Source organism: Megascapheus bottae, chromosome 4, assembly GCF_031878675.1.
Source record: "Megascapheus bottae isolate mThoBot1 chromosome 4, mThoBot2.hap1, whole genome shotgun sequence".
NCBI lineage: Eukaryota > Metazoa > Chordata > Mammalia > Rodentia > Geomyidae > Megascapheus > Megascapheus bottae.
This window is the reverse complement of record NC_143512.1, coordinates 44,229,818-44,448,177: the sequence shown is the minus strand read 5'-3', so window position 1 is coordinate 44,448,177 and position 218,360 is coordinate 44,229,818. Positions and strand designations below refer to the sequence as shown.

Below are 218,360 nucleotides of genomic sequence, written 5' to 3'. Positions count from 1 at the left end.
CTAATGGTAGAGTGCTTGCTTTGCATGCATGAAGACCCAGGTTTGATTCCTCGATACCATATACAAGCTGGAAGTGGTGCTGAGGCTCAAGTGGTAGAGCTCTAGTCTTGAGAAAGTCCAAGGACAGTGTGCAGGCCCTGAGCTCAGCCCCAGGACTGGCAAAAAAAAAAAAAAGAACATTAAGCTGTTTGCCAGTGAGTACTAGAATCAGTGCTACTACCCTTATATGGTGAGTAACGTGTCTTTTCTATTGAAGTACTTAGCTTCCTTATGGGGACTTTTCTGCCCAGGCTGAATTCAAACCACAATCCTCATATTTCAGCTTCCTGAACTAGGTTTACAAGCATGAACCACTGGCACCTGGCTCCCAAGCTATTTCTCCCAATACCAGGCCCAATCTCCAACCCAATCTTCTTTACATATTGCTTTAAAATATCCAAACTCATTTGCCTAAGTCAACCAAAGCTGGGATGCTAGAACTCCATCCCTGGTTTTCCACCTCCTTGAGATACCATTTCTCTTAATGAGCAGAAGAGAGGGAAACACTCCCAAATCCTCTTAGTCTAATATCTATCTATCTTACTTATCTAATACCTGTCTAAGAATTGAAACTTAAAATGATCCGAATCCTTTACTAACAGAGCTATACAAAGCCAGCAGGTCCTGACTTTCTGCTTTGACTAAAAAAAAAAAAAAAAAAAAAAGCTGAGCGCAGTGACTCACACCTGTAATTCTAGCTACTCAGGAGGCTGAGATCTGAGGATTGAGGTTCAAAGCCAGCTCGGGCACTAAAGACCTTGAGACTCCTATCTCCAATTGATCACTAGAAACGGGGAAGTAGGACTGTGGCTCCAGGGGTAGGGCAGTAGACTTGAGTTGAAGAGCTCAGGTATACAGCACCCCTGGCCCAGAGTTCAAGCCCCATGACCACCCCCCCACACACACACACCAAAAAAAAAAAACAAAACCCTCAAATAATTGTGAGGATGGTTCACTCAGAATGAAGAACATCTGAAGTTTCATATGCTCTTAATTTTCTTTGTTCTTTGTGCTTTTTTTTTTTTTTTTTTTTTTGGTCAGCCTGGGCTTGAGCTCAGAGCCTGAGCTCCTTGTACTTTTTCAAGGCGAGAGCTCTACCACTTGAGCCACAGCACCACTTCTGGCTTTTTTCTATGTATGTGGCGCCAAGGAATCGAACCCGGATCTTTATGCATACTACGCAATAGGCAAGCATTCTACCACTAGGTGATGCTCCAAAGCAGGTCCCCCCCACCCCCGCTTTTTTTTTCTCTCTCTTCTCTTTCTTTGAGAAAGAGAGAAAGAGGATATCTCACTGTGCTGGCCAGGCTTGTTTCAAGCTCCAGGGCTCAGGTGACCCTCCTGCCACAGCCTTGAGAGTTGCCAGAATTACAGGCAGCCCATGGCACCCAACTTCCTGCTCTTATCTCACTGAAACCTCAGTTCATTCTCAGCTTCTGAGATGCACCTCCCTTGCACATCAATGAAGAGAAGGAACACAATTGAAACCAGAATCTATCTAAATGGTTAGCTTGTAAAAGTTTTCTACCATCAGACAATAAATAGAGAACTACCTCTGAATTATGATTCATAAAAGTTAACCTTTACCCCCTCAAAAGACTTGTAAGAATCACCACAGAGAAACCAATCAAATGTTGCCATCTCAGCCAAAAGGTAAAAATTATAAGAGAAAGCACATTGGACCAATGAATGTGACCTGTCCAGAAAAAATACAAACCAAGAAAAAGTGATACACACTGTTTCAACCACAAACATCATAAACCCTTAATAACACCAAGAATTCCTTACAAGACCATAAATAAGAAAGCTTAAAAAAAAAAAAAGGAGGAAGGATCATTTGTCAGAAGTGATGTCTTTATGTGCATGTCTTATAAAAACACGTATAATAAAAAGGCATTGGATAATTTCATTTTTTTAAAAAAAGGAGGCTTTGGGGCCGGGAGTTTGGCCTAGTGGTTAAAGTGCTTGCCTAGCATGCATGAAGACCCGGGTTCGATTCCTCGGTACCACATATATAGAAAAAAAGCCGGAAGTGGTGCTGAGGCTCAAGTGGTAGAGCTCTAGCCTTGAGAAAGTCCAAGGACAGTGCTCAGGCTCTGAGCTCAAGCCCAGGACTGGCAAAAAAATAAATAAATAAAATAAAAAAAGGAGGCTTTATAAAACCTGTACTTTTTTCTAAAGATGTAAATTCACAAACTTTATAACCCATACATACCCAAAGGAAATATAAACAAACATAGGTGACTTGATAATAGGTAGGAGAAAGCAGCTCTGGTTTCCTATTGCACAGTGAAGTGACTATATTTAAAAAATTAGACAAAACAAAAAAACTGGAAGAAAGGAATTTGACTATTTTTACCATAAAGAAAAGTGACAGACGCCTGTCTGGTAAGCTCAAAGTGCAATCCCCAGTAAAACAAATAAATAAATAAGGCAAGGTTTTTGCTGGGTATAGTGGCTCTTAGAATCACAGCTGCTGAGGAGGCAGGGGTAAGGGGGTCACAGTTAAAGTCCAAGTACAAGGGCTGGAGGTGGAACTCAGGTGCTAATGTGCGTGTCTACCAAGTACACTAGCAAGAAAGGTAGCAAGCAAGCTCTAAGTTCAATCCCCAGCGCGGCCAAAATATGAAAATAAAAAGTAAATAAATGCTTACCTTGACTTGAACTTTAATATATAAAATATAATATTGGTATTAAAATTAAAAACAGAGTAACTTGGAAATACTTAATAAAACTTAACATATGCCCACTTGCTAATCAGTTCTCTTGGATCTATCTGCTGGGCTGACTTTGAACTGAGATACTCAGATCTCAGCCTCCTCAGAAATTCAGAATGAAAAGCATAGACACTGGTACCAGGCTACCTGAAGCTCGAATTCAGGGCCTAGATACTGTCCTTAAGCTTTTTTGCTCTAGTCTAACATTCTATTGCTTAAACACCAGCTTTTTTGGTGGTTAATCGAAGATAAAACTTCACGAAGCTGGGCTGGCTTTGAACTGGTTCCTCAGATCTCAGCCTCTTGAGTAGCTAGGGTTACAGGTATGACCCACTAGAGCCTGGCAGAATGTCTTTTTAAGAATCATCATCATCACCTCCCTGAGTTGCTATGACTATCTTTTACCAAATTATCAAAAACACGTGGAACTGACTGAGCCTTCATGATAGGAAAAAAATCAGATGACAGTCCAAAGTTCACTGGGCTGTAATATGACTGGTACTCAGTTGTTTTGTTAACCTCTGGAAACCTTAAGTAAACAAACCCTACGGCTAGTGAAAATGACACACCCAGAAACTCTGGGTGAAACCTTGGCTTCGTGGCTCACAACAGATCCTCCTATCATCTTGCAGTGAGCCTGGCTTGAAGCTGGAGGTGGAAACACTGCCTCTCACCTTCCCATCTCAGGGGCCACAAGGAAGAAGGGCTTCCCTCTGATGGAAGGCAGGGCCCAGTAACAACCACACTCCACCCCCTTTCTGGGCTTTCCTAAGACAGCTTCAGTTTTGCTCCTTAGCCAAGTAGAAGTAATTTCATCTGTGCTTCTAGGTTTCTTAAAACCTAGAGGCTTACAGGGAGACTTCAGGATATCAATGACCCCCAGCTTGCCTGGTCCTCCTCTCTGTGCCCCACTCGCACTGGCCAAGTAAGCCCATGATTGAGGCAATGTTCTCACCCAGACTTCTTGGCAAGAAACCAATTGTGCCTAAAGAAATCTGTGATAGCGGGAGAAATCAAGATGAACGGGGGGGGGGGGGGGGGGGGGGGAGGGGGGATGGGGACCATGACATGAGAAAGGGTATCAATATTTGTGAAGTAATGCACCTTTTATCTGGTGAATATAATGTAACCCTTCTACTAATTACAATAAAATATATATATATAAAAGAAATCTGTGATAGTTTCAAAGACTGCTACTAACAGCACCCTAACAAAAACCATCTCCAAACATCTCTAAAAACTGTACAGGAGGGCCAGGAGTTTGGCCTAGTGGTTAAAGTGCTTGCCTAGCATGCATGAAGACCCGGGTTCGATTCCTTGGTACCACATATATAGAAAAAAAGCTGGAAGTGGTGCTGAGGCTCAAGTGGTAGAGCTCTAGCCTTGAGAAAGTCCAAGGACAGTGCTCAGGCCCTGAGCTCAAGCCCAGGACTGGCAAAAAAAAACACAAAACAGTACAGGAGCACACATTTCTGTTTTTCTTTTTTCTCGGGCTGATCTTGGGGCTTGAACTTAGGGTCTGGGCACTGTCCCTGAGCTCTTTTGCTAGTGCTCTAGTGCTCTACTACTTTAGCCAAAGCCCACTCTGTTTTTAAGTAGTTTATTGGAGATAAGAGTCTCTCAGACTTTCTTGCCTTCTCTGGCTTTGAACCATGATCCCTAGATTTCAGCTAAAATTAACTGAACAGTAGCCAGGATTACAGACTTGAGCACAGGAAGAAGCATATTTCTGAGATGTTTCTGGAAAGGGATTTCTTGGGCTTTTAGCAAACTGCATCATATAGGAAATTCACTGTGATAGATAGTATATACCTCTCCTGAGCTAAAACTTTTCTAGTAGCTAGGTGCTGGTGGCTCACGTCTATAATGCCAGCACTCAGAAGGCTGAGATTTGAGGATTGCAGGAAAGCCAGCTTGGGCAGGAATGTCTGTGAGACTCTTACTTCCAATTAACCACCAAAAAGTTCAAGTGGTAGAGTGCTCACCTTTAGCAAAAAGGCTAAGTGAAAACACAAAGTTCTGAGTTCAAACCCCAGTACTGGCACCCCCCCCCCCCAAAAAAAAAGGCCCAAACTACAATGCTTCTCTTTGCCTATTTCACAGGTGGCTGTTAGGCCAAATTGGTCACTGTGGTTTGGCATACTGTCATCCATGTAAAATGTTTAAAAAGTTGTCAATGGTTACCATTCTCCTGGGCAAGTGATTTCTCCAAAATGATAAGCAGCAAAATGAAAGATAAGATTTGTTTTTATCATGCAAAAGCCAAACACTTTCTGCTGGTGTCTTTTGAAGCCATTGCTTTTCAAAGAGTAGGTCTGTTCTTGAAAGCAGAAATGATTTTAGTAAAACAATTTCCATCCATCACGCCCTTTTAAAATTTTGAGTAAAAAATAAGCAGCAACTTTTGCAACATACATAGAGAGTAATCCCAAAGACAAGTTTAACACTTTACCAATTTAAAGACAGAAACCTTGTGATTTAATGAAAAGATGAAAAAGTTTTATTACACTTACCCACTCTTCCACATTGGGGGCCTGCTCATCATAAATGTGCTCCTTGTCCCACAAAATATTGGATTTGTCATAACGGTCCATCTTTCTTCGGGTTTTCACAGCAAAAAAAATGATTAAAGCAAAAGCCACAATAATCATGAAGCCCAAGACAATGGCAATAGCCTAAAAAGAGATCAAAGGTATTGGTATAGTTAATTAATTTGAATTGCTTACTTATTACAATTATGAAACTGAAGTAGAGATGAACATTTTAGTTATAAAACCTAACCCACACCAACTGAACTAAAGTAGCAACATTCAAATATGTATGTACACATGTATACACACACACACACACACACACACACACACACACACACACACACACACACACGGCTTGACTGAATACTCAGATTGCAATCAGAACCTGTGATGCTCCAAAGAGGAGGTCCCCCCAAAACAAAAAAAAAATGTTTCTACCTGCCACTAGTCACTGAGTCCATTACATTGTCATAACATTTGTTTTTGTGACTCTGAAGTAGAGACCAAGTGAGTATATTAGTGAAGTGACCTGGAAACAGGCGCTGGGGGTCACACCTACAATCCTAGCTACTCAGGAGACTGGGATCTAAGTATCAAAATTTCAATCTCAACAGACAAATCAAATAATTGGCAAAAAGCCAGAAGCAGAAGTGTGGCTCAAGTGGTAGAACGGAAAGCTTAAGAAGAAGAAAAAATCTAAGGAAGAACATCTAAGCCCTGAGTTCAAGTCCCAGTACTGGAGCACCCCCCCCAAAAAAAAACCCCTCATATATACATATACACTCAGACATGAGTGCAAGGACATCTGATAGCAGATGCAATGAGTGTACTAATGTCACAAGTAGAAAAGTGGGCTGGTGGGTTGGCCCTAATTTACCCCTGGATGAGTGCTTTCTTTATTCTGGACACTCAGTGTATTCTGTTCCCGACATTACACTGTCTGACTTAAGAAGCTTCAAGGTTGGCTTGTTTACTAACTTGAGACAGAATGACATGGATGCCCAAGCTCTCCTTAAAACACAGGCATCCTCTGATGCTTTTTTTGTTTGTTTGTTTTTTTACCAGTCCTGGGTCTTGAGCTCAGGGCCTGAGCACTGTCCTTGGATTTTCTCAAGGTTAGAGCTCTACCACTTGAGCCTCAGCACCATTTCTGGCTTTTTTCTGTGTACATGGTACCGAGGAATCAAACCTGGGTCTTCATGCATGCTAGGCAAGTACTCTACCACTAGGCCAAACTCCCAGCCCTGATGTTCCCTTTTAAGACAGGTGTCCATGCCTGAGATACACATTTTCCTTTCAGAGCATGGTAGTGATCAAAGGAGTGGTCTTCTGCTGGGCATCTGTGGCTTAGGTTTGTAATCCCAGCTATTCAGGAATGAGAGCCGAGGACCATGATTCAAAGACAGCCCAGGCAAGAAAGTCTGTGAGACTCTTCTTTCTAATTACACACACACACACACACACACACACACACACACACACACACACACACGGAAGTAGAGCTATCACGCAAGTGGTTGAGTACTTGCTAGCTTTAAGCAAAATAACTCAGGGACAATGCTCAGGCCTTGAGTTCAAGCCCCAGGATTGGAACACACAAAAAAAGAACATGTTACCATAACTCCACTAGAGAGCTATAGAAAACTAGTCTTGAAAACGTATCCACCTAACAGCCACATTTTTATTAACAAATGAAAATAAAGTAAATTAACTCAATGATGCTATACTCTAAATAAACAAACAAATAAAAAGACTACATCTGTCTATGCAGCCCAGAGTGGTCCAAAACTCACATTCAACCCGCTGCCTTGGCTTCCAGAAAGTTGAGATTAAGTTGTGTTCTGCTACCCCTAGTTTAGTGTTAAACAACTTGAAAACTACTAATCTTGCCAGGCACCAGAGGCTGAAGCCTATATGCCTAGCTACTCTGTGGAGGCTGAGATATGAGAATTAGGGTTAAAGCCAGTCTGGGCAAAAAGTCTGTGAGAATACTATCTCCAATTAACCACCAAAAAGCTAGAAGTATAGCTATGGCTCAAGTGGTAGAGCACTAGCTTTGAGCAAGTTTAAGCTCCAGGACCAACACCAAAAATAGCGAACCTGAAAAGCAACTTTAAAAATCTAATCATGTGGGGCTGGGAGTTTGGCCTAGTGGTAGAGTGCTTGCCTAGCATGCACGAAGACCCGGGTTTGATTCCTTGGTATCACATACATAGGAAAAAACTGGGAGTGGTGCTGAGGCTCAAGTGGTAGAGCTCCAGCCTTGAGAAAGTCCAAGGACTGTGCTCAGGCCCTGAGCTCAAGCCCAGGACTGGAAAAAAAAAAAAAATTCCATCATGCCTAGTGTTTTTTTTTTTTTTTTAAAGCATGCATTAGTCAGATAAGGAGGAAATTTCACTGAGACATTTCTACACATATATTGAATATATTCCAATTCATCCCCTCATGCCCCCAGCTGCTGACATGTTTGGCAAATTTCAGTCCATAGATTTGTTTTAGCTTAAATGACAAAGACAAATTAGAGCAAACGAACCGACAATTCATTTGATCTGGAAGATGTCCATGTTACAGTATCTTGTATATATACTATAAAGGACCTTGTGACAAGGATATGTCCTACAGGGCCAGTCATCCAGTGTCTGTAAGTAAGCATGTCAAGTGGCTCCTTGGCCTGAGAACACTTGAGATTGAGGCAGTTATCAAGCCTTTGCCCTGATATCCACTAGTGAGTAATGGGAGGCTATGTAGATGTCACAGTGACAACCTTTTTCAGAGAATCAAGATTTTTTTTTTGGTTTGGGATTTTTTGTTTGTATATTTTTGCCAATTCTGGGGCTTGAACTCAAGGACTAGGCACTGTCCCTGAACTTCTTTTCTCCAAGGCTAGCACTACCACTTTAGCCCCAGCGCTACTTCTGGCCTTTTCGATTATGTGGTACTAAGGAATCAAACCCTGGGCTTCATGTATGCTAGGCAAGCACTCTACCACTAAGCCACATTCCCAACATCTCAGAGAACAAGTTTTAAGTAATCAGAGGATTAAGAGTTACCAGGTATGGTGAGATAGTACAGACATTTAGTTATTAGCACAGATATGTCTGAATGGCAACCTGTGAAATCCACATCTGCAAGAAACCATTCAGTCCTGGAAAAGGAGTTATTAGAGAAAGTCTGACTCCCAGAATAACTCATTCAGGTCCAACAGTGGGCATTCCCAAGTCAGTGTTAATGTAATTAAGATGACTCATGGTTTCAGAAGGCAGGGTTTCCAGCCCCAGCTGCATACATATCTGAGTCATCTGGATAAACTTTTTTTTTTCCTTGTGCCAGTTATGGGGCTTGAACGCAGGGCCTGGGCACGGTCCTCGAGCCTTTTCAAGAATAACACGCTACCACTTGATCGACAGCACCACTTTTGGCTCTTGTGTGTGTATGGGATACTGAGGAATCAAACCCAGGGCTTTGGGCTTTGTGCATGCTAGACAAGCACTGTACCACTAGGCCATGCTCCAGGCCCCTGGATCAACTTTTAAAAATAGGGACAGTGCCCAGTCTAGTAGCTAACACCTGTAACTCTAGCTACTCAGAAGGCTGAGATAGGATGACTATGGTTCAAAGCCAATCTAGACAAATAAGTCCAAGAGACTTTTCCCTCCAATTAAAATCCAGAAATAAAAGTGTGGTTCAAGTGGTAGAGGACACTAGCCATGAGTTAAAAAGCCAAATCACAGTGAGGCCACAGTACCAGTGTGTGCACACGTGCACATGCACGCGCATGCACACTCTCTCTCTCACACACACACATGTGACCAAAGAAAAACTTCACCAAAACTAAAAGCTCTGTACAGAGGTTATAAAAAAAATGAAAAAAAAAAGACTGCAAACTGTACATCCAAATTACAAGGAATGAGAATGAGTAAAGATTGTGAATACATATTACTCCAAAGATGATGGAAAGATGGAGGACATGGCCAATAAGTACATGAAAAGATGTGCTGGTACCATCTTCGCAACCAAAAAAGACAGGGGCCAGGAGCTTGGCCTAGTAGTTGAGTGCTTGCCTAGCATGCACAAAGACCCAGGTTTGATTCCTCGGTACCACAAACATAGAAAAAGCCAGAAATGGTGCTGTGGCTCAAGTGGTAGAGCTCTAGCCTTGAGAAAGGCCAAGGACAGTGCTCAGGCCCTGAGTTCAAGCCCCAGGACTGGCCCCCCAAAAAAGACAAAAGATGCTTAACAGCTATGAAGTACCTGCAAATCAGAAGCACAATAAAGTCTCACTTTACACATTAGCAGAGCTAGAAATCAGAGAAGTAAACAAGAAACAAATGTCTGTGAGGAAGAAGAAAAATTGAAACCCTCTTAAATTGCTGGTAGGAATTTGGGAACCCTCAAAGATCCTCAAGAAGGTAAGAGTCACCAAATGACTCATCAATCTATCCCTAGATACATAGGCAACAAAAGAGACACTAAAATATAGGTCACACAAAGACTTACTTGTACATGGATGTTCACAAAAATTTATACACCAGTGACCTAAGCAGTATGGGAACAGCTCTTATGTTTACCAACCAGTGGGGCAATCCAATGGAGCATGGACTTACATTAGAACACAGTCAGCGAGGACAAGACTGAGGAAGTCACCCATGATGAAATAAGAATAACTCTAAACCAGCAAGCTAAGTGAAAGCAATTGACCACAAGACTACAAATTGTGAGATTATATAATATACCCAGAAAACAGGCACGTCTATATAGGGGAGGGATAGAAAAAGGACGGATAATGAGTACACAGGTTTCCTTGGATAGCAAATTTCTTTTGTGTGAGTGTGCCAGTAGTAAGGCTAGACCTAACAGCATGAGTGCTATCCCTTTAGCTTTTTTGCTCAAAGATCTACCACTTGAGCCATAGCTCCAGGAGTGAGGTAGAGAAAATGTTACAATGTAGTAATGCTTGCATAATTCTGTGCATACATTAAAAATCATCCAACTATTTCTTAAAATGGTAGAATTATATGGTCCATCTGAACACTGACACCAGCCTTTAGCCACAAATTTTGATATTATTATAAGTGAGGCCTTGTCATCCATCCTTTTCTTCTTCCTCTTTTTTTTTTTTTTTGTGGGACTTGGCCTGAGCTCTTCAACTCAAGGCTACCATCCTACCACTTGAGCCAAGCCCCATTTCCCATTTTCTAGAGGTTAATAGGAGAAAAGAGTCTCAGGTCCTTTTGTGCTGGGGCTGGCTGGCTTTGAACCTTGATCCTCAGATCTCAGCCTCCTGATTAGCTAGGATTACAAGTGTGAGCCACCACACCCGGCTCATCCATCCTTTTCAAAGTTCCCAGAGTGCCTTCAATACAAATCCCAAGTTGAAAGCTTCTGCCCTTAAGAGAGGAGAGTGGGGAAGAAAATACTAACTCATACCTCCTGGGGATCCACCACACAGTAGTGATACAAATATTGATCCACGTAGAGTCCAGTAGCTGCAGGTGTATAAAACTGGTTGCAGAGTGCAATAATCTGTTGACTGTACAGAGATCCAGAGGCCTGGGCAGTTGGGTTGACTCCCATTATATAGACAATTGTAGAAATAAACACCAAGATGCCTAGGATAGCACTTATTATTATCACTGTTAAGTAATATCTTCTTGTTCTAGACATACCAGATCTTATCACACTGGTAACAAATATCACCAGTGAGGCAATGAAACAAAAGGCAGCCATGGCCAACAGGAAGCCCTTTGCAGCTCTTGGATCTGTATATCCTCCTCCATAGCCATAACCATAGCCAAAACCATAGCCATTCCCATAACCACCAAAGCCACTTCCTCCATAAGGATAGCCAATGCCACCCCCTAGGATGCCAGATCCATAGCCTCTGTCCCAGGCAAGTGTAGAGGCCACACAGGCAAATATGGCAATGCACATGACAATAATGAGCATAGACAGAATCCGAATCACTCCTGGAGGAGATGTCCATTTGTAGAAATGAAGGATTTCATCTTCTGGGTAAAAAGAGTAGGCTGGTTGAGAGAGCATTGGTCGGACATGCATTTCTCCACCGTATATGTCATTACTTGGTGCATAATGATTTGGTTTGCTGGAATGCAAATGAGAAGAACTTTAAGTTAGCACAGTTTGGTGATAAACAGAAGAAAAGCATATAAAGTACTTGGAATAACAAATAATTATTGGGAAATAAAACTATCGCTGCTGTCCCACTGAACCCTGGACTAGCCCTGAGCAAAAAGTGTCTAAGAACAGTGTCCAGGCCCTGAGTTCAAGTCCCAGGACTGGCAAAAAAAAGAAAAAAAAAGATTGGATGGATGGATGGATGGATGGACAGACACACAGACAGGCAGGCAGGCAGGCAGGCAGGCAGACAGACACATGACTAGCCCAGCCTCTGAGCTGCTGATTTTGCAAATCTTAGGCAGAACAAGTTTCCTGATGATGCAGATGCTGCTGGTCTTGGAAATATACCTTAAGGATGACAGTCGCGCTAATCTAATACAGAACAAAGATTCTCCAAATTTTCTCCACATGAGGATCACTTGAGAAAGAGTAAACATCTCAAATGGTGTGTACTATGTCAATTACAACCTAATACACCAGTTTTAGAACAATGGTATTGACCTTTCAGTTTGTGTAGTACAAGATGGGTGTATTCAAACAAAGTGCTAGTTTACCATAGTTCCTAGCAGCTTCCCTCTCCACTTATGTACCCTCAGTCCTGTATTCAATTGACAACTCTTTCTTGAAGTTGCCAGGGATCTGGTTCTGGGCACTATGCTGAGTATAAGAGATACAGAAATAAATAAGATAATCTCATTCTGCAGGATTGATTTTTGTTGTTCTTGTTGTTGATGCGGGAACTGGAGTTTGAACTCTTAGGAGCTACCCCCCTTAGCTTTTCTGCTTAAGACAGGCACTATACCGTTTGAGCCTCATCTCTGCTTCAACTTTCAGTGAATTAATTGGGGCTGAGAATCTCATAGACTTTCCTACCTGGAATAGCTCTGAAATAAAACTCTCATATCTCAGCCTCCTAAGTAGCTAGTTATAGGTGCATGTAAGCCACCAGCACCTGGTTCATTCCCCAGTTTGTTCTATAAAAAGCACTGTATGACCTGTAGTTAGTTATGGCACTGATGCAACATAAAAAAAAAACTCAGCACTGAGGTCTCCTCAGGATAATACTTGAATCTTGGGTCATCTTTTTAAAAACCACTTTGCACATCCCAATAATTTAACTATCATAGACTGCTTAGGACAGACACACTGAATCGTAGAATTATGGGTCCTAGGGAGGCCAAATTCCATTCTAAACTGAGTGAGTCTCTTTTGGTTTTCCCTTTATTTTTATAGACCTATTTTCCTACTCCAAACAAAATATGTTACTTCTGGCTTCTGCTGACCATGAGAATTCAAAGAAATTATCTGAGTATATGAGAATAAGAAGAAAAAATAGACTAGAGACTACTTGCCAGCTAGTTTTTGAAATTTTACATTTCATTCTTCTGGACATTTAGTTGTCTCTGTGTGGTGATAATGTGAAAAGTGCAGCTCTGAATATCCTCAAGTGAATATTCTGGTACACAAAAGCACTTGCTTTTCTAAAGTATACACCAGAGATATAGAATTTCCAGGTCACAGATTTGTATATCTTTAACTCTTCTAGAAAATGTGAACTTGTTTTCCAGTAGTCACTTACCAGTTACAATTATAATCCCATCAATGGGATAAAAATTTATGGTAACTAAAAACTAATTGTCCACAGCAGTAAAGAGGTGATTGTGATATTCCTGCATGGTTGAAGCAGTAGAGAACTGTACCAAAAGGGCAGCCACTAGCTACATGGGTCTACCTAGCGCTTGGAACAGTGCCGGTCCAGATTGTCAGTGAATTTCACAGAAATACCATGGAAAAAAGCATGTCAGGCATGGTTGCTCACACTTGTAATCTTAGCTACTTAACAGGCTGAAATTTGAAGATCACGGTTCAAAGCCAGCACAGGCAGGCAGTAAAGTCGTGAGACTCTTATCTCCAATAAGCTATTCAGAAAAGGGCAGGAGTGGCTCAAGTGGTATAATGCTAGCTTTGAGCACAGGGACAGCACCAAGGCCCTGAGTTCAAGCCCCAGGATCAGCAAAAACATAACCAAAAAGTGTTATACTTCAATCAGATATTCTGGATTAAGTATAATATATTATTTAATTTTTCCATGTTGTTAGTTTTTATTTTGGATTGTTTTAGTTGTTTTCTTTTTGTATTTCTGTGAAATTGGGAAATGAACTTAGACCCTCACATATGCCTAGACACACAACCTACCACATAGCTTTATCCCTGAGCTCTACCACATTATATTTTCAAGGTACTTCTGTAGCCAATCCAGGAAGAAGAGCCCTAGAGACTCTTATTTCCAATTAGCCAGTAAAAAGCATGACTGGAGGTATGACTCCAGTGGTAGAGCACCAGCTATGAACAAGTAAGCCTGTGCTGATATGAGTACAAAACAAAACAAAATAAAAACTAACAATATGTTACCAACAGTCATCTAAACAAGGCTTTTGGGATATGTGTGCATACATACCAGTACTGGGTTTGAAGTCAAGGTCTCAGACTCTTTTTTTTGCTGAAGGCTACAGCTCTACCACTTATCCTCTCCTTCAATTTAGATCTCAGTCTGTGGAGTAGCTAAGATTATAGGCATGAGCCACCAGAGCCTGATTTAAATACTAAAATTTCATATCATATATGAAAATAAAGTGGACAATGGACACACAAATATAAAGCTAGACAACCACTAAGGCAAACATTTGAAATGCATGCTAGTAGTTAAATCTACAGAGAAAACCTATCATCTTGGGAAAGGAGAGTAAGAAGGAGCTAGGCTCTGGTGGCTCCAGCCTTTAATCCTATCTACCTAGGAGGCTGAGATCTGATTGTGGTTCAAGCCAATTTGGGAAATTGGCTGTGAAACTCCTATTGTCAATTAATCATCAGAAAATTGGAAGTGGTACTATGGCTCAAAATGGCAAAGTGCTGGCCCCTTGAGTGAAAAAGCTCAAGGTTCAAGCCTTATGACTAAAATAAAATAAAATAAAAAACAAACCACATTAAGAGAGAAATAGAGCAATTTACTTTTTTTTTTTTTTTTGCCATTCCTAGGCCTTTAACTCAGGGCCTATATATTGTCCTTGAACACTTTTGTTCAAGCTAGCATTCTGCCACTTGAGCCACTGTACCACTTCAGGCATTTTATTTGTAAGTGGTATCAAGGAATCAAACCCATACACTTCTGGCATAGAAATTTATTTTTCATTGTGTGAGTGTGTATGTGGTGTGTGTGTGTGTGTGTGTGTGTGTGTGTGTGTGTACTCTATATCTCCTTTGGTACCATTTAAATTTACAAATACACATTGTTTGCTTTTTAAAAATAGACCTTGGGTAGATTGAAGTTCCAATCCTACACAATTTTTACATATAGACTTCATTAAAAGGGGGAGTGGGAGAACCAAAGAATTATTTACTTACAATTCATCAGGTCTATAAGGAGGTGGACTTTCAAGAGGCCTTGTTGACATGGCTGATGTCACTGATCTTTAGATGAACAATGCTCCCGAGATAAGCAAACCTAGGCAACAAAAAGAGGGCAATAGGATTACTATAGATTCCAAAGTTTTCTTCAACCACAAAAAAGAAAGAGAAAAAGAATACAATAGGGGCTGGGAGTTTGGCCTAGTGGTAGAGTGCTTGCCTAGCATGCACAAAGACCCAGGTTTGATTCCTCAGTACCACATACATAGAAAAAGCCAGAAATGGTGCTGTGGCTCAAGTGGTAGAGCTCTAGCCTTGAGAAAGCCCAAGGATAGTGCTCAGGCCCTGAGCTCAAGCCCAGGACTGGCTAAATAAATAAATAGAAGTTAAAAAGTAAATAAACTAAAAACACTGCTCATTTATTTTTCTCATGCACTGCCATTACATGTTGGATCGATCACCGATTTCTTAAGCACAGGAAATTAGGCTGGTATCTCTCCTAGAACTTTCTATCATGCTCTGCACATCCATGGCATTCAAAGATTTTCAAACCAGCAATTCTAAGTTAGAGATCACAACTTCAAAACTACCATGTTAGGGGCCTGTGGATACCGACGAGTGGCAGGATGCTTACTTGTTTGCACAAGAGCCTGGGTTCAATACCCAACACTAGAACAAATTACTTTAGATCACAGGCAGAAATATTCTTAGTCACTTTAAAAGACAAAGATACAGGGGCTGGGAGTTTGGCCTAGCGGTAGAGTTCTATGCCTAGCATGCACAAAGACCTGGGTTTGATTCCTCAGTACCACATATACATAGAAAAAGCCAGAAATGGTACAGTGGCTCAAGTGATAGAGACCTGGATTTGATTCCTCAGTACCATATATACGTAGAAAAAGCCAGAAATGGTACAGTGGCTCAAGTGATAGAGCTTGAGAAAGCCCAAGGATAACGCTCAGGCCCTGAGATCAAGCCCCAGGACTGGCAAAAAAAAAAAAAGGCAAAGATACATAAAAGTGTGGCTCACATCTATAACCCTAGCAACTCAGAAAGGTGAGATCTCAGGATCATGGTTCAAAGCCAGCCAAGATGGAAAGCTCCTTAAAGACTCAAAGTAACTACTGAAAAGCCAGAATTTTCTGACTTTTAGACGTGTGGCTTAAATGGTAGAGGTCTAGCCTTGAGAGAAAAAAACTAAACAAGAGCATGAGTCCCTGAGTTCAAGTCCCACTACCTACTACCAGCACCAAAAAAAAAAAAAAAGCCAGGCTCAGTGGCTCAGAAGGCTGAGATCTGAGAATCAAGATTCAAAGCCAGCACAAAAGGACCTGAGACTCTTATCTCCAATTAACCTCTAGAAAATAAGAAGTAGGCTGGGTTAAAGGGTAGGGCCATAGTCTTGAGCTGAAGAGCTCAGGGACAGCAGCCAGGCTGAGTTCAAGCCCCACAACCCACAAAAAAAAAAAAAAAAAAAAAAAAAAAAACCCTTCTCAAAACTGAATCATTGCAATGCTAGGAATGGTGACACACAGCTAAAATCCCAGCTACTGGGAAAACCAACCTAAACAATACAGTTAGATCCTGTCTAAAATCATGAAGCAAGCCTACAGGGTATATAGGCTCAGTGGCAGAACGTTTGCCTAGCATGTGCAAAGCCAAAGGTTCAATTCCTCACACTACATGAAAAATTTAAAAATTATTTTCAGCTTACTTTTGAAAGTTCATACAATGTGAGAGTGCACATAGAGGTACATATACTTGGCCAGCAGAGTGTGAGCCACTCACTGCATAATCTAATTGATTTTTAAATATACCTTTATCATTGTATTTCAAATGACTACGTGTTGTATATAGGGGAGCATACTGGTACTCTCAGCACCTGGAAGGTAGAGGCAGGAATAGCATGAAATTTAATGTTAGGTTACCTGCAACTACCAGTTAATCAAGGCCAGCCCTTGGGTAGCTGAGAGGCAATTAATTGCACTTAGTCCACAGGTATTTATTAAGTATAATTGCTTACACAGATTAGTCTGTGGAAGACAAGTTCACACACAAAACAGCAATCATACCACAGGTGTTATCTGGGACACTATGGAAGGATAAGTAGGGAAGACCTAACAATGAAGAAAGAGCCAGAAGCTAGGGCCCTGGAAGGAAGGGTAGTTGTCCAGCACATGCTGGTTTAGAGGAAAGGAAGTGAGGTGGAAACATGCTGGAATAATTAATCTCTTAACATATGACTACAGTGAGACTCTACAAAGCTTTGGAAGTGTGGTGTAAATTTCTTGCCTCATTTAAATAGGAATAGAGGGGCCGGGAGTTTGGCCTAGTGGTTAAAGTGCTTGCCTAGCACGCATGAAGACCCAGGTTCGATTCCTCGGTACCACAGACATAGAAAAAAAAGTCAGAAGTGGTGCTGAGGCTCAAGTGGTAGAGCTCTAGCCTTGAGAAAGTCCAAGGACAGTGCTCAGGCCCTGAGCTCAAGCCCAGGACTGGCAAAAAATAAATAAATAGGAATGGATTCAGTTCATGATTTCTACCAGAGGAGATGTGAGTAAGAGGAACTGTAGCTCAAGTAGTAGAGTGCCAGAAAACAACCTAAACTCTAAGAAGAGTACAAGGCCCTGAGTTCAAGCCCTATTTGGGGAGGGTGGGAGGGTGGGAGGGGCAAGCTCTGTTTTGGATATACTTGCTTTCATACAAAGTGGTCAGTTGATGTTAATGTACATGAGACAGTGAAGGAACACGTCATCTGCCTAGGCCACAGCCGGATCCTAGCCCACAGCTAGATCCACTGGTATAAGAAACTGTCAAAAAAAAAAAAATTACAGGTGAATAGCTGTAATCCTAGCTACTCAGGAGGCTGAGATCTGAGGATCACAGTTCTAAGTCAGCCTCAACACTACAAAGCTCAAAAATCTCCAATTAATGACTAGAAAATGGGAAGCGGCACTGTGGCTCAAGGGTAGGGTGGTAGCCTTGAGCTGAAAGAGCTCAGGGACAGTGACCAGACCCAGAGTTCAAGTCTCATGATCCACAAAAACAAAACAAAACAAAAAAAAAACCCTCTGGAGCTGGGAGCATGGCCTAGTGGTAGAGTGCTTGCCTTGCATGCATGAACACCTGGGTTCGATTCCTCAGTACCACATACACGGAAAAAAGCCAGAAGTGGTGCTGTGGCTCAAGTGGCAGAATGCTAACCTTGAGAAAGTCCAAGGACAGTGCTCAGGGGACTGGCAAAAAAAAAAAAAAAAAAAAAAAAAAGACTAGCCAATCAAACCTAAAAAGCCAGAGATTTTTTTTCTAGAAAAGCCAGTATTAGATTAGTTTCAGCACTTGTCATTCTTATTTGTTAGGAAAATGGGCCAGAATGGATCTTCAAAAGGTGAGGACTGCTTCTTGAGGAACAGCGAGGGGCACAGACCTTCCTGTGGGACTGGAGGTTATGCCAAGGCCTGGATTTGGGGGTAGGTTTATATAGGGCTTAACAAGGAAGCAGAAAATAGAAAACAAGTTAGGGTCTCTTAGGGGCCCAAGTCCATGTCCTTGACCCAGCCCATAGAAGGGCTATTGTCCCCTGGGGACAAAGGGTGGTGTCAGCCCAGATTGAACAACCTGCCTGCAGACAGACATGTGGTCAAGCCTGTTCGTGTGCGCCTCGTGTCTTGCTTGACCTGAGGGAACAAGGCAGGAATCAATCCTTTCTATTCCATCTTTAGATATATTCAAGGATTGGGGCTAGGGGCCAGGAGTGTGGCCTAGTGATGGAGTGCTTGCCTAGCTTCATGAAGCCCTGGGTTCAATTCCTTGGTACCACATACACAGTAAAATCTGGAAGAGTTTCTACAGCTCAAGTGGTAGAGCGATAGCCTTGAGAAAACTCAAGGACAATGTCCAGTCCCAGTTCAAGCCCAAGACAGGAAAAACAACAACAACAACACTGGCCCTAGGGGCTAAGAATGTGGCTTAGTGATAGAGTGCTTGCCTGGCATGCATGAAGTCCTGGGTTTGATTTTTCAGTACCACATAAACAGAGAAAGACAGAAGTAGCATTGTGGTTCAAGTAACAGAGTGCTAGCCTTGAGCAAAAGAAGCTCAGCATCAGTGCCCAGGCCCTGGGTTCTAGTCCCAGGACTGGCAAAAAAAAAAAAAAAAAAAAAGTAAAAAGATTGGGCCTAGCAGGAAAAGGCAGGTCCTTCACTATTAAGGACACGGAGACAGTGAAACTTTCTAAGTAATACCAGAAGCACTCATTGGTAAAAGTAAATTTCATGAAAGTAGGAATTGTTGCCTGGCTTGCTCACTGATTAAAACATGCCTGGCACATGGTAGATGTGCAAATATTTGTGGAACATTTACACCAATCAGGCTGGACCATGGATATTTCTGCCTACAAAACCTCTTGTGCTTTCAAGTTGAAGGAAATGGGAAATATATCAGATTAAGTTTATGAGACAGTCCCCTCTAGCTGACACTTGATTGACATCTATAATCTGAGTATATGAAAATACAAAATGTTTTCCTCTTCAAATAAAGTCCATGCAGTTGTGCATTCTGTGAAGAAAAAAAAATTGTCTTATTCCTAGCTACTCAGGAGGCTGAGATCTGAGGACTGAGGTTCAAAGCCAACCGGGGCACTAAAGAACATGAGACTCCTTTTTGGTGTGTGTGTGTGTAGGGGGTAGGGGGGTGGGGTTATGGGGCTTGAACTTGGCCTGGGCGCTATCCCTGAGCTCTTTCAGCTCAAGGCTACCACTCTACCCTGGAGCCAAGCCCCACTTCCTGCCTTCTTCTTCTTCTTCTTCTTCTTCTTCTTCTTCTTCTTCTTCTTCTTCTTCTTCTTCTTCTTCTTCTTCTTTTTGTGGGTCATGGTACTTGAACTTGGTCTGGGCACTGGTCCTGAGCGCTTCAGCTCAAGACCACTACTCTACCCCCTGAGCCACAGCCCCACTTCTTGTTTCTAGAGGTCAATTGGAGGTAAGAGTCTCAGGGTCCTTTTATGCCCAGGCTGGCTTTGATTCTCAGATCTAACCCTCCTGAGTAGCTAGGAATACAGGCTTGAGTCACCTTGCCAGGCAACATGAGAAGCCCACCCACCAAATAACAATAACAACAACAAAAACTGTCTTTTCTATCAAAGTATCTTGCTTAACAGTTCCTGCTAAGGCTGGTAATATGGCTTAGTGGTACAGTGCTTGCCTACCATGCATGAAGCCCTGGATTCCACTCCTCAGTACCACATAAACAGAAAAGGCCAGAAGTGGAAATGTGGCTTAAGTGGTAGAACACTAACTCTGAGCAAAGAAGCTCAAGGGACAGTGCCCAGCCCTGAGTTTTTTTTTGCCCAGGACCAGCAAAAAAAAAAAAAGTTCCTGCTTTGGCCAAGGCCTGGCTTCTTCTTAAGGAAAAAAACTGCTTTGGGATAAAGAAGGCTTTTTGAAATGTAATGTTTTATATTAAATGTTTCATTTTTTAAACAGTTTTTTATTGCTATAAAGGTGGTATACAGCTGAGCTCTGCAGCTCACCTCTGTAATCCTAGCTACTTAGGGGACTGAGATCTGAGGATCACAGATCAAAGCTAGCCCAGGCACTAAAACCTGTGAGAGTTTTATCTCCAATTAACCACTAGAAAGTGGTGCTGTGGCTCAAGAGCTCAGGGACAGCACTCAGGCCCAGAATTCAAGTCCCACTGACTGGCAAAAAAAGAAAAAGAAAAGTGATATACGGAGTAGCTAGACAGTTATGTAAGTCAGGTACAGAGTACATTTCTTTTTGGACAATGTCACCTCTTCTTTTACTTTCTCTCCTATCCCACCCACAAGCTGTACAGTTCATTTTCTTTTTTTTTTCATATATTTTTTATTGTAATTGATAGAAGGGTTACATTATATTTGCCAGATAGAAGGTACATTAATTCACGTACATTGATACCCGTTCTCATGTCTTGGTCCTCATTTCCCTCCCCCCTACCCCCCTGTACAGCTCATTTTCAATGTAGTGTTCAGTGAGTACCACTGCTGCAACTGTTCATACTTAAGCTAGTTTCTTCTTAAGATGGAATTAAGATATGCCTCAGATTGTTTGAGAAATAGCAGAAGTTGTGGGTATACTATATATATACATATATATTTGTATATATATATTTATATAGTGTACATATTTGCACTTACGTAAATACATTTTACCTTATTCAAACTAGCCAATCATGAACAGACTGTGAACTTGAGCTCAGTCAATCTAAGCAGAGGGTTAAGGTCTGCTGCACCAGGGATAAATAGGGGACAGCCTGACTGCTGTGTGGGCTTGCTTATCAGATTTTTGGCTTATGGTGTATCCTTCTTATCCTTCTGCAGAAGTAAATTTTGTTTTGTTGTGATGATTCTTTTTTTTTCTTTTTGCCAGTCCTGGCGCTTGAACTCAGGGCCTAGGCACTGTCGTCGGACACTTTTTGCTCAATGGTAGTGCTCTGTCACTTGAGCCACAGCACCACCTCCAGCTTTTTCTGTGTATGTGGTACTGAGGATTCAAACCCAGGGCTTCATGCATGCTAGGCAAGCACTCTACCACTAGGTCATGCTCCTGGCCTGCTGTGACAGTTCTTTATTTTCATATTTTATGGTTATGACTCCAATAGTTCTTGGACAGCATTTGTGTAACATGCCTAGGTCAGTAGCATTAACCAATTCATTCTCTAAACTGTTCTGCAAAATGAATAGCACCTCTCTTCCTCATCCTTAAACACAAGTCAATTACAAATCTATCAGAACAAAACACTGCCCAACTGTATACCATACAGAACCTCAAAGATGGAAATATATGAATGTTAGTAACACAAAAGCACAATTTCCCAAACACAGGGAGAGACAACTTCTCTACATTCCTCCAGAGCTTATTGAGGCACAAGTAATGTATATTCTATAACTAACCCTCGGTTCCAATTCTTCATTCTAACAATGAAACACATATATAAATGACTAATTTAGGCCAAAAATGTTATGGTACTGGAGCTAGGAATGTAGCTTAGTGGTAGAGTGCTTGCCTAGCATGCACAAAGCCCTGGGTTCCATTCCTCAGTACCATATAAACAGAAAAAGCTGGCAGTATCGCTGTAGCTCAGGTGGTAGAGTGCTAACACTGAGCAAAAGAAGCTCAGGGATAGTGCGCAGGCTCTGAGTTCAAGCCCCAAAATTGGCAAGAAGGGAAAAAAAAAAAGGAAGAATATGAGAATATGTTTTGGTATTAATGAGAAAATTTTAATTAAACACTACTTAAGATGTAATGTACTAGACAAGGTAAAGTAAAATCAGTACTTTTTTTTTTTTTTGGCCAGTTCTGGGGCTTGAGCTCAGGGCCTGAGCACTGTCCTTCTTTCTCAAAGCTAGAGCTTTACCACTTGAGCCATAGCACCATTTCCAGCTTTATCTAGGTGTGTGGTATTGAAGAATCAAACCCGAGTCTTTGTGCATGCTAGGCAAGCACTCTATCACTACGCCAAACACCTGGCCCATAATGAGTACTTTCACTCTCAAGATTAGCACTCTACTACTTGAGTCACAGCTCCATTTCTGGCTTTCCTCTGGTAGTTAACTGGATATGAGTCTCACAGACTTTCCTGATTGGACTGACTTTGAACTGAGATCTTCAGATCTCAGTCCCCTAAGTAACTAAGATTAGAAACATGAGCCATCAGTGTCTAGTTATTCTTTCTATATCTATAATCCAGTCACATTTGGGACTAGCCCTAAAATTCTGGGCTTAAGGAGTTTTAAGGGTGTAGTTGTCAGAAATCTAAACAAAATCCCTTTTCAAATTCTGGATTTAGTTTAGTTGTCCAGTGTCCTCTAGTAGCACAGATTTTAAACTGTGAAATAAAAATTTTTAAAAAGCTCATTAAGAACATTAAGAAAGCTCAAGCCACACCTTGGTTTGTTTTCTGTTGGAAATTACTAGACTGGTAGTTGGAAAAGAATAGACAAAGAATCCTGAGAATCCTGAGTACATGCTTGTGTGATTGGACTGATTCCCAAAGGGCTAAATAACAGCAACTAATTAGCACAGAAAGAATGGACCATTTATGTTCTTCTGGAAGGAGGTCTCTCCCATGACCACTAACAAGGTGAGCCAGACAAGCTTATCCAGATTTGCAGCTGCCCGAACATGGCAAAGCATAACTAACTCACTGGCTGGGAACCCTTCAGCACTGTGCAAGGTGTCTATAAGATCAAGTCCTTTTAACAGGCCCCATTTATCAGCTCATAACCTGAAACAAGTTCTTCTTCTCCAGCCTCAGTGACCTACCAACTAGGTCAAAGGAAGGAATAACCCAGGCTTTTGCCCCATGATAAATAAAACAGGCATAGAAAATAAGCAAATGCATACATAGGAAGTTAAGACACTTAAGGTTTGATTTTATTTTCTTTTTTGTGACTGAACCAGAGCTTGAACTCAAGACTCTAACTTGCATTTAACTTTTCCTGCTCAAGGCTGGTGCTCTACCACTAGAGCCACATCTCTACATCCTGCTTTTTGTTGGTTAAACGGAGATGAAACATTTTCTGGGATTTTTTTCTGCCAGGGCTGGCTTCCATCCACATTCTTCAGGCCTCAGCCTCTAGAGTAGGGAATTACAGGCACGAGTCACCAGTGTCCAGCACAAGGCATAAGTATTCCAAGGCACAAGTAAGTAAATATAAACTTGTGCCAGGCTTGGTGGCTCACGCCTGTAATCCTAGCTACTCAGGAGGATGAGGTCTGAGGATCAAGGTTCAAAGCCAGCCCAGGCACAAAAGGACACAAACAGACCTGAGACTCTAGAAAACAGGAGGTAGGGCTTGGCTCAAGGGTAGGGCGGTAGCCTTGAGCTGAAGAGCTCAGGGACAGTGCCCAGGCCCAGAGTTCAAGCCACTCTCACTACCCACTATCACTACCACCACCAACACTCTCTCTCTCTCTCTCTAAAACATATATATTATCTAATATATGTTACATATATATAATATAACTTGAAGCCAAGACACTGGTGGCTCATGCCTATAATCCTCGCTGATCAGGGGGCTAAGTATCAAGGCTCAAAGCCAGCCCAGGCAGGAAAAGTCTGTGACACTCTATCTCCAAAACAGATGTTTTTAATGCATTTCCTCATTTCAGGAAGCGTTCACAGAAATAGTGCTCATCTCTAGGAATACTGCAGTAGTTACTGAAAGAAAAGCCAGGCATGTCTGTAATCCTAGCTACTCGGGAGGCTGAGTAGTTCAAGGATCACAGTTTCAAGCCAGCCTACACAGGAAAGTCTGAGACACTCTTTTATCTCCCATAATCTACAAAAAAGGCCAGAAGTAGAGCTGTGGCTCAAGTGGTAGAGTGCTAGCCTTGAACAAAATAATCTCAGGGACAGTACCCAAGCCCTGTGTTCAAGCCCCAGGGCTGGCAAAGAAAGAAAGGGGGAGGAGGGAGGGAGGGAGGGAGGGAGGGAAAGATGGAAGGAAGGAAGGAAGGAAGGAAGGAAGGAAGGAAGGAAGGAAGGAAGGAAGGAAGGAAGGAAGGAAGGAAGGAAGGGAGAGAGTGGAGGAGGGTGAGATGCTACTCAATGGTAGAGTTCTTGTGTAGCCCACGTGTGAGGCCTGGAGCATGACAAAACAAACCAATATTGAAATCCATACATTATGTTGTAAACTAGGTGCCTCTCCAGGAGGGTCAAAGATATAAAGATATAAAGCAAAGATGCTAAAAGATATAAAACAAACATGTCTTAAGACCATTGGAAAAAAAAAAAAACAGGAAATGATTGGCCTGCAGATCTCCACACTAAAAGGATCACTGGGTCAGCTGAAAATATAATGTAGAAATGGTTAAAAATAAGATAAACCCAAACCACAGGGTCAGATTTCATCTCAGTACTGGAAGTGTCTCCTTTTCCTTACACCCGCCCTTAAGAACAACAAGCACCAGAGCTCAGGCCACTTATGCAAAAGCAAGTATGCAAGTTGAGCTCCTTTTTTTTTCCTGAGATTGGACTGGAAGATTCCAAGGTCCCTACTGTTTTCTACATATGTGGTATGGAGGAACTGAACCCCGGGTTTCGTGCATGCTAGGCAAGCACTCTACCACTGGGCCATGCTCCCTGCCCTCCAACGTCTCTTTCAAGGCCAAGTCACATCTAGCAGCTGAAGGGGGAAAAGGAAAGGGACTACTTTCTAAGCATAAAGTATAGGCTGAGTGAAGAAATAGTTTTATATTAAAATATATATAAATAAAAACACTTTAAAAAATAATTTTATAAAAAATTATAAAACTAAGCTAAGATAAAAACATGTCTTAAGATGGACATAGTGGCTCATGCCTATAATCCCAGCTACTCAGGAGGCTGAGATCTGAGGATCACAGTTCAAAGCCAGCCCGGGCACTAAAAACTGTGAGACTCTTATCTCCAATTAATCACTAGAAAACAGGAAATGGGTCTGTGGCTCAGAAGTAGGATGGTAGCCTTGAACTGAAGAGCTCAGGGACAGTGCCCAGGCCCAGAGTTCAAGTCCCAGGGTCCACCAAAAACAAAAGTCTTAAAAGTACTTTTTCCTCAAATTATGTCAGGGAAAATAAACTTTATTTCGGTCTCGTGTAGCAATGGTAGCTTATTTTTGTTGCCCTACCTGTTGAGCCACAGAACCACGAGTTTTCTAGTGATTAAATGGAGATAAGAGTCTCACAGTTTGTAGTGCCCGGGCTGGCTTTGAACTGTGATCCTCAGATCTCAGCCTCCTGAGGAGCTAGGGTGACAGGCTTGAGCCATCTAGCCCAGTCTCCCCTGCAATCTTTTTTTTTTTTTTTGCCAGTCCTGGGCTTGAACTCAGGGCCTGGGTACTGTCCTTAGACACTTTTTGCTCAAGGCTAGCACTCTCCCACTTGAGCCACAGCACCACTTCCAGCTTTTTCTGTGTATGTGGTTCTGGGAATTGAACCCTGGACTTCGTGCTTGCTAAGCAAGCACACAACCATTAGGCGATGCTCCTGGCCCTCACCTGAAATCTTACCAGGGCTCAAAGCCAGGCCAGGCAAGAAAGTCCATGAAACTCTTCTCTCCAATCAACCCCCAGAAAACAGGAAGTAAGTGACATCGTGACTTAAACTAGGAGAGTATTAGCCTTGAATGAAAAAAAAACAAACCAAAAACAAAAACAAACAAAAAAAAATCCCACAAAACAAAACAAAACAAAAAAATCTGTAAAAAAAAAAAAAAGGGGGGGGGGGGTTGCTGGGAGTTTGGCCTAGTGGTTAAAGTGCTTGCCTAGCATGCATGAAGACCTGGGTTCAATTCCTCGGTACCACATACATAGAAAAAAGCCAGAAGTGGTGCTGAGGCTCAAGTGGTAGAGCTCTAGCCTTGAGAAAGTCCAAGGACAGTGCTCAGACCCTGAGCTCAAGCCCAGGACTGGCAAAAAAAAAAAAAAGGGGGGGGGCAAGAGAAAATAAGAAAATAATAGAGGGGAAGCTGAGCAGTGGTTCACACCTGTAATCCTCCCAACTAAAGAGACTGAGATCTGATTTCTGTTCAGAGCCAACCTGGAGGGACAAATCCAAGAGACTCTTATCTCCAATTAACCAACAAAGTCAGAAATGTGGCTCAGGAGGTAGAGGGCCAGCATTAAGCAGAAAAGCTAAGAACACAAGATCTTTAGTTCCAGCCCCAATACTGGCACCAAAAACTAAAAGGGTGGAGGGCAAATTTGATGGCAAATATGTGAATATCACAGTGGAAATCCTTTGTACACTTAATATACACAAAAAAGATTTAAGTAATTCAACTGCTCAAACAAAAACTGCATTTTTTCTTTTTGCCAGTCCTGGGTCTTGACCTCAGGACCTGAACACTGTCCTGGGGCTTTCTCAAGGCTTAGAGCACCACTTCCAGCTTTGTCTATGTATGTGGTACTGACAATTGAACCCCTGGCTTTGTGCATGTCAGGCAAGCACGCTACCCCTAGGTCAAACTCCCAAAACTACATTTTTAATGATTGTCTTCTGGTTCTAGCTCTAGGACATGAACCCAGGCCTGGGCTTTACCCAGAGATTTTGTGCTCAAGGCTAGGGCTCTATCACCTGAAGTACAGATACACTTCCAGCTTTTTGGTAGTTAAAGATTAGAGTCTCACAGACTTTCCTGTCTAGGCTGGTTTCAAACACCTCAATCCTCAGATTTCAGCATCCAGAGTAGACAGGATTATGGGCATGAGCCTCTAGCACCAGGTGCTTTTGAAAGCTTTATTTTTTTGATACTTTTTAAAGCATATGTGTGTTTGTGCACATATAAGTACTTGTGTGTGTGTGTGTGTGTGTGTGTGTACACTCACAACTGTTCCGGGCCTGGGCACTGTCCCTTAACTTCTTTACTGAGCACTTTACTACTTGAGCCACATTTCCAGCTTTTTAGTGATTAACTAGAGAAAAAAGTCTCAAGAACTTGCCTGCCTGGCTGATTTTCACATCTCAGCCTCCTGAATAACCAGGGTTACAGTTACAGACATGAGCTGAGCCACTGGTGCCCCTTTAGTAGCCATATATTTTAAGAAGCCGGGCACTTTTAAACAACCATATATTTTAAGCAATTCTCTTGGGCTGAGGATATGACTCAAGTGGTAGAGTGCCTACCTAGTAAATTTGAAGCTCTGGAGTTCAAACTCCAGTACTACCAAACACACACACACACACACACACACACACACACACGCAGAGTTGATACAAAAAGGATCTTGACCTTGCTGGTCAAATCCCCAGGCTCAGTCTCAGCTCAGATGTAACTTCAAAGATGCCTTCAGGATACTTACTCTTTTACAATAAATGTTCATTCTTTCCAGAGAAAATTTCCCCTTGTATCTGAAATCATTGCTCTCCTCCTACCACAGTCTCTCCCTCTTGCCACCATCTCCACCTCGACTGGAACACCTGCTTCATAAGCACTGCCACATCTGTGCTGACCGTTGCTTATCTCTGGTTGCTACATAGAACCAGTTCCTAGCACCATGGGATAGTCCATACTTGATTAATGCAACTAATGCACCATATTTGAACTGGGTTTTCCATTCAGCAGCAAATGCCTTGATCTTCACACCACTAACACAGTAAATACATTTCTTCAAGTTCAGTTTGGCTAAATATTGTGAGGGAAAGATAGAGTAATGGACACACAAGGCAGTCATCACTTATGAGTTTACTCAAAAGGCCCCAGGCCCCATCCCCAAATACCACCTAATTGGTGCACACAAGTCAGTAGAAGAAATACATTACAAGGGTCAGGAGTTGGGCTTAGTAGTATAGTGTGTACCTACTATACACCAAGACCCGGGTTCAATTCCTTGGTATCACATACATAGAAAAGCTGGAAATGGTACTGTGGCTCAAGTGGTAGTGTGCTGGCCTTGAAGAAAACCCAAGGACAGTGCTCAGGCCCTGAGTTCAGTCCCCAGGACTAGAAAAGAAAGAAAGAAAGAAAGACAGACAGACAGACAGACGTTATAGCTGCAAGCCTAAAAGCTGGAACAGAAATCCATCAAATCTGTATGGGGACTGGAGGCGTGGCTCAGCAGCAAGACTGGCCTAGTAGGCACAAAACCCTGGGTTCCATGCCCAGCACATCACTCACACACAACTCTTCATATTAAGGAGGGAAAACGTCTGTAATGGGCAGGCTTGGAAGCTAATTAGGGGAAGTATTTCTGGAATTTTCTCCTGGAGACTAGCCCCTGTGGCCTGATTTTAAATAATTTCCATTTTGCTTGAAATAAAAACAAATACTTGTTGTTTTTTGTTGTTCTTTTCTTTAAAAAAAATTGTTAGCGGTATTGGGGTTGGAATATTGGGTCAGGTACCACGGAGACACACACATAAAAGGAAGATCTAGTAATGAGAAGAGCTCACACACACAGGAAGGACTGTCCCTTACTTCCTTCCCTAAACAGCCTGGAAGCTGCCAGAAGGTAGAGAACCTGTTTTACTTATCTCACTAACATCTATCGCTTGGTAAATAACTACAAATAATAATAACTTGTAGGGTTATCAATGTTCAAGAAGTAATGTATCCACTACCTGTAACCCCTCTATATATCACCCTGACAATAAAATAGAATAAAATAATAATCTGTGATAATAATTTGTAATACGTATAAAGCTAAGGGGAAAAAGGGGGGTGTTGTATTGTTTTCCGGAGGAAAACATCTTTTCCTATGGCTCCACCATTAAAAACGTCAATCTCTTAACAACAACAAAAAGATAGGAGAAAATAAAGATTCGTAATTATGGAGCCAGGACCCGCACCCCTGAGGATCCAGAAAGAACTAGTAGTGTGCAATATCACCGCAAGAGTCAGTAATGGCCATTTCTCTTTTTCCGGGATCCCACTAATGCACCTGTTGTGCGCAAGGGCCGCGCAGACCTGCGGGGAAAGCGGCCTCCCCGCCGCGCCTAGGCGGCTCCCCTCGCGGGCGCTCTGCCCGGGAGGCCGGGGCCAGCCGCGGGGTGCCTGGGGGAGCGAGGGGCGCGATCGCAGGGACGCCCAGTCCCTCGCCCTGCCCCGCACACCTCCGCCCCGCGGGCCACACGCGCGGGCTGCGGGGCCTGGCGACCTCCGCCCGCGGCGCCCAGGAGCCGCCGGGCCAGCGCGCGCCCGCCGAGCCGGCACCTCCCGGAGGGCAGCTCTGCCTACCCGACCGCAGCCTTTGGTTGGGTCACGGGTGAAGCAGCTTCCCTCGAGGTCTGGCGTCCCTCGAAATGCACATGCCACCTACCCCGGCTTATCCCAACGGGGGTTCGCCGAACCCCCACATGGACCCACGGTGGCCGGCGCGGCCCCGCGCGGCGACCCCCCGAGGATTCCACTAGCGCACCGGGCCCCCCCCCCCGTCCTCTCCCCTGGTGCCCACGGGAAGCTGGGCGAGGTGGGGAGGACGAGGGGCGCTCAGCCCAGCGGGGCGGAGGTCTGCGGGCGATCCCCGGAAGGCCGGCGCCGCGCCCCGCTTCCTCCAGGACCCCGAGCCCAGGACAGATTGGGCTGTGCCAGGCTCCGGGTGCCCCGCGCCGCCCCGGCGCCGCGAGCCTCACGCGCTGCCCGCCCCCTCGGAAGCAGCCTCCCACCGACCCACGCTCCTCGGGTCCCCACGCGCCCCAGCCCTCCACGGCGAAACTACCGCCGATACCCGCGGCGACGCCCTCCCCGGGCCGCGCCGCGAGCCCCCGGTCGGGGACCCCGGGGCTCCCCGGGCGCCGCACCCCACTCTCCCCCCTCCCTCCGCGGCCAAGCCCGCGCCGCCCGGGGCCGCGGAGCACCGGAAAGCTCACCTGGCGAGGGCACCTGACGCCGCGCGCGGGCCGCCAGCCCCGGCCTGTGAACCAAGCTGGAAGTCAGCGCGCCGTACCCCCGGCCCGGGTGGCCCTCCCTCCTCTCTCCTCCCCTGCCCCCCTCCCCCCCCCCCCCCCCCCGCCTCCTGCCGCCCTCGGGCATGCGCGCCGCCGCCCGGCCCGAGCGTCCCCGCCAGTCCCACCTGCTGCGCCCGGCCCGACGCCCCGGCGATCTCTTCTCCCTCTGTCGGCGGACTCCGGCCGCCACCACCACGCGAGGGACAGCCGGACGGGAGGTGGGCGCTGGCGGGGTGTGGCGCGGCTGGCCTCCTCCCCCGGTGACCCGCTCACCTGAAACTTGGGTGGAGGGGGAAGGGAGCGGCGGCGGCGGGGGAGGAGGCGGCGGGGACCCGGCCCTACCCCGCGCTCCCGGCGCCGCACCGACTTAAAGGCACAGGGCCCGGCCGGCCCGAGGGGCGGGGCGGGCGGCTGGGGGTGTCGCCCACCACCTAGGGGACCCCAGGGAGGAGTCTGGGGAGGGTTTGCTCTGGAGCAGCGCCGGGAGGTCGGGAGGGAGACGTTCTCTTCCCTGGAGAGGACCCCAGGGTTCTTGGAGCGCCCCGGACGCGTCGGCCTGGCCACAAAGTTTCACGAACGTTTGTTCAATAACCAAATGCGTTGCTCCAAGGAGAAGAACGGAAAGGTTTTCCAGCGTCATTTCTGAATGGATAGGTTCAGAAAAGGATCATTCCTGTGAGTGCTTCCAATGAAGGGGAACTAAAGGCGAGCGCTGGCGGTGCACTCAGGAAAGCGTGAGATCTGAGGACCAGGGTTCCAAGACAGCCTCTGTAAGAAAGTCTGTGACGCTCCTCTCCCGTGATCTACCAGAAAAGTCAGAAGTGGAGCTGTGGTTCCAATGGTGTGCTATCCCTGAGCAAAAAAAAAAAAAAAGCTCAGGGATAGCACCAGGGCCAGAGTTCAAGGCCTGCAGTGGAATTCTAGTTGCAATGTTCGCTTTTTGGCTGGCATACCTAACTAGGTAGACTTTATGTGTGTGTGCTGTACTATTCCTACTCCACGATGTAGGAATCTTAGGTCTTTTTTTTTTTTTTTTTGTCCTGGGCCCTGTCCCTGAGCTGCTTTTGCTCAAGGCTAACGCTCTACAACATGAGCCACAGTGCCATTTCTGGCTTTTTCTGTGTATGTGGTGCTGAGGAATCGACCCCAGGACTTCATGCATGCTAGCTAGGTAGGCACTCCATCACTAAGCCACATTCCCAGCCAGAATCTTAGGTCTTGTATTTTAAGTATCTGCATTGCCTACGAGAATTTAGATTTCTTTTCATTCTTTTTCCGTTTGTGTTCCAATCCGGAATGCCAGCATTGCTAATAAATTTCCTGTCCAATTCCACCCACTTCTTTACTTTTAATTAGGTGTTTATAGATCTTAAGGTCCAATTCAATATATCAGGAAGTAAAAACATTATATAAACATAAGGTATTTTAAATGATGACAGCCTTAATAGATCATTAATCCAGGCGGTAATTTTTTGTAAAGTCATTGCTACAATTCCTTCAACATGACTGTAGTGCTTGAATGGTGCAGTTTGACTTGATATTAATATTGAGGAAGCCAGGATAATCTTCTTAATGTTCCCTGTCAGATTACTGAAATCTCCAAACATTCCAACAGGGTTTATAATTAAACAAGGGAACATTTCCTAATACTCCCAGGTTTGTAAACACATGTAGAGTATTTTATAATGTGTTCTGACTTGTTCTGAAGGGGAAATCATAACAGGTCACCCCTCCATTTAAAAAAAAGAAATAGGAGGAGCTGAGGTACATCTCTTGTCAAAACACCACTCTAGTGTGCTCGAGACCCTGGATATCACACACACACACACACACACACAAAGAGGAAAAAGAAGAAGAAGAAATGATTCATTACTGAAAATTCATCTTTTAAAAGTGAACATTCAACTCCCTGGCTTTTAGTAACCTTCACAATGATGTAAAACTACCATCACCATGTTCTAATACCTGAACATTTTTATTATTCCAGAAAATAAGCAATATCTACCAGTAGTCATTCCTCATTTCCTTATCCCTGTCCCCTGCCCAGGAAGTCACTAATGTTCTTTGTTGATTTGCTATTCTGGACATTTTATAAGAATGAATAATAGAGGCTGGGAGTTTGGCCTAGTGGTAGAATGCTTGCCTAGTAGGCACAAAGCCCTGGGTTCGATTCCTTGGTACCACATACATAGAAAAAAAGGAAATGGTGCTGTGACTCAAGTGGTAGAACTCTAGCTTTGAGAAAGCCCAACGACAGCACTCAGGCCCTGAGTTCAAGCACCAGGACTGGCCAAAAAAAAAAAAGAAGAACAATACAGTATGTGGCCTTTGTGTATGACTTCTCATTTAGCTTACTGTTTTCAAACTTCGCTCACATTGTAATGTGTATCAGGACTTCACTTTTTCTGACAGAATAATATTCCATTGTATGGATATAAGGGGTTTAAGTCCATTCATCAGCTGATAGAACCTGAAGTTTTTTTCTTCTTTTGGCTATTACGAAAAATACTCTTTATGAATATCATGCTAAAGTTTTTGTGTGAACATATGTTTCTATGTCTTTTAAGTAAATTAGTTTTTAAAATTAATCATTTTAAGAGAATAATATGTATATCATTTTTTTTTTCTAATTCCCATCTGTACTCTAACTCAAAGGCACCTTGTGTTGGGGAAAAGGTTAGTTAATTCTTTCTTACTTTCTTAAGACAGCATCTCATTATGAAGCCCAGTCTGGCCTTGGTCTCAGAATTCTCCTGCCTCAAGGGTTAGCATTACAAATGTACAGGATTTCCCCCTGAAATTTGTTTGTATTTCTAATTAATTGACGACTTTGATCCTCTTTCTTTTCTTCTCTTTCTCCCTACTTTCCTTCCTTCCCCCCATTCGGGCATTCTGGGAATTGAACGCAGGATTTTATACACAGTCTACCACAGCCTCACCCCTAGCCAACTACTTTCTTCTGGTGTATAGTATTGCACAAAACCTCAAAACCTTTTTTTCTTTTTAGTATGTCTTTAAGTAGTTGTACATTCAATGCTCAGATTGGATGTTGATGGCTCACGACTGTAATCCTAGCTATTCAGAAGGCTGACTGAGATCTGAGGACTAATGTTCAAAGCCAGGGGCTGGAAAGTCCATGAGACTCAATTTCAATTAACCACCAAAAAGATGGAGTTATGACTCAAGCGGTGGAGCACTAACCTTGAGAGAAAAAACTAAGGGAAAGCACCAGGTTCTGGGTTCAAGCCCCAGTACACACACACACACACACACACACACACACACACACACACACACGATGTATTATAATCATAAACCAATATATTGAATTGAAATCCCTTTGTATAACTACTCGATAAAAACTCCTAGTTGATGAAATTTACGTTGTATTACAGCTGAACTCATGTATATGGAATATAAAAATTTCAGCTGAGCTGTATGAAATCGGTAATAGTTAATTATCTGAATTGTAAAAATAACAACTTCATATAATTTTTCTGAATACTAAATGAAATTTCTGTTGAAATGCTATGTATCATTTTCATTCAGTTCAGATTAATTTACAAACAATTGCTTTTTCAGCATCAAAAGATATAAAAACTAGCCGGCAGGATGGCTCACGCCTGTAATCCTAGCTACTCTGGAGGCTGATATCTAAGGATCATGGTTCAAAGCCAGCCCCAGCAATTAAGTCTGTAATACTCTTATCTCCAATTAACCACTAGAAAATGGGAAGTAGGACTGTGGCTCAAGGGGTATGGCAGTAGCCTTGAGCTGAAGAGCTCAGGGACAGTGCATAGGCCCAGAGTTCAAGTCCCATGACTAACCAAAAAAAAAAAAAAATATATATATATGTATATATATGCTGCCCTTTTCATAATTGCCTAACATTATGAATATTAGGTAGTAAATGAAAATACCTACAACGAAAATCCAGTCTTACAAGTTAAACCTCATCATTCATCAATAACAAAACAAAGTGGGTGCCAGTGTCTTATGTTCATAATCCTAACTACTCAGGAGACTGAGATCTGAGGATCATGGCTTGTAGCCAACCTGGGCAAGAAAGCCAGTGACACTCTTCTCTCCAGTTTACCACCAAAAAGCTGTAAGTGGAGCTCTGGCTCAAGTGGCAGACTAAATAAAAGCCTGAGTCAAAAATGCTAAGGGAGAGCACCCCGGCCCTGAGTTCAAGCCCCAGTATCCACCATACCACACGCAAAGCAAAAACAATTACCTTAATATTAAATGATGCTGTGTTTAATTTAATCATGTTACATAATAAGTTATTGTAATTAAAATAATATGCATATATTTTTAACCAAATATTCCTTCTTGGAAGCTTACTGTAGCATTATCCACTTCTGAACCTTATTTGGTAAAAATCTGTACTTCTCAGAAACAAAGTAAATATTATTATTAAAAAAAGAAACCTTAATCATATATTTATTGATTGATTAATTTTACTACAGCCAAATGAAATAGGTTTTGTTTTTGTTTTTGTTTTTGTTTTGTTTTGTCTTGTTGGTCATGGGGATTGAACTCTGGGCCTGGGTATTATCCCTGAGCTCTTCAGCTCAAGGCTATTGCCCTACCCCTGGAGCCACAGAGCCACTTCCAGTTTTCTGGTGGTTGATTGGAGATAAGGGTCTCACAGACTTTAGTTCAGGCCTGGCTTTGAACTTCCATCCTCAGATCTCAGCCTCCTGAATAGCTAGAATTATAGACCTGAGTTACCATGCCCAGCTAGATTTGGGTTTGTTTGTTTTTAATCTTTTTCCTGAGCTAAGATTGTGGCTCAAGTGGTAGAACATGTACCTACCAAGCACAGGATCCTGAGTTCAAACTCTAATATCATCAGAAAAAAATAAAATAGGAGGGGCCGGGAGTTTGGCCTAGTGGTAGAGAGCTTGCCTAGCATGCACAAAGACCCAGGTTCGATTCCTCGGTACCCCACATACATAGCAAAAAGCCGGAAGTGGTGCTGAGTCTCAAGTGGTAGAGTGCTAGCCTTGAGAAAGTCCAAGGACAGTGCTCAAGCCCTGAGCCCAAGCCCAGGACTGGCAAAAAAAAAAAAAAGAAAATAGTAGGTTTTTTTCATCCCTTTATGTGTATATAAGAGCTGGGAATGTGGCTTAGTAGTAGAGTGCTTGCCTAGCATGCATGAAGCCCTGGGTTCAATTATTTAGTACCACATACACTGAAAAAAATGGAAGTGGTATTGTGGTTCAAGTAGTAGAGTGCTATCCTTGAGCAAAAGAAGCTCAAAAACAGTGCTCAGGCCCTAAGTTCAAGCCAGGACTGTCAAAAAAAAAAAAAAGTAAGAGATCAAATTATGGTGTTCAAGTTTAATGCTACCATTTCCTGGCTGATGCTACCATTTCGTGGCTGGATAAGATCAAGAGACAATAAACCACACCAGACTGATTTTTCTCACTTAAGGTAGGATGACAATAAGTAGTAGTAAACCTCTTATAAGATTGTTGGGAACTATGTGGAATATTCTCCATTAAAGTTTTAGCAAGTCATTGTTGTACCTTACCTATCTAAAACAGTCACTGTCATGCACAGAGTCCTCTGAATTCCCAAATCAGGATGTTCCTGTAGAGTCTCTCCTCTCACTGACCTTCCTACCATAGTGAAACCTGCACAGTCCTTGACCACACTCAAGGCTTACCTCCACAATTTAGAAGAGAAAAGAAGGAGACTAAAATATTTCCCCTCTACAGCAGCAGCTTAGTGAATGAATTCAGGAACCGGCATGTGTTGAAGCCAACTCAGCCTGGAGTTGCTGAGAGCCTGGCCCCAGCCAGTCTCGAGGAGGGAGGCTCCCAACCCACGCAGGACAGTTTCCTTGGACACATTTATGGAAGAATTTATGGGGAAGGCATCAGGAATGGAATTTCTGAGAGGATAATTACACTTGGTGAGTAAACCTCAAACTCTTCAATTCCTATGCATTAAGCAACATCCTCCCTTCCAGGAGGAACATGGTTAACTATCACCAGTACTTCAACAAGGAACTTGAACTTCAACAAATGGGAAATACTTGAACTTCAACAAGTGCTCGGGGATTTTGTTTATTTGTGTGGTTTTTGTTGTTATTTTTGTTGTTTTTGTCATTACAATGATCTTGAGATGTCTTATTATTTTCTCTTCTCTATGCAAACTAAATAGCTAAAAGATTTGATCATTTCTTCAAGTTATCTACTAAATTGTATAGTCGAGATTTAAATACTGAACAAATTGATAGATTTAAGGGTACTTATTATCTATAGGAGATATTTTATAGTATAGGAATATTTTGTTTATTCACTTTGGTATATTTGCTCCGTAGTGATTAGCCTTATAATAATTTATGAAACTGTGTATGCATGTAAGACACATAATCCTTTGTAAGAACTCTCTCTCCATATATATATATATATATATATATATATATATATATATATACGTATATATACGGAGAGAGAGAGGGGGAGAGAGAGACACACACACACACACACACACACACACACTTCTATTTTGCCAGTCCTGGTGCTTGAACTCAGGGCCTGGGCACTGTCCTTGGGCTTTCTCAAGGTTAAAGTTCTATCATTTGAGCCACAGCACCACTTCCAGCTTTTTCTATGTATATGGTACCAAGGAATCAAACCCAAGTCTTTATGCATGCCAGGCAAGCACTTTACCACTAGGCCAAACTCCTAGTCCCAAGAACTTTATATTCTTTAATAAGAAACATTTTTAGGGATATTGAAAGAAGATGGATATTGATTTGCTGTTTTGGGAATGGATACATTTCTCAGAGAATAACTTCATGATAAAGATGAGTTCATCCTATGAAGAGGGAGTGAAGAAGGTTGGTGTGGGATGGAATATTGTCACAATTACATGAATAATATGCTAAGAGAAGTTTGGGGCTGATTCATTTATTTATTTGTGGTGTCTGTATATATTTGTGGTGTCTGAACTAGGCCTGGGTACTCCCCCCTTAGCTTTTTCTTTTCCTTTCTTTCCTTTTTTTTTTTTTTTTTTTTTTGCCAGCCCTGAGGCTTGAACTCAGGGCCTGAGTCCTTGGGCTTTCTCAAGGCCAGAGCCCTACTAGTTGAGCCACAGCACCACTTCTGGATTTTACTATGTATGTGGTACCAAGTAATGGCACCTGCATCTTCGTGCATTCTAGACAAGCACTCTACCACTAGGCCAAACTCCTGGCCTCCTTAGCTTTTTCAGTTAAGGCTAGAGCTCAACCACTTGAGCCACACCTCTACTTTCAGCTTTTTGCTGGCTACAGCACCATTTCTGGCTTTTTTCTGTGCGTGTGGTACCAAGGAATCAAACCCAGGTGTTCGTGCATGCAAGGCAAGCACTCTACCACTAGGCCAAACTCCCAGTCCCCCTGAATCATTAAAATATATATATATATATATATATATATATATATTTTTTTTTTTTTTTTTTTTTTTTTTTTTTTTTTTGCCAGTCCTGGGCTTGAGCTCAGGGTTTGAGCACTGTCCTTGGACTTTCTCAAGGCTAGCACTCTACCACTTGAGCCTCAGCACCACTTCTGGCTTTTTTTTTTTTTTTGATATGTATGTGGGGTACTGAGGAATCGAACCCGGTTCTTCATGCATGCTAGGCAAGCACTCTACCACTAGGCCAAACTCCCAGCCCCTAAAATATATTTTTATTATCTTTAGCTTCCTGAATCTTTTATGTTAGAAAAAGGACAGAGGAAAAAGTAAACACTGACCAAATACTGCATATACTTTAATTCTCATACCTAATTTCAACTTAATTGGGTTTTACCTTTGGTGTCTCCACTTGGGCGCTGTCCCTGAGCTTTTCAGTTCAAAGCTACCACCCTAATCCCTTGAGCACAGCACCGCTTCGGTTTCCTGGTAGATAATTGGAGATAAGAGTCTCACGGACTTCCTTGCCTGGGCTTGGGCTTCTCAAGGTTAGGGCTCTACTACTTGAGCCATAGCACCACTTTGGGCTTTTTCTATGTATATGGTACCGAGGAATCGAACCAGGGTCTTCTTGCATGCTAGGCAAGCACTTTACCACTAGGCCAAACTCCCAGCCTCATGGGCTCGTTTTGAACCACGATCGTCAGATCTCAGCCTCCTGTGTAGCTAGGATTACAGGCGTGAGCCACTGTGCCTGGCTTAAAAAGGAATTTTTATGTAGACATAAAATATTTGCTCAGGAAGCTAAGGGTACTGTTCTATAGTCAAGTCCTGAACTCAATCCCAGCATAGAAATCTATATGTGTACTCAGTTCCTATCATATAAGCTCTAGACACAGTGTACTTGTGAAAGACAAGACCCCTTATAGAAGTAAGGTTATGTTACAGTTGGAAGAAGACTTCCAACAAAGGTTACTAAACTGCAAACCAACAGGATAATTTCAGATAGTGATGAGTGATAGGCAGAAGCTGGCCAACCAGGTAGGGAGGTTGGGAGAGGCAAGTGGGAAAGCAGCTGCCTTGGGTGGGGTAGTCTGGGGAGGCTGCTCTGGAATGGTGACATTTGAGCTGATGCTTCAAATACGGAGCCAGCCCACTATGGCCAGATCCAAGGCCTCTTTGGAGATGATGCAAATGGCTTCTGGAGGAGGCCAGAAGGTAGGGAGAGTGTGAGTGGAAGCCATTGGAAAGCAGAAGTCAGATCTTGAGTGTTGCCAGCTAATCTTCTATTTGCATCGGAATGACTTTGGAGGAGTTTAAGCACTTCTCGGTGACAAATTTATGTGAGTATTGTGGAATTTTGAGTGTACATCTAAGCATTTTCCTGTTGGTGTTTTGTTTTGTTTTTTTTTTTTTGCCAGTCACGGGCTTGAGCTCAGGGCCTGAGCACTGTCCTTGGACTTTCTCAAGGTTAGAGAGCTCTACCACTTGAGCCTCAGCACCATTTCTGGCTTTTCTCTATGTATGTGGTACCGAGGAATAGAACCCGGGTCTTCATGCATGCTAGGCAAGCACTCTACCACTAGGCCAAACTCCCGGCCCCCCTGTTGGTGTTTTAAATACTTATATTTGGTCACTTGAGCATTTTGTCTTTTCAAGTCTGAAGTCTAAACAGAAAGGATTAAACTTGAGAAAGAGAGCTAGAGTAACTTGAAACCAACTGATAGCATCAAGAGAAATGTAAAGGAGTCCTGTTTATCTTCCTGCAGTAATCTTAAAGAGGAAGGAGGAAGGGCCTCTGTGCCTGAGAGGCCCCAGGAGGAGACACAGGAGGGACTGGAAAAGGAGGGAGAGAGTGGGAGAAACTCTACCTGATTCACAGACAACTAGGGGGAACAAATATTGTGAGTTTTCTTTTTCTTTTTGCCAGCCCTGGGGCTTGAACTCAGAGCATGGGTACTGTCTCTGAGCTTCTTTTGCTCAAGGCTAGTGCTCTACCACTTGAGCCATACTGCCACTTCTGGCTTTTTCTGTTTATGTGATAATAAAGAATCAACCTCAGGGCTTCATGCATGCTGACAAGCACTCCACCACTAAGCTATATTCTCAGCCCATGTTTTCTGCTTGTTCTTTTTTAAAAAAAAAATTATTTTATTTCCTTTCTTTCCTAACTTATGTTGAAAATGTCAAAACTATAAGAGCGGTGGGGAAGGTCAGTGATAGAGCACTTAATTAGCCTGGGTGAAGTTCTAAGTTTAATACCCGTTCCCCTTCCCCCAAAATAATAAATTCAAGTCTGTAAAAAGCTGAGAAAATAGCACAGTAAATTGTATCAGTGCCTACATTCACCATTGTTTTTATTTGTTTGTTTTGCAGCAGTACTGAGGCTTGAACTCAAAGGCTAGGTTCCAGCCCTGAACTCTTGAGCTCAAGGCTAACATACTACCACTCAAGTCACAGCTCCACTTCTAGCTTTTTGGTGAGTTAATTAGAAATAAGAGTCTCAGGGCTTTCCTGCCTAAGCTGGCTTCAAACTATGATCTTCAGATCTCAGCCTCCTGAGTAGCTAGGATTATCGGAATGTGCTACAGATGATCAGCTAAGGAGTATTTTCTAATACTATAAGACATGAATAGCATTGATACCAATACTACCAAAGAATGAATGCTTTGTTTTATCTCTTTTTACTAGAATACATTAATTGAAAAGAGGGATTTCACTGTGACATATCCGTGTGTGTGTGTGTGTGTGTGTGTGTGTGTGTGTGTGTGTGTGTGTGTATAGGATCCTTTGATCAAATTCTTCCCATCTAATTTATTCCCTTTCACTCTCACCTTCTAGCTTCCCCCAAAGAGTTCCCCTGTTTTATACTTACATCATTAAACTTTTTTTTTTTAGGGCTAGATTCTGCAAAGGAGAGATAACATGTGCTTGCTTGCTTTCTTTCTTTCTTTCTTTCTTTCTTTCTTTCTTTCTTTCTTTCTTTCTTTCTTTCTTTTTTTTGCCAGTCCTGGGCTTAAGCTCCGAGCCTAAGCACTGTCCTTGGATTTTCTCAAGGCTAGAGCAATACCACTTGAGCCTCAGCACCACTTCCAGGTTTTTTCTGTGTATGTGGTACCAAGGAATTGAATCCAGATCTTCATGCATGCTAGGCAAGCACTCTACCACTAGGCCTATCTTTCTGAGTCTGTGTTTTTCACTTAACATGAGGTTTTCTAGTTTCATCCACTTTCCTACAAATTCTTCTTTATGGCTAAAGAAGAAATCTTCTTGTAAATGTAAATGTGAGCAAAAGAAAGTGCAACTCATCCTAACTCATTGAAATATTGACTTTTCACCAGTTAAGTTCCTTCTAGTGATTCATTTTTCCCTCTCTTTTTCCTCTCAGAAGCCTCTCTCACCTGAGTAATAAATGTGTTCCTTATTTGTTCACAATGGAGGGCAGGTGAGATATAACAATATCAAAACATGCTTTCCCTCACCTAGTCTAGGAGATGAGGCATATCCTGGGAAATAAAGACTAATAAAAGGACAGGTAAGAGCTGGGGTCAGGGCACTGTCCACTCTGAGTAGAGCTGTTCCACTGGCCGCCCATGACCCTAGTCGATCTCTCTCTGGGACTTGCAATTGGCTCATATCTGGAATGTTTCCCTCTTCCTTTATGGCTGAGGTCAATATCCAGCTAGATTACCAATGCTTCAAGACTGAGCTGAAATCCTCTCTTTTACTTTTTATTTTTATTTTTTGGCCAGCCCTGGGGCTTGAACTCAGGGCCTGAGCACTTGGGCTTTCTTGATTTTTTTTTTTTTTGCCAGTCCTGGGCTTGAGCTCAGGGCCTGAGCACTGTCCTTGGACTTTCTCAAGGCTAGAGCTCTACCACTTGAGCCTCAGCACCACTTCCGGCTTTTTTCTATGTATGTGGTACTGAGGAATCGAACCCGGGTCTTCGTGCATGCTAGGCAAGCACTCTACCACTAAGCCAAACTCCCAGTCCCCACTTGGGCTTTCTTAAAGCTAGAACTCTACCACTTGAGCCACAGCACCATTTCTGGCTTTTTCTATGTATGAGGTGCCAAGGAATCAAACCTGGGTCCTTGTGCATGTTAGGCAAGCACTCTACTGCTAGGCCAAACTCCTGGTCCTCTCTTCTACTTTTTTTTTTTTTTTTTTTCAGTCCTGGGCTTGATCTCAGGGTCTGAGCACTGTCCTTGGGCTTTCTCAAAGCTAGAGCTGTACCTAGGAATAGAACCTAGATCTTCGTGTGTGCTAGGCAAGCACTCTTCCACTAGGCCAAACTTCCGCCCCTTCCCACTTCTACTTTTAAACCTTCTTCAATTCTTCTTCTATTACAAGTGACTTCTCTCGGTTCTATACATACTCAAAAAAAAAAAAACAAAACCCAAAAACTAAACCTCTTGACTGCAAGGCAGAAAATCATTTTCTAACTTGCGTTTCATAGTCCTTTTGGAGGTCTCTCCTCCTAGACTGTGCTTTCGATAGGGTGGCTCTCCACAAGAGCCATCTTCCCCTCCTTCTGACATGTTGTCACTATACTTGCTTTACTTTAACTGAGCAAATGAACAGCATTCTATGCTTCAGTAGTCTGACTAGAAATACCGAGATTGAATTCTGCTGAGAAACTCTGCTCTTGCCCTGTGTTTATTTTATCAAGCATCTCCCTCCTGGAGGAGGTTAACAAGGAAGTTTTCTTTGCTCCCTTCCCCTAGACAGAAGGAAAAAAAATAACAGGAAACCAACTCACTGAAAACAATGAAGATGGATATCACGTATTTATTCCTTTCTATACAAGAGAAGTTAGGCGAAATGTAGAGAAGTTAGGGGAAATGTTAGGTCATTGTGGTAGCAACTGAAAGAATCAAAGTTTCTTTGAGCTTTCAGAATTTCCAAAAAAGCCATTTGGCTATTTTTATGAAAATGGACTAAAGTCAGAACATAGATTTTTAACCAGAACAAGTACTCGTGATGTTTATCTGGAAGCTTTGTGTCACACTGGTGATGCAAGAGCCTGGTCTGCAATCAGAAAGTTAGCAGTCAGCTAAGTTGCTTTCTTTGGTGTGTGCCCATGGACTTTAGACAATCAGAAAATAAAATTGAAGATACTATTTATTGAGAACCTTTTGTGTCAGTTTTACATGTTTTATACAGTTGTTATTTCAGCATCTTAAGTTAAATATTGACTTCGTTTTGTAGACAAGGAAATTGAGCTCCAAATAATACACTTAGAAAGCATAAAGCTGAGATTCAAACCCCATAACTTTCTGACCTATGAATCTCTATCACTCTACCTCTGGGTTTACTTAGATACCTGCCTCTTATGCCAAGTCAATAGATCCTTATGTTCACAAACCCTTCCCTAGAGCTTGGTTCATGCATATTAAATATGACTCTCAATATCTACTACCTCTTTCTCAATTTCTACTACCTCACATTTTTTTTTGGTCAGCCCTGGGCTTGAACTCAGGGCCTGAGCACTGTCCTTGGGCTTTCTCAAGGCTAGAGCTCTACCGCTTGAGCCACAGCACCACTTCTGGCTTTTTCTGTTTTTGTTTTTTGCCAGTCCTGGGCTTAAGCTCAGGGCCTGAGGACTGTCCTTGGATTTTTCTCAAGGCTAGAACTCTACCACTAGGCCAAACTCCCGGCCCCGCTTCTGGCTTTTTCTATATATGTGGTACTGAGGAGTCGAACCCAGGTCTTCGTGCATGCTAGGCAAGCACTCTACCACTAGGCCAAACTCCCGGCCTTACCTCACAAATGTTTAACTTTATGTTTATGTGCATTCTCCCAGGCAACTAAACGCCTTAAGGAAGGTTGATTCAACTTCTGACTTCAGATTTATTGGCTGAAGATTCTCAGTTCTCTGTTCACTGATTGGTTCGGATACTCACATCTAAACCAATCAGCCAGCATGTGGCTAGACATTCTGCTCTGGGGCTGCCTGCTGTCATCATACCACCACAGGAATCAAGTCGTTCCCCACAGGGGGCAAAGCCAAAAGCACTGAGGAAAATCAAAGTGTGGTCTAGTGGTCAAGTACTTGCCTAGCATGCAGGAAGACTGGGGTTCATAGGAAGAGCCAGAAGTGGTGTTGTGGCTCATGTAATAGAGTGCTATCCTTGAGGAATGCCCAAGGACAGTGCTCAGGCCCTGACATCAAGCCCCAGGACTTGCGAAAGAAAGAAAGGAAAGAAAGAAAGAAAGAAAGAAAGAAAGAAAGAAAGAAAGAAAGAAAGAAAGAAAGAAAATCAGAGTCCAGAGGACTTGGTCGGAAAAGACAGCTAATGTCTTAGCCCAGCTGAGTGGCTCAAGCCTGTAATCCTAGCTTCTTAGAGGTAGAGATCTGGGGATCATAGTTTAAGGACAACTGAGGCAGAAATGTTTTTGCGTCTCTATCTGAAACAATGGCTGTGCACAGTGCCATATATATGTCTGTCATCCCTGGTAAAAGCATGAGTATGAGGATTTCAGCATAGGCCTACCCAATTAAGTGTGAGATCCTACCTTGATAATAATTAGTGCAACAAGGGAGAGTATTGGTTGCATCTAGGAAGCTCAAAGCCGTGAGTTCAATACCCAGTAGTGCCCCAAAATAAAATAAAATTAAATATATTATCTTATTACATGAATTACTTTAAATTCGGGTTTTGTTGATTGAAGCTGATAGCATTCTGGTATAGAGTATTTCATTTAGGAGATACCCAGGCTGTTCTTGAACTCATGATCATTCTACCTCAGCCTCTTATAGAGTTCTGGGATTATAGGCATAGACCACAATGTCCAGCTGTGTTTTTATCATTGCAGTGTTAGTATTGTTCTGGATTATTTGGAATATACTACTTAAATATTTAAATTTGGAAATATATATGGCCTAGGCTTGGAAGTTCAACTTCCTTTACAAGTTTATTCTTCAAAAGCACACAAATAGTAAGTCCACATGCATCAGATAGGTCAACTATAATTAATATCCATGTCAAATGCAATACTTTTTAGAGTAATTAAAACTATTCTTTGCGTCTTACATATATTATTAAAATTGCACAACAATTATAGTAATTATGTAGAACTGAGACCCACAAACCGTTCTCTTTGTAGACCTCTCAGTGATAATAAATAGCAATCTGCTGGATGCTCCTGGCTCCCACCTGTAATCCTAGCTACTCAGGAAGCTAAAGTCTTAGGATCCTGGTTCAAAGCCAGCCTGAGCAGAAAAATCAGTGTTATCCTCATCTCCAGTTAACCAGCAAGAAACCAGGAGTAGAAGTGTGGCTCAAGTAGTAGAGAACCAGCCTTGAGTAAAAAAGCCAAGCAAGAGTACTCTGATCTCATATTTGAATTCAAGCCTCAGTACGCTCTCTCTCTCTCTCTCTCTCTCTCTCTCTCTCTCTCTCTCTCTCTCTCTCTCTCTCTCTTTCTCTCTCTCTCTCTCTCATACACACACACATACACATGCACACATTTATGCATAAATTGATTTGTATATTCAGGTTATCTGCAGACAATGTAACCCCTCACTGTTTGTCCCTGAGCAAAAGCTCAGACTGCTCCAATCCTGGCCTCACAGAGATAAGGGAAAGGGAGATAATGAAGGTCAAGTATGTGTCCAGTTTTAGATTTCTGGCTGCAGGCATGCAGGAAGCTGCACAAAGGAATCATATTAGACAGAAGATTTCTGTTGATTGTGGAAAAGACAGGTGAAAGGAGATTGAGGGGCTGGGAGTTTGGCCTAGTGGTTAAAGTGCTTGCCTAGCATGCATGAAGACCCGGGTTCGATTCCTCTGTACCACATACATAGAAAAAAGCCGGAAGTGGTGCTGAGGCTCAAGTGGTAGAGCTCTAGCCTTGAGAAAGTCCAAGGACAGTGCTCAGGCCCTGAGCTCAAGCCCAGGACTGGCAAAAAAAAAAAAAAAAAAAAAGAAAGGAGATTGAGACTTGAAATGACCATTGCACTATTGTGTGTAGCCTTCCCAAACCACCCTCTTCCCTGACCACCTGGCTCAAGGGTTCTGAATGCTGAGTAAACTGGAGTCTTTTCAATTTGGGTCTGGAGTATTTCTTTGACTTTCCTGCAACTCTTCTCACCTAACTTCTAAATGCCACGTGCTGTTCAGTAAATTTAGCTTATGGCTAAATCCAATCCTACCTCTTCATCCAAAAATGTTCTGGCTGGTGGCTCACACCTGTAATCCTAGCTACTCAAAATGTTCTGGCCACTACAGCCTCTTCAGAATTCCTTTTTTTTTTGGTCAGTACTGGAGCTTGAACTCAGTGCTTAGCACTGTCTTTGGTTTTCCTCAAGGTTAGAGTTCTGCCACTTGAGCCACAGCACCACTTCCAGCTTATTCTATGTCTGTGGTAATGAGGAATTGAACCTGCGGCCTTGTGTATGGTAGGCAAGCACTAGACCACTAGGCCAAACTTCTGGCCCTAAAGCACTGATTCTTTAATGGGCCCGTGAATTAAGGAAAAGGGAGAGAGATGCCATTTTGCATCTGTCTCCTTTCCTCTGAGTCTGTTCTGTAATCACTTGGGTTCCAAGAAGGATAGAACTGATGGATAACATCTTTATAATAAGAGATCAAAACTACCCCTGAGGAAAGGAATGAAGCAGCAGAAACCCGCAGGACAGAAACCTTCCACTTGAAATCATCTGTAGTGATGAGGGCGACTCTGGGAGCCAGGCTCACGCCTTGTACCTTGAAGATGGGCTAAGATGCTTACCTAGCCTCTTTCCATAGTGTTCCAGGCAGTGTCATAAATATCCATTTTCTGCCCTTTCCGCTAGTCATCTCCTTAGTTGGCACGTTAGACACTGTGGAATTAGGCCTCAGAGCTCCAATTCCTGATTGCACTATGCCTAAGAAAATAGAGACCACTTCCTTAAAGTTCCTCTGGAGGACTCAACTTCCTCTTCCATTCCTCTACTTCCAATCACTGTTAGCACTTTTAGCACTGCTAGGTGTCAAAATCTCAAGCCCAGCACCTGTGGCTCTTGCCTGTAATTCTAGCCACTCAGGAGGCTGAGATCTGAGTATTGCGGTGGTTTAAGCCAGCCCAGGCAGAAAAGTCTGCCAGACTCTTATCGCCAATAAACAACTCTGAAAAAGCTGGAAGTGGTACTGTGGCTCAAGTGTTAGAGCACTAGCCTGGAGCACAAAATGGCTCATGCTGTGAGTTCAAGCCCCAGGACAAACAAAAATCTCAGGAGAGGCCCTAGCCTCCCTGGTCCTTCTCTATGTGAGTCTTGAGTTTTCTAACTCTGCTTTCCAAGCCACTGTCCACAAGCCCCAAATTGGAAATCTTTTCCTTGGCTCCAGTGGAATGCACAGGTTCTTTCTCTTTTTAGTTTTTGTTGGAGGTGCTGGCAGTCAAACTCAGGGCCTCTTGAGTGCTAGACAAGCACTCTACCAATTAAACCACACCTCCAGCCTGCTGGTTTGTTTTTTTTTTTTTTTGGAATGAATTTCATTTTTCTTTTCTCTTTTCTTTTTTTTTTTGCCACTCCTGGGTCTTGACTCAGGGCCTGGGCACTGTTCTTGGGGACAGTGCTCTGCCACTTGAGCCTCAGCACCACTTTCAGCTTTTTCTGTATATGTGGTACCAAGGAATCAAACTCAGGTCTTTGAGCATGCTAGGTGAGCATTCTACCACTAGGCTACACTCCTGAATTCCTTTTTTTAGGCAGTAGATATTATGGTTTGAACTCAAGGCTTTACACTTGCTAGGCAGGTGCTCTGCTGCTTAAGCAATGTCTTGTTTTTTGGTTTTTGGTTTTTTTGGTTAGTCATGGGGCTTGAACTCTGGGCCTAGGAGCTATCCCTGAGCTCCTCAGCTCAAGGTTACTGCTCTATCACTTGAGCCACAGTGCCACTTCCAGCTTTTTCAGAGTCATCTATTGGAGATAAAGTCTCACAGACTTTCATGCCCAGGCTGTCTTTGAACTGTGATCCTCAGATCTCAGCCTCCTGAGTAGCTAGGAGTCAGGCATGAGCCACCAGCACCCAGCTTCAAGCCATGTCTTTATCCCAAAGAATAAGTTTCTATGTAATAATAAGACCTACTATAGGATTTACTTTAAATGGATAGCCAGACACTGATGGCTCATGTCTGTAAACCTAGTTATTCAAGGAGCTGAGATCTGAGAGTCATAATTTCAAGCCCACCCAAGCAGACAAATCAGAAAGATTCATATTTCCAATTAACCAGGAAAAAGCCAGAAGTGGAGCTTGGTTTAAGAGATAGATCACCAGTTTTGAGCTAAAAACCAGAGTAAGATTGTGAGTCCTGAGTTCAAGCCCCAGTACTGGCACAAAAAGAAAAAAAGATGAAAGAAGTAATCTGTCTTTGCTATGCAGAAGCTAGAATATAAGTGGAATCCGTATTTCAGGGATGTGGAACTTTCTCTTGCTCTTAGTTTGTAGTCCCAAGTAAGGGCTCAGTGCTCTCAGTGCAAAAGTAATTTAAGTGCCTGTTATAAGTGCATTCTTGTGTTTACACAAGAATCATTCAGCACTAGATAAAAGATTGAGTCGAAAAACTCCCACGGTACAAACAGATAATTGGAATTCCTCAATTTTCTAGCTAGACGACTTTGTTATTGGAGCATTATTAATGTTGACCCAGGTTGGTCTTTAGGTCTTAGATTCACCTAGAGATTGCTTTAAAAATATCAATTATTTCTAGTGTATGTTTCCGTTATCCCATATGGTTTTTATATCACATACTCTTTTTTTTTTTTTTCTGTGCCAGTCCTGGGCTTGAGCTCAGGACCTGAGCACTGTCCTTGGACTTTCTCAAAGCTAGAGCTCTACCACTTGAGCCTCAGCACCACTTCTGGTTTTTTTTCTATGTATGTGGTACCAAGGAATCGGACCTGGGTATTCATGCATGCTAGGCAAGCACTCTACCACTAGGCCAAACTCCTGGCCCCTGGAGGCTGTTTTTCTGCATGAGTGTTTTATCTGGTTGGATGAGGAATCCTGGCCTTCTCAATTTAAAACCCTTTTACTGATGGGACAGTTCAGGAATTTCAGGAGAAACAGTGCATTCAACCCACCCAGTTTAGTTTAGTTTAGTTTAGTTTTAAAGAAGGGGGTTTTACTCCATTACCTAGCCTGCCTATGAGCTCCAGGCCTCAAGTGAACCTCCTACCACAACTCTCTTCAGCTACCACGCTGAGTTTTATTGATGTTGTCCTTTGGCCACATTAGGTTTTGAACTCAGACTTGTAGGCTGTCGCAATACCTCTAAGCAACACCTGCAACTAAACTTTTTTTTTTTTTAATTTTTTACTTTTTTTTTTTTTTTGCCAGTCCTGGGCTTGGGCTCAGGGCCTGAGCACTGTCCCTGGATTTTCTCAAGGCTAGGGCTCTACCACTTGAGCCACAGCACCACTTCTGGCTTTTTTGCTACGTATGTGGTACCAAGGAATCGAAGGCAACTAAACTTTTTAAGGGAAAAAATAAGTTTCTAAGTTTCTCTGAGATGTCAGTATCTTCCTGTTGGCCATGGAATGGGCCCGAGACAGCCACTCCTGCAAAGGAGCATCTCAGTGTGTGTGTGTGTGTATGCGTGTATATTTGCATGTGTGTGCATGTGTGCATGTATTGGGATGTGTGTGTGTGTGTGTGTGTGTGTGTGTGTGTGTGTGTGTGTGTGTGTGACCACTGTTGGCTTCTGTTGTCCCCAGCCTGGGTGTTAGATCTGTCCTTAGAAATCCAGAGGGACAACCAGAGCCACAGCCTCTTCTCACTCCCCCTTCCCTTCTAGAAATAAAAATAATAAAGAACTCAATCTAGCTTTTTCTGCCTCAAAGTTACTGGGTAGTGATGCAACATCCTCCCCTTATCTTTGGGGACTGCTCTTTGCCATCCACACTTTTAAAAACATGTAAAGTAAAGGAAGTAACACCCTGTAGGTCTTTTGAAGTGCTCAGCCATACCCTTCAAGGGGGCCAGCCCCTAGGCTGATTTCAAGGTTGGCAAAATAACAAAGTATGAGGTTTTAGTGGGAAAAAATTAAAATAATGCATTTATAAACCTTTTCTCAGCCTCTGTTGGCAAAAGTTTAATGAGAAAATATTTACTTTCTTGTTCTTCTTCTCCCCCTGTCTCCCCCACCCTCATTATTTTCTCATTAAACTTTTGCCAACAGAGGCTGAGAAAGGTTTATAAATGCCTTATTGAGACTTGAGACTGGATCTGGCCTTGTGTCTCAGTCTGGCCTTCAATTTATGGACTCAAGTAGCTGAGATTACAGATGTGTACTACCATGATGGATTCTCTCTCACTTCTAGATTTAAAAAAAAAAGCCAGAGGCTGGTAGCTCACTTGTGATCCCAGCTACTCAGGAGGCTAAGTCAATCTAAGGACTGCAGTAGCAGTTCAAAGAGCCTGGGTAGGAAAGTTTGTGCAGAATTTTTTCTTCAGGGAACCACAGAAAAAACCTGAAGTGGAACTGTACTTCAAGTGGTAGAGTGACAGCCTTGAGTGAAAAAACTAAGGCATTGACTTTAAGCTCCAGTTACCAGCACAAAAACAGCAACAAAAACACAAATCAAAAACAAGAGAAAAACAAAAAAAATAATCTACATCTCTCAATTAAATTGAACTAAGTAAAAAATACATGGACACAAAATATATGATTTTTAAAATATTTGATAAGACTTCATTCCTTTTCTAAGAAACTGATTTATTTTATTTCTTATTCTTGACTTTTACCAGTTCTGGGGCTTGGACTCAGGGTCTGGGCACTGTCCTTGAGCTTTCTCAAGGTTAGTGCTCTACCACTTGAGCACAGCACCACTTCTGGCTTTTTCTGTATGTGGTAGCAAAGAATCAAACCCAGGGCTTCATGGTAGGCAAAGAGTCTACCACTAAGCCACATTCCCAGTTCCAGAAACTGTTTTATAGAGTAATAAAATTCAGATTATTCAGGCTATTTATTGAGTCATATTGTTTAAAGGACTTATTAACTGGTTTGGGTAGAATTTTAAGTAGCTTTCATTACTCTTATATGGAATAAATATATTTTGATTCATTATAAAGTGTGTGTGTGTGTGTGTGTGTGTGTGTGTGTGTGTTCCTGTGGATTGAACCAGAGACTCACACATGCTAAAGCTAAATACATGCTCTACCACTGCATCACTAGAGAATCTTTTTTTGGGGGGAGTCATAGGGCTTGAAGTAGGCCTGGGCATTATCCTTGAGCTCTTCAGCTCAAGGTTACTGCCCTATCCTTGAGCCAAGCCCCAATTCCCCGTTTGCTAGAGGTTAATTGGAGATAAGAGTCTCAGGTCCTTTTGTGCCTGGGCTGGCTTTGAACCTTGATCCTCAGATCTCAGTCTCTTGAGTAGCTAGGATTACAGGCATGAGCCACCTCGCCTAGCTCAAAGAATCATTTTTTAAATTAGATATAACCAATCTTTGTGTTTGTTTATCTGGCAAAGGTCAATTTTTGTTGTTGTGGAGATTTAGTTATGTGTATACCAATGCAACTATCTCAAAAATGCAAAGCTTGTATCTTGTCTTGAGTCTAAAGGCTCAGTTCAGCTGGACTATAAACAAGGCAAAGGTCATAGAAAGAAAGTAAATATTTGGATTGCCTCTTAAAACAACTCAGCCAGGTGGAATAGTCCCATAAAGCAGCCAGCATGAAACCAGGGGTAGAGGCAAACAGTGAAATTGGATGGTTTATTTTAATTATAATACCTTGTACCTTCTCTCTTTGTGAATATGTCTGACTTCTATTATCTGAACCTTCTTTTTCCTAATGCACCCCTAATTTAACTTCCATGTCTCACAATACTGTAACTGATGTGTGTGTGTGTGTGTGTGTGAGAGAGAGAGAGAGAGAGAGAGAGGGAGAGGGAGAGAGAGAGAGAGAGAGACAGAGAGAGAGAGAGAGAGAGAGAGAGACAGAGAGAGAGAGAGACAGAGAGAGACAGAGAGAGACAGAGAGAGACAGAGAGAGAGAGAGAGAGAGAGGAGGAGGAGGAAGAGACAGCTGTGTAACCCACATGCATTGCTAGAGGAGTTGTCACAAGGAGGGGAGAGGTTCTGGAAATGGAACCCAAGGCCTTATGGCTCTACCATGGAGCCAATCCTTCAGACCAGGAATTGAAATTTCTGTGGTACAGTCTTTCTGAACCAACTTCTTATCATGAGATTAGGAAAAAAAGCAAGAAAGAACCTGCAGGGAAACAGAGAGCTTGCAGGAGTGACTCACAAATCACTCATGGACACAGGGCATGGTGACGTGAGGTGTGGTAATCAAGTTCTCCATGCCCCCCCCATTCCAAGCCCTTAATCCCCCGGGTTTCTAAGAAAACCCCGGGTATCAGCAGTAATTATGAGAAGAGAAGCCAGCAACCCCAGCATTTCTCACCTCCTGTGGCTGGGTCACTTCACGGGCACCTTCCACAACCTGGGTGGCAGTTCTCAATAGCGTTTTTCTCCTGGGTTCACCTGGTTTTCCCTGAGGCAGTAACAATGCCCTGCATACCCTTGAATACTAACAAGTCTGGTCACAGGCAAGTGGTCATAGGAAAGGGCTGAATTTCTCGAATTGCTAACCCACTTCTCTCACCTGTCCTGCCGCCTTCAGCAGCCTGCCCTCACAGTTTATAGGCGTGAATGCACTGTCAAGAGCACTGAGCAGACATTCCTCTTCTGGCTTACTGTCTGAGGAATATGCCATCTGAGTGTTAGTTCAAAGTCTCTCTCTCTCTCTCTCTCTCTCTCTCTCTCTCTCTCTCTCTCTCTCTCTCTCACACACACACACACACACACACACACACACACACACGCACACGCTAGTTTCAACTATGACTCACACAAATCCAACAATTGTGAGAACCCTGGGCTGTCCCAGCTCCAACTTCGTACCGTTCTAACATTCTCCGAAGATAACTGGGCCACCACTGGCAGTTCCCAGTTTAAGAAAGTAGTTATGCTTCTAATTGACTTTGAGTTTAAAAAACTGCTAACATCCTTTTTTCTTCCTTCCTCCTTCCCTCCCTCTCTCTCTTTTCTCTCTCCCCTCCTCCATTTCCTTTCTTCTTTTTTTTTTTTTTTTGCCAGTCCTGGGGCTTGAACTCAGGGCACTGTCTCTGAACTTCTTTTGCTCGAGGCTAGCACTCTACCACTTGAACCACTTCCAGATTTTTCTGTTTATGAGGTACTGAAGAATTAAACTTAAGGCTTCAAGAGTGCTAGGCAAGTACCCTATCACTAAGCCACCTTCCCAGATGGCTTATATGCTTTTCTGTAAGCATGTATAATTTTTTAAATTCATGCATATACTAAGTAGCAGTAATTTAGGATGCTTAGCTGAATGGTGTGTGTGTGTGTGTGTGTGTGTGTGTGTGTGTGTGTGCTGGCTTTGAACCACAATCATCTTCCAGACCTCAGCTTTCTGAGTAGCTAGGATTATAGGCATGAGCCACTGGTACCTAACCTGAATGATTTTTCAATTTTTCAATAGTAACATGCTAAGCAAATCAAAGAAGAGTGCCCAAAAGTCTCACTTATGCCTCTTCCCAGACTAAAACCATCTCCCGGGAACCCCTGCCCCTGGATTTTATCACCCTAGGTCACATTTTAAATGCTATGTAATAGACAGAACAGATGCATTAAACATATAAAGTGCCTCATTCTGAAGGGTAGGGGTCACTAGATGTTTACATGTTATCACTCCTTGCTGTGGTTTGATTGTGCAAGCTCAATCCCCAGTGTTGAAGGGGGGGAGGATCTTTTAGAAGTAGTGCCTGGTTCAGGATGGTTAGGTCACTGGTCTCTGCCCCAGAAGGGATTAATACTGAGCTCCTTGTGTGGCTTAGTTCTTGTTAGGACAGGTTGATATATAATTTACCCCTGCAGTGGGTCAATTTGGCTCTGGCCCATTCTGTAATTCCCTTTCCCTTTCAATGCCAGGAGTGATATAGCCAGGGGAGTCACCACCAGGGTCCAGATGCCATGCCATTTGGACCTTCCAGATACCCTAATATTTTCTTTCTTTTCTTTTCTTTTTTTTAAAAAAATTTTTAGGTCCAAGACCAGAACTTGAACTGAGTACCTGGTAGAGCTAGTGCTCTACCAGCTGAACCACGCCTCCAACCCCTGGACATCCTAATGAGACAAATACATTTCTTTACTTATGAAGTGCCCAGATTCAGGTATTTAGTTATAGCCACACCAAACAGACTATAACACGAATATAACTACCATCCAGAGCAGCACAAAGAACTGTATCAAACCCAGCACTGCCCTACTACTTCTTCTAAGTAAAACTAGCTCTCCCTAATATTCTCAAGTTACTGCCTAGTTACTCATTAATTTATCATTAATTTATTTTACATTAAAAAGATGAGGGTCAGTAAAATGATTTATCTTCCCTGTGTTGTCTATCTTTTAAACTTTAGTGTATCTCAAGATCAGGTATCTTTAGTGTGTCTCAATATTAGGTTATCAGTATATATCTTTGCAAAGATATATACTTGTAGCGACCCTTAAGGTCTCCCATTTTGATTATTTGAATCTTTAGTGCTGAGACAATGCTAGCACAGGAAAAGCATTTGAAGCATAAGTGGCAAGTGATAAAGAATAATATTCTTGTCGTTTCACATATACTGACATATCCTCCTATTGTTTCAAACCACAAAGTTGGACAACGGACAAAAATAGGGAGAGAAGTCTTTTTGTCTTCTGAATCTCAAAAGGGAACAGATAGATTGTATTTCTCACAAAATATTGCTAAAATCCTGGTTGTAGACTTGGTTCAAATGATAGAGCATCTGCCTACAGAACCATTAGGGAATAATCCTCTTGCTTGTGGTGCTTTGTGAAGCCAGCCTTAGGAAACCAATTAGCCTTGGTTTTGAATTTTTGAAAAGAAGAGAAGAGGAGAATAGTAAGGTGCATGAGCAGCAGGACTTACAGGCTTTTTATTTTTTGATACTGGGGTTTGAACTCAACAGCTGAAGCTTGGCAGGTAGGTATTTGATCACTTGAGCCACATTCCCAGTTCTATTTTTTGCCAGTCCTGGGCTTGAGCTCAAGGCCTGGGCACTGTCCTTGGGCTTTCTCAAGGCCAGAGTTCTACCACCTGAGCCTCAGCACCACTTCTGGCTCTTTTTTCTATGTAGGTGGTACCGAGGAATTGAACCCGGGTTTTCATGCATGCTAGGCAAGCACTCTACCACTAGGCCAGATTCCCGGCTCCGAAAAAAATGTTTTATTTTATTTATTTATTTATTTTTTGCCAGTCCTAGGCTTGAGCTCAGGGCCTGGGCACTGTCCTTGGGCTTTCTCAAGTCTAGAGCTCTACCACTTGAGCCTCAGCACCACTTCTGGTTCTTTTTTCTATGTATGTGGTACCGAGGAATTGAACCCGGGTTTTCATGCATGCTAGGCAAGCACTCTACCACTAGGCCAAACTCCCAGCCCGAAAAAATGTTTTCAAGAACATGTTCAATGAACACAGGAATGCTAGTTAAGATAAGCAGTTAAGAACATACACAAGACAACAGGTAATTGGCATTTTAATACACCTATGTGTTGACATAAAAAAATTAAAAATCAGTGCTACAGCATTGTCTTTCAGAGATGAACATTTACAATTATAGTCAAAAATATTATTACAAAATTAGGTTCCTTTAGCATATTTTAATGCTAACCAAACTGTCTTAAGTCTATAAAAATGTTAACTTAAGGGGGTGGGGGGAGGGAAATGGGGACAAAAACATGAGAAGGGGTATTAATGTGTGTGAAGTAATGCTCCTTTTATCTGGTGACTATAACTGTAACCCCTTATTAATTACAATAAAAATGCTAACTTAAAAATGTATTGATATTCTCCTTAAAATGAAATGTTTATGTGGGCCCCTGTATAAGAAACAGGAAGCTGGGCATAGTGGCTCACACCTGTAATCATAGCTACTAAGGGGGCTGAGATCTGAGAATCAAGATTCAAACCCAGCCCGGGCATTAAAGACCCTGAGACTCTTATCTCCAATTAACTACTAGAAAGCTGGAAGTGGTACTGCGCCTCAGTGGGTATGTCAGCAGCCTTGAGCTGAAGAGCTCAGGGACAGTGCCTAGGCCCAGAGTTCAAGCCCCGGGACCAAGAAAGAAAAAAAGAGAAAAAGAGAACCCTAAATTAACTTCTTAAGATATAGCATGGCCCTACATGGGGGTGGGGTGGCACAGAATAAAGTATTACCTACGAACTGAAGTTCCAGTTTAACAGCAAAATAAAATTAGAAGATTAAAGCAAGGGAAGGGGTGACATGGTCCAAAAAGAAATGCACTCATGACCTGACTTACGAGCTAGTAAGCCCTCTGTGCAACACCTTAGCAAGTAACAATAAGATCATATCAGAGCTACTAGACTAGCTTAGGTTAAAAAAATACTAGGTTATTTAGTGACCAGCACTTAGTTTGTTGCTCTCAAGGCCTCATACTTGCTGGGCAATGGCTCTACCACTTGAGCCATGCCACCAATCCTTTGCTTCTGGTTTGTTTTTCTTTTCAGATAGGGTTCTGAGCTTTGGCCTTAGACCATCATCTTCTGCCTTTGCCTTTCATGTAGATGAGATTATACGTGTGCACCATCACACTCAGCTTTTTTTTTTTTTTTTTTTTTTTGCCAGTCCTGGGCTTGAGTTCAAGGCCTGAGCACTGTCCTTGGACTTTCTCAAGGCTAGAGCTCTACCATTTGAGCCTCAGCACCACTTCTGGCTTTTTTCTATGTATGTGATACCAAGGAATCAAACTTGGGTCTTGGTGCATGCTAGCCAAGCACTCTGCCACTAGGCCAAACTCCTGGCCCCCAGCTTGTTTTTGAGACAGAGTCTTTCTAATTTTCGCATAGACTGGCTTTCTACTGTAATACTCTGTCTCCACTACATAAACAGCTGGGATTGCAGGTGTGAGCCATTGCCACAGGTTCAGTGACTAATGCTTTTTAATACTTTTCCCTCCATCCCTTCAGAAAGCGTGTTGAACATTAGGTGTTTGAATGGCAGTTACATTGGGCAGAAACTGTAATTCTACACTGATATGCTACTGGATGGAGACCACTGAAGAGAAGCCAAAAAGGGTCATTTTTTTTCCTTTTGAGGTGCTGGAGGTTGAATCTAAGGCCTCACACATGCTAGGTAAATGCTCTACCACTAGGTGAATCCCTAACACCACGGGGCTCGCTGTGCTGCTCAGGCTGATCTTGAACTCACAGGCTAACATCATCCTCCTGCCTCAGCTTCCAAGGAGCTGGAAGCACAGGAGTGAGCCCCCGCACACTGGCATGCTAATGGTTTTCCTGCCAGTGCTTAGGATAGAACCTAGAGCCTTGTGCATGCTGGGCGAGCTCTCTACCACGGGGCTATTTACCCAGCCCACTGATGATGATTATGTGCCAGGGGCTCATGCATGTATTCTTAGGAGGCTTGAGGTCTGAGGATCGAGGTTCAAAGCCAACCTGGACAGCCAAAACTGTGGACTTTTATCTTCAGTTAACCAGCAAAAAGCCAGAAGTGGAGCTGTAGTTCAAGTGGTAGAAACCCAGCCTTGCATGAAAAAGCCAAAGTAGAGTGCAAGGCCCTGAGGTCAAGCCCCAGTACTGGCATACACATATAAAATAGGTCTTATTTTTGCTCATACTGAGTAAAAAATTTCTCATGAATGAAAGAAAGCTCAAAACCAAGATGATTCTTAAAATGATGTAGGGAGTTTCCGAGCACATTTTGTGTCCTGAGTCCTGAGGGTAGATGTCCAGTGATGGGAAGGCAGCTGGGATTGCAGGTGTAGTGTGGGCATGGTTGGGTGACGTTCACTCAGCACAGGGAAGCTGCAGGGCACCTCAGGGCCGCAGCACTGCGGAGGCTGCATGTACTGAGGTAACACACTAAAGAAGTCATGCGCCATGTGGATTTAAGTCTGTTGATGGGGCTTGCTCTCTGAGGCCCTTGCTCTCTGAGGCCCTTGCTCTCCGAGGCCCTTTCCTGAGTCTCATTCTACTCCTTAAACATCCAGAGTTCCCAAACAATAACCAAGCACTCCCGATGTGCCACGCTGTGTTCATTGTGCTTAGTCCTCAGAACTGCCCTCGGAGGTAGGTTCAATGTTAGTCTCCTTTTACAAAACAAACAGGCACAGAGACTAGGCAACTTGCTCACAATCCCACACCTTGACGATGCTGAGCTGGGGTGCAAGTCCCTTGCGACGGCATTCCCTTAGAAAGAGCCTTCTAGAATTTGTCTTGGAGAGAGAATCTGTCCTAGGGAAATCCAAGGACCCTGCCTGTGGCCTTAGCGCATAAAAGGTCACTTGCTTGCCACACCGTGAGGATAAGAGGTTGAGGTCATTCATGTGACGTCATGACAAATGAGGAGGACAAGATGATAACTTGTCATCCTGAGATGGACACAAGGATGCTTCCCATTTGCAGTGAAGCTCTGCAGAAGATCTGAAATTGTGAAATGTCTGGGGGAACGTATTTAATGTTCAAACTGCAGACTGCAGGTCAGTTAAGCCATGTTAAAATTGTCCGGAAATACTTGCTACTCTACCTCAGACTAGCATAAAAAAGGCAGGAAATAAATAGTCAATGGGCTAGGCTACTTAAAAAAAAGGTAGTTTCAACTAGGAATTTAAGAATAACCTTGGATATCCCAATTCATTACTTTATCATATTCCTGAATTCTTTGCTTTATGTGAGAAAGTTTATTCTTGAGGTAATCACAGCGTTCTTTTTTTTCCAGAAATGAAGGGTCCTATAAAAGAAACACAAATGTTACTTTTTGAGTCGCAAGCTTTCTCATCAGTGAATAGTCACCACCCAGAACATGGCTATCTGCAGCAGAATTTATCAGCAGCTGACTTAAAAACTCTGCCCAGTCGGAATAACAGCTAAGCCCTCTGCTTTTCTTTTTTAATAGTCAATGTTTTAGGATTCACAGAAAATTGAAGTCCAGTAAACTAAGGTACCTTTAGTAGTCTGAGGTATAGAAAATAGTAAATAATAAATGCAAGAAATAGTACTAACGGTCTCTTTAGACTGCAGATTTGAGAGATTAAGTAAAAGGTAATTAGAAATATATATTGGGACCAGGAGTTTGGCCTAGTGGTTAAAAGTGCTTGCCTAGCATGCATGAAGACCTGGGTTCAATTCCTTGGTACCACATACATAGAAAAAAGCCAGAAGTGGTGCTGAGGCTTAAGTGGTAGAGCTGTAGCCTTGAGGAAAGTCCAAGGACAGTGCTCAGGCCCTGAGCTCAAGCCCAGGACTGGCAAAAAAAAAAAAAAAAAAAAGGAATATATAAAATAGGGAGATCAAAGGAAGAAGTGACATTGACCTAGAAGCATTGTACTCATGACCTGACTTGAGGAATTATGACCCTTTTGTACAACTGCATAGTAGTAGTAATGAAAAAAAAAAAGAGAAAGATATAAAAATAGGATCTGGGCACCAGTGTCTCATGCTTATAATCTTAGCTACTCAGGAAGTTGAGATCTGAGGGTTCTAGTCTGAAGCCAGTTGGGGCAGGAAGTCTATAAGACTATTAGCTCTGATTAACTAGCAAGAAGCTGAAATTGTAGCTATAGCTCAAGTGTTAGACTGCTAGCCTTGAGCAGAAAAAGCTTAAGCCCTGAGTTCAAGCCCTAGTACTGGCACCAAAAAAAAAAAAAAGAAGAAGGAAAGATGCAGAGTAAGTTAGTCAGAAGGAAATTTGATGAAGAGTTATATGTCACTTCATTTATCTAGATAGAGAGGTGATAGAGTGCATTCAGGACAGAGACAAAAAAAAAAAAAAAAAAAAAAAAACCACCCAGCTCCCATTTTCCATTAAGAAATGCAAAAAGGTGGCCAGGAGTTTGGCCTAGTGGTACAGTGCTTGCCTAGCATGCATGAAGACCTGGGTTCAATTCCTCAGTACCACATACATAGAAAAAGCCAGAAGTGGTGCTATGGCTCAAGTGGTAGAGCTCTAGCCTTGAGAAAGCCCAAGGACAGTGCTCAGACCCTGAATTCGAGACCAGGACTGGAAAAAAAAAAAGAAAGAAATGCAAAAAGGCAATAAGCAGATTTCCCTTGTTAGAGGGAACCTTGTCCAAGCAGATGCAACAAGTAATAATATCCCTCTATCTATCTATCTATCTATCTATCTATCTATCTATCTATCTATCTATCTATCTCTGTGTTAAAGTTTAATTTGTGGCCAGGCACCAGTGGTTCATGCCTGTAATCCTCGCCGCTCACAAAGCTAAAATCTGAGGATGGTTGTTTAAACCTAGCCCTGGCTGTCTGGTCAGGAAAATCTATGAGGCTCTTATCTCCAATAAACTACTCAGAAAAAGCTGGAAATAGCACTGTGGCTCAAGTGGTAGAATGCTAGCCTTGAGCAAAAGAGGTTCAGGCATAGCGTCCAGACCCTGAGTTCAAGTCCCAGGACCAGAAAAAGAAAAACAAACTAAAGTGTATCAGTTATCACCAATGTACCTAGATAACACTTTCCAGAAGATAATAGTTTTACTTACATGCTTTTTTCTGTTAAACTCTTCATGGATTCTTGAAATTCTCTCATGTTCCTAAAAATAATATATTGTACATTTGAGTTAAAACATTTTGCATTTACTCAGATCATGTCTCAACACACACTGGAAATTAGAACAGAAAATCATTTGACCTCAAACTGTAATAAAATATTAACACAAAAATATAATTCAGGACTGGGAGTTTGGTCTAGTGCTAGAGTTTTTGCCTCGCATGTATGAAGATCCAGTTCGATTCCTTGGTACCACATACATAGAAAAGCCAGAAGTGGTGCTGTGGCTCAAGTGATAAAGGAAAGCCCAAGGACAGTGCTCAGGCCCTGAGTACAAGCCCCAGAACTGGCAAAAAAAATTATACACACACACACACACGCACACACATATGGACCTGTGTTTGAGTACTTCCCTTAGTGAGATGCTAGGACCCACAGTGAACAGAAGGGAATGAATCTTTCCTGCATAAAACCAGATTTCAGTCCCACTGACAATGCTTCCAGGCTATGTATTGCTGCACAAGCTACTGATTGTGAGACTCGATTCCTGAGTGCAGTAAAACAGAAATTTTAACCATAACCACCCGTGTGTGTGTGTGTGTGTGTGTGTGTGTGTGTGTGTGTGTGTGTGTGTGTGTGTGTGTGTGTGTCTGTATGAGTACTCCAGGTCTATTGCTCTTGCTTGGCTTTTTCCAAGTAGTAGGCTGGCACTCTACTACTTGAGACACAGCTCTAGTTCTGGCTTTTTGCTGCTGAATGGAAGATAAGAATCTCATGGACTTTATTGCTTAGGCTGGCTTGAATTGTGGTCCTAGTATCTTAGCCTCCTGAATAGGTAGACTTAATACAGATCCCTGGTGCCCAGCACACTGCCATGCTTAAGCAGTTGCAGAGATTCACTTAGTTGAAGTGATCTGTATAAAATGCTCAGCACAGGGCTGGGGGTATGGCTCATGTGGCAGACCGCCTTCCTAGGAAGGACCAAATGCTGAGTTTAAATTCACACCCCCAAAAAAGTTCAGTACATAATCAGCAAACAATAGCTGTTATTATCACTCCATTCTATTTTCTTGTTGGTCATTTGTGGGGCTTGAACTGGGCACTGTTGCTGAGCTCTTCAGCTCAAGGCTACCACCCTCTCTCTGGAGCCACAGCCCCACTTCCAGTTTTCTAGTGGTTAACTGGAGATAAGAGTCTCATGAACTTTGGTACTCAGGCTGGCCTTGAACCTCGATCCTCAGATCTCAGCCCCCTGAGTAGCTAGGATTACAGGTGTGAGCCACTGTGCCGGTTTCCATTCCATTTTCCTTTACTCTTTAAGTAATTAGGTGTCAGGATTCAGAAGTTAAGATCATGTAACTTTTGAAACTAGCCAGTAGAAGGTTCTTTCTAATTTTATTCTAAACTTCACAGTAAATATGAAATTTATCAAGGGGTTAAATCTCTCTACTGGGAACACATTATTAAAGCAATGGTCATATTTACCCATGCAAGCCACTCAATAAAGCTACAAACTTGGAGTTCTAAAGGTGTCTGCTGGGAGCACCCCACCAATTTACCCCTAGTTTTTCTCTAGTACATTTTAGTTTTTCACTCTTTAGTACTGACTAAATGCTTGAATATCATTTTGTCTGGTCACCTGCCAGCACAGAGAATAACCTGATGATTCAGTTAATGCATAATAACAGGTCCTGGGCCAGGAATAAACTAGCTGCCAGGATTACGGTGCTGCCCGCAGGGATGATGGCTATAAAAATCTACCCTAGTGTGTCACAGCCACTGCATTTAAGAGTTGGTGAGCTCATATCAGTGTCTCACACTTGTAATCCTAGCTACTTAGGAGGCTGAGACCTGAGATTTGAAGTTTGAAGCCAGTCCTAGTACGTAAGTCCATAAAACTCTTATCTCCAATTAACCACCAAAAAGCTTAAGGTAATAGGGAAGAGGTGACAGTTTCAAAAAAGAAAAAAAAAAAAAGAATGTACTCATTACCTGGCATATGGAACTGTGACCCCTTTGCACATTACCTTAATAATAATTTTTTTTTTTCTTAAAGTTGAGAGTGAGGCCAGGAATTTGGCCTAGTGGTAGAGTGTTTGCCTAGCATGCACAAAGATCAGGGTTCGATTCCTTGGTACCATATACATGGAAAAGCCGGAAGTGGTGCTGTGGCTCAAGTGACAAGGCACTAGCCTTGCAGAAAACATCCAAGGGCAGTGTTCAGGCTCTGAGTTCAAGCTCCAGGACTGACCAAAAAAAAGCTGAGAGTGGAACTGTGGCTCAAGTGGTATAATACCAGGTAAGGAATAGCACTCAAGTCCTGAGTTCAAGTCCAAATAAAGGCAATAAAGGCACCAAAAAAAACAAAAACAAAAAAAGGGCTGGTGAGGGCCGAGGGGCTATTTGATTTAGAGCAGTATGCCTATTTTCTTTCTTTCCTCTTTTTTTTTTTTTTTTTCCCAGTGCCCTTGACTCAGGGCCTGGGCACTGTCCTTGGGTACTTTTTGAGTAGCTAGGACTACAGGGTAGGAGCCACCAGCACCTGGCTCCTGACTGGTGTGTGTGTGTGTGTGTGTGTGTGTGTGTGTGTGTGTGTGTGTGTGCACGTGTGCGTGCGCGTGTGCGTGTGTGTGCGTGTGCGTGTGTGTGTGTGTGTGTGTGTTTTGTTGGTCACGGGACTTGAACTTTGGGCCAGGACCCTTTCCCTGAGCTCTTCAGCTCAAGGCTACCGCCCAACCCCTTGAGCTACAGTACCATTTCCAGTTTCTGGTGGTTAACTGGAGATAAGCATCTCACAGACTATAGTGCCTGGGCTGGCTTTGAACCGTGATCCTTAGATCTCAGCCTCCCAAGTAGCAAGAATTACAGGCGTGAGCCACTTCATCCAGCCTGCTTGTTTTCCTTCTCCTCTTCCTCCTTCTCCTCCTCCTCCTCCTCCTTCTTCTTCTTGCCAGTCCTGGGGCTTGAACTTAGCACCTGGACATTGTCCTTGGGCTTTCTCAAGGGTAGTATTCTACCACTTGAGCCACAGTGCCACTTCCAGCTTTTTCTGTGTAAGTGGTATCAAGGAATCAAATCCAAGGCTTCATGCATGCTAGGTAAGTACTCTAGTGCTAGGCCATGCTCCTGGCCTCTGTACTTCTTTTGTTGGACTCCTCAGTATTTTTCTCCCTAAGATGGCTTTGAAAAGCAGTCTCCTCATTGCTACCTCTCAAGTAGCTAGGCTATAGATGTGAGCCACTGATGCCTGGCTCATGTGTGTGTGTGTGTGTGTGAGAGACTGCAGCATTGGTGATCAAAGCCAGGACTTTATGTGAGTCTGGTTAGGATTGTACTACAGAGCCACACTCCCCACATCTGAGTGCTCATTGATCTCAAGTGTCAGAGACCAAGGAGTTAAACGGAACAAAGCAAAGACCCTCTAGCCTTGGGCAAACCGCACCTGGTTGAGTCATCTGCACAAAATACTTCTCGGAATAACCGCAGGTTGTGTCGCTTGGGTTAGCACAATGGCCAAAAGAATAACCTGACCCACCCCTAGCCTTGAGATTTCCCGTTCTTGTTATCACAAAAACTCTCCATCCCCCCCCCCCCCCCTCTATACTCCCTTCCTTACACTCAGGGTATATAAACCCTGCTTTACTTTTAATAAATGAGACCTTGACGCGACTCAGATTGTCTCTGTCTTTCTTTATGCGCCTGGTCTCCTTCCTCTCTTTCCCCCATTGGTTTTCTTCTTTTAGGAGGAGCCTCCTCGAGCCTCATGAATGACTGAACCCGCGGGTCGGGAGAAGTGGCGCCCAACGTGGGGCTCGAGGCACGGTGACCTACCGGACGGCGTGGAGAGCAGGGGACCCCGATTATATTAAGGTAGAGACGCCCACACCGCATCGCTCGTGCACCGTGGGAGAGTCTTGAGGTAAGTTCTGCCGTCCCATCAACCATGGGCAAAGCGTTATCAAAAGAGGTTTTATTTATAAAAGAAATGAAAAAGAGGTTTTATTTATAAAAGAAATGAAAGGATCACTTAGGGAGAGAGGAGTAAGAGTTAAAAAGAAAGATTTGGTAAAATTCTTTTGTTTTGTTTTGTTTTGTTTGGTTGGTCTTGCACGGACCAGACATCCATCCCCTTACCTGGAATAAGGTAGGGAAGAATATCAGTGAATTACTCCGTCAGGGAGAGGAAATCCCCGAGGCCTTCTTTAGCTTCTATGGGGTTATTAGAGATATTTTAAAGGAAGCAGAGGAGGGAGGTGACAGTGCTCGCTTACTAGCTTTAACAGAGGACTACCTAACGGAGTCACGTTGCCCGTCTCGCAAAAGCGAAAGTGACAATGAAAAACCTATGGTCACTGGCCTTCGGCCTGGCTCGCGCACTCCCTCTTTGATTGATGAGCCTGTGCCCTCAGGACGCTGCTTGGCGCCACCTTTAATTCCCGAAAAAGAGGAACAAGTCCAACCCCCTTTAGAAGACAGGATCAAGAACAATACTAAAAAGAAAAATATGTCACTAAAACCTTATAAAAATATTTATCCTATTATTCCTAAGACTTCTCCTGATAATGGCAGGCTCAACCCCCCGTCTGAGGTGGAGCTAGAGGAGGAGGCAGCGCATTGTGAGGAAGAAAGATATGGCCCTTTTTCTCTTCCCCAAGTTTCTGCAGCTACACAGACTCCAGAGATAAGGGCCCTTCACTGGGCCACCCCTCCCCCCTATCCAGACACCCCTCTCCCGTCAGCCCCACCACAGGAAATGGTGAGATCATTTTCTGTTCCTCCGGAGGTGCAAGGTCTCCTTAAATCCAAAGACTCTCTCTTGAAACAAGTGACAGAATTAAAAAACGTGCTTCATTTAAAAAGAGAGTTAAGGGACCTCACTTTGCAAATTCATGATTTACAAATGGATCTTGTTGGGGAAGCCATGACTACCCCCCATGCCTCGGGTAACAAGCCCGCTAAAACACCCTCGGCCTCAAAGAGCCGTAATAGTAGACTCAGATCCGGGGCGCAAACTGTTTCCCTCTCCTTCCCCGTAATTACTCGCTCTAACACTCAACCTCGGGAACAAGAGGGGGAGGAAGGAGAAGCGGGAGAGGAGGAGGTGGACACCACCAGAAGGCAGGAGGAGGGACAAAACCTAGATTCCTCTGCCTCCGAGGAGGAAGGGGGTGATCAGGAGGAGGCAAGGAGAGATTCTCAAATTACATATAGGAAATTAACGTTTAAACAAATTAAAGAACTACATTCGGCTGTTAAGAATTATGGAATTAACGCCCCTTTTACTTTAACAGTACTGGAGGGCCTCGGGGGTGAGGGATATTTATTGCCTCATGAGTGGCACAAGATTGTACAGTCTGTTTTAACCAGGAGTCAATATCTAACCTGGAAAGCTGAATTTATAGATAAGGCAGAAAATCAAGCCATTACCAATAAAAAACATACACAAATGGCTTCATGGTCTTCTGATAAAATTTCAGGGAGGGGCAAATTTGCCTCGGAGGAAAAACAACAAAAACTCCCTGCAGGAATATTAACCCAGACTGCTCAGGCTGCCCTGGCCGCCTGGAGAGCCGTGCCTGCTGCAGGAGCGGTTACTACCTCTCTTTCCAGGGTAGTACAAGGCAATAATGAACCATATTCTCAATTTGTTGCCAGACTGTTGGAAGCAGCCGAAAGAATATTAGGTGAGGTAGATACAGATGACATTATAGTTAGACAGTTGGCCATAGAAAATGCTAATGCAGCCTGTAAAGCTGCTTTAAGAGGCAAAACAAAGACCCTAGATTTAAATGGTATGATTAAAATTTGCAATGATGTGGATTCCTTTGAACATAAAATGTCTAAATCTATTAATTTGGCCATTGGAGCCATACTCCAAAACCAGACTCCACCTTCAGGAAAACTAGGACAAATATCTAGCCCTAAAAACTGTTTTAAATGTGGACAAATCGGACATTTTGCTAGAGAATGCCCTGGAGCTATTAAACAACCCAACGTTCCTGGGACAATTCCCCTCCCCCTTCCCCCTGGCCTTTGTCCTAAATGCAAAAGAGGCCGTCACTGGGCTAGAGAGTGCCGGTCCAAGACCGATATAAATGGCCAGCCTTTATCTGCGGTTTCGGGAAACGGGCTACGGGCCCCAGCAGGGGGCCCTACCTACCCACCATGACAACCAATGACCCTTCCTGCCCAAAATCTGCCTCTGATGCAAACATCGCTGACTCAGACTTGTTCCGAGCCACTGCAGGCAGCGCAGGACTGGACCTCTGTTCCTCCACCACCAGGATTATAACTCCAGAGGAAGGAACAGTTGTTATAAACTCTGGAAGGTTCGGGCCTCCCCCGCCAGGAATGTTTTTTCTTATTATAGGCCGAGCTTCAAGCTCACTGCAAGGACTCTCTGTCATTCCCTCGGTGGTTGACACCGATTATTCAGGCGAATTAAAAATTTTAGTTCATGCCTCTCAAGGCCCTCTTGCCATATCGGCAGGCCAACGCATTGCACAAGCCCTCCCTCTGCCCGTAACAGGACAGTTCCCATATAAGCATCCCCAGCGTGGCAATTCTACCCCAGGATCAACAGATATATTTTGGGTACATCAATTGACAGAATCTCGACCAACTTTAAAACTATTTTTGGAAGGAAAACAATTCCTGGGTCTTTTAGATACAGGGGCCGATGCTACTGTCATTGCAAAACAACATTGGCCTATCTCTTGGCCTCTGGAACCCACCGCTACCCATTTAAAGGGTATTGGGCAGACTCAAAATACACTCCAGAGTTCTAAAATATTAACATGGACAGACCCAGAGGGAAACACTGGGACAGTTAAACCTTTTGTGGTGGACGGACTCCCTGTAAATCTATGGGGGAGAGATATAATGACCCAAATGGGAGTTATCATGTTCAGCCCTAATGAGACTGTGACTAACATGATGCTCAAGTCTGGATATTTGCCAGGAAAAGGACTGGGAAAGCATGAGCAAGGAATTAGTCACCCAATTATACCCACCCCTAAATGGGATAGAAAAGGTCTTGGGACCGACCTTTTTTCCTAAAGACCACTGCTCCCCCTGCGCTCCAAGCCGATAAAATAACTTGGAAATCTGACAATCCGGTTTGGATAGACCAGTGGTCCATGCCTCAAGAAAAGGTTCAGGCTGCTCTTCAGTTGGTGCAGGAACAATTAGAGCAGGGACATCTTGAACCTTCTACCTCTCCCTGGAATACTCCCATATTTGTTATAAAAAAGAAAAATGGGAGTTGGAGGTTACTGCAGGATCTAAGGGAAATTAATAAAACCATGGCACCCATGGGAGCCCTACAACCTGGACTGCCCTCTCCCACAGCTATCCCTAAAGAATTTTTTAAAATTGTAATAGATATAAAAGACTGTTTTTTCTCCATTCCCCTCGATCCTGGAGATTGTAAAAGATTTGCCTTTTCCATACCCATGATAAACCATAAGGGCCCTAATCCCCGCTTTCAATGGCGAGTGTTGCCACAGGGTATGGCTAATTCTCCCACTCTTTGTCAAAAATTTGTGGCTCAATCCATAGACCCAATTCGTGTTCAATACCCTCATATATATATTATACATTATATGGATGATCTATTAATTGCCGCCAAACAAGAAACGGAGGCCCATCAAGTGACTCAAAAAATAGTTATTGCTTTACAAGACAGAGGATTTTTTATATCCCCAGAAAAAATTCAAACCTGCTATCCCTTTTTATTTTTAGGATTTCAATTAGAACCCAACTTAATTTATTCGCAAAAAATTAAAATTAAAAGGGATAAATTAGTTTGCCTAAATGATTTTCAAAAACTTCTAGGGGACATTAATTGGCTACGCCCTTATCTTAAATTAACAACAGGAGAATTAAAACCCTTGTTTAATATTTTGCAGGGAAATTCTGATCCCACGTCCCCAAGAAAAATTACTCCAGAGGCTGAAAAGGCCTTAATAAAATTAGAAGCAGCTATTACCCAACAAAATATAGGCTATTTTGACCCCAGTTTGCCTCTTTATTTAATTATATTTTCCACCGAATTCACCCCCACTGGTTTACTATGGCAGAGAGCAGTACCCCTATTTTGGGTACATGCTTCTGCCTCTCAATCTAAAGTATTACCCCCCTACCCCCTTTTAATATCTCAACTTACCTTTATAGGATTAAAAATTTCAGTCAGATATTTTGGCAAGGATCCTGATATCATAATCACCCCTTACTCTAAGGAACAAATTAATTGGTTACAACAAAGACAAGATGATTGGGCTGTTTTATGCACTGGGTTCCAGGGTAGCTTTGATACTCACATGCCCAGCGACAGACTTATTCAATTCCTTAATATCACTCCTTTTGTTTTTCTAAAAAATACCTTGATAAAGCCCATCCCCAATACTTTGAGCATCTTCATTGATGGATCAAAAAATGGAAAAGCTTCATATGTTATTAATAATGTTTCCCACTTTGTAAATACTTCCTTTAAATCTGCTCAGTTAGTAGAATTATTTGCTGCACTTTGTGTTTTTCGGTTATTAAAGACCCACCCTTTTAATCTGTTTTCGGATAGCCATTATGTTGTCAGAGCTTTACAAGTTTTAGAAATGGTTCCGGTTATTCAGCCTACTACACCTACTTTTCAATTATTTTTTGAATTGCAAAAACTTATTAGACAACGTTCATACCCCTTCTTTGTAGGACATATTCGTGCTCATTCTGGCCTACCTGGGCCACTAACCCGGGGCAATGAATTAGCTGATTTGGCAACCCAAATAGTTACCTTATCTCAAACAGTTAATCCGGTGACCCTTGCACAAGAGGCCCATGCTGTTCACCACCTTAATGCTCATACCCTGCGCTTAAAATTTAAAATTACTAGAGAACAGGCAAGACAAATTGTTAAAAACTGCCAAAATTGCCTAACCCTGCTCCCTGAACCCCATGTAGGTGTAAACCCCAGAGGGCTCATACCTGGACAACTTTGGCAAATGGATGTTACTCATGTCCCCTCCTTTGGAAGGTTAAAATATGTACATGTTACCATTGATACCTTTAGTGGATTTATTTGTGCCTCCGCTCATTTAGGGGAGGCCACAAAAGATGTTATAAACCATCTCCTATATGTTTTTTCTGTCATGGGACAACCCCAAGCTATAAAGACGGACAATGGGCCCGGATATACCAGTCAAAAGTTCAAACAATTTTGCTCCCAAATGAGCATAAAACATATTACTGGAATCCCCTACAACCCCCAAGGACAAGGAATAGTGGAAAGGGCTCATCAGACTTTAAAAAACACCCTCATTAAACTTGCCTCACAAGAAACATTATATTCCCTTAAAGGAAACTATAAGACTTTATTATTACATGCTCTCTTTGTCTTAAACTTTTTAACTCTTGACGTTAATGGCAAATCTGCCGCAGAACGCCTTTGGCATCCAACCACACAAACAGACTACGCCCAGGCCCTATGGAAAGACCCACTGACGGGAATATGGAATGGCCCTGACCCAGTCATTATCTGGGGAAAAGGATCAGCTTGCATTTATAATTCTAAAGAAGGGGGAGCTAGATGGTTGCCTGAAAGATTAATAAAACCATATAATAAATCCAGGGACCCTCCCTGAGAAAGTTTTTCTCTTCTTCTAGGATCCACGGTGCTGCAGAGTCTCAATAACTCGTGGCCATTCCTGTAATTGGTAAGATAAAGATGCAGCCAAAACTTGTGCCCCTATGGCTTTTAGCCTCAATAATAATCAAAAATGTAAATTCAGGCTTTGGACCCCCCCCCTCAAGAAAGGAACTTTCTACTGCACTCTTTGGCCCTCCCTGTGACTGCTCAGGAGGATATTGGCCTGAAGCTCCTAGTAGTTACACTCGGACAGTGGATTGTATAACTAAGGTGGCCTACCTCCGCGCAGAAGTAAATACTAATTCTGGAGGATTTCATCAACCAAAATGGGTTTGCATTAATAAACCAAAAATAGTTCCCTCTAAAACAGGCCAAGCCAGACAAAATTGCTCAGAATCCTGGGCATATACCACAGCAATGCACAGCACTTGCTATACATCAGCCGCCATTTGTATAGGCAAACAAGGCCTTCAATACTTTCAAGCCTCCCTGACCAAAACCTTTCACCCTGAAGGAACGGCCACACACGTGACCACTGGTCTTTTTGGGTATACAAGACTCCATACGCAGTTGCAACTTGCTGGCTGTGAGGGAACTATTGGCAAACCCTCTTGCTGGCCCCTTACGGCCCCCATAGGCGTATCTGATGGAGGAGGGCCCACAGATGCTATTAAACATATCCAAGTACTGAAATCACTAGAACCCCAACTGCCTCAACTTACGTATCATCCCTTAGCATTACCCAAGTCCCGAGCATCAAATTTAGATATAAATACAATGGATATTTTAAACACCACCTTTCTTTTACTCAACAACTCTAACCCTGTACTTGCTAGTGATTGTTGGCTTTGTTTAGCAGCAGGGAGAGTTATGCCTTTAGCCATTTCCGCCACATATAATGTGAGTACTAAAGACACATGCTCCCCTAGCCCCCCTCTTAGGGTCCAACCTATGGGCAATTTTACAACCTGCCTCTCAGGTGCAATGCAAAACAATACCCTAGATGTTGATATTGGCACGTACCCCTCCAATAATTGTGAAATATTGAAGAACTATTCTCAACCTACCCCGTCTCTTTGCTCCCCCAGCGGCACAATATTTGTCTGTGGAGGAAATTTGGCCTATCCCCAATTGCCATCCAACTGGACAGGAAATTGTGTTCTCGCTTTATTACTCCCAGATATAAGTGTCGTACCAGGGGATGAGCCCCTACCTGTCCCTAGTTTTGATATGATAGGAGGAAAGAGACACACACGAGCAATTACATTTATTCCCCTCCTCGTGACCCTAGGAGTTACTGCGGCCATAGGGTCGGGAACAGCTGGATTAGGTGTGTCTCTACATAAGTATAATCAATTATCAAAACAATTAATTGGAGATGTCCAAGCATTATCTGGCACTATCCAGGATCTACAGGACCAAGTGGACTCCCTAGCGGAAATGGTCCTCCAAAATAGAAGGGGGTTAGATTTACTAACCGCAGAACAGGGAGGTATCTGCTTGGCTTTACAGGAACGATGCTGCTTTTATGCAAACAAGTCTGGCATTGTCCGGGACAAGATCAAGAACCTTCAGGAAGATCTGGAAAAACGACGAAGGGAACTGACTGATAACCCCCTCTGGACTGGGCTTAATGGGCTTTTACCTTATCTCCTACCCCTGTTAGGACCCTTATTTGGTATACTTATTTTACTCTCTTTCGGGCCTTTCCTTTTCAATAAAATTATGACTTTTATAAAAACCCAAATAGATACAGTAGTTAAGACTAAAATAATAGCTATTCAATATCAGCCCCTTAGTACCGTTGACACTGACCAAAGTCCAGGACTAGACTTTACCACTCTAGCCTAATTTCGGGACCTTTTTAAATTTTTCCAGTATAATTCTTTTGGCCTTTGAGCTTTTTCAGCGCCTTACATATTTTATAAACATCAAGTTAATTCTGTCAATCTCGGTGCATTGTCATTGCCTAGAGGACCTAGAAGGCCCTGCAGGGCCTGTTGAGAACCCTCCTGAGAGAGGACTTCAGTTCCATAAACTCCTCACCCGTTAACCCCAAGGTAGCTAGAGAGCATCCAATGACGGGAGTAGTATGGAGCTTACCCTGGATGGCACAACATACAGAGGCCGTCGAGGCCGGCTCAACAAGGCATGTTGCCAGGAGTAAGGTGGCCCTCCATATAGCCTAAGACAGGATGTTCTCTCAACCAATCTTTAAAGACTGTTCTTTAAAGGAAAGGGGGAATTGTCAGAGACCAAGGAGTTAAACGGAACAAAGCAAAGACCCTCTAGCCTTGGGCAAACCGCACCTGGTTGAGTCATCTGCACAAAATACTTCTCGGAATAACCGCAGGTTGTGTCGCTTGGGTTAGCACAATGGCCAAAAGAATAACCTGACCCACCCCTAGCCTTGAGATTTCCCGTTCTTGTTATCACAAAAACTCTCCATCCCCCCCCCCCCCCCTCTATACTCCCTTCCTTACACTCAGGGTATATAAACCCTGCTTTACTTTTAATAAATGAGACCTTGACGCGACTCAGATTGTCTCTGTCTTTCTTTATGCGCCTGGTCTCCTTCCTCTCTTTCCCCCATTGGTTTTCTTCTTTTAGGAGGAGCCTCCTCGAGCCTCATGAATGACTGAACCCGCGGGTCGGGAGACTCAAGTGCATTCCTAGACAGAGACAGTACATGTAGATGGCTAGACACTGCCAAAACGGTTGGCTCCCACTGGTTCTCTGAATGTCAGCGCTGTGCCACTTCAGCAGTGGTGACACTGACCTGGCGGTTTTCTGAGTGATGCGGCAGCCTGTGCATCACCGTGTCGAGCTCGTCCAGCTTCCTCAGGACGGCTTGCACTTCGGCAGACAGCTCTTTGTACTCGGAAAACTGGTCTTGGAACACGGCTTTATAGCGTTCTCGATCATCATCTGTGTGAATTGCAGGGTATTTTCTGAGAGAGAGAAAAACAAAAACAAAAACAAGTTGGACCTCTTCACTAAAATAGGCTCAGTGGGAAAAACGGGCTTCGCTTACTCTTCACTGAGCACATGTGATGTCAGCTAGCCTGTTACTCTTTCTGATGACAGTAACTGAGAGACAGCAGGAAGTGGAGGGCCCCACAGGGAAGCCCTTGCCTCCCCTGAAGGCCTGGCCTGGAACTCACGCCACGTAGTCCGGCATCACCACAGGTTTGGGAATGTGGCCTGGGGGAATGTGGCCACTCAGCAGCTCCTGCTTCATTTTTGTTGTTCTCAATTCTGTGAAATTTCCTTCAGGGTCTCTCTGTCTGTCACTGGTGGCCACTTCACACTGCAAGTAGAAGGACCGATGTCTAATCAGAAGCAAGCAAAAAAGGAGAGGGGACAAGAAGAAGGACATTCTCACTTGAGAATGACATATTTTTATGCAATGGAGGCTTCTGTAAAACAACAAAGAGTACACAACAGGGAAAAACACACTCTGCCTCCTCCATTCATCTGTCTGTCTGTCTGTCTCCAATTAACCACTAGAAAATCAGAAGAGCCACTGTGGCTCAAGGGGTAGGGTTCTAACCTTGAGTTGAAGAGCTCAGAGACAATGTCCAGGCCCAGGAAAAGCGCCCAGGCTGAGTTCAAGTCCCACAACCGACAAAACAAACAAACAACAACAAAATAAAAAAAAACTGAAGTGTAATTGTGATTCAAGTGGTACAGTGCTAGCCTTGAGCTAGGGACAGTACCCAATCCCTGAGTTCAAGCCCCAGGACTGGTACCTCTTCCCCTAAATGAAAGGAAAGCACCAAAAAAAGAAAAAAAAACCTCCAACAAAACCATGTCTGATCTCAGTATTTGTAAATGGAGGAGGACTTGCTGGGGTCATCTACAGAGGACAGATGTATTTAACATGTGCGTGTGTGCGTGCGTGTGTGTGTGTGTGTGTGTGTGTTGGTTCTGGTGGGACTTCAGGGCCTCAGTACTCTGTAGGGGCTGGGAGTTTGGCCTAGTGGTAGAGTGCTTGCCTAGCATGCACGAAGACCTGGGTTTGATTCCTTGGTACCACATACATAGAAAAAAACCCGCTGGAACTGGTGCTGAGGCTCAAGTGGTAGAGCTCTAGCCTTGAGAAAGTCCAAGGACAGTGCTCAAGCCCTGAGCCCAAGCCCAGGACTGGAAAAAAAAAAAAAAAGAGTAGCACTATATCACTTGAGCCATAGTACAACTTCTAGGGTTTTTTTTTGGTAGTTTAGTGGAGATAAAAATCTCACAGACTTTCCAGCCAACACAGGTTTTGAAACTCCATCCTAAGATATCAGTCTCCTGAGTAGCTAGAATTATAGGTGTAAGCCACCAGTGCCCGACTCTATGTTTGTTTGTTGTTTGTTTTGAGGAAACTCCAGCTGCTTTCCAGAGTGGTTGGAGTAATTTTCATTCCCACCAACAGTGGTTTGCAGGTACTTTAAATGAATAAGAAGAAGCCTGTATATGAAACTGTACCTTGCACTAAAGATAACCTGTCCTAAAATTTAAGTTGTAGAAGTACATTGAGGAGAGTAGTAAACAGAACAGGCAGGCTGTACAGAAGTAAGATCTTTGGGCTTGGTAATAAGATTCTTTAGTGAATGAAAAATCCTTCTTCCTTCCAGTAAGGCCTTAACTACAATCATGCCATTCTGTATACAATGTGTGGAAAATGACCCTATGCAATCTGTAGACAAGGATGGGAGGGGAAAAGTGGGAGAATGTAAAGGAAGGGAAGACAATGTCCGCACACACGTGTAAAATGTACTCATTACCTCACTTATGAAATGGTAGTTCCTCTGTACAACACCTTTAGTAATCACAACTTTCTTTTCTTTTCTTCCCCTGGTCTGAACTCGGGGGCTTGAACTCAGGGCCTGGGCACTGTCCTTTGGACACATTTTGCTCAAGTTAGTGCTCTTGATCCACAATGCCACTTCTGGCTTTTTTTTTTTTTTTTTTTTTGTGGGTCACGAGGCTTGAACTCGGTCTGGGCGATGTCCCTGAGCTCTTCAGCTCAAGACTATTGCCCCTACCCCTGGGCCTGGGCGGTGTCCCAGAGCTCTACAGCTCAAAGCTACCTCCCTACCCTTAAGCCAAGCCCCACTTCACTGGTTTTCTAGTTAATTGGAGATACGAGTCTCAGGTCTTTTTGTGCCTGGGCTGGCTTTGAACCTTAATCCTCGGATCTCAACCTCCAGGATTACAGGTGTGAGCCACCATGCCTGGAAGCCATTTCAGGCTTTTTCTGTGTATGTGGTACTAAGGAATTGAATCCAGGGCTTTGTGCATGCTAGGAGAGCACTCTACCACTAAGGCTACACTCCCAGCCCCCTACAGAGTACTGAGGTCATTGAGTTGAAGTCCGACCAGAACCAACACACACACACACACACACACACACACACACACACACACACACACACACACGCATGCACGCACGCACTCACGCATGCACACATGCACATGTTAAATACATCTGTCCGCTGTAGATGACCCCAGCAAGTCCTCCTCCATTTACAAATGCTGAGATCAGACATGGTTATGGTTATGTTGGAGGTTTTTTTTTTTTTTTTTTTTTTTTTTGGTGGAGGTACATTCCCGGCCCCAATACCCTTCTTTTTTTAAAGAAAGAAATAAAAGACAAAGCAGGGGGCCGGGAGTTTGGCCTTGTGGTTAAAGTGCTTGCCTAGCATGCATGAAGACCCGGGTTCAATTCCTCGGTACCACATACATAGAAAAAAGCCAGAAGTGGTGCTGAGGCTCAAGTGGTAGAGCTCTAGCCTTGAGAAAGTCCAAGGACAGTGCTCAGGCCCTGAGCTCAAGCCCAGGACTGGCAAAAAAAAAATAAAAAATAAATAAATAAAAGACAAAGCAGGATTTTGAAATCATGCTCTCTATCTTGCCTAGGCAGCTTTTAAGCCTTCTGTTTTCCTAACTTCCCTACTACAGACTAGTTTGGAGGTTTGGTCTAACATTTAGGTCATTCTAAAACCACCAACTCTGAACTCATCAAAGATGCAACTCAGACTGAAGGAGGAAGAGGTGTCTAGTGCCTAACCAGCCCCAGGGGACTAGCAGTGAATGGAGAAGCTCTGCACCTAAATGGAGAAAACTCAGGAGGAAGAAAGTGAGCTGAGCCATTGGAGCCCAAAGCAGGGAAAGAAAGCAGTGTGGGGGAAGCATGAAATAATCCTGAAGCAAGGACCTTTAGGGAATGGTTTTGAGTGGGCTGTGTTTAGCTGTGTTCTCAGATGGTTGGGAATCACTGCTCCACCTGAATTCACTACTAGAGCTTCCATCTTGGAAGTGAATCATGGTAGATGTTGATATACTTCCCAAGGCACTGTTTTTTTTTTTTTTGTTTTGTTTTGTTTTGTTTTGTGCAGGTACTAAGGCACAGTAAAGTGTGTGGAAATCAGTTTTGCTGCTGAGATTTGAAGTTGCTTAAAACTTCTGCATGAAACCTCAATCAAAATAAAATTTGGCCTAGTGGTAGAGTGCTTGCTTAGCATGCATGAAGACCAGGGTTCGATTCCTCCGTACCACATACATAGAAAAGGCCAGAAAATGGTGCTGTGGCTCAAGTGGGAGAGCTCTAGCCTTGAGAAAGTCCAAGGACAGTGCTCAGGCCCTGAGTTCATACCCCAGGACTGGAAGAATAAAATAAAACTGTGTGTCCTGTTGAGGCAAAAATTTGCCTCTTCGAATTTACCTGTCAGGTATACTTGTAATATATATGGAATGAGATGTGTAAGGATACCTACTTATTTGTATAAGGTTTTACTCTGTAGTAATTTGTGTGTGTGTGTGTACACCAGTCCTTCTTCCTCAGCCTCCTAATGTTGAGATTATAGATATGCACTATTGAATTTTTAATTAAGTAAATAGAATTACTTTTCAATTAAAGAAGTCTCAATTTCTAGTTTAGAAATTATGTCTAGGATTTTGAAAAAGAAATATCCAGTCTTCTTCAACAATTTCACTGAATCCTCTCAGCAAACTTGGGATGGAGGCAGAATTACTATTATTTCAGTTATATAAGTGAAACAGGGTAGCCACGATTTTTTTTTTTTTTTTTTTTTTTTTTGCCAGTCTTGGGCTTGAGCTCAGAGCCTGAGCACTGTCCTGGGACTTTCTCAAGGCTAGAGCTCTACCACTGGAGCCTCAGCCCCACTTGTGGCTTTTTTCTATATATGTGAGGAATATATACTGAGGAATCGAACCTGGGTCATTGTGCATGCTAGGCAAGCACTCTACCACTAGGTCAAACTCCTGGCCATGCCATGACAGTTATTAAATCATGGGAAAAAAATTTCCCTGATGCTCAAAAATTTGGCGTCTGAAAGAAAGCTTGAGGAGGAATAGCAATAATTGGCAAAGAGAAATTTGGAAAATTACTTTCATTTAAAAGACTAAATTAAAAAAACACTAAAAATTAATCATATAATAAACACCAGTTGTGTTTACTTACATAAACTTCCATGTGACAAAATAAAAGGAGCTGTAGATATTGGGTCCTTTTAAAATTAGAGAAATGCTGACGGTCATATGAAATCAAGAAATAGGTAGACTGAAATAGATGGATTCTACTATGCAGATCAATAGACAAGAGAGAAAAGTATCCCAGATCTAGAGATATACAGCTCAATGTGAATGAAACTTTATTCTTACCAGTTTCCTTTTCGATGGCAATGATGCCTCACTGATCTGGAAAAACAAGAGTGAAAATGAATTTTCAAAGGCACATGTCTGACTCTGCACATGTACTCCAATCTCATCTGTCCAGAGGCCTATCTTCTTTTCGATCCTCTTTTCCTCCTCTCCTGAGGGTGGGAATGAGGGCACAATGGCTCCCTATCATAGGAGAACACCGAAGACTCACAGGTACAAGGATGGACACTATTAGGTGAGCTGCTTGAATTACCTAGACATTTTATTCCTTCCTGGCTACTTTACCTTGAGTAATTCAACAACTGAAATGGCGACCCTATAAAATTACAAGGGGAAAAAAAAAAGGCAATAGGTCATCACATCTTCCAACCTTTAGGAAGTAATAGTATCAGATCAATCAGAACAATCATCACTAGCACAGCTGATTCAAGTCTCATTAACTATGGAAAATCTTTACAGAAATTATTATTTTGTTGAGAAAGGAAAAAAAGCATTGTTACTAGTTTGCATTACTGCAGAAGAAATATTTCTATTAACCTGCTATAAAATTACCAGGAAGAATGTGTCACTAGTTGAATTTCATACTTCAGAGTTTGAAATTCCTTGCTTTGTGGGCCGGGAGTTTGGCCTAGTGGTAAAAGTGCTTGCCTAGCATGCATGAAGACCCGGATCCGATTCCTTGGTACCACGTACATAGAAAAAAGCCAGAAGTGGTGCTGAGGCTCAAGTGGTAGAGCACTTGGCCTGGAGGAAAGCACAAGGACAGTGTTCAGGTCCTGAGTTCAAGCCCAAGGACTGGAAAAAAAAAATTACATATTGAAGGAATATGCTTGAAGTATTGAGATTTTTTTTTTATTAATAACTTGAATCTATGTAGAGTTCAGCCAGGCATAGTGACATATGCCTGCAAATCCTAGTCTTGGGGAAGCTAAAGCAGGAGAATGCTGAATTCAAGGCTAGCCTGGGCTACTTAGTGAGCTTCTGTCTTAAAAAAATAGAGCTGGGGCCATGAGTTTGGCCTAATGGTAGAGTGCTTGCCTAGCATGCACGAAGACTGGGGTTCGATTCCCTGGTACCACATTCATAGAAAAAAGCCAGAAGTGGTGCTAGGGCTCAAGTGGTAGAGCTCTAGCCTTGAGAAAGTCCAAGGACAGTGCTCAGACCCTGAGCTCAAGCCCAGGACTAGGGCTGGAACCATTGCTCAGGGGGTAGAGTACCTGTCTCGCAAGCACAAGGCCTGAAATTCAAACACAAGTAACACACACACACACACTACAATATGTGAACGTGCTCTGTATAACACATCACAACAGGAACTTGTCGTGAAACCATTACTGCCACCGACTCATGCATGAGGACGCCCAGGCGCTCTGCAATCCGGAGGGGGCCGCCTACCTCCTGCTGCTCCAGGCACTCCCGGTGTCTCCGGGCCGCCTCGTGCCTCCACAGCTTCAGGCAGACGAGGGCGCTGACCAGGTACACGATCATGGTGACAAACAGGAAGATCATGGCCGCGATCTGCCCCCCTTCCACCCGGCAGAACACGGCGTTCATGGGGGTGTTAAACAGGGGGTAGTAGCACAGCCCACCGCGGTTGGTGTCGTTCACGTAGACGATGGCCGCGGCCATGTACAAGATGAACAAGGCCACGTTGATCCCGAATTCCGTGAGGGGCCACCAGCTCGAGTCCAAGAGAATGGTCCGGTAGTACATGGACATGCCAAGGACCAGGACGATGAGGGTGGCGACCCAGGCTAGCCCGGCCACCACCAGGACAAAGGGGGTCTTGGGCCCGCCGTAGTAATAGCCCCCGTAGGTGCTGCCCAGGCTCCCGAGGCCGCCCAGGCCGCCGTAGGGCTGCGAGTAGCCGAACAAGTTATACCACTCGCTGTCCTTGTGGATGTAGGCGGTGACGCAGGCGAAGACGCCGGCGCCCAGCAGCAGCTCGGCCACCCCCAGCATCCGCAGCAGCCCGGCCCACGACTTCATGTAGGCGTAGCGCAGCTGGTAGGCCTCCACCTTCTCGCTGTAGGTGAGCGCGGTGGGCGTGGGCCGGTCCAGGGAGCCGTACACGTCCCGGGGCGGCCTCCCCGCGGCCCCCCGCCCGGAATCCAGCGTGCCTTCCGAGCCCCGGGAACGATCCGAGGGCACCCAGGGTGCGCGGTGCGGGGGTCTCCCCGGAGAGGCCGGCGGCGAGCACTCCACGCCATCCGAGATGTACCTGGTGTCAGAGTCGGCCGGCTCCCATCCCGGCTCCTTTTTCTTCCCTCGGAAGAAGTTCTTCCACGAGTCCGGGACGAAGCGCCGGACCGGCTTGAGATCCGGGGCTACGGCAGGTTCCTCCGGGTCGCTGGAGTAGAAGTCCGGGCCGAAGGGCGGCTGTAACGGGAGAGGGGGAGGTGGCAGAGGATCGGCGCTCACTGCCAGCTCGCTGTCATGGAGCGTCTCCAGGGTTCTCAGGGTGCTGCCGTCTTGATAGGGCGAGTCGCGGGGGACCTCGCTGTAGCCCCTGTCCCGAGTCTTGGATCTTCCACCATTTGACGACATTTGTGGTTCCAACACCTGCGACCAAAACTAAAGTTACTATGCATGTCACTGTTTCTTTACCAACAGAATCAGGTCTCGTTATTATGATGCATAAAGGTGGTAAAATATGTACATTCCAAACGTGTATAGATTACCCAACGATTTGATTAGCAGTCACTGTTACTTTTAGGTACACTATATATATATATATATATATATATATATATATATATATATATATATATATATATATATATATTCAGGGGGAGGGCAGGACTGGGGTTTGAACTTGTCCTCTTGGGCTTGCTAGGCAGGGTCCCCACCACTTGAGCCATGCCCCCAGCCGTCAGCGCAATATAGTATTATGAACCTTTCGCTACCCATCAATCAGCTTCAACAATTATCTATGGAGCATCCTGGTTCATCTATACACTTCCATTCGGTTCCCTCTGCCGATAGATTACTTTGAAGCAAATCCCAGCCATCTGATTTTAGTTAGCCAGTCCCAGGGTCTGAACTCAGGGCCTGAGCACTGTTCTTGGGCTTTCCTCAAGGCCAGTGCTCTACCACTTGAGCCACAGCACCATTTCTGGCTTTTCTATGTGGCACATTCATAGAAAGACCTGGGATGGAACCCAGCTTGGTGCAGGCTAGGCAAGCACTCAATCACTAGGCCAAACTCCACTCATCAATTGCCCCTTCTGGCCAGGCCTACAAATGTCTTTTGGATTAGAAGGAGCTGGGATCTCTAAACACCTTCTTCCCTGAATAAGTCACCAACCCTCGAGTGAGTGGGAGAGTGAGCCACTTCAGTTCTGATGGTGTTCATTTCAAATGCTGGCTTGAGATGGACTGAGAAATCTGAGACACAGAAATGCAGTGACTACAATCGTTACTGGTGAAGCACAGGATCACCTGATCACCTGCAAGGATGGGGGAAAGGTAGTGTGGTCAGGGGCATTTGTTCTTGGCCATGGAGGCATAGTCATGGGTACAGAATCTTCCTTTATTCCTTCTGCTTCCTCCACCAGATCACAGCTCCACACCAGCAGCCTATGCAGAAATGCACACTGGAGTTCTAGCTCTGGGAGCTGGGCCTGGCCAGGCAGGAGTTGATGATGGGAGATTCTGGGAGTGGCACTCTCCCATCCTTCCCTGAACTCTGCCCCTAGCCCTGGCCTCTTTTCCTCATGCTCCCTTCATCTCTAGACTGAATCTTCTGAATCTTGTCTCTGTCTCCCACTCCTCCCTCTCCCCCCCTCGCTCTCTTTTGTGGGTCATGGGCTTGAACTTAGCCTGGGCGCTGCCCCTGAGCTCATCAACTCAAGGCTACTGTCCTACCCTTGAGTCAAATCTCACTTCCCATTTTCTAGAGGTTAATTAGAGATAAGAGTCTCAGGTTCTTTTGTGCCCGGGCTAGCTTTGAACCTTGATCCTCAGATCTCAGCCTCCTGAGTAGCCAGGGTTTGTCTTCACTGTTGGCCTTACGCTTCTATTCTCTTCCCCCCACCCCCCACCCCACTGCTATTTCTCTTTGTATCTCTCAAGTCTATGGCTTTCTTATCTTCTGTCACACTCATTCTCTATCGTACTGTTTCTCTCAGGTTCTCTGCCTTTGTTTCATTTTTGTCTCCATCCTTGGGGAAGAGCAGGCTGAAGGGTATGGGGTATCCAGATGAAAACGTCAAAGAGGCAGGGTACCCACACAGTGTATGTAGAGCCTCTAGGCAGAGCCAGGTAGAGAATGTGGAAGTGTTCTAAGAAGGAAGTTTTAGAGTGTTCTAACAGGGCTCTCTGATCTTGAAAGGTGAGCTGTTAGAGACAGATCTTTAAATAAGTTATTTTTGTCCCTTTTACCTATTTGTTGTCCAAAGGGTTTAAATAACAGAAATATATAGAACCTAGTAGGTTTTGTGTGTGTGTGTGTGTGTGTGTGTATGTACATGCTTGCGCATGTGTGTGCTGGTACTAGGGGTTGAACTGAACTCTGGGCCTAAGAACTGTCTCTTAGTGGTTTCATTCTAGGCTGGTGCTCTACCACAACACAAAAAGCCACAGCTTTTTGGTGGTTAATTGAAGAGTTTCACAGACTTTCTTCCAGAGTTGGCTTCAAACTGTGATCCCCAGAACTCAGCCACCAGAGTAGCTAACATTACAGATCTGAACTAGCACCTCTGATTTAAGACTAGTAGTTTCCAGGCTGGGAATATAGATTAGTAGTAGAGTGCTTGTCTAGCATGCATGAAGCCCTGGGTTCTATTCCTGAGTACCATACACACAGAAAAAAGCCAGAAGTGGTAGTGTAGCTGTGGGTTCAAGCCCAAGAACTGGCAAACAAAATCACACACACACATAGACACACACAGACACACACACACACAGCCCCCAAACCCAAAAACAAAATTAGTAGCTAAAAAATGTATTCTTGGCCACCAGACAAGATAAAATAATGGCATTTGCTGGGAAGTGGCTAGAAATAAGGTAAATTATTGAATAAGATAAGCCAAGACCAAAGGAACAAAAGGTGCATGGTCTCCTTGATATGTGGATATTAGATCCAAACAATAGAAGAGTGATGACTCAGTACTCAGGTATTCAAGGTCATTTACATGAACGTAAAGATATAAGGATATCTATATATATTCTAGAAACATATTGGTGTATTATATAGATCGATATGTATCTATGACAAAGACTCGGCTTAATTTTAATTATGTTTTTGTGTGCCAGTGATTGCATAGAGATTCCCTTCTTGAATACTTATTTGTTAAATAAGACATTTGAAATATGATGTAAATAATCAATGTTAATAAAATCTTTTAATAAAAAATGTATTCTTGTGGCTGGGAAGGTGGCTTAGTGGTAAGAGTTCTTGCCTAGCATGAAGCTGAATTCCATTCCTCAGTTCCACATCTGCAGAAAAAGTCAGAAGTGGCACTGTGGCTAAGTGGTAGAGAGCTAGCCTTGAGCAAAAGAAGCTCAGGACCAGTGCCAGGCCCTGAGCACTGTCCTTGGGCTTTCTCAAGCCTGGAGCTCTACCACTGAGTCACAGCACCACTTTTGGCTTTTTCTACTTATGTGGTACGGAGCAATCAAACCCAAGTCTTCATGCATGCTAGGCAAGCACTCTACAACTAGGCCAAACTCCTGGCCCCCTCAAAATGTACTTTTTTTTTTTTTTTTTTTTGCTGGTCGTCGGGCTTATACTCTGGGCCTGGGTACTTTCCTTCTGCTTTCTCAACTTTCGAGAAAGCCCTACCACTTGAGCCACAGCACCACTTCTACCTAGGAATCGAACCCTGGTCTTCGAGCATGCTAGGCAAGCACTCTACCACTAGGTCAAACTGGGCTTTGTCCCTGGGCTCTTCTCTCAAGGTTCAAGCCATACCCCTGGGCCTGGGAGTAGTCCCTGAGCTCTGAAGCTCAAGGATACCGCCCTACCCTTGAGCCAAGTCTCACTTCCTGTTTTCTAGAAGTTAATTGGAGATAAGAGGCTCTGGTCCTTTAGTGTCCTTTTGTGCCTGGGTTGGCTTTGAACCTTGATCCTCAGATCTCAGCCTCCAGAGTGGCTAGGATTACAAGCATGCGCCACTGCGCCCGGCTGAAAAAAAATATATGTTCTTAAGAAATGGAGAAACAGTCAGGCGCTGTGGACCAGCAGAAGGTTCCTTTTCAGAAGGGGAAGGCAGGAGTACCTTGTCCCCACCCCACGCGGTGACAGCAGCTCTGGGGAAAGGCTCCCGGCGGCAGCCGCGGGGTGTGCCACTTTCACTCGCGCGATCTCAGGGTTACCGAGTGCTGCAGAAAGCAGGCTTCCGATTCGGGGCTTGGTGTTGACCCGCCCTCGGGGTCAGGTATCCGGTATCCCTGCCGGGCCTCCCGGTCAGGTCAGGTCTGTGCGGTCCCGATCCGCCCCAAAGTGTAAGTGGCCGGAACTCAGACCCAGGGGCTGGGGCGGTACCACCCCGCCCGGAAGCTGGGCGGCGGACGGCACCTGTGGCTGTCCCGAAACCCTCAGGTGCGCTGCCCGCGCAGGGGTCCCGGGAGGCGATGAGAAATGGGGTCGCTGGCGCCTATCCCACCCTTCGCGCCCCCAGCACGCGCCCTCCGAGGTGCCACGGCCACGAGCCCCTCCCCTGCCGCCCCACTCACCTGCGCAGCTGCTGGGAAGAGCGCACGCCGCCGCCGCGGGCACCGAAACCGGGATCGGGCTCCAGGGGCGGGGCCGCGGCTCGCTGACCCTCCCGGCCCCGCCCCAACCCGCCCGCCCGCCCGCCTCAGTCGGCTCCGCAGTGTGTTCTACACACCACACGGTCCCACAGCAACTCTGCAGCTCCCCGAGGGGAAACTCGCCCAAGCGACAACTGCAGGCGGACAGCGCTCTCTAGGTGTCAGTAAAGGATAGGGAAAGCGAGGCGAAATTCAACATTTTAATTTTGATATAAATTATGTAAATATTTTCCAAAAAGTAAAATATTGTACTGTACAGCATATAAAAGTCGTATCTGAGTTGGAGGCAATATTCTGAAAATAAGGCACAACGTTTATTTACACTCATAATTGCGTCCTATTTAATAAATCATATTTACAACACCATACATTTTTGTCTTCTGGACATTTTCTGACATTTGGCATAATGCTCAAACATTCTTCACATATACTGACCTCCTTGTTCTCCTTACAGCACTGACAAGAGTAAATACTAGAGGGAAATAGAGCACTTTCAGAATGGAACATTTTTTCAACTTCAATATGACCAGTTACTTGTGATAAAAGAGTATTACAATGTAATTCACCAGAAAAGTACATTAATTCTGTTTAAGTACCACTGAGTAAAACTAAGTGAATGCTGAGTGACTGGCAGGCCGGCTGGCTCTATGTCCCATCACTGTCCCATTCCTCTATTATAATGTCTTCTTCCATGTCAGCTTGCCAGGAAGAGGGCCAAGGCTGGCTGGCAGGCAGGTCGCTCCCACTGTTCTGACTCAACCGAATGGACCAAGTTTCTCCTTCTGCAGTCCGAGTAGGTTCACCAGGAGCTTCCTCTGCCGGCTGTCCTCCATTGAGGGGGGCTTCATCTCCATTGTCATGGTCCATCAATCCATGCTCCCTATCAGTTAAGGCCTCCATTTTCAATCTGTGGGATTCACAGGACAAATATTAATAAGAACAGGAGATATCCTTAAGTTATATCTTGAGTATGTTTATTATGAAGCTGCCTCTCTAGTCTGATTTACCTTTGCACTGTTTAGCTAGTAAGTTGTTTTATATTAACTATATATAAAAACACTACAGGGGTCAGGAGTTTGGCCTAGTGGTAGAATGTGGCCCAGTGGTAGAGTACTTGCCTAGCATGCATGAAAACCTGGGTTCCATTCTTAGGTACCACATACACATAAAAAAAAAAAAAGCCAGAAGTGTTGCTGTGGCTCAAGTGGTGCTAGCCTTGAGAAAGCCCAAGGACAGTGCTTAGAACCTGAGTTCAAGCCCAGGGACTGCAAAGTAAATGACCAATAGTGACTAAATCCTTGTAGCTTGAAAGACAAAAAGGATTACTATCTTTGACAAGAGTGCTTACAGACTGGACTGAGTGGCAAAGTACTTTCCTAGCAAGTGCACTGTCCTGGGTTCAATTCCCAGTACCAAAAAAGAAAAGAAAAAAAAAAAGTTCTTACAGACTGAAAATGGAAAAAAAAAAGCTTACAAAATACTAAATTGTTTAACCTTATTTGTAACTTTAAGGATAGAAAATAAAGTAATAAACTTGTTATCTTAAAAACTTGTGAAGATACTTTCGAAGTGATAAAACCCAGTCTGTTGGTAGCATGGCTAGAAGAAAAAGAGTATGCTGACATAATGAAAATGGGAATAAAACTGGCAATTTTTTCCCCCCAGTCCTAGGACTTGTACTCAGGGCCTGAGCACTATCCCTGAGCCCCTTTGTGCTCAAGACTAGCACTCTACCACTTGAGTCAGAGCACCCCTTCAGGCTTTTTCTGTGTATGTGGTACTGGGGAATTGAACCCAGGGCTTCATACATGTGAGGTGAACACTCTACCAATGAGCTACCATCCTAGCTCTGGCAAAATATTCTTGTAAGCAATGTGGCATAGAGCAAAAATCTTCTAAAAGGAATCCACTTATAGAGGCAAAACTTTCTAGGGCTTTTTCCTAGTGAATAAAGATCTGACCTCTGTTTATCACCTTTATAATAACAAAAACATTTTTAAAAAATTGGTATTTTATCATGTAACCCATTAATTACAATAAAAAATATATTAAAAAAAGCTGGAGTTAAAAAAATTAAAAAAAATTGGTATTTAAGGTGGTTTATGTACAAGGGTATAATAACAGAAGCTGAAAAGAAGCTAAAGGCTCAAAATTAGGTGTAAGTGTAATCATAAAGTATACATCTATTAACTATTAAGTCAAACCCTAGTACTTAATACTACATTTTATGAATATTAGAGATGCTAAATATAGTTAAAAACTAAAGATAATAGTACTGGTCATTGTAATATGAAATACTGACAAATCCTGACTCTCAAATTACATAAGAAAGCTGAACAAGTAATTATATAGATTCCCATTCATTTACTTATTATCTCAGAAATAATGATAGAGTAATTAAATAGATTAAACAGAGCTGGGGACAAAATTCGGACCCATCATCAAATTTTTTTTTTTTTGCCAGTCATGGGGCTTGAACTCAGGGCCTGGTCACTGCCCTTGGACAAGTTTTGCTCAAGGCTGGCACTCTGCCACTTGAGCCACAGCACCACTTTTGGGTTTTTCTGTGTATGTGGTTCCAGGGAATCGAACCAGGGCTTCATGCATGCTAGGTGAGCACTCTACCTCTAGGCCACACTCCCAGCCCTCTATTTTGTTTTTCTGAGACAAGGTCTCACTACATAGGTCCAGGATGGACTGGAACTCTGCATGCTCTGGCTGTCTTTCGAGTGCTGGGATTGTACAGCAGTGCTGGGAATATACATGTACACCTCCAGGTCTCCATATTCAAGCCGATCCTCCTTTTACTTTAATGCTATAATCCTGAGGCAGGAAGAAGCTAGCAAAGAGAACTGTTTTTCTGATTTAGATATATGAAGAAAAAAAGCAAAGCTTACAAAAGACCTGAGTGCTGTTCATGTCAGTGCTATAGCTACATCAGATAGGTATAGCTGACTGATGGCCCACAAGTCAGGTATGATGCTTTAGGATCCACCCTTGGCTTTTTCTAACAGGCAGGAAGCTCGGCAGGAGCTAAATCTTGAAGCAGCAGAAGAAATTAGAGCCACCAAATCCTTACAGACTGGATAAGATAAGGGAGGAAAAGAGCTCAGAGAGCAAGAAACTCTTCTTAGGAAAAGACTAGCAGGGATATATAACAGGTGTCACTTCTAATAGTTATTTTTGCCCTTTCAACTAGTACATACTCTTTTTTTGTTTTATGGGTTCTGGGGTTTGAACTCTGGGGCTGGGCGTTTTCCGTGAGATTCTTTTTGCTCTACCATATGAGCCAGAGCTCCACTTCTGGTCTTTTCTGAGTTTACTGGAGTTAAAAAGTCTTATGACTTATCCTGGCTGACTCTGAACTGTGATCCTAAGATCTTAGTCGCCTGAGTAGCAAGGCTAACAGGTGGGAACCTCTAGTTCTGTTAGCACTCTTTTTAAAAACTCCTTTTACAACTGGGTGCCAGTGGCTCTTGACTATAATCCAAGATACTCAGGAGGCTGGGATATGAGGATTACAGTTCAAAGCCAGCCCAGGCAATGAAGTCCACGAGTACTTTTTTTTTTTGGTGGTTAATTGGAGATAAGAGTCTCTAGGACTTTCTTGCTAATGGCCCAGCTTTTTTTTTGGGGGGGGGGCAGTCCTGGGGTTGAGCTCAGGGCCTGAGCACTGTCCTTGGATTTTCTCAAGGCTAAAGCTCTACCCCCTGAGCCTCAGCACCACTTCCAGCTTTTTTCTATGCATGTGGAACCAAGGAATCAACCCGGGTTTTCGTGCATGCTAGGCAAGCACTCTACCGCTAGGCCAAACTCCCGGCCCTTTATGAGGACTCAACTCCAATTATCTACCAAAAAGCCTGAAATGGTATTGTAGCTCAAAGTGGTAAAGCACAAAGCTCAGGAAAGCTCCCAGGCCCTGAATTCAAGTTCCAGGACTGGCACATGTGTGTGCATGCACACACACGCACAGTGCTTCTGAAACTTCTTCCTAAACTGCCTGAGTACTTAATTTCATTTTATTTGTAAGATTAATTTGGAAGTGGCACTGTGGCTCAAGTAGAGTGCTAGCCTTGAGCTAAAAAGCTCAGGACAGTGTTCAGTCCCTAGAGCAAGCCCTGGGACTGGCAAAATAATAATAATAATATAGATAAGATTTGTCTAGATCACTGGTACTACTCTAGAAGCTCTTTTTCTCTTTTGTATGTGTGTCTGATTTTCTAAAATAAGGAAATAGGATACTGCTACTTTGGAAGCAGGTTTTTTTTTTTTTTTTTTTTTGTGAGGCATGAGGCTTGAACTCTGAGCCAGGGCACTGTCCCTGAGCTCTTCAGCTCTACCCTACCCTTGAGCCACAGCCCTACTTCCCATTTTCTAGCCATTAACTGGAGATAAGAGTCTCAGGTCCTTTCTGCCAAGGCTAGCTTTGAACCTTAATCCTCAGATTTCAGCCTCCTGAGTGCCTAGGATTACAGGTGTAGAGCCATCACGCCTGACGGAAGGAGTTTTTTTGTCAGTGCAAATCTTCAAGCCTTGACTGAGAACATCTCTACATAAGAAAGCTACAAAGGTTTCTAGAATCACATGACTGAATTAGAGGATTTTGTTGTTTGATATTTTTAATAAGACTAAGACACTACAATGTAATTACATATTTAATCAGTTGGTATAATGTATATATTTTTCTATTTTACATAGAACATTTATTGACTGTAAGTTGAGTACATTCAATGAACCAGCTTACCTTCCAAAGTGTCTCTTTAGAGGAAGTCTTCCAATATCTTGGATAAAAGAAATCTGAGCTGAAAACATATTTAAAAAGTTTTTTAATGCCATCATTCTTTGTCTTTTCCTTTTCTTTTTGGTAGTGCTGGGATTAGAACTAGGGGTCTCAAGTGTACTAAGCAGGGGCTTTACCACTTCATGCCATACTCTTAGCCCACTATCATTCTTTTTCAACTGAAAAGTAAAAACTGTATATAGTTTTTTTTTTTTTTTATTGTACTTTATTGTCAGGGTGATGTATAGAGGGGTTACAGTTACACTCATCAGATAGTGGGTACATTACTTCTTGAACATTGATATACCCTTTCCCATGTTTTTCTCCCACTTTCACCCCTCCCACTGTATATGTTTAAGTTGTTCAACATGACATTTAATACATGGGTACACTATGGAATGGCTAACTCAAGTTTACATGTATGCCATTTTACTCTTTTTTTGGTCCTTCAAGGGACTTCAACTCTGGGCCTAGGCACTGTCTCTGAGCTCTTCAGCTCTAGGTTAGTGCTCTACTACTTTGAGCCATAGCACTATTTCTGGTTTTCTGGTAATTAATTATGGATAAGAGGCTCACAAACTTTTGTTCCAGGGCTAGCTTTGAATCAATATCTTTCCATCTCAGCCTCCTAAGCACCTAGGATTACAGGCATGAACTACCAGTACCCAGGAACTCACTCATACTTTTGGTAGACCATAGGATGAAAATCTACTTGTAGTATTTTTCAAATGTACAATATCTGTATGTGACAGCACTGGAGCTTGAACTCAGGGTCTGGGTGCTACTCCTGAGTTTTCTTTTTGTTGTTGTTCAAAGCTAGAGCTCTACCATTTGAGTCACAGCTCCATTTCCAGCCTTTTTGGTGTTTAATTGGAAAGAAAAGTCTCATAGGGCCGGGAGTTTGGTCTAGTGGTAGAGTGCTTGCCTAGTATGCACGAAGACCGGGTTCGATTCCTCGGTACCACATACGTAGCAAAAAGCCAGAAGTGGTACTGTGGCTCAAGTGATAGAGCCCTAGCCTTGAGAAAATCCAGGGACAGTGCTCAGGCCCTGAGCCCAAGCCCAGGACTGGCAAAAAAAAAAAAAAAAAAAAAAAAAGTCTCATAGACTTTCCTGCCTAGGCTGGCTTTGAACTATGGCCTACTGAGTACAATAATAGGTGAGCTAACAGTGCCCAGCTTGCTTTTTTTTTTTCTTTCTTTTCTTTTTTGTTTGTTGTGCAAGTCCTGGTGCTCAAACTCAGGGCCTGATCACTGTCCTTGGGCTTTCTCAAGGATAGAGCTCTATAACTTGAGCTACATTACCACTTCTGGCATTTTTCTACGTATGCAGTACCAAGGAAATGAACCTGACTCTTCGTGTATGGTAGGCAAGCACTCTACCACTAGGCCAAACTCCCGACCCGAATTTTTAAAAATTTTTTAATTTAATTTTTTTTGTGTGTCTTGGGGCTTGAACTCTAGGCCTCGGGGATGTCCCTGAGCAGTTTCGCTCAAGGCTACTGGCCTACCCTTGAGTCTGGGTGTTGTCCCTCAGCTCTATAGCTCAAGGTTACTATCCTACCCCTTGAACCACACAGAGACACTTCTTGTTTTCTAGATTGGAGATAAGAGTCTCCTGGTCTTCAGTGCCCGGGCTGGCTTTGCCCTTCAATCCTTACATGTCAGCCTCCTGAGTAGCTAGGATTACAGGAATGAGCCACTGTACTTGGCCCCAGCTTGCTTTTGTTTTTATACTAGCACTGGGGTTTGAACTCAGTGACTCAGTGTCTTGTGCACTTGTTTGGATTTTTCTTCTCAAGGTTGGCACTTCAGCTATACCACCCACCCTTCCATCTTTTTGTTGCTTAACTGGAGATAAAGAATCTCATAGACTTTTTTTTTTTGCCACTCCTGGGACTTGTACTCAGAGCCTGAGCACTGTCCTTGTGCTTTCTCAAGGTTAGAGCTCTACCATTTGAGCCACAGCACCACTTCTGGCTTTTTTCTTTTTTTTGCTAGTCCTGGGCTTGCGTTCAAGGACTGAGCACTGTCTTTGGTTTTCTCAAGGCTTGAGCCACAGCACCATTTCTGGCTTTTCTTTTCTATGTACGTGGTACCAAGGAATTGAACTCTGGTCTTCGTGTATGCTATCCAAGCACTCTACTACTAGGCCAAATTCCCAGCCCGAATCCCAACTTGTCCCAGCTGGCTTTGATCCACAACTTTCAGATCTGACTTTTTTTTTTTGGCAGTCCTGGAACTCAAGACCTGTGTGCTGTTCTTGAGTCTCTTTGTGATCTAGGCTAGTGCTTTACCACTTGATACACAGCACCACTTCCAGGTTTTTTTTAGTTTATTGGAGTGTCATGTTATTGGAGTTTATTGGAGTGTCATGGATTTTTCTGTCCAGGCTATACTCAAATCAGTATCCTCAGATCCCCACCTTCTTGAATAGCTAGGATTTACAGACATGATCCACTGGCGTCCTTAGCAGATCTCAGACTCTCTCTCTCTTTTTTTTTTGTGGGTCGTGGGGCTTGAACTCCTGGCCTGGGTGCTGTCCCTGAGCTCTTCAGCGCAAGGCTACCACCCTACCTCTGGGCCTGGGCTACTGCCCTACCCTTGAGCCAAGCCCTAATTCCCATTCTCTAGAGGTTAATTGGAGATAAAGAGTCTCAGGCCCTTTTTGTACCCAGCTGGCTTTGAACCTTGATCCTGAGATATCAGTGAGTAGCTATGATTACAGGTGTGACCCATGGCACCTGGCAAAGACTCTTGTGTTTTTTTGTTTTTTGCCAGTGCTAGTCTTGAGCTCAGGGCCTGAGCACTATCCTTAGACTTTCTCAAGGCTAGAGCTCTACCACTTGAGCCTCAGCACCACTTCCAGCTTTTTTCTATAAATGTGGTACACTGAGAAATCGAACTCAGGTCTTTGTGCAAGCTAGGCAAGCACTATACCATTAGGCCGAACTCTGAGCCCTCAGACTCTTGAGTAGAAAGAATTACAGGGTGACCAGAAAGCTGAAGTGAAACTGTGTCTCAAGTGTAGCATATCAGCCTTAAGTACAAAAGTTATAGGATAGAGTCCAGGCCCTGAATTTAATCAAGCCCCAGCACTGGAATGCAGAGGCACATACAAAATAATAATCCTCAAAAAATTAGTAATATCTGACTGCAATTTAGCATTACTGTTGTGACATTAACTTGTATACTAAGTGAAAAATGTTAGTTTCACTTACTATATTATTCAATTATATTACTAAATTCAAGAAAAGAAAAGAAAGTCCAGAAAAGTCTGAATTCTGGTCTAGTGTTAGTTAGGTGGTTGAAAGGGAGATGCTTTCAATTTATTTCAACAAAAAGCATGTATGAATTCTGGATCTAAAACAGGGAAGCCAGGTGCTATCGTAGCTCAACACTATCATCAATTCTAGTTACTAGATCAATGTAAAGACTAGGGTTCAAAGCCAGCTTGGGCAGAAAAATCTGTCAAAATTTTATCTCCAATTTCCCACCAATAAGTAAAGAGTGGAGCTGTGGCTCAAGTGGTGGCCTTGAGTGAAAAAGCTGAGGAATAGTGCCTAGGTCTTGAGTTCAAGCTCTAGTTTTGTCACATGCATGTGCACGTGTGTATATACACATACATACAACACACAACACATATTAAAAGAAAAAAGGAAGAACACAAAGGGAATGGAAGTCTGATTTAGGTGGTAGAGTGTTAGCCATAAAAAAACAAGGCCCAAGAGCCTAAGGCCCTGAATTCAAGCCATAATACCAATACAAAAAAAATAAAGGAAAGGAAGGAGGGAAACATTTTATCTCACTATGTACTGTATATACAGAGTAAGTTTAACTTACAGTAAGTTACTGTTATAAATCATGACCATTGGGAGGAAAGCAAAGCTTGCTATTACCTTGATTTCGCATTGGGATGGTGAGCAGAGCAAGATAGGGTAATAGTTGGGTTTGAAGACATAAAGCTGGAAGGCAGAAGTCAGAAAAAAGTGCTTTTGCTGCCAAGCAATTTTCCCGATACTATATGGAGAAGAATAAAGGTTAAATAAAATTAAAAATAGTTATACATTGCTAGACAAATACACTTTTTTACTTCTTAGGAGAAGGTCTCATGCAGCACAGTACTAATCCCAACCTTCATATTTTCCTTCACTTCCCCATGTGCACAAACAAAAATTTGTTTTATAAGCTTATCTAATTCATTATTTTCCCAGCAAAACCTGAGACATTAGCAATGACCTTACATATCTCATGCTTATTGCAGGTTCTAGGTTGAATTGAGGCCATATTGCCCAACTGACCTACACAATCCAGGCTTCTATAAGAACCACAATGAATGGGCTATCAATGCATTTCTTAGCACATGTTACAGGTGTTCAAGTCACCATGGAGCACAAGAAACCTCCAACTTTTTTTTTTTTGGCTAGTTGTGGGGCTTAACTCAGGGCCTGAGCACTGTCCTTGGGCTTTTTTTCAAGGCTAGCATTCTGCCACTTGAGCCTCTTCACCACTTCTAGCTTTTTCTATGTATGTGGTACCAAGGAATTGAACCCAAGTCTTTGTGCATGCTAGGCAAGCACTCTTAGCACTATGCCGAATTCCTGGCCCCTTAAACTTATTTTTTTGGTGGGTCATGGGGCTTGAACTCAGCCTGGGTGCTAAGCTCTTCAGCTCAAGGTTACCACCTACCTCTGGGCCTGGACATTGTCCCTGAGCTCTGAAGCTCAAGGCTACCTCCCTACCCTTGAGCCAAGCCCCACTTCCAGTTTTCTAGAGGTTTATTGGAGATAAAGAGTCTCAGGTCCTCTTGTGCCTGGCTTTGAACCTTGATCTTCAGATCTCAGCCTCCTGAGTAGCTAGGATTGCAGACTTGAGCCACCGCACCCGGTTCCCAAACTTAATTTTAAGTTAAATTTATATACTAGAGTGTTTTTGATTTAGTGGGTTTGTTTGCTTTGTTTTGTTGGTTGTAGGGATTGAACTCTGGGCCTGGGCGCTGTCCCTAAGAGTCTCATGGTCTTCTGTGCCCAGATTTCAGCCTTCTGAATAGCATGAACCACCAGTACCTGGCTTATTTATTATTTCTTTTTTCCTATGACATACAGTTTTCCTCTATATCCTAGTTTGGCCTTAAATTTGCTTTGTTACTCATTATAGGCATGCACCGCTACACCTGCTTTCTATAGTATATCTTTTCTTGGTGGTGGTACCAGTTTGAACTCAGGGCCTCACACTTGCTTGGCTGGTGCTCTACTACAAGAGCCATATACCTCTAGCCCTGCTTTTGGTCATTTTGGAGATGAAGTCTCGAGGACTTTTCTGCTTAGGTTGGCTTCAAACTTGAGATCCAGAGGAACTCAGCCACCTCCCAAGTAACTAAGATGGCAATTGGGAGCCATCAGTGCTCAGCATCAATGATGTATTTTTTTTTTTAATTAAAAGATTTTATTAACACCTTTTGTTTTGTTTTTGTCGATCATGGGGCTTGAACTCAGGGCCTGGGCCCTGTACCTGAGCTCTTCAGCTCATGGCTACCTCCTTACCCCTTGAACCACAGCACTACTTCTAGTTTCTAGTGGTTAACTGTAGATAAGAATCTCAAGGTCTTTAGTTCCCTGGGCTGGGCTTTGAACAGATCCTCAGATCAAAGCCTCTTGAATAGCTAGGATTACAGGCATGAACCACTGCGCCTGGCTGTTAACACTGATTTTTTACATCACATTTCAAATGTTAAGTTTAACAAACAAGTATTCAAGAATGGAATCTCTATATGCACTCACTGGCACATAAATTTAAGAACAAAATTTAAATTGAGTTGTTGTATGTCATAGATATATATGATTTATATATCAAAGTCTATAGACTATATGTCTATATCTCCAAGTTTATGTCAGTGACCTTGAATACCCGAGTATTGAATCATCACTCTTGCATTGTTTGGATCTAATATTCACATATCAAAGAGACCATGTGCTTTTTGTTCCTTCGGTCTTGGCTTATCTCACTCAACATGATTTGTTCTGGTTCCATCTACTTCCCAGCCAATGCCATTATTTTATCTTGTCTGGTGCCTATATAGTATTCCATTGTACCACATTTTTTGTAATCATTCATCTGTAGTGGGGCATCTGGGTTGTTTCCATCGCTTAGCTACTGTGAATAATGTAGGGATGAACATGGCTACGCATGTGTCCTTATCATATCCTGGGTTATGATGCTCAGGGTAAATGTCTAGGAGTGGTATGGCTGGGTCTTAGGGAAAGGTCTATTTTTAGTGTTTTCAGGAACCTCCAAACTGACTTCCAGAGTGGTTATACTAGTTTACATTCCACCGGCAGTGCAGTAGGGTTCCTCTTTCTCCGTATCACCACTAGCATTTATTGTCTGAATTCAGAATATTGGCCATTGTGATTGCGCTAAGGTGGTATCTTAGGGCTGTTTTTATTTGCATTTCCTTTATGACCATGGACGATGAATACTTTTTCATACATCTCTTTGCCATTTTTAGCTCTTCCTATTAGAATTCTCTCTTTAGTTCCCTGCCCATTTAGTGATTGATTTGCTGGGTTAGGAAGGGATTAGTGTCTTGAGTTCTTGTAGATATTGGATATTAAGCCTTGGTCTGATGTATTGTTGGTAAACTTTTCCTAGTTGGTTGGCTGTCTTTCTACTTTAGTAGCTATGCCTTTGCCTGTGCAGAAACTTTTTTATTTTTATGAAGTTCTATATGTTGAGTCTCTCTCCAATCTGTTGTGACTTTGGGACTCTGTTCAACAAGTTTCTACCTGTGCCTGTGAGTTCCAGTGTCTCTCCTACTCCATCCTGTAGCATTTCAGAGTTTCAAGTCTGATAATAAGGTCTTTGATCCATTTTGAGTTAATGTTCGTGCATGGCGACAGACTGGGATCAATTTTTATATTTCTGCATGTGGCTGCCCAGTTTCCCCAGCACCAATAATTGAAGAGGCTTTGTGTATTCCACTGTATATATTTGGCTCTTATGTCGAATTTAAGTTGACTATAAGTATGAGGTTTTATTTCTGGATCTTCTATTCTGTTCCATTGATCTTGTCTATTTTTGTGCCAATACCATGGCCGGTTTTGTTATTATGGGTCTATAGTAGAGTTTGGAGGTTGGAATTGTAATATCACATGCACTGCTCTTTTTGTTGTTCCATATGAACCTTTGGATTACTGCCTCTATTTCAATAAAGAATACCCTTGGGGCCAGGCTCATGCCTGTAATCCTAGCTACTCAGGAGGCTGAGATCTGAGGATGAAGGTTCAAAGCCAGCCAAGGCACAAAAGGACCTGAGACTCTCTCTCTTTTTTTTTTTTTTTTTTTTTTTTTTGCCAGTCCTGGGCTTGAGCTCAGGGCCTGAGCACTGTCCTTGGACTTTCTCAAGGCTAGAGCTCTACCACTTGAGCCTCAGCACCACTTCCGGCTTTTTTCTATATATGTGGTACCGAGGAATCGAACCTGGGTCTTCACGCATGCTAGGCAAGCACTTTAACCACTAGGCCAAACTGATGGCCGGACCTGAGACTCTTATCTCCAATTAACTTCTAGAAAACCAGAAGTGGGGCCTGGCTCAAGGGTCGGGAAGCTGCCTTGAGCTGAAGAGCTCAGGGACAGCGCCCAGGCCCAGAGTTCAAGTGTCATGACTACCACAACCACCTAACACAACAAAAAGAAAAAGCAAGAAGTGGTGCTGTGGCTCGAGTGGTAGAACACGAGCCTTGAGAAAGCCCAGGACCTGAGTTCAAACCCCAGGACTGGCAAAAAAACAAAAACAAAACAATAACATTATTGAAGTGCAACTCATATATAACACAGTTCAAATTACATAATTCAAAGCGTCTCACAGAGTCTTACAATGTAGCCCAGGCAATCTTAGATCGGCTGGTCTATAACTTCTTTGTGCCAATATGCCCGATCAAAGGGTACAATTCTTTTTTCCCTCCAGTCCTGAGGTCTGAATTAAGGGACTCAAATTTATTTAGCTTGCTTGCTTAACTGGTTCTGTTCTTCTGAGCTTTATCTACAAAAGCCAGCTTTTTGCTGCCAACTGGTAGATTCTTGAGAACTTTTCTGCCTGGGCTGGCTTCATCCTCCAAATTTCAGCTTCCTAGTTAGCTAGGATTACAGATGTGAGCCTGTGGCAACAGTTACAATTACTTTTTGTTACCTTTTTGTGTATTAGAAACCATTGAGGTTTGTGCAAGGGTCGAAAACTTGATCCTCCTCCTTGGCAATGAGCAAATCCTCGAGCTTTGTTGGAATGTACCACACCTCTTGCAGCTACAGATGTACTATATTCCCCGAGTAAAGAGCGTGACTAACAAATGAGACAAGATGAGAAATTAGAGAGAATTATAAAGAGATTTAAAGAGAGAGATTAATGTAGTATAATTGGTACTACCAATATACAGAAAGATAAAGCTAAATTTAGTTGCTTTGCATCCATTTCTTTCAACATCATCAAAGCCTAAATATGATAGTGCTATGAAGTTATTTAAAAAATAAGAATCATTTGCAATGGGGAAATCCTTTCTGGGAATTAGATGAGAGCACAGGAAGCAATCTGAAATATACTTTTAAGGCAACTTGGAGAAACTTAAATAAGGATAATACAATGCTAAAATAATGTTAACTAAATGTCAATTTCTCGGGTATGAATGTCTTTCTTCATGTATAATGTTTTAAATTAACTTTCCAATTATTTAGCACAAAACAAATATATAATTATTGAAAAATGTAAAAAATAATGACCACTAAGTAATGACACTCAGATTTTCATGTACTATTCTTCCCATAACTTGTAGTAATTGGTTTCAATTACTCATAAAAAAGTAATTATATGGAGGCCAGGAGTTTGGCCTAGTGGTAGAGTGCTTGCCTAGCATGCACGAAGACCCGGGTCCGATTCCTCGGTACCACATACGTAGCAAAAAGCCAGAAGTGGTGCTGTGGCTCAAGAGGTAGAGCCCTAGCCTTGACAAAATTCAGGGACAGTGCTCAGGCCCTGAGCCCAAGCCCAGGACTGGCAAAAAAAAAAAAAGTAAAATAGGGCAATGCAATGGATATGCTTCCCCTCCCCCTACATCTCATCCTGGGACTTGAATTCAGGGCCTTGCACTGTCCTTGAGCACTTTTGCTCAAGGATAGTGCTCTGCCACTTGAGCCACAGCACTACTTCTGCCTTTTTCTGTGTATGTGGTACTGAGAACTAGAACTTCATGGCTTCATGCATGGTAGACAAGCACTCTACCACTACGCCACACTCTCATCCCAGATATGCTTATTACTGAATTGATCACCTCCCATGAATCCAAACCATCACATTGTAATTCATACACACACACAAACACATATGCATATATATATGTATGTGTGTATATATATATATATATATATATATATATCATGCCTGGCAATGGTGGCTCATGACTGTAATCCTAATTATACAGAAGGCTGAGAGCTGAGGATTCTGGTTCAAAGACAGTCAGTGCAGGAAAAGTCCAAGAGACTCTTTATCTTAACCACCAAAAACTGGAAGTAGAGTGGTAAATCAAGTGGCAGAGTGCCAACTTTGAATCAAAAAGCTAAGGGATGGTGCTGAGTTGAAAACAAAGTGGTAGAACAAAAGCCTTGAGCTGAAGAACTCAGGGACATGCCCAGGCCCAGAGTTCAAGCCCCATGACCAACCAAAAGAAAAAAAGGGGAATAAGAAAAGAAAATGTACAAACACATTGTTGCAATCAAATTTTTAAAAAGGTAAGGGCTGGCAACGTGGCTTAGTGGTAGAGTGCTTGCCTAGCATGCACAAAGCCCTGGGTTTGATTCCTCAGCACCACATAAACAGAAAAGGCTGAAGTGGCTTAAGTGGTAGAATGCTAGCCATAAACAAAAACAAGCTTAGGGATAGTCCTCAGGCCCTGACTTCAAGCCCAAGGACTAGCACCAAAAGAAAAAAAAAATTAAAAAGGGCTGGGAATATGGCTCAGTGGTAAGAGTGCTTACCTACTAAGCATGAAGCCCTGGGTTTGATTCCTCAGTACAACATAAACAACAACAAAAATAAGCTGGAGGTAGCTCTGTATCTCAAGTGGTAGAGTGCAAGCCTTGAGCAATATTAAGTAAAAACTGTTCAGTATTGCACATTCTATATCACAGTTATTGCTATTTCAATACATACAATAAATATTAACATATCAAAAGTGCTGTCCAGAACTTCCTACTATAATGGAAATGTTTTATAGTTGGCCTTTCAATACAGAAGGTACTAGATACATGAGGTTAATGTTGCTGAATAACCGAATTATAAATTTATTTAAATAGTCACACAGTTAGTGGCAGTTATACTGATGGGCATAGTATTAGCATATTAAGAAAAATCATAGAAGCTTAACATGGTGGCTCAGCTACTTGGGAAATTGAGGCAGGAAGATAACTTCAGCACAGGTAGTATTGGGGCTTGAACTCAGGGCCTCAGGACCTTGTACTTCTTGGCAGGCACTCTACTTGAAACCTGCCCTTTTTGAGGACTTGAGTTTATGTCCTGGTCAACTTGGACTATCATACTTTATTTATACTTCTCACAAAAGTGTAACAGGTGTAACATCATAGTACCCAGCTTTTTTCCTTTCTTCTCCCCCCCCCCTCTGGTACAGGGTTTATTTATTTTTATTTTTTTGTGGGTTATGGGGCTTGACAGTCCTGGGCACTGTCCCCAAGCTTTTCAGCTCAAGGCTACTACCCTACCCTTTGAACCACAGTGCCACTTCCAGTTTTCTGGAGGTTAACTGGAGATAGGAGTCTCATGGACTTTAGCGCCCCAGATGGCTCTGAACAGCGATCTTCAGATCTCAGCCTCCTGAGTAGCTAGGATTATCGCTGTGAGCCACCACACCCAGCTTACTGGTACAGGATTTTAAACTCAGGACCTTGCGCTTGTCTTGCTTATTCATGGCTGACATTCTACCACTTGAGCCACACTACCAGCCTAGTTTTTCTTTGTGTTGGTTTTGGGTTTGAATTTAGGGCCTGAATGCTGTCCCAGAGCTTTTATGCTCAAGACTAGTGCCCTATCACTTAAGAAGACAGCGCCACTTTCATCTTTTTGGTGGTCAATTGGAGATTAGAGTCTCACGCATTTTCCTGTCCTGACTGCCTTCAAACCTCAGTCCTCAGATCTCAGGCTTTTTCTTCTTCTTTTTTTTTTTTTGGTTGGTCATGGGGCCTGGGCTCTGTCCCTGAGCTCTTCAGTTCAAGGCTAAACACTTTCCTATTTTGAGCCACAGCACCACTTCTAGTTTTCTGGTGGTTAATTGTAAGGAAGTGTCTCACAGACTTGGTTGGGAGTTTGGCCTAGTAGTAAAATGCTTGCCTGGCATGCACAAAAACCCGGGTTAGATTCCTAGATACCACATACATAGAAAAAGCCAGAAGTGGTGCTGTGGCTCAAATGGTAAGAGTACTAGCTTTGAGGAAAAAGCCCAGACCCTGAACACAAGCCCCAGGACTGGCCAAAAACAAAAACAACAAACACAAAAAGTCTCGTGGATTTCCATGCTGGGGATGGCTTTGAACCAAATCCTCAAATTTCAGCTCCTGAGTAGCTGGGATTACAAGCATGAAGCCACTGCTACCCAGTGATCTCAGGCTTCTGAGTAGCTAACATTACAGGTATGAACCACCGACATCCAACCAGCCCAGATTTTTGCTGGTTATTTTGGAGTTTGAAACTCATGGACTTTTCTGTCTGGATTGGCTTTGAACTACAATTCTATGGATCTCTGCCTCTTTAGTATAACAAGATGGACAGCTCTTATCCTTTTAATTTTCTGAGAATATATTAATTTTAAAATAACTTAAAAATTAATTACTAGCTGGGCGTGCTAGATGAGATCTGAGAATCAAGGTTCAAAGCCAGCCTGGGCACAAAAGGACCTGAGACTTATCTCTAATTAACCTCTAGAAAATGGGAAGTGAGGCTTCACTCAAGGGTAGGGCGGTAGCCTTGATCCCAGGAGCTCAGGGACAGCACTCAGGCCAAGTTTAAGCCCCATAACCCACAAAAAAAACCCCAAAACAACAAAAAAAACCTACAATCCAGGCACTGGTGGCTCACGCCTGTAATCCAACCTGCTCAGGAGCTTGAAAATTGAGGATCATGGTTGAAAGCCAGCCAACGCAGGAAGTCTATGAGATACTTATCGCCAATAAATCATTCAAAAAATGCTGGAATTAGGGGAGTTTGGCCTAATGGTAGAGTGCTTGCCTAGCATGCACGAAGACCAGGGTTCGATTCCTTGGTACCACATAAATAGAAAAAAGCCAGAAGTAGTGCTGAGGCTCAAGTGGTAGAGCTCTAGCCTTGAGAAAGTCCAAGGACAGTGTTCAGGCCCTGAGCTCAAGCCCAGGACTGGCAAAAAAAAAAAAAAAAAAAAAAAAAAGAAAAAAAGCATGTCTTCTTTGAAATAATTAAAAACCAACAAACAAACAAACAAACTCTGGGATTGTGCTGTGGCTCCAGTGGTAGAGGGCTAGCCTTGAATATAAAGAGGCTCAGCAACAATACTCAGGCCCTGAGTTCAAGTCCAAGGACCAGTCTTCTCCCTTTCTCCCACGTGCAAAAAAAAAAAAAAAAAAAAAAAAGTAATTACAAGCTGAGCACTGGTAGCTCATACCTGTAATTCTAACTGTTCAGGTGGCTGACATCTAAGAACTGTTATTCAAAGCCAGCCAGGACAGGGAAGTTCATGAGACTCTAAACTCCAACTGAAATACTCAAAAAGCTGAAAATGGAACTATGGTTCACAGCTGTGGCTTGTGCAAAAAAGCTCAGCACAAGCACCTAGGCCTTGATTTTAAGCCCCAGTACCCGCACATATGCACACATGCATACATACACATACACACACCACACACACACACTACAAGAAAATAAAACAGGCAAGGGGATGAGGGGCAGATATAGGTACTAACAAAAGAAGCTGAAAGGGGGGGGGTAAAAAAAACCTCCAAAAATTTAGAGTTATATATTAATAAGACACTAGATTATATTAGACTTACCATAATAACTAAGAAGAGTAACAAAATGTGAAATAAGTATAAAAAAACTTTTCTCAATATTTACAAAAAATAGTCTTACATTCCAGTCCCCACTGAGGATATCTGCAAAACTCAGAAATTCACTGGCTCTCACAACATCATCTATTTCCACGAAGAAATCTATGTAGTTTTGGTGAAGATATAAATTAAATAACTCTCCTGGCAGGTGTGACATTTGTACTATTTCCTAGAAAAGAGTATAAATATATATATAACTTTGGTTAAAACACAGAAGTTAGATATGTAATACATCATATATATATTTGTAAAAGATTAACATTTTTACATCATATTTCAAATGTCATATTTAACAAATAAGTATTCAAGAAGGAATACATTATATATTTTAATAAAGACTATTAAGTGTTATGAAAGACCTTACCTCAGGTTGAAGAAGTAATGTATCCCGATCATGCTCTGATAAATGAGAAGGTAGCCGAGGTGAATCCAATTCAGCTAAAGGTGCTCCTATAAGAAATTTCTAGAATTATTAAAGATAATAAATGCTATCTTTATAATTACATAGCACTGTATTTTTTGCCTTTTTTTTTTGGCCTGGGCTCGAGCTCAGTGCCTGAGCACTGTCTTTGGACTTTCTCAATGCTAGCAATCGAGCACTGGAGCCTCAGCACCACTTCCGGGTTTTTTTCTATGTATGTGGGACCAAGGAATCAAACCCAGGTCTTCATGCATGCCAGGCAACCACTCTACCACTAGGCCAAACTCCCAGCCCGATAGCACTGTATTTTTTTTTTTTTTTTTTGCCAGTCCTGTGGCTTGAGCTCAGGGCGTGAGCACTGTCCTTGGGCTTTCTCAAGGCTAGCACTCTACCACTTGAGCCACAGCACCACTTCTGGCTTTTTCTATGTATGTGAGGTGCTGAGGAACCGAACCCGGGTCTTCATGCATACTAAGCAAGCACTCTATCACTAGGCCAAACTCCCAGTCCGATAGCACTGTATTTTTATGTGTGTATTTGTACTGGAGACTTAAACTCAGGGCCTCAAGCTCTTGTTTGGATTTTTCACTCAATACTCAATGCTGGCTCTCTTCTTTTTTTTGTGTGCGTGAGGATGCTCTCTTCTCGAGTCATAATTCCAATTCCAAGCTGGGCACAGTGGCTTACGCCTGTAATCCTAGCTACTCAGCAGGCTGGGATCTGAGGATCGAGGTTCAAAGCCAGCCCGAGCACTCTTATCTCCAATTAACCACTAGAAAACCAGAAGTGGTGCTGTGGCTCAAGGGGTAGGGCCAGTAGCCTTGAGATAAAGAGCTCAGGGACAACACCCAGACCCAGGTAGGGCGGTAGTCTTGAGATGCAAAGCTCAGGAACAGAGACCAAACCTCAGGACCACCCCCCCCAAAAAAAAAATCCACTTCCAGCGTTTGCCTAGTCAATTAGAGATAAGAATCTCCTGAGTTTTTCCTGCCTAGGCTAGCTTCAAACCAGATCCTCAGATCTTAGCTTTTTTTTTTTTTTTTTTGCTAGTCCTGGGGCTTGAACTCAGGGCCTAACCTTGGGCTTTCCTCAAGGCTAGAGTTCTACCACTTGAACCACAGCACCTCTTCCAGCTTTTTCTATGTATATGATACCAAGGAATCAAACCTGGGTCTTTGTGTATGCTAGGCAAGCACTCTACCACTAGGTGGAACTCCAGGCCCTCAGACTCTCAACTAGGATTACAAGTGGGAGCCACCAGTGTCCTAATATAATAGTACCTTTTATTTGAAGATTTTCAACATTTTAGATACAGAATTGCAAAATATTCAGCAAGCTGATGAAAAAAAGTGTGGCTTTTATAGACTTAAATAATTGATTTCTGTGGTTGGAAATGTACCTCAAATTGTAGAGTGAGTGCTCTCCCAGCAAGCAAAGGTACCATTAAAAAAAAAATCTAGGAAAGTGACGCTATGGCTCAAGGGGTAGGGTGGTAGCCTTGAGCTCAGGGACAGTGCCAAGGCCCAGAGTTCAAGCCCCATATCCAACAACAACAACAGCAACAAAATCCAGGGGCTGGGAGGATGGCCAAGTAGTAAAGTTCTTGCCTAGCATGCATGAAACCCTGGGTTCTATCGCTCAGAACCACATACATAGAAAGCCCAAGGACAGTACCTATGCCCAAGTTCAAGCCCCCAGGACTGGCCCCCCCCCAAAAAAAAATCGATTTCTTAAAGCACTTCCCATTTCACCTTTCTACCTCTAGGTTGCTTTCTTGCTTGGATTCAATTCAATTGAATTGTTGTTCAATTACTTCATATGGGAAAGATGCTGGTCTTTGCTGAGAGAATAAGTTACTCCTTCATGCAAGGGATTAAAAATGACTATGGGGGGTGGGGAGAGAAAAGAATCAGACTACACTGGTACTTTCCAAAGTAAGAATAAACACTGACAGGTGAGTATTTTCTATACTACTTAAATGATGGTCATTTCCTTATGCTGACATGAAGATTTCCATTTTGAAATGCCAGTTGTTTTTTGTTTTGTTTCATTTTGTTTTTGCCAGTCCTGGGCTTGAGTTCAGGGTCTAAGCACTGTCATTGGACTTTCTCATGGCTAGAGCTCTACCACTTGAGCCTCAGCACCACTTCCTGCTTTTTTTCTATGTATGTGATACTAAGGAATCGAACCTGGGTCTTTGTGCATGTTAGGCATGCACTCAACCACTAGGCCAAACTCCCGGCCCTGAAATACCAGTCTTTGTTTTACAGAATCCTAAGCTATCAACTGGTTCTTGTTTCATAAAGAACAGATGTTTGGGATTTTATGGAAAGAAGGAATAATGTGGGGGTGAGGGATGGACAACAGGGATGCAGAGGCCCAGAGGGTTGGGTTGGCAGCAAGTTAGTGAAAAGTAGAGAACTACATCAGGAGCAAAAGCCTCTGAGCTGTCTGACAACTCATCTCAGTGCCAGACCTAGTGTTAAGAGAGTTTGGGGCTACTAATACTTACTGTTTAATATTCTCAATAAACTGGCATCTAATCTCAGCAAATTGTACTTCATATATCTAAAGATATGAGTAGATTTTTGTTTGTTTTTTGGTCATGGGGCTTGAACTCGGGCCTGGGCACTATCCCTGAGCTCTTCAGCTCAAGGCTACAACCCTACTTCTTGAGCCACAGCACTACTTCTGGTTTTCTACTGGTTAATTAGAGATAAGGGTCACCGACTTTAGTGCCCGGGCTGGCTTTGAACCATGATCTCAGCCTCTGAGCAACTAGGATTACAGGAGTGAACCACTGCACCTAGCAGTATTTTTTATATTTTACAGACATGAATTTGGCCTATACTTTGTTTTTAGGCTTAATTACTTATAGAAAATGGTCCACATAGCTGAAACAAAAATGTTCTATGTTGTAGATCTTGTTAAATAAATGTTGTCTTACCGGCTCTACCTGTTTCTTAATAATAACACAAAATTCAAGGCATTTACAAAAATGTGGTATCTTTTTTTTTTTACATAAGGAAAAAATACATACACAAAACGAAAAATAAATAATTTCTTACTTTTACAATATAGAATTTTCCCCAAGGCTCTGAAGAGAAAGAGAGAAACATCCTTGCCACCAATAGCTTGGACTTCCTGATTTTCAAAAACACCATCAGTTTTTTTTCCTCGTTTTGACTTTGAAAGTAGATCTGATTTTAATGATATTCCTTTTTTCCTTGGCTGTAAATTGTTCTCTCCTAAGTAATAATTTGCATCCAAGAAAACATTTAAAATGAGATCAAAATAAGAAAATTAAAATTGAGCATTGCAGTTAGAACATTGTAAGCAAAATATTTTTCTAATAAACAACAAGTACAAATTATGTGAATTAAAGATTCTTCTTTGGGCCACTACTAAACTGATAAAAGATGTTATTTAAAATTATCTCAGCCAGGCTGTAATGCCTCATTGGTAATCCTGGCTACTCAGAAGACTAAGATCTAAGATTATGGTTCAAAGTCAGCTTGGGCAGGAAAGTACACGATATTCATATCTCCAATTAACCACCAAAAAATCAGAAGTGGTGCTGTGGGCTCAAAGTGATAGAGCACTAGCCTTGAGCTCAGGGACAGCACCCAGGCCCTGAGTTCAAGCCGTATGACAGACAAGGAAAAAAAATCTCAATCTCCAACACTAAAAGTATAAATGGTATCTTGTAATTAATACCTGTTGTGAACTTTCACATATTATTTAAGGATATACTAATATAATCCTACTGCCTTAATGGCTTGTGGTACTGGTACAGATATTATTTATTCTTAGTATAAGGTATATTAATATGTATATTAACTAATTTATCCCCATAAAAATTCTATAAGGGGAAAATAATTATTAAATACATATCTGTAATCCCAAACACAAAAAATATTTGATTTCATTTCCTGAATAGTTTAGAGAAAGCCACTAATTCACTGCATAATTCTATGGGAAAGGGTAGTTTAAAATTACCTTTGGAAGAAAACTGGAGGCTATTTATTGCACTTCTGATGTCACCAGAACATCCTTGACAAAGCAACTCTAGAGAAGTTTTATCAGGAACAGTAAATTTTCCTCCATTCTAAAATGAGCAAAGTAAACTTTAAAAAACTTTAAAAAAACTTGTCCCCAATCCATTTTTTTAACTTAATAAAAGCTATTTTTTTTTTTTTTTTTTTTTTTTTTGCCAGTCCTAGGGCTTAAGCTTAGGGCCTGGGCACTGTCCTTGGACACTTTTGGCTTTTTCTGTGTATGTTATACAAAGGAATTAATTTAGAAAAAATAGTTAAAAATTCAGAAGTAGTAAATATTCTTTCCTTTACTTTGACTAGGTTAATTTCCATCTTTTGTTTTGTTCTGTTTTATGAGTCATAGAGCTTGAACTCTGGGCCTTGGTGTTGTCCCTGAGCTCTTCAGCTCACGGATAAGGAATCAAACCCAGGGTTTGGTGCATGCTAGGCAAGCGCTCTACCAGTAGGCCACACTTCTGGCGCATTTTTTTTTTGCCAGTCCTGGGCTCCGGCTCAGGGCCTGAGCACTGTCCATGGACTTTTTCAAGGCTAGCACTCTACCACTTGAGCCTCAGCACCACTTCCGGCTTTTTGCTATGTATAGGTACCGAGGAATTGAACCCGGATCTTCATGCATGCTAGGCAAGCACTCTACCACTAGGCCAAACTCCCGGCCCGGCCCTCTACTATTTTTAAGACTAGGAAACAAAATTATCTATCTCCAACTGCTGTAGCTTATTCTGAACATAAACTTGACCTTTAATGCTACAACTTAAATAAAAATTAATCAGACACTTACCTTATTAGCTTCCATGGTCACTATTCGATTGAGAAATTTCATCATAATTGTTGGTGCCACAGGGTTGAAACTGTAGACAGAAGTTTTATAAAGAAGGATGGTGGTCAAATGGTTAAACTAAAAAAATGTACCCTATATTAAACAGATAAGCAGAAATTTCTTTCTTACCTAATACTTGAAATAGAACATTCTTCTTGAATTATTTTAGGGAAGAGAAGCCTATGATGATTATCTCCACTGACACTGTCAGAGACTATAAATACAAGAGGACATCGGCCAATCTGAACATATTTCCTAAAATAAAATACAGTATGTTGAAATATAAGTCATTTGCCATTTAATATGGAGTTTCACTTTTTTTTTTTTTTGCTTGTGGAGCTTGAATTTGAGGCCAATGTACTGTCCCTGAGCTCTTTTTCTCTAAGCTTACACTCTGTCACTTTGAGCCACTTCTGGCTTTCTGGTAGTTAATTAATTAGAGATAAGATTCTCAAAGACTTTCTGGCCCTTTCTGGGTTTGAACTGTGATCCTCAGATCTCAGCTTCCTGAGTATCTAGGATCACAGGTGTGTGCTACCAGGACCTAGCAATTTTATTATTCTGGGGTGTATGTGTGTGTGTTCTTAGGGACCAAACCTAGTTTTATTCATGTTAGACAAATTCTCTACCACTGGATTCTAACCTCAACACTTAATGTGCACTTTGAGAATGATATATAATAGACACACAAACACACACACACACACACACACACTTCACTTACCTTAGAACTTCATGTAAAGTATGAGGATCTCGATAAAACTGATTTGGAAAATCCTATTCAAGATATAAGATAAGTATTACTTCAGTTGTATTCCAGTGACACTTTATTTTCAGATAAAAACGTTCCTTGGTAAATGTAAATCTGAGTAGTTGATAGCTTAAACAGTAATATAAATCAAAGTAAACTTGGGGCCCGGGAGTTTGGCCTAGCGGTTAAAGTGTTTGACTAGCATGCACAAAGACCCGGGTTCGATTCCTCGGTATCCCACATACACAACCAAGCCGGAAGTGGCAGAGACGAGACACAACCAAACCGGAAAAGTGGCAGAGACGAGACTGCGACGGCGACAGAGAGCGAAAGAAGCGAGCTGAGCTGAAGTGAGCAGAGCCCAACCGAGTGGTGGCCGGAGCGAGCGGGGCCGGAGCGAGCAGGACCGGAGCGTGCGGGAGCGAGCCGAGCCAGAGCCAGCGAGGCCGGAGCGAGCGGGGCCAGAGCGAGAAGGGGCCGGAGCGAGCGGGGCCAGGAGCAGGGCCGGGCCGGAGCGAGCGGGGCCAAGAGCAAGCTGGAGCGAGCCGGGCGGAAGCAAGCGGGGCCAGAGCGAGCCTGGCGGAAGCAAGCGGGGCCGGAGCGAGCGGGGCCGGAGCGAGCGGGGCCAGAGCTAGAAAAGAGGGCCTAGCCGGGCTGGAGCGAGCAGGACCGGAGCGAGCGGGGCCTGAGCTAGAAAAGGGGGCCTAGCCGGGCCGGAGCGAGCGGGGCCGGAGCGAGCAGGGCCAGAAAGAGAAAGGGGCCCAAAAAAAAAAAAAAAAAAAATCAAAGTAAACTTTTTTTTTTTTTTTGCCAGTCCTGGGCTTAGGCTCAGAGCCTGAACACTGTCCTTGGGCTTTCTCAAGACTAGAGCTCTACCACTTGAGCCTCAGCACCACTCTGGCTTTTTTTTTTTTTCCTTCTTCTGGCTTTTTTTCTATGGACATGGTACCAAGGAATCGAACCTGGGTCTTCGTGCATGCTAGGCAAACACTCTACCACTAGGCCAAACTCCCGGTCCCTCAAAGTAAACTTTCCCATCAAATTTCCCTTCCTTCCTTCCTTCCTTTCTTCCCTCTCCTTCCTCTCTTTCTTTCTTTCCTTTCTTTTTGTGGGTCATGGGGCTTGAACTCTGGGCCTGGACACTGGCCCAGAGCTCTTCAACTCAAGGTTATCGCCCTACCCCTGGGCCTGGTGTTGTCCCTGAGCTCCACAGCTCAAGGCTATTGTCCTACCCCTGGAGTCACAGCCTCACTTCTGTTTTCTAGAGGTTAATTGCAGGTAAGTCTCACAGACTTTAGTGCCCTGGCTAGCTTGGAACCTCAATCCTCAGATCTCAGCCTCCTCAGTAGCTAGGATTACAGGCATGAGCCACTTCACCAGTCTTTTACATCAAATTTTTTTTTTTTTTTTTTTTTTTTTTTTTTTTTTTTTTTGCCAGTCCTGGGCTTGAGCTCAGGGCCTGAGCACTATCTTTGGACTTTCTCAAGGCTAGAGCTCTACCGCTTGAGCCTCAGCACCATTTTTGGCTTTTTTCTATGTATGTGGTACGGAGGAATTGAACCCGGGTCTTCGTGCATGCTAGGCAAGCACTTTAACCATTAGGCCAAACTCCCGGCCCCTACATCAAATTTCTTAGGGTTACTTTATCAGCTCTAGTATTTCCACTAAGAAGTAACTTCCCAGATTTTCTTCTTTTCTCTTTGGATAATACCAGGATTTGAACTCAGGGTATTGCCAATGCATGGCCTCATCCATGTTTTTTAGGGTTCTTTTTTTCAGATAATTTTTTTGTTTTTTCCTCAGGCTAGTTTAGCCCTGTCAACACCTACAGCCTCCTGGGTAGTGGTGGAAAGCTAAGATGCTGCCTACTTTTCACATCCCTCACACCAGAGTAGCTGACACTCACAAGCATGAACACTATAGGCAGTACCCTTGGCTTTCCTATACTTAAGCCTTGCTTTTTCTTTTCTATCCAAGATTTGGGGCTTAAACTCAGGGCCTGGGCACTGTTTCTGAGCTTTTGTTCTCAATGCAAGTGTTCTACCACTCTAGCTACAAGTCCACTTCTAGCTTTTCAGTGGTTAATTAGAGATAAATCTCATAGATTTTCCTGCCTGGGCTGGTTTGAAACTGGGATCCTCAGATGTCAGCCTCCTTAGTCAGGATTACAGGCGTGAAGCACCAATATGTGGCTTCAACTATACCATTTAAATTTTCATACTGAAACTTAATTTTATTCTCAAGATTATTTATAGCGGGGCTGGTTACATATGTAAGGTATTGAGTCCTTCCTTCCTTCCTTCCTTTTTTTCTTTCTTTTGGTGGTCATGGGACTTGAACACTGGGCCTGGGCGTTATCCCTGAGCTTTTCAGCTCAAGGGTACAGCCCTACCCTCTGAGGCACAGTGCTACTTCTGCATTTTCTGGTGGTTAATTGGAGATAAAAGTCTTGCTGACTTTAGTGCTGGGGCTTGCTCTGAAGCTGGATCCTTAGATCTCAGCCTCCTGAGCAGCTAGGATTACAGGCCAGAGCCACTGTGTCAGGCTTAGAGTACATTTCTTATCAAACATTGTTACCCCCTCCCATTTTTTTCCCATTTCTGCCTCCCCCCACACTATTTTTAACTTATTCTACTTATACTTACTGAAAGAAGATTTTAGGCTTCTGCTATTGAGAAATCTTTGTGTTTTCTTTCTTTTTTTTTTCTTGCTAATTCTAGGACTTGAACTTCAGTGCCTGGGCACTGTCCTTGAGCATTCTCAAGGCTAGTGTTCTACCAGGTAACAAGGAAGTGAACCTAGGGCCTTCATGCAAGCAAGACAAGCTCTCTACCACTCGGCCACACTCCTGGCCACTTCGTGTTTTCATTACATTAGTACTTAGTATATACACAAAAGATACTTTTTTTGTGTGGGTCATGGGGCTTGAACGCTGGGCCTGGACACTGTCCCTGATTTTTTCAGCTCAAGGCTACTGCCCTACCCTTTGAGTCTCAGCCTCTTTCTCATTTTCTATAGGTTAATTAAAAGTAAGAGTCTCTCTCTCTCTCTCTCTCTCTAGTTTTTTTTTTTGGGGGGGGTTAAGGGGCTCAAACTCAGCCTGGGTGCTATCCCTGAGCTCTTCAGCCCAAGGCTACCCCTACCCTTGAGCCAAGCCCCACTTCCCGTTTTCTAGATTAATTGGAGATAAGAGTCTCAAGTCCTTTAGTGTCCGGGCTAGCTTTGAACCTTGATCCTTAGCTCTCAGACTCCTGAGTAGTTAGGATTACAGGTGTGAGCCACTGTGCCCAGCCAAAAGATACTTTTTACAAACTGTTTACCCATTAGCTACAGCAGGATTTTAAAAATTGTCCTTACTGGGCTGGAACTTTGGCTTAGTGATAGAGTGCTTGCCTAGCATGCATGAAGACCTGGGTTCAATTCTTTGGTCCTGGAAGCTGGAAGTGGTGCTGTGGCTCAAGTGATAGAACTCTAGCCTTGAGAAAACCCAAGGACAGTGCTTAGGCCCTGAGTTCATGCCCCAGGACTGCCAATCCAAAAAAAAAAGGCTGTGCTTACCTCCACCAGAATTATCTTCTTATCACTTCTCAGATCATCTCCAAGCATTTGCAGATTATTATACTTTGCTGCTCTTAGTAGAAACTCTTTGAAAGTTGATATCTGAGATTGATAATGAAGTACATGGAAGTTTGAGTCTGAAAAGAAACACATACGACACTTTCATTTTCAACAAATTATGTACACATATACACATGCGTATAACAAAGAAATTCATTTGCATATACATGATGTAGTTATAACACTGGAGCCTACTTTATAACTATGTGAGTTTATTCCAATTTGAAATTGAACACTCATTTCACAAAAGAAATGTCAAAGGCTGGGAGCTTAGCCTAGTGGTAGAATGGTAGAGTGCCTCGAATGTACGAAGCCCTGGGTTCCTTGGTACCATATACACAGAAAAACACGAGAAGTGGTGCTGTGGCTCAAGTGGTAGATTGCCTAGAACAAAAACTGTTCAAGGACAGTGTCCAGGTGCTAGACTAGGGTGGGGGGAATTCAACATGGAAAACAATAATTTCTCTATACCAAAAAGAACCAACTCTTCAGAAAAGAGCTGCTGAGGGGCCAGGAGTTTGGCCTAGTGGTAGAGTGCTTGCCTAGCATGCACGAAGACACGGGTTCGATTTCTTGGTATCACATGTATAAAAAAAGCCAGAAATGGTGCTGTTGCTCAAGTGGCAGAGTGGTAGCCTTGAGAAAAAAGCCCAAGGACAGGCTCTGAGTTCAAGCCCCAGGACTGGCAAAAAAAAAAAAACAGTTGCTGATACAACATTCAAACAATTTACAAATACAGATTTGCAATAAATTCTTAAAACTGTACATAAATGATCTAGCTAGAAGCTGGAGCTTATACATATATTCTAGCTATTCAGAACAATGAGATCTGAAAATTGAAGCCAGCATGGGCAGAAAATTTTGTGTGATTTTTTGTTGTTGTTGTTGCCAGTCCTGGGCCTGAGCTCAGGGCCTGAGCACTGTGCTTGGGCTTTTTCAAGGGTTGAGTTCTTCCACTTGAGCCTCAGCACCACTTCCTGCTATTTCTATGCATGTGGTACTAAGGGATTGAACCCAGGTCTTCATGCATGATAGGCAAGAGCTGTTCCACTAGGCCAAACCCCTAGCTCAATGATTCTTATCTCTAACTAACCAGCACAAACCTGGAAGTGGAGCTTTAACTCAAGTGGCAGAGCATCAGCATTGAGCAAAAGAGCCAAGTAAGAGCACAAGATCCTGAGTTCAAGCTCCAGTGCCAACATACGTATGTGCATACATACATAATAAATAATTTGTGAAAGAAATGATTAACAACAAAAACAGAATGAACGATTAGCAAATCTGGGAATAAGAAAAAGTTCTCTTAAGATATATTTCACAAAGAAGATTGTTTACATTAAAATTGAATTCGAGGGGGCCGGGAGTTTGGCCTTGTGGTAGAGTGCTTGCCTAGCATGCACAAAGACCTGGGTTCGATTCCTGGGTAACACACACACACACAAAAGCCAGAAGTGGTGCTGTGGCTCAAGTGATAGAGCTCTAACCTTGAGAAAGCTCAAGGACAGTGCTCAGGCCTGGGCTCAAGCCCTAGGACTGACAAAAACAAAACAAAACAACAACAAAAAAAAAATAGCAAGGGAAGCCAGGGAAAGCCGGGTGTGGTGGCTCATGCCTGTAATCCTAGCTACTAAGGAGGCTGAGATCTGAGGATCATGGTTGCTATCTAACAAAGTAGGTAAGCTTAATTTTAAAAGAAAATCAATCTCCTCTATCCAAGATACCTTTCCCCTGAAACTGGACATGCTGGAGAAAAACACTCATACAGCTCTCTCTGCGAGCTATATTAAACACAAGTTTTTCCTGCTTTTTCCAGTATTTTCATAGCAAGGCTTACCATTATTAAATATTTCCTTGAAGTCATCTTTTTGGAATTCTGGCAAAACAGGATTAATCCACTCTTGTACTTGAATACCAAGCTCCTTTGATAATATTTTTAAAGTAGTTGTCTTACCACATCCAGGAGGACCTGTTATTAATAAAATAGATCCACCCTACAACCAAACACAAAGATTAAAAACCAAAATCAGAACTAGGTGAGGTTGGCTCAGGTGCCTAATTTTAGCTACTTAGGAAGCTAGGATCTGAGGATCACAGTTCAAAGCCAGCCTGAGTAGAAAAATCCATGAGAGGGGCTGGGAGTTTGGCCCAGTGGTAGAGTGCTCGCCTAGCATGCATGAAGACCGGGGTCTGATTCCTCGGTACCACATACATAGAAAAAAGCCAGAAGTGGTGCTGAGGCTCAAGTGGAAGAGCTCTAGTCTTGAGAAAGTCCAAGGACAGTGCTCAGGCCCTGAGCTCAAGCCCAGGACTGGCAAAAAAAGAAAAGAAAAGTCCATGACACTCTTTATCTCCAATTAACCCCCAGAAATCTGGAAGTGGAGCTCCAAGTGATAGAACACTAACCTTGAGCAAGAGAGCGTCAGGGATAGCATCTAGGCCCCCAGTTCAAGCTCCACGACTAATATATATACATACATAACCCTCAAAATCAGTAGATTGCGGAGCCGGGAGTTTGGCCTAGTGGTAGAGTACTTGCCTAGCAAGTGTGAAGGCCTGGGTTTGATTCCTCAGTACCACATACATAGAAAAAAGCTGGAAACGGTGCTGTAGCTCAAGTTGTAGAGCTCTAGCCTTGAGAAAAGTCCAAGGACAGTGCTCAGGGCCTGAGTTCAAGCCCCAGGATTGGCAAAAAAAAAAAACAAAAATAATAATAATAACAATAAAATCAGTAAATTGCTTTTTAAATTTTTCTTTCTAAATATTATCTATTACTTACATATTTATTAAATAATATAAGTAAACTAAACTTCAAAATTAAACCACCTTTGGGGCCGGGAGTTTGGCCTAGTGGTAGCGTGCTTGCCTAGCATGCATGAAGACCTGGGTTCGATTCCTTGGTACCACATACATAGAAAAAAGCCGGAAATGGTACTGAGGCTCAAGTGGTAGAGCTCTAGCCTTGAGAAAGTCCAAGGACAGTGCTCAGGCCCTGAGCTCAAGCCCAGGACTGGCAAAAAAAAAAAAAGGGGGGAGGGGGAGAAGGGGGCCGGGAGTTTGGCCTAGTGATAGAGTGCTTGCCTAGCATGCACGAAGACCTGGGTTCAATTCCTCAGTACAACATACATAGAAAAAAGCTGGAAGTGGTGCTGAGGTTCAAGTGGTAGAGCTCTAGTCTTGAGAAAGTCCAAGGACAGTGCTCAGGCCCTGAGCCCAAGCCCAAGACTGGCAAAAAAAAAAAAAAAAAAAAAAAAAAAAATTAAACCACCTTTATATAAAATGAGAGAATCTTGTCTCCTGAATAATAAACTCTCCTTTTGAAAATTCCTCAATCTTTGTATTATATCCTTGCATTATATTAGTAGTCAAATCAAGATTGAAACTGGTTATGGACATGAAGTTTGATATGGGATGTTTTTAGAGGTTACCTAGATTCATAAAATTCAATCTTAATATGGACCTCTTGCTGAATATAATTTAGTATTACACAAGAATAATATTTTTATGGAAAAGCCATAGTTTGGATATTACATTTTTAAAAACTGCATAATACTGCACACAATGAAACTAAAAGAGGACACTCAGTACAGAAACGCAAGCCCAATGACTAAATGCCTCATCATATATATATATATATTTAATATAGATATGCATATTACAGTATTTCAGGCAATTATAGCTAACACATATAAATCTCAGCACTCTTTTTTTTTTTTTTTTTTGTCCTCTTTTTCCATTGTGGGACTTGAATTCTGGGTCTGGGCATTGTCCCTGAGCTCTTCAGCTCAAGGCTAATGCCCTACCCCTTGAGCCACAACCCCATTTCCCTTTTCTGGTGGTTAATTAGAGATAAGAGTCTCACAGACTTTAGTGCCCAGGTTGGCTTTGAACTGTGATCCTCAGATCTCAGCCTTCTCAGTAGTTAGGATTACAGGCTTGAGCCACTGTGCCTGGCTAACCTCATCACTCTTAAGGATGAGACAAAATCACGAGTTTAACACCAATCAAGGAACTGACACGATGAAACCCCTTTGTATAATTACTTAAAAGTTAAAAAAAAAAATTTTAAGTCACTAAAAAAGACCCTGTCTGAAAAGGGCAAAGGGAAGAAAAGAGAAACATAATCAGCTATAGGAAGAGGAAGAGGAGGAAGAGGAGGAGGAGGAAGAGGAAGAGGCAAGAGATAAGTTGCTCAGGCTTTACTGTACCCAGTACAGCACTAGCCTTGAGGAAAGCCCAAGGCCAGTATTCAGGCCCTGAGTCCAAACCTCAGGACTGACAAAAAAAAAAAAAAGGAAAAAAAAAAAAAGAGAGAAAAGAATAGTCTATGGGAGGGGGATGAGAAATGTGAAATTAGGAAGTGAAACAAAAAACCTGACTATTTTAGAATATAGCTAACACAAAAACTACTATTTAATTTGCCTAACTGCTTCAGTTTGAGGTAACCTGATCTGCCATATCGGTACATACCAGTACCCTAATTGGTTTACTATGCATCTTATGTTGATTATAGAACTTAAGACAAAAAGAAAAAAGAAAAAAAAAGGAAGGAGGAAAGGGGAAATCTTCAAGTGTCTGAGTGTTTTAGAGAATGGATATAGCAAAGCCACAGTTTTTTATGAGAAGTCATTTGGTCATAAAAGATTAACTTCTTAAAACATATGGAAAGTCAGCCATATATTTTATCTCAAATATAATGGAAAGATTATTATTTAATTACCTGTTTTGGATGTCTTTCCAAAACTTCAGTATTTAACCAGGTTTCAACTTCTTCAATTTTCTTCTTATGTACAGCAAGTTCAAGCTAATACAAAAATTTGAGGTTTTCAATGAAGTATTTCAACAAAATGATTTTTGCTACAGAAGTACCTATTAATATATTACTAGAGAAAAATGCTAAAGAGTAACATTCTACATTGTAAAAATAAAAAAAAAAGCAGGTTTTGATAACACTAGCATTTTTTTTTCCCAGTCCCAGGACTTGAACTCAGGGCTTGAGCTCTGTCCTTGAGCTTTGTCAAGGCTAGCCCTCTATAGTTGAGCCACAGCACCACTTCTGGCTTTTTCTGTATAAGTGGTACTAAGGAATCAAACCCAGGGCTTCCAGCATGATGGCAATCACTCTACCAGTAAGCTACAATCCCAGCCCCCACACTAGCATTTGTTATTATTATAATACACCTGATCCTTATGCTGATATCAAAAGTTTTATAAGTATAAAATGTTTTTTCTTTTCTTTTTTTTTTTTTGTGGATCATGGGGCTTGAACTCTGGGTCTGGGTGTTGTCCCTGAGCTCTTCAGCTCAAGGCTACCTCCTTACCTCTTGAGCTACGTCCCCACTTTCGATTTTCTGGTGGTTAATTGGAGATAGTCTCACGTTCTTTAGTGTGGCTCACACCTGTAATCCTAGCTACTCAGGAGGCTGACGTCTGAGAATTGCGATTCAAAGCCAGCTCAGGCACGTAAGTCCATGAAACTATCTCCAATTAACTACCAGAAAATCAGAAGTGGTGCTGTGGCTCAAGGGATAGGGTGGTAGGCCTTGAGCTGAAGAGCTTAGGCACAGAGCCCAGGCCCACAGTTCAAGTCCCATGACCAACCAACAACAACAATAAATTCCAGAAACATGCTTTGTGACAGGAACTTAAAGAAGTAGTATATTTAGTAAAACAAAGAGATCAATTCTAGGTTGGAATTAAGTTAAATCTAATACAAAAACAAATGGTATAATTCCAGAATAAGTTAACAAAATCAGCCTTAGAACATAAAAAATGGAACCCCTGTCCTTTCCATCTATTGTTATCCACTTTGAAATTAAATCATGTAGACATACTAATTTAGTACCTGAGATTCCGGTTTATACTTATCCACCCATGGTTCATCTTCAGACAAACATCCATTTGAATTTTCTAGACCATGAAACTCTTCTAAAGGAGACAACTTTCCTTTTTTTCTAGTTGAAAATCTGCTATTTTCTAATATGGAAGTCACATTTTTTCTTCTATGACTAGAATTATTCAAACCTAATGAGTCAGTAGTAATAGTAGAGATGGCTGTATTCTCTGAAAAATCATCAAATGAGGGGTCCACCCAGCCTGTTACCTGAAGAGACAAATGAATGAACAAAAACTAGATAAATTACATTGCTGTTGTTAGTTTTTGCATCCATCCTATAAAACTGTACTACTCTGGAGGAAAAATATTAATATAACATTTGAAATAAAATAGAAATATCACCAACTATTTATTTACTTTTCAACAGTCTTGCTATATATCTCAGCTGTTTTCAAACTCATTATTCTGCCTGAATCACTTGACTCTTAGGTTAATAACAAACAGCACAACACCCATCACCTACCTCTTTATTTTTCTCTTTATTTTTATTCTTATTTACTTCTAATGTTTTAAGTTGTTATCATAAAGGTGATCTACAGAGGGGCTTCAGCTACATATGTCAGAAAAGAACAGATTTCTTTTTGGACAATGTCCCCCTTCCCTTGCTCCACCCCAGTTTTTCCCTCCTGTCCCCACCCCCACAGGTTGTATAGTTCATTTTAAGCATAATGTCTACAATACCACTAATGCATTTGTTCCCACTTTGTCCCTGTTTCTGTGCCCCACTTACACTCCCAAAGACAGACAAGACAAAAAGAAAACATCAATAAAGAAAAAAGCGTCTTGTTTCCATTTCCCAGATCATTTCAATAAGTAGTATTTTATATGATCAGAAGCACATAATTTTTTTTTAATTTTTAAGAAAGGCACACCTCATGCAGGCCTGAGCTAATCTCAATTTGTGATCCTCCAGCCTCAGCCTCCCAAATGCTGGAAAACAGACAAAAATCACTATGCCTGGCTTATTTTATTTTTTGCCAGTCCTGGGGTTTGAATTCAGTGTCTGGGCACTGTCCCTGAGTTTCTTTTGCTCAAGGCTAGCACTCTATCACTTGAATCACAATGCCACTTCCACCTGTTTCTGTTTCTGTGGTACTGAGGAATTGATTATAGTGATTCTTGGATTCAAGGCAAGCACTCTACCACTAAGACACATTCCCTACCTCCCTGACTTTATTTTGAAGACAGGGTCTAGCTCTATAATCTAGACTGACCTGAAATTCAAGTTCCTCCTGTTTCAGTTTCCTGAGTGCTACAAGTAAATTAGATCTGGATCTATGTGTTATTATTTTTCTACTTTACAGTATGTACATAAATTTGCATATTTGCCTATTTAACCAATGTAATGATAAACACCACAGGAGTAAGAAAATAACTTAATTATAACATTAAGTTATAATCTTCCCAAAATAAAGAACTTTTTAAAACTCCTAGCATACCTGAGAAATAAATATTACCTCTTTTTTTTTTTTTTTTGCCAGTCCTGGGGCTTGAACTCAGGGCCTAAACACTGTCCTTGGGGTTTCTCAAGGCTAGCACTTTACTAATTGAGTCATAGCACCCTTTCCAGTTTTTTTTTCTATGTATGTGGTACTGAGGAACCTGGGTCTTCATGAATGCTAGGCAAACACTCTACCACCAGGCCAAACTCCCGGCCCAATATTACCTAATTTTAAAAAACAGAAAACAAAAAACAAGACAACAACAACAAAAAAAACCAGAACAAGCTCATGCCTATAATATTAGCTATTCAAGAGGCTGACATCAAGAATCTCAGATGCAAGACAGCCTGTGCAGACAAAACCTCAAGATGCTTATCTCCAATTAACCAAGGGGATGAGTGTGGAGAGAGTGTGAGAGCCCTGAATTCAAGCCTCAGTACCAGTACAACAAAGCTAGTTGCTGGTGGTTCACAACTGTAATCTTAGCTACTCAAGAGGCCAAGATCTGTGGTTGGCAGCTCAAAGCCAAGTCTATGAAACTTTTATCTCTAATTAACCATTAAAAACAAATCAAAACAAAGCAAAAAACAGTAGAGCTATGGTTCAAGTGGTACAATGACATCCTTAAGCAAAAAAGTTCAAGAATAGTACCCAGGCCAAAATTCAAGCCCAGGATCAGAACCAAAAAAAGAAAGAAAGAAAGAAAAAAAGCCAACTCAAAAAAAATCAAAGCTGGGTGCAGTGGCTCACGCCTGTAATCCTAGCTACTCAGGAGGCTGAGATTTGAGGATCATGGTTCAAAGTCACCTGGCACTAAAGTCCGTGAGACTGTTATCGCCAATTAACCATTAGAAAAAACTGGAAATGGCGTTGTGTCTTAAGAGGTAGGGCAGTAGCCTTGAGCTGAATCGCTCAGTCAGCTATAGCAATAAAAAGAAAATGATTCTGCTGTGGTTAAATTAATCCAAATTAAGAATCATTTTATATATCTAATTCATATTAGCTTTAAGATTTGTAAAAAGAATAATAATGTTATAACTAATAATTAGGACTGTGCTATTATTTTTCTTCTGTGCACAAAGCAACACATACTTTTTTTTTTTTTAAGACAAGGAAGCCTTCCTTGACAGGTGGGACAAGATGTGTTACACAGAGAAGCCTAAGAAAACAATCAGTGAGTTCTATTTCCTGAATTTTCTGCACTATACAAATTACTGATTTCTCTTCATTTTTCCCTATTATTTTCTTTTCTTGAAATCCCTCCTAAGAATGCTGAATTCAGTAATTTTTAGCCAGGCACGGTGGCTCAAGCCTGTAATCCTAGCTGCTCAGGAGGCTGAGATCTGAGGATTGCAGTTCAAAGCCAGCCCGAACACTAAAGACAAGAGACTGCAATTAACCTCTAGAAAACTGCAAGTGGCACTGTGGCTCAAGGGGTAGGGCGACAGCCTTGAGCTGAAGAGCTCAGAGACAGTACTCAGGCCCAGAGGTCAAGCCTCACAACCAGGGGGAAAAAAAGAGAGAAATTTTCCTTCAAGAATACTCAGCTTGGGCTGAAGGCATACCCCAGGGGTAGAGCACTTGCCTAGCCTGCTTCTTGGTTTAATGTCTGACAAGTGAAAGGAAGAAGGAAAGGAAAGAGCAAGGTGAAAAGAAGAAAAGGAAGAAAAAAAAACCCTCAGCTATAGCTGTAACCTATTTATTAGATAATGCTCCCCTATTCTTCTCTCGGAGAAAAAGAATTAGAAGTTAAGCCTGGTACTGGTGTCTCATACCTGTAATCCTAGTCAGTCAAGAGGCTAAGATTTGAGGATCTTGGTTTGAAGTCAGTCCCAAAAGAAAGGTCCATGAGACTCTTGTCTCCAATTAAGCATCAAAAAAGCCAGAAGTAGAGTTGTAGATCAAGTGCTAGAGTGCTAGCCTTCAGCAAAAAAGCTTAGGGACAGCACTACAGCCTAGATTTCAAGCCCCAGAACCAACCAACCCACCCTCCCACCCACACACACACAAGAATTAGAAGTTGAATGTGAGTTTAGATTCTACTAAGCAGTTTGGGCTGATAATTACTTTTTTTTTTTTTTTTTTTTTTGGCCAGTCCTGGGCTTGAGCTCAGGGCCTGAGCACTGTCCTTGGACTTTTCTCAAGGCTAGCACTCTACCATCTGAGCCTCAGCACCACTTCTGGCTTTTTGCTATGTATGTGGTACTGAGGAATCAAACCCGGGTCTTTGTGCAGGCTAGGCAAGCACTCTACCACTAGGCCAAATTCCTGCCCGATAATTACTTTTATCAGTGCCGAGCCACACTTCATTTTGTTTTGTTTTGTTTTGTTTTTTTTAAGATAAAAGGTTATCTGCAATAGCCTTTGGGGAAAAAAAATTTGTGTCATAGCACTTATTTCATTTCACCCTTGTTAACATTACTACAATTTTTCTCTTTCCTCTATATTATAGCATACATGAACTAACTATTCAGTTACAGTAAACAGTAAGTATCTTTTGTTTATAGCAACTATAATTTAAACATTTATAGCTTTATTTCTTACATTAGTGCAAATTCCCATCTACTAGGAGAAAAACAATGAAGCTAAAAAATTTATTTATGATCATATAGAAATTAAGAGACACCAACAGGGAAGGAAGTACTTTGCATAAATATAATACTGTCTGACTCCATTCCAACCCAATCCCTAACCTGCTGAGAACTGAATCATGATTTCTGAACCACAGAACCTGTCTAAACAATATACACACACCAACTACAATCTTTCTCATTAAAAAAAAAAATGTGCCTGCAATTATAGAATTCACTTAGGAATTAAGATGAGGTTTTGTATAGTATACTAAACTTTAGATCACTAGTTACAACAGACACTTTGATAGCAATTATAAGTCACTAAGGTCACCCACAAAAAAAGTCATTCGCTTTATGCAGTTAGTACATGGCAATTTTAGTGTTTCATACCTTTGTGGAAGATACCTTTGGTCTAAGAACAATTTTTGACATTATAAACTTTAGTAGTTTCCATCCATAGTATACAAGCAGTAGTATATTAAGGTATAATTCACCTAGTGGGGGTGACAGAGGAAAAATACCTCAGATTAAGAAAAATTGAGTAAACAGAATTATAACAATCAGTATATGTACTGCACAATTAACAATAAAGGAAAAATCAAGTGGAAAAGAAAATAGTAAAGGGAAAAATTCAAACTGCTACTAAAATTTACTTTTATATCGGACTTAATGTAAATATAATCCCACTGAACATCATTGTTATAATAACATTATTGGGGGGGGGGTCATGGGGCTTGAACTCTGGACCTGGGCATTCTCCTTGAGTTCTTCAGCTCAAGGTTACCGCCCTACCCCTGGGCCTAGGCATAGTCCCAGAGCATTTCTGCTCAAAGCTACTGCCTACCCCAACAGCCACAGCCCCACTTCCCCTTTTCTAGTGATTAATTGTAGATAAGAGTCTCCCGTTCTTTAGTGCTCAGGCTGGCTTTGAACCTTATCCTCAGATCTCAGCCTCCTGAGTAGTTAGTATTACAGGCGTGCGCCACCGTACCCGGCAACATAGCATTTTTTAATTTAAAAATTTATGTTTAATGAGTATGGTCCTATCATGTAATTTGTGGTGACATAAATGGAATTTTTCCCATGAACCCAATGGTACATTAGAGAAAACAAAGCAATATTTGTGTACCTACTTTTTGCCGCAAAAAGAAATTAGACAATCCTATTTGAGCAGTGTTCAATACTGAAAATTGGAGTCTTGCATATCTCAAATTATAATCGCAAATTACATTTCTTCATTTCCAAGTTAAGAGCAAAATACAATGAAACCAAACTGATCATGTACTTTGGATTTAATTTTTTTCTATAATCATCTTCCTTATTTGACATTAGAAACTTTCACTGGCGATACTGTTCTTCAACTTTAACGTCCTTAAATGCTTCTGTAAAACAGCAAACGCAACTAGTGAAAGCGAATTCAAATTAGCCACAAAAGGTTTCTGAGCCTACAAACTTAAGCTGTGTTACACAACTTGTAGGGACACAGAATCCCACAGAGCAAACAACCAAGGATGACCCATATTCAGCCCTGTCCCCCCCCCACCCCACCCCAAAAAAGTTCACGACTAAGTTTTGATGTTTCATAACGGTATACGGGGAGGAAAATAAATCTACTTGGGTAAATATAGATGGCAGGTAAAAAAGTTATGAGGATTCTAGTCAGAAAACAAGTCTGACGATCACTTCCTTCTAAAAAGGAGGTAACGGTCCTTGATGTTCTGAAATAAGACATCAGAGGCAGAAGAGACCTTCCAAACTAAAGCAAACCCGCCACTCCCACCCAACACACACGCTGTACGGGCGACACTAAGCTCATTCAACCGAGGAAGCCGCACAGCCCGGAGGACTCGCCCTTCTCTGACGGGAAGGGCGGGCCAGGAGGAGGAGCGACTGGAGCCCAGGACGGCGTGAAGGGGAAAAACAAACGGTATCCAAGCCCGAGATAAATAATAAAGTCGCAGCCTCGGCGGCCTTACTTTCTGGGAGCTGCATTCCTTCGTGAGCGGAGAAAAGCGGAGGGGACCAACCTCTGCACCCGGTGGAAGAGAGTAACCACCCACTCGGTCCTCCACCGGCACAGCTCCGAGCCTCCCGGAGGTCCGGCCTCCTGGGGTCCTACGAGTCTGACCGGCGCTTCCGCGACGCACCCTGAAGGGAGGGGGGATACCCGAGGACCCAGCGACTTAGACGTCCATCGTTCTGCCTGACCGAAAAGGAGGAAGGGATTTTTATTTTTACCCGCCCTGCTTTCGCCCAAGTGATAACAACGTATCTTAGAAGGCTAGGTAAAGCCGGTGACCCGGAAGAAGAAGGTGGGTGAAGAGTGCCGCCCAAGGTCTCAAGGACCTCAGGGCTGCAGGCGCTCCGGGCCGCCTCATCTTCCGGCGCCTCTCTGTCAGCGCGTCCGGCCCACGAGCCTGGATTTTGGAATCGTCGAGGCGAGGACTATGCGGCGCCCGAACATCCTGCTCACCGGTTAGATCGCGTGGCTGGGAAGGGCAGGACGGCGGGGCGAGCCGAGGACGTCTAGGGCTCTGGGGACGCTCAGGGTTCCGTGTTGGGTCGAGGAGGCCGCGTGGCGCGGCAGGTGGAGTTGCGTGGGGGGGAGGGGAGCGCTTCGGCCGGGTTCGCGGCCGTAGGTGCCGAGGCGCGGCGTGAGGAGGTGGGGGGTGGGGAATTAATCCGGGCTCGCGGCCGTGGGGCGACGTGTGGAGGCCGGAGGCGTGGCACAGCGTGGTGGGGGGGGGGGCTCAGGCCGGGCTGGCCGCCGTGGGTGCCGAGGCGCGGCGCGTGCAGGCGGGGGCGCGGGCCCGGCTCGCGGCCGTTGGCCGAGGCGCGGGGCGGGGCGGGGCGCGGCGCGGACGTTATTTCCGTTGGCCCTGTGGCTGGCTCGGGCTGCTCGCGGCGGCGTCTGCGCGGCGGGGGGAAGCTGCTGGTCCCGCGCTCCGGACCGGAATCGCGCTCGTTCTTTTGAAGTCGGGTCTTGAGCGTGTAAGAGGGGCAGCTGATGCTCCGGCCCCGCGGCGCGTGTGATTTCTGTTTTTGTTTTCCTCGTGGAAGATGATGTGAGGCAGTAGTCGGCCCTCAGGAAGTCTGGCGATGGCTGCCTCCTTTGCTCAGGCCTTCCTCGATCGGCTTTATACTTTTTTTCTTTGCTTGTGTGTGTATGTGTGTGTGTGGGGGGGAGGAGGAGCTTTAAAAGTCAGATTTCGGAAAAAGGAGTTTGGATGTATGGAAAGGCGGCACTTAATTGAGCGAGTTTGTTAAGTTCGTGGCAGAGTGGACTTTCTGTGTTCTTTGAAGGTCAAGGCAGCTCACCGTTTCTGTTCCTTTCTGACGTCGGAATGCTATCAAGATTCCGGGCCCAGTGGTGGGGTTCTGTTACAGTTCTTCCGAACCCTGTTGTTGGAGCTGCTCATAATGTCAGGGCATTTGCACAAATGTAATGGATGTAAACGATTTGCCCACATAAAGATAGGAAAATAAAATACAGTTTTAGCAGTTAAAGGAGACCTAAGGTTTCTAAGCAGGACAGTCCTTATTTTGTTTTTGCCCTCTGGTACTGTCGTCTAATTCCCCGAGCCCTCACACTCGTTTTGCTTTTTTTCGTTCAAGGCTAGCACTCTGCCACTTGAACCACACCTCCGCTTTCGGCTTTTTACTGGCTAACTGGAGATGAGAGTCACGTATTTCCTGCCCTGGCCCCACTTCGAACCCTGAACCTTAGCTCTCAGCCTCCTGAGTAAGTTTAACAGTATAGCTTAAAAAGAAAAAAGGGGTTTTAAAATAAATTTTTTAAAAGGATTGGGGACAGCTCAAGTGGTAGAGTACCTGCCCTAGCACACCAGGGGCCCTGAGTTCAAATTTCAGTCCGAACCCCCATCCCCAAAAAATGCATTTATTTTTTTTCCTCTTCTCTCCCTCCCTCCTTGTGGTGGGGCTTGAACTCTGGGCCTGGCCATTGACCCTGAGCTCTTCAGCTCGAGGCCTACCCCTTGAGCCACAGCACCACTTCCGATTGTCTAGTGGTTAATTGGAGATGAGTCTTACATTAGTGTCCAGGCTGGCTTTGAACCAAAAATGCATTCTATTTTGAAGTCTGAGATCTGAGGATAGAAGTTTGAAATCAGCTTGGGTCAGGAAAAGTCCCTGAGACTTTGTTTTAAGTGTGGTCCAAGTGGTTCAGTGCCAGCATTGCCTGAAAAGCCGAGTGAAAGACTTTGAGTTCAGTCCCCAGTATGCATGTATGTACAATGAATCCCAAGTTTAAGCTAAATGTATTATAGCAGATTTGAGGTGGCTTTATTGCATTAGGGAACTTGATTTATTTCTATTTTTACTGTAATGGTGAAGTTTAGTAATTTCAGTGGCTTTTATATACTGTTGAACTTGTGCATCTTAGAATGTTATTGTATTACATATAAAAGGGAGGTTAAGAATAGTGTATAATTTTGGAGCCAGGAGTTTGGCCTAGTAGTAAAATGCTTGCCTAGCATGCACCAAGAGCTGGGTTTGATTCCTTGATACCACATACATAGGAAAAAGCCAAAGGTGGTGCTGTGGCTCAAGTGGTAGAGCTGTAGCCTTGAGAAAGTCCAAGGACAGTGCTCAGGCCCTGAGTTCAGTCTCTGACTGGACAAAAAAAAAGAAAAAACTAAACTAAAAAAACAATGAATAGGGGCCGGGAGTTTGGCCTAGTGGTAGAGTGCTTGCCTAGCATGCACGAAGACCCGCGTTCGATCCTTGATACCCCACATACATAGCAAAAAGCCAGAAGTGGTGCTGAGGCTCAAGTGGTAGAGTGCTAGCCTTGAGAAAGTCCAAGGACAGTGCTCAGGCCCTGAGCTCAAGCCCAGGACTGGCAAAAAAAAAAAAAAAAAAAAAAAGTGTATAGTTTTGCCACAGGCAAAAGAGAGCACATTGTGGAAGCATGGATGCACACATACAATAGATACCATATATCCTTTTCTCTATACATAACTGTTTAAGGCTCCTTTTGGGAAACGTTTAAGAAGATGGTTTCAGTGGAAGGATGTAGGAAAAAGGAGGGTATAGGAGCCTTATTAAGCAATTGCTTGAGGGTTTTTTTTTCTTTTCCCCATACTAGACACTAAACTCTTACACAGTTACATTCCCAGCCTTAATCTGCTCTTTTTTTCATTAACATTTGTCTTATGATTAAAGTGATGGTAGTTGATGTAAGCTTCTGGGATTTATTCTTGGAAGTTCATGCTGGTGAAAAGCAAAATTGTATTGATACCAAAATCTCCTGAGCTCTATACTAGGAGAATCACATACAGAAAGAGATTTTGACACGCAGGTGGCACCTCTGGAAAGTTGTTAGATCATAGTGTATATTCTTCCATGTTGCTAATTGGGATAATTTTTATACTAGTACTGAACTTTAAGGACAAAAGGCAACTAAAATTCAAATAAATATTTCATAAAGTATTTTTTTTGTGGCTTGTCTTAACAGGTACACCAGGGGTTGGAAAAACCACACTTGGCAAAGAACTTGCCTCAAGATCAGGACTGAAGTATATTAGTGTGGGTGATTTAGCTCGAGAAGGTAAGGGATATTTTGGTGTGTTTTTTAAAAGTCAGTTTGTAGAATGTTAGTACTGCCAGCTGTTATGAGGTCACAAGTAAGAGAAGATTAGTGTGTTAAGGATTTTATGGTGGACAAAAATATTTAAGCCAGTTTACACCTGTAATCCAAGCACTGAGAATGACAGGCCAGCCCAGACAGAAAAGTACAGGAGACTCCCATCTCCATAAAACTGGCTGGTAGTGTGGTTCAAATGATAAAAGTGCCAGGCAAGCAAGTAAGTTGAGGAAAGATGAAAAGCTTTCTGATCCCAACACTGGTACTAGCACACACAAGTACAGGACTTCATAGTGAGTCACAGACATTTTTAAAATTATAAATGTCCATTTCTATTCGTGGTAACATTGACCAGTTTTCTCCCCTACCACCAGCTAGAAGTTCTGTAGTACAATAATGTTAGTGCAGACTTGCATGAAAAAGATTGGACAGATAGAATCTCAATATAAAGAAGCAAGAGGGCCCGGACTATGACCTAGTAGTAGAGTGCTGCCTAGCATGCATGAAGCCCTGGGTTTGAATCCCTGGTACCACATACATAGTTGGAAGTGGTACTGTGGCTCAAGTAGTAGAGCAGTAATCTTGAGAAAGCCCAAGGACAATGCTCAGCCCCTGAGTTCAAGCCCCAGGACTGGAAAAAAAAAGAGAGAGAATGAGACAGTGAATGTATTCATCTTATAGAAACTCAGGCAATTGGATATCCTTGTCCTTTGGTATTTTCTTAGATCAGGTTGGTTGTTGCATGTGTGCATGCAATTACATGTATTCTAAAATGATTCATGTTTGATTTTACCTGTTTTCCCCTAATCTTTATTTTTCTCATTTATTTATGTTTTGATCTTTTTGTACACTTAAGCAAAAGGGAACTCTATTAAAATTAAGATGTAATTCGTTTTAAACCTTAAAAATATTTAAAAATTGTAATGTAAGTTTTAAATGTTAAGTTCCTAGCATTTGCTACTAAAGCACTTTTGGTTTGATCTAATGTACATATTTTTTTTAAATGACCTAAAGTCTGATCACCGGATATCATGGAGTCTGGCAAGATGGCTTCTCCCAAGAGCATGCCGAAAGATGCACAGATGATGGCACAAATCCTGAAGGATATGGGGATTACAGAATATGAGCCAAGAGTTATAAATCAGATGTTGGAGTTTGCTTTTCGTTATGTGACCACAATTCTAGATGATGCTAAGATTTATTCAAGCCATGCTAAGAAAGCCACTGTTGATGCAGATGATGTACGATTGGCCATCCAGTGCCGGGCTGACCAATCTTTCACTTCTCCTCCTCCAAGAGATTTTCTGTTAGATATTGCAAGGCAAAGAAATCAAACCCCTTTGCCATTGATCAAACCATATTCAGGTCCTAGATTGCCACCAGATAGATATTGCTTAACAGCTCCAAATTATAGGCTTAAGTCTTTACAAAAAAAGGCATCTACTCCTGCAGGTAGAATAACTGTTCCACGGTTAAGTGTTGGTTCAGTCAGTAGCAGACCAAGTACTCCTACACTGGGCACACCAACCCCACAAACAATGTCCGTTTCCACTAAAGTGGGGACTCCAATGTCCCTCACAGGGCAAAGATTTACAGTACAAATGCCTGCTTCTCAGTCCCCTGCTGTAAAAGCATCAATTCCTGCAACATCAGCAGTTCAGAATGTCTTGATCAATCCATCATTAATTGGTTCCAAAAACATTCTTATTACCACTAATATGGTATCACAAAATGCAACCAATGAGTCATCAAATGTATTGAAAAGAAAGCGTGATGATGACGATGATGATGACGATGATGATGATGACTATGATAATTTGTAACTAGCCCTGATGCATGTAACATGTATTCTTGGTCTTGAATCCATTGTACTGAAATTAAGCATGCTGGATGTTTTCAAGTTGTATTTTAGAAACTTTATAAATAGTATTTAACGAGTATAGTGAATTTTACTTTTCAATTGAAATGTTTGGTTTTCTTCAGTAGTACTAAAAAATGGTTTTTCTTCAGTCTTTATATGTAAAAAATAAAGTTATTTATCAATTAGATGTTGGTATAGTGGCAGTATGTTTTTAAAATCATTTTTTCCCTCCTTACCGGAAGGAAATAAGGGTTACAACATTCATTTAGTGTTACCTTTTGTGTCTTTAGGTATTTAGTCATTTGTTGTTGTTGTTCTTTTTATGGGTCATGGGACTTGAACCTTGGACTGGGTCTGTCCCTGAGCTCTTCAGCTCTAGGCCACCACCCTACCCCTTGAGCCATAGCTCTACTTCTGGTTTTCTGATGATTAATTGGAGATAAGAGTCTCATGGACTTTAGTACCTGGGCTGGCTTTGAACCACAGTCCTCAGATCTCAGCCTCCTGAGTAGCTAGGATCACAGACGTGAGCCACTGTACCTGGCTTAAACCAGTATCATTGTGGGTTTTTTTTTTCCTTTTTGCCAGTCCCAGTCTTGAACTCAGGGCCTGAGCACTGTCCTTGGGCTTTCTCAAGTCTAGAGCTCTACTACTTGAGCCACAGCACCACTTTGGCTTTTTTTTTGTGTATGCTAGGCAAGCACTCTTACCACTAGGTCAAATTTCTGACACCGGCTAATCATTCTTTTCTTTTTTGGTCAGTTATGGGGCTTTGAACTGTGGGCTTGGGTGCCATCCCTGAGCTCTTGAGCTCAAGGCTACTACCCTACCCCTTGAGCCACAGCGCCACTTCTGGTTTTCTAGTGATTAATTGGAGATAAAAGTCTCAGGGTCTTTAGTGCCCGGCTGGCTTTGAACCAGCCTGGCTTTGAACCCTGATCCTCATATCTCAGCCTCCTGAGTAGCTAGGATTGTAGGTGTGAGCCACCACACTGCACCAGGCCTGGCTAATCATTCTTAATATATTTTCTCAGATTGCTCAAGTGTAACTGATTTCTGTTTGAAGAGCCTACGTGGTCAGGGTTCTTATTCATGTAAATCCTTATCTGTTTAGATTTATCCTCAGTTTTACTTTCTAGATTGTCTCCTCACCCTCACCTTCTTTAATATACTAAGTATTATTTGCAACTTCATTTTTTTTCCTGTTTCTTTGTTTATTGCAAGTCCTGGGGCTTGAACTCAGGGCCCAGGCACTGTCCCTGAGCATCTTTTGCTCAAGGCTAGCATTCTACTACTTGAGCCACTGTGTAAGGTCCCACTTTTTCTGTTTATGTGGTACTGAGGAACTGAACCCAGGGCTTCATGCATGCTAAGCAAGCATTCTACCACTACACTCCCAGCACCAGGAAGATCATTTGTTCATTCATTTAGTCTGTGTCATTGAACATTGAACTCTGGCCTGGGCTCTGTCCCTGAGCTCTTCAGCTCAAGGCTAGCACTCTACCCTTTGAACCACAGTGCCACTTCTGGTTTTCTGGAGGTTATTTGGAAATAAGGGTCTCAAGGACTTTTATGCCCGAACTGACTTTGAACCATTATTCTCAGATCTCAGCCTCCTGAGTAGCTAGGATTATAGGCGTGCGCCACCGGTGCCCAGCTCCAGGAAGATCTTTGAAAGTAAGAATTCCCCTAACATCTCACTCTACAACTGTTTTTTCCTACAAGAAATACATTTGAACTTCCTTCCCTTCCACCCTCAGCCATCCTGGGACTTGAACTCAGGACTCAAGGGCACTGTCCTTGAGCTTTCTCAAGGTTAGTTCTCTACCTCTTGAGACAGAGCACCACTTTGGGTCTTTTCTGTATATACATGGTACTAAGGACTTTAACCCAGGGCAAGTCTACATCTTTGGTGTATTAAACTAATTCTGACTTTTGGTTTGACTTTTTAGAATAGCATACAATTTTTTCTTCAAAATTTGAAACGAAATGTAAAGTCTCACTTTTCTCCATCCATAGTTACTATTTGGGGGAGGTCATGGGGCTTGAACTTGGTCGGATGCTCTCCCTGAGCTCTTCAGCTCAAGGCTACCACCCTACCCTTGAGCCAAGCCCCACTTCCCGTTTTCTAGAGATTAATTGGAGATAAAAGTCAGGTCTTTTTGTGAGCCTGGGCTGGCTTTGAACCTTCATCCTCAGATCTGTCTCCTCAGTAGCTAGGATTACAGCACTAGCCCATAGTTACTATTCTGTAGCAGTCACCTAAAATTCTGCAGTACCCTTGATAAATGTCTCTCTGGATTTGGTTTCTTCCAGCTCATTATCTGCCTGGAAATTAAAAGATACTTAAATTTGAGGTTGAATATAGTTTAGTGATCTTCATTGATGTTAGAATTTTATTTTGAGGGGGCAGTCCTAGGGCTTGACTACTGGTGGTGCTTGTGCCCACTCCCACCCCATCTCTCTGCCTCCTCTCCTCTCCTTTCCTCTCCTCTCCTCTCCCTTCTCCTTTTCCTCTTTCCCTCTATCTCCCTCTCTCTGACTCCCTCTCCTTCCTTCCCTTTCTCCTCTTTTTTCTCTTTCTCCTTTGGAACCAGTACTGGGGATTAGCATCAGGATTCCTCTCAGTTTCCACTTTGGGTTGGTGCTCTATCACTTGCAAACCACATCTCTACTTTTGCTGGTTACTGGAATATAAGAGTCACAAACTTTCCTGCATGGACTGGCTTAGAACTCATATCTTAAGTTCTCAGCCTCTTGAGTCATTAGAGGCTTGAGCCACCAGCTCCTGGATCCTATTTTGTAATGGTCTCCTTCAAAATAGTCTTCCCTCCTTTTATTCCTGCCTAGCTAATTGTTTCTATTTAGAACTTTTAGAAGAGTCCCCTAGTAGGGCCGGGAGTTTGGCCTAGTGGTGGTGTGCTTGCCTGGCAAGCATGAAGACCCAGGTTCAATTCCTCGGTACCACATACATAGGAAAAAGCTGGAAGTGGTGCTGAGGCTCAAGTGGTAGAGCTCTGGCCTTGAGAAAGTCCAAGGACAGTGCTCAGGCCCTGAACTCAAGCCCAGGACTGGCAAAAAAAAAACACCCCAAAACACAGAAGAGTTCCCTAGTATCCTAGGTTTATATCAGCTGTTTATCCTGTTTGTACAACACTTGGAGCCAGAACATTAACACAGTATAATTCCCAGATGTCTATATTACTATTTCATTGGAAAATTCATTTTGTTCACTTTTTTCCCCAGTTATGGGACTTGAGCTCAGTACCTATGCATGCTATTCCTTAGCCTGTTTGTGCTCAAGGCTAGCTGTCTACTGCTTGAGTCACTGCACCACTTCTGGTTTTTGAGTGGTTAATTGGAGATGAGTCTCACGGGGACTTTTCTGCTTGATGCATTTGAACCTCAATCCTCAGATCTCAGCCTCCTGTGTAGCTAGGGTTATAGGAATGAGCCACCACCCCCAGCGTTTATGTCACTGTTAAGTCATTATTCATCCCTTCAGTTGTTAGTACAAGGTGCATGATAATTTTTTTGAAGTGAACATTTCAGTTTGGATTACACTGTTTAATGACTTAAATTCTACATCTGAACATTGTAATTAGAAACTTGTTTGTGGACAGGCCTGGGCATTGCCGCTGATCCATATTGCCAAACACTAGTACTTTACCACTTGAGCTACTGCTCTACTTCCTGCATTTTGGTGGTTATTTGGAGGTAGTCTCCCCCTACCCAGTGGGCTCCACAAGATCTATCCCAGCTCTGTCTGGAAGCATAAATGAGAGGATCACGGTCCATGATAGCTCAGACAAAAAGTAAGACTAATCTCAAAGTAATTCATAGCATAGTGGACTGCAGAGATGGCTCAAGCTGTAGAACATATGCCTGGCAACCTCAGTGCCCTTAGTTCATACTATAATATTGCCAATTAAAAGAAATTAGCTCTATCATCTACAGTTTGTAGATAAAGATTTAAATTGTTTCCTAACTTGCTAACACCTTTTTCCTATACAAGGACAGTTTCCTTTTTTGACTGATCATCTGGTAACAGCAGTGGTCTGTGAAGGACTGGGATGCCCAGATCATTCTAAAGGCCTTCTAGGCAAAACAGTTACAGATGTTTCTGTGCTTAGATCTGAGAATGATGTTTTGAAGCCACTAGGCAGGCCAATCTGTCAGACTTTCTTTCCAATTATTTAGCAAAAAGACAGAATTTGAAGGGGGCCCAAGTGCTAGTGAGCTGTGAGTATAAAAAGCTAATCAAGAGACCCGTAATTCAATCTCCAGTACCTCCATAAAAGTTAAATCAACTGATAAAATACTGCTGGGCGAGCCAGGAGTGTGGCCTAGTGGTAGAGTGCCTGCCTAGCAAGCATGAGGACCCGGGTTCAATTCCTCAGTACAACATACATAGAAAAAGCCAGAAATGGTGTGGTGGCTCAAGTGGTAGAGCACTAGCCTTGAGAAACACCAACGACAGTGCTCAGGCCCTGAGCTCAAGCCCCTGGACTGGCAAAAAAATAAAATAATAATAATAAAATAAAATACGGCTGGGGTGTTTGATGCCTATAATCCTAGCTTCTCAGGAGGCTAAGATCTGAGGATCAAGGTTTTTTTTTTTTATTTCCACATTAAATTATTTATTGAATGAGTTGAAAGTAATGACATGTTCTTATTACAAAGTCTTTCATTTTAAATCATTGACACAATTATGTGTCCTGCATTTGAAGAGTGAATAGAAATTTAAAATATTTCTTCCCCAACCCAACAAAAACACAAAAAATATGATTTTTTAATACAAAGCCAAAAGTTTTATGAGTTAAGATCAAGGTTTGAAGCCAGGATAGGCAGAAAAGTTTGTGAGAGTCTTATCTATAATAAACTACCAGTGAAACAAAAAAGAGGAGCAGTGGCTTGAATGATAGAGCAATCCTTGAACAAAAAAAGCTCAAGGACAACTCATAGGCTCTGATTTCAAGCCCAGAATGAGTAAGGAAAAAGAAACTTCAAGGGGGAGGGAAATGGGTACCAAGACTTGTGAAAGGGTATCAATGTATGTGAATTAATGCACCTTCTATCTGGCAAATATCAGGTAACCCTTTTACTAATTACAATAAAAAAAAAATAGCAGGGAAAAAAAAAAGGAAAAAAAAAACAAAAAACTTCAAGTGGTACAGCATTTGCCTAGCATGTGCAATACCTTGGGTTTTATCTCCAGTACCAAAAAAGGGGGGTGAGAAGACTCAATAGCATTTTCTTAGAGCAGGCTAATTTAAGCCCACCTGTAACCCTAAGAAATGAAGGTCTAATTGGTATGTCCTATCTCATGAAATAGACTTATTTTAAAGCCAGTCGTGATTTGTTGAAATTCTTAATATTAAATGTAAATGTGCTCTGGGTGTTGTTGGTACCTTTAATCCTAGCTACAAAGTCCTCAAACTAAGAATCAAAGTTCAAAGCCAGCAGAGCAGTCCAAGTCTTTAAGACTCTTAGCCTCTATTAAGTAGCAAAAAGCTGAAAGTGGAGATGTGTTCAAACTATAAAAGAAAATGCTGAGTGAGGGTTGGGAGTGTGGCCTACGCCTAGTATGCAGGAAGCCCTGGGTTCAATTCCTTGGTACCACATAAACAGAAAAAGCCACAAGTGGGTGCGTGGCTCACATGATCTTGAGAAAGCTCAAGGCGAGTGTCCCCAAGCCCCAGGACTGGCAAAAAAAAGAAAAAAAAAAGAAAGAAAGAAAATGCTGAGTGAGAGCTCAATGCTTTTGTGCTTTAATTTGCCTTTCATTTCTTTTTTCAGTGTTTGATTAAACATAGAGCCTAACCATATGCTGAATATAGTACAAATTATATATAGCCCTAGTCCTAAATTTACCTTCAGTATAGTTTTCCTTCATCATTCTTGTTTTGACTTTTGGAAGATGCTGGGAATTTAGAAGTAACTGTTATATTCAGGCCTGGTGCCAGTGGTTCACACCTGTAATCCTAGCTATGTAGGAGACCAAGATTCCAAGGATTGTAGTTTGAAGCCAGCCCTGGCAGGAAAGCCTAAAATGCTTACTACCAAATAACAACCAAAAAAGCTGGAAGTGGAGCTCAGGCTTAAGTAGTAACAGACTAGCACTGAGTAGAAAAGCTCAGAGCTACAAAGGTAGAGCAGTAGCCTTGAGCTGAAGAACTCATAGCTAGCACCCAGGTCCCAGGACTACTGTCCCCCATCCCCCCCAAAAAAAAGATTATATTCATTAACAGAAAGTTTACTTCTGGAATCATGAACAAAAGGTTGCTGCTGAGAAGTGTATTCTTGACCTACACATCTAGAATTTAATCTGTTTTTAATGCATCTAAGGGTTTTTGTTCATATGTTCCCTCAAAACAAATATTACTCTTGATCTCAAAAATTCTGATGTTGGCTATTCTTTTTTGTGGGGGGGCGGGGCGGGTCATGGGACTTGAGCTCCGCCTGGGTCCTGTCCCTGAGCTCTTCAGCTCAAGGCTACCATCCTATTCTTGAGCCACAGCCCCACCTCCTATTTTCTAGTGGTTAATTGGAGATGAGAGTCTCATGGACTTTAGTGTCTGGGCTGACTTTGAACCCTGATCCTCAGATCTCAGCCTCCTGAATAGCTAGGATTACAGGCGTGAGTCACGCCCAGCTTGGCTATTCTTTTATTCATTATTTTTGTGTCAGGGGCTTGGACTCAGGGCCTGGGTCCTTGATCTTTGTTACTCAAAGCTTATGCGCTACCACTTAAGCCCTAGCTTTGCTTCCTGCCTTTGTGGTGCTTAATTGGAGAAGAGTCTCATGGACTCCCCTGCTCAGGCTAGACTCAATTGATCATTCTCATAACTCAGCCCCTTGAATAACTAGTATTTCAGGCATGAACCACCAGCACCTTGCCTATTTATTTGTTGTAGGTCATTTCAACTTGGATATTTAAGTTTCAAGTAAGCCTAAATTACATGACTGTAACCCCAGCACTTTGGAGGCTAAAGCTGGGGAGAGTCACAAGTTTGAGGCCAAACCTGAACTACATAGTAAGATTTGGTCTCAGTAAACAAAAGTGAACAACAGGGGAAAAAAGTGATTTGGGATTTTTTTTTTTTTTTTTTTTTTTTGGTCATGGGGCTTGAACTCAGGGCCTGGGCAAGTATCTTTAAGCTTCTTCACTCAAAGCTAGCACTCTACCACTTTGGGTCACAGCTTCACTTCCAGTGTTTAATTGGAGAGATTTCTCATAGGTACTTTTCTGCCCAGGCTTGTTTTGAATTGTGATCCTGAGATCTCACCCTTCTGAGTCACTAGGATTATAAGAATGATCCATATTTATCTTCTAGACAAACTTATTTGTTTTTTGGTTTTTGTTTTTGTGGGTCATGGGGCTTGAACTTGGCCTAGGCGCTGTTCCAGAGCTCTTCAGCTCAAGGCTACCACATTACACCTGGGTCTGCGTTGTCCTGAGCTTTTTAGCTCAAGGCTACCACCCTACCCTTGAGCCAAGCCCCACTTCCCGTTTTCTAGAGGTTAATTGGAGATAAGAGCCTCAGGTCCTCCTGTACCTGGGCTGGCTTTGAACCTTGATCTTCAGATTTTATCCTCCTGAGTAGCCAGGGTTACAGGCGTGAGCCACCACGTCTGGCAAATTATAAGGTTTGTTGGTGTTTTCTTTCGTGTGTGTGTGTGTGTGTGTGTGTGTCAGTTGTGGGGTTTGAACTCTGGGCATGGGCACTATCCCTGAGCTCTTCAATTCAAGGCTAGTGCTCTACCACTTTGAGCCACAACTCCACTAGACTAAATTCTGTCAATATTGCTCTTTATATATGCGTCTAAAAGAATAATTGACAATATGTTTTCTAAAGCTTAGAATGTTTTGAAAATTGTGGAAGGGGAGCAAATATGCTGAATGAAGATAAATATGAGGGAAAGAGTTTTATTCACATATATAAAAAAAAGGAACAGGGAGTGAGATGGAAGAGGTGAGTTTGATTAGGATATGTTGTGTGCATGTGTGGAAGTGTCACAATGAACCCCCTCCCTCCTTTGTACAAGTAATATGTGTTAATAGAAAGTTAATGTAAAGTTCTTAGAAAATACAGTATTAACAAGCCACTGTGGTTCTCTTCTAGGGGAGTTATATGATGGCTATGATGAAGAGTATGATTGTCCCATTTTAGATGAAGATAGAGTAAGTGACTATATAAAATCTGTACTTATTAGACTTGGTAATAAAATTGAACTTGTAAAGAACCCTTCGATCTTTTTTTTTTTTTTAAATCTTTCTTACAGGTAGTTGATGAGTTAGAAAATGAGATGAGAGATGGTGGTGTTATCGTTGACTACCATGGCTGTGATTTCTTCCCTGAACGCTGGTTTCATATAGTTTTTGTGTTGAGAACAGATAACAGTGTTTTATACAAAAGACTTGAAACAAGGTAAGAAAAAAAAATTCATTCTTAAAGCTTAATATGATCTTTCATTCTGATTTCCTAAAACTGGCCAGTAGTGTTGTGAAAAGAGCTTCTATTTGAAACATGACCACTTTATTTGGTCTCTTATAAATTAAATACCTATTATCATTCTGAACCTAATAAAACCAATGGAGACACAGGTGAATACTTAGGCGCAAATGGAACATCTCAGCTGGAAGTTTGATTTGAGTAGATCATACTAATGGAAGCCCCATTTAGCCACGCTATTTTTTTTTTTTTTTTAATAAACCTTCCTGGGCAGAACCAACTTGTAAGCATCTTTGAACATTCCCCATTCCATTCAAATTGTCCTCATGTCAAGAATGGGAGAACTTGTGAAAACCTAAGTCATCAGTTCATGTCATTAAAATACATTTGTGTCAGTTCTATCAGTAGAACATTATCTTAGCCAAAAAAAGGATATTTGGAGGAAATTTTTTTTCACTATCCTTTCCTCAAACCTGTGGGGATCTGAGAGGAAGTTAGAGGGCAAACTCAAAAACAAGCTCCAGAATTTTGCCTATGGTCAGGTTGAGAATCCATGGTTTTCAGTGACTTTAGGGAGCTCTGACCAGCCATTTGCTGGATGGTTTACTAGGCTGGGTGCACTCATACCTGTAATCCTAGCTACTCAAGAGGCTGAGATCTGAGGATAAAGTTTCAAAGCCAGTCCAAGCAGGAAAGTCTCTGTGAAACTCTTCAATTAACCACTCAAAAGTGGAAGTGGGGGCCGGGAGTTTGGTCTAGTGGAAGAGCGCTTGCCTAGCATGCACAAAGACCCAGGTTCGATTCCTTGGTACCACATAGAGCACTAGCCTTAAGAAAAGTCCAAGGACAGTGCTCAGGCCCTGAGTTCAAGCCCCATAACTGGCAAAAAAAAAAAAAAAAAAATGGAAGTGGAGCTGGGGCTCCCAGTAAGTAAAGTGGTAGCCTTGAACAAAAGAAGAGCTCAGGGACAGTTTCTAGGCCCTAAGTTCAAGCCCCATGACTGATCAGAAAAAGAAAAAAAAAATTAAGAGAAGGTATAGTTAGCCAGGTGCAGTAGCTCATGCCTCTAATTCTAGCTACTCAAGAGACTGAGATCTGAGAATCCCAGTTTAAAGCCAGCCCATGCACTAAAGACAGAGACTTGTATCTCCACTTAACTACCAGAAAACTGGAAGTGGCTCTGTGACTCAAGGAGTAGGATGGTGGCCTTGAGCTGAAGAGCTCATAATCAGCGCCCAGGCCCAGAGTCCCAAGTCCCACAACTGACAAAATGAATGAATGAGAACTGGGAGCATAGTCTAGTGGTAGAGTGCTTTCCTCATAGGCACAAACCCCTGGGATCTTTTCCTAGGTACCACATACACAGGGGGAAAAAAAAGCTGGTAGTGGTGCTGTGGCTCAAGTGGTAGAGCTCTAGCCTTGAGAAAGCCTAAGGATAGTGCTCAGGCCCTGAGTTCAAGCCCCAGGATTGGCAATAAAAATAAAGCAAACAGCGCGTGCAGTGGCTCACACCAGTAATTCTAGCTATTGAGGAGTCTGAGATCTGAGGATCAAGATTCAAAGCCAGCCTAGACACTAAAGGACCTGAGACTCCTATCTCCAATTAACCTGTAGAAAATGGGAAGTGGGGCTTGGCTCAAGGGTAGGGTAGTAGCCTTGAGCTGAAGAGCTCGGGGACAATGCCCAGGAAAGTGCCCAGGACAGTTTCAAGCCCCATGACCCACAAAAAAACAAAAATAAAAAATAAACAAAAACTAAATGAATCACTCAAGTACAGATGGCCTTTATGTGCTCAAGTGTTTAGTGTACACATGATATTTTTTCATATGCATTTTTCTATATGTGCCATCTATTTGGTTTATTTCTTTTAGAATTTAGATCCATTGCTATCTTTTTGTTTTTGCCACTCCTGGTTCTTAAACTCAGAGCCTGGGCACTGTTCTGAGTACTTTTGCTTAAGCTAGCATTCTACCACTTGAGTCACTTCTGGCTTTTTCTGTGTATGTGGTATTGAGGAATCAAACCCAGAGCTTCATGCATGATAGGCAAGCACTCACCACTAAGCCACACTTCCAGCCCCATTTCTATTGTTTTTTAAAAGTACTTGATAGCTGAGAATATAATTTAGATAGATAACTCTTATATTTGCTCATTGATGTCTGAATGGCTAACCAACTGAAAAAGTATATTCACACAAATATTGGCCTAATAATTTTTAGTTTGGCCTTGTGTCAGAGAAGTTGCTCATGTATTATACAGGTTTGTTTTCTCTAGATAAAAAGAATGTGAGAAGTACTATTGTGACCAATTTCTGGTATGTTTCTAAAGTTACAGTTAATAGTATTCCATTTTTTAACCTATCTTTGCCTTACAGAGGTTATAATGAGAAGAAGCTGAAAGACAATATTCAGTGTGAGATTTTTCAAGTTCTTTATGAAGAAGCCATGGCATCCTACAGAGAAGAAATTGTTCATGAGCTGCCCAGTAATAACCCAGAAGAGCTGGAGGATAATATAAATAAGATTTTGAAATGGATTGAGCAGTGGATGAAAGATCATAACTCTTAACTACTATTGGCCAGCCATTTTAGTCAGTCATGTTGATATCTCTCACTACTTCATAGAAATCACCCAAATAATCAATGCAACAGTTGAATCTGTGTTACAGGTCTAGCAGGTGGATAATATAAAAGTTTATGTCTGGGTTTCTTTTTCTCCATGAGAAAGCTAAACGATGTCAGATATGATGAACATAACAAGGCTGGAGAATAAAAAGTGTTATCATTTAATATTTACTTTGTAAAAAAAATCTGATCAAATGGGTATATATAATGCATACATCCATACATACATCCTCTCGGTTCTTAGAGATTGAACTTGGGCCTCATGCTTACTAGGCAAGTGATATACCACTTGAGACATAAACCTCCAGGTCTGCATGGGCTTGAATAAAGGGACTGAGCACTGTCCTTGGGCATTTTTGCTTAAGCTAGCGCTCTATAAGTTGAGCCACAGCACCACTTCTGGCTTTTTCCAGGTATGTGATACTGAGGAATCGAACCCAGAGCTCATGCATACTAGGCAGGCACTCTACCACTAGGCCACACTTCTGGCCCCAGGTCTGCATTTTATTAGTGGGACTGATGACTGCATACATATCTCTGAACATGTTCAATGTCTGCTCTACATTTGAGCTGTAGCTCTAGCCCACTTGTACAATTTCAATGAAATTTATATGAATTACCAAAATAAATTTTGTGCCAATACTGGGTCTTGAACTCAGAGCCTGGATACTGTCCCCTAGCTTTTTTGCTCAGAACTAGCATTCATCACTTGAGCCAGAGCTCTGCTTCCATTTTTTTTGTTTGTTTTATTTTGTTTTTTGTTTTTTGTCGATAGTGGGGCTTGATCCCTAAGCCTAGGTGCTGTTCCTGAGTTCTTCAGCTCAAGACTAGCACTCTGCCACCACTTCTGGCTTTTTCTTTTTTCTTTTTTTTTCATATATTTTTTATTGTAATTAATAGAAGGTTTGCATGATATTTGCCGGATAGATGGTGCATTAATTCCCATACATTGATACCCTTTCACCTGTCTTGGTCCCCATTTCCCTCCCCCCCACCACCACCCCTCATCTTGTTTTCCCCCATGTATATGTGGTACCGAGGAATCAAACCAGGGCCTCGTGCACTATAGGCAAGCATTCATCACTAGGCAAACTCCTGGCTCCCTGTTTTTTTTGTTGTTGTTGTTTTTTGTTTTTGCCAGTCCTGGGCCTTGAGCTCAGGGCCTGAGCACTTTCTCAAGGCTAGAACTCCACCACTTGAGCCGCAGCACCACTTCCGGCTTCTTTCTATGTATGTGGTACCGAGGAATCAAACCCGGGTCTTCATGCATGCTAGGCAGGCACTCTAACACTAGTCCAAACTCCCGGCCCCTGTTTTTTGTTTTGGGGTTTTGATAGTTAGTTGAATTAGAAATAAATCTTACAGATTTTCCTGCCTGGTCTAGCTTCAAATCTTGATCCTCAGATCTTAGCCTCCTGAGTAACTAAGATTACTATGTGAACCACAGGTACCTGGCTTTTTAAACTTGGTGATAGTAGTGGTACTGGGTTTTGAACTCATTAACCAGATGTTCAACCCCTTGAGCCACCCTGCAATGTGCAGTCCTGGGGGTTTCACTCAGGGTTTGGGCTAGATAGGAAGTAACTGCCACTTACCCATACTCCACCGTCCTCTTTATATGAATGAAAAATACTCCATTGTGTGTCTATACATCTATCCATTCATGATAATGGCATCTATCGGATCACTTCTTGTGTGTAGGATGTAAGGAAATATTCCCAGTTAAGATTTCTTGCAGATTTTTCCAGTCCTGGAGCTTGAATTCGGGGCTTGGGCATGGTCTCTGAGCTTCTTTTGCTCAAGGCTACCTCTCACTTGAGCCATGGCTTCTCTGTGTGGTACTGAAGAATTGAACCCAGGGCTTCATGCATGCTGGGCAAGTACTCCACCACTAAGTCACATTCCCAGCCTGATTTTTTTTTCTTTTTTCTTTTTTTTTTCCAGTCCCAGCCTTAAGCTCAGGGCCTGAGCACTGTCCTTGGATTTTTCTCAAGGCTAAAAGCTCTACCAGTTGAGCCTCAGCACCATTTCCGGCACTTTCTAAGTATGTGGTACCAAGGAATCGAATCCGGGTCTTCGTGCATGCTAGGCAAGCACTCTACCACTAGGCCAAACTCCTGGCCCCCAGCCTAATTTTTATTAAAGGAGAGCTTGAGAGCACAAAAGCACCTCTGAGATATGTTCTCTTCATTACACAAGTCAGGGGACGGGCCAGACCCCATACAAGCCTCTGAGGCGAGGGAGCCATTCCTTACAGAAGCATGCCTACTCTAGCAGGGTGGGTGATCAACATGAATATTTGGATCTGAAGAAGCTAAAGGAGTTTGTCAATGGAAAGGGGGCTGTTTCTCAGCCAGAGTAATCCTTGGACCCAGGCAACTAATTGACCACTCAAAAGACCCTTCAGGGAGAATAACCAAAATCCTGTGAGCAAGGTAATGAGGCTAACGGGCTAAAGGCTTGTCTGGGACACTCAACAGCAGATCCCCCTCCCCCACACACGCAGCCTTTCCGGCTGCTTTCGTGTCTGCCACGCCTTTGCTCCCCGCAGTTCCTTTGGCCCACAGCACCTTCCTGGTTTTTGGCACGGAAAGCCTGCTTTTCCAGATCCACCTCTGCCTTCAGTTCCCACGCGTCTTTCTCTTCGGGACCCGGACGCCTGCTGGCAACCATCTGATTCTGAGTGGAGTGTCGCCCACCCTTCCTGGCTCGGTTCTAAATCCCCGTGTCAGTTGTGCCTAGTGGGCTCCAGAAGTCGCAGGTGTTTGGTTGCACTGGGCAGATCCCTGCCGAGGACCTGTAAGCGCAGTCACCTGGCCTAAGGCCACCTGGAGGGTCTCGGGGTAAGCGCTGGGGGCGGAGTTCTGGGCTACGCGGGGTGCAGGGGGGGCGGAGTGGAGGGAGAGGGAGGGCGCCCGGACCAGCCTGGGCGAATCCAGGATAGGAGCACAGATCATGTCCTCGCCAGACTAGAACCAACTCATCAAATACCCTCATCTTCATTGTTTTGGGCTTACTAATTTTGAGCCTTAGAACTATAGCGCACTGAATGCTGTTTCCGGGTTTGAATCCTGGTTGATGGCATGTATCAATATTAATTTCTTAGTGTTGGTAAATGTGCCTTAACACCCACATTGCAGGAATCCGAGTAAAGGATTTGAGTATTCTGAGGACTATGGTTTGCAGTTTGCTTGAGGGTAAAACTATCCTAAAATAAGTTAGCATACATAGCTCTGCAGCAAGGTACAGGCCTCGGCTCACCGGGGGTTCAGATTAGTTCTTTTGCCAAGACTGAGAGGAAGTACATGTCTGTTTGACCAACTTGTTTGCTAAGGCGTAATTGTCAAGCACAAGTTTTCCCAGCAGGAATCTTTCCAGAATTCGCACTTCAGTTCTGCCCATTACATATCTTTGGGATGCCTAGTAAGTGCAAGCAAATGAGGGCCAGCCCTTGCACTAGCAGGTGTTGGATCTAGCAGGAACAACCAATCCTGAGGACAGATGGGAAGTCAGGACATGAAAAAGACCCAATACAAAGCCGGGAGGGCACAGGATAGAAATCATACCTGGCTGGTGGAACATTGGAATACTGTCCTGAGCTAAGGAGGGTCTGAGAAGAACTTAATTCCTGGAGTGGAGGGATGGCACCTCTGGAGACCAGAAGTGACCCAGCAGGATCCTCCTGTTGGAAGCAGGTAGCCCTTTTTTTTTTTAATCAGGGAGGAACTAGATGTGGAAAATGGGGAGGGGGAGGGCGTTTCATACATGTCTTGGGAGCCGTGGAATGTCTTAGAGCCAGAGGGAGACGTTGTTAGATCTACATTTGGAGATTATAGATCTGCATTTGGGGGTTATAGAGGCAGCAGTGCATAGGGTGGCTTGGAGGTAGATCAATTAGGAACTATTGGGTGAGCCTGGGAGAATTAACCAGAGATTCGGCCCAGGCTATGAAGTTAGAATAAAAACAATGCTATAGTCTGGGGAGATTTTTGTAGATCTAGAAATTTGGCAAGTGAAACAACTGTGTTTAAATTGTTAGCAGGATGTCCAACTGTAGATGTGTCTCTAGTGGAAGCCAAATCTTTGTAGAAGAGACAGGAAAAGGAAAAGGAGCCTGAGAGGAAGATATGAAACAATCAGGAACAAAGGAAAAGGGTCTGATTTCTTGTGGGCTTGAGGAGCCCAACACCAAAAAATAACTACAATTATAGACCACTGATGCACAAAAATATTTTTATATATGAATAGTTATGTCTTATATTTGTATAATATATATACATATATATAACAGGAATATATAGTATATATTGTATTCATCTCTGAACTTCAGGAAGGCAGACCAACAATAAGAGACTTATATAGAGTACTTAAATATTCTTAGGGCTGGGAGGATAACCTAGTGGTAGAGTGCTAGCTTAGCATGACTGAAGTCCTGGGTTCCAATCTTCGGTACCACATACTCAGAAAAAGTTGGAAGTGGTGCTGTGGCTCAAGTGGCAGAGCACTAGCCTTGAGCAAAAAGTGTCCAAGGACAGTGCCCAAGCCCAGAGTTCAAGCCCCAGGACTGGCAAAAGAAAAAAAAATTGTTTTCATAATTCAATTCATAGATATTGAGAATAAAATTTCAATTTGTAATAAAAAAATAAAAAAATTAAAGCCAGGCAGTATTTTACTCCTTTAATCTCAGAAATTGGGATGTAACTGTGTCTCAATTTAAAAAAAGTCTTAACCAATTATGTGATTGCTTACATTTCCCTCTTACAGTGTTTCCCTTGAAGTTGACTAATTCTCTTTTTTTCTTTTTTCTGCTCCTGGTTTCCTAATCCTGACCACAAACTATACTTTGTGTGTGTGTGTGTGTGTGTGTGTGTGTGTGTGTGTGTGTGTGTGTGTGTGTGTGTTCATTGTGGGCACTGAACTGGGGTCTTGCACATGTTAGGCAAGCACTTTATCACTTGAGCCACATCCTCTGATCACACCACCACAGTGTTCTTAGCACAGGCCTGAGGCTGCACTTAGAAATTGGGAATCTACTACAGCTTCCTAAAAGTTTTTGGTTTGGTTTGGTTTTCCTTTTACAGTACTGGAGCTTTAACTCAGGGCCTTGTACTTGATTGCAGCCATGCTTCCAGCCTGGCTTTTTGATGTCGTTTGGGGGTTTTGTTTTGTTTTTTCCTTTTTTTTTTTTTATTGTTGGGAAAATATATAGAGTGGTTACAGTTACATTCGTCAAGTAGTAGGTGCATTACTTCTCACACATTGATACCCCTCTCATGTTTTTTGCCCCATTTCTCTCCCTCCACCCCTGGGTTTTTGAGATGGAATCTTTCAGACTTTTGTGCCTGGGATGGCTTTTAACCTCAGTCCTCTGATCTCAGACTCCTGACTAGCTAGGTGTAAACTTAAAGGTGTAAGGCACCGGTATCCAGCCAAGAAAGTACTCTTTTTTTGGGGGGGGAGAGTCAGTGGTAGCACTTGAACTCTGTGCCTGGGCGCTGTCTCTGAGCTCTTAAGCTCAAGGCTACTGCCCTACCCCTGGAGCCACAGCACCCCTTCCAGTTTTCTAGTGGATAATTAGAAATAGGGACCAGGCAGGGTGGCTCACGCCTGTAATCCTAGCTACTCAGGAGGCTGAGATCTGAGGATCAAAGTTCAAAACCAGCTCAGGCACAAAAAGGCCTGAGACTCTTATCTCTAATTAACCTCTAGAAAAGGGAAATGGGGCTTGGCTCAAGGGTAGGGCAGTAGCCTTCAGCTGACGAGCTCAGGGACAACTCCTAGGCCCAGGAGTAGGGTGGTAGCCTTGAGCTTAAGAGCTCAGGGACAGCACCCAGGCCGAGTTCAAACCCCATGACCAACCAAAAAAAAAATTGTTGAGTATGATGGTGTATGCTTATAATCCCAGCGCTTGGGAAAGCGAATACAGAAGGTATATGAGTTCTAAGTCAGCCTGGGATACATAGCCAACTGATGGGTCCAACGTAACCAGTTTCTTTTCTAGGCATTTTGTGTTTTGGATTGTTGTTTTAAACCAGTACTGGGGTTGAACACAGATCTTAGTCTCGCTCAGCATTTCCCCTCATGATTGATATTCTACCACTTAAACCCATTTCCAGCTTTTTGATGGTTGATTGAGAATGGAGTCTCATAGTTTTTTTCTGCCTGAGCTGGCTTTGAACTTTGATCTTTAGATCTCAACCTTTTGAGTACCTTGGATTATATGTGCAAGTCACCAACACTTGGCGGTGTGTTTTTTGTTGTTGTTGTTGTTTGATTGATTTTTTAATTATTATTTAGAACCAGGAACCATTGGTTCATATGTGTAATCACAGCTGCTCAGGAGGCAGCTATCAGAGAATTGTGATTTGAAGGAAATCTGGGCAAAAAGTTAGCCTTCACCTTAACTAATAAGTTGGACATCGTGGTGTGCACTTATAAGTAAACTCAAGTGGTAGAGCACCAGCCTACAGAGTGTAAGCCCCCACTTCAAACCTTAGCACTAAAAAATAACTTTTAGGCATAATTTACTTATAATAAAATGTACCCCTTTAGATAGCTGGATGAATTTTGACAGATTACCAGTCTGGTCAAGATTGCCCTCAAGATCAAGGTTCAAAGCCAGCCCAGGCAGGGCCAGGAGTTTGGCCTAGTAAAGTGCTTGCCTAGCATGCACAAAGACCTGGGTTCGATTCCTCAGTATCATATACATAGAAAAAAGCTGCTAGCAGTGGTGCTGAGGCTCAAGTGGTAGAGCTCTGGCCATGAGAAAGTGGAAGGACAGTGCTCAGGCCCTGAGCTCAAGCCCAAGACTTGCCAAAAAAAAAAAAAAAAAAAGGTCAAAGCCAGCCCAGGCATAAAAGGACCTGAGACTCTTATCTCCAATTAACCTCTGGAAAACAGGAAGTGGGGATTGGCTTAAGAGAAGGGTGGTAGCTTTGAGCTGAAGAGCTCAGGGACAGTGCCCAGGCTGAATTCAAGCCGCCCCCCCCCAACAAAAAGGATTGTCCTCAAACATTCCCTTCTGCCCTTGGACATCAAGGTTCCCACCCTGACAACCATGAATCTACTGCCATTATACATTAGTTTTCCTACATGTCATGTAGTATGTGCATTATATCTGAACTTTATCCATGTTGCATAGCGAGGATACAGTAAATGCATTGCTCTTTGCTGCTGACTGTATTCTGTTGTGTCCATGAACTGTCACTGGTTTCTCTGTTTTCCTGGAGGTAGAAACCTAGGTGGTTACTCATTTGAGTAATGTATCAACATTTGTGTGCAGCTTCATGTAGAGGTATGGCTCAGTTCTCTTGGGGAATGCCATTGTAAGAACACGTTCATGAGCACCTGTCCAGGTGCTTTGCACACTGTGATTTACACTCATTGACAGTGTGAGCCTTTGCATTCCTCTGCATTCTGAGCCATATGTGTGCTCCTCTCCATTCCCTTTTTTTCTTTCCTCACTGACTTGAAGCTCAGCTTCAGATTTTTTTTTCTCAGTCTTGGGACTGAGCACTGGCCTTGGGCTTTCTCAAGGCTAGAGCTCTACCATTGAGCCACAGCAGCACAACTTCTGGCTTTTTCTATGTATGTGGTAGCAAGGAATTGAACCCCAGTCTTCGTACACACTAGGCAAGCACTGTACCACTAGGCCACAATACCGACCCCTCAGATTTTTTTTATAGACAAGACGTGAGGAAAGGAAGAACTATTAGCTGTTTCTAAACAGCCATAGCACAGGAGAGCTGCTGTTTTGAAATGCTGATGGTGAAAGCCTGTCCTAACTGCCCTCTATACTGGTGGACACAGAACTCCTCCTGTGTCCTGTGCTGTCCTGTCTAGTGCTTTCCACCTGCACAGCTGTTCCCAGGTAGGTGACTGGAGTGGTCCGAGAGGGGATGTGATTTCTCTGCTGGCACCTTGTCAGGAGACATTTTCTTCTGAAAGAAGAGCAGGCAGCAGTAGCCTGCCTGTGTCTACCTTGTTGAGAAATGATTGTTTGTTGCCTATACTAGGTTTGAACTCTCATTCTTTTTTTTGTGGGGGAGGGGGTCATGGGGCTTGAACTCTGTCTAAGCTTGGGCTCTGTCCCTGAGCTCTTCAGCTCAAGGCTACCATCCTACCCCTGGGCCTGGGCATTGTCCTTGAGCTCTTCAGTTCAAGGCTTCTGCCCTACCCCTTGAGTCACAGCCCCATTTCCCATTTACTAGTGATTAATTGGAGATAAGAGCCTCATGGACTTTGGTGCCAGGGTGGCTTTGAACTGTGTTCCTCAGATCTCAGCCTCCTGAGTAGTTAGGATTACGGTGTGAGCCACTTTTTGGCTGGTCTCTCACTCTTGCTTGGGGTTTTTTTGTTCAAGATTGGTGCTTTACCATTTGAGCCATACCTCCACTTCTGGATTGTTGCTGTCTGATTGAAAATAAGAGCCATGTGGGCTGACTTTGATCTGTGATCCTCAGATCTCAGCCTCCTGAGTAGTTTAGATTATTAGTGTAAATGCTTGACTCTTTTAGTCATTTATTAAAGCAGTCTAAACAAGGGTTGCATTTCAGTGAATCAGACACTGACGCATTCACTGGAGATTGGAATAGAAATTGCTCACCTTAGCGGGGCATGGTGACTCACCCCTGTAATCCTAGCTACTCAGGAGGCTGAGATCTGAGGATCATGGTTCAAAGCCAGCCCAAGCACTAAAGTCCCTGAGACTCTTATTTCCAGTTAGTCTCTAGAAGAAGAGAAATGGGGCTAAGGCTCAAGGAGTAGGACAGTAGACTTGAGCTGAAGAGCTGAGGGACAACACCAAGCCTAGGGGTAGGTCAGTAGCCTTGAGCTGAAGATTTCAGGGACAGTGTCCAGGCCCAGAATTCAAACCCCACGACCTACAAAAAAAATAAGAGAGAAAAAATTTTAAAAAAAGAAAAAAAAAAAGAAATTGCTCATCCTGTATAGCTACTGTTTTTTTCCTAACACTTTGTACCTTTGACTATCACCCCCTCACTCCCATGGTCCCTCAGCCTCTGCTCCTTGGACTTCTGTTGTTTTAGATTCATCATAGAGATGAGATCATATGGTAATTTTCTTCTAGGCCTGTCTTACTTTGTATGTTTTAATGTTATCTAATTTGTCATACTCCACCAAACAGCACAGCGAATTTTTTTTGGCTAACCAATATTACATTGTATTTGCATTTGTGCAGACCACATTTTTCTCTCTATTCATAGTATGGCTATTGTGAATAATGTAGTTTTTTTTTTGTTGTTTTGGTTTTTTTTTTGTGGGTCGTGGGTCATGAGGCTTGAACTCTGGGTCTGGGTGTTGTCCCTCAACTCTTTAGCTCCCCTACCCTGGATCTGGGCATTGTCCCTGAGCTCTTCAGCTGAAGGCTACCACCCTACCCTTGAGCCCCACTTCCCATTTTCTAGTGATTAATTGGAGATAAGAGTCTCAGGTTCTTTATTGCATGGACTGGCTTTGAACCAAGATCCTCAGATCTCAGCTTCCTGAGTGACTAGGATTACAGGCATGAGCCACCACAGTCAGTTACAGTTTTTGAGTGTTGATTTTCCAAACTACAGATGATCTGTTTTCCCATAGGATAAATACGGCTTTGGCTAATGAACAAGGAGGTGAAGTCCTCAAGTGAGTCAGAGGTGCAGATCTGGGGAATGGAAGAAGATGACATGACAGAAGGTGATCTGGGCTATGGCCTCGGGAGAAGACCCAGTGGCCTTTATGACGCAGAAGGTTCACATTTACCCATGGCCAGGAAAAGATCGATCGGGAAGCATTGTAGCCCACCTCCATTTCCAAGCAAGGGGGAAGAAAGAGGCGGAGCTCTTTTTCAGTATTCCAAGCAGGGAAGCCTGCAGGATGGGTGCCCTGGGGGGTATGGAACCTCCAGTTTCAGCAGACATAGTAGTTCTGGTAAGCACACTGGGTTTTCCTCCTCCTCTGTGAATATTACCAAAGTGACCAAATGCTTTTATTTCCAAGTATTGTATTAATACCCGCAATAGGTATCTCCACTAATAATACATGCTTTCTAGTGATTTCAGTGAGTGATTACTCAGGGCCTCTGCTTGCTAGGTGCTTTATCACATGAGCCACACCCCCCAGTCCTTTCTTTTTACCCCTCCTAGTCAGTAGATAGTTATCAGTACTACTACACCAAAGGGGTTACCATTTCATAAGGTAATGGATACATTTCTGGTTTTTCGGACAATGTCAGCCCTTCCTTCATTTTTCCTGTTTCCTCCTCCCACTCCTTACCACAAGTTGCATATTTCATTTCCCACATAATGTATACTGAACAGCATGACTGCATTTATTCACTTTAAACAAATGAAATTTTAATAGCCAGGTGCCAGTGGCTCACACCTGTAGTCCTTGCTACTAAGGATATCTGAGGATTGCGGTTCAAGGCCAGGCTAAGCACAAAAGTCCATGAAAATACAGTGGGCCCTCTTAATTTATAAAGTCTGCATCCTCAAATTCAACTAACTGAAAATCAAAAACATTTGGAAGCCTGGGGCTGGAAGTTTGGCATAGGGGTAGAATGATTGCCTAGCATACACAGACTCAGGTTCAATTCCTTGGTACCACATATATAGAAAAGCTGGAAGTGGTGCTGTGGCTCAAGTGGTAGAGCGCTAGCCTCGAGGAAAACCTGACAGTGTTCAGGCCCTAAGTTCAGTCCCCAGGACTGGCAAAAACAAAGAAAACATTTAGAAGTCTGGTGCTAGTGGCTCATGTCTATATTCCTAACTATGCAGAAAGATTGAGATCTGATGATAGTGGTTCAAAGCTAGTTTAGGCAGGAAAGTTCATGAAACTCTTATCTCCAATTAACCATAAAAGCTGTAGCACTAGAGTACTACCTTGAGCAAAAAGCTTACAGATACTACACAGGCTCTGAATTCAAGCCCCAGGACTGGTACACACACACACACACACACACACACACACACACACACACACACACATTCAAAGTCTACTTGTTTTTAATTTACATTCACATTTTTCTACATATTTGTGTTTGGATATAGAAATCGGCCACTTCTCCATATAGGCTTTGTATTTTAATCTACACATTTATATCCTATATTTAACTAAAGAAGTTATTCAAGATTTTTTTTCCTCCTCTAATAGATTCGAATTCAGAATTATCAAATGAAGAATTAAGACAACGTCTTCATGAAAGTTTAGAGGTAGATTCTTTTACTAATGCAAACAATTTCATGTGAAATAAGTCTGCTGATATCTTGTTTAAATTGTACAGAAGGCCTATATTGTGTGTGTGTGTGTGTGTGTGTGTGTGTGTGTGTGTGTGTGTGCGACTCATCCTAGGCCAAGGCCTCCTACATGTTGAGCATGCTTTCTATGGGCTGGCAAGTACAAGATCCTGAGTTCATATCGCTAATTAAAAAAAAAAGTGCTGGGTGCTTGTGGCTCATGCTTGTAAACTTAGATATTCAGGAGGCTGAGATCTAAATATAGCAGTTTGAAGTTAGCTCAATGGAAATGTCTATGAGACTTATATTTCCAGTTAACCACCAAAAAGCCAAAAGTGGAGCTGTGACACAAGTGGTAGAAAGCTAGCCTTGAGTAAAAAATCTCAAGGACAGTGCCTACACCTGATATCAACCCTCAAGACTGGCACACATACACATACACAAAAGCATGCATCCCCTATGAGCCATGCTCCAGACTTTTCCAGACTAAAGTACATACATACTTTTTTTTCATTCTTTTATTCTTTTCTTTCTCTTTCTACATTATGCATGGAGTCCCAGGGCTACAAGAATGCCAATCAATCACGCTACCCTGCTATAACCCTAGCCCTGCCTTTTCTTTTCCTTGAGCCCATACTTTTTTTTTTTTTTTTTGCCAGTCCTGGGCTTGAGCTCAGGGCCTGAGCACTGTCCTTGGACTTTCTCAAGGCTAGAGCTCTACCACTTGAGCCTCAGCACCACTTCCAGCTTTTTGCTATGCATGTGATACCAAGGAATTGAACCCGGGTCTTCGTGCATGCTAGGCAAGCACTCTACCACTAGGCCAAACTCCCGGCCTCAAGCCCATACTTTTCAACAGACCTATGTACCTTATATTCTTCATCTCTTAAAAAAGCCATGTGCATGAATATACCCTCCACTTCTCCCTTTGGCCCTACTTTTCTAATCTCCTAGACCAAGGGTACATTACTTCCATCCAAGTGCCTTCCCTATATGTGCAGTTTGGGAAAAGCCTGTCTTGGCTAGGTACTAGTGGCTCATGCCTGTGATTCTAGCTACTTGAGCAGCTGGGAATGGTAGGACTGAACTGAAAATGTAGGACTGTAGCTCTAGATCAGCTCAGGATGAAAATTTCTGAAGACCCCCTCTTATACCATGTCTGGGTACAATGGAACACACCTTTCATTCTCAGCTACATGGGAGACTGAGAGTAGGAGGACTGAGGTTGAAGCCCAGCTTAGGCAGAGAAGTCCACAGAAGTCCAGCTACTCAGTCGGAAGGCTGGATGTGGTGATGTGCCCCTGTCATACCAGCAATGATGGAAAGCTAGAGACAGGCAGATCACAGTACAGACTTGTGCCTAGGCAGGAATTAAGATCCTCATCTCAAAAATGACCAGGGAAGCTGGGTGTTTGTGACTCACACCTGTAATCCGGGTGTTTGTGACTCACAGTTGTAATCCTAGCTCCTCAGAGGCTGAGCACTGAGGATCTCAGTTTGAAGCCAACCCAGTCAGGAAACTCCAGGGATTCTCATTTCAATTAACTCCTACCAGACAGAAGTGGAGGTGTAGCTCCAATAGTAGAGTGCCAGCCCTCCGCAAAAAAGCCAAATAAAAGCTCAAGGTCAAGGCCCAGTTCTGATACATATAAACAATCAATAAAGGAAATTTAAAAGCCCAGTGGGGCTCTTGTCAGTCTCTTCTGCTTCTGAAAACTGGCAGACAGACAAAACTTTTCTTTACTCATTTAAATCTGTTAAATTTGATTTACCTTTAAGCTCTTTTGCATGTGGGTCCTTGGACTTGAATTCAGGGTCTGGACGCTATCCCTGAGCTTTTCTGTTCCAGGCTAGCACTCTACTACTCAAGCCACAGCTCTGCTTCTGGCATTTTGATTGTTAGCTGGAGGTTAACTGGGGAGGAAAATCTCATGGACTTTCCTGCCCAGGATGGCTTTGAACTAGGATCCTCAAATCTCAGCCTCTTGATTAGCTAGGGTTACAGGCATGAGCCTCTGGCACCCAGCTTTTGCTAAAACAGCAGCAGCAACAACAACAACATAAATATTCTTCGCTAAGACCATCTTTCTAAATGTCATATTCATCTTGCCAGGGGTTAAGATTTATGTGTCTCTTTAAGAGGGATACAAGATAAGCCATGCTTATTTTATGTGGCCTAAGATCTTTTCCCCACATTGTTATGTGTTCTATTTGAGAAAAAGCAAAAAGCTTTGGGCTGATACTTTATAGGCTCTCAATTTTAGCTGACTCATTCACTTGCCAAGTCTACCTCATTTGAAGGTACTCTAAGTCAAGGGCTAATTTTTAGATTTGCCTGTGTTGTGCACAGGAAGATTTAATTTTACTTCTGTCCACAGGAAGTAGAAATTTTAAAAACTGAACTTGAGGCATCCCAAAGACAACTTGAAGGTAAAGAGGAAGCACTGAAAATTCTTCAAAGCATGGTAAGAACTTTTATACTTTTATCACTTTTCTATTCTAATGATTACTAGTGAGACTCTTATCTCCAATTAACCACCAAAATGCCAGAAATGGAGCTATGGCAAGACTTGAGCACCGACCCCCCCCCCCTCCCCACCGCAAAACAAAACAAAACAAAATTCAAGGACAGTGCCAAGACCCTGGATTGACTGGGACAGAGACACGAAGAATGGACTCATTTGCCTGAGAACTTAGTCATTAGTGTTTCAGCCTCCTGAGTAGCTAGGATTATAAGCACGAGCCACCAGCTCCAGGCTAGTGATATGTTCTTTTTTTTCCTTTGTTACCCCTTTCCAGTTCTTAAAATGAAACTCTACCAAATTTAAATTAATAGTAATAAAAAGATAATTAGTATGTAATATTAAAAAAATTTTTTTTGCCTGTCCTGGGCTTGAACTCAGGGCCTGAGCACAGTCCTTGGACTTTCTCAAGACTAGAGCTCTACCACTTGAGCCTCAGCACCAACTCTGGCTTTTTTCTATGTACGTGGTACCAAGGAATTGAACTCTCTCGGGTCTTTGTGCATTCTAGGCAAGCACTCTACCACTAGGCCAAACTCCCAGCCCAGCATATAATATTTTCTAGGTACTGATTTTTTTCCTTTTTTTTTTGCCAGTCCTGGGGCTTGAACTTGGGGCCTGAGCACTATCCTTGGGTTTTTCTAAAGGCTAATGCTCTACCGTTTGAGCCACAGCACCACTCACAGAATTTTCTGTTTATGGGGTACCAAGGAATCGAACCCAGGTCTTGGTGCATGCTAGGCGAGCACTCTATCACTAGGCTAGACTCCCAATCCCTAAGTACAGATCTTTTTTTTTTTTTTAAGTTTTTCCATTACATTGTATGACTTTCACTTTTTTCAAGACTATAGTACAATTTTCTTTGACTAAACTTTGAGTGTACAACAATAACTAGAATCTAATTTTAGAATTGTGTGAGTGCACACATACATGTGCATGTTCACGTACATGCCAGTCCTGAGATTTGAACCCAGAGCCTAAGCACTAGTCATGAGTTCTTTTTTTTGTTCTTGTTGGTCATGGGGCTTGAACTCAGAGCCTAGGCATTGTCGCTGAGATTTTTTTCGGTGATTAAGGTGTAGTTAAGACTCTCAAGGACTTTTCCTGCCAGGACTGGCTTTGAACCTAAGTCCTCAGATCTCAGCCTCCTATGGAGCTAGGATTACAGGCATGTACCACTGATGCCTGGCTAATTTTAGACTAGTTAAAATATTTCCAAAAAAGAGCAAAATCCCATGCTAATCACCCTTCATTCCTGTCCCCAGCCTCTGACAATCTCTGATCTACTTTCCTTGCTAAAGATTTATCTTTTTGCTAGGAGTCTGGCCTAGTGGTAGAGTGCTTGCCTAGCATCCACAAAGACCTGGGTTCGATTCCTCAGAACCACATACATAGAAAAAGCCAGAAGTGGTGCTGTGGCTCAAGTAGTAATGCTCTAGCCTTGAAGAAGTCCAAGCACAGTGCTCAGGCCCTGAATTTGAGTCCCAGGACTGGCAAAAAATATTTATCTTTTTGGTGTACTACTATACATCTGTGTACCATTGCTTTTAGATGTTTACCAACTTGATAGACACTTCTTGTTTTACTTTTTTTTTTTTACTATAACAGTACTGCTGTGCACATTTGTGAATGTGTGTGTGTGTGTGTGTGTGTGTGTGTGCAATGCTAAAATGAGGCTTTAGATCTCAGACCCAAACTCCTGAGCTTCTCTATACAGGTGGGGCCATTCCCCTCTGTACACTAAATAAAGAGGCATGGTAAAGGGCAGAGAAAACAAATGTAGTACAGAGCTTGCCTACTGTTGGTCTTCCTCAGAGTACAGACATGAGCTACAGGTCTACACAAACAGGGCACCGAGGGCAGAGGTAGATGTATAATGATGAATCAGTCCAGATCAAGCATAGACTGGCCAGTCATTATTCAGTCCTTGTTTTGGGAAGGGTTCTGGAGAAGTTATCTCTGTCACCACTGGGCAGAAAGAACAAGTTGTTGACTGAGGGGAGGGAGAGGTGCTCTGTCTTGATTTGGCTCCATTATTCCTTAAGAGTAGTTTTAAGCGGGGTATGGTGGCTCACACTTGTGATCCTAGGCACTCAGGAGGCTGAGATCTGAAGACTGTGGATCAAAGCCAGCCGGTCTGAGACTCTTATCTCCAATTAACCACTAGAAAACCGGAAGTGGGACCGAGGCTCAAGGGGTAGGATAGTAGCCTTGAGCTGAAGAGCTCAGGGACAGTGGCCAGGACCAGAGTTCAAGCCTCATGACCCACAAAAAAAAAAAAAAAAAAAAGAGTAGTTTTAGTCTTTTGGCATAAAGATGGCAATTTGTCCTCTTCCAAGGTGATCATAAAGTAATTGCTGAGCCCGGCTTAGAGTGGAGAAACACATATAAAACAGAGGCCAGATCCCCTCCTACTTTGTTGCTGGGTCCAAGTAAATAGTCAGTGATTTTCAGCAAGATCAGTTGCTTTTTAATGAGTGTGTGTGTGTGTGTGTGGTGTGTGGTGTGTGTGTGTGTGTGTGTGTGTGTGGTGTGTGGTGTGTGTGTGTGTGTGTGTGTATGCGTGCCTGTCCTAGGGCTTGAAATCAGGGCCTGGAGGATGTCCCTCATCTTTTTTCTTTTTTTGCTCAAAGCTAGCACTGTACTCTCTACTCTCCTCTCCCTACCCCCCCAGCCACTTTGGCTTTTCTGGGGGTGCTTAATTTGAGATAAGAATCATCTGCCTGGACCGATTGAATCAAGATACTCAGGTCTCAGCTTCCTGAGTAGCTAAGCAAAAGCAGCTTTCAAGTACCTCTCCCAAGGCTGGGGATGACACTTAGGGTCTTACACATGCGTGAACACTCCCACTGGGCTGTGTCTCCAGCTTCGTGCGTTGTCTTTTTGTGGAAAATGCATTCATTCCCACATGGATTGGGAAAGAACCAGACCAAGAATTCCCCTTCACGAATGTTTGTCACTGTGAAATTCTCATCTCAATTTTCTGTTCTTTTCTTTTCAGGTAGAGACTTGATATGTGTCCCAGGCTAGTCTAACCCAAGCTGGTGCTGAACTATCAGTCCTCATGGCTCAGCTTCCTTGGTGCCTGGAATACTGACCCAGAGTGACACTGGGTGGCTCATGCATGTAATCTTAGCTACTCCAAAGGCTGAGACCTGGAGGATCATGGTTCATGGCAGAGAAGTCTGCTACACTCTCTCACCAAGATAAGCAGCAAAAAAACAGTCTGGAGGCATGGTTCAAATGGAAGAATGCCAGTAGAGCAAGCAAACATAGGGTGTGCATTCATATGTCTCTATGTTGGAATAACTGAATAATTTACTGATACTGTTTTTATTTTCCTAGGCGAGTACTTGGCAAAGCCACAAGTCACACTCAGGCAGCACTTCAAAAAACTATGGAACAAAAGAGATCCTTGGAGAAGGTATTTGCTTCTATTAATGGAGACTTGTTCAATCCAGTAAGATTTCAGTAGGATTTTGCTTGAACTTTCCATGCTGTTTGTGCATTACCCTCTGCTAGGGCTGCTTCGCTATCCATGTCTTCCCCTGAGGAGCTTCAGTTGGGCAAAGGCTTTATGGTGGTAGGAGGCCTTGCCAAATCAATCATTTCTATCTTTTGTTTTCTTCTTTCCAATCATCTGCCAACCTGACAGGGTTTGCCTATTTCTCTCCCCTCCTCCTCACTGGAAAGATTAGTAGGAGTCATCCCGTCATGGTCACTTTCCTGAATTTTCTCCTCTCTCTCTCTCTCTCTCTCTCTCTCTCTCTCTCTCTCTCTCCTCTCTCTCTCTCTCTCTCTCTCTTTCTCTCTCTCTCTCTCTCTCTCTCTCTCTTCTCGGTCGTGGAGCTTGAACTCGGGCTGGGCGCTGTCCCTGAGCTCTTCAGTTCACCCTACCCTTGAGCCAAACCCCACTTCCCATTTTCTAGAAGTTAATTGGAGATAAGTCTCAGGGCCTTTTGTGCCCAGGCTGGCTTTGAACCTTGATCCTCAGATCTCAGCCTCCTGAGTAGCTAGGATTACAAGCATGAGCCACCATGCCTGGTTCTATCTCTGAGCTTTTTCGTTCAAGCTAGTGCTCTACCACTTGAGCCTGAACTTTACTTCTGGCGTTTTAGCAGCTAACTGGAGATGAGAGTCTCACAGACTTTTCCACCCAGGCTATGTTGCAACCACGATCCTCAGTTCTCAGCCTCCTGAATAGTTAGGATTACAAACATGAGCCACCAGTGGCCTGGCAGAGAACATTTTTTTTTCTCTGCCAGTCCTGGCAGAACTCAGGGCCTGAGCTTCTTTTGCTGAAGGCTAGCATTCTACCACTTGAGCCACAGCACCTCTTCTGGCTTTTCCTATGTATGTGGTACTGAGGAGTCAAACCCAGGGCTTCATGAATGCTAAGCAAGTACTCTACTACTAAGCCACATTCCCAGCCAAGACTATTTTTTGAATGTTTATAATTGTTTTCTGTTTACTATTTCTGTAACATGATTAAATGATTTATTTCACCTGCTCATAGTATTCTGAAATTATTTCTGGTGATTTCCAATAAAAGTCCTATTTTGTCCATAGGAAATAAATGCCTTACAATGGGAAATAGAATTTGATCAGGATAGATTTAAAAGTATAGAAGAATCCTGGATCCAGAAATATGACAGGTTGGTATATTTTAATCTTTTTTTTTGCCAATTGTGGGGCTTGAACTCAGGGCCTGAGCATGCATGAAACCTGGGTTTGATTCCTCACTACCTCCTGAAAAAACAAAGCAAAACAAAAAACCTCAACTAGTCCCTTTATAATGGAATCACCTCTCAAAATGCCCCCTCACTGGGGACCCCACCTGTAAAACATGAGCCTTTTTGGAGGGTACTTCTGTCTTTTTCCCCCTTCTCACTTACACCAATGTGGCTTCATGGATTCTTAGTCTATTCAATGAATTAAAAACTATTACTGTCATAATTTCTCTGTGTTGTGTGTGTGTGTGAGTGTGTGTGTGTGTGTGTGTGTGTGTGTGTGTGTGTGAGAGAGAGAGAGAGAGAGAGAGAGAGAGAGAGAGAGAGAGAGAGAGAGAGAGAGAGAGAGAGAGAGAGAGAGGAACTTCTTTCACTCAGGGTTCGTGCTCTACCATTTGAGCCACAGCCCCATTTCTCGCTTTTTTAGTACTTTACTAGAGATAAGAGTTCTCAGATTGTCCTCCGTGGGCTGACTTCCAACTACAATCTCACATCTCAGTCTTCTCATTAGTTAGGATTGTAAGTGTGAGCCACCGATACCTGGTTCATGATTTCTTTTGATACTTAAAATGTCTCACCTATGCTCACTAGCCCTTTCTAGACAGCTCCAGTGGCATTCTGATACCTCCCTATTGGCTTTGGAGCACTTTCTTGCATTGTGGTACAGATATTCTGCCTATAATATTAGGCATTTATTCATGGATCCCTGGTTTATTTTAGTGGAGAATAGTATTTTATAGCCAAGATCTGAGGACTAGAATGCTCCTTGCACTGGGAAATCATTGCTAGGTCTTCACAGAGGACAGAGCTGGGACGTCACACATATACATGTGTCTGTCAATCCTATCCATCCATCTATCAATCAGTCAAAATCCTTTACTGGGTCTGGGGATGGGGATGTAGTTCATTTGGGGGCATTTTTTTTTTTTGTGCCAATCCTGGGCTTAAGCTCAGGGCCTGAGCACTGTCCTTGGACTTTCTCAAGGCCAGAACTCTACCATTTGAGCCTCAGCACCATTTCCGGCCTTTTTCTGTATATGTAGTACCAAGGAATCGAACCTGGGTTTTCATGCATGCTACGCAAGCACTCTACCACTAGGCCAAACTCCCAGCCTCCATATGTGGGCATTTTTATAGTGTGAATATGCCTTGGATTTGATTTCCAACTCCAAAAGATACAAGTTTAAATTAAACACACACACACACACACACACACACACACACACAAGAGAAAGCCAGGTGCCAGTGATTCATACCTAATCCTTGCTCCTCAAGAGGCTGAGATCTGAGGAATATTGTTTAAACTCAGCCTAGACAGGAAAGTTTATGACATTTGTAACTTCAATTAACCACCACAAAACCAGAAATGGAACAATGCTTCAAGTAGTAGAGTGATAACCTTGATCACAAAAGCTCAAGGACAGAGCCCAGGTCCTGAGTTCAAGCCCCAAGACTCATACAAAAAAATATAATAAAGAGCACCTAGAGTCTCAGCAAAACTATTTCATTTCTTAGTCCATTTAAGTGGGAAAGGAATATTTCAGATTTACATTTCACATTCAATTTAAGAGGTCTTAATATCATCTAAAAAATCACCTGAGGTCAATACTTAGATTATCAATGTACAGGATTCTAATAAATATTTGTTTAATTTAAAATTATAGAGGAACTTCTAATGTTTTAATTATTTGAAGCATGCTATTTCCCCAGACTAAACTGTGACAATGCCATCCTCAAAGAGGATTTGAAGCTGAAAACAGAAGAAATTAAAATGCTCAAGTCAGAAAATGGAGGTAGGAAAAGAGTGATATTTTCATGATTCTTTTAAAATATTATCAGTTTTATATATCCTATGGTAAGAACATACCAAGAGACACAAAGAGCTAGTGTTTTGTAGTACTATTTTTTGAGGGTAATAAAGGAAATAAATGAATCATTGTGGGTTTTAAAACTAAAACATGGGCCGGGAGTTTGGCTTAGTGCTAGAGTGCTTGCCTGGCATGCACGAAGACCAGGGTTTGATTCCTCGGTACCACATACACAGAAAAAGCCAGAAGTGGAGCTGTGGCTCAGGTGGTAGAGTGCTAGCATTGAGAAAGTCCAAGGACAGTGCCCAGGCACTGAGTTCAAGCCCAGGATTGGCAAAAAAAAAAAAAAAAGAAAGAAAGAAAGAAAGAAAGAAAGAAAAAAAGAAAGAAAGAAAGAAAGAAAGAAAGAAAAAGAAGTTCATGGACTTTGTGGTAGCTCATGCCTGTAATCCTACCTTCTCAGGAGGCTGCGATCTGAGGATCAGAGTTCAAAGCCAGCCCATGCACAAAGGACCCGAGACTCTTTTTTTATTCATATATTTTTTATTGTAATTTATAGAAGGGTTACATTATATTCAACAAATAGAAGGTGCATTACTTCACATACATTGATACCCTTTCTCATGTCTTGGTCCCCATTTCCCTCCCCCCCACCTCCACCCCTCATCTTGTTTTCCCCCCTTCCCTATCCAATTTCAAATAACCAAATATGCATTTATCCAATATATCAGATAACAAAGTGAAATACTGTAACAATATGAGATAACCCAGGGACAGCAAAAGATAACATAGTACATTAAAGACAACAATCACTCATTATATGGCTTTTGTTTTTATATCCTAGAGGACCTGAGACTCTTATCTCCAGTTAACCTCTAGAAAACAGGAAGTGGGGCTTGGCTTCATGGTAGAGTGGTGGTCTTGAGCTGAAGAGCTCAGAGACAGTGGCCAGGCCCTGGAGTAGGGCAGTAGCATTGAGCTAAAGAGCTCAGGGACAGCACCCAGGCCAAGTTCAAGCCCTATGACCCACAACAATAACAACACCAATAACAACAACAAAATAACCTAAAACAAGTGGTCAGGAGTTTGGTCTAGTGGTAGAGTCTTATCTAGCATGCACAAAGATCTGGGTTCGATTCCTTGGTACTACATACACAGAAAAAGCCAGAAGTGGAGTTATGGCCCAAGTAGTAGATACAGCTCTAGCCCTGAGGAAGCTCAAGGCCTCAGGGCCTTGAGTCCACACCTCAGGACTGGCAAAAAGAAAAAAAAAAAAAAAAGCAGGGAGAAGGGCGGTGTTACAAGAGGAATGCATCCAAGCCGAGTGTCATGGCTCAAGTCTGTAATCCTAGCTACTTGGGAAACAGAAACTACTAGTCAAGTTCAAGCCCTGCTTGGATAAAAAGAAATTGGAGACTCTGTCTCCACCAGAGGCTGGTCGCAGTGGCAACTGTTACACCAGGTATGGAGGAGTGCATGACTGGGCACAGCAGTGGGCACGGGTACTCCTGTGGTGGAAAAGAACCTCTCATTCCTCTCCCTAAACCAGAGAGCAAAGCCCAGACTAGTCTCTGCATAAAATGAGACCTTCAGGCCCTGAGTTTGGCCTAGTGGTAGAGTGCTTGCCTAGCATGCATGAAGACCTGGGTTCGATTCCTCGGTACCACATACATAGAAAAAAGCCGGAAGTGGTGCTGAGGCTCAAGTGGTAGAGCTCTAGCCTTGAGAAAGCCCAGGGCAGTGCTCAGGCTCTGAGTTCAAGGCCCAGGATTGGCAAAAAAAAAAAAGTGAGACTTTGCCTCAAAAATAACCCAGGGAGGCTGGACGCTAGTGGTGCACATCGTTAGTCGTAGCTACTTAGGAGGCTTAGATCTGAGGGTTGCAGTTTGAAGCCATCCTGGTCAGAAAAGTCCTCTTGAGACTCCTGTCTCCAATAAACTACTCAAAAAAAAAAACCAGAAGTGTGGCCAGGAGTGTGGCCTAGTGGTAGAGTGCTTGCCTAGCATGCATGAAGCCCTAGGTTCCATTCCTTGGTACCACATACATAGAAAAAGCTGGAAGTGGTGCTGTGGCTTAAGTAATAAAGCAGTAGCCTTGAGAAAGCCCAAGGACAGTGCTCAGGCTCTGAGTTCAAGCCCTAGGACCGGCAAAAAAAAATACATTTATGACATAGTATACTATTTTAATATGTCAAATATATTAAAATATAATAAATTAAATACAAAACTTAACAGCCTCTCTCCTTTTTCCCTACTACTTTGCCTTGTGCTGCTGAGAATCAAACACATGACCATGAGTATTCTACCAGATGGGTGCTGTGGATGAAGCCCCGCCTGTGGGAATGTGTTATTAGAGGAAACAAGATTGGGACGACTGCATTAGAGGCAGCTGGAGCGAGGCCTCACAACTAACACTTGTGTGTGGCCTTGCCTAGTGTTGAATCAGCACTACTTGGAAGCCCTCGCCATGCTTGATATCAAGGAGCAGAAGGTGTCTCAGGAAAGCCTATGCCAGAACAAGAGTGGCTTTACAGAGATATCAGGTCTTGAGGTAGGTGCCATGTGTGAAAGGCGAGGGTACGGGAGGGAGCATGTCTACTCTCCTTCCCCTCCCCTGTTCTAGTACACTCTGCATAGTGATCCGACTCAGGTGAGAGAGCACTGTGACCAGCTCAGTCTTCCTGCCTCGCTGCTCCAAAGCCCTTGGGCCTGCCATTCTTGGTACCAGGGACTATGCCAGCTGCTTCTCTCCTTAGCTGTTTCCTCCTTTTGCAGTTGCAGCAGAAGCTGTGTGAGTAGACGGCCCTCTTGGCTTAGAGCACACAGTTTCACAGGACTGGCACTAGTTATTTTATCTAGCGCTCACTGTGGTCTCTGACACCTGCAAAGTTAATGCTGGCCAGCTAAGGCTGATAAGTTGTTCCTTTGCATTTGGCTTTCTTCTTTTATCATTTTTCCCCAATGGTCTTGGGGATTAAACCCAGGGCATCTTGCATGCTACCCAAATGCTCCACTATTTGTGCCACATGCCCGGCCTACTTTAATCACTCTTCCAAGGTATTAAGGCAAGTTATGGTTGAGTCAAATTCAGAAGAAAGATCTAATGTAGTATTAGTGATTTGCAGTAAGGCAGCCTGCCAATGGTGTACGAAAGCATCCTGGGATTCTTGGGAGACAAGCCTGTCATTCATTATACATCTTTGGAGAAGCAACAAGCCTGGTGCTAGAGGCTCATGCTTGCTTACAAGAGGCTGAAATGAATAGTCAAGGTAGCCTGATCAGGAAAAGCCCATGAGACTACATCTCCAATTAACTAGCAAAAAGCCTGGTTGGAGAAATGGTTCAAGTGGTAGAGTTTCATCTATAGGAACCTAAGTGAGAAGGGGTATCAATGTGATGTGTGAGAAATAATGAACCTACTATCTGGCAAATGTAACTGTAACCCCTTTATAGATTATCCCGACCCCCCCCTCCAAAAAAAAGAATCCAAATGAGAGAGTGAGAGGCCTTAAGTTCAAACCTCAGTACTAGCATAAATAAATAAATAAATAAATGTAATAATAGTTGTTTTCAATAACAGTAGATGCATGAGTACTGGTTGTGCATGGGTTCATAAGCTGTGAAAGCAGGGTGACACTTTGTAATGGGGAGGAATGCTTTTGGGTTTCAAGCTCGCAGTCCTTGGAGCCTGCCTGTGTGGTGGTCCTGGAAGCAGCCCCTGTTCTTGTGCTAAAATGGCAGCATCCACTCGGAAACTGGTTCTTCAGCTCAAACATGAGGTACCTATCACATTATTATGACAGTAGATATTTTGGTTTTCTTTATTAATAGAATACATGTTAATATTTGCAATGATTTTTATTCTAGTAGTCATTGGCTTAGATTTATGTGATAGCATTAATTTATAAATTAAACTCCCCAAATACAATAATACTTGGCATATTTGAACTGGTTTACCTAAGTTGGTGGTTAACCGCCTATTCCTATCCTCACTTTTCTCTTCTCTTCTTTTTCTTTTGCTTTCTTTCTTTTCTTTTCTTTTTTTTTTTTTTTTTTGCCAGTCCTGGGGCTTAAACTCAGGACCTGGGCTTTCCCTGGGCTTCTTTTGTTCAAGGCTAGCAATCCACCATTTGATCCATAAAGCCATTTCTGGCCCTTTCTGTTTACATGACACTGAGGATATGCTAGGCAAGCACTCTACCACTAAGCCATATTCCCAGCCCATAATTGCTGTCTTAAATGTATATTTTTCTTATCTATACATAGCTCAAAATTAATTATATAAGGGCCAGGAGCATGGCCTAGTGGTAGAGTGCTTGCCTAGCATGCATGAGGCCCTGGATTTGATTCCTTGATAACACATACACAGAAAAAGCCAGAAGTGATGCTGTGGCTCAAGTGGAAGAATGCTAGCCTTGAGAAAGCCCAAGGACAGTGCCCAGACCCTGAGTTCTAGCCCATGGATTGGCAAAACAACAACAACAACAAAAAAACAAACCTATATAATAGAGGGAAAGCCTAAAGTCCTGAATGAAGATAATGATTAACATTCCTTGATGAGAGATGAACAAGGAGCTTATCTGGACAGCAGTGCATTAGCAGGATGAGTCAGCTTCTCTGGTATTAAAGGGAGGGCTGCTGTGAGTGCAGAGGGAAAAGATACATTGTGTACACTGCAGTCAAGAACTCACCAGTGCAAGTGGTGCTGAGGCCCAAGTGGTAGAGCAATAGCCTTGAGCTGAAGAGCGCAGGGACAATGCCCAGGCCCAGAGTTCAAGCCCCATGACAAAAAACAAACAAAAAAACAACTTGGTGGGAGTTTAGGCTAGTGCTAGAGTAGTTGCCTAGCATGCAGGAGGACCTGGGTTCAATTCCTTGGTACCACATACATAGAAAAAGGCCAGAAATGGTGCTGTGGCTCAAGTAGAAGAGCTCTAGTCTTGAGATAGCCCAGGTCCTGAGTTCAAGGCCCAGGACTGGCAAAAAAAAATTTACTTTAATTATAACAACTTACTTTATCACAACAACTTATTTTAATTATAAATGTTGTACATTTGTAAACCAAAATCCAATTTTGGTAATATTGAACAAATATTCTCCCTTGTTTGAAGTTATGGCATTTAAAGCCTTTAGACTACTTTGGTAACCCAACAGCTAAGCATCAGTCATCTGTCAAGAAATGTCTAAGGTGGGTGGAACGAGACCACCTCATGTTAGGAGAGGGAGGCCAAGATCAAAGAGACAAATGGTGCCTGTTCTCCCTGATATACACAAGTTAGATTTAAAAAACTCAATGGTATATGACAAAGTACACAGGATTCTAGATACTCACATGCAGTCAGACCAAAAGGATAGTCTTAGGAGAGAATCATAAAGGCGCAATACCCAAGCACTTCTTCATACATGTGTAAAATAATATGCAAACTGAAACAAACTCCAAACACATGGAAACAAAGGATTTTTCTTTTTCTTTTTGCCAGCCCTTGGGCTTGAATTCAGGGCCTGAAGACTGTCCTTGGGCATTCTCAAGGCTAGTGCTCTGCCACTGAAACCACAGCACCACTTCTGGCCTTTTCTGGGTATGTGGTACTGAGGGCTTCGTGCATTCTGGGCAAGCACTTACCACCAGGCCATCCTCCCGGCCTGATTTTTTTTCTTAATTAATTAAGAGTCACAGTGACACTTCTGGTTTTCTAGTGGTTAGTTGGAGATAAGAGTCTCACAGTCTTTAATGCCAAGGCTGGCTTTGAACCATGATCCTTAGATCTCAGCCTCCTGAGTAGCCAGGATTACAGCTGTGAGCCACTGTGCCTGGCTTATTCAGCTTTTTTTCTTGTGGGTCATGGGGCTTGAACTTGGCCTGGGTGCTATCTCTGAGCTCTTCGGCTCCAGGCTACCATCCTACCCCTTGAGCCACAGCCCCACTTCCGATTTTCTAGTGGCTAATTGGAGATAAGAGTCACAGGTTCTTTAGTGCCCGGTTTGGCCTTGAACTGCAACCCTCAGATCTCAGCCTTCTGAGTAGCTAGGACTGTGCCTGGCTCCAACTTACTGTTTTCTTTTTCTGATGACTGTATTCTTTACCTTATATACCAGGTATTCATGTGCACATCCTTGAGTGTGGGGGGGAAGGCACAGAATCTGAGGAAATAGGGTGAAAAAGTGCAGCAGAGCCAGGCTTGGTGGCTCACACTTATAATCCTAGCTACTCAGGAGGCTGAGATCTGAGGATCAAGGTTCAAAGCCAGACCAGGCACAAAAAGATCTGAGACTTTTTTTTTTTTTTTTTTTTTGCCAGTCCTGGGCTTGAGCTCAGGGCCTGAGCACTGTCCTTGGGCTTTCTCAAGGCTAGAGCTCTACCACTTGAGCCTCAGCACCACTTCCAGCTTTTTTCTATGTATGTGGTACCGAGGAATCGAACCTGGGTCTTCATGCATGCTAGGCAAGCACTTTAACCACTAGGCCAAACTCCTGGCCCCAAGATCTGAGACTTTTTTTTATTGTAATTAATAGAGGGTTACACATTACATTCACATTACTCCACATACTTTGATATCCTTTCTCATGTCTTGGTCCCCATTTAGACCTGACACTCTTTTTTTTTTTTTTTTTTTGCCAGTCCTGGGCTTGGGCTCAGGGTTTGAGCACTGTCCTTGGACTTTCTCAAGGCTAGCACTCTACCACTTGAGTCTCAGCACCACTTCCGGCTTTTTTCTATGTATGTGGTACCGAGGAATCGAACCCAGGTCTTCGTACAATCTAGGCAAGCACTTTAACCACTAGGCCAAATTCCCAGCCCAGACCTGACACTCTTATCTCCAGTTAACCTCTAGAAAACAGGAAGTAGGGCCTGGCTCTGGAGTAGGGTGGTAGCCTTGAACTGAAGAGCTCAAGACAACACCCAGGCCCAGGGGTAGGGTGGTAGCCTTGAGCTGAAGAGTTCAGGGACAGCATCTGGACTAAGTTCAAGCCCCATGACCCCCCCAAAAAAAAGAAAGAAAAAAAAAGAAAAAGAAAGAAAGAAAGAAAGTAAGAAAGAAAGAAAGAAAGAAAGAAAGAAAAGAAAGAAGCAGCAGCATTGGACATTGATGAAGGTGAATTATGCAACTATGGGTGAGGATGGGAGGGAGGGAATGGGAGAGAATGAGGGAACAGATGACACTTTAGAACTATATTTATTAGCTGATATATGGAAATATAACCCTGCTGTATATCACCTCTAAAAAACCAATAGATGTTAAAAAAAATAATAATAATAAAAGGCAGGGGACTGGGAATGTGGCTTCATTGTAGAACACTTGCCAAGCATTCATGAAGCCCTGGGTTCTATTCCTCAGTTTCACATAAACAGAAAATGCTGGAAGTGTTGCTGTGGCTCAAGTGGTAGAGTGCTAGGCTTGAGCAATAGGAGCTCAGTGACAGCACCCAGGCCCTAAATTCAAGCCCCAGGACTGGCAGAAAGAAAGAAAAAAAGAAGGAAGGAAGGAAGAAAAGAAGGAAGGAAGGAAGGAAGGAAGGAAGGAAAGAAGGGAGGGAGGGAGGGAGGAAGGAAGGAAGGAAGGAAGGAAGGAAGGAAGGAAGGAAGGAAGGAAAGAAGGAAAAAGCCTGAGTTGGGCACCAGAGGGCATAGGCCTCTAATTGTAAGTATTTGAGAGGCTGAGACAGGGGGCCAGCCAGAGCTGTATCTTGTGACCCTATCAAGGAAAGGAGATGGAGGGAAGGAGAGAGGGAAGGAGGGAGGCCCAGCAGAGCACAAGATAATAGATTAGTCACCAGTAGCCACAGTCCTGGAAAGGTTTTCAATGCTATTCTCTGCAGTGTCCCAGGACTAAATTGAAATGCAGCCCTTGGTATCCTCTCTTCTTTCTAGCAGGGCTTCCTCTGGGAATTGTGTGGGACACACATATAAGGTCTAGGTCTTTGACAGTTGAAGTCGCAGCCAGTTGACTGGCACAGCGAGGGAAGCGGTGCAGATTAGAATGAGCTGCTACAACAAGCTTTTGGCTTAAATAGATCTACCAGATGAAACACAGGCAGCCATTGGCCTCTCAGACAGGTAAATTGTGCATGCAATTTGATTTAGCATTTAGGCAAGAACTGCTCTGACACTTTCCAAACTTTCTTTCAAAACCAGTTGGAACTTTTGCAGAAAAGTAAAGAAGAAGCTTACATAATAGCAGATGCATTCAGAATTGCATTTGAGGAACAATTAATGAGGAAAAATGACCAGGCACTGAGGTTGACACAAATGGATAACATGTGTAAAAAATCAACAAAAAGAATAAACTGGAAGCACTTGGGAGATGATGGTAACTATGAATTGTAATGGCAATAACCATATCATTTTGGCTGGTTGTAATCCATGTCATGGAAGCATGGTTAAGCTTATGTATGGGGTATATGATTGAAATTTCATATGTAGTTGTTATTTACTTAAAAAGTTAACACTGGGGGCTGGAAATGTGGCATAGTGGTAGTTTGCCTAGCATGCATGAAGCCCTGAGTTCAATTCCCCAGTACCACATACACAGAAAAGGTTGTAAGTGGTACAGTGGTTCAAGTGGTAGGATTCTAGCCTTGAGCAAAAGAAGCCCAGGGACAGTGGTCAGGCCCTGAGTTCAAGCCCCAAAACTGGCAACAAAAAAAAATTAGCAACTGGGCTGGGTGCCAGTGGCTCACATCTATAATTCTAGCTTCTTAGGAAGCTGAGATCTGAGGATCACAGTTTGAAACCAGCTAAGGCAGGAAAGTCTATGAGATTCTTATCTCCAATTAATCACAGAAAACTGGTAGTGGCCCAATGGCTCAAAGTGATAGAGTGCTATGCTTGTTCAAAAAAATGGTCAGTGCCCACTCCTTGAGTTCAACAACCAAAATATACAAAAATATACAAGAAAAAAAGAGAAAAAAAGAAAAGAAAGCTTTGACATTGTAATAAACCGCATAGGTTTAGAGATGACAGATGTGTCTACCTAGAGAGAAACCATTTTTAGATATTACGTTGATAAAGTATTCAAAAGGTTTATCATTTTACTTTTTGGGGGTTTGATTTTTCTTTGCTTTTTTTTTTTGTATATTTTTGTAAATCCTATACCAGGATTTGAACTCACTCACACTTGCTGGACTAGCAATCTTTCATTTGAGTCCATACCTCCAGCCTGGCATTTTGCTAGTCAATTTGAGATGGAGTCTTAAGGACTTTTCTTCCCAAGCTGATCTTGAGAACACCGATCCTTTGGATTTTAGCTTCCTGAATATCTATGCAACCATTCAAAACCTTTTTTTGTTTTCTGTGGGTCATGAGGCTTGAACTCTGGGCCCTGGCCTCTGTCCCTGAGCTCTTCAGCTTAAGCTGCCACCTTACCCCTGGAGCTACAGCCCCACTTCCAGTTTTCTAGAGGTTAATTGGAGATCAGATCCTTTTGTGCTGGGACTGACTTTGAACCTTGATCCTCAGATCTCAGCCTCTTGAGTAGCTAGGATTACAGGCGTGAACCTCCAAGCCCTGCTAAAGGCATGTTTGTTTTTTCCGCCCCCTAGTCCTGGGGCTTGAACACAGGGAATGGACATTGTCCCTGAGCTTTTATTTTTTTTGTTCAAGGTTAGCATTCTACTACTTGAATCACAGTGCCACTCCTGGCCTTTTCCGTTTATGTGAAGTTTAGCAAATGCCTCTAACACTTGTGGATAAGTGTTTGGAAAGGACTTTGGGCAGGTCTTTCTAGACTCTGAGGCCTCTAAGGCCTGCAGGCATTCCTGTTGGATCTGCACAGTATTTATCAACAATGGAGATTAGTGACTGACATTTAAAATTGGGATTGTTTACACATAAATCTGGATTTCTGCAGCTCCTGAAGATTGTGACATAGCCTGTTCTCTCTTACACCCTCCAGCTGGCTCTGAGGAGCAGCTGTGTGGAAGGGTTCTCCATTGGGTGCCCCCAAGTGTCTCTAGATGCTCTTCCTCCTGCTCAGGGCTGCTTGATACACTGGTCCTTGTGGCTTCTGAAGAGACCCTCTAGACTGACTTAGGAATCTACCAGTCTTGGTTGACAAATACCTTATTTGCTGGATGTCCATCAGTTAACGTGGGGGTATACACACACACAGATATAATATACATAATTATATAACATATAAAATAATGTAATTATTTATAATTACATATAGTAATAGTATAAGTTATATATCTAAATAGTATATGTTATATATATATATTATATATTATGTGTGTGTTTGTGTGTGTGCCAGTCCTGGGACTTGAACTTATGGTATAGGCACTGTCCCTAAGCTTTTTGCTCAAGGCTAGTGCTCTTCCATTTGAGCCACAGCTCCATTTCTAGCTTTTTCTTGGTAGTTATCGGAGATAAGAGTCTCACAGGCTTTCCTGCCTTGGCTGGCTTTGAATCTCAGTTTCCTGGGGATTACAGGCACGAACCACTGATGCCTGGGTGATGAATGTATTTTTGTCTCTGCTGCATTTCTGTGTTCAGTTACAGGAGGCTCGCCACAGAGAGGTAAGAAGACCTTAGGGCAGAAACTGTTTGGTATACTTCCTTCAGAAAATCGTTCTAAGAGGGCTGAAGACCTGGACAATTCTCAAGAAGTCTTTAAGATGCTAATAGACTCGGTTAGTACTTTGCTATACTTTTAGTATAAACTAGTTTATACTCCTTCCTATCTCAAAGCTACACCCTCTCTCTCTCTCTCTCTCTCTCTATATATATATATATATATATGTGTGTGTGTATGTATATTCATACATATGTATATTCATACATACACACACACATATATATAGCATATATAATTTTATATAAATATGAAGATATGTAATACTTATTTCTGAGTAAATTCCATGACTTCTTGAGAGTAGCAGGTCCCTTTTCTATTTCTGTGCATACAGCTGAATGATAAAGAAGAAGCTCTGGCCCATCAAAGAAAAGTTAGCTACATGCTTGCTCGGGCCCTGGAAGAGAAGGACATCGCCACAAAAGAGAACAAAGGAAGAAATCCTATCAAAGAGAATGTGGTGTGCAAAGACCTCTGGCATAAAACGTCTGAACTCTCTGTTATATGTGATTCTGTACATACAGATTTCCCATGTTTTAATTCTGCCAGCTGTAATTGTTCTATCCAGCGACCTCAAACAGATCCAAACCAGTCAAGAACTCTTAAAAGGTCCTGTTCTTTGCCATCAAGTCTTGGATGTTGAAGAACCAGGTGAAGCTTCACGGGAGCTCTATTAACAGTCGGAGACCTTGGAGCTGGTGTTGCTCTCTGGCAGGCCTGTGCACCACGAAAAGGTCCTTTGGAAAAGGATTATGCAAATGGTGCCTCGTCTCGAAAAGTTATATATTTTTTGGTATGTTGAAAATTTGAGATTCAGATTAAACAATTCTAGATTTTCTACAAGAAATGTATATTGTCTATTGACATTTTACTTATAATTACTATAGTTTATAAAGTTCCTAGTATCTGCCAACATCTTAAAAAATTATTTTGAGGGACATTAAAAGCAGGGCACAGTGGATCAGGCCTGTAATACCAGCTACTCTGGACGCTGAGATCTAAGGATCATGGTTCAAAGTCAGCCTGAGCATTGGAAAGGGCACTGAAAAGTCCAGGAGACTCTTATCTCCAATTAATCACCCCAAAACGGGATTGGCCCTGTGGCTCAAGGGATAGGGTAGTAGCCTTAAGCTGAAGAGCTCAGGGACAACTCCCAGGCCCAAAATTCATGTCCTATGACCGACAAAAAAAAAAAAAAAGTAATTAAATAGCTGATCGATGATGTGTCACACCTACAATCCTAACTGCTCAGGAGGCTGAGATTTGAAGATGATTTGAAGCCAGCCTGGGCAGGTAAGTCCATGATGGTTTGATTTCCAAGTAACCAAGTAACCACCAAAGAGCTGGAAGTGGAACTGTGACCCAAGTGGTAAAGAGCCAGCAAGAAAACTAAGCGACAGTGCCAGACCTCAAGGTCAATCCCAGTACCAATAATACCCCCCCCACACACAAGTAATTATTCTAGAGGGTACTGAGAGTGTGTGGTAGAGCATACCTGCAATTGAGCACTTGTGAGGCTAAAGGCAACAGTATCAGGGGTTATTTAGGACATGGAATCTCTTCTCACTTGTCAAACACTACTACTAAGCCATATTGCCTGCCTCAAAAGGTTGAAATTCTAATAGTTCTAATGCTCAATTCTCTAAAAAATGTCAATAAACTATTACAGAACTCGATAAAAATGCTAAAGAAGGGCTTGGAGTGTGGCCTAGCATGCACGAAGCCCTGGGTTCAATTCCTTGGAACCACATACACAAAAGCTGGAAGTGGTGCTGTGGCTCAAGAAGTAAAGTGCTAGCCTTGAAAAAGCTCAAGGACAGTGCCCAGGCTCTGAGTTCAAGCCTTAGGACTGGTTAAAAAAAAAAAAAAAAGCAGGGCATGGTGGCTCACACCTATAATCCTAGCTACTCAGGAGGCTGAGATTTGAGGATCTCGATTCAAAGCCAACCCGGGCACTAATGTCCATGAGACTATCTCCAGTTAACTACCAGAAAACAGCAAGTAGCACTGTGGTTCCAGAGGTAAGATGGTAGCCTTGAGCTGAAGAGCTCAAATCCCATGACTGACTCCCCACCCCTCCCCATCCCGGAAAAAAAAGCCAGATAGCAGTTTTTTTTTAGTGCAGGGGCTGGCTTTGAACTGAGATCCTCAGATTTCAGCCTCCTGAGTAGCTAGGATTTCAGGCCTGAGCCACTATGCCCGGCCTTCTTAGCTATTTTTAAAAAAATTTTCCTACTTCAGTCATTTCTTTTCACAAATACCAATATATTACGCATTCTTTTTTCTTTTTGCCTTACTGCCTTCCTCTAAGGTCTGGTGGCTCCTTCCTCTAACGCTATCTACTCAGGAGGCTGAGATCAAAGGCTCACAGCTTGAAGCGCAGGATTGACTGTGAGGCTCTATCTCCCATTAACCACCAAAGAGCTGGAACTGGAGATATGGTGGGTAAAATGTTAGAATCAAGCAAAAAGCATTGACCAGACCCTGAGTTCAAGCACCAGTATCTCAACCATAAATAAATAACTAAATAAATAATCGTAGTATCCTTCATAAACTTTTTTTTGTGTCTGTGTGTGTGCCAGTCTTGGGGCTTGAACTCAGGGCCTGGACACTGTCCTTGAGCTTTCTCAAGGCTACTGCTCTAACATTTGAGCCACAGAATCACTTCAGGCTTTTTCTATGTTTGTGGTACCAAGAAATCAAACTCAGGGCTTCATGCATGCTAGGTAAGCACTCTACCACTAAGCTACACTCCAGGCGCTCATACGCAACATTGAAACCCCAAATAGTATACGTACTTACATAAAATACATACATTCTTATAAATTGGCATGCAAGACAATGAAAGAGCACACAGTATTTTTCTGAATTATTTCCTTGGGAGGGAGACAAGGAACAAAAACCCACAGAAATTTTTTGTTTTTGTGGGTCATGGGGCCTGGGCGCTGTCCTTGAGCTCAAGGCTACTGCCCTACCCCTGGGCCTGGATGTTGTCCCTGAGCTCTTCAGCTCAAAGCTACCATCTTACCCTTGAGCCAAGCCTCATCCAGTTTTCTAGAGATTAACTGGAGATAAGTATCTCAGGTTCTTTTGTGTCCTGGCTGGCTTTGACCTTGATCCTCAGACCTCAGCCTCCAGAGTAGCAAGGATTACAGGCATGAGCCACCGTGCCCGCCTAGCTATAACTGTTATTTTTATAAGCATTTCCCAAATGCATGGCAATTCCACATTTCAATGAACCACACTACTCATTTTTTTATACTCAAATCAGAAAAAGTTTTTTTATTTAAAATACATTTAATAAAAATAACCCATAATTTTACATATTTTACATGTGTAGAGTATTTACAATTTCACTCCTATAGCACTTACTTAATGTTTACTTTTTTTTTTATTTTCGTTTCAGACTATTTTCTTCAATAGCAAAGACTGTCTGTCCATGGTCTCTGTAACTAAAAAATTAGCTTCTTAGGCAATCCTCCTAAAAGCAAAATGAAACAAAAAAAGGTCATTGGCATTTAATCTCTGAGATCCTACTCCACTCCTATAGACCCTTTTAAACATCAAGCATACAGTATTGAAGGATTTTTTCTCTCTCTCTCTCTGTGTGTGTGTGTGTGTGTGTGTGTGTGTGTGTGTGTGTGTGTGTGTGTGTGTGTGTGTGTGTGTGTGTGTGTGTGTGTGCGCGCGCGTGCGCACGTGTTCATGCATACTGGGGTTCGAATTCAGGGCCTAGGCACTATCTTTTAACTTCTACTCAAAAATACTACTCTACCACTTGAGCCACAGCACCACTTCTGGTTTTCTGGTGGTTAACTGGAGATAAAGGACTCATGGACTTCCTTGCCCCAGGCTGGCTTCAAACCATGATCCTCAGATCCTAGCCTTCTGAGTGGCTAGGATTACAGATGTGAGCCTCTAGCATTGGCCTAGGAATTGTAGGTGCTCTACTACTTGAGCCACTCCTCCAGGCTCTTTACACTGGTTTTGAGGTAAGGTCTTGGAATTATATGTTGGCCAGCCTGGTTGCTACGTTCCTCCTTCCCCATGTCTGGGGTGATAACAAGAACATGCTATCATACCCAGCCATTCTCGGGGTGTGTATGTGTGTGTATGTGTGTGTGTGCGCGTGTGTGGTGTGTGTGTGTGTCCGTCCTAAACGTTTTGCCAAGGCAGCTTGACCAAGAACCCCGATCTCTACTGCCCAAGTAATTAGGATTATAGGCTTAAGACACCATGCCCAGTTCATTTCTTAAAACAATAGGAATGAGGGCTGGGAGTTTAGTCTAGTGGTAGAGTGCTTGCCTAGCATGCACCAAGACCTGGGTTCAATTCTTCAGTGTCACATAGAGAAAAGCTGTACGTAGTGTTGTGGCTCACGTGACAGAGTGCTAGCCTTGAGGAAAAAGCCCAAAGACAGTGCTCAGGTCCTGAGTTCAAGCCCCAGGACTGGCACAAAACAAGGAAACAATAGGAATGAGTACCTTGCTCCAAGCCCTCTGTTCGTTTCCGTTTTGTTGCCAGGGCTGGATTGGACTGCTCCTTTAATGCCTCCGCTGGACAGTTTGGTCTTGGCAGCTGACAGCCAGGGGTTGGACCTGGCCGGTTACTGAAGTACTTGGTTTTCAGTGCCTTTTCACAGAAAAGAAAACAAGATGAGGTTTAAGTGGATATGTTGACTGCACTGAGGAAAACAACCTCCAGAGAGAACATGAAAAATACTTCCATTCCCAAAACAAAGAAATATTAATGTCAAGTATCTGGACATAGAAATTACTGATAATCATTTTTAATCTTAAGACTGGCCAATACTTCTATTATTCTAAGAAAACGAAACTCCTTCTAATCCTTTTTTTGTTGGATAGTCTAGATTAATTACAAACTATTCTTAAAAAGATATTAAGTCAGGTACCCACAGCTCACGCCTGTAATTCTAGCTACTCAGGAAGCTGAGATCTGAGGATGGCCGTTCAAAGTCAGACTGGGCATGAAAAGGCATGAAAAGTTCATGAGACTCTTATCTCCAATTAATCATCAGAAAACTGGAAGTGGTGCTGTGGCTCAAGTGGCAGAGCACTGGCCTTGAGCTGAAGAGCGAAAGGACAGCACCCAGGCCCAGAGTTCAAGCTCCATAAACTACCAAAGGAAAGAAAAAGAAAAGAAGAAGAAAAGACATAGTACATTTTTATTTTCTAAAAATGAGCTCTATGCTCAAATCAAGAGAAAAATTGGCTTATAAAGAGCTCTAAGTCTACTCATTCCCTGACTAATGTAACTGTAACCCCTCTATACATCACTTTAACAATTACAAAAAAGAATTAATCGTCTGTCAAAACATCCACATATACTCCAATTCCAAATCATGTAAAGATATCCTATGAAGAATATATAAGCAGGTGCCTACAACTCACACCTGTAATCCTTCTACTCAGGAGGCTGAGATCTAAGGACTGAAGTTCAAAGCCAGCCCAGGCAGGGTCTGTAAGACTCTCATTTCCAGTTAGCCTCAAAAATTACAAAAGGAAAGCTATGGCACTAGTGATAGAGGGCCAACCTTGAGTGGGAAAAGTTAAGAGATAGTACCCAGGCTCTGAGTTCAAGCCCCAATATCAGGACAAAAAAAAAAGAGAGAGAGAGAAACTATATACACACATATAGCTTTATGAATCTATTACTGCTAAGCAAGTGTATTCTACTTATGTAACATCAGATTGAATACAGCTTGTAGCTTTGGGAAAATACAAAGTTTATTATCCCTGAAAACAAAATATCTTTAAATAATGTTATAAATTTTTATGATATTCTGCTTTTATTAATGTTATTGATGATTTTTTTTTTAATATTTCTCTCTCTCTCTTTTTTTTTTTGCCAGTCCTAGACTTGAACCCAGGGCCTGAGCACTGTCCTTGGCTTTCCTCAAGGCTAGCGCTCTACTATGTGAGTCACAGCACCACTCCCAGCTTTTTCTGTGTATGTGATACTGAGGAATCAAACCCGGTCTTCGTACATGCTAGGCAAGCTCTCTAGCACTAGACCAAACTCCTGGCCCCGATTTTTTTTATATTTCATAATATAAACAAGATGCTAAAATACCTGTGAGGCTGTAATTCGAGTGCAAGGATTAAATAAGAATAAGCCTTGTATTAGTTCAAGCAAATCATCTCCTGCAGCAATGAAGATGTGTTGTAATGGGATTCCAGGGAAACTCTTAAATGTCACATAATCAGGAAGACTGCACATGTCCTGGAAAAATATTTTGACATTTCAAATTTAAGTAAAGGCCAAAATCATGTAGATGGAATAAAAAACATTATTTACAGTTAATATAATGATCTGTATATACTATACAATGATGTATGATTAACCTTCTTTAAAAATGTATAAGCAAATATAGTCATTACATTCCATGTACACTATGTAAAAATAACTATGAAATTGGGTGCTAGTGGCTCACACCTACAATCCTAGCTCAGGAGGCTGAGAAAGCACATTACAATGAAGTAACTTTACAGAATGCTAACTGCATGTCAAAGAAGTGAATGAAGGCTTACAGGCCACTGCTCCTCAGTTGGTGTGCCCAAAGTTTCAAATATTCTTGTTAGCTGATCAAGATCTGAGTCTCCTGGCAAAAAAGGAACCTGAAAGAAAGCAACAGGCAGACTTGGCAAGGTTCTCTGTGATAGTTCATTATACAACCCTGTAAATTTAGTAAGAAAAATGGAAAGTACATAAAGAATACTAAAAATTTAGTTTGATATATAATGAATATAAAATTTGATCCTGCCGCAGCTATCATAGTAAACAGTATGGTAAAATCTATTCCATAATTTTTTTTTTTTTTTGGTTTTGTTTTGTATCAAAAAGTATACTTGGGCCCGGAGTTTGGCCTAGTGGTAGAGTGCTTGCCTAGCATGCATGAAGACCCAGGTTCGAATCCTTGGTACCACACACATAGAAAAAGCTAGAAATACTGCTGTGGCTCAAGTGGCAGAGAGCTAGTCTGGAGAGAAAAGCCTAAGGACAGTGCTCAGGCCCTGAGTTCAAGGCCCAGAGCTGGCAAAAAAAATTTTTTTAAAGAACACTTATTAGGCTGAGAATGAGGCCTAGTGGTAGAGTGCTTGCCTAGCATGCACGAAGACCCCGGCTCGATTCCTTGGTACCACATACATAAAAAAAAAAAAACAAAACTGGAAGTGGTGCTGTGGCTCAAGTGGTCGAGTTCTACCCAAGGACAGTGTTCAGTCCCCATGACTGGCAAAAAAATAAAAAATAAAATAAAAAGTACACTTATCAGGTTGGATACATGGCTCAGTTGGTACAGTACTAACCAATGAATAAAAGTTTCGGGTAATAAATTCAAATCCCAGTCTCAGACTACAAAGGAAAATAAACTCTAAGGAGTGTGGTTCAAAGCCAGCATAGGCAGGAAAGCCTGAGACTCTTTTTTTTTTTTTTTTTTTTAAATTTTATTGTCAGGATAATGTACAGAGGGGTTACGATTACATTACTTCTCACACATTGATACCCCTTCTCATGTTTTTGTCCCCATTTCCCTCCCCACAGCCTGTGAGACTCTTATTGCCAGTCAAGTACTAAAATAAAAGCCAGAAGTGGATCTGTGGCTCAAATGGTAGAGGGCTGGCCTTGAACAAAAAAAAGCTCAGGGACAGCGTCCATGCCCTAAGTTCAAGTGCTGGACCAACATACACATACAAAAAAATATTCTTATATATATTCTTTCCCCTTTTCTAATTGTTTTTTTAATTTCTACTTTTGGTAATACATGCTGACTCTTCCCAGGACCTTACTAAACATGTCAGGCAAGTGTTCTACTCTTTTTTTTGGCCAGTCCTGGGACTTGAACTCAGGGCCTGAGCACTGTCCTTGGGCTTTCTCAAGACTAGAGCTTACCACTTGAGCCACAGCACCACTTCCAATTTTTTCTATATCCGTGGTTCCAAGGAATTGAACCTGGGTCTTTGTGCAAGCATAGGCATGCACTCTACCACAAGGCCGAGCCCTCTACCTTTTTTTAAATGCTGGTCCTGGGGCTTGAACTCAGGTCCTGGGTACTGTCACTTTTTTGTTCAAGACCTCTGCTCTATCACTTGAGCCATAGCTCCACTTTTGGCCTTTTGGTGGTTAGATGGACTTTTCTGTCTGGGCTGGTTTCAAATCCTCATTCTCAGATCTCAGCTACCTGAGTCACCAGAATAACAGATGTGACCAGGGATGCCCCAGTGTATCCACTTGTTTCGGTCTTACCCTTAGAAGTAACTCTGCTAATATGCAGCCAACAGCCCACATGTCCACACCCACACCATACATCCTAGCTCCAAATAACAACTCAGGGGCCCGATACCACCTGAAGAAGAAAAAGAAATCATGTCATTTGAGAATGAACTCACTAAAGCATTTCTTCATCTTAAACACATTTTGTTTTATCGTTTTTCTTTTAGGTACAAGGTTGAAATTCAGGGCCTTACCATTGCAACATAGAACTCCTATTATTTAAGTCACACCTCCAGCTTTCGAAGCTTTTATTTTGCCTTTTTCTTTTTTTTTGTGCTGGTAAGGGAGATTAAACTAAGGCCTGTACTCGTTCTTGCTTTCTTTAGCTTTTTCACTCACAGCTATGCCTTACTACTACTACTTCTTGTTGTTCTTCTTCTTCTTTTTTGTCAGTCCTAAGGACTCAACTCAGGGCCTGGGTACTGTCCTTGGGCTTTCTTCAAGGCTAGTGCTTTACCACTTGAGACACAGCACCACTCTGGCTTTTCTATGTATGTGGTACTGAGGAATCAAGCCCAGTCTTTGTGCATGCTAGGCAAACACTCTACCACTAGGCCAAACTCCTGACCCCTGTGCTTTACCTCTTAAGCCAGACTTCCAGTCCAGCATTTTGCTGGTTAGTTGGAGATAAGAGTGCTACACAGACATTCCTGCCAGGCTAGCTCCAACTGTGATTCTCAGATATCCACCTCCTGAGCTGCTGGGATTACAAGTATGGGAGAGACACCAGCACCTGGCTCTTACTCACATTTCAACCAGATTTCAATCTTTCTTACTACTCAGAATGGTTTCTGTTGAGGTCATCAATAATTCCATTTTGCTAAATCAATTTGTCAATTTTCATTCTTCATTATAACTTGATACTAATGTCACTTGATATCCAGGAAGAAAAATATAAAGAACTGGTAGATGAGAGTCTGCCAGAATACACTGTGCATGTATGTGATCCCTATTTCTGTAAGCATCTGAATAATCAATTATCCCGGTGTCTACCTCAACTACCCATAACTCTTACTTCTTACTCAGGGCTCAGGGGACTGATAGTAAGACCTACTTAGAAGGGGACAAAATAATTTTAAAAAAATAGAGAAATGAGGGCCGGGAGTTTGGCCTAGTGGTAGAGTGCTTGCCTAGCATGCACGAAGACCTGGGTTCGATTCCTCGGTACCACATACATAGAAAAAAGCTGGAAATGGTGCTGAGGCTCAAGTAGTAGAGCTCTAGCCTTGAGAAAGTCCAAGGACAGTGCTCAGGCCCAGGACTGGCAAAAAAAAAAAAAAAAAAAGAGAAAAATGAAAAATTAACAAATGCCATCCAAACAAGAGTGATCAACACTACTATTCTTATGTATTTAATGTGATTTCCGGTTTCTTACACATCAAAGATAGAATGAAATCATAATTATTACTAACACATCAATTCAGGTATACATATTTGGATAGAAAAATCTTCATTTACACAGATGTAGATGTAAGTCTACATTTACAGAATCAGGACTAACCAATATAATAAATGTAAGGGAAATAAATCAGGTGATTAGGTAGAGAAGTTCTAGTTTAGCCAAATAATATGAAAAAGTGTTCTGAGAAGTTATCAGAGAGACTGAGAATCAGCTGAAGTCAATTCACATTAATAAAAAAAGAAAAGTAGGCACTATGGAAGAAACATCTGCGGAGTCGGTTAATTTTTTAGATATAGCTGTACACAATAAAATATGCACAATATATAAAGGACTATGGGCTGGACACCTGTAGTTCACAACTATAATCCTACCTACTTAGGAGGCTGAGATCTGAGAAACTCAGTTTGAAGCTAGCCTGGGCAGTAACGTCTATGAGACTCTTATCTCCAATTAACCCCCAAAAGCTCAAAAAGGAGCTATGGTTCAAGCGGTAAAGCACCAGCCTTGAGTGAAAGCTCAGAGAATGCCCAGACCCTGAATTCAAGCTGTAGTTCAAGCCAGCACAACAAAAATAAAAACAAAATTAAAAAAAGAGAAGAGGCATAACTTGTAAGAATACAAGTCATGAATTATGTTTATGCTAACATACATCATACTTGATGCTCATTAGGACCAAAAGTGTGCACAGAATAAGCTTCCAGTTAAAGGATCATACCTGGTTACAACCTGATGTGTATATGCTCTATTAGGGCTCCCAAATGATTTGGCCAGGCCAAAATCTGCCAGTTTTAGCACTCCATTTTCATCCAGTAACAAGTTGTTTGGTTTGAGATCCTATATCATGAAGATTGAAAAGAAAAATAAATAAATAGGGTTGGGGAAAATCCCATCATAATACATTTAGTTGGCTTAAGTTTAAGCTTAGTAAACATCACTAATAAGCTGGGGATGCAAACATAAGCCTATTATCCCACCACTGACATAACGGCTACCTCACAGTATGAACCCAATAATCCACGGTTACTACTAACTTAATAACAAACTAGTTAAAAAGAACACATTTAGAAAGGATAAAGAACATTCCTCAAAATCTACACTGAAAGTGCGCCTTGCAGCTTAAGCGGGGCTGGGGGCTGGGGCCCCGTCTGAGGAATGTCAACTATTCAACATGGATGCGAAGATCGGATGCGGAGGTCGATAAGCTGGAACTGATGTTCCAGAAAGCTGATTCTGATCTGGATTACATTCAGTATAGGCTGGAATATGAAATCAAGGCTAATCACCCTGATTCAGCAGGCAAGAAAAATCCAGTTACACCTTTAAAGGAATTGACAGCCTTAACGTCTCGATACCAAACCTTGTATGCACGTTTTAAGCCAGTCATTGTTGAGCAGAAAGAAACTAAGAGCCGCATTTGTGTTACTTTGAATAAGACTATGACGGTGATAAAAGAACTACAAAATCATACAGATCTGGAGTTGTCACCACTGACTGAAGAAGAGAAAACTGTGACAGAGCAATTAAAACCTCACATGCCAGATTTATGATGAAATGAAATTTGAAAAGAACTCTATGAAGAAGAGATAATTCCACAGCAAGATGACAACTGGAGGTGGAACATTAGTAAAGGAGTGAAAGTTTCAGATAATATATGAGGCAGATAATATATGAATGAATTTCAGCCAAAAGAATTGAATGGGGAAGAATAAATGTAAACACACATATACATTTATAAATACACACATGTATATACACAAACTTTTGTGATTTCAGGTAAGGAAGTCCTATAATACTATTTTTTTTTTTTGTGGGTTTTTTTTTTTTTTTGTGGGTCATAGGGCTTGAACTCTAGGCCCGGGTGCTGTCCCTGAGCTCTTCAGCTCAAGGCTACCGTCCTACTCCTTGAGCCACAGCACCACTTCCCTTTTTCTAGAGGCTAATTGGAGATAAGAGTTTCAGGTCCTTTAGTGCTCATGTTGACTTTGAATCTTGATTCTCAGATCTCAGCCTCCTAAGTAGCTAGGATTACAGGCTTGAGCCATCAGGCCACTGGCTGTAATACTATTTTCTATCTGTATTTTTTGTTTGTTTTTATTGGTCATAGGGATTGAACCTGAGACCCAGTTACTATTCGTGAGCTCTTTTGCTCAAAGCTAGCATTCTACTACTTTGTGCCACAGAGCCACTTCTGGTCTTCTGGTGGCTAATTGGAGATGAGTCTGACAGACTTTACTGCCCAGGCTGGCTTTGAACCTCAATTCTTAGATCTCAGCCTCTTGAGTAGCTAGGATTACTTGAGTGAGCCACTGGTATCTTGTTTTCTTTTTATTTAGCTTGGAAAATACAGGGATTCTGGCTGATGTAAAAGGATATTTACATTTCGGTCAATGTGTGAATATGATTTAAAAATTAAAGGATAGGCAAAGTATTTGTACTATCTTACATATATACATATATGTGTATAATTTTATCTTTGAAGGTTCTGATTGCAGATGAGGATACATTATTGTGACCATTCAAAACCCATTTAATAAATTGGCTTTTGTGTGATAGAAAAAAAAAATCTATACTATCAGTACTAAGTTAAAAAGAGTTGCTAGGGTGGGAGTTTGGCCTAGTGGTTAAAGTGCTTGCTTAGCATGCATGAAGACCCGGGTTCTATTCCTTGGTACCACATACATAGATAAAAACCAGAAGTGGTGCTGAGGCTCAAGTGGTAGAGCTCTAGCCTTGAGAAAGTCCAAGGACAGTGCTCAGCCCCTGAGCTCAAGCCCAGGACTGGCAAAAAAAAAAAAAAAGAGTTGCTAAAGCTGGGTGCTAGTGGCTCACGCCTGTAATTCTAGCTTCTTGGAAGGCTAAGATCTGAGGATCAATGCCAGCCAGGCAAAAAAGTCCAAGAAAGAAACTCTTATTTTCAATTAACCACCAGAGAACAGGAAGTGGCTCTGTAGCTCAAGGAGTAGAGCAGTAGCCTTGAGCTGAAGAGTTCAGGGACAATGCCCATGCCCAGAGTTTAACCCCACAGCTGACCAAAATAAAAAACAAAAAGGAGCCAACCAGCATGGTGGCTCACACCTGTAATCCTAGCTAATGAGAAGGCTAAGATCTGAGGATCAAGGTTCAAAACCAGCCTGAGGGACCTGAGACTCTTATCTCTAATTAACCTCTAGAAAATGGGAAGTGAGGTCTGGTAAGGGTAGGGTGGTAGCCTTGAGCTGAAGAGCTCAAGGACAATGCTCAGGCCCAGAGTTCAAGCCCCAAGACCGCCCCTCCCCCCCAAAAAAAAGGGGTTGCTAAATTTAACATGAGAATTACTGGCTAAGCATTTCTTGAGGGCCTGTAACTCCAGCACTCAGAGGCCCACAAATGATAATATCAAGTACAGGGCCAGCATGGGTTACACAATGAGAACCTGATCTAAAAAATACAAACATACCTATACATGTATGTATGTATGCACACACTCACTTGTCCTTGGCTATTTATTTGAAAAGAATACCTGAGGACATTGAACTTAGCTAAACTGTCAGTCTTATTCCAACAGATAAATGTTCCAGAAAATGACCCCAATTATTTTATTATTTATTTATTTTATTATTTATTTATTTATTTATTTGCCAGTCCTAGGCTTGAGCTCAGAGCCTGAGCACTGTCCTTGGACTTTCTCAAGGATAGAACTCTACCACTTGAGCCTCAGCACCACTTCCGGCTTTTTTCTATGTATGTGGTACCGAGCAATTGAACCCGGGTCTTTGTGCATGCTAGACAAGCACTCTACCACTAGGCCAAACTCCTGGCCAGACCCCAATTATTTTTGTTTTTAATAATTTTTTATTGTGATTAATAGAAGGGATACATTATATTCACCAGATAGAAGGTGCATAACTTCACAAACATTGATACCCTTTCTCATAACATGGTTGACCCCAATTATTTTATAAATTTCATTTTATAAAATTTTAGAGCTGACAGAAATACAGTTTTTAGAGATATTTTAGGACTGTTTAATCCAGGCCCTTCCTGTTTCTTTCCTATATGACAGTATAAGACAAAGAACACTGGACTTAAAAGCCAACACACCTTAGTTCTATCATCTGTAGACCATGAAAAAAAATACAAAATTAGTCAGATCATGTAGCAACTTAGCTCTTCCTATATGAAAAACATACAGGGAGAAAAAAAAATGAAAAATTGGATGTTTTCTGATTCCAAGTTTCACGGAGTAATTTGAGGTTTTCACAGCATCATCTACTGATTTCCAGGACAGCAAGTATGTGTGTATTTCACACACACAAAATTTTGGTGGCCATAATGGGTTTGCCTTACATTTGCTAGGCAGCTCTAACACTTGAGCTATGTCCCCAGTTTTTTGTTGCTTTTAGTTATTTTTCAAATAGTGGCTTCATAGAAACTACAATATCTGAAACAACAGACTGATTTATGACCAGGTCAGCTTGGGCATGCTTCTTTTTGTTTTTGCTTCCTACGTGACAGACACACATCATCATGCACATCTTTGACAGGCTGAGATGGATAAACTTCTTGCTTGTCTTGGCCCCTAATTCTAATGTCTGCTTTCTGAGTAACTGGAATTACAGGTACACATCTGGCAGATGTATACACACACACACACACACAGGTACAGAAAGAAAGCTTGGAACAAGTTTTGAAATAAAATAATAAAGCCTGTGCTAGTGGGCCAGGCCTATATTCAGGAGGCTGAGTAGATCTGATGATTACAGTTCAAAGCCAACCTGAGGCAGGAAAGGCTGTGAGGCTCTTATCTTCAATTAATCACCTAAAAGAACCTGTTAAAATTGTTTTAAAAAGGGAGGGAGGAATAATGCGGGGTGCAGTGGTTCAAGCCTAGCTACTCAGGAGGCTAAGATCTGAGGACTGTGGTTCAAAGCCATCTCGGCACTAACATCGCACTAACATCCATGAGACTCTTATCTCCAATTAACCACTAGAAAACCTGAAGTGGTGCTGTGGCTCAAGGGGTAGTCCTGAGCTGGAGCTCAGGGACAGTGCCCAGGCCCAGAGTTCAAGTCCCACAACCGAGAAAAAAAGTGGGGAGGGGAATAAGAAAGTGTAACAGAAAGGACAAGTTTTGATCAAAGGACATCAGATATATAGCATAGAAATATAAAGCATCTTTCCCCCACACACACTTTTTTTTTTTTTTGCCAGTCCTAGGGCTGGAACTCAGGGCCTGAGCACTGTCCTTGGACTTTCTCACGGTTAGAGCTCTACCACTTGAGCCACAGCACCACTTCCGTCCGGCCTTTTCTGTATATGTGGTACCAAGGAATTGAACCCAGGTCTTTGTGCATGCAAGGCAAGCACTTTACCATAGGCCAAACTCCTGGCCCCTAAAGCAGCTTTCTACAATTTAATAGGAACAAAAGGAAAAGAACACGATGCCAGTTGTAGTGATATTAGGTTTATAATCCCAGTACTTGAGGGGGTTGAAGCATGAAGACAGATCTAGAGTTCTAGGCCAGCCTAGGCCACATAGTAAGCAGCAGGCTACCCTCTATTACACAGTAAGATATTGTCTCAAACAATATCAACAAAGCAAAACCAAATAGCCATCTCTTACCCTATGAAGAATCCAATGCTGATGTAAATATTCTAATCCTTGAAGAGTCATCAACACATACGCTTTAATGTGAGAGGGTGTCAGCACAAGACTATTATCCTTTATTATAACCTTTCAATAGGCAGACAATATATAGGCATGGTTAGTTATTCCAAATTAACTCTATAGAACAAAAAAAATTTTTAATTGGTACATTCACGTAGAAGGATCTCAAGTAAGATTACCCAGTTCTCCTTAGGAGGCACTAGTAGAATTTTCAGATGACTAATCAGGAGGTTGATATCTGAGGATCAAAGTTCAAAGCCAGTTCAGGCTTTTTTTTTAAAAAAAGTACCTGAGACTCTTATCTCCAATTAACCTCTAGAAAACGGGCAGAAGGGCTTGGCTCAAGGGTAGGATGGTAGCCTTGAGCTGTAGAACTCAGGGACAGCGCTCAGGCCCGGGTTTAAGCCTCAGGACCCACACACACATAAAAAGAATTTTCAGAGGTGACTAAAGAGCATCTGTGGCAGGGCTGTGCTTAGCATGCAGAAAGGCCTGAGCATGTAGTACTGAGGAATGAAACCCAGGGCTTTGTGCATGCTACTCAAACACTACCACTATGCCATATTGCCTGCCTCAAAAGTTTGAAATTCTAATAGTTCTAATGCTCAATTCTCTAAAAAATGTCAATGAACTATTACAGAACTGGATAAAAATGCTAAAGAAGGGCTTGGAATGTGGCCTAGCATGCATGAAGCCCTGGGTTTAATTCCTTAGAACCACATACACAAAAGCTGGAAGTGGTGCTGTGGCTCAAGTAGTAAAATGCTAGCCTTGAAAAAGCTCAAGGACAGTGCCAGGCCCTGACTGGTTAAAAAAAAAAAAAAAAGGCTGGGAATAGTGGCTCATGCCTGTAATCCTAGCTACTCAGGAGGCTGAGATCTGAGGATCACAGTTCAAAGCCAGCCCAGGCACTAAAGTTCATGAGACTCTTACCCCAATTAACCACCAGAAAACCGAAGTGGCACCATGGCTCAAGGGGTAGGGTGGTAGCCTTGGGCTAAAGTGCTCAGGGACAACGTCCAGGCCTAGAGTTCAAGTCATACTATCAACAAAAAACACCCAAAAGAACAACAACAACAACAAAAATCCAACAGAAATGCTAATGAAATCTCAATGTTTATATTTAATACTAGGAATATGCTAAATGTCAACAATATATCTGAGATCAGAGATGGGTTTAGTACCCATCCAGTCTTCAACAAAATTAAGTAGTTTTTGAATATCCACATTTAAGAAAGTAAACATTTAGGCCCTCTGTTGATAAAGCAGAGGGGAAAAATAAGGTCTTAAGAATCTTAATCTTACCTCTAAATCAGTTTCCATAAAGTCAAAGACAAGGCTAATATTAGATTTATGTCCAAAAGCATCAAGGAGCTGCAAAACAAATTATTTTTTTAAAGCTAATATTGTTGAAATGGTATTTTCTTTTTTTCCATATATTTTTTTATTGTAATTAATAGAAGGGCTACATTATATTCACCAGATAGAAGGTGCATTACTTCACAAACATTAATACCCTTTCTCATGTCTTGGTCCCTATTTCCCTCCCCCCACCCCCACCCCTCATCTTGTTTTCCCCCATTCCCTATCCTATTTCAAATAACCAAATATGCATATATACAGTATATCAGATAACAAGGTGAAATACTGTAGCAATATGAGATAACCAAGGGACAGCAAAAGAGATAAGAGAAAACATAGTACATTAAGGACAACAATCACTCATTATATGGCTTTTGTTTCTATATCCTGGAGGTCCTTTCATTTAGTGTCATACCGCATGGCCTTATGTATCTAGATTTTGTTCTATTGTGAATCTCTGCTAGAAAAGCCCAATGTTTCTACTGACTATGACAAATGAGGGAAACCATTGAGCCTATGTTCCTTTTGAGTTTGGCTTACTTCTAAGTCTTTCCATTTCCTTACAAATGGACGATGTCTTTCTTTCTGACAGCAGCATAGAATTTGAAATGGTATTTTCATACCAACTGAATTAACTGTTTTTAACTTAAGCATGTATTTATAGTGCTGCTAATTTTCCTTTCTTGTTTTTTTGCCAAGCTTGAGCTCAAGGCACTGTCCTTAGGCTTTCTCAATGCTAGAGCTCTATCACTTGAGCCACAGGACCTTTCTGGCATTTTCTATGTATGTATTACCGAGGAATCAAGCCCAGGTAGTCGTGCATGATAGGAAAGCACTCTACCACTAGGCCAAACTCCCAGCTAATTTTGTATATGCATCAAAGAACTTTCTCCAATTAGAAATCAGAACACTGGAGCAGACATGGCAAAGCCTAATGACTTCTGTTGTGCTCTATTCTATCACTGGGTCACTTGCCTCACTTTTTCCCTAGTCTTCTAAATTAATGTTCGAAATCTGGACAATCTTTTCCCCTTAGACTCGGCATTTTCCTCTTGACTTTGTAATGTCTCGTAAACAATATTTCTATTTTTTACATCTTTGTTTTGCAGTCATCTTGGCTTCCTCTTACTATCTGAAAACTAAAGATGGTCAGATAATGGCTAAGTGCAAAGGTGCCTATTTCAGTAGCGAGTACTCTACCACTTGATCAACAGTACCAATTCCAGTTTATTGGAGATAAGACTCTCATGGACTTTCCTGACTGGGCCAGCTTCAAACCTGGATCCTTAGATCTCGGCTTCCTGAGTAGCTAGAATTACAGGTTTGAGCCACTGGAGCTCAACTTATGAAACAATTTATGCAACTACATTCAAGTTGCCAAACTAAAAACCTAGACCCTTTCTGTGCTATAACTTTTAAATTCTATTTTTCATCATTTAGACTGTTGCTATCACATTACGTAAATATTATCCCTTGACTTGTTTGCTCAGTTTTTTTGTCTTTATACTCTGTATTTTTCAAGAGCTATTTTGTAAACATGATGAAAGCACAGTAAAAAAAAAACCAGCCTCACCCAAAAGTTTATTTTTCCAAATTTAAATACTTAAGTTTTCCCCGTAAATTTTAATTTAAAAATAAGTTGGGTCAGGCGCAGTGGCTCACGCCTGTAATCCTAGCTACTTAGGAGGCTAAGATCTGAAGATCGAGATTCAAAGCCAGCCTGGGCACTAAAGTCCATAAGACTCTTATGAGATTCTTATCTCCAATTAACCACTAGAAAATTGGCGCTATGGCTCCAGGGGTAGGGTGGTAGCCCAGGCCCAGAGTTCAAGCCTCATGACCAACACACACACACACACACACACATGAAAGAAAGAAAGAAAGAAAGAAAGAAACAAACAAACAAAACATTTTCCAGGTATATTTCTTGGTAGTACATACCAAGTCCCAGTTACTTGGAAGACCAAGGAAGAGGGGAATCACTTGAATTTACAAGTTCAGGGCTACCCTGATCAATCAATGAAAGCATATATTCCCCACAGTAGGCTCTACTTCAGATAGTTTACACATTTTCAGTCAGTTTGTCTCTGGGCAATCTTATGAGGTAAGAACTGTGTAGACAGTTGAGAGAGAATTTGCTTAGGATCTGTTGTAAGTAAAAAGAAGGGTTTGGAATGTAGGCTGATGCTCTTCAACTATGTGCTAAAGGGCTTCAGGATGGAATCAAATATATGCATATAGTTTTAAAGACTGCCCATAGGAATAATTAGGATAGAAAATACATTTCAGGCTGAAATGTAAACTTTCAGACTCCATTATAACATGTCACCTTGCTGACAAATCATAGCCCCCACATTCAGAAAAGATATTGTCCCAAACATCAGCAATTTAGATCATACTCACACCAATTATATTTGGATGACTTAGCTCCTGTAATAATTTTATCTCTCTTAAAGCTGTTCTGTTTATACCTATGTAAAAAGGCAACACAAGAGTTAGATAATAATTATGAAACGAACTATCTTCAAATGCATTACTTTTTAGAAAAGATTTGTAATCTTGAAAAATAAGAATATTTCACAGAAAAATAGGATGATTTTGATTACTCTGTATCAATTTTTTACAGTTGTTATTATTACTATTATTATTGACAGTCTTGAGGCTTAAAGTCAGTCTGAGCACTATCCCTGGGCATTCTCAAGGCTAGTGCTCTACCAGTTGAGTCAGAGTACCACTTCCAGCTTTTTTCTATGTATGTGGGACCAAGGAATTGAACCAAGGTCTTTGTGCTTGCTTGACCACTAGGCAAAATTCCCAGCGCCTACTATTATTATTATTATTTTTGCCAGTCCTGGGTTTGAGCTCAGGGCCTGAGCACTGTCCTTGGGTTTTCTTAAGGTCAGAACCCTATCGCTTGAGCCAAAGCACCACTTCTGGGTTTTCCTATGTATGTGGTACCAAGGAATTGAACCCGGGTCTTTGTGCATGCTAGACAAGTACTCTACCATGAAGCCAAACTCCCGGCCCCCGGAGCCTATTATTTTTATATATTTATTTTTGCCAGTCTTGGGACTTGAGCTCTGGGCCTGGACACTGTTCCTGAGCTTCTTTTCCTCAAGGGTAGCACTCTACCACTTGAGTCACTGCACTACTTCTGGCTTTTTCAGAGTAGTTTACTGGAGATTAGTGTTTTTCATGGATTTTCCTGCTCAAGCTTGACTTTGAACCATGATCCTCAGATCTTAGCCTCCTGAGTAGCTAGGATTACCGGCCATTGTTTTATTTAAAAATAATTTCAACCAGATTATGATAGATGATGAAACGTATTTATATTATCTACTACTCATTTAACCTGAAAACCATGCGCTAAGAACATGTATAGGCAAATAGCAGACAAGGAGTAAGTAAATAGGCTTTCCTTTCTTCTCTTGTCCTACACATATTAAAATTGATTATTTATGCTCAAGGTCAATTAGTGGTAAGAAATACAAAGGATAGAACTAAAATATCTGGGTTTGGCACTTATATAGATGGTTCTTTTTCATAAAAACTATTTTTGTTTTTTTTAGAAAGTCTAAGGACTGTGGGGCTGGGAGTTTGGCCTAGTGGTAGAGTGCTTGTCTAGCATGCACAAAGACCCAGGTTCGATTCCTCAGTACCACATACATAGAAAAAAGCCAGAAATGGTGCTGATGCTCAAGTGGTACAGCTCTAGCTTTGAAAAAGTCCAGGCCCTGAGCTCAAGCCCAGGACTGGCAAAAAAAAAAAAAAAAGTCTAAGGACTGTGCTTGGGCCCTGAGCTCAAGGTGAGGATAGGTTAAAAAAAAAAAAAAAAAAAAAAAGTTTTTGTTTTTGATGACTAAAGACACTAATAAGGCTTTGGAGTCAAAAATAAATCCTTCCCAGATTGAACTCTGGTCACTTGCTATGAAGATGCATCCTTATGTTTCAACGTAATTAGAAACCAGAAAATTTAAAAATTTAAATAGTACTAAGGACAGCAAGAGAAGTGATGAACAACCTTAATGCTTTCCATGTACTTCAAATAAGTGAAAATCATCCAGTGTCCTCTCTCTGTCCTGAGCTTATCTTTTATTATTCTAGGACACTGTAATTATCAGAACCATTGCTCTCATATAAACTTCATTTATTTATTCAGTTGGAACAAAAGTATTTCCCACCCTGTAAAATTATATGTAACACTTACCATCTTTAGCTTCTGATCTATGTCCAAGTTTGATCTAATAGAAATGGGAAAAAAAAAAACCCACACATTAAACTGTGTTCATTTAAACAGGGAAAATTTATAAACATGTCAAAAACAGTTAAGACAAGCCAGACACATGTAGCTCCTATCATTGATCTCTCAGCCTCCTAGCTACTCAGCCTCCTGGCTATTTAGGAAGTTGAGATTGGAAGATTGCAGCTCAGGTAGAAAAGATCTAGATGTATCTATGACATACAAACCCTCAGCTTAATTTTAATTATGATCTAAAAATCTATGTGCCAATGGTTGTATATATAGATTCCCTTCTTGAATACTTGTTTGTTAAACAAGACACTTGAAATATGATGTAAAAATGAATGTTAATAAATTTTTCAATTAAAAAAAAAAAGATCTAGAGACCTCATTGCCAATTAGTCCCTCCCCCCAAAACTGGACAAGAGTTGTGAGCAGAAAAGCTCAGGGACCATGCATAGACCCTGAGTTCAAGGCCCAGGATAGGGGGGAAAAAAGTGTCACTGTATTGCCTAGATTGTCCTGAATTCCTGGACTTAGGTGATAGTCCCATCTCAAGCCTCCCTGCACACGCACACATACTGTATCTAAGATAGTGCATTTTAAGAATGCATGTACAAAATGAACCCTTCTGCAGTGCTGGTGGGACTGTAAGCTAGTTCAGCCACTCTGGAAAGCAGTGTGGAGGTTTCTTAAAGAACTGAAAATACACCTTCCCTACAATCCCGCCATACCACTTCTGGGCATCTACCCTGAACATCATAACCCAAGATATGATAAGGACACCTGACTACTGCAGATGAATGGATATAGAAAATGTGGCATAAATATACAATAGAATTCCACATAGCCAACAGACAAGATAAAATAATGGCATTTGCAGGGCACATGGTATCCTTAATATGTGGCTATTAGATCCAAACAGTACAAGATTGAGGACTCAATATTTGCGTACCCAATGCTATGGATATGGTATTGGAAATATAAACACAACAACTACATAGACATAAAAACCTATGATTCTATAGACATGTTTTATTACATAGATTAATATGTATCTATGACATACAAACCCTCAGCCTAATTTTAATTATGTTCTAAAATCCAAGTGCCAGTGATTGTATGTAGAGATTCCCTTCCTGAATACTTGTTTGTTAAACATGTCATTTGAAATATAAAAAATCAATGTTAATAAATTCTTTAATAAAAAAGTAAAACAAAAAAAAGTGCATATACAAATGTACTCGGCATAGTTCCAATATAATGGCAGTGGAATTATATACACCATAAACTCAGGTAAGAGGGTTTCAAATCTTGATAAATGACTTGAAGGTGATCAGGAAAGAATGATTACAAAGAACAAGGAAGAAAGAAGGAATATTCATTTGAGCAGCAATGAACAGAAAAGGCACCTCTATGTTGAGGAGACATTTAAGTGAATCCTGAATGATAAGGAATTAATCACTAAATTGTGAAGAGAAAAAGTACCAATAAGAGAACAAATACCATGATCCTGGGACTGGAATGAACCTAGTGTGTCCAAAGATTAGAAAGTCAGTGTAGCTAGGATACAACAAATCAGGGATAAAACTGCAAAGACAGGGAAGGAGTCAAGGTTTTATGAAGGAGTGGGTATAGTGGTGGATCACACAAAACAAACTGGAAACAAGGATGGAAAGTAATGAAATAAAAAAAAACCAACAAAACATGATGGCAAAACTATTGAGAGGAAAAGAATAAACCAGGTATTAAGTGCCTAAGAGACTGGATGGTGGAAAGCGGCTTTTTTTTTTTTTTCCCCACCAGTCCTAGGTTTAAACCCAAGGCCTGGGCATTATCCTTGGGCTTTCTCAAGGCTAGATAGAGCTCTACCACTTGAGCCACAGTACCACTTCTGTTTTTTTTATGTATGTGGTACTGAGGAATTGGACCAGGGTCTTCATGCATGCTAGACAAGCTTTCTACCACTAGGCCAAACTACTGGCTCAACAATTTTTGAAGGAGAAACAAATTCAAACCAACAACAGGCACACAGGAAGACAGAAGACAACTACCCTACCAACAGGCCCTGGGGTATGAGAGAGAAACACCATCTTAGTATCCTGTGAGGGTTTTAGATTTCAATGGGATGGGAAAGAGCAACACATCTGGCTGGCATCAGGACTCATGCAGTCAAATGATAGCTTCAGCAATTCTAGCTATGTCCTCAACAAGTCATCTTAGCCGCAGGCAAGTCAGTTGCAAAATATGGATACTTTCATCTACTTCAAGACTGGAGTGCTAAGTTTAAAAATGTAGGCCAAAGTGCTGCCATACAGAATGTTATAAATGTTATAAATCTTTTGAATGAAGGCAAGGTTAAAGATCCTTAAATTGTTTTAGAAAATGCACATCAGAACAGCTGCAGGGGAAAAGAAGCACATAAATGTTGTTAATCTTGCAAAAACCTGTCATGATGTGTCTACACAGAGACACATCTGTCTCTATGTATCTATGACACAGTGGCAGAGCCTGTGACCTAGGAAAGATCATAAATCAAACAGACCTGTGCTCTGAATAGTACTTGCTCCCTCACTCAACAACTGAATTGAAAATATACCATTTCTTCTTCATTTTAATTCATATCCCTAGAAATCAATGGGACCGGGAGTGTGGCCTAGAGGTAGAGTGCTCGCCTGGCATGCATGAAGCCCTGAGTTCTATTCCTCAGTACCACATACACAGAAAAAGCTGGAAGTGGTGCAGTGGCTCAAGTGACAGGGTGCTAGCCTTGAGGAAAAAGTGTCCAAGGACAGTGTCCAGGCCCCGAGTCCAAGTCTCAAGAACTGCAAAAAAAAAAAAAAGAACCCAAGGTTCCATCTTGGAACACGAGGCAGTAATGAGCACTAGTCATCAAGGTCAGTAAAACAGCCACCAAACGAACTCCTCACACAAGCCACCTTCGAGAAGCGACCACAGCAAGGGCGACTCACTTTCTTAATGGCGACAATCCGGCTGGTGTTCTTATCTCTGGCTTTATAAACCGTGGCGAACTAGAGGGAAGAGAAAAACACAGCACCGGGAATAACAGGTTTGTGAACGTTCCCGTGGCGGTGTGGGTCGTTTTCCGTTTATGGATTGGTTTTAACAGCGGGCGGGCGGGCGGAGCGCGGGCGGCAGGCCGCGTCCCCGGGCGGGTGACAGCGGCTCCGGGACAGCGCTGGCCGGCTCTGGAGCGGGGCGGCCTCCTGAGGACGGCTCTCTTAGCCTCCCCCACCGAAAAGAACACCAGGCGGCAGGCCGGCGGGGCCAGCCGGCGGCCGGGGAACGTCCGCGAGCCCCGGGGCGGCGGCGAGGCGCCTCCGCGCGGGGCCCTCCGGACCAGTCCCGGGTCTCACCTGCCCCTCCCCGAGGAAGTCCAGCTTCTCATAGCGCTTTGCTCGAGACTTCACGTCCAGAGCCATCGGGCGCGCGACGCCGGACCCAGGTAGTAAGCGCACAGCACCCGAGACGGCAGGAATTTAAAGCCAGCCGAGAGCTTCCGAAAGCTACTTCCGTCCCCTAGGCGCCCACAAGTCACAGGTCCCGCCCCTACTTCCGGGATGGGCGGAGCCAAGCGAAGCGTCCGGGTGGAGCCAGCGCGAGGGGAGCAAAGCTGGGCCGCGGCTGGTGGTCACGTGAGGCCGGCCGCATACACTGTTTCCGGCGGCCACCGGGTCCCGCGGGAACGGTTTTAACTGGGGTGGCTTCCTCCCGTCAGGGCTGCTCACCGAGGAACTGGTGCGGAAGACAGCCTTGTTCTACCCGTCGTCCTTTTCGGACCTCTGATCCAGCGCGTGCCGTGGCCACCGATGCTGACCAGGTCAGATGAGGGCCGGGTTCTGGAGCCCGGCTCCTCTTCACGAAGAGACCTAGCCCACGCCAGTGTCGGGCCCCCGGTTCTGGACCGTGGAAACGGTGTCAGCCGGGCGCGGTGGCCCACGCCTGGAATCCTAGCTACTCAAGAGGCTGAGGTCTGAGGATCGGGGTTCAAAGCCCGCCCGGGACTAAAGACCGTGAGACCGGACGTGGTGCTGTGGCTCAAGGGGAAGGGCAGTAGCCTTGAGCTCAAGAGCTCAGCGACAACGCCCAGGCCTCGAGTTCAAGCACCACAACCGACCAAAAAAAAAAAGTGGAAACGGAGTGTGTGCGTGCATGTGTGCGCGCGCGCGTGTGTGTGTGTGTGTGTGTGTGTGTGTGTGTGTGCGCGCGCATGCCGGGCCCTGCCTGGGCGCCGCCCCTCAAAGCTAGCTATACCACGTGAGCCGCAGGCAGCTCCCGGTTCAGCTTTTCCGGTGGTTAAGAATCTCACAGCCTGTTCCTGCCAAGCCGCCGGCTTTGAACTGGGATCCTCAAATCTCAAGCTCTGTAGGATGACAGGCCTGAGCGACCCGGCGCCCGGCTGCACATTGGTCTTCAGGAGGATTAAGTGAAACATGCAGTGTTTAGACGGAGTGACTACTGCAGCGATCGTGCTGTGAAGTATTCCTGCTCCAGCAGTGGCTCCTGCTGAAAACAAGCCGTGATTTTCTGGATTTATATTTCTCCTCAGTTTTACCGGGAAGGGAGAGCAATATATTTACCCCGAGACTCCCAATTTCTTAGCGGATTTAAGGAATTTTCAGATTGTTCTGCTTTTTTTTTTCTCATAAAGAAACCAAATAATTTAGTTGTCAGAATGGAACTATGTTAAATCTGTAGAAGGTTTAGACTGAGCTCCAGCACTGTTTATTCAACAGACTAAACCAAAATGGAGTCATTCATACTGAATCTGCACATTAAACATTAAAATGTACACATAAGTTTCACATTTATCTGACCTTCCAAAATGTCAGAAGAAAGTCAGACAATAGCCAAATCTCCAGAGGCTAGGTCTAGCTGACATTATAAAATCACTGCACTCAGAATGCTGAGGAAGGAAGCCAGCCTGGGCTACACAGTAAGACCCTGTAACAAAACCAAAAAGTAGTGTTCTGTTGCCCATTCTGTTTTGCAGAATGCCATTAAACTCATGAATTACAAAAATAAGTCTTGTTAGCACAGCATCAGTGGCTCACTCCAGTAATTCTAGCTTATACCTGAAGGGTCAAAGTTTGAAGCCAACATGGACAAAAATTCTCTGAGCCTCCCATCTGCAAAATCAGAAAGTACAAGACTAGAGGCATGGCTGAAGTGGTAAATGATCTGTCTGCTAAGTTTGAGGCCTAAGTTCAAATTCCAATACCATGTGAATCTATAACTTCCAGAAAGTGTTAGCTGTGATCAGTACCCAACTTCTTATAAATTTCCATACAGTAAACACATTGATTTATTTAACAAATATATATTGCGTACAAAACCCAGCAGAAAACATAACAAAGATGTCTTTTTTTTTTTTTTTTTGCCAGTCCTGGGGCTTGAACTCAGTGTTTGGTCACTGTGCCTGAGCTTTTATTCAAGGCTAGCACTCTTATCTCTTGGCTTTTTCTGTGTATGTGGTGCTGAGGAATCGAATCCAGGACTTCATGCATGCTAGGCAAGCACTCTACCATTAAGCCACATTCTCAAAACTGGAGGGTTCAGTTTTGAACAGTGTGGTGCATCAAAACTATTGGAGGGATTAAGCAGTGATATAGTCACACTGTCTTCAAATATTCATTCTGGCAGGGGAGAGAAACTACACTATGAATTTGAGAGGCAAGGACAAGCAAGAAAGGCCTACTGCAAAATCATTGTTAGTTCAATAATCCAGATGGCTTCACAAGGTGCTACCAGTTTGATTTCTAGCTAATTGGATGGCTCTGGGACATAAGAAAAACTGATGCCAAATTTGAACTGGAGTAGCTGTTTTCCTCTTGTTTTGTATTTGATATTTCTAAGAGTTGAGAATAGTAACTTTCAGACATGCTGAAGACGGCAACACAGTATGGAAACTAATCATTTAAACAAGTTAGTTGGCATATGGTAGTTGAATGTTTTCAGGCCAGATTGCCTGCTTTTTTAATTTATTCCATCTCTAGATAATGACTTAAACTATTTTCAGTGTTTAGTTTCTTTACCTAATAGGCTCTATTCAGGATTTCTGAAAGGCTTAAATAACTTCATACTTGTAAAACCATTGGAATAGTATATGAAATGTAGTAAGGGGCTGGGAGTGTGGCCTAGTGGTAGAGTGCTTGCCTACCATGCAATGAAGCCCTGGGTTTGATTCTTCAGTACCACTTACACAGAAAAAACTGGAAGTAATGCTGTGGCTCAAGTGGTATAGAGCTCTAGCCTTGAAAAGCCCAAAGACAGTGCCCAGGACCTGAGTTCAAGCCCCAGTCTGGCAAATTAAAATAAAAAAATGTAGTGAGCTTGTTAGCCATTATTACATTTCAGGTTTTTAAGTGAGTCTAGGTAAATTTATACAGTGCAGAAAACAGGGCTGCTTTACTTAGCATCTTCCTTTGACAACCAAGCCTGTTGACACAGGGTGTCACATATTAATGTACCTTATGAAAGACATCACTGTAACAGCTTGTAGAAACAAGCTTGCAAGCTAATGTGTTGGTGCACTGTGAGCCTTGTGGTTTCTTTTTTTTTTTTTTTTTTTTGCCAGTCCTGGGCTTGAGCTCAGGGCCTGAGCACTGTCCTTGGACTTTCTCAAGGCTAGAGCTCTACCACTTGAGCCTCAGCACCACTTCTGACTTTTTTTTCTATGTATGTGGTACCGGGGAATCGAACCCGGGTCTTCATGCATGCTAGGCAAGCACTTTAACCACTAGGCCAAACTCCCGGCCCCCGAGCCTTGTGGTTTCTAAGTGTGGAATATAAGCTGCCAGTTACAACATTGTTTCGTGCTGCTGACAAGTGTTCCTATTTGAGGCCATTTTTAGTGTGTAGTGTGTGTGTGCTAGGGATAAAACCCAGGGCCTTCTGCAAGCAAAACATGGACTAAACTAAGCTACTTTCTTACCTTTACAATAAGGTAAAAGTTATGTTTAGGGCTGGGAGTTTGGCCTAGTGGTAGAGTGCTTGCTTAGCATGCACGAAGACCCAGGTTTGATTTCTCGGTACCACATATATAGAAAAAAGCCGGAAATGGTGCTGAGGCTTAAGGTGGTAGAGCTCTAGCCTTGAAAAAGTCCAAGGACAGGGCTCTGCCCCTGAGCTCAAGCCCAGGACTGGGGAAAAAAAAAAAGTTATGTTTATTCTCAGGCAATGAGGTCATTCCATGAAAGGTCTTACACATTCGCATAGCATTTATAGTTTATAAGGCACTTCTATACATCTGTATTAACCAGCTTTCAAAGCTGTAATGATCACTGTTTTCTGGTCTTAATGCATTGTGCAGACATTCACACAAGTGAACAGTTTTGTATATGGCAGAAACTGCTGGACCAATGTTGTAAGCCTGTATCCTCAGCACTCAGGAGTCTGAGGCAGACTCCAGAAGAAGAAGAAGGAGTAGGAAGAGAAGGAGGGGGTAGGGAAGGCTGGGGTGTAGCCCAGTGACAAAGTGCTTGCCTAGCAAGTGCATCATACTGGGGTTCAATCCCCAATAGCAAAAAAGACAAAAAAACAAAAACAAAAAAAAACACTTAAAGAAAATTATACACTATTGCTTCTGCCATAGTTGGATTTGTTTTTTTGTTGTTGTTGTTGTTGTTTTGCCCGTCCTGGGGCTTGAACTCAGGGTCTGAGCACTGTCTTTGGACTTTCTCAAGGCTAGAGCTCTACCACTTGAGCCACAGCACCACTTCCAGCTTTTTTTTGTTTTTTGGTGAGGGGGGAGAGGAGTCATGGGGCTTGAACTCAGCCTGGGTGCTGTCCCTGAGCTCTTCAGCTCAAGGCTACTGCCCTACCCTCGAACCAAGCCCCACTTCCCATTTTTTAGAGGTTAACTGGAGTAGCCTCCTGAGTAGCTAGGATTACAGGCGTGAGCCACCGTGTCACCGTGTCCAGCTACTTCCAGCTTTTTCTATGTATGTGGTACCGAGGAATGGCAGACAGGTCTTCGTGCATACTAGGCAAGCACTCTACCAAACTCCTGGTCCTCTTTAGCACAGACTGGCCTCAAACTCTTGATCTTCCTGCCTTAGCCTCCTGAGTGCAGGAATACAGATGTACACCAGCATGCTCAGCCATGGTATGTGATTTCTGAGATCATAAAAGACTGTCTATACTTGGCTCGTCTGTTTTTCTCATTTACACACGCATAGTAGCTGTGGGGAAGCTCCGTGTCATTAATTTACTCTGGTGTCCCTGTGGAGAGGCCTGCAGAAGAGCTAGGCTTCCTCCTGAGGCTCCTCAAGGTGATCTGCAAGTCCCAGCCAGGCTGGCAAAGGACTACGCCCAGCTGACCCTGATCACAGGTGGGAGACACCAGCACCTGGCTGCATATACTTTGATAAATGAAATGAAACCCCAAATGAAAATACAGGCAATTGCCAAACACCTCTGGCTCATGTCTATAATTTAGCTCCTCTGGAGGCTGAAATCATAGGACTGCAGCTTGAAGCCAGCCCAGGCAGGAAAGTTTGTAAGACTTTTTTTTTTTTTTTTTGGTTGTAGGGCTTGAACTCTGGGCCTGGGTGCTGTCCCTGAGCAATTCGGCTCAAGGCTACTGCCCTACCCCTTGAGCCACAGCACCACTTCCAATTTTCTCATGGACTTTTTACTGCCTGGGCAGGGTTTGAACCTTGCTCAGATCTCAGTCTCCTGAGTAGCTAAGAGTACAGGTGTGAGCCACCACTCCTGGCTTCTATGAGACTCTTATCTCCAATTAGCCACCAAAAAACCACAGAATTAAGGCTGTGGCTCAAGTGTAACTTATGGTATAGTGCTACATTTGCGAGAGAGGAAAAAAAAAATCTCAGAGCACACAAGTCCTGAATTCAAGCTCCAGGACTGATACAAAACCGAAACCAAACCAAACCAAATAAGCAAAACAAAAACAAAAACACCCCTAAAAAACAAAACAAAAAAACAGGCAATGTGACTTGTAGAATTCTCCACAGAGATGGCATTCTTATTTATTTGCTTTTTGCCATAGCTACTAGTAAATCCTATATTTTCTTTTGGCCTTTATAGTAAGTGTATATACCCTTACATACACATCCAGTTACAGGACTTATTTCCTTTTCTTTTTTTCCCCTTTCCCTTTCTTCCTTCTCTCTTCCTTTTCCTCTTCCCCTCACCCCCCCCCCCCCGCCCTACTTCCTTCCCTGAGCTGAATTTTTCTGGTGCTGCTTGATAGCTAAGCACTCTACAACCTGAGTCGAACCTCTAGCCCTACACTTTCTTTTACTGAAATGAAAAGGCTAATGGGAAAATAGTTCTTTTTTTTTTTTTCTTTTTTTTTTTTGCCAGTCCTGGGCTTGAGCTCAGGGCCTGAGCACTGTCCTTGGACTTTCTCAAGGCTAGAGCTCTACCACTTGAGCCTCGGCACCACTTCTGGCTTTTTTCTATATATGTGGTACCGAGGAATCGAACCCGGGTCTTTGTGCATGCTAGGCAAGTACTTTAACCACTAGGCCAAACTCCCGGCATGGGAAAATAGTTCTTTAAATAAAAAAGATTCCTAGCTAGTATCTTTCTTTTTCCTTCCATCCTGCTTCTTCCTTCCTTCCTTCTCTTTCTTGCTTTCTTTCTGCTCATGCCCATAATCCTAGCTACTCAGGAAACAGTCTTGGAAGATCACAGTTCAAAGGAAGCCTGGGGGAGTTTGGCCTAGTGGTAGAGTGCTCATCTAGCATGCATGAAGCCCTGGGTTTGATTCCTCAGTGCCACATACACAAAAACAGCCGGAAATGGTGCTATGGCTCAAGTGTTAGAGCTCTAGCCTTGAGAAAGCCTAAGGACAGTGCCTAGTCCCTGAGTTCAAGCCCCAGGACTAGCAAAAACAAAAACAAAAACAAAAACAAGCTAGCCTGGGTAGAAAAAGTCCTGAGATTCCACCTCCAATGCCAGACTGGAGTTGTGATTCAAGTGGTGGAGTGTCACTGGTGAGCAAGAAGGCTGAGAGTGCCAGGCTAAGTTCAAACCTGAGCTCAGGTCCTGAGAACACAAAACTGGTTAAATAAGATGCATCATTTATTTTTCCTGAGTTACCAGAATAGCTCATTGCTAGTAACAAATCCCTATCCTATTTGTGTGGGAAGCATACTAGTCCACAGCACAGAATTGACACAAAAAGTGTATCAACTTTGAAACAGTAGAAAGATGTAAAGACTAACACATAGGTAATTGGACAAAAATAAAAACTCAATCCTATTATTACTAATGAACTTGCTTAATGTACTTCTTTACAGCATATGTTAAAATTATAGGTATGAATTTATTTAGTTTTGCCAGGATTTTCTTTCCCAATATATATATATACCCTTGGCAGGAGAAGACCCTGTGATATTTTCATGGGGTGCTTGCCTTAAGGTAAATACTTTTTAGTATTTTAGAAATTAGGAGGAGGCTTTTAGAAATTAAAGTAGAGAAAGTTAATAGGTACTATAATTTTCACATACGATTGTTACCAAAACAGTAAGCCAAACCAAAGAACAAATTTTCTTAATATTACTTCTTGACTACAGTTTTATCGTTTAAATTTGAATATGCTTTACCAAACCAGTTATGTTCCAATAACCTTATGAATGAAAAATCATTAAGAGTTAAGAGCAAAAAGTGGTGATATTATTTCACTAGTCCTAAGTTCAGTTAAATTACTTCCATAAAGCAGTTCTTCCCATGTTTAACATAAAGAAAAGTGAAACTATGAGATGCCGGTAATAGTTTATGAGATATGTGTGCTTTTACTAGTTCATCATTGATAATCTTTGATAATCAAGAGCAAATTAATAAGCTAACATTTAAAAATGTATACTTTAATAAGTATAAAATACATAAACAATTTGGCAAGCTTGTAGAGAAGCTGACCAAGATACATAAATTAGGAAATACAAGTGTCCATCTATATTTTCTATATTTCATTTTCTCAGGATATTTATTAAGGTTGTTTAATATACAATTTTGTACTTGTCATTTTGGATGTCCTTTATTGTAAAGATAATTCTTTGATGATAAACAGCAGCCTCAATGATTATTCTGGACCTCCACGCTGAAAAGAAAAACATAAAGGAGATTAAACAATAAAATGACTCAGGTTATGTTTATGGCTACTTACAGAATTACACAGTGAGGAAGTAGAATTCTGGCTCTGGTGGTAGAGCACCAGCCTTGAGTGAAAAAGCTAAAGGGACAGCACCAGGGCCCTGAATTCAAACCCAAGCACACACACACAAAAAAATCCAAAAACCAAAACCAAAACTACACAAGTAGAAACTATACAAATGTACACAATGATCTCTGATTTGTTAAAAACAATTCAGGTTTTTAAAGTTTTGGTGCATTCACATTTATTGCATAAACATTATCGACCTGGGCCAGGAATTTGGCCTAGTGGTGGAGTGCTTGCCTAGCATGCATGAAGACCTGGGTTCGATTCTTCAGTACCACATGCATAGAAAAAAAAAAGCTGGAAGTGGTGCTGTGGCTCAAGTGGTAGATTTCTAACCTTGAGAAAGCCTAAGGGCAGTGCTCAGGCTCTGAGTTCAAGGCCCAGGACTGGCAAACAAACATAAAAAATCACTGACCTATATCAGTTATTATAACGTTTCTTTGTCTTGGAAGCTTTTTGTTGGTTAGACACATCATTTATAATATGATGTAAAAATCAATGTTAATACATTCTTTAATAAAAAAACAAAACAGAATACCTAGGAGCTGTTTATCAAGAGGCTTTAATTGGTCAACCATGGTGCTACCTTACTGAGGGCCTGATGAGGGTTTGTTTCTCACAGTCCTGGCCTCCACCTTTTCTTAACTCTGACCATACACAACCAAACAGTAGGAAGAGCATGCACGCCAAAGTGTTAATGGTACTTTACACAATCCTGTAATAAACAATAATCACATACTTGGATAAATTCCATTTCTTCTTGAGATATCAGTTTCCTTCTGTATTTCTGAGGTAATGTTTTTAATATTGCTGCAGTGTCTGGTGGACCCTGATGCATCACGTCTGGTGATTTACTTCCTTTAGCATGCTGGGAGACCAAAGAAGAGTGAGGTGGAAGCCCTGCCGACCTCAAAGCTTCTGATGCTGAAATTTAAAAAAAGCCAATTAGGGAAATCACTCAGGTGTATTAAAATGTTATTTTGAGCAGGGTGCTGGAGGCTCATACCTATAACCCTAGCTATTCAGAGGTCTGAGATCTGGGGACCACATTTGAAGCCAGCCTGGGCAAGAAAGTCAGACTCATTTCCAGTAAGCCATTCAGAAAATGCCAAGAGTGGTGCTGTGGCTCAAGTGGTAGAGCTTTAACCATTAGCCAAAAGCAGCTCAAGGATAGTACCCAGGCCGAGTTCAAGCTCCAGGACCAACCTCTACCAAAAAAAAGTTATTTTCAATTTAGCTACTACTGACTCAATTCATTCTTGAAATCAGATCAACTCATTTTAAAAATAATTCCTCTGTGTGTGTGTGTGTGTATGTGTATATACTTGGACAAATTCAGGGTCTGGGCACTGTTACTGAACTTTTTTTACTCAAGGCTGGTACTGTGCCTCTTGAAACAGAGCTTTACTTCTAGCTTTTTGGTAGTTAATTGGAAATGTCTGCTGGACTTTCCTGCCCAGGCTGGAACTGCAATCCTTAGATCTCAGCCTACTGAGGTAACTAGAATTACAGATGTGAGCCAATGGCAATCCGGTTTCTATTTTTGTTTCAATTTATATGGCAGTCCTTGGGATTGAACTCAGAGTCTTGGCACTATCCCTGAGTTTTCATGCTCAACGTGTGCATTCTACCACTTGAGGGGCAGCTCCACTTCTAGATTTTTTGTAGTTAATTTGAGATGAGTATCACAGACTTTCCTACCCATGCTGGCTTTGAACCACAGTCTTCAGATCTCAGCCTCCTGAGTAGTTAGGATTACAGCCATGAGCCACTGGTACCCAGCTTGAATGTTTAAAAAAATGTTTTTTTCAATAAACAGCAACTTACCACTGAGTTTAGGATTGTCTCTTCTATTAGGAAATCTTATTAATGGAGTATGTGGCTTGACTGCCTAAAGAAAAATAAAATGTGTAAAAAACAAACAAACAAATCCTTAAAACCCATCTGCAAAAACAATGATCTACTAATATTATTCTTGACAACAACTTTAAATTGTAAAGCTGATCTATGCACTGTTACTAATTCATAACTTTGGACTATATACATTGTTTTATTGAGCCACCAACAAATGTGTAAACAACCCAATGAAGAAACAACATGGATTGTGTGTTGCATGACTAAGGAAAGAACAGGAAAAATAGACACTGCTGGCTTACACCTGTAATCCTAGCTATTCAGGAGGCTGAGATCTGAGGATCACGGTTAAAAGTCAGCCCTGAAGGAAAGTCTGTAAGATAACTCTAACCACCAGAAAACTGGAAGTGGCATTGTGGCTCAAAGCCTTGAGCTGAAGAGCTTAGGGACAACACCCAGACCTTGAATTCAAGTTCCAAGACTGACAACATTAACAACAAAACCCACTTTAATATCAGATATTAGCTGTACAAGGGTTTTTTCATTGAGCTATTTCTACACACGAATACATGTGCCCAATTTCACCCTCTCATCATTCTCCCTTTCCCAGAACCCCTTTTTGAAACATTTTCAACAGATTTCTCCTTCTCTTTCCAGTCTTGCCTCATCAATGTCTTAGGTAACTGTTATTTGATATCCTGAAGTACTTTTTTTTTAAAAACAAAGCTTTTATTTTGTTGGTTTTATTTCGTGGAATGAAATTATTATTATTATTATTATTATTATTATTATTATTATTATTATGTTTGACAGTCCTGAGGCTTGAATTCGCTCAGCTACTTGAGCCACAGTGTCACTTCCAGCTTTTTTTTATGTATGTGGTACCCAGGAATCAAACCTAGGTCTTCATGAACGCTAGGCAAGCACAATCACTAGGCCAAACTCCTAGACCTGAATTTATTTTTTAAATTTTTAATTTTTTTTTGGTTGGGAAATAGGGACTAGGAGGAGGCAATATTAACACACACATGCACGTACGCACACATGCACGCACGCACACAACCACAACCACAGATTCTGATAGTGAAGAGTAAATCTTCATCAGATACTGTGAATTTCTATCTCTGGACCATATAGAGGGGTATGGCTTAAGAAGGTCCAACACTATTTACCAAAATTAGAGCCAATGCCATGAACACAGAGGAAGCTCAAGTTACAACCACTGCTCTGCCTTAACTTCCATCTCACCACTTCCAATGGCAGTGAAGAATGAGACTAACCAGTATGGAGACATGGAGATCTCAGGACTACTAGCTTTGACTAGTGAATCAAATCTTGGGTTGGTATAACACAGTGCCTCTAGTGTCATGTAGGAAGTAAATGCTTCCTACCCATAACTTCTAAATCTAATCAGTGAAATTGTGTGTGTGTGTGTGTGTGTGTGTGTGTGTGTGTGTGTGTGTATACATGCACTGGCACATGCTCCAATACTGGGTCTCGATCTCAGGGCCCAGGCAGTGTCACTGAGTTCTGTAATTCAAGGCTGGTACTCTACCACTTGAGCCACAGCTCTACGTCTAGCTTTTTGCTCAGATAAGAATCTCATAGATTTTACTGCCCGGGCTGACTTTGAACTGTGATCTTTAGGTCCCAGTCTACTGAATAGCTAGAAATACAAGTGGGAGTCACCCATGTCTGACAGAACACCAGATCTCAGGACCATACCACGTGGCGAAGGAAAACCATATAATTAATCTCTGAACTGTCCAGCTCAAAGACAATTTCTCTAATAAATCTGAAAGACCCAAGACTCAACTAACCTCCTTGGAGAATATAGTAGGTGGTCTTTAGACATGGAAGAAATGAATCAGAGAAGAGAATAAAAAGAGGAGCTGAGACAATAATAAAGGAGAAAACTGGCACAGAGCCTTATTATTCCATGAGGTGGAGGAGGGAATTTATTGGATTTCTGGCAAAAATCCACTTTATCTTCTCAATTCAATCAGATTAATAAAGCCTCTGAAGATTTATACCTTGCTGTCATTGTTTCTCTGACCCAACCAGTGACTATGATCATGTTCCAACATTAAATAGGGGAGAAAATAAATGTGTGCTCTCTCTGAATGGCATCCACATATGTCCTCAGACAAACACATCCACATCAGCCAGAGAAGTGGATGAGCAGTGATGCACAGGCAGCTGATTTGTTTTGAGCAAAGCAGTATGTAATGCTAGGCCGGATTAAATCTTTCTTTTTCTTTTGCTCTCTTTTCTGACAAGGAGCCAACTAAAATAATGTTTTTGTTCCTAAGTCTGTCCCCATGCAGGACCCCAAAAAAGAACTCGGATGACTTTCTAAGCCACCTTCAGTTAAATATGGCTGTCAATATTCTTCCTTGCCAGACTTTTCAGTAACTAGAAAAAAAAAAAATCTCTAGAGTTGTCCTAGAATTAATCACCTTCATCCACAGAGAATGCCATTCTTTATTTCAGCACTCTGGGGCTTCTGGGAACTCCTTTTGGATTAAATTATTTTTTTAATAAAAAAATTATTTTGGTCAGTCTGAGGTTTGAACTCCGGGTCCTATCCCTGAGCTCTTCAGCTCAAGGCTAGCTCTCTACTACTTTAAGCCATGGTGCCATACTTCAGGTTTTCTGGTGGTTAACTGGAGCTAAGAGTCTTACAGACTTGTGCCTGGGATGGCTTTGACCTGTGATCCTAAGATCTCAGACTCCTGAGTAGCTAGGATTGCAGGCTTGAGTCACCAGCACCTGGCTGATTTTATTTATTTTGTCTTAAAGTAGCTGTACAAAGGGATTGCAGTTTATCAAAGCAGTTTATAAATACGATGCATCTTGATCAGTGATACCCCTTTCAACATTTTTACCTATCTCTTATCCATCCCTTCCCTGTTTTTTTTTTTTGTTTTTGTTTTTTTTTTTTTGCCAGTCCTGAGCTTGAGCTCAGGGCCTGAGCACTGTCCTTGGGCTTTCTTAAGGCGAGAGCTCTACCACTTGAGCCTCAGCACCACTTCCGGCTTTTTTTCTGTATATGTGGTACCAAGGAATCGAATTTAGGTCTTTGTGCATGCGAGGCAAGCAGTCTACCACTAGGCCAAACTCCCAGCCTTCTCTTATTCTTAATTAGGATACACATTGTATGCATGTGTGTCTTAGGATACACATTGAATTCATTCCCTTATCCTCTTCATTCATCCATCCTTTCCCCCTTGACCCCACCCCACCCCTTTCAAGTACTTCCTGTTTATTTTGTTGAACTTTGCCTTTGCACTCTTCTACCATATTTCAGTTAATACATTTGTAACTGGACATTAAACGATTCCTTTAAAGTACATGCACTCGGACTGGGAGTGCTTGCCTATCATGCATGAAGACCCGTGGTTCAATTCCTCAGTACCACATTAAAAAAAAAATCCAGAAGTGGTTCTATAGGTCAAGTGGTAGAATGCTAGCCTTGAGCAAAAGAAGCTCAGGAACAGTGCCCAGGCACTGAGTTCAAGCCCCAGGTCTGGTAAAAGAAAAGAAACAAAAATGCCTGTTTTCTAAAGTGTCTGCACTGTACTGTTTTATACACCTAAGAGTGATGTATGAAGATTTCCAATGTTAGTTTCTATTCACATCACCATTTGATATTGCCAGCACTAAATTTTAGTCACAAGGAGTGATTGTGATCATGAGCTGGTGGTTCACAGTTATAATCCTAGCTACTCTTGAGGCTGTCGCTGAGTTCTGAGAAACATAGTTGAAGACAGCCCTGGCAGACAATCATACTCATCTTCAATTAACCACAAAAAGCCTGCAGTGGAGCCTTGCTAAAGCAATAGAGCCCCAAACTTGAGCGAAAAAGCAAAGGAAGAGCATGAGGTCCTGAGTTCAAGCCCAGATCAGTAGGAGAGGGGAAAAAAAGACTGCACAGCTAAGACAGAGCATATACAACGTTCTGGTCTAGCCAGTACCAACAAAAAATGTTAGTCATTTTGGTGGATATGTAGTACCTTCTGGTTTTAACTATTTTCCTGGCAAGCAAGGACTGTTGAGTATAGTTATATGCTCCATCAAAGACCCATTTTAGATTATATGATTTTATATGATATATTGATATATATGGTTATGTATTATAGATACCAGGCCTTTATCAGATGTTCTCTGTCCTTACATAATTTTCAATTAGGACAAAGTCTTTTAGAAATGTGCTAGGGCTGGGAGTTGGCCTAGCTGTAGAGTGATTGTCTAGAAGCTGGGTTCGATTCCTCAGTACCATGTACACAGAAAAAGCCGAAAGTGGCACTGTAGCTCAAGTGGTAAGAGCGCTGGCCGTGAGGACGAAAGAAAAGCTCAAGGACAGTGCCAAGACCCTGAGTTCGGGTTCCAGGACTGGCAAACAAGAGAAGAAATGTGCTAGTAAGAGGGAAATGCACGTCTCACATGGCAGGTAAAAACCAATCGGTGAATAAAATGCTTGCAAAATTGCAAACGACTACATAAATATGGGTTACAAAAGGTTGTAAACCGAAGGAGCTAACCCCCCTGAAAGTGTCAGGAGTGATCAGATGAGAGTGGACTAACCATATTCCTCTAGCTGCCCATCAAACACGGGGACAAGGCTGGGGCGAGCGGCACTAAAGAACACGCAAGGAACTTGGGCGAGGTCGCGTCGCCCCGGCCTCGGGCGAGGACGCAGCCCAGGAACCGGTTATCCCTCCATTCCCAAGACCTTGAAGGGACGCCGGGTCAGACCCAAGGTTTGCTTCCCTTCACGCCGCCTTCCTCGGATTGGCCGACCCGGGACGTGGCCGGCGACCGCAGACGCCGATTGGCCGTGACTGGCCGCGCTAGGAGGGGCTGCAGAGCCCGCCGACTGCAGCGGCTGGGGTCCTGCGAAGGGGGCCGGGGGCCTCGAGCCTACCTACCTGCCCAGTGAGACGCCGCATTCCCCCTGCAGGGCTCCAGCCCTCAGCTCCGGACTGGCTCACTCCCGGCGCAACAAACTCAAGGTCCCAATGTCAGACACACAACCCGGCGCCGACCCCGTTCCGGGCCGCGCTCACCGCGCATCCTCGGCCCCCGCGTCTCCTCTCCAGCGCCGCGGCCACACCTGTACCATCCCCACCGCCCCAGGTGCGGAAGGGCACCCGAATCCCTTTACCTGAACGACCCTGCTGGCAGACGCCATCTTGCTGCCCATCATGACCCCAGGAAGGGGCAGCTTCCGGGGCGCGAGCGAGCCGAGCCGAGCCGCGGTGCTCCCCCGAAGTGGGCTGTGGGGGCGGGGCCTGATTGTGACGTCGTGGGGCGGGGCGTGCCGTCCGCCTCTGCGGGTGGCCCCGCCCCTTCCCGCCTGGGAACTCAACCTAGACTTGCCTATTGGTTGGTTAACTGTTTGGATTATTTGCTTCATCAGCCTTTTATTTATGCAGGGTTGTTGTCTTCCCAGATAGCTGTTTCTAATTTCAGTGTACTTCAAAAATTTAATCTGAAACTATAAAATAATACAAGCTCAAACGTATGTCAGGAAACATGGGTTATTCGTAGTGTGTGTGTGCGTGTGTGTGTGTGTGTGTGTGTGTCTCTTTCATTTTCTGCTTCTTGGGGAGTGCAAAGAGGAAGGAGGAAGGAAGGATGAACAAGTGCAATCATGGTATTCAGTATATTCTGTGTGGAAAATGAGCTATGTAACGTGTGGGCAAGGACAGGACGGGGAAACTGGAAGAAAGCCAAGGATTATCGTTCAAAAGAGAATTGTTCACATTAACCCCTCTGAACAACACCTTCATGGAAATACAAGCTCTGTAGCTTCCTCAGTGAAAAAGTTTTTTTTGCGAGTACTGGCACTCAGGGCCTGGGCACTGTCCTCAGACACTTTTTGCTCTAGGCTAACACTCTGCCACTTGAGCCACAGCATCACTTCCAGCTTTTTCTGTGTATGTGGTACTGAGGAATCAAACCCAGGATTTCGTGCATGCTAGGCGAATACTCTACCACTAGGCCACGCTCCCAGCCCCTCAATGAGAAACTTTGTAGGAAGTCATCAATTCTAGTGTTCTCCCCCACACCCAGTCATGGGGCTTGAATCCTCCCTGGGAGAGCTGTCCCTGAGTTCTTCAGCTCTACCACTTTGAGCCACAGAGTCACTTCCAATTTCCTGGTAGCTAATTGCTCCTGAACTTTCCTGCCCCAGCTGGCTTTGAACTGGGATCCTCAGATCTCAGCCTCCTGAGTAGCGAGGATTAAGGCTTGAGCCACCAGTGCCTGGCTAGCTTTGATTTCTATTTGTTTGCTCCAATCTGTTATTCATGATGAGCTACTTGCTTCTGCTTCAACTTTTAGAGAACTAAAATTATTCAGATGCCTCATGCTTAAAAACACTTTACCACTTGATACCAATCCTACCCTTCCCCCCCCATTCTGTTCTACTGGTTTATTTTTCAAATACCATCTTACCTTTTTTTTTTTTAAACTGGAATTGACCTCGTGATCCATATAGCCACATAGCTGGAGTTACAGATGTGCCTAAAGTTACTTTTTAAATACAAGTTTATTATTAAGGTGTACAGAGGGGTTACCATTTCCTAAGTCAGGTAATTGACTATACTTTTTTTCTCTTCTTCCTCTTCCTCCTCCTCCATTATTTCTTCTTCCTGCTTCCTCTTCCTCCTCCTCCTCCTCCTTTCCTCCTCCTCCTCCTCCTCCTCCTTCTTCTTCTTCCCTTCCTTTGCTTTCTCCCAGTTTACCCCTTCCATCCCTGTCCACAAGTTACATATGTCATTTTCCACATGGTGTATACTGATTAGCATGATTATTACATTTGTTCACCCTTCCTCTTTCCACTCTTTACCGCTCTACTCTCCATAAAAGAAAACTAAAGCACAACAATAACAAAAAAAAAAAAAAGCTGGGTGTTGGTGGCTCCTACCTGTAATCCTAGCTACTCAGGAGGCTGAGATCTGAGGATCGGGTTCAAAACTTGCCAGGGCAGGAGGAATCTGATTGAGACTCTCATCTGCACTTCAACAAAAAAGCATGCAGAAGTAAAGCTGTGGCTTAAGTGGTAGAGTACTAGCCTTGAGCAAGTGCAGGGACTGCACCTAGGAAACATGTTTCAATTTGTAGAGTTGGAGTAAGAGCAAGGCCTTGAGTTCAAACCCCAGTACCAAAAAAGTTTAAGAAAAATTTTTAAAAAATCAGGGGTGCCAGGCACGTTGGCTCATGCCTAGAATCCTAGCTACTCAGGAGTCTGAGATCTGAAGATCAAGGTTCAAAGCCAGTCTCCGCACAAAAGGACCTGAGACTCTTATCTCCAATTAACCTCTAGAAAACAGGAAGTGAGGCATGGCAAGGGTCGGGTGGTAGCCTTGAGCTGAAGAGCTCAAGGACAATGCTCAGGCCCAGAGTTCAAGCCCCATGACTCCCCACCCCCCAAAAAAATCAGGGGCCAGGAGTTTGACCTAGTGATAAAGTACTTGCCTAGCATGTACAAAGACCCGGGTTTGATTCCTCAGTACCTCATACATAGAAAAAGCCAGAAGTGGTGCTGTGGCTCCAGTGGTAGAGCTCTAGCCTCGAGAAAGTCCAAAGACAACGCTCAAGGCCCTGAGTTCAAAGCCAGGACTGGCAAAAAAAAGTCAGATATTTGTGGATTTATTTTTGCAAGCCCTGGAGCTTAAACTCAGGGCCTGGATATTGTCGTTGGGTGTTTTTTTTTTTTTAAACAGATTTATGCTTCTTTCACATGTGATTTCCTTAAGGAATCCTGTCCTGTGACGGGAGCTTGAGGGAGCTTAAAATGTTCAAATTAATTATCAGTATTTCATGGTGATTCCCAAAGAAGGCACAGAGGTAGGAACATAACCTGCTTTTATTCTCTTTCTACATACAAAGGCCTTATATAAGTTGGTTTGCAACTGGGGAATCCATAGATCCTACCAAGCACAGGTGGTTGGCTACCACATTCTGCATGGGCAAATCTCTAGTTGGTGGTGCCTCTCACAGTGGACCACAGAGATGAACTGCCCCATTCAAAGAGGCTCTTCCATGGGGACAAGTATAGTGAATGTCCACATTGGGCTAACTGGCTGGTTGGGATCTTACTCCCTCAGTACAAAAGTCTCACCTTCATTCCTATCTCTTATTCTATTATTCACAGATATCATGCTTGCCAGCAGGCTGCTACAATTCATGCCTTACTGTGAACTCTTATGCAGCCCAAAGCCTCTGTGCATCTAGTTTCCTTCTAATAGTAATGTCACCTATTGTGGCCCAGGGAACACAAAGCCACAAAATCCAGGCTTAGGCTCAGGCCCTGGGTTCAAGCTCCAGGTCAAAGAGTTTTAAACTCCAGGCTTAACCTGAGTGAATATGCTATGTATTAAATTGCCATTAAATGCTACTAGGCCATTTACTCTAAGGTATCTAGTCAAATGAGTGCTAATTATGAAGCAGCCTGCTGGAAAATTTACTTAGTCCAATACTGTTGCCACTGCAACACTAGAATGTCTCTAGAATCTGTGGTGATGTTCCAGAACACACTCCTTGAGGTCACTTTTTTTTTTTTTTTGCCAGTCCTAGGGCTTGAACTCAGGGCCTGACCACTGTTCTTGGGCTTTCTCAAGGCTAGAGCTCTACCACTTGAGCTACAGCACCACTTCTGGCTTTTTCTATATATGTGATACTGAAGAATCAAACCTGTATATGCTAGGCAAGCGCTCTGCACTAAGCCAATTTTCAGCCTGAGGTCTACCAACTTTTGAATCAGGTGAAAGATATCTAGATGCATGGGCCAGGAGTTTGGCCTAGTGGTTAAAGTGCTTGCCTAGCATGCATGAATATCCGGGTTCAATTCCTCGGTACCACATACATAGAAAAAAGCCGGAAGTGGTGCTGAGGCTCAAGTGGTAGAGCTCTAGCCTTGAGAAAGTCCAAGGACAGTGCTCAGGCCCTGAGCTCCAGCCCAGGACTGGCAAAAAAAAAAAAAAAAAAAAAAAAAAAAAAGATATCTAGATGCAGATTACCATACTGGACTACAGAAGAGGACTGACTAAGCAATGAAGGCTGAGCTAGAAGATTGTCTAAAATGAAGTCTTTAGTTTTGTAGGGGAAAAAAAAAAGGTGGAATTTGTCAGACCTCCTTTACAGAGATTTTGGAGGGATGTTAATTAACAATTAAGTCCAGAAGTTGCATAAGAGGGCAAAAACTTTGTTTTTAAAGCCAAGCTAAGCCTAGGTAGGGCTGATACATTTAGACACTTAACCTTAGCCCAGACTTGGACTTTGGCCCAAGCCTGTTAGAAAAACTTCCACAAGCTCATAAGGAGTTTTGATGCAGTGTGGCCATATCTTCCATCTCTCATCTTTCCTTTCTCAAAGCTTTTATTCACAACAGCTGGCACTCTACCGATTGCTCCAAGCCTCTAGCTGTCTGGGGCAGAACAGCTAGAAGTTCACAGCTTCTGTGGTTGTTGGGTGCAGCTATAAGGGCCCCCAAAAGATCTGGCTGTTTTTAGTGCTAAGTGGTGGTAGTTACTGGTCATGATGACCTTTGGATCTAGATTTGCTGCCTTTTTTTTTGCGGGTGGGTGTGCAAATCTGGGGCTTGAACTCAGGCCATAGGCCCCACCCCTGAGTTTTGCTCATGGCCATTGCAGCCACAGCCCTACTTTGGGCATTTTGGTGGTTAACTGGAGAGTTTTGTGGAGAGCTGTGACTGGCTTTGAACTTGGATCTTCAGATCTGTCTCATGAGTAGTTAGGTGTGAGCCACCAGCACCCAGCTACATTTTCTTTATAGTAAGACGCCAACTGTTTATGAAAAAAAGGGTTCTAAGGACAATACTCAGGCTCTGAGTTCAAAGCCCAGGACTGGCAAAAAAAAAAAAACAAACAAAAAAACCCTAAACATAGAGGTCCCCTATGACCCGGCAATTCCACTCCTTGGAATTTACCCAATTGTCCAGAAACAAGAACATACTAAAGCCATTATCACAACCATGTTCACTGCAGCACTATTTACCATAGCAAAGATATGGAACCAACGCAGATCCTCTCAGGAGATGACTGGATCAAGAAGATGTGATATTTACAGACAATGGAATTCTATGCTGCCATCAGAAAGAATGACAATTCCCCCATTTGGAAGGAAATGGAAAGACTTAGAAAAAAATCGTATTAAGTGAAGTAAGCCAGACCCAGCGGAACATGGGCTCAATGTTTTCCCTCACTTGTCATAATTAGTACACACCCAGGACTCTCCTAGAAGAGAATTACAAATGCTCAAAATCTAGATACATAACCATATAGGATGAGGCTAAATGAAAAGATCACCAGGATAGGAAAACAAAAGCTTTATTTTGTGTGATTGTATTTAATGTACTATGTTATTTCTCTTCTCTTTTGTTGCCCTTTGGCTAACCTCATATTGTTACAGTATCTGACTTTGTTACCTGGCATATTGTATATACGCTTATTTATTTATTTGAAATAGGAAAGGGAAGGGGAGAAAATAAGATGATTGGGGGGGAGAAATGGAGACAAAAACATGAGAAGGGGTATCAATGTGTGAGAAGTAATGCACCTACTATCTGGCAAATATAACTAACTCCTCTATACATTACAAGAAAAAAAGGGTTTTTTTTTTTTTTTTTTTTTTTTTGCCAGTCGTGGGCTTGAGCTCAGGGCCTGAGCACTGTCCTTGGACTTTCTCAAGGCTAGAGTTCTACCATTTGAGCCTTAGCACCATTTCTGGCTTTTAAAAAAAGGGTTTTAATTCATCCATTTAGTAGATGCTTGGAGATCAAAGTCTACTACTTTACTGATGGAATGACTTGCAGAACTCGTTAAAGTAGTTCTCCAGAGCTCCTTACCTCTAAAGTACTGAGCAGCTGAAGGTACACAGTCATGTTGAGGTAAAGGGGCAGTTGTGAGAACTGATAGATTTAGAGCTCAAAAGAAGAGTATTTCATGGTGGGCTGTGAGCATATATATGAAAGATATAAAAAAGGTGGGTGGGGTGTTAAATGATTACAATTCCAGTTACTTAGGAAGGTGAAGCAGGATTGAGTTCAAGACCAGTGTAAACACGGTAAAGTTCTGCAAAAAATTATATGAAAATACATATATGTACATATATACATATTTATATGTACACATATGTATATGGAAGATGGTTTGAAGTTCTGCAAAAAATATATATGCACACACATGTGTATATAACTATACATACATATGGAATGATAGATGGAAAAAAGGAATACAAGATAGAAAGAGCCATGACAAGTATGACTGTTGGAATAGGCAGGAATCTGACTCCATTAAGAAAATAGTATATTTGCTGGGTACAGTGGCTCACACCTGTAATCCTAGCTACTCAGGAGGCTGAGATCTGAGGATCACAATTCAAAGCTAACCCGGGCACTAAATAACCTGAGACTCTTATCACCAATTTAATTACTAGAAAATAGGAAGTGGGGCTGTGGCTCCAGGAGTAGGGCAGTAGCTTGAGCTGAAGAGCTCAGGGATAGCACCCAGGCTCAGAGTTCAAGATCCATGATCCTCCCCTCCCCTCTCCCCAAAAACCCGCAGTATATCAGCACACAGCTATTAACCTAGGATCTGTGGAGTCTCTGATTCTAGAGTATCAAATTATTCTGACAAAATTATCAGAAAAATTAAGAATTGTAAGTTGGAAGAATGGGCCATTAAACAAGAAAGAATGGCTATAAGGGAGGTAGGCCTCTTCTGGTTGTAGCAGCTCTGAGGTTCTCAAGCTAACTGACAGGTCTGTTATCTTCAAACTACTGGTGAGTTATCTGGGCTGAAAGCCTTCCTAGCTAATGAATCCAACTTGGAGAGTGCCTTCAAGAGGGTTGATGTCAGTTCTGACACTGTAAAGTTTTCTCTCATTGGTAGACAGAGGCTCTTGTGTCTGTAAACATTCCTGCACAGAGAAACTTAACATTGAGCAATAGCTCCTAGGCTGCAAAAACTAAAATCCTAAAGAATGCCTGAGAAGGACTAAGGTGATCCCTGTGGTCTTCTTCCCTTCCTCTTGCATTCTTCCTAGGTGATTGTCCAGACACAGGATAACAGACGGGATAAGTCTGCAGCCTGGTGATTGGCAGGGGACTTGGAGCACGACTTCTCCCCATACTTTGAATTACCTATGATAAGAGAAAAACTCTGAGATGTCTTCAGGTTAAATTAAAGGCTAAAGATTGTAGAGACTCCATTAAGGAAAGGAATGTGGAACATTTTTTTTCCTCCTTTCTTTGTTGATCTGGCTTGAAGCTATAAGCTAAAATCGCCTTCTAAGAGTTATGTCATCCAAAGTACAGACTTTTCCAAGACATTTTAAAATTAAACTCATGGAAAATGTCTCTAATGTACCAATAATGACCTGAGCAATGTTTTTGAAATGCTGGAATACTACTACTTATAGAGCAGACAAAACTAACCTTAAAAATTATTAAAAAAAAAAAAAAAAAAGCTGGGCGTGGTGGCTCACGCCTATGAGGATCGAAGTTCAAAGCCAGCCTGGGCACTAAAGACTGTGAGACTCATCTCCTATTAACCTCTAGAAAATGGGAAGTGGTGCTGTGGCTCAAGTGGCAGAGTGCTAGCCTTGAGAAAAGCTCAAGAGCAGTGCTCAGGCCCTGAGCTCAAGCCCAGGACTGGCAAAAAAAAAAAAAATTTTTTTTAAAAAGCCAGAAGTGGTGCTGAGGCTCAAGTGGTAGAGCTCTAGCCTTGAGAAAGTCCAAAGACAATGCTCAGGCCCTGCCTGAGCTCAAGCCCAGAACTAGCAAAAAAAAAAAAAAAAAAAAAAAGATGCGCCTGTTAGCAAATTTCAGAGAGGCTTATGAAATCATTGTAGTTGCGAGCTAAATTTGAATGACTTGGTATCTGCTTACTATTCCTCAGAAAAACTGCACTGAATATATACCCTCATTATTGGGCTTCATTTTGGTACTTGTGCCCTCTACTTTTAAAGGATTTATATGTTGTAAAACTGCTGTGGCCTTTTATGACCTGTACATAATGTGGAATAAGACTTGATTAAAAAAAAAAAAAGATGCTAGGGTAAGCTCAGCTTAAGGACTATTCCATGTAAATCTTAGTTTAAATTGGTCAAGAGAGATTTTAGTGGCACTAACTCTCAGCCTGTCACTTC

General features: G+C 42.6%; 8 protein-coding genes and 1 pseudogene across 13 annotated transcripts in view; 4 read left to right on the top strand and 5 right to left on the bottom strand.

Annotated features, from left to right (window-relative positions):
* Positions 1-30,513, bottom strand: part of Ocln (occludin) — a 62,615-nt gene extending 32,102 nt beyond the window's left edge. Inside the window, exons 1-4 of one of the 2 annotated variants that reach the window (XM_090331782.1) lie at positions 30,366-30,513; positions 14,831-14,930; positions 10,718-11,393; positions 5,270-5,431 (exon numbers count right to left, since the gene is read on the bottom strand). In XM_090331782.1, coding sequence (XP_090187908.1) covers positions 5,270-5,431; positions 10,718-11,393; positions 14,831-14,880 — 888 coding nt within the window. In that variant the 5' untranslated portion in view covers positions 14,881-14,930; positions 30,366-30,513. Of the gene's footprint in view, positions 1-5,269; positions 5,432-10,717; positions 11,394-14,830; positions 14,931-30,162; positions 30,244-30,365 lie in introns of those variants that run through there. The other variant, XM_090331783.1, reaches the window with a different exon arrangement.
* A 27,138-nt stretch (positions 30,514-57,651) lies between these two features.
* Positions 57,652-84,233, bottom strand: Marveld2 (MARVEL domain containing 2). Its single transcript, XM_090331816.1, has 7 exons — positions 84,200-84,233; positions 78,917-80,083; positions 77,522-77,557; positions 73,015-73,160; positions 72,630-72,801; positions 60,203-60,253; positions 57,652-58,437 (listed from the first exon to the last, which is right to left on the bottom strand). The coding sequence occupies exons 2-7, from the start codon at positions 80,066-80,068 to the stop codon at positions 58,315-58,317; spliced, it is 1,680 nt and encodes a 559-aa protein (XP_090187942.1). The 5' UTR covers positions 80,069-80,083; positions 84,200-84,233; the 3' UTR covers positions 57,652-58,314.
* A 231-nt stretch (positions 84,234-84,464) lies between these two features.
* On the bottom strand, positions 84,465-124,395 carry Rad17 (RAD17 checkpoint clamp loader component). Of its 3 annotated transcripts, none has more exons than XM_090331778.1 (18): positions 124,237-124,395; positions 122,897-123,145; positions 122,154-122,257; positions 117,698-117,955; positions 116,573-116,656; positions 113,690-113,846; positions 111,796-111,932; positions 108,211-108,263; positions 107,616-107,741; positions 107,448-107,517; positions 106,611-106,719; positions 105,680-105,859; positions 102,555-102,640; positions 102,213-102,359; positions 97,245-97,394; positions 92,956-93,076; positions 89,022-89,079; positions 84,465-85,184 (listed from the first exon to the last, which is right to left on the bottom strand). In XM_090331778.1, the coding sequence occupies exons 3-18, from the start codon at positions 122,193-122,195 to the stop codon at positions 84,923-84,925; spliced, it is 2,040 nt and encodes a 679-aa protein (XP_090187904.1). In that variant the 5' UTR covers positions 122,196-122,257; positions 122,897-123,145; positions 124,237-124,395; the 3' UTR covers positions 84,465-84,922. The 3 variants fall into 3 exon arrangements, with proteins under 3 accessions (XP_090187904.1, XP_090187905.1, XP_090187903.1); XM_090331779.1 differs by lacking the exon at positions 124,237-124,395 and adding an exon at positions 123,791-123,882; XM_090331777.1 differs by lacking the exon at positions 124,237-124,395 and adding an exon at positions 123,740-123,843.
* Ak6 (adenylate kinase 6) lies at positions 124,157-140,479 on the top strand. Its single transcript, XM_090331781.1, has 6 exons — positions 124,157-124,238; positions 127,240-127,332; positions 137,356-137,414; positions 137,516-137,661; positions 140,060-140,284; positions 140,318-140,479. The coding sequence occupies exons 1-5, from the start codon at positions 124,211-124,213 to the stop codon at positions 140,250-140,252; spliced, it is 519 nt and encodes a 172-aa protein (XP_090187907.1). The 5' UTR covers positions 124,157-124,210; the 3' UTR covers positions 140,253-140,284; positions 140,318-140,479.
* On the top strand, positions 127,243-129,411 carry Taf9 (TATA-box binding protein associated factor 9). Its single transcript, XM_090331780.1, has 2 exons — positions 127,243-127,332; positions 128,383-129,411. Exon 2 carries the CDS (start codon positions 128,400-128,402, stop codon positions 129,189-129,191), a length of 792 nt encoding a protein of 263 aa, XP_090187906.1. The 5' UTR covers positions 127,243-127,332; positions 128,383-128,399; the 3' UTR covers positions 129,192-129,411.
* Positions 140,480-144,033: 3,554 nt separating the features above from the next.
* Positions 144,034-172,012, top strand: Ccdc125 (coiled-coil domain containing 125). The gene is made up of 13 exons (XM_090331775.1): positions 144,034-144,463; positions 149,906-150,235; positions 151,460-151,518; positions 153,921-154,007; positions 154,299-154,302; positions 157,415-157,488; positions 158,634-158,719; positions 160,505-160,587; positions 163,037-163,152; positions 164,273-164,380; positions 168,736-168,910; positions 171,094-171,230; positions 171,507-172,012. Exons 2-13 carry the CDS (start codon positions 149,926-149,928, stop codon positions 171,813-171,815), a joined length of 1,548 nt encoding a protein of 515 aa, XP_090187901.1. The 5' UTR covers positions 144,034-144,463; positions 149,906-149,925; the 3' UTR covers positions 171,816-172,012.
* A 2,411-nt stretch (positions 172,013-174,423) lies between these two features.
* On the bottom strand, positions 174,424-195,677 carry Cdk7 (cyclin dependent kinase 7). 2 transcript variants are annotated; one of them, XM_090331773.1, is made up of 12 exons: positions 195,493-195,677; positions 195,088-195,147; positions 192,083-192,116; positions 190,279-190,346; positions 187,819-187,887; positions 186,469-186,579; positions 181,582-181,700; positions 179,438-179,537; positions 177,724-177,810; positions 177,266-177,415; positions 175,657-175,804; positions 174,424-174,653 (listed from the first exon to the last, which is right to left on the bottom strand). In XM_090331773.1, exons 1-12 carry the CDS (start codon positions 195,556-195,558, stop codon positions 174,625-174,627), a joined length of 1,041 nt encoding a protein of 346 aa, XP_090187899.1. In that variant the 5' UTR covers positions 195,559-195,677; the 3' UTR covers positions 174,424-174,624. The 2 variants fall into 2 exon arrangements, with proteins under 2 accessions (XP_090187899.1, XP_090187900.1); XM_090331774.1 differs by lacking the exons at positions 187,819-187,887; positions 190,279-190,346 and having other exon boundaries at positions 195,493-195,676.
* LOC150064360 (SKA complex subunit 2 pseudogene) lies at positions 182,039-182,542 on the top strand (annotated as a pseudogene).
* Positions 195,678-203,006: 7,329 nt separating the features above from the next.
* Kgd4 (alpha-ketoglutarate dehydrogenase subunit 4) lies at positions 203,007-210,461 on the bottom strand. Of its 2 annotated transcripts, none has more exons than XM_090331125.1 (4): positions 210,113-210,334; positions 205,155-205,218; positions 204,067-204,251; positions 203,007-203,207 (listed from the first exon to the last, which is right to left on the bottom strand). In XM_090331125.1, exons 1-4 carry the CDS (start codon positions 210,131-210,133, stop codon positions 203,190-203,192), a joined length of 288 nt encoding a protein of 95 aa, XP_090187251.1. In that variant the 5' UTR covers positions 210,134-210,334; the 3' UTR covers positions 203,007-203,189. The 2 variants fall into 2 exon arrangements, with proteins under 2 accessions (XP_090187251.1, XP_090187250.1); XM_090331124.1 differs by lacking the exon at positions 210,113-210,334 and adding an exon at positions 210,349-210,461 and having other exon boundaries at positions 203,011-203,207.
* Positions 210,462-218,360: the final 7,899 nt, after the last annotated feature.

Excerpts from the sequence above, each read along its gene's own strand:
- Marveld2 (XM_090331816.1), bottom strand. The coding sequence starts at position 80,068 with ATGTCGTCAAATGGTGGAAGATCCAAGACTCGGGACAGGGGCTACAGC. Across the intron at positions 77,558-78,916 it reads AGTGCCTGGAGCAGCAGGAG|ATCAGTGAGGCATCATTGCC; the intron begins GTAGGCGGCCCC and ends TTGTTTTTCCAG. Across the intron at positions 58,438-60,202 it reads AGTTTAACAGAAAAAAGCAT|GACCCTTCATTTCTGGAAAA; the intron begins GTAAGTAAAACT and ends TTTCTTTTATAG.
- Taf9 (XM_090331780.1), top strand. The coding sequence starts at position 128,400 with ATGGAGTCTGGCAAGATGGCTTCTCCCAAGAGCATGCCGAAAGATGCA.
- Ccdc125 (XM_090331775.1), top strand. The coding sequence starts at position 149,926 with ATGAACAAGGAGGTGAAGTCCTCAAGTGAGTCAGAGGTGCAGATCTGG. Across the intron at positions 160,588-163,036 it reads GCTCAAGTCAGAAAATGGAG|TGTTGAATCAGCACTACTTG; the intron begins GTAGGAAAAGAG and ends GGCCTTGCCTAG. Across the intron at positions 164,381-168,735 it reads TTCTTCAGCTCAAACATGAG|TTGGAACTTTTGCAGAAAAG; the intron begins GTACCTATCACA and ends TTTCAAAACCAG.
- Ak6 (XM_090331781.1), top strand. The coding sequence starts at position 124,211 with ATGCGGCGCCCGAACATCCTGCTCACCG. Across the intron at positions 127,333-137,355 it reads GGGTGATTTAGCTCGAGAAG|GGGAGTTATATGATGGCTAT; the intron begins GTAAGGGATATT and ends GTTCTCTTCTAG. Across the intron at positions 137,662-140,059 it reads TACAAAAGACTTGAAACAAG|AGGTTATAATGAGAAGAAGC; the intron begins GTAAGAAAAAAA and ends TTTGCCTTACAG.
- Cdk7 (XM_090331773.1), bottom strand. The coding sequence starts at position 195,558 with ATGGCTCTGGACGTGAAGTCTCGAGCAAAGCGCTATGAGAAGCTGGAC. Across the intron at positions 195,148-195,492 it reads ACTTCCTCGGGGAGGGGCAG|TTCGCCACGGTTTATAAAGC; the intron begins GTGAGACCCGGG and ends TCTTCCCTCTAG. Across the intron at positions 181,701-186,468 it reads AGCATTGGATTCTTCATAGG|GATCTCAAACCAAACAACTT; the intron begins GTAAGAGATGGC and ends TTCATGATATAG.
- Kgd4 (XM_090331124.1), bottom strand. The coding sequence starts at position 210,390 with ATGATGGGCAGCAAGATGGCGTCTGCCAGCAGGGTCGTTCAG. Across the intron at positions 205,219-210,348 it reads CTGCCAGCAGGGTCGTTCAG|GCAGTCAAGCCACATACTCC; the intron begins GTAAAGGGATTC and ends ATTTTTCTTTAG. Across the intron at positions 204,252-205,154 it reads AGACAATCCTAAACTCAGTG|CATCAGAAGCTTTGAGGTCG; the intron begins GTAAGTTGCTGT and ends TTTAAATTTCAG.
- Rad17 (XM_090331778.1), bottom strand. The coding sequence starts at position 122,195 with ATGTCAAAAATTGTTCTTAGACCAAAGGTATCTTCCACAAAG. Across the intron at positions 107,742-108,210 it reads ACTTTACATGAAGTTCTAAG|GAAATATGTTCAGATTGGCC; the intron begins GTAAGTGAAGTG and ends ATTTTATTTTAG. Across the intron at positions 85,185-89,021 it reads CTAAAGAGACACTTTGGAAG|ATTGAAAATGGAGGCCTTAA; the intron begins GTAAGCTGGTTC and ends TGAATCCCACAG.